The sequence below is a fragment of the Xiphophorus hellerii genome, chromosome 16 (genome assembly GCF_003331165.1).
Source record: "Xiphophorus hellerii strain 12219 chromosome 16, Xiphophorus_hellerii-4.1, whole genome shotgun sequence".
In the NCBI taxonomy this organism is placed as follows: Eukaryota; Metazoa; Chordata; class Actinopteri; order Cyprinodontiformes; family Poeciliidae; genus Xiphophorus; species Xiphophorus hellerii.
Genome location: NC_045687.1, coordinates 13622633 through 13877746, shown reverse-complemented (window position 1 = coordinate 13877746; position 255114 = coordinate 13622633). Strand labels below are relative to the sequence as shown.

The 255114-nt window shown below is 39.9% G+C and overlaps 15 protein-coding genes and 1 long non-coding RNA gene across 29 annotated transcripts; 6 read left to right on the top strand and 10 right to left on the bottom strand.

Annotated features, from left to right (window-relative positions):
* The first annotated feature begins 12674 nt into the window (after window positions 1-12674).
* Window positions 12675-30273, top strand: LOC116736257 (heparan sulfate glucosamine 3-O-sulfotransferase 6). The gene is made up of 2 exons (XM_032588630.1): window positions 12675-13502; window positions 28949-30273. Exons 1-2 carry the CDS (start codon window positions 12973-12975, stop codon window positions 29565-29567), a joined length of 1149 nt encoding a protein of 382 aa, XP_032444521.1. The 5' UTR covers window positions 12675-12972; the 3' UTR covers window positions 29568-30273.
* An 8503-nt stretch (window positions 30274-38776) lies between these two features.
* On the bottom strand, window positions 38777-40523 carry fahd1 (fumarylacetoacetate hydrolase domain containing 1). Its single transcript, XM_032586411.1, has one exon. The coding sequence runs from the start codon at window positions 40280-40282 to the stop codon at window positions 39617-39619; it is 666 nt and encodes a 221-aa protein (XP_032442302.1). The 5' UTR covers window positions 40283-40523; the 3' UTR covers window positions 38777-39616.
* Window positions 40524-41373: 850 nt separating this feature from the next.
* Window positions 41374-45629, top strand: LOC116735368 (hydroxyacylglutathione hydrolase, mitochondrial-like). Of its 2 annotated transcripts, none has more exons than XM_032587222.1 (9): window positions 41374-41461; window positions 41978-42162; window positions 43317-43381; window positions 43511-43628; window positions 43726-43834; window positions 43935-44038; window positions 44478-44579; window positions 44682-44761; window positions 44869-45629. In XM_032587222.1, exons 2-9 carry the CDS (start codon window positions 42058-42060, stop codon window positions 44966-44968), a joined length of 783 nt encoding a protein of 260 aa, XP_032443113.1. In that variant the 5' UTR covers window positions 41374-41461; window positions 41978-42057; the 3' UTR covers window positions 44969-45629. The 2 variants fall into 2 exon arrangements, with proteins under 2 accessions (XP_032443113.1, XP_032443111.1); XM_032587220.1 differs by having other exon boundaries at window positions 41395-41563.
* An 854-nt stretch (window positions 45630-46483) lies between these two features.
* On the top strand, window positions 46484-49761 carry hagh (hydroxyacylglutathione hydrolase). The gene is made up of 8 exons (XM_032587219.1): window positions 46484-46867; window positions 47126-47190; window positions 47638-47755; window positions 47836-47944; window positions 48098-48201; window positions 48549-48650; window positions 49038-49117; window positions 49321-49761. Exons 1-8 carry the CDS (start codon window positions 46580-46582, stop codon window positions 49508-49510), a joined length of 1056 nt encoding a protein of 351 aa, XP_032443110.1. The 5' UTR covers window positions 46484-46579; the 3' UTR covers window positions 49511-49761.
* A 276-nt stretch (window positions 49762-50037) lies between these two features.
* Window positions 50038-57529, bottom strand: narfl (nuclear prelamin A recognition factor-like). The gene is made up of 11 exons (XM_032587218.1): window positions 57429-57529; window positions 54653-54748; window positions 53688-53831; window positions 53458-53587; window positions 53223-53357; window positions 52932-53050; window positions 52284-52413; window positions 52132-52204; window positions 51917-52054; window positions 51631-51788; window positions 50038-51283 (listed from the first exon to the last, which is right to left on the bottom strand). The coding sequence occupies exons 1-11, from the start codon at window positions 57492-57494 to the stop codon at window positions 51042-51044; spliced, it is 1431 nt and encodes a 476-aa protein (XP_032443109.1). The 5' UTR covers window positions 57495-57529; the 3' UTR covers window positions 50038-51041.
* A 1752-nt stretch (window positions 57530-59281) lies between these two features.
* On the top strand, window positions 59282-66727 carry e4f1 (E4F transcription factor 1). Its single transcript, XM_032587217.1, has 14 exons — window positions 59282-59433; window positions 59711-59841; window positions 60306-60387; window positions 60646-60827; window positions 60924-61044; window positions 61154-61306; window positions 62405-62592; window positions 62675-62908; window positions 62995-63100; window positions 63690-63907; window positions 63994-64192; window positions 64283-64446; window positions 64861-64920; window positions 65080-66727. Exons 1-14 carry the CDS (start codon window positions 59337-59339, stop codon window positions 65440-65442), a joined length of 2298 nt encoding a protein of 765 aa, XP_032443108.1. The 5' UTR covers window positions 59282-59336; the 3' UTR covers window positions 65443-66727.
* Window positions 66728-67039: 312 nt separating this feature from the next.
* Window positions 67040-93503, top strand: grid2ipa (glutamate receptor, ionotropic, delta 2 (Grid2) interacting protein, a). 5 transcript variants are annotated; one of them, XM_032586589.1, is made up of 23 exons: window positions 67040-67499; window positions 69940-70193; window positions 70281-70613; window positions 70702-70856; window positions 80200-80475; window positions 81012-81097; window positions 81231-81300; window positions 81752-82048; window positions 82967-83118; window positions 83281-83445; window positions 84192-84298; window positions 84396-84543; window positions 84618-84946; window positions 85731-88052; window positions 88886-88973; window positions 89433-89522; window positions 89617-89813; window positions 89922-90077; window positions 90418-90504; window positions 90595-90724; window positions 90796-90914; window positions 91007-91171; window positions 91504-93503. In XM_032586589.1, exons 1-23 carry the CDS (start codon window positions 67418-67420, stop codon window positions 91582-91584), a joined length of 5889 nt encoding a protein of 1962 aa, XP_032442480.1. In that variant the 5' UTR covers window positions 67040-67417; the 3' UTR covers window positions 91585-93503. The 5 variants fall into 5 exon arrangements, with proteins under 5 accessions (XP_032442480.1, XP_032442479.1, XP_032442482.1 ...); XM_032586588.1 differs by having other exon boundaries at window positions 85719-88052; XM_032586591.1 differs by lacking the exon at window positions 83281-83445 and having other exon boundaries at window positions 85719-88052.
* A 108-nt stretch (window positions 93504-93611) lies between these two features.
* On the top strand, window positions 93612-101007 carry slc5a11 (solute carrier family 5 member 11). Of its 2 annotated transcripts, XM_032586598.1 has the most exons (16): window positions 93612-94071; window positions 94459-94608; window positions 95862-95933; window positions 96080-96184; window positions 96276-96335; window positions 96415-96519; window positions 96621-96726; window positions 96860-96940; window positions 97021-97226; window positions 98153-98288; window positions 98366-98473; window positions 98561-98711; window positions 99621-99789; window positions 99871-100086; window positions 100183-100300; window positions 100378-101007. In XM_032586598.1, exons 2-16 carry the CDS (start codon window positions 94459-94461, stop codon window positions 100608-100610), a joined length of 2016 nt encoding a protein of 671 aa, XP_032442489.1. In that variant the 5' UTR covers window positions 93612-94071; the 3' UTR covers window positions 100611-101007. The 2 variants fall into 2 exon arrangements, with proteins under 2 accessions (XP_032442489.1, XP_032442488.1); XM_032586597.1 differs by having other exon boundaries at window positions 98366-98711.
* Window positions 100935-127789, bottom strand: arhgap17b (Rho GTPase activating protein 17b). 3 transcript variants are annotated; one of them, XM_032586595.1, is made up of 21 exons: window positions 127387-127789; window positions 123782-123821; window positions 115104-115208; window positions 114552-114628; window positions 113524-113635; window positions 113226-113302; window positions 111805-111907; window positions 111465-111533; window positions 111295-111376; window positions 110056-110183; window positions 109381-109492; window positions 109202-109283; window positions 109024-109104; window positions 107688-107801; window positions 107492-107583; window positions 107175-107310; window positions 106077-106376; window positions 105362-105483; window positions 104764-105141; window positions 104210-104261; window positions 102729-102874 (listed from the first exon to the last, which is right to left on the bottom strand). In XM_032586595.1, the coding sequence occupies exons 1-20, from the start codon at window positions 127437-127439 to the stop codon at window positions 104254-104256; spliced, it is 2271 nt and encodes a 756-aa protein (XP_032442486.1). In that variant the 5' UTR covers window positions 127440-127789; the 3' UTR covers window positions 102729-102874; window positions 104210-104253. The 3 variants fall into 3 exon arrangements, with proteins under 3 accessions (XP_032442485.1, XP_032442487.1, XP_032442486.1); XM_032586594.1 differs by lacking the exon at window positions 104210-104261 and having other exon boundaries at window positions 100935-102874; XM_032586596.1 differs by lacking the exons at window positions 104210-104261; window positions 106077-106376 and having other exon boundaries at window positions 100939-102874; window positions 127387-127787.
* Window positions 127790-131104: 3315 nt separating this feature from the next.
* Window positions 131105-137560, bottom strand: LOC116735116 (meteorin-like protein). The gene is made up of 4 exons (XM_032586740.1): window positions 137385-137560; window positions 136524-136906; window positions 134221-134280; window positions 131105-132913 (listed from the first exon to the last, which is right to left on the bottom strand). Exons 1-4 carry the CDS (start codon window positions 137465-137467, stop codon window positions 132585-132587), a joined length of 855 nt encoding a protein of 284 aa, XP_032442631.1. The 5' UTR covers window positions 137468-137560; the 3' UTR covers window positions 131105-132584.
* Window positions 137561-140302: 2742 nt separating this feature from the next.
* Window positions 140303-144412, bottom strand: cbx8a (chromobox homolog 8a (Pc class homolog, Drosophila)). Of its 2 annotated transcripts, none has more exons than XM_032587075.1 (5): window positions 144155-144412; window positions 143887-144007; window positions 143500-143565; window positions 143110-143176; window positions 140303-141263 (listed from the first exon to the last, which is right to left on the bottom strand). In XM_032587075.1, exons 1-5 carry the CDS (start codon window positions 144318-144320, stop codon window positions 140472-140474), a joined length of 1212 nt encoding a protein of 403 aa, XP_032442966.1. In that variant the 5' UTR covers window positions 144321-144412; the 3' UTR covers window positions 140303-140471. The 2 variants fall into 2 exon arrangements, with proteins under 2 accessions (XP_032442966.1, XP_032442967.1); XM_032587076.1 differs by having other exon boundaries at window positions 143964-144007; window positions 144155-144405.
* Window positions 144413-150311: 5899 nt separating this feature from the next.
* Window positions 150312-159815, bottom strand: cbx4 (chromobox homolog 4 (Pc class homolog, Drosophila)). Of its 2 annotated transcripts, XM_032587074.1 has the most exons (6): window positions 159486-159815; window positions 159340-159383; window positions 158614-158679; window positions 155556-155622; window positions 153324-153953; window positions 150312-153272 (listed from the first exon to the last, which is right to left on the bottom strand). In XM_032587074.1, the coding sequence occupies exons 1-6, from the start codon at window positions 159552-159554 to the stop codon at window positions 152556-152558; spliced, it is 1593 nt and encodes a 530-aa protein (XP_032442965.1). In that variant the 5' UTR covers window positions 159555-159815; the 3' UTR covers window positions 150312-152555. The 2 variants fall into 2 exon arrangements, with proteins under 2 accessions (XP_032442965.1, XP_032442964.1); XM_032587073.1 differs by having other exon boundaries at window positions 150312-153953; window positions 159486-159814.
* LOC116735299 (uncharacterized) lies at window positions 157371-158607 on the bottom strand. Its single transcript, XR_004342365.1, has 2 exons — window positions 158258-158607; window positions 157371-158163 (listed from the first exon to the last, which is right to left on the bottom strand). It is a non-coding gene; the product is annotated as an uncharacterized LOC116735299 (long non-coding RNA).
* A 48651-nt stretch (window positions 159816-208466) lies between the features above and the next one.
* Window positions 208467-237497, bottom strand: tbc1d16 (TBC1 domain family, member 16). Of its 2 annotated transcripts, none has more exons than XM_032587520.1 (13): window positions 237390-237497; window positions 231443-231655; window positions 230568-230730; window positions 229901-230206; window positions 222416-222610; window positions 222162-222309; window positions 221904-222068; window positions 220531-220679; window positions 215802-215936; window positions 214869-215055; window positions 213332-213511; window positions 211661-211807; window positions 208467-210875 (listed from the first exon to the last, which is right to left on the bottom strand). In XM_032587520.1, the coding sequence occupies exons 2-13, from the start codon at window positions 231621-231623 to the stop codon at window positions 210393-210395; spliced, it is 2439 nt and encodes an 812-aa protein (XP_032443411.1). In that variant the 5' UTR covers window positions 231624-231655; window positions 237390-237497; the 3' UTR covers window positions 208467-210392. The 2 variants fall into 2 exon arrangements, with proteins under 2 accessions (XP_032443411.1, XP_032443412.1); XM_032587521.1 differs by having other exon boundaries at window positions 210418-210817.
* gaa (alpha glucosidase) lies at window positions 234043-246435 on the bottom strand. 2 transcript variants are annotated; one of them, XM_032587518.1, is made up of 20 exons: window positions 245635-246425; window positions 244824-244975; window positions 244539-244704; window positions 244308-244404; window positions 243446-243565; window positions 243209-243327; window positions 242700-242831; window positions 242377-242487; window positions 242167-242280; window positions 241951-242035; window positions 241451-241568; window positions 241154-241287; window positions 240889-241040; window positions 240633-240781; window positions 240396-240537; window positions 239513-239611; window positions 239087-239251; window positions 238732-238884; window positions 237390-238607; window positions 234043-236420 (listed from the first exon to the last, which is right to left on the bottom strand). In XM_032587518.1, the coding sequence occupies exons 1-19, from the start codon at window positions 246157-246159 to the stop codon at window positions 238542-238544; spliced, it is 2799 nt and encodes a 932-aa protein (XP_032443409.1). In that variant the 5' UTR covers window positions 246160-246425; the 3' UTR covers window positions 234043-236420; window positions 237390-238541. The 2 variants fall into 2 exon arrangements, with proteins under 2 accessions (XP_032443409.1, XP_032443410.1); XM_032587519.1 differs by lacking the exons at window positions 234043-236420; window positions 237390-238607; window positions 238732-238884 and adding an exon at window positions 239357-239408 and having other exon boundaries at window positions 239136-239251; window positions 245635-246435.
* Window positions 246436-246825: 390 nt separating this feature from the next.
* Window positions 246826-254670, bottom strand: samd9l (sterile alpha motif domain containing 9 like). 2 transcript variants are annotated; one of them, XM_032587513.1, is made up of 4 exons: window positions 254535-254670; window positions 254400-254449; window positions 253173-253233; window positions 246826-251959 (listed from the first exon to the last, which is right to left on the bottom strand). In XM_032587513.1, exons 3-4 carry the CDS (start codon window positions 253174-253176, stop codon window positions 247356-247358), a joined length of 4608 nt encoding a protein of 1535 aa, XP_032443404.1. In that variant the 5' UTR covers window positions 253177-253233; window positions 254400-254449; window positions 254535-254670; the 3' UTR covers window positions 246826-247355. The 2 variants fall into 2 exon arrangements, with proteins under 2 accessions (XP_032443404.1, XP_032443405.1); XM_032587514.1 differs by having other exon boundaries at window positions 246826-251956.
* Window positions 254671-255114: the final 444 nt, after the last annotated feature.

Genomic DNA, 255114 nt, shown 5'->3' with positions numbered 1-255114 from the left:
AGCGCTGAGCTCTCCACCAAGGCTGTGATTACTTTGTTAAAAGAATAAAGCTCCTTAATGCAACATTGTAACAAAAATACAGAAAGCTCCTTTCATCAGAGACTAGTATGTAGGCTGTATGGGATGTCTTCATACATACACAGAGGGGGCTGCTCTCCACATGTTTCAGCATTACTGTACATGTGCTGACCAAACGTCTGTCTGAAGACTTGAGAAGTAAATAGGGCTTTATAAATGACACTGGAATAACTTCAGAGAAACCTTCTGGGAGCACAAGCTCATTGTTTTGTTTCTGTCAAGACAGAAATAAAGTTGCCCGTCCTTCCAGCAACGTGCAGTTTACTCAGTTTATATGGTGTGAGTGAGGTCGTCACAAACACCATGGAAGGTTTTGAAAAAGGCGCCGCAGTTTCAGGAAATAAAAGCTACATTACGTGAACCTGTTGCGGAACACATAAAAAAAAAAAAAGAAAGCAAAGTAACATCTCAGAAAATATATCAACGCTACATGTTAAATTAACATTTTCAAAATGGCAACACGCATAATTGGTAAGCTAAATAGAAAAAAAACAAAGAAGAGAAGAATTAAACAACTCAATCAAGAGAAAGTAAAAAACTAAAATGTCAAAATCATGATAAAGATTCTACAACCAATAAATATTTCCATAAACTCCTGTTTTAATTGGCTGTTTTAATCCAGTCAATTTAAACAAATTTATATTGCAAACTGTAAATTTGTTTTTAAAACCTGTTTGAAATTTTAAATCCAGGTCAATTTATTTTTGCACTCGTTACGTACACATTTAATCCTCACTCATTTAATTGGTTAGCCAAACACATCCGAATTCTTGCTTTTCTTAAGTTCATATGGACACGTGTCGTCATATTAACATATCTTTTGTACCCTCAGAAAAGTTGTAGATCAGATTGCAACAAATCATTGCAATCAACAACAAAAAGCCTGAAGTTCCACTTTTAGAGATCATAAGGAAATCAAAGTGTTTGGAAAGAAAATACAAGGAAAAACTAGAACAATAAACAGCCACATAATGTTGCTCTGTAATACTTGCACTACACTATAAAACTGAATTTAAAAGTTCAGAACATTTAAGAAATGTCACACAGACATGTTATTATGGCGTCACAAAGTGGCGAAGACTTGTATTTCAACTCTAAATGGAGACAAAGTTTTACAAAACAATCACATTCTGCTGAAGCAGACTTAAATCCAGTCACTTAAAACATAAATTAATTTGGGGAACATGTATATACATTTTTCCCTATAAAAGTTGTTATTTTTGTACTCAACAGCTGGCTGGATCCCCCTTAAATCTCAGATTTATTTATTTTTTGTTGTCATTTTTTGGCGAATCTTCTTATTTTGCACCCTGACCCCAAAGAGAACCAGAAAGGAAAAAACTTAAAAACAATAAACTTCAGATTCATAATTGTATTGCAAAGTATCACTTGACAGCGCAGAACGCAAACTAAAGCCTTCTCCAAAAAAAGCCCACTCTGAAAGCACGAGGGCTGCCAGTGAGAAAATAAACAAAATGTAAAACTCAATGAGCTCTCCCTCTGTATTGCCAGCTTTATCACACATTCATCTTCGTGCTTCTGAGTGCTGGCAACTTCAATAACACAGACAGCCTTTGGACATACAGCTGTTTGCAAACATCATTTGCTATCTGCACTCTGATCGGTTTCAGGCAGATAGGCCCCTGCAGACGGCGGCACAGTTTTGTCTCGAAGCTTCAAAGGAGTACTTGAGGTGTGTGGTGCTGTTATTGTTCTCTATCATCATCTGAGAGAGGGGGTCCTTGTTTTACTTGGACACTGCAGAGGGTGAGGGATGGCTTAAAAGAAGTTGAGTGATTGTCTCGAATGTTTAATACCAGACCATCTGGGGCTTTGAAAGACCTCAAAGGTGAACCTCCGTGAAATCATTTTCCAGCTTTGAGTTCGAGTCAGAGACCATGGCTATCAAACAGAGTGCAGATTTGTCCGATGAGGGATTTAAGTCACACCAAAGACATTCTGTGGACAAGGCTGCAGCACATGCCCAGAAATGTACACATCTGCATCTCTTTTTGGTAGACAAGATTGCCCCTCAAACTAGCCCCCTAAATTCACCAGAACTAACAGCAGTTGCCCTAAATCTAATCCAGGCTAAATGTACAATGGTGTAGGAAAAAAATAAATAAAAATAAAAATATATATATATACAGTATGTACTGTATATACTGTATATATATATATATATATATATATATTCCTTTAACCTTTTCAAATTTTGTCATGTTAGAAAAATAAACGTAAATTCTTCCCATCCTCATACAGAAACACGGTGGTGATAGTGTTATACTGTGGGAATGTTTTTCTTCAGAAGTGACAACTTGGTTAACTTGATGGTAAGGCAAGGTAATTGTATTTATATAGCACATTTTCAGCAACAAGGCACTTCAAAGTGCTTTACATGAATTAGAAGGAAAAACAACAACACAATAAAACCAAAGCAAAGAGCAACCCCTCCCCCCCCCTAAAAAAAACCCCAAAAAGTGTAAAACTACATATTAGTTCTCCATGTTTAAGAAGAAGTAGTTCGTAGTTTATAAAGTAATAGGGGTTTCTCTGGGTTTTTGTTCTGATAAAACTAGATGGTACTTTCTAAGTTTGTTCTAGATTTGTAAACTCACAGGAGTTTCTCTAGGTCTTGCTCCGATATTGGAAATTTAATGCTAAATGTTGATATAAGGTAATGAGTAGTTTCTCTAGATAAACTAATCGGAGTTTCTCTGGATTCTAAGTTTGTTCTAATTCATGTTCTCGGTATTCCTGATAGATGAAGCTGGAAATAGGATGAAACTGTATGAAGACTTGCTAAAAGCTGCAGAAGACTTGGGACTGGAAGTTCCCTTTCTACCAGGAAACCCATCCTAAAACTACCGTCAGAGCTCCTACAGAATGACTTGGCACAAAGAGAATTCATTTGTAAGAATGTTCCAGTCAAAGCCTAGAAATAAATCTGTGAACAGGCGTGAAAACTTCTGTTTGTAGAGGCTCTTATGGTAGTCGAATTGAATTTGGGCTATTTTTGAAGCGGCGTTGTGATTCAGTCTGGTACGATATTGATGGCTGTGAATACTTTTGCAAAGCACTGCCTTTTAAACACGTTTGCGAAAGTCCCTTCCCTGTTTGGTCTTTCGTTTCCCTCTTAGTGCTTACCCAAACTTGCAACTCACACACACACACGGAGCTGATCAGACCTTGTGACCCCTCCAAATCCGCACGGAGACCACCACCCCCCCACCCCCGATGGGTGGTCTTGATAGTAGAAATTGCTCTTTCGGTTTATACTGATTGCTAACTCCTGTGTCTAGAGGTGCTTGAGCTCTTTAAGCTGCTCGGTGATTACAAGCCAATCGCTGCCTTATAATCTACATCACTCCTGGTGTTTAAAGAGAGCTAAGGAGGTGTTCTGACTCTGCCTTTCACTCGACGTGATGGCAACATTTTTGGAGAAAGTATTTCAAACTCAACCTGTGTGTGAGGGCAGAAAGTGAGATTATGCTTTAAAGGAGCATTTTATCAAATAGTAAATTCAGAAGCTGAGTTGTCAGTTGCTGTGTTTGTGTGATATATTGTACGCGGATCCTTGTTAAATCAGGGGAATTCCACATACCTTTTTTCAGTTTTATGGCCTTCAGCACTTACGTTGTGCAACATTTGCTTTCTAAACTCGACAGCATTAAATCATTCATCTCCCTCCATATCAAAAATAATCATCATCACAATTTTTTTTATACATCCTTCCATTCCAGAAAATGAAATACCCCATAATTTCCCCTGTCACTCATTGCACAGTAACTCTGAAGTCTGTCTTCATTTGCTTGTCAAGCTGAGAACACTGCCAACATTAAACACATTGAAGTTAGTGGTTTGCAGTGCCTATCTGCAACAATTACTGCAGGAAGTGAATCCTTATTAACTTCTAATCTGTTTTGGGCTCGCCTTCAGAAAAACCTCCCTGCTCTCATGTGGACCAGCAGTACTGTCGTGTCCCTAAAAATCACAGACCTCAAAAGCCTAAAGTGAGACCAGATGAGGGCTTCAGGAAGGGGAGGACGAGTTATGTGCTTTTGAGCGCTGCGCTTCCACTGGCGTGGAGGTTGAAAAAGAAGACGACTCCGGATATGTTCCCACAGGAATGAAGCTCCCTGACAACCTCTTGTGATTATCAGGCCAGCAAGAAAATGAGCTTGTGGTCACGCTTTGAAGACAGAGGACGGATATGTGACTTCATATTACCACAACTGAAGACGTGCTGAACCTGCGCTGACTTGTGAAATTACATTTGGAGCCTGGCTGGCACAAAGGCCCGACGATTCAGTCAAATGTAATACAGTTCAGGTACATATGGATATATCCGTTACATTGCTGTGGAGGAATTTTGGCCCACTCTTCTTTGCAGAATTGTTTTATTTTAGCCACACTGGAGGATTTGTGTGCTTGAACGTCCTACAAAGCGTAATTTCACAGAATTTTACTCAGATTTATATCCCAGACCATCGCACTATCACCACCGTACTTGACACCAGGTATGGTCTTTTTTCTGAATGCTTTGTTAGTTCTATGTCAGATGGAAAATGACACATGTTTTCCAGGAAATTCCACTTTGTTTTGTGAGTCCATGAAGCATGTTTTATAGGACTCTTTGGGAGCGGCAAGAAATTCTTTATCAGACTTTTTTTTTGTCACTCTCCTACGCTTTTGTTTTGGTTGTTGAATCTTGAACACTGACCTTAACTGAGGCAAGTGAGCCATGCAGTGCTGCAGATGTTTTGTTTTCTTTTGATGAATATCAACTCTGTTTCTTATTTGCGCTCAGATTTCTTCAGATCAGGACATAACATGTTCTTCATGATCTTCTAGCCTTCTTCGTGTTGTCAGATGGGTGTATTTCAATAAAAAAATGAAACTAAAATAAATATGTACCTGCTTTTTTACGACTATTAATAAAACATAAAACGTGCCTGCTGTCCACGCTCTAGTTGTTAGGAAGAACTTTTTTTTATAGCAAAAATGAAAAAAGTATGTTTCCTGATACTGATACCTCTGACTGTGTTGACACTTTTGGAAAGACCAAGATGCTATTATACTCATGATGACTTGTGAGTGTCAAACAATTAAATCATCTATCACCTTTGATTCATCTTACACAAACTAATCAACGTGTCAATCCCTGAGAAGAAATACCTCATTTATCTCCCAGCAGGTCTGTTTTTCCCCTCTCCTAGGCCACATACTTTGGTACACTCTTGTCCCTCTTGGCCAAAACAACTTTCGGCACCCGAGCTGCTGGTTTGCTCGTTTGCTTCTCACACAAATTCACATTCCTGTGAAAGATACCACAGGGTAGAGGCCTATCTCCTGTTTCTGCTGCACACGCACACAAACCCACGCACACACACACACACACACACCCCCACACATACACATCCCTCCCTCTGGCCTGCAGGATCTAAGAGGACAGGTGATCCTATTTTAGCATAACTGACTCAACTGTGAGCCCATGAACCAAAGAAATTTTTCTCTCCTCCTCTCTTCTTTTTTAGGATGACAGATCCTTTTTTTCTCACAGTTACTGTGACAGATTGGAATTCGAAAAACATTGGAAACTCCAGGAAACGGACAGACAAACTGCTGTGGTTTTGCACCAGTAATTACGCTCCGTTAACACCCATCTGATGGCTGTTTGTGTTTTTATTTACAGAAACCAGGCTGGACTTGTTGACATCAATGGACACGTTGGATCCGGCGAAATTACGCGGCACTCTGCCAACCGTGCACACACGAAACTCCACGCATTTTAGCTGTTTTACACGTTTGGCGAGTGTGAAAGCTGTCACACGCCCCCATCTGGGTGGAGATTCTGGCCCCAGCAACAGAAGCTCAGTGTTCAATCTGAGGGTTCACGTTAAGGATTCACTGCAATGGAAAGAAAAAGTTGTTTTTCGCTCACTGGGCGGAAATAGATGGTGACGGCGACACATAAAGGGCAGGCCTGAGGTTTTCGGCTGACGTCATGGCAATCAACATTTAAGGCGATGAGGAGTTTCAATGAAGGGAAGCCACACAGAGCAACCCACAGGCATTTCTCTGAGAAACCATATAGAGGACTGGGTACCACAGATAGTTATAGAACGGAACAATAGGCCTCCATAACACATGCATATATGTGCAGAACTGGGCAGAAGTTTTAAATTGCTCCTAATTGCTTCTTATTTTCATTTCAAAGAACCCAACTTTGTTGTTTTCTTTCAACGTGGCCTTGATGATTGGTTTCATCAATTTAATATTCCAGTCTAGAATTGTGGCTAATTGTCTCATCCATGCATGGAAAAAGTTGCTAAATTCCAGGGATGAATCATTATTGTGTCTACATATTTTTAAAAGAAAATAATGGTGGAAATTTTAATGTGGCGCCCGAGTAGAAACTTCATAGAACCTTTTGTGCTGCGAATACAGCTGCAAGTCGTTTTGGGTTATGTTTCCACTAGATTGAAACGTCCAGAGACTGCCATTTTTTTGGCCAGATTTCCTTGTGGAGTAGCTCAGTCTCAGTCAGATTGAATGAAAAGCATCTGTGAACATCAGTATTCAAGTCTTATCGCAGATTCACGATTGGGTTTAGTAGGTCTCTTCTATGACCTGGCCATTTGTAAAAATGGCCTGGTCCAGAAAAGTCAGAATTGTAGGCGGGTAGCTGTCTGACAACACTTTCTCCCACCTGAGCTGAGGATCTGTGCAGCTCCTCCAGAAATACCAACTACTTCTCTGATTTACACCCTCTCTGCAGGATCGAATCTTTCAGTCCTAATGGAAAACTATAGTTTGTCCTTTAAAAATGTCAGTCCATTTTTAAAGAATGAACTGAATAGTGTTCTGCGAGATGTTTAAAGCTTTGTACGTTTGACGACATAAACCTTCTATAAACTTTTCTTCAGGTTTCTCCCTGCCTTGTCTGCTCTGCTCTGTTCTTTGGTTTTCATGCTGCTACTTGTTCACTAATGTTCTCTAACGAGCCTCTGAGATCTTCAGAACAACTGCATCCAATTATACACATTTAATTACTCACATGCAACATAACACCGTTAGACTACTTTCCAGTTATTTTACGCATGGAAATAAGGAGCAACCTCACCTAATTTTGACAAGGTGTGTCAGATGTAAAAGGGACTGACTGTCAATACGTGCCACACTTTTGGAGACTTTCCCTATGTGTCACAATTATGCATTAATTGGTGTGGGTCTGTCTCATAAACTCCCGATAAAAGATGTTGAAATCTGTGGATGTGAAGTGGAAAAAGTTCAAAGTGTATAAATCTTGTGGTGAGGCCCAGAGACACTGGATGTCAGTCATTCGCATGCTTCAGTCTGTAATGCCTGCTCCATCTTTGCACCTTTTGTCAGACCTACATGATTAAAACTCCCAAGCTGAGCTCGGGGCCATGAAATTGTATACTTAGCAAATGACAAGAGCCTCCTCTTGAACATCTCCTCTTTAACTTTGCTGCTCTGTGTCTCCCACTTATTACGCAGGCACAAACACATACACGCCTGCTCCACCCCCCCGCCCGCCCTCCTCCACCACCATCTCACCCCTGCCCTCGCTCCTCCACCCTTCCTAACACACCCAAAGCCACTTTGGAGCCAACCACCAGATCCCACACTTTTCACCGCAGAGCTGAGGATTAGAAAAGAAGGCATTTCCCGAACGGTCTGCGGCTTATGCGATGACATGATTGTCATTCACTTTAATTCCCTTTGGATTCCGTCTTGCCCGATTCTCCTGCTATGATAAAGCACAGACAAAACAGTAAATAACACTTTTGAAACCGTCCGAAGCTCCTGTGTAGACATGCTCTCTCTGGAAAGGTATTTAAGTTTTTATTGTCAAGATGAAAGACATATCAAAAACTGTTCCCAACAGCTGGTTATTTATTTATTTTTTTTGTGTGTGTGTGTGTGTTTGTTTATCTAAAATATTTTTTTTCAAATACAAAAAAAAAACTATAATCAAACAAGTTGAATTAAAAGTCAGTAAGCTCTCCCACAGACATAAATTACTTCCATGTTGCACTCTGAGGCATGATGTGGGTCTGCTTTCCAGGCCGCGCAGACGCCGAACATGTCTCCTCTCTGATCTCTGCTCCACTGATCCATCCAGTGATGTTTCCATGAAGCTGCAGGGCAAGAGCGAGAGTCTGGAAGTCAACACGGAGATGAAGCCTTCAGCGCACCTGTGTGAAGGCAGCAGGACGTGAGCGACAGAGGGTGGGAGGGGGGACAGGAAGAGGCTTTGTGTGCGTGGCCGGCGAGATCAGAGTGACATTTTTCCTCCCTTTTCTATCAGACTTTATCACTGAGTTTGTTGGGAAAAGTTGGGGAGGTGGGGCTTTGTAGCTGCTTTGTTGTGAGGCTTTGTGCTCTGAGATCCTCCCTACCTGAGGGCCTGGCTGTTAAACATCTTTCATGTCTGAGAGAGAACGTGGCATCTGTTCTCTCTTCAAAGAGCCAAAGCTGAGACAGAACAATATGAGGATGGGAATTTATTTTTTTGTGTGTGTGTGTTTAACATCCTTTAGATAATCTGCTAAAGGCGAGGGAATCCACAAAAAGCTACAATGCCTTAAAGTGTATATTTATTCCCTTTGAACCTTTTTCACCTTTTGTCATGTTGCACCTGTGTAGTAGTGAACAATTGTAAAACGGAAGAATTTTCTTTACATTTTACAACTGTATATCAGAAAGAAATGTGAACATTTTGGATTTGTATTCAGCCCCTTTATATCTTTTACTCAGATATTCCTAAATACATTCAAATGAATTGTTTCCAGTAAACACCTATTATGCAGATATTAGAGTATTTGGGCTCCTAAACAGAAGCTGTCTAGAGCTACAATAGCTACATAAGTCCTAAGATAACACCATTGTCTATGAATAGGAATCCTAGAACTTGGTTAGAAAACGGCCATGTTACATCTGGGTTATTAAATATTTCTGCAAAAATAAAATGGCGACCTCATTTTGAATTTATGAAAAATGACAAAGTATTTTTTGTCATTTTTCATATGACAAAATCGTGAAAAAAAAATCTGAAGGTTTTTTTTTTACCATTAGATTTCAAATCAAATGGTAAAAAACAAACTACTATGTCTCACAACTTCAGTGTTATTCTGCTGTGGAAATGTAATGTAGATATTGCATTAAAAGCACAGAAACAGGACAGGAACTAACTTGTTTATCTGTAACACTGGTTCTTTAAAAAGAACCCATTTGTTTATTTTTTATTTTAGCTTGAATGGTCTATGAACTTGCAAAGTTGCAAAGGACCAAACCAGCCAGGTTGCAAACCTCAAAGCAGGTATTGACTCAAGCGGGCTTTTCAGATATTTATTTGTAAGCAATTAAAAAAAAAAGAAATCTTTTTCTTTCACTTTACAAATGTGTGTCACTTTGTGTCTATCACTTGAAATTCCAATAAAACAAATTAGAGTTTGTGTTTGTAGCATTGAAAAAAGTTAAAGCAGCATATAAAGACTTTAAAAAGCAATAATGTATTTAGTGGTCATATTTGATGCAAGCCAATGGGAATTGTCTTTATTTTGAATTCCAGATGTTTAATGTGTCGTAATGGCGTTGTAGGAAAATGCAGCCATGTATCTGCTAAACAACTTTCTCCTGAGTGGTGATTCTAACACTGACTGCAGTGGCTCCAACGGTTCAACAGGGAATCGCAAATAGGTGACAGCTTCTCCCTCATCCTGGAAATTACAAAATTGGAGTGGAACATTCACCCATGGCTGCAGAGGATTTCTAATTTGCTGTAATGGCTGACACATGTACATGCCATCGGCAGGCCTCTGGCCATGGAAATCTGTATCTACTGGCACACGCAACAGGGATGCAGCATCAGAACAAACCTGCGGGCGGGACGGCTGGAAATATCGCCTGGATTGCACACACGCACGCATAAACGCCTGCACATGAGCGTGAGCTCACCGACGTGCTTTGGTCTTGCTGCGTACACCCGGGCGCAGCTCAGAGCTTGCATATCTGTTTTCCACAGCCCTGCCTGTGTGCTTCTTTAATCTCTCTGTTTACACTCCAAGGTCCAAACCTGTCAGTGCAGCTCAAGACGGAGCAATTATCACAAAGGGTATAGAAATTAATACGTCTAATGAAAGCAAGGCCGAGACTGTGACCTTGCTCCCGCTGACTGGGCTAGAGCAATTACAAAACATGTCATTATTGTATGTTTGCTTTTACACAGCGCCGTGTTTGAGTTGGAATCAACAATCACCAGCTTTTTTAATGTTTAACATGAAAACCTTTTACATTGTTGAAGAGACAAGTTTGACATTTAGAAGAGAAATTTTGCTGAGATTTTTTACAAAGAATTGGATTCCATTCTCAATATAATAAAAGCGAGCTGCTCCACCTGACGACTGCGGGGAGGGGGGAAAGCAAGACTGGCTCTGTCCACTAGTAACATAATACACCTACCAGGATCTCTAAAGCTCTCTAATTAACATTCTCAAGCCTTGTTTGTTTGGTTTGTACAGAGCCTGAAATGAAAACAGTACTTTCACTTGAAATAAGGGTGGTTTATGAAATATCAAATAGTCTTCTAGATAGTTTTATTATTCTGATTTCAATTTAAAACTACTGTAAGTCTAATTTTATTGGTCCAATGTCACATTCTGGTTGTGAAAATTTCTTTAGTATCTATGAGGTTTCGACATGTTTACCATTTTCAAAATTCAAAACTTAAGACGTTTTTTCAGTCTGAGGTTTTCATCACATTATAGGCATTTGATTATATATACCTTACTAATTCTTATAAGACAGACTTTCTACATAGTTGTTGAGGATGGAGTATAACATGTTTCTAGTCACTTTGAGACAATAGCTGAAGAAAATCTCCTGCAAATTTTCAAGCAGCTCAAAAGTTTGAGCTTGGTAGACAATATCGTTTTTCAAATACTTTGATCCACTGAATTCAGCCTTATGCATCATTAGTATCTATTAAATGTCTAAAAAAAACCCAGAATGGAATAATGAATAACAAAGAAAGGGTGAAATGTTAAATATTGTTAAAATAAACTGGTAAACATATAAACTGAATAGAAATGCCTGGAAAATTAATACCGATGGATGAAAACAGCTATGGAAGTACCTAGTCAACAAACTCCATCGCTTCATTGGAAATTTAATTAATAAAGATTAGTAGGATACAGAAATCCTTGCTAAGTTCTAGAGTTTTTTTTTCTATAACATGTTCTGTTTGTCTTAACTAATAAATGCTTCATTTTATTACGTCTGAGCTGCAGCCCTAACTTTAGTCACTTTAAAATACACAAAGTACATTTTCTCTTGTTTTTTTCTTAAGTCAGAAAACATCAGTTTTTAAAGACTATGAACTAATGCTATTGAATATGGATTAAAACACACAACAGTCCAACTTTACAGTGAGACTGTCAAGTGTATTCATGATCTCTCTCTGAGTATTCGTTGCTTAAGGGTTGAGTTGTTCACCTCTTCCTTAGATAGTTTATCCACCCTTTGCCACTCCACCCTCTTTTTTTATCCTCTTATCCTTCAAAACCGATTCCACAAAGTCAGTTCAAAGTCTGAACTTCGCCTCACTGTCAGAAGAAACCTTACACCTGCTTTACAAAGTCAGAGAAACATCCCAGCGCTGATCCCTCCTGCACGTAGCCTGAAGGTGACAATCTCAACCTGTCATACTGTGAGCTATTCCTCTGCTTTCCTGGGCACTCCGGTTTTAAATGTATGTTTCAGACGTCTGTGTTTTGGTTTAGTGTTGTGTCTCAAGGTGCAACCAGAGCACAAAAGGAGACAAGAACTCTCAAAGGAGTCATGTCGATCGAGGTGCAAAGAGCATTTTCCTCTGTGTAGGTAACAATCATAAAGCTAAAACTTTAATACTAAAGTGGGTTGAAAAAATTATTCCTGCATCTGGAAATGTTCCATATTTGCTCACATTGCAACCACAAAGTTCAATGAAACGAGAAAGCAAATGTTGAGAGAATACCATAACAAGTCTGTTTAAAGTTTGTCTCAAGCTATGTAAGAAATGCAAGGACAGATGTTCAGCATCATGGTGTTATTCTTCATAACCTACTGGGAAGATGCTCAGAATTGATGGGAAAACGGATATAAAAGACTTAAAAAGACTCCATACTGATACCGATTTGGTATTGATATTATATATATTTTTGGATGGATTCACCCAACTCTAGTATCAGAATAAAGGCGGCTGAATAGAAATGCACGCCACACTTTTCAGGTTCTTCGAGAAAGCTAAAAAAAAAAAAGTGTGATTTTCCTTTTTTGTGTTAGTTTATGCAACGTTTGTGGCATTACAAAAATTTGAAAAAGTTCAAGCGGTGTGAACACCTCTGTTAGGTACTGTGAGTGCTTCAGGCTTTTATATATGTTTTTATTCTGTTTTGGACTTGTTATGATGCACAGCAGATTGTAATATGAAACTTGTTCACACAGTGAACTGTAAGGGCCTGTCATCTGCCACTGGAGTGAAGGGTGGAGACTTGTGAGGCGTGTCGACCGAGGGGCAAATGAAGAGCGCCGAGGAGTGAACACCTCAGAGCGCACCAGCGCGCTACCAGGTCTGGGCATAAAAACAAGCTTTAAGATAAAGTGATTTCCAATTAAAAGTGATTCTGTGTGTACGTTTCATTTTCATTTGACAAGCATTGTGAAGTTCACTTCTGACAAATAATCGCTGCCAAATGGACTGCTGAGCTGAGAGAAGTTCTACTTATTTGCGCAACAGGTTCTAACTCATACAGATCCGATCCATGTAGGAGGAAGAAGCATGTTGTCAAGGTTTCGGTCATTTGGCGTCCAGCAGGAGATCAACTCATGGGATGTAGCGGCTGCAGAGTCAGGCTTAACTTTGGAAAGGTGCTCTCCAAGGTCTCCGTGTTCCTCACCATGGTCCTAATATTCACTTATTTCTTCTACTGTCTCACTGGACTTTGCGATTCGGCTCCGAGGACTTTATACAGCCAACAAGGTGCAGACGGGGGCTATGACAACGTGGACGATCGCAGCCAGGTGCTGGTGGAACTCCGGCCGCCTCCGCCTCACCACCCCGGCACGCAGCGGCAGCTCCACAAGCGGACAGCCTCTCCGGACGCGTTGCAGGTGGACGCGGAGCAGCAGCTGCAGCAGCAGCAGTACGAGCAGGGCAGCAAGAAGGAGACAAACAGCATCCCCGTTTCCAACACCTACGGGACTAAAAAGCTTCCAAATGCCATTATCATCGGGGTGAAGAAAGGAGGAACCCGCGCCCTGCTGGAGTTTTTGCGCATCCATCCGGACGTGAGGGCGTTTGGCGCAGAGCCACATTTCTTCGACAGGTTCTATGACAGAGGGCTGGAGTGGTACAGGTAGGCTGCTTACAGAACACGTTGTTGGTTCACATCTAAATTGAATGGAAACACAACTGTTAAAGTTGCTTTAAGCTATTACATTAAATAAAGAGTTTTAAAAAACAGCAGATCAGATACATACAAAAAGTGAAGGACAATAGACGTACCTTTTCTCATTACGTTTTTGTACACGATAGCTAAAAGGATATACATGTGTGCTCGCTTGTTCACCAAGTGGTAAAGAAGGCTCAGTAGATAGAAATTAACCTTTCGTTCCAATGGATGAAGTCTCATTTGCTCACATAAACTGTCTTAAAAATTATATCACTCAAAAAAGTCAAAAGCACTGTTAAATGTGCATGCTTTTACAAAAACGTATAAACACAAGGAAATGTAACAGATTAAACACATGCCAAACTGCCAACCTATAATTACAATACACAGAGTGTTGAAAATATTAATGAAACAAACAACAACAACAACAACAAACATTAAATATCAAAAGCTCTGCAATCAACCAACAAACCAGATGATTCTAAGAAACTGAATATTTGTTAAAATAAATTTTTTTGAGAACCAGATATTTAAAGATACAGTCCAGTTTTGGATGATTTTCACTAACAAATGTACACGGGCAGTTTCCCCTGTTTGTTTGTGTCTCTGGTTTGTTAAATCTCTGGTTTCCTTGTTTCCCCTTTTTCTTCTCTCAGACAATTTCCTCCTATTTCCTCTCATCAACTTCCGCTACTTGCCTTCTTCCCTCACAGCTGATCACAGTTTCTAATCAGCCACCTGCTTCTTGTTCAGCAATCAAGTCTCCGGCATAAATATTTGCTTTTATGCCACCAGCCTGTTTCCTCGTGGTCTCCTACTTTTGATTTTGTTTGGATTCACTGCTGTATTTTAGTTCTTGGTTTTACTTAATTTTATGTAAACCTTTGACTTTCACCTGCCTGCCTCCTGTTTCCTCCCCTGCATTTTGGGTCCCAATTTACAATTTTATGACAAGTAGCTTCAAAATCTAGATGGGGTTTAAAGGTGATTTCACATCAAATAAGCATAGGTACTGAATTATAAAGTGAAAAAGAAATTAACTTCAAAAATGTGTACAAGAGATGGTTGTGGCAATTTGTTCTCAGAGGACTGCTTAGTCTTGTGTAAAAGGATGGGAAAACTAGTTTAGATCCTACTATTGATCCACAATACTTCATAGCAGGAATTAAGGTGACAGGAACAACCTAAGGTTTGAAAATAAACACAAAACGTCAAACCATACATAGGGACCACCATCCTGTTAAAAGTTGAGCCCCCTACGCATATGTGCTGATGTGTACTGTCAATAAATGAGCCAGAACAGAAAGACTGATGTACTCAGATCAGCTTCACACGGTACGATCCAGATGTAGATCAAAGGGTCCTCGGGGCCCCAGAGGAGCCGTTCATCATCTTGATGCCCATTTATAAACCATTTACAACCCACACTTCCACCTGTCATCCTATGTTTGCTCTGGTTGTGCTCCGCATAGGAAACCAACTATGATCACCCTGCAATGTCAACAAAAGGTCTAAGTTGGATGTTATCTTCAGCTTATGCAGATGTGATGATTTGATTACAGTGCGTGATTTTGGGGGGTTTCTAATTAGTTTCTGCTGTAGTCACAGCAGCTGATTATGGATTGACCTGTTTGACCAAAACTGTAATTTATATCTGGGTTCAATTAAGGCTCTGAAGAGGGTTTTAGCTCAGGATGAAGCTGATCCTGATCATATCCAGATGTTCTGCAAGCTTCTGAACCTGGTCCCAACTGAGCTCTCATCAGGCTGACAGGACAATAGTATTGTGAGACCTCTGAGCTAGAAAGGTGCCATGAGGAGAGGTGAAGGTTATGACAGGGCGAGGAGCATTAACAAACACAGATTTCAGAGGTTTCTCAGATGTAATTCCACCCCGTCTTGCCATAAACTCCTCACTCCGCCTTAACGGAGCATATTTGGCCACATGGAAACAGTTTCACCGCTGATAATTTTAACATGTTGAAAGATTTCTGTTCCTTGTCTGTCTCTTTATGCACCGTATGAATTTTTCCTCCCCCGTATCCTACACTTTTACACATAGGCTCCCTCCTGTTTCTAATTACCACATTTGCATCCCAGTTTTCACACATTCTTTTCACATATTTTACCCCCCTGTCTGATGCGCTTCATCCTTATCCCACCTCGCTTCACTGTATTCCTCTCTGACAAAGTTTATATGTGTGAATACCTGTGGCAGATCTGGTGCTGCTTACATTTTGTGTTTTTGTGTGTTTAAATGACCCTGCCTGGTTCTGTAAACCCTTTAAAGCAGGGGTGTCAAACTCCAGTCCTCGAGGGCTGCAGTCCTGCAACTTTTAGATGTGCCTCTGCTGCACCACACCTGAATAGAATAATTAGGTCATTAGCAAGGCTCTAGAGAACTGATCTACACAAGAAGGAGGTAATTAAGCCATTTCATTCCAGTGTTTTGTACCTGTGGCACATCTAAAAACTGTAGGTCTGTGGAACTCGTGGACTGGAGTTTGAGACCACTGCTTTAAAGTAACTGTTTTGATGCTCCACTAATTTTGTAGCAACACCACCGGGGGCTGTAAAATAGATTTGCCATACAGTAAAATCTGCAAAACAGTACAAAGCAGATAAAATATGGTTGAGGAAAAATATAAGCTATTTGATTTCTTTATAACTGTAAGACCTGCATTAGAGGTAAAGTATGCCACAGAAGGAGTAAAAACCGAAAACTTGGTTTATTAGTGTAACTTTGCACGCTTGTATTTCTTCAGATATGGGTTTGTAGAAGATATAATTTTAGCTGTCATTATATGTCATACACTGTTGAGATGTGTTTGCAGTCGTCTGCAGTGATACCATGTGTGTGTACAATACTGGTTGACAGTGTGTGTACATCAGTGACTTATACATATAATATGACTTATCTATTTGAACAAGTAAGCTTTTCACAAACACTCTAAGAAAAACAATTGAAGTCTTTATTCTTAATTGTGGATACAAAGAAAGTGTTTTAATCTTTTTTTTGTGGCTTTCATTGCATGTTCACATAGTGATTTGAAAAAGTTTTCTTCCACTTACATTTTCTACATTTTGTAATGCAACAACCACAAACTTCAATTTCTTCAATTGAGATTTTATGCGACAGGCTGATGCAAGGTTTAAAGCATATACTGTAATGCATAATGGAAACAAACAAAAGCAAAGTTTTCAGTATTTTCAACCAATGATACCTGACAGGTGCATGCATTTTATATTTAGCCCAGCTTTTACCTCCAAATATTTTGTGATTTGGAGGCACACGTTACTATTGGCTTGTATTACTAACAGTAACTAGCCTTGTTATTGTGTTCAACTGGAAAATCCAGTTTTTCTGACTTGCAACTAAAACACTGCCCCAGTATCACGTCTTTTAGAGCCTCTCAAAGATTTCCACTGAGGATTAAATGACCTGTACAACGATTTTGGCGAAGCTAAAGATTTGTTTTATAACCGAACCTTTCTTTAAACATCTATAAAAAAAATAGACTTTATTTATGATAGCACAAAGAGTCTGCTACCACGTGTCCTGGATGGAAAAAATTATTAAAATGACATATGAGTTTAATGGAACTTGTAAGCTGTCACAATATGAAAGTTTGATGTCAGTTGTTGAAAGTATCAAAGTGAGCTGCACTGGTGAAGACACACCATAGATTATTCTGTACCCTTCAGTAACTGTGTTAGACCCATTCATAAATGTTTTCTCTTGCTTTTATCTTTTTTTTGTGTTACATGTCTGTATTCTATTTTTTGTCTTGACATATGAAATGCTTTAATTGTGTTTCTCATTATGTTCTCATTGTGTCTTTAAAATTTATTTTTGGTGAAATCTACCAAGAAGCCAAGTACATCTTTAAAAAGCAGCTTTCGATTTTTGAGGGGAAATGTTTAGCTATTTGGAAAACTTGTTTTTCCTAAAGTAAAATGGGACTAACTGTGTGGATGATCCACAGGCTTAACATGTAAGACTTTGACCAATCAGACTTTTGCTAAAAGATAGCATAAATCATTTAAATCAGGACCTGTGAAGGCTGCGAGAGATGCTGCATGAGCCAACTCTTGTACTGTTTTTTTTTCCAACTGCGTTTTAAATTTCTTGATCAAATAATTTTATTAAAAAAAAAGGTAAACCCAACAGAAAAAAAACTGAAACAACACAAGATATAACTGTATGTTATATCAAAAAAGATCAGCTGTTTCTTTCATGCTTTGAAAAACATCAAACCAAAAATTGTATGTCTGTTTCTCTCACACAACTTCTTCTATCCAGAAGGTCAAGTTCAACTAATCATCGAGCCAATCTTGATTTTTGACAGCTGAGGTTTTGGAGGTGGGCTTTTATGGTTATGGGGCAACATTTTCCCAAGTGAGGGCAATTTTACCAATGGCTCCTTCAAAATTAAGCTCTAAGGCCATTAGTGATGGAGGTTCAGTGCCCCTGATTGGTGTAGCAGACCAGGAAGTGGCTTCCACAGTGTATAGCGGTAATGTGTTTTAATGATGGTGGGTTTTGGCCGTAGTTGGGTTTAGGTGGTGTTATAAGGTTTGGGGAAAAGCCCACACTCAAACCCCAGATGGGGTGAATTATTATAATTTAAGGCACATTGTGGTTCATTTTGGGGTGCTTGTAAAAATTTTGGAATAGTCTCACTTAGGTCGTTTTAGGTTTGTGAGAAAAATAGTCAAAGAAATGGCGGTTCTGTTCCAGCGGATGCCTCAGATGCTTGGTAGTCATGCTTGGTGGCACTGCAATTTCCAGCAAAGGTAGCATGGGCCAAGAAAAATCTCAAAACAATGACACAGTCAAGAGTAGCTTGGTTAGAAATCCTATAGATATGAGTTTCATCATCCCCTAACCTTTTTCACCAGACCTATATCAGAGAAAACTTAGACATCAAATTTCAATGTCAAACCAATTTTTTCAGTCTTTCATGCCCTCACCTTATTTATGTCTTCTCCTGAAATGGGAAATCTATATTAACTTGGGGTGAACTGATTGCAGTTTTCTGCCTGATCGTCGATTACCGATTTTTAAAAAAGTCTGATCTGCCGAATTCGATTTTGGCCAATACCAATTTTTTTTTAACTGAAATGTTTCTAAACATAGCAAAGTTGCTGAATTGACAACAGAGGAGAGACAATTGTTAAATGCAAAAATAACCTGGTGGTCTGGTCTATCAGTCAAAACTCTCTCATGGGAGAACAGAATAGGAGAGTGACTGATTTTTAGACCTTTGCTAAAAATCAAAGATCTAAAAATCAAAACTCGGGGAATAAGATCAGCTTCACATTTAAGTACTGGCTGATCAGCGATCTCCCAAAATTAAAGAAATTGGTGCCTATAAATCGGTGCACCCCTAAATTAACATTTTATCATGCTGAAAAAGCTTCTGCTGGGTCTATTTTTTCAATACTAACACACCAAGTCATTTATCTCTATTTAATTGTTGATCCACAAACAATGCTTTTTAGTAAAATTGGTCAAAATCACTTTATTTGTGGTTTCTCACTGGTAAACAAGGATACATTGGTCAGTTTTGCTATTTGTTTTGTTCCTTTACATCATTATTTGATCAGAATAAAATCTACAAACTTCCAATGAATTGTATTTTGCACAGCAGAAGGTCTGAGCTTTATGCATGCATGCATGGATTTTTAGGAAAACCTGACAAAAATCACATGAAAGTAGGTTTTCAAAGAGGACAAGGGCAGACTGGTGAAGAGATATTTCCATATAAAATCAAATGGTCTCATCATTTTATTCAGCTAAGATGATTTACAAGTCCAAAAAATATTTCTAGTGGAATTTCCGTGTCACCTGCTACTCCAGCCATAAAGGATTCCCTGACAGAAAGACATGTAATGGGCCCAGTTCTACCAGTTAGCCCCACCATGCATGCACCTGCAGGACAGTCTGTATCATCACCACCACTCCAGTTAACTTCAGTGTTGATGGGCAGAGCTTCGGTAAAACTAAAATAGTCCTTGATTCAGACTGCGTGTACTATATTGGAAAATCATCTGACAACCCAGCCAGCGCTGAGGGCTTTAATCCATAAACATTATAATTACGTTTTACATAAATACACTCCTCCTAAATACAAAGTTTCCCCATTATCTGCAGTCGTTTGCTATGTTTGGAATTTTGCTAACATTTGCTAACTTACGCTACAAACAAAATCACCTGACTAGAAACTAAAATGTAAATGTAATCAAAACTTGATGATCACATGAAAAATATTCACCAAAGTTATATTTTCCCCCTGGAGAGGATATAAATGTCTGAGCACTTCAGGTTACTCAAAGTAAACTTTATGCCCCTTAATTGAATACAAGAGAATAAACATCCTGATTAAACCTCAGGAGACTGTGGATATCTACATTTAATGGCAATCAATGAAATTGTATTTCTGTCTAGATCAAAATGGTGGACCCACTTATACTATCATATTTATAGTTTAAAGATTGGCCATCGATGTATTTGCCAGGTTTTCTGCGCTGCTTGCAGATTTTCCTGGATAATTGCTAAACCTCTACAACTTGTCTCTGCCTTAAAGAAATTGACATTTTTGCTTTAAAATAATACGTTTACTTGTGGATTTGTGAATCATTCCCTCATCTCTTCACTGCATTGCTAAATTACAGGCTCTGGAAAGTCAATATTACCATGTGGGTTAGTTGGATTTGTTTCTTAGACTTTTCATACTACTCCACTTTAAATTTGTGTTTTAATAACTTGTTCAGCAGCCCTGAGGCTGAAATGATTCATTGTTCTCCCTACCCACCGTCAGCCACTATGCAAACAAATAAAACTCAGCTTTAGTGTAGTCGTTCACAAAAGTATTCAAAATTAGACTGATGCCATTATCATTCATGATAATGGCGGTGCATGCATATTCTGAGTGCAACAGCTACATACATTATTGAACTTCCCTGGAAGGTCTAAAAACTCCTAATTATAATGGACACTACTTGTCTTTCCCCAGGCATCAACAAGCCTAAAGTACCAACATACATTACTCCTTTCCTTTCTTGATGGCCACTTCAAGTAGTTTCTGTGAAAATTCAGCACTTAGGTTTTCTCAATTGGAGGTTAGCTTTTCACTTAGTCCATTAATGCATTATTAATCGTGAGGGTAAGCATCTTCTAATGCCTGCAGTATGAGCTAGTGACAATATTATTACTCGCCGTCAACGTCCCGGGACGTAATCCTCCACTTAGAGTCATAAAGAGATTTATATTCAGCTCATAGCATCAAGTGAACATATTCATACTCCTTGAACATTTCTATCACTTTCCACTTAACAGCCACAAACTTCAAAGTATTTTATGTGGATTTTATGTGACAAACAGTAGTTTATAATTGTGAAAGGGAAGGAAAATTCTACATGATGTTCAAATGTCTTTTACACTGTGACATCTGAAATGTGTGGCAGGCTTTTGTATTTAGCAATCCTTAGTCAGTACTTTGTAGAACCATCTTGTATTGTTTCATGAAGCCTGTTTGTGCTTTAAACTTCACCACTACTTTGTCTTTGTGATGCAAGTTTATTTATTAATTAGGTGACTCTTAAAGGCACACCATTGAAATTAGTTTTATTTAGAGGAATATAAATAAAGGGAGTCAAATACAAATGCATGTCAGACTTTTCAGACTTTTGAATCTCTTGTCGTGAAGTGCGGGTGGTGTTGGTGGTGAGGCAGAGGCAGCGGACCCAGGTTAGATGAAATATGATGATTTAATAATAAACAAGTCCAGTAACACGGCAGCTCGCACAGAGACACACCGACGACGAACAGACTAGACTAGACATTGACGAAACATTGACGAGGACCCGACGAGGAACAAGGAACACAGGTGGAGTTAAATACACGGGAGGGTAATCACAGAAACGAGACACACCTGGGAACAATCAAGGGGAGGACAGGACAACGAAGAGACGCAAGGACACAAAAAACTCTAAATGAACACAGAAAACACAGATCCTGACAGTACCCCCCCCTCAAGGGCGGCTACCAGACGCCCACAAAACAAAAACACAACAAGGGTGGGTGGAGGGGCGCTGGACGGGGGGCCAGAGTCCAGAAAAAACAAAAAACAACCCACCATTGTGGGCGGAAACACAGGAAGGGCCAAGAGTCCAAAAAACAACAAAAAACTACCCACAGGGTGGGCGGAGGCAAAGGAGGCGGGAACCACGGAAGTGGTCTGGCGGTCGTCCGCGGCGGCGGGAACCACGGAGGCGGTCCGGCGGTCGTCCGCGGCGCTGGAGGCGGGAACCACAGAGGCGGTCCGGCGGCCGTCCGCGGCGCTGGAGGCGGGAACCACAGAGGCGGTCCGGCGGCCGTCCGCGGCGCTGGAGGCGGGAACCACGGAGGCGGTCCGGCGGCCGTCCGCGGCGCTGGAGGCGGGAACCACGGAGGCGGTCCGGCGGCCGTCCGTGGCGCTGGAGGCGGGAACCCCGGAGGCGGTCCGCCCGAGGCAGGGTCTCTGGAGGAACGGACAGAGTCTGGGTCTCAGGTGGAACGCAGAGGGTCTGGGTCTCAGGTGGAACGCAGAGGGTCTGGGTCTCAGGTGGAACGCAGAGGGTCTGGGTCTCAGGTGGAACGCAGAGGGTCAGGGTCTCAGGTGGAACGCAGAGGGTCAGGGTCTCGGGAGGAACGCAGAGGGTCAGGGTCTCAGGTGGAACGCAGAGGGTCTGGGTCTCAGGTGGAACGCAGAGGGTCTGGGTCTCAGGTGGAACGCAGAGGGTCAGGGTCTCAGGAGGAACGCAGAGGGTCAGGGTCTCGGGTGGAACGCAGAGGGTCAGGGTCTCGGGAGGAACGCAGAGGGTCAGGGTCTCAGGAGGAACACAGGGAGTCTCGGTCGGAACACTGGGAGTCTCGGTCGGAACACTGGGAGTCTCGGTCGGAACGCTAGGGGTCTGGGTCTCGGAAGGAACACTGGGAGTCTCGGAAGGTGCGCCGGCTGGAACGCCGGCTGATTCGGCCTCGGGTGCGCCGGCTGGAACGCCGGCTGATTCGGCCTCGGGTGCGCCGGCTGGAACGCCGGCTGATTCGGCCTCGGGTGCGCCAGCTGGAGGTGAGCCGGAGCGGAGCCTCGGGGCCGGCTGCGGGGGCGAGCCGCAGCGAAGCCTGGGAACCGGCCGCGGGGGCGAGCCGCAGCGAAGCCTGGGAACCGGCCGCGGGGGCGAGCCGCAGCGAAGCCTGGGAACCGGCCGCGGGGGCGAGCCGCAGCGAAGCCTGGGAACCGGCCGCGGGGGCGAGCCGCAGCGAAGCCTTGGAACCGGCCGCGGGGGCGAGCCGCAGCGAAGCCTTGGAACCGGCCGCGGGGGCGAGCCGCAGCGAAGCCTTGGAACCGGCCGCGGGGGCGAGCCGCAGCGAAGCCTTGGAACCGGCTGCGGGGGTGACAGCTCCGGAAGGCGACGAGGGGCCGGGTCCACCGGCGGCTCACGTCGCTGTCTCCGGGCTGACCGTGGAGGTGGCGGCTCCGGAAAGCGACGAGGGGCCGGGTTCACCGGCGGCTCACATCGCTGTCTCCGGGCAGACAGCGGAGGTGACAGCTCCGGAAGGCGACGAGGGGCCGGCTCCACCGGCGGCTCACGTCGCTGGCTTCCCGGACGAAGGAATCGACGGGGGCCATATCCGGGGGGTGCTAACACCAGCCTTGTTCCCCGGAAAAGCTCCCGCTGCAGGTCGGCGAGAGCCTCCGCCAGCTCCCTGTCCTCCCTGCCGGACCTCCGCCACGGGCCGCTCTGCCCTTTAGGCGGTAACCCCACTCCTGCTGGGTCCATAATAGCAGCCTCACCGTTCGGTATGGTCGGGTCCTTCTGTCATGAAGTGCGGGTGGTGTTGGTGGTGAGGCAGAGGCAGCGGACCCAGGTTAGATGAAATATGATGATTTAATAATAAACAAGTCCAGTAACACGGCAGCTCGCACAGAGACACACCGACGACGAACAGACTAGACTAGACTAGACTAGACGTTGACGAGGACCCGACGAGGAACAAGGAACACAGGTGGAGTTAAATACACGGGAGGGTAATCACAGAAACGAGACACACCTGGGAACAATCAAGGGGAGGACAGGACAACGAAGAGACGCAAGGACACAAAAAACTCTAAATGAACACAGAAAACACAGATCCTGACATCTCTTACTTTTTAGGGAAATTAAATGAAAACCGTGTTTTATCTTCCTTCCACTTCACAATGATGTGCTACTTTGTGTTTGTCTATCAAATAAAATCAGAAATAAAATGCATAGAAGTTTGTGGTTGGAACTGTGAAAACACTCCAGAACTATGAATGCTTTTGCAAGCCACTGTAAAAGGAATAAGGGGGCTAACTCTGTACTTCAAAAGTCTTTGTTTTTAGTTATTTGAACAGGAGCTGATTGGCTATTTTTTTTCCCTTTTAATCTGTACATTATGCTGGAATAAATGCTGACATAAGCTAATGGGTGACTAACTGTGACCAGAGTGGATGAAGAATCACCAAAAGTCTGAGAAGAGGAACCGACAGCCACATTTTTAAAAAAACATGTTAGACTTCTTTTCATTTCCAAACCACACTGTCACTTCACTTCCAGTATTTATATGCCCTCCCCCTCCTTCTCTGTCAGAGGTGATGACAAGCAGTATTTCATTTAGATATGAAAGTTCCCACTCATCCTGTTGGGCAGTCCCTGGCCTTAAGGCTTCCTCTGTCACCCTTTGAGCACAACAACTCTGCTGAGAAATGTTTCCCTCACATTGTTTTTGGGGGCTCTTTTAGTTTTATTGCCTTGATTTTCCACCAGCCTTTTTAATTGGGTCCCTGCTATGAACAATATCTTGGATGAAAAGTCACTGATTGTAACAAAACGTTTTTCCAGCAAAAAAAAACAACAAAAAAAGAACAAAACAGTTTTTATATAAATGGTCCAGTAAATGACGTTATAAGCCCTAAAGTTACCAACCTGCTTTTGATTGAGAAAAAGACATGGTAGATTTAGATTTTTAATGGTCTTGTTTCCTCTGATCACACACACTTGATGTGCAGCATGCCTTTTGCTAAGGTGCTGCAGGGTGTAAGCTGGAGCACTTCAGTGGGAGAGCCCGTAATCTGAGGGACAGGAAGTCTGTTGGCCACATCCTCGCAGAAAAGTTTGTTGTTGTTTTCTTTTTTTTAATCTAATTGTGCGATCCAGACTGCTTCCAGCATATCAGCTTTGTAATCAGCTCTGTGGCACTTCGGGGAGGAAAAAGCGTTGCATTCTTTTAACAGCAGGGAGTTCCAGACGCGTGTAGTTTATCAGCAACGCTTTTTTTGATGGGCTAAATAGAAAACATATTTGTTCCCCGAGCCTCACGTTTAGGCACAAAACTAAGACTTACAAGTTTATTGCGGGTTAAACAAGAATTTTGATTTGCACCTGGTAAATGGGATTTTAAATGAATCATCCTTGACAGATTTACAGTACTCCTTGTCACCATATGCAGACAGATTTATGACAGAAGTTGCTACTTATTGATTCTTGGTTAATGAGACTGATTGATCAATAGGGGGACAGGCACTTGGAGGGAGAGGGGTAAAAGCCACAGCTCATTAACTATGCATGAGTATGGAAAGAAAACTAATGGTCATTATCCAAAGTGTCACTCAACAAGGAGGAGTGAAGGACAAACCCAAGCCCACGCATGACGAATCAGAGGGCAAACGCTAATTCACTTATCAGTAAACACCGTTACCGCTGTGCCCACGTGTGTGCATAGTGAAAACCACACGCATTACAAGCACTGAGCACAATCTGTCACACAGAGACAGACTTATTGATCAGACCCAGATAAACAGAGTAAGGAGGCAGAGGATAGCCTCATGCAATTGGATAGTGATCAATTAGTGGTCTTTTATTATGGGCATTGTAATGGGCTGAGATGGCTCACCTTGAAGTAAACACAAAAGACATAAAACTTTTTTTAAAAAGTCCTCCATCCAGAATATATTAGGATTGACAGGATAGCCAACCCTCTGTGGAACAATAAAGGCTATTTCTATTTTATTTGTCCCGCAAGAATTTATTCACCTTCATCCATCTCTGCAATCCACATAAAGTTTTATTTGTGCTCCCTCTTTAAGCTACATCAGTTGGTATTTATTACAAGCTATAAGTAAATTTAGTGCCCTGTAAAATTTCCCTGAAATGTCTTGAAGCTTACATCTGAGCAAAAGAAGATAAAGTCCTCTCGTACACTAATATGAATATTAAGTGAGGGCACCCCCTTTTGAGGATGTGCAGAAAGCATCAGCAAACTTAATCAGTGAGGAATAAATGCAACATTTATTCCTCACTGATTAATTTATTAGAAATAACTGTTTTTCAACTAATTTACTGGTACTACTACTAGTGACTTCCTTTATTCAGTTCTTCTTGTTCTGACATGTTATAAGGTTGGAACAAACAGGCAGAGAGATGTTTGACTATTCTTTGCACACGTTCACTAAGGTGGCCCACAGCATAACACATCCTCCACCTTACATAGCAGTGGTATTGAGGTGTTTTTCCGCATAACACTGCAGGCTGGTTTGTTTCACTCAATCCAACCTGCAGTTTTTGTTGCAGAAAATCTTAATCTTAGTCTCATCCGACCAACGCAAACAGTTCCAGTTTCAGTCTTGATGGGGTTTATTAAAATCCACATATTTATGTTTATGATGGTAGGACAGAAATAACCCACTTCATATGTAAATGGTGTCTAATCCTTGTTTCATTGGAAACTTAAACAGGATGCTTATTAAAAGCTCTTAAATTCATAAATAACTATTGTTTTACATTTATTTCAAATGAATTGTTAGGGGGTGTCAATAGTTAAGCCAAACACTTTCTTGGAACTTGTACTATTATGTGGGGGGGCCAGAAACTGTAGTATTTTATCATATGTTTACAGTTTTATCAGGCTCTTTCAGTAATCAAACGGTTCAGTACATAATCCATGTCTCATGATGTCAGGGTTATTCTTAGGTGCTGATAAATCGGTTATAATAGCATTGGTCATGTTTTGCCACCTTGAAAATGTATAAAGGGGCTTTTTGTTTACATATTGATACAATAAAACACAGCTTAATAAAATCTCAGTTTATCACCACCAAAAAGGCCATTTTCCTGTGGATGGGAGATACCAACGTGGCTGAAAAAGTCTGTTTCAGAAAAGCATCCATGTCAGAGTGGACTAAGCGTCTTCGCTAAATCCACTCTAAGTAATGATAAACCCATTTGATGCCATATTTAAAGTGATAAAATCAAGTGAATTCCCTCCGATAGTTGAAACTCTCAATCCATATATTTGCCTGTGGATTTGCTTGATCCACCTCTTTTCTGAGACTTTCAAGATGTTTGCTTTTCACATTCATGAAGTTACACTCATGTACTCATTATTCATCCTGACTAATGCTGCTTTTGACTAAATGATCCCAACTGAGGCTTTAGACCACTGACATCTGCTTCTATCAGCAACTTAAAAACCATAAGTAACATGTTTAAGTGATATCACCAAGTGCTAAAGCGAAACAGATATTTCTCTCAAGAGCTCAAAGAGTGAAGATTATTTCTTTAATTAGTTATCTTCCCAATGGAAACTTATGAAGAGAAGCTGCAGTATTAACGCAATGCAGACTTTTGTTTGCTTTTCACTAATCATCAGATCAGACTTTGATCATGAAAAGTTTCACAGGGAAAATAAATTCCCCTCAAAACTCATCTACATTTCTGAACGACCTCTTATTATGGCCATTTGGACTCAATTGAGGCTTCCAATGTGAAACAAATAAAGCCCAAATGCTCCATTACTTGTTTATTTTATAGGAAACCACATGAATGCTTTCCATTTCCAGTAACACAATAAGATGTATGAAACCAAAATGACCAATAGACAGTTCCTCCTCCGTTTTAATCATTGCTCATCGCCTGTTTCTCAGGCAAACCGTCTCGCTTCTGAAATCTTAGTCTGCCACAAGTCTGGCTCACACAGCTCTCCTGTCAATCACGAGCACATCTGAGACCTGAATGGTGCCCACAATGCCTGTTTGATAGATGGACTAGAAATCAAACCACAGAAGAAGAAACAATGTGCTCAAACGATACCACACATATGTTGTTTGTGAGCTACCCATAAAACAAAAATAAATAGATAAATCGGTTTATTGTTCTATGGACGCAGATTACTTTACATAACTCAGAACATATCATGATATTCCAGCTCACACAGTACTTGTATTGGTCTATTGTGCAGAGTGTATCCCTCCCTCCCCCCCCCACCTCACAGCCATATGTTTAACACACTAGCTGAGCTCAGCAGCTGGACAGCCTGGTCACACTTCCTGCAGACATATTGGGCTCTTTAAATATGTGCAGTAACAGGCAGGGGAGGCGAGGATGAAACAGGGTGGGCGCTTTGCTCTTGCAGGAAGAAGAGGGGGTGGAAATCTGTAGGAAATTGCTGTTAAGTGGCTCTTGAGGTTTTGTGGTTTTAGACTCATCAGACCCCAAGTGAGCGAATGGTCCTACTCTGCAGACCTTCAAGTGAGGTTTCGAAGGGGCTGCAAACAATAACACGGCCTTAGATCCAAACCTTTAATCATACATGAATTTTAATGAAAGAAGGGTTACGGCTACTAAAATAAGTGTGTGATCAACCTGGCAAGTTTGGCTGTAGCTTCACTCCTTCAGGTATAAGAGGTTAAAAGCACATTCCTGTCCTTTGAACTTTTCACTTTTTTTTCTTTCTTTTTTTTTTTTACATTTGAACCACAAACATCAATGTATTTATGAGGGGTTTTATAAGACAAACCAACTCAACATAGTGAACCACTGTGAAGTGGAAGGAAAAGAGACACATTGTCTTCAAATATTTTTATAAATAAATCAGAAAAAGTGTGGTGTGCTTTTGAATGAAATCCGCTGAGACCAAATTGCTGTACTTGTCACAAGACTAACAACAAGAACACACCATCTTAACAATGAAACGCGGTGTTGACAGCATCATGCTGTAGACATGCTTTATTTTTTAGCAGAGACATGAAAGGTGGTCAGAATTGATGTGAAAAATGATGCAGCTAAATATAAGGACATAGTGAAAAACCTGTCAAAAGCTGTCAAAGATTTGAGACTAGTATGGGAGTTTAATGACTAAATATTTCCCCATAATCTTGTGTTAGAATGGTCTAGTCAAAGTCCACATTTACTGACACGGCATAGAAACCTATGCCATGTCACAACAAAATAAGAAAAATCATAAGAAGTTGGCGTGAAGGATGTTAGGCTCATTGAAGAAACATTCTGGTGAGTGAATGCGTTGGATCAAAATACCTAACTGGAAATTTCTTCTTCTCATCTAGAAACCTGATGCCCCGTACTCTGGACGGCCAGATCACCATGGAGAAGACACCGAGCTACTTTGTAACCAAGGAGGCTCCCAGTCGTCTTTGCACAATGAACTGCCACACCAAGCTCATTGTTGTAGTGAGGGACCCGGTAACGCGTGCGGTGTCCGACTACACCCAGACACTCACCAAGAACCCGGGACTACCGTCCTTCCAGAGCCTTGCCTTGAAGAACTCCTCCACAGGACCGGTAGACTCCACTTGGAGCGCCGTGCGCATCGGCCTCTACGCCAAACATCTGGAGAACTGGCTCCAGTATTTCCCCCTGTCTCACTTTCTGTTTGTCAGCGGTGAGCGACTCGTGTCGGACCCCGCTGGGGAAATGGGACGGGTTCAGGACTTTCTGGGCCTGAAAAGAGTCATTTCAGACAAACATTTCTACTTCAACCAGACTAAAGGTTTTCCCTGTTTGAAGAAGCCAGAGGGGAGCAGCAGGCCTCGCTGCCTCGGAAAGTCAAAGGGCCGACCTCACCCCCAGATCCCATCCGAGGTACTGCAAAGACTCAGGGACTTCTACAGACCGTTCAACCAGCGTTTCTATCAGATGAGTGGACAAGACTTTGGCTGGGACTGATAAACGACGATCAAGTCTGCCTTAAGAAAAGCCTCTTGATGTTTCTTTGAAATTTTGGAAATCTAAGATTCTCAGGGAGGGGTAAAGGCAAAAATCGTTTTGCCTGTAAATGCAACCTGACATGCAGCACTCATAAACTGCAGTAGTTTATCTGTAGAAGTGGAGCTGAGACAGACCCAGTGCTGCTAATATGCAAATATACACATTGAGGACTTTAAACCACTCTCATATGGTTTGAAGGTTTCATTTTCTTTCTTTTTTTTATCTCGTTCTTTGTTTATAAGATGACATCATATTTATAGTTTATGTTTAAATGTTTTTATAAAAAAAATAAACCTTTTATTTATTACCATGTACTGTTTATTACATGGCAAAGAAAGACAAAATGGCTTAGCTGACAGGACATTGGGAATAATGTCATACTACAGCAATGCTTTGACACTTTTATTTTTTTGCTCTGTTTTCTGTTTCACCCAAAACAAGACAATCAGATGATTTGCTACACAGTGCAAAAAATTTGTATTAATTGCAGTTGAAATACAATTTATACCTCAAATGTAAATATTCAATTAAATCTACACATACAAATGTTGTATTTAGTGTTAATTGCGAATTTTTCTAAATTTCATGTGTTTCACAGAGAACCAGCTTTATCTGTTCATCACAAATGGTTACATAGTCATTAACTATTACAAAAAAAAAAAAAACATCTGTCAACATCTGCAAACATCTCAATCTGCCAAAATTGTAGTGGTACACATAAGATATGAACTTGAACTACCATTCAGATTCTTTACCGTTTCTGTGAAGGATTGACAGAAACAGTAAAGATAATAATTAATTTGTTTCTTTCAGATGTTAATGGATTGAAAAGAATCCATTAAAGTAGAGCAGCATATCAGATTATTTTTAAATGCCCAATCAACAAAGTGGAGTTGCCTGAGTACTCAGTGCAAGACCTGAACATGAGTAGAAGAGAGACTCTTCTACCCATGTTCACTTGTCTTAAACATTTATACCAGCTCACACATTTATACCAAAGGGGCCTGAAAAGAGTCATTTCAGACAAATGACTCTTTGTCATTTGTTTGTTTGTTTGTGTTTTGGAAGCCCAGTTTTGTGGAAATAGCTTGAAGGATAAAGGTCAGTACAGACAACAGTCTTGTCTGTTGCGTCTCCATGGTAACCAAATGCTGTAGATCCAGAACAATTGCAAGAGTCTCTATTTATTTCATTACTGCTTCAGACTTTATCTCAGACATGCACCATGGCATATGAAACTTTGTCATCTACACAGAAGGATGCTAGCTGCCTTCTCGGTTAGTAGAGGTGGTGTCAGCAGTCTGGTTGTGGGTGACGCCGTGAATAATCTATCATGTACCCATGGGATGAAAACTTGTGAGGTGATGTTGTTCCCTGTAGGACAGGACTGAGCTGTTTCCAGCTGCTCTCAACCCTATCTTCCACAGATCATATCTTTCTCCCCAGTGAAAATGAGGAAAAACTCATTCTTCATAGAGGTAAAAGGGAACATATAGAGATGTAATGCTTTTCTCAATACTGACGGGCACTTCAGTAACTAAAATGTAAAAACTCTACTTGCAATAACAGAATCCCAGCACTATAGTTTGTCTGGGAAATGGGCAGGAAACACAAGACAGACTCAGAGTCAACATCACTCATCTCTGACTTTATCTACTACAGTATACTGCTACCTACATTCTCGCTAGTTTTTTTTTTATCGTACTATAATCAGATGAGCTTTATCACCACCTATGTCTGATCATCAATCTCATTCATTACCATCCTTCTGCTTTGCAAAATAAACCACTGCCAGCATAAATGTGTGCTTTGATTCGAACAAGGCTGAAAAGGGCCACACTGAAGGTAATTTCAGCTGGATTCTAAAACAAAGAATAAAAACATTTTTTTCCTTTGCTCCATGAAGAGAAATAAAACCTTGCATTTGAATGCGGTTGATTGAGAACAGTAAGCAGCAAGTTGGAAAGCAAACACACACAAAAATCACAGAACATTTTTATCAAATATTTAGCAACAAAGAAAAAATTAAATCTAATCTTTAGATTTGGACTTTTTTTAAATAGAAATTTTAGTCATTTAAACAATTCCTTCCTGATTTCACATTATTCTGAGCTAGTTTTGCTTCATGTGGAATTGCAATAACTTCCACTATTATCATTGTTTTATTTTGTAAGCGATCGATTTGTTATTAATAAACTGATCAAGTAAGTATACATCTATCCATCCATCGTCTATACTTGCCTTGAGTTTTGAAGCGCTGGTGTTGATGGTGAAGTCCAGGAGAGAACCAAGATATAAATGGTTCATTTTACAAATATCTTTTGCTTTGGTCTTTCACAAAACAAATACAAACAAATCACATTCTTTGCTTATGAGGTGAGATGCGAGTGGCTCAGAATTTCCTCTTGAAAGTCTTAAACAGTGTGGCACTTTGGTATAAATGTTTTTGGGGGTTTTTTGTGTTCTGGAAGCCCAGTTTTGTGGAAATAGCTTGAAGGATAAAGGTCAGTACAGGCACTTCTCCAAAACGTGCCATGATCCAGAGAAAGTAGGAGTAATTTGTCCAAATGAAGCACAGAATTTCGCTGCGCTCCAATCAAAATAAATGAACTGGTTTTCGTTAGTGTGTGCGAGTCTGACTCAGTATGAAGGTCTTTCCCAGCCTTGAACTGGGTAAATCATGTGGCACTGGCTCTGCAGCTGTGTCCCCATAGAGAAACCAATGATCCTGTTTTCATTCATTTGGAAAGGAATAACAGGATGTAATGAACCAAGACTGCTTTACCAGAAACCTTGTTGGAATTCTCCTCAAAAACGGAAAACCCTCAGTAACAGGTCAAGATTTTATCCATCAGAGAATTACAGGATGCAGAGGACAATTGTTTTTAGCAGCGCTGTATCAAATAATCACAGTTAAACCCCCCAAAATGTGCAATTTAAAGGGTTTTAGTAGCAGTAGAGTGCTTGACATCTTTTGTCTATTAGTGTTGACACTGAGCTCTGTAGTTTTCACTCTTCTCATATCACAATTGACCTGCACTTTTTAAGTTCATAAAAACTTTTGTGCTTAAAATTACTTTCCAAAAAAGTGACTTTAGCCTAATTTGTTACAATAACATGTTTTGTTTGTTAAGAGGAATTAAACATGTTCTAAATTGAGACAACCACAAGCCCCACTTGAATCTGGGAAATTTTGTAAAGAGAATTAAAGATTAAGGTGATGGCAAGGCCTTTCAGGCACTCCTCACAAAAACATAAACTGTGAAAAAGAATACCTGTGAAAATATACCAAAAATTGGTTAACAATTATAAGGGTGTGACTTTTAAAATGCAATTAAAGGGTTTTTTTTCCTGTTGAATAATGAGAAAGAGAAGAGTATTGTGGTTTGAATACATCTCTTCCTCTTCATCATCACTCGGCATTTATTCGTTTTTAGCAAAACCAGCGTACTAAATATTCAACAGGTACTTCATGTTTTATATACGGTGTAATTTTGCTCCATTCCAGATTGATTTCTTAACTTTAACTGTTTATCGTGGCATCATTAAAGAGAAATCACAGGGTCCTCTTTGTTCCCTCCACAGTGGAGGCCACATGAACAGTTTAAGGCCTGCGTGTGTTGTGGGCTTTAATTACAGAAGATGTGAGCTCACACAGAAACCCCTGCTTCTTTCTTTGTGGGCTCAGAATTGACAACAGAGCTTTTTTCATTCGCATGTACAGGCCTTACAGATGTAGTGGCCTGTAAGGTTAAAAAAGGAACAAACATCTTCACTGGTGAAACAACCAAGGATAGGAACCCAGTGGAAAAACCAAACCTACCCCAGGCTCCGTAACGAGTGGAAATTTGATTGAACAAAACAAAACAAAAAAGACTTCTAAGTGATTAAGACTGAGCTTTTTTTGTGTGGAAATGTCTGAGTTGCAAATGAAATGACGTGTGTATTTATGAGTTTCATGAAACGCACTCACATCACACATCACACACTCAGCACCTCCTGCCTCTGTAAATTTCAGTCAGGATTTCTGTTTTGTTGCTATTCCCGGCTTTAGTTTTTAAAGACCCACACTAAAATTTTAAATATCCAACTCTAACTTCCCTCCTGAAGTGTTTTGCTACTCTATAACAATTACGCAGCATGCTGCTGATAGAGCTGTTCTGTGCCAGCCCAGCAGCCGGGTTGAACAGATACACCCATTTTGCCAGCTGGAAAAGACATTAATGTCCTTAAAGGGTAATCCCCAGAAGTAAGCTTTCCCTAAATCAGCATAACATCATGGCACTTAGGATAATCTACAGCTTTCACTAAACACTTTTAATTATGTGAGAAATTCAGCTGAGTTGAAGGACAGGCAAGTAGTGGCCTGTTGTGATAGAGGCAATGTGGCTTACTGCTCAGAGCGCTATGATGTCAGTGGGCAGCTTGAGTGGTTGGGTAAGAAAAAAATTAGCCTGATGTGGCTGGATGTGTTTCCCGTTGCCTTTGTCATGTAGTCAGTGGGTGTTGGGGCAGTGGCAACCCCATTCATATGATTTATTGAGTCAGATGTACAAATTCATAATCCAATATAAACTTCAGTTTTGACCCTATACTGCATGAAAGCTTGAATCAATTTCATGCAATCTTACCTTTATTTTTACATGAAGTCACTATACTTATCCTTCTCCACAAACAGCTCCATCACACTGCTCTAAATTTTTTTGTTTGTCTCTCATTTTTGTTTTCATCTTTTTAAAAGTATGGCAACATCAAGGTGATTCCCATAAATCCGGTATAATTTCATAGCTCAGAATGGTTTCTAAACCCTACTACTCATCCAGCTATTGGATAAAACGGGTTTAAAAACAAAAAAAAGCATTACAAAGCCAACCAGAGAAATAAAACGCCTTAAGTTTAAAAGTAGGAATAAAATATTAGATTTCCAAGAGGACAGATGTCTGGTAAAAGAAAGAAAAACACATTATAATCTCCCTTTATTTAGTAAAAACTGTTAGGATTTAGTTTCTTCTTCATGATCAGGGACCACTACCATCTTGTTAAATCCTGGGACTCCAACTTTATTTGATGAGAGAGCGACTTGAGCTGGAAAGATTTTGGTCACAGCAGTTCAGTGAAAACAGGAACTCAAATATGGGCTTAGGGAATTTTATTGCAGCGTTACATAAAATTGTTTTTCTGGACACACATGCTTCTGGAAAGACCTCTGCAGTTTTTTTTAGCCTTTAAAATGCCAACTCTTGTCTGCTCATGGGGCCCTGATTAGGAAAAGATGGAGGATGAAAATTCACAGACATGCTTCCAGTCAGTTTACGAGGTACGAATGGAGACGCTGCTGCCAAGTAGAGGGAAAGCTTTCACACTAAAAATAAAAATCTGTGGAAATGCTTTTGGAAAGTCCTTTATTTTCATTTGGCTGTGGCCACATTTGAACAAAAATAAAGTGCCTCATATTTAGCCAATAAAACCATAACATGTTCCCTTAACATAACTCACCTGCATCTCTGTTAACTAAATTGAAAAGGTTATGCACCAGTATTTATTGCATAAGTTTTTTTTTCAGTTGTCAAAGTCCTCATTTGTGTAATTATAGAACCACAGTATTTAATGACTAGTGAAATAACTTCATCAGCTTTCAAAACTATTCCTGCTTCTTATACTTTTAAAAAATGTTCATCAGTGTGTTTTATTTTGGATTTGAACCAATAGACTAAAAAGTGTGGTACTGTATACCGGTATAACTCTGCCCCTTTTCCACTAATACCTCAAAATAATCAAATTGATTATCTTTAGAAGTCACCTAAAGTCTTTCTTTCTGCAATTTGATCTGAATAAATGCAACTTTTTACCTGTGGGGTTTGTTGGTGAACAGTATTGAACCAGCAGCATAATTAGGATCAAAAAGTATACACTGTAAAAAATAAAATAAAATAAAAATCTGTAAGTTAACGAGCCTGTAAGTTACGGTAAAATACCGGCAGCTGTGGTTGCCAGAACCGTACTATAACAAATACGGTAAAATTCTGGCAACCACAGCTGCCGGTAGTTTACCGTAAATTAGAGTCTTTTTTTTTACAGTGCAGCATGCAGTTTGGCTCTATCCACACTGTGCAACACGGTGGTGGTAGCATGATCCTATGGGAAGTCAGAGTTCAGGGGAAGATGGAGCTGAATGTGGGACAATACTGGAGGAAAACTTCTTAACAGCAGCAAAACAACCCCAAACAACGAGCGCTAAAATGGAATGGCTTAAATCATGTGCGATCAAGTCAAAGCCCGAACATAAATCCAACCAAGAATCAGTGGTAAGACCTGAAAACCTATGTTTACTAACGCTCTCCATCTAATCACCCTGAGCCTGAGCTGTTTAAAAGGGAAGGATGGGTCAACCTCTCCTGAAAGACATGTGGCTGCAAGAATGTGGCTCCTCAAAGTACTGACTCAGGCTGAATGTGAACGCAAAACACAGTTTTCAGTGCTTTTACTGTCACTAAAATACATTAAAGTTTACTGCTGTAACATGAAAAGGGAAGGAAAAGTTCAAAAGGGTGTGAATACTTTTGCGAGGCACAACATTAACTAGATCAACGGGCAAAAACTTAGTCTTCAGATGTTTGAAGGTGGTAGTGGCATAAGTTAGCAGACATTAAGTTGTAATAGTGAACAGTGGTTCTAAATTCCAACTAGGGGTTTTTAAATGTTTGTGGAATGACACAGTGTGAAAAATCTCAAAGGATGTGGATATTTTCTTTTTTGTAAAGCATGGTAATTATGCATGAATATCAGTTACAGCCTGTCAAAATTTCAGGATACATTAGAAGAAAACAGTGGGCATGTGGTTAACGTGCTACAATAACACATTTACAGTCCTGACATGCAAGATAGCCCTTCTGCGTGTCGACAAAATAACAAATTAAGCCAATTTGCTAACCCTGAGCATGATTCCCGGTGATGTTCCATGTCTTCCATGTCCTCTCTGACTCAGAGCTTCCTAAACTTCTGAGTGTTGGTGGTTGTGTCCTCAAAATAGCCACACCACAGACCCGTCTGGTGGCATTCAGAGCAGCACGCAAAGCCAGGCATCACAAATTGCCATTCCGAAAATGCAGACAGACAAGATGCAGACTGCCAGACAACAATGGCATTTTGATTCTTTCTTCCAGGGAGAAAAGGGCCTTCTTCTGCAAAAGAATGGACAGTTTTAAGTGTCATTAATGGATTTATTTTAATAATTTAAGTTCACATAAGGTAACATTGAATTTCGTCAAAATGACATTGAGTTATGCGTCTTTGTCAGGGTTTTTGAACTTATATTGGACCAATAATGGAACATTTTACTTTTGAGTAGAATTAATCCATGTTCCATTTATTATCAATCGAAGGCAACTCTAAACAGATGCGTGTTTGGCCTCAGTGCTTCAGCACTTTGCAGTTTTCTGGAAGTTTGGCCCAGATTATTGTAGCATACAATAAAACCTAAAATCTGCTTCTTAATGATTGGTTCTGATTCTGGGGATGCTAGAATAAATAAATTAAACATGCATGTTTCAGATCATTTCAGCTCATTTTTCCGATATATTGCTCTATTTATCATTTATTGTAGGGAAGTGAAACGGGTTAAGAGTTACATTGTTCATAATAATTACACAGATGTTGATCTAACCATATCTCATTTTAAATTCTCTTTGACTTTTGCTTAGATTTTTATGCTTACCTCACTTTTATCTATTTATAGGAATATTTATATATTTACTGCTTTATATTTCTATTTACTTGTCAGCCATACATTTATTTATATTAATAATTTATTTCTAAAAATGTTTATGTATTGTCTATATATTAATATTTATTATTGGTAGTATATTTATATTTTGTTTCTTTATATGAATATTCATTTGATTTTTTCTTTATTTTTAGTAATATTTAATTTTATTTAGTTTTTAGGAAGGTGTAATTTTTCTGGTATTAAAATAAATACTTTTATTTATTTATTTTTACCTCTGTTAAAATCCTGTCTTGGGATTGTTTGACCCTCAACAATAACTCATGCAGGGACACAGTACCAACGCTACGCTGACAGGTGTGTGAAAATGTCCTCTGATGTCTTCATTCCCCTTACAGCGCCACGGTTTGGCTCTGTTTTCTCCAGGCTGACGTCACCGTTGGCTTGTGTTAGATCGGAAACCTGTGGTCTCCGTGTAATCCAGGCTCCCCTCAGAAGAGTCAAATGTACCTTTTTGGGCCGGGGCGTGATGACAACATCCCCGGTTAATGTGGTGAGCGTTAAATCAGAGCCGGGCTCTGGCTTTGAAGCCTTTGTTAATAGCCGGCAGAAGGTAATACCTCCAATCACACAAAAGAAGAGGAGTTGTATGATTCATATCTCATAAAAGACAACATCTGCTGTGAACATAAGCGACACAAAGCTCCACTCTTACTCTGTGGTGGGGGAAACTGGTCTGTGGATATGCTTCCCAGCTCCCAGCTCTTATTAAATTTTGCGATAAATGTTAGAATGATGGACACATGTGTTCCCTGACGACCAGGGTAGGTGAGTCTTCCAGACAACATGCCCTACAGGTGAGGCATGATGATGTTTTCTGACTCAGGTTACAGCAAAGGAGCCTGGGACAGGTTGATGGAGACTTTGTTTGATGTTGAAAAGAGAGAAGCCCGTGGGAGAACAGCGCCCGAACCTGGGAAAGCTGTGAAAAGGCACCTCTCAACAATGTGGTTATGTTATGTTAAAAGCACACATCAATATTGCTATTTAAGCACTGAGGCGTCGCTGATAATTTGTTACGTGTTGGCATTGTTTTTCTCACTTTGAGCAGAGGATTGCGTGTGATTTAATCCAACCATTGCAGGAAAACTGATCTCAGCAAATCCAGAATAGAGTAAAAACTTTTCCAAACTTAAGCAAAACCAAAGAGGATCATTTCCTAGCATGTGTCCTTAGAAAAAAATCCTTTACCGATACAGCTATTTACAAAAATGAAGCTGAAAGCCAAGCAGAAATTTCTGGAAATGCAGTCAGGGTTTGATTTTGTAAGTTTGCTCACTTGCAAAGAAACAGAGAGCGAATTAACCAAAGATCTGAAAAAAGTACATTTCATAGAAGTTCAAATTGATTTGCATGTCGCTAAGTGAAAGATTCCCAACAAAACTTGGGTTGGCACTCAGCTTTGAGAATTTGTTTTATTGGCAAGCATAGCAGTGAGATGTTTTTTATAGTTGGTCACCAGGTTTGCACACATCAGGGATTTTGGCCCACTCCTTTATCCATCCTGTAATCCTTCATGGTTTTTGGCAGCAGCTTGGCACCTCAGAGCCTCAGCTCTCACTACACGTGTACTGTAAGAATGAAATCTAGAGACTGTCCATACTTTACTAATATCTTCAGCCACAATTTTGTTGCTTTAAAGGTGAATTTTGCCACTTCTCTTAAAATCTTTGTCTGATCGTAGGATTAGAAAGCTGGACAGAGTGTCGGTTTTAATTAATTTTAACTATGTAAAAATTAGTACATTTCTTTATATTTTCTAGAAATTTAGCATCAAATTAGTTGGAGGAATGGAAATGTATTGAAGTGACTTAAAGGAATACCTAAAATAATTTCATGCCACAAACATCAACATTTTTTTTAAATTAAAAAACAATCTTAGAATCAGAAAAGAAATCACATGTAAAAAAAATATATTAATTTTACTTATAGTTGAATTTCAAATATTGAATCTTTGTAATAAAGCACTTATCAAAGTGTTTGTCAGCATTTTTAAATCTCTGCTGATACATCGTCCATTAAAAGATTTTTATATCCTTGACCCAGATTTGAGTTCAGTTAACAATACAAAATAATAGAAGATAATAAGAGTCAGGCTTAGATTAACCTGATCACGCAGCAATCTCTAAATCAACCAAATCCCAATTAGGGAAACTAATCATAGTTTGTGGCTCAGTGTTGCCATCTGCTGGCTTCTCTCAGTCAGTTTGCGCATTTCTCCCTCCTAGTGGTCTGGTCTCTCCACTTTGAAATTCATAGTAACTACGTCCTCGATGCCAGCCTGCAGCTCATCGTGCTCCTGCACGGCGGAGACCCCTTTAGGGGTCCCGGTCAGGATGAGATCCCCCTCATCCAGGCTGATGAATTCGCTAATGTAGCTGATCAGATAGGGTACCGAGAAGATCATCTGCGAGGTGCAGCCGCTCTGCCGAAGCTGGTCGTTCACTTTCAGCCAGAGCTTGACGTTCCCCGGGTCAGGGATGCGATCTTTAGGGATGAAGTCGCTGACAGGGCAGGAGGTGTTGAAGGCCTTGGCCAGGGTCCAGGGCAGACCCTTGGACTTACACTCGTCCTGGATGTCCCGGGCTGTCATGTCCAAGCACAGCGCGTACCCCGCTACGTGCTCCATGGCGGCGGACTGGGGAATGGCTGTACCCCCTTTGCCGATGACCACCCCCAACTCCACCTCGTGGTGCAGGTTGCTGCTGTAGAGAGGCACCAGGATGGGGGAGCCCTCTCTCACATATGCAGATGGCGGTTTCAGGAACAGGACAGGCTCTGTAGGAATGGCGTTTTTAAGCTCTTTTGCGTGCTCTGCGTAGTTTCTCCCCACGCAAATTATCTTCCGTCCCCATTCCCAGAACCGAGAAATATTCCGTGATGCCATCATGGGAAAACTTTAACTTAGTGAGTATAGTTTGAGGCGCTACGAGCAGGTCAGCCCTGGAAACTTTGACCGACCTTAAATAAAACCATAGACATAGAGGAATGAGATGCCGCTCTGGCCTCGTTTACCCGAAGAGACGATGCTTCAGCACGCCCGCCATATTACGAGTGGCAGGCTTTCCTTTGAAAGAAAGAATCAGTTCATTCAGTAAATTCCTTAATCCACCCATCTGGTATGTATGTCTGTGCAAGGTTGGGCACACACTGGAAAGGTCCCCAGTACATTTCAGGTCAACACAAGATACACACCCACCCCCCCTCCACACACACACATATATGGACTGAGAGGACAATATTATCCAAAGAGATATGGAGAACAGGCTGGGACTTGAACCCAAAATATTCTTGTTGCAAAGCAACTATGCTAGCTGCTAAACCATGCAGCCTAAATTTTAGAACTACCTGGAAATCAAAATAATTTGTTTCTGAAAATATACTATCCATCCATCCTTTTCTCCACACATCTATTCTTCTCTCTGTACATCAGTCAATTTATATATTTGTGAATCACTTTTTTCTGTCTATTCATCTATATCTACACTACTTTCTACACCCTTTTATCCATACAGGGTTATTTTGGGTTATAGTACATTTACAAACGATTTTAAGGTGATTAGATTAAATAAATAAATCAGTAAGATAAAATAAAAAGGTGCAATGGAATGAAAATGAACAAATTCAACTGAATATAACAAAAACAAGTACACTGACACAAATATTATCTAATAGTAAAAAATAAGTTTAGGACTTATTGAGTTAACTCTGACACTAACAATATGGCGGCGACGTCTCAACCAGGAGATTATGCAGCATCTAACGCGCCTGTATCTATGCCAAAGAACTTGATCATCAACCTACGGCAAGCCAGAGGAAACCTATACATAAATAAAACTTGAGCTCAAAACCATTCATTTTCACATTTGATCTGTTTACCACGTAAATATTTGTCACATAAATGTTTATCACGTAAACAAAACAAACGGTAAGTGTTGATCAAATGCGTAGCTACAGACTGATTATCATCATTTAGACAAAATACCTTCACGATTTGATTGGTAATGTCTAGGAGGATGGCGCTGATAAGGAGGCGGAGGCGGAACTGAACCAAAACCAAACTTTTCTGGTTAGTTCAGCCGTGATAAGATTTTAGTAACTGTAATGTTAATCAAGTCACTTGTGGGGAGTGCCTGCACTCTGATAGGAGCAGCTACAGCGATAAAGTTTGGTATGTCCGAAATGTTTTACAGTTGGCTAGCATGTTAGCCCGATTAAGTTCGATGTCACGTACTTATATGCTGATGATGTGTTTATGTTTGTGTCTCCAGTGAGGCGAGTGAACACAGCTGGCCTGTCTCTGTATTGTTGTTGTTACAATACTTGTTTATAAAATCGGATACAGTAAAGTTGTAACTGATGTTCAAATATTAACTAAAACAACAACAACAACACAAAACGATTGTGTCTTTAAAGAGGATGGTTAAGCTAAGGTTTAATTTTAGGGTCGTCAACACGTCGTCCGTATGCTTTTACTTTTAACAGCATAAAACACGTTTTAATGAGCAAACTGCGGTCACAGTAATGGGTATAAAGTCAACCTCAAAGTGTTTCTATCAACACATGTGGTCTTGTGTCCATGAAGCGCCTGTGGAAGTGAAAGCCCAGACAGCCGCTCTCCTTCACAGCACGGTGAGGAAATCCCACCTGGTCCAACAAGCCAACATGAGGGTCGAACTTCTGCCGGCGCTCAGTGACAACTACATGTATCTGCTGATCGATGAAGAGTCAAAAGAAGCTGCCATTGTTGATCCAGTGGAGCCAATAAAGGTCTGTACTTATGATGGCAAATGAACTGTGTAGGTAAAGTTTTTGAATAGCAACATAAGCTGGTTTTATAAAACTTTTTTTTTTGAAAATCATTTTATTCCTTTGTCCTTGATAGGCTGATGAAATATTAAATTGGTAGATTTCTCTTGGAACTTGAGAACTTCTTCTCTCATGGTGAATCAAACATGAGAGAGATACTGTAAGCTGCGTGGCTATGATAATCCAGGCACAAAGCATGGACATTTCTGCAACTTGTGAAATTGAAGGGATTTTGAGAGGATGACTCAGTCAGTCAAGTGACTGGGGTAAAAACCACAACTGCAGGCTCATTGATATTAACACATCTGCTTCAAAAAGCATTTTAAATTTGACCTTAGAACACTTTTTTTGGACAACAGAAAATGAATGGAAAAGCATCCAAAGTCCAAACAGAAAGTTTGAACTAACTTCAGATAACTTGGAGAACCATTAATCACACTGAAGACCAGCTGCAGACATGTTGATTTAATACCTAGTTTTAGATTAACTTAAGAAGTGAGTGTGCATGGTTGTTTGCCTTGTGTCTTTCTGTTTGTCCTGTGACGTTCTCCACCTCTCACCCTATGACAACACAGACAGACTCTAGACCCAGCCCTCTTCCACCCTACAGCAGATGAGGCAGTAGAAATTTGTAGACAAATTGGTAGATGATAAATAAGATTTTTTCAACTCTATGTTTTTTTTTATGTGTCTTTGCTTAAACACTACTACATTAAGGACTGAATAACCTCAGTCTGCCATTACATTTTGAAGAGGCCTGTTAATAAACCATTCATATGGTATGGATTTTATTTTTTAAGTCTCTTATTTTACTGGGGTTTTTTTTCATTTAGATGTGTTAAACAAGGGGGATGCTGGATGTTTAGGACTGTAAACACCTCATATTCTCAGTGTTTTTGAACATATTCAAGGCTCTATTGACACAAACTCCTTTTACTTAAAATCTTCTTCACACCAGGTGACTCAAACTGACATGCAAAGCCTCCACTATCAGTCTTTCCTTGCTTGATTCACAGCACGAATGAATCCCATTTTAGCTCTCACCAGCTGTTTTTGCGCCACTAACATAACCTTACTCTCTAACATAACATCGGTTCTTTTTCTGTCTTCATCAGGTTGTGGAAGCTGTCAGAAAGCACGGCGTTAAACTCACAACCGTTCTGACCACCCATCATCACTGGTATGCTTCGTATTAACGTATTAGCATTAACAAGTTTAACCCAAACATGTACTGGCCTTACACAATTCAGGCTTTATCCATCCATACATGTTTTATACCTGCAACACGCCTCTTCTTCTGCTCTTGTAGGGATCATGCAGGTGGAAATGAGAAGATGGTGAAGCTGATGCCAGGGCTGAAGGTCTACGGAGGAGATGACAGAGTTGATGCAATAACGAAGAAAGTTTCTCACTCAAACACCTTCAAGGTAGGAGCGTAGCATTGTTCTTCCCTTATTATAATACTACAGTAAGCTCCCCCCGGCTAAAGAGCTAACCTTTTATTCATTTTTTATTTTTTTAAAGCTTGGCTCACTCATTGTGAAATGCTTGTTCACACCCTGTCACACAACCGGCCACATCTGTTACTATGTGACTAAAGAAAGCAGCTCTGAGCCACCTGCTGTTTTCACAGGTTTGCAAATTCTATGACCTTTCTTACACGTTCTGTTTAAATGCAATGTAAGTTGTATCCCTCTTTCTTGTTTGTTTTTTCTCTCTTTTTCTACATGCAGGTGACACGTTATTTGTGGCCGGCTGTGGTAAATTCTTCGAGGGTACGGCAGAGCAGATGTACAAAGCCTTGATAGAAATCCTGGGACGTCTTCCCCCTGAAACGGTAAATGTAGCACCATGTAAATCAAATATGTGTGTATTTACTTGAGATTTTATATGATAACCTGACACAAAGTGGTTATTCATAACTGTGGAACTAAAATAAGAATAATGCACCATTTTTAAAAGTGTATGTTAGAAATTGTAATTACAAAAACAAATCTGAATCTGAAAAACAGATCCCATCTATCTGTATTTTAATCTACTTTACTACATTATCCGAACTGTACTGATGGTATGTACATGATAATCGCACACTGTTGTACTTTAAAACATAAACGCATTAGTGCTGATTTTTTTTTTCCCCATAGAATCTTAAAAGGTAGACTTCTTGAACCAATAAAAGACCATAACCTTTTATTGTTTTTCTGGTGTTTGCAACATAACCTGATAGTGTCTAGTTGTTATCGCAGGAGGAACCTAACTTCTGTTTTTCTTTGTAGCGTGTTTACTGTGGCCACGAGTACACGGTCAGCAATCTGAAATTTGCACGCCATGTTGAACCGCATAATGAAGTCATTCAGAAGAAGCTTGCATGGGCAAAGGTACTGGACTTTTGTGCCATCGCTTCAATCAGATGTCTAAAAAAAACATCCAAGTCTTTGTAAAGATTAAAGCTTCCTGTGTGTTTGCTTTTTTTTCTGCAGGAGAAATGTAGTGATGGAGAGCCAACTATCCCTTCCACTTTGGCAGATGAATTTACGTTTAATCCCTTTATGAGAGTGAAGTATGTACAGCCTGACTGACAATTATAGGATTGGAGTTTATTTAAAACTAAATAAAGAGGTGTTTTTTTTTTAAACTCACTCACATTCACTTTGATGTTTCTTTTAGAGAGAAATCTGTTCAAGACCACGTGAAGCAGACCAATCCCATTGAAACCATGAGAAGCCTTCGGAAAGAAAAAGACAACTTCCGGGTCCCGAAGGAGTGAAGTCCAGTGTGTTCCTGTTTTTACCCCCTTAAAGCACTGCAAGTTCTACATTATATTAAAGAATAATTACAATTCAACCTCAACACCATTTAAAATAGATCCATTACATTTACCCCTTACTGAATGTACCCAGTTATACTACTTTAGACTCAGATGTATGAAATTACTAGATGTTCTCATCCTGTTATGTGAGGTTTGTTTGGCTGATGGTGATGGGACTGTTTTGAAGAATATATGGCTTTAAGAGATGAATTTATTGTAATTTGTAAATGCTTAAAATATATATTAATATATTGATGTACTAACAGTTTCATTCAGTGTTTAAATTGGCCCATTTCATAAAACAGGGAGCCGTGTAAGGAACAATCAGCCATATGTGTATATGGTTTCTGTAAGTGGATTTCATATGAAGTAATAATCTCATTTAAGATCAACATTGTTTTACTCTGATTGCCTTTGTGTTGGTTCTTATTTGCTTAAAGCCTCATTTGAGTAAAATGCAGCAGAACCTATACTTAATTTCTCATTTTATTATGAGTGGTTGGTGTTGTCAGCATTACTGGTTAGATTTCCTGAATGTTTGTAAAGCACAATCTAAAAAGAACACCGCATGATGTTCTTTGGAAAAAGCAATAAAACACATCTGTTGGAAGAAAGTCAATGGAAGGATGTTTTTTGATGTATCAGAAATCTTTTTTATGAGACAAGGTACTTCTTTGGTGTTTTTGGTGTGCATGTACAGTATGTGTGTGGTGAAATATGTCTAATAGTGGCAAGGAAGCAAATAGAATTGGACATTTTTTTTACCCTTTTTACCCTTCAACTTGACTGCCGGGTCAAATTGATCCGAACAGTATGTAATATGTAGATGCAGGGGGGTTACAAATGTGTAAAATGAACCATTTTCAATTTATATGTAGAGTGTATCTATTAAGACAAATAGAAAAAGTTTCATGCATAAAAAATACTTTCAACTATTTAAAACGTTTTTTAACTTTAAAACAGGTCAATTTGACCCGCAACACAAAAGGAGGGTTAAATATACTAAGTGACTCTGAGAGAATAAATGTTTTTTGTAAATTTAAAATTGATCTCTAGTACTAAATAAGTCCCAGTAGGTGTTTACCTGTGTGATTTTATTTTATTACGCATAACTTGATAAACTTGTAAATTAAATGTGAATCAAGTAATGCATACCCAATTCTAAGTTAAATGCCTGCGGCTGATCTTCCCATTTGTAAAAACATAGATGTTATGCTTTTTAATGCATTTATTTTTCATCCATTTTTGTTAAGCTGAGGTGGCTGATTGTGGTTTGGGCCTCATACAGCCTTAAGCTCTGACTGACATCATGTGAAAAGAAAAGAAATTAAACTAATTTTTAAAGCCCAATATAAACACTCAGCAATAATTCAAGCTGATATGCAGTTAATATTTCTGTGATTTTTACCAAATTGGGTATTTCTGCTAACGGTTGGATTTGTCTGACTCGATTAAAATGTCTGCGTTATGACGTTTGACGCAATGGCTTTATTAGGGCACGATAACTTCCTGGTCTGAATGCAAAACTGAGCTTTAAAAACGTTACCTTTTGTTAGTCCATGCGCTTTGATGAAATTATTGTCAAACAAGCTGGAGAAAGCGTTTAACCTAGTTAATAACCGAGCTGGGTTTACAGAGTGTGCTACACAGTGTGGATTGGTTTATAACCAATTAGCACAGATATTACAGGACGTGTGTTGTGGTTTGTGGAAACGTCGCGTGCCAGGGTGCGTGCATGCGCGCGCGAGAGCCATGAAGGTGAAGGTGATCTCCATCCTGGAGGACAACTACATGTACCTGGTGATAGAGGAGCAGAGCAAGCAGGCCATAGCCGTGGACCCCGCTGTACCTCACCGGGTGAGACGTGAAAGGGATTCACGGTGGAAGAGAAAAATAATGGCACTTTTACAAAAAAATTTTATTACATTTTTAATTGAGAAAAATTTATCGATAGGAACACATTGAAGTGACATATCTTACAAATAAATAAATGAATAAATACTAATAAAAATAAAAGCCAACTATAACGAAAATATTATGTTGCATTGTTATCATTTTATTTGTGTTTCTTTAATGTAATGGCTAATTTTTTTATTTTTTATTTTTTTTTGACAGCTGCTGGAAATTGTGAAAAGAGAAGGCTTGTTTCTCGTTGCTGTTCTCACAACGCATTACCACTGGTAAGGTTAGAATATGGGTCCAAACAAACTACACATATTCAGTCCGTTATCATTTTAATTTGACAAATTCTCTATTGTATTCAAGTGTGATTAGCTATGAACCATAGCTCATATAGAATTTGATGAGCTGATTAGCTTAGTTACATACCTACATTATCTTATTAAGAGTAGTTAGTGGTGCTTATAATGTAGGAACAATATTCAGAAATATTTGTAAATTTGTTCTTAGAAGCGTAGTATAGACGTAATTGCTTTCTGACTGACTGCTCATCTACAGCCCAGGCTTGTGAAAATAACTTTTCTGTCATTGCCTGGAAACAGTATGATGGAAAGTGTCAGCAGTTTTGAAGCCATAACTTTTTAAATCTCAGTATACCCTAATATGGGTAACTGCATCATATTTGTACAACTGAGCTGCGTTTCCTTTGTTTTCGTTTGCGCTTCCAGGGATCACGCTCGTGGAAATGAGGCTCTGGTGAATGAGGTTCCTAGCCTCAAGGTTTATGGGGCGGATGATCGGATCAAGGGGCTCACAGATAAAGTCACAGACTCTCAGGAACTGAAGGTAAACAGACGTCGTCTTTGACACTAAAAACATTTACCAGTCAGGGTTGCAGTTTAAGACGATATTTTCTCCATTTGCAGTTTAACTCCATCAATGTGAAGTGCCTGTTCACTCCTTGCCACACCTCTGGTGATATGTGCTACTACGTCTGGGAGGATGAATGCACAGACGCGCCCGCTGTGTTCACAGGTCTATGTTTGTACACGTAAAGGGCTGAATAACCAGTTAAATCTCTCATTTCTTGCATTAAGAAATTACGCCTCCGCTAGCTGGTTTTGTTTAATGTAAAGGGAGAGGCACCATAGTTCTCTTTGTCATCTAGTTCTCTCTTTTGGCTTTCAGGAGACACGTTGTTTATTGGTGGATGTGGGAGGTTTTTGGAGGGCACAGCAGAACAGATGCACCACAACCTCACCAAAGTGATTGCTTCCCTACCTCAAGAAACAGTGAGTTAGTCAAACAAACAAAAAATTCCTACTACTTAATTTTAGGCCATTTTTGCACCAAATTAGGACTGGCACACTGTCACTGTGTACTGGCATAGAGATCATGTATGGTTTCAGCTGCATTGTTGAAATCCTTTCAGTTACTTCTGACGGGAAGTAATGTGGAAAGCTCCAATGTCACCAAAAGTGGTGGTGGGTCTGATATTCTCCTTTAACCACAAAAATTTTTCCTATTATGCTCAAATCAGTCGGGAAACTTTCAAGCACAATAGACAGTGTGTTGAATTCTTGACGCACCAAAGAAAACCTCTCCAAGAATCTGTTTAAAATATATTTTTTTAAAACAGAAAGTGTTCTGTGGACATGAGAACACTATCAAGAACCTAAAGTTTGCACTGCTGGTGGAGCCAGAGAACGAGAAGGTCAAAGAGATGCTGAGCTGGGCCAGGGTGAGTAAAATACATCCAAAATGTTAAATAATAATACTGTTTATAATTATTTACTTTAGGTCAATTCACATACATTTTACAGCATTTTTGGTCAAAAAAACAAACAAACAAAAAAAACAAATAGCTTGTGTTTAGAAAAAATATGCCTCATTCATAGGTTGACTGATTCATTTAATTAACTTTATGATCCATAAGGCATTTCATTTAACAATACTCAAGCTTTTCGTGTTTATTTCCTCATAGTTGTTAAAATACTGCTTAGTATAAATTAGATTTAGTCATTTGTTAATAATCTATGACATAGTAATAGTGTTAGGTGCTCTGCGTGTAATTTAATTCTTTTTTTATTTATTTTTTCCATATGTATGCTTTGCTCTCCATTGCTAGGCAAGAGATGATGACGACAAACCCACTGTACCATCCACACTAAAGGAGGAGTTTGATTACAACCCTTTTCTCCGCCTCTCGTGAGTTTTTATGTTTAGCTCATATACAGTGTTTATGGAACACGAAAGGTATGCCTAGATGAGTATTTTTTAAGTGAAAGAATGTAGAAACATTTTTTTAAAAATTGTTTTAGCTTTTAATATAAGAAGAATGTGAGCTGGAATGTTCAGTTTCTGTGTTTTTAATCTGTCCTAATTTATTATTATTATTATTATTATTACAGGGAGAAAGCAGTGCAGAAATTTACTGGGAAGATGGAGCCTGTAGAGATGATGAGAGTCCTGAGAAAGGAAATGGATAAATTTAAGAAGCCCAAGGAAAGACTTCCGCCTCAAGCCATGTTGGCTTTGCAGTGGGGTCTGCTCATGAGCTCTAAGGACCATTTAAGTCCAGCGATCAAAGACAGTGACTGAATGTTGTATCACGCTAAACACCGTGGAAGCCCTGTAGCTGTCTCTCTTAAATTAAGAGATATTAGTGGGATTTTATTTTTGTTATAAATCAGCATTTTTGCACATTTAACGCAAGGTTGGGACACAGAACTGTGCTAATTAGCTCGACCCTGTTCTATAAATCCGTTTGCTTTTATGGCTCATAATCTGTGGTCAGATCCATTTATCCATAGCTATACTAATAAATGTAAAGTTTGAATGTGGAGTAAATGCCTAAATGTACAGGATGAGTTATTTTTATAAAAGTGTTTAGGAAATTTTCAGAAGCCCAAATATTAGTTCTGATTTAATTATGCAGAACATTTTATTGGTAGAAAAGTCCTGACATTAAAGTGAAATTTAATGCAACAAAAATTGCATATAAATATTAAAACACAAAAATGTCACAAGGCAATAGAATATTTACTGTAAAGTCAGCATGGGCTAATGAGATTTATGCTATATGATATAGGTTCATAGTATTCTGATGCAAATATTTAAAACAGTTTGGATTGCTTTTATTTAATGCAAATAAAAAATTTCTATTGCTTCCAAAAACATATAGAATGTTGCTCACGAGAGGTACAGTAAATGTTGGCTATTCACATTTTTGTACATGGATAAAATATAGAAAACTTCACTGAATTTAACAGTAAATTACAGGTAAATATAATTGTTGTGTAGCAATTTACAGTAGGACCTCTAAATATGAAATTATCTGAATTCAGATGTTTCCAGATGTGAATGGCACAAACACTAGCTTTGTTGTGTGAGAATACTGTTTTTTCCAAGGTGCCCAAACTTTATCCATGTGGGGTCAAAATTGTCAAGTTAGAAGTTCTCAAAAAAGTATTTTTTAAGCTGCAGAAGTAAAGTCATTGTGAGTTGTTTTTTGTTCTACCAGCAGCTAAACATGCCATGTTTGAATAAAATGAACAAAGTAGTCTGATTGTTGAAGAAATGTGATCTCAAAGTTGCATCAATCTGGAAAAATTTAAAAATATTGCCTAGATTCTTTATTTTAAAAAAGGGGCATATACTTTCCTAATTCTTATTAGGTTGGTTTCTACATTTCCTCAGGAAAAGCAGAAAACAACCTAATTCCTGCATCAGGGTCACTCTTGCTCAAAAGCAGACTAGAGCACACTTTGGTACGCAACACTGGAATAATTAAATAATTGTTTATTTTGTTTTCAAACTGTGCAAATTTACATAAATTACACAAATTAACAAAGAGTGATCATATTTTACCTATTTATGATTGGAAATGACATGTTCAGAGTGTAACAGGTTGCACACAAAATACATCACTAGCTAATTAAGAGGACAATGGGTAGACAGTTGCACTTATTTAGTGCAGAAGCATTGGTTTATAATCTGGTATTCCACCCTACTAGGCCCACAGGAAAAAAAGACCTAAAAGAACAATCAAAAATGTGCATCTCTGTCAGGACCAAAGCTGAATGCAAAACTAAAGTCTGCAAACATCATCTTGGCTAGACAAGAGCACAGATCACCACTTTATAGTGAGCCCGTTGGTCATTTTCTCCACAGCGTGGAACTGTGTGTGTAGCAGCTCTTTGGCTCTCTCTGCTCCCAGGGTGTGAAGCCAGCTTTCATACAACTCAGCCACGCGGGTGTCGTTTTCTGGCAACAGGGGACGCTCTGCCTTGTAGAGTTCCTCGACTTGTTGGAGAAGCTCCTTTTGGTTTTGACTGGATGAGGGCCTCACTTGCCCACCACCATTTAGACAGCCTGCAGGACAGCAAATGAGACATGTTAAGTTTGACAAGAAGACCTTATTTTTATACACGTGAAACATGTTGAACAGGGCTTAATGCAGCATAGATTGATAAAGCCAAGATGTGATTCCTTAATATACAGAACTATGAAAGAAGCTCCTGGGACTAGAACTAAAACTATTCCGGTCCTTGAAAAGTCCTTGAATTTATAAAAGCTTAATACAATGTAAACTGTCTATCAAACTTTTCCGGTTGAGCATTTATTGCATGCAGAGCCACGATCTGCAGGAAGCTTCATATGTACAGCATGTGTTTTGGAACACGAAGGTAAGACTTCAAGGCAAATATTCTCCCGTTTACCTGACGGACAGGCCATAACTTCCACAAAGTGGTAGGGCGACTTTCCCCTCTTGAGTTTCTGCACGAGGTTCTGAATGTTGCGGAAGCCATAAGTTGAGGCGAAACACAGCAGGACGGCACCGTCTTTCTCCAGTCTCACCTCCTGGAAGTCTTTATTCCTGCATCACAGAGTGGAGAATACAAAAATAGTGAGACGTAATCATGTTTTTTAAAATTTGTAATTAAAAACGGATCCTTTATGATCAGAAGGTGTGAAATGATAAATCATTTTGAAGGCCTCCTTCACCTGAGCGTCTTGTAGGTGAGTTCTTTCACCTCCTCCCCAAACAGCTGCTTGGCAGCATACGTGAACACATGCTGGAGGTAACCTCCCGAACCACTCCCAGCATGGCTCAGGAACTCATCCCCACACACACTGCTGAACCTGCGTGAAACACACAGCGTGTGGGTTTAAATTCTGCAAGGATTGAGAGCAGTACTTCAAGACGGGATAAAACTTGCATTGTGTCCAGGGCTGCAGGCTCAACATCAGAAAGAGACACATTCTGCTCCTCCAACATTTTCTGAACCTCTCCTGCAGCAGCAAAGGGAGCTTTTTTGTGTTTTATTTCCATAAGCATAAAAAAAAGACAGAATGAGGGCAGCTGGTGTACCTGAAGTGATGACACAATCCACTTCTCGGGTCTCGGCTTTGCTCAGGTAGAAGTCGGAGCGTGATGCCTCGAGTTTCTTGTCGAAGCAGGGCATCACAGCCACGTGGTAGATCTGCTGTGGACTAAGACCCTAACAGACATACAGATCAGCAACTCTTCTCTATTAAATGTAGTTACATTTAGTGCCTTGCAAAAATATTCATGTCGCAGTTTCACAATCTCTTTCCAAACTAGATCGAGCTCAGTCAGATTGGATGGACAATATATTTTATAGTCCTGCCACAGATTCTCAGTTTTATTTAGCTTTAGACTTAGACTAGGTCATTCTAGCACATAAATATGCTTTGATATAAGTCAGTTATAGCTTGGATTTTATGTACAGGGTGATGGTTTGAGATCCTGTTTCAGGTTTGTGCAGCCTCCAGAGGCTTTTCTCCCATATTCCAATCTATTCATCTTCCTTTTAACTCTAAACTGCTTCTCTACCAAAAGCAGCACTACCACAACAGTGGTAACATTGTTGTTTGTAACACTGTTACATCATTTCTTGAAAGACGATCATTAAAGTTTGAGGTCGCAACGTGACTAAATGTTGCGATACTTAAGAACACTTTTGCTTGGCATTTTATAATCAGGTCCAAAGCATACCTGCTGTTCAGCAAAATAGCTTTTCACCAGAGAGCCCATCATCTGCTGTGGAGAGCGAGTGGTGCTGATGTACGGGAGAATATAGTCGCCGTGAGTCTTCTCTGCATAACAGATCCATCCTGCATGCATTTTTGTAATTTTTGTTAGTTTTATTTTATGAAGTAGTGAATAGATTTAGCATTATTTTCTGCTTCAATAAATTATTTTAGTATTTTCTCCCCACAACTACTTTGACATAATTTGTTGAGTTTTGTGCGCATACTAAGTATTTTTTTTTCTCCCCGGCTGTACCTGGGCAGGCGGACGTCAGCATGGGCACAGCTTTGCTGTCCTGTTGTTTCCGACTGAAACGATCCACAAACTCCCTCTGACTCTCCAGCAGGCTGAACGTTCGACTGAAGCTGGTGTCAAACACATGATGAACACCTGGAAGACAACAATGCATCACAGAGACAAAATTATTCTGCCTCAGTTAGGTGTCATTTAGTAAATGATAAATAAACAAAAAAACAAAACATGTACACACCAAGGCCTTTGAGGAAAGAAGTGAGCTTTCTGCCAGCCTCACTACTGCTGAGGTTGTAATGTGCTGCAAGGGAGGCTCTGGACTGGGGCGATACCGACACCACTACAGTCTTCTGCTCCGTCTCTTTGGTCTGCGTGGGAAGTCGCCATGATGCAGACAGAAAACAATAACAGCAAATTCAGGATCAAAAACATTGCAGAACTATTCCCAGTAACACAACGCAGCTCTACCTTGTTGTTCCGCAGCACTTTTAAAAGCTCCTCGTGGCTCTGCTGAGTGATCAGGACGCTCTCGGCTGAAGTGATGCAGCCACTGCAGGCCAAGCAGTCGTTTAGCGTGATCTTTGCTCTCTCCAGCTTCTGTTTTCCTCCATCCTTAAATGACAAGTGGGTTTAATTCAAAGACACCAATAAGAATGTAATGATTCCCAAAACAGATTGTGGGATAAGGTCCAGTCATACAGGATCAAGAATCATCTATTGTTCAAGCACTTCTGTGCCATGAGAAATCTAGACAACTTTATTTAGAACATTCATTGAGAAAAGAATTATGGCACTGGTATTCTTTCAGTACTTGGCTTACATGTCCATAAAACCTGCAGTTTTACTATGATAATGTCATCACCATTGAAATCACATCTAGAGTCAGATGTGCACAAGAATTTGTACTAAAAGTATAAAAACTGTATGCCTCTACCATCAGGTTCAGCCAACACAGCTTTGATAAACAGCAGCACCATGAGCAGCTGCAGGTGAATAGATTTTTAGCACAAAGCGCTGTGCATTGCAGCATGTGCTGTCTTGTGCAATAATTTTGACCTTGCACATTGCTTTGTGTAAAATTGTTTGCAAATGAAGTAAAATGGAGTTATGCAAATAAAATTAAAAACCAATGTTTTTTCTTTCTTTTTTTTACATAAAACTCTGAAAAGATCCCACCGATAATCTGAATTTGCCTTTTTGTAAAATTGTATTAATATATTAAAAGCTCTGAGCTGCTTCTCCCTTAGGCTGAAGGTTTAGCACTAGGCCAACACAAAATTTTGATAACTAAGCCATCCAGGTGTGCAGAGCACATGCGTGCTCTATTACAGGTAACAGTGAGCACAACGCAATAATGATGCAACCTAGAGACTGTTCATGTTCTAGCTGACATGGTTTTTAAAGTCATGATGCAGTCGAGCCATGATACCCACCTGGTTGACTTGCACATAACTTCCATCATCCTCTATCTGTATTTTGGCCACAGATTTACCTTTATTCTTCTCTACTTTGACTGGTTTGACACATTCCTACAAAAGAAAAGAAACAAGAGGGCAAATATGAAACAACATATTTTTAGATTTTTTTTAAAACCACAAAAATAAGGTTTTCCATCATTTCAGCAATTACACTCCTGATCAAAATCTTAAGACCAGTCCAAAAATTGCAAGAATTAGCATTTTGCACCATTGAATCTTAAGAAGGTTCTAAGTAGAGCTTCACAATGTTAAAAGGACAAATCAGTGCAAGAGACAAGAACATTTGAGCAGGGAATTGTCTGAAAACTGCATTTACACTCAAACATGATTTTTTCAGCTGATCAAAAGTTTAAGACCATAGTCTTTAAAAGCCTAAAGCTGTACAAACATCTGGATTCCATGTCATTTTCTGTGAAGTCTTTACACTGTCAAGACCTCCTGATGGCAAAAGCAAAAAAGCTCACTGACTTTGAACGTGGTAGGATTGTTGAGCTGCATAAGCAAGGCCTCTCACAACGTGCCATCGCTGCTGAGGTTGGATGCAGTAAGACAGTCATTTTGCATTTTTTAAACGATCCTGAGGGTTATGGAACAAAAAAGTCAAGTGGTAGACCCAAAAAAATTGCACCAGCTCTGAGCCGCAGGATCCGATTGGCTGTCCGTCAAGACACAGGACGATCCTCTACCCAAATTAAGGCCATTACTGGTGCTGACTGCAGCCCAATAACCATCAGACGGCATCTGCGAGAGAAGGGCTTCAGAAACAAAAAACGTCTTCAAAGGCCACGTCTTCTTCAACGCCACAGAATTGCCCGTTTGGACTTTGCAAGGGTGCACCAAACATGGGACATTGAAAGGTGGAAGAAAGTTGTCTTCTCTGATGAGAAAAAATTTAACCTTGATGGTCCTGATGGCTTCCAACGTTACTGGCATGACAGGGAGATCCCACCTGAGATGTTTTCTACACGGCACAGTGGTGGGGGCGCCATCATGATTTGGGGTGCGTTTTCCTTCAATGGAACAATGGAGCTTCAGGTTGTGCAGGGGCGTCAAACAGCAGCTGGCTATGTGGAGATGTTGCAGCGGGCATCCCTCATGACTGAGGGCCCTCGTCTGTGTGGTAATGATTGGGTTTTTCAACAGGACAATGCTGCAGTTCACAATGCCCGCCCGACAAAGGAGCTCTTCCAAGAGAATAACATCACTCTTTTGGACCATCCTGCATGTTCCCCGGATCTAAACCCAATTGAGAACATTTGGGGATGGATGGCAAGGGAAGTTTACAAAAATGGACATCAGTTCCAGACAGTGGATGCCCTTCGTGAAGCCATCTTCAACACTTGGAGCAACGTTCCCACTAGCCTCCTGGAAACACTGGCATCAAGCATGCCTAAACGATTGTTTGAAGTCATCAACAAGAATGGTGGAGCTACTCATTACTGAGTCCTTTTTTTTGACACTTTGTTTCTGTTTTGGGGGGTTTTCGGGGTTTTTTGAGCTATGGTCTTAAACTTTTGATCAGCTGAAAAAATCATGTTTGAGTATAAATGCAGTTTTCAATTAATTCCCCGCTCAAAAGGTTTTGTCTCTTACGCTGATTTCTTCTTTTAACATTGTGAAGCTCTACTTAGAACCTTCTTAAGATCCAATAGTGCAAAATGCAAATTCTTGCAATTTTTTGACTGGTCTTAAGATTTTGATCAGGAGTGTATCAAGACAGAAAAAGGAATAAGAAAAAAAAGTGGAACCTTGTCTCACTTTTTGTTTGCGCATTCATGTCATCACGTTCTAAAATGAGTCAGCCATAAACAATGCTGTATCTTCAGATTAACAGGATTCTTTTAATCAGGGTAGCTTTATTATAAGCATTGGTTTATTCCATCTTTGATCTGATCACATTTCTATCGATGAGAATAGAGTTGGATGGATAGAGTTATAAGGGGAATGGGTATAGTTCTTTTGTTTAGATAGGATTTTAAAATATCAATTTCGTTTTAAACTGGCCACGTTACCTTTTAGTTCACTGCTATAACCTGTAGATATCAGTCCAAGGAGATAAATGGTTTCATTAACACACTAAAAGCTTTGTAAGTTACCTCATTATTTGTGTCAATATACCAGATAAGTTATCAAAAATGTTGATGAATAGACACCAAACAAGGTTTATTGAACATTTGAGCTTAACTGGAAAATGTTTTAAATAAACTACATTATTCCTGATTGGCGTGCTGAATGTTTTGTTTGTTTCTTAATTCTTCTAACACAAAAACCTCCCCCAGTGAGTCATCACAGTAAAATTGTCAGTGCCAGCGCTAATGATCTTAAATTAGAGACTTCGAGTTACCACAAGCTATGAGAGTATCAGAAATTATCAGAGATGGGCTGATTTCAGTCTTTTTACATCATCCCCTTATCATTAGCAAGCTAACGGCGGCTTATTGTGTTTTTAAGCCTGTATTTTTGGAGGCACCAACGCCCCAACCAAACAGTAAACATCGATTTATGATTATCTTTAGACAACAATCGTTTACTGTTGGTGCTACGTTTGGGTCGCTACTCAGTCAACTAACACAGGCGACAAGAACAACTACACATTCGATTGCTGGCTACTTCACCATGTTTTTACGCTGTTAAAATCAGACTCAAAAAGCCGAGGAATCATTCATATTTATCTCATTCTACCAAAATTAATATTCTGCAATGTTATGTTGTACAAGTTGAAGTTTCCGACCTGCGACGGGTTGATAAAATCGTCGAGATCTGTCAGCTGCAGGACACCGCTGAAGTGAGACGCCATACTCACTGCCGTAAAGTTGTTGTTTATATTAGTGTCGTGAAGTCTTGATTCAACTTTATCCACAACTGGAAAAGCTGCGCAACAGCTCACCTCTGAGAATTTTTTTCACTTAGATCCTTCATCATATGTACTTAAATGTACTTCTACATTATTTTACAACAAAATAGTAATCATAATATGGCTTGAATAACTAAAATATACTTTAGGTGTTTAAATACACACACAAAAAAAATCAATATTTGCAATGTTATTTGTTGAAAATAACATAAAAAAAAAACCTTTGCTACCTTTACTAAACGTCTTCTTTAACTTTCTTTACAGATCATATCAACGTTACATTGTGAACTCTGCAACAAATGTTTGAAGATGAAAGAAGGAGGGTTAGGGGAAACTTAGATGATGTTTGCCATATTGTGTTGTTTCCCAAAAGCAAGCTGTGAGAACCACAACGAGACTATTTAATTTGACCATTGAGTTGTTCAAGATCACAGCCAACATCCCGATATCATTGATCAAATGTTTACAGAACATCTCCTAATTTTCAATTGTTGAAACTTGTTTCTCACCAAAAGTGATCAGATAAGACGCTAACATGTCAACACTAGATTCAAAATGTTTTAGTCTGTTTGTTTATCTTGGTCACATCTTTTTTTTTTATCAGTCATGTTTTCAAGCAAACACACTAATCTTGAAAAGAACAGAGACAGAGATACCTCAACTGAACAACAAATATGTCAATGTAAAATTAAAACAATTAGCTCAAAAGATGATGGTATGATTAAGGGACCCTATTGAGTGGCACTTCTTTGTTGACTTCTAAACATTTCTCTGTCTGTCTTTTAACTATACAGCCAGACAGATATTTACAGAGGAGCAATAAAAGTAAATGAGGTGAATTAGCAAACTTGCCAAAACTTATGATGTCATCCAGGGCTTGTTACTGTGGAAGATCGTCTCTGCTGATCGGAAATTGAATTATAAGTATGTCATGACACAGAAGAGACTGTCACACAGAGAGTCTTCAGTCAGAGGCCTCCTCAGATTTGTTACAAGACTGACTGCTACTGCCGATTCCTGCCCACAGCATCACCGTCCACTTTTTAAAGATACTTATAAGTTATGTCAACATTTAATTTCCTTTTGGGATAAACAGTGTTTTTTAATTGAATGTATTCTTATGTTATTAATACTGTTGTTTTGATCAAGACACCCAGGAAATACCATTGCTTTCTCTAAGTGAAATCAATAAGGTTTTCTTTTATATTCCTGCTATGATAACTAAACTATGCACAACCGGCTTGCCCAGTCCTTACAGGCTATTGTTTCAATACCCCGCAGTCCTGCAACTTTTAGATGTGCCTCTGCTGCACCACACCTGAACAGAATAATTAGGTCATTAGCAAGGCTGGAAGAACTGATCTACACAAGGAGGAGGTAATTAAGTCATTTCATTCCAGTGTTTTGTACCTGTGGCACATCTAAAAACTGCAGGACTGCGGCCCTCGAGGCCTGGAGTTTGAGACCGAGTCTATCTGATGTTGTGTTCAGTGAATTCAAAACAGAAGGTTGTATGGAGTGTTATTTTAACCCAAAAGTCAGATTTTCGGGTTTCAAGTGCATCATTGTCCAAATGTGTAAATTATTTCGGAATAAGAGTCACCTCTAAAGGGACACGACGAGGAATTAGACAGTTTATGACCAAATCCCTCGCAGAAAACCTCTTTTAATTTCATTCCACATGTGCACGAGCCCTTCAGTTGTTATGACTACGCGGTCGTAAATCCGCCATATTTGCTCCCGCCCTGCTGCTGCGTTGCGACAGAGACGGAGAAGTCAAACGACATGAATGCAGAAAATAATCATACGGCAGAAACAGAGAAGGAGCAAACGACGAACGGCACCGACACCATCACCATTCAGACTACACTGGGAGATGAAGGTTAGACCCCTGACTGCATAAAACAAGATTAAATTCTATCTCTGTTATCACGTTTGGGCCTTGCTAACTTCCTCCATAATGAAATTGTGCTAGTAGCAGCTAACTAACGTTAGCAACATTAGCCAATTTGCTGCATCGCTGTAGATGTGCCCAGTTGTTGTTGGCATTTGAAAACGGTGCACCAAACATGCAGCCCCTCGCAGTAGTAAGGCTCGAAAGTCACAAGAAACCCCAGAAGTCTCTCACATTTACATGGTTGTTTTGCGTCCTTTTGTAGATGATGATGTCCACAAGTGCGGTCGGTGTCAGTGCGAGTTCTCCAGCCTGGAGGCTTTCATCCAGCACAAGCTGCAGCAGAGCTGTAAACGCCCGGAGACCAGACAGGCTTCCCAGGAGGCCAACCAGCAGGCATGTCCTCAGACAGTTTTAAGCTCAAATTATTATTTTTTTTCCCCGTATATCCAAAAAACTGTGTTTTTGTGGTCAATACAATTTTGATCATCCACTGGGAAATCTTTCAGATTGATTTAATATTGATACATTCTAGAGGAATATGTGTTCACTTCAGAAAACGTAATTCTTATTTAAAAACAAAGCTTAATTTCTTCTTTTCTTATATATTGCCTTTAACAACAAATTTAGCTGTCAGATTAAGTCCAGGGAGATAAACAGTCAAAAAGCAAAAATACTCCTATTAGCAAACAACAACCTGGAGCAAGTCTTTTTTTCTGACCATCAAGATAAACACAATTTAGAACAAAAATGTATATGTATGATTATGGTACGACTATGTTTTTCTCCCATCTGTGCACATGTAATTAGTCCATGAAACTTCATTAGTATGTCATTTTGTTATGTTTACTTTTCTGTAGGTCTCTTCAAGTACTGGAAGCTCAGCGTTTAAGGTGAAAACTGAAGGCATATCTACAGTTAAACCAACAACGACCACCGATGGTAGGTTATCAACCTTAGTATGTCTTTTTTTGTCTTTTTTTTAAAAAACTTTTTTTGCTGCTCTATAGAATCCTTGAGAACCTTAAAAACCACAAAAGATGCATGTTTTTAATTGGAGTACTTAGTTTGAATTACTAGTTTTACACAGTTATTTATCAGTTTGTTATCCATCTATGTATTATGTTTGCTCAGTTAATTTGATATCTGAATTTCTCCGCGGTACTTTGCTAAATTTCTGTTATTTTGTTCTCCACACAGATGAAAGAAATGGTCCAATGGGTCGAGGTCATAGGAGGAAAATCGCTTCTATTAAAGTCACCGACCAGTCTGATAAAAGCACAACGTTTGTATCTGACAATGCTGATGGTGAACAGCAGACTTTCAAAGTAAATCAGGAGGGACGCTACATTTGTCACCTTTGTGAAAAGACATTTAAAACTGTGAGTCAAACAGTTGATAAGCCACATGATGTAATTACCTTAGTTGTTGCTTGTTTCTAACTTTCGTTCACTCTGTGATTCTGTTTCCCTGCGTAGACAAACATCTTGAGGACTCATATGAAAACTCACAGTGACCAGAAGAACTTCTCCTGTGGGCTGTGTGAGACTTCATTTCGTACCAAAGGCTCGTTGATACGTCACAACCGTCGGCACACTGGTGTGGAGAATGAACTGGAGTCACACAGCACTGTTGAAATGAACTCACTTTGACATGTGTGCCAGAAATCAAAACTATTCTATTTTGCGTTCTTCTCCACTGCTTGCAGATGAGCGGCCGTATCGGTGTACCCTGTGTGGGCAGTCTTTCAGAGAGTCGGGGGCTCTCACCAGACATCTGAAATCCCTGACTCCATGCACAGAGAAGATCCGGTTTGTCCAGTACAAGGAAATCCTGGTCAGCAAAGATGGAGTTCAGAAAGGTCAGACTAATTTCAAAGCGAAAGAAATGCAGTACAGTCACTGCACAGTTGCATCCATTTATACATCCAACAAGTCCTACATCCATTCTACATCCATCCATCGGTCGATCTGTCCATATATCCGTCCACTATTTATCCATTCCTCTAGCCTTCTGTCTGACTGTCTTTTTCTATTTTCTACAGTCATCCATCTGGAAATAATTTTTTTAAGTATTACAATTTTTTGTAGGTTTCTATTTTAAAGCCTGAGCTAAAAAAAATGATGGCCAATTTATGTATAGAAAAATATTTAACTTTAAATTGTATTCAATATTTGAGAACTTCCAATATATAATACAGGTTACAATAGTTACTGTAATGTAATTTATTAATATTTCTTATTGGTTGTTATGAGTTAAATATACCTATAAATTAAACTCTGGTCAGTTTAGCAAATCCAGCAGTGTAACAAGCTGATATAGTCATGTTAACCTAGCTTACATCTATTCTGTGGTCAGCTGTTTAACATGAACGCTTCTTGTAGTTTGTCAACAGCAGTGATGCTCCTTTTAAATCCATATCATGATTTTATGATTTCTATGTGTTTTTCACTGCTGACAGTGTTTCCAGAGAGCTAAATTTGTCTTTTTTGTAATTGTGGGAAACTGTGCCTGCAACATGTGGGGGAGGGACACATCTATGATCTATAGAGTTGGAGAAAACTCAATTAGCACTTACATTTAAAAACTCTCAAAATTGTAAAAGCTTTAATACTTTAACTTCCTAAAACCTTACTATAACTTAGTTCTAGTAAGTCTCCCAATGCAGAGTTCCATCCATCCATCCATTCATTCATTCATTCATTCATTCATTCATTCATTCATTCATTCATTTCTGGTGCCTATCTCTAGCTAACGTTCCGGGCGAGAGGCTGGGTACACCCTGGACAGGACGCCAGTCTGTCGCACCAATGCAGAGTTATTTTCATAAATATTATGAAGTGGGTTATAATATTTTAATTTATTTATAAAATTAGCAAAATGTCTCCATGGTTAATCTGGCTTGAAGTGCAATAACACAGTAAATGGAACAAATCCTGAGACGGTGTGAATGTTTCAGGAGTTGAAACTGACCAAGGCCAGGTAGTGGCCCAACAGGAAGTGGTAGTCGTGGAGCAGCAAGCTGAGGAGCAGGAGATGGTGGAGGCTCACACTGCTGTTGTCAGTGTGGTGGAGGCTGGCTCCCAGGAGGTCCTCCGTCAGGTTCACTTCACAATGGAGGTGGACGGGACAACACAAGAGCAGCAGGTGAGAGCGCACGCTTTAAGTCTTTTGTGTGTTTCTCTTTCGGTCGAATCTCAAGTTGCTGTATTTCTTTTGCTTGAACCAGGTGGTGGTCGACCAGTCTCAGGCGGACGCTCTGGCTGCTGCCGCCGCCGCCGGCGACAGCCTCATCTGTCAGGCCATCATCAACTCCGGGATCGCCCTGGGCACCGAGGAGACGGTGGTGGAGGAATCCTCGCCAACAACGCAGGAGCTGGACAAAGACATTCCAGATGCTACTGATGTTGATCAGAGTGTGATTGAGATCCAAGTTAAAGAAGAGTTTGACGAGACGGAGGAGGCATGTGCATCACAAATTTTTGTTGAAAAAGGTTGCTTTGGAGAAATTTTCCATGAATCATAACTGTTTTCTTGTTTCTTGGACAGGAAACGGCTGAAGATCGAGCACCCTGTAAGCTCTACAATTGTCCACACTGCAGCCGGTCGTTCAAAGGCGTAAATTATTTCCGTTTTCATGTCAAAGGTCATTTAGGTAAGCCCTTATTGAATGTTGCAGTTCTTTCCAATGTCATACACAAGAGTCGAGATTTCCTAGTAGATTTTTTTTCTTGGAGTGCAAGATATGAGTTACTAACTTATTGTTAAGCTTTTTCAAATGTTGTCATGTTACAACCACAAACTTTGATGTATTTTATTGATGTTAGATGTGATAGACCAATAGAAAGTGTATTGTAGCGTAGTGGGACCCCATAATCAGACACAGTCAGTGTTGGTTCTTTTGAATACAAACATAAACTACCATTTTCTGATGCGTGGGACAATTTATAATAAGAATACAGATAAAAGGTGGCGTAGTGGTTAGCGCGACCCGTATTTGGAGGCCTTGAGTCCTCGACGCGGCCGTCGCGGGTTTGACTCCCGGACCCGACAACATTTGCCGCATGTGTTCCCCCCTCTCCTTCCCCGTTTCCTGTCAGCCCACTGTCATATAAGGGACACTAGAGCCCACAAAAGACCCCCTGGAGGGGTAAAAAAAATGAAAAAATACAGATAAAAAATGTTTTGATTCTTTTTTTTTTAATTTTTTTTATATGATCTGTGCATTTATCCCTGTTTTATAGGTTATAAACCGTTTAAGTGCACACTATGTCAAAAGGAGTTTCTCACTGGCTACCTGTTAAAGAAGCACATGGAGGTCCACGTCAGCGAGAGGCGATATAAATGCGGCGAGTGCGGCAAGCTGTATAAAACCATCGGACACGTACGCGAACACATGAGAGCCCACTCGGATGAGAGGCCCTACCACTGTCACAGATGCAACAAGGGATACAAGACCAAGGTGGATTACAGTGGCTGTACATACACAGCTAAAATTATGATTGTTTCTGCTGTTTTTTTTTTAATTCTTGTATTCATTTTTGTCAGAACGCCTTACAAGTTCACCAACGGACTCACGGCGATGAGAAACCTTACGTGTGCGAGTTCTGCTTCAGAGGCTTCAGAGAGAAAGGCTCTCTGGTGCGACACATCCGCCACCACACAGGGGAGAGGCCTTTCAAGTGCCCGAAGTGTGGGCGGGGCTTCGCCGAGCACGGGACGCTCAACCGGCACATGCGCGCCAAAGGTCAGGGTGACGCGCAGAAGCAAACTTAAGCGACTCAGGTGTTTATCGCTCTGACACAAGCTGATCTATTGCTGGTTGTTTCCACGCCAGGAGGCTGCAATAAGGAGAACTCCAACGAGCAGCAGGGCGTTGTGACGGAGGAGCAGGCGTCTGCGGACAGCCTCAGCGCAGCAGAAGCCATCACAGAAGATCCTCACGCCGTGCTGGTGGAGTTCTCGTCAGTGGTGGCGGACACGCAGGAGTATATTATAAAGGTGGGAGCAAAAGCTCATAAGTTTGGAGGAAAATTACACAGAAAAACCCCTGCAGCCGTTTGTTTATTCTGTGAAAGTTTATTTTTACAATGATGAAAAAAGGCTGTTGTATGCCTCTCTATTTTTTACCTTTTACTTTTAAGTCATGTTTTCATTTCATATCTAACATACAATGATTTTTAGAATCGGGAACTAATTAATCCAGCCGTTGGTTCTGGTTAATAAGTTTTCAATTAATGACCTTCTTTAATCTGCTCTAAGCATCTTGACTGGAACACCATTTATTATTTTCCATATTTTATAATATCTTGATAGTATTTCAGGGGTTTTATGCAGGAAGCCTTCCGGTCAGGAGATTTACATGAGAAATATAACAAAAGTTCTTCTACTTCCTGATTCTTTCACACCATCTAGACTCAAACTGAAGAGGAAATGCAGCAAGAAGTTACACTCATTCAGGACAGCCAAAACGAGGTCAGTGTGCACGTTTGGGGAGCTCTAAAGAGAACCTATGCATTATCTATATAACTGTTTCTCACTTCAAAACGTAAGCTCATTAATACATAAAGTTAAGTTCTCGTTAAGCCCGTCTCACAAGTCCTCTGACGTTTTTTGAATTTCTGTTCTTCCAAGATGGGAAACCAGATTATGAAAGTGGTGCAACAGATTGTCAGCCAGTCCCACGGCGCCGCCAGCCACCAGATCATCGTGCGAAACGTCGGGGCGGACGAGGAAAGCGCCTCCATCTCCGACTGCGGGGACACCATCACCATCGCCACGCCGGAGAGCCTGACGGAGCAGGTGGCCATGACGCTTGCCTCCGCCATCAGCGACGGGACGCTGCTGGCCACGACGGGCACCGCTGAGGACGTCGGGGGGACTGTTACCATGGTTACCACAGAGGAAGCAGTGGAGGGAATAGAGATGGTGCAGCAGCAAGAGGAGTATGTCATCACCTCCCCGGAGGAGGTGGAAATTCAGACTGTAGTTGTATGATCAAAGAGGATTCTACCGATGAACTCGTCTGGCTTTATAGTCCGTTTGTGTGCGGATGAGTCAAATATGAAGTTAAGGCCAAAGTTTTTATAAAACGTATAGTGATGGAAATAATAAAATACACTTTGGATGAAGAAACAAATGTTAACAGGGCGTAGGTTTCCCCTACTATTAGTGTTCTTAACTGGCTCAGTAATATAAATGCATTCAATGTGACTTATTTGTGATCCAATAAACAGTTTAATACATCTAACGCTAAATTCATTTGAATGTCAGGCCAGAACATATCCAAATTCATCTTTTCTCCCATACATTCCACAGGGTTCCTACACTCTTTGTTGGACGAGGAAAAAAAAAGAAAAAATAGAATCCTTAGGCTATATTTGTTTTTTATTTCAGAATCTGAATGTTGCAAATCAGAATTTCTAAAAGAGAAAATTCTGTTCTTTATGTTTAGTTTGTTACATCCAAACTTTAGTATTTATCAAACTTGGTAGTCCAAAGTGAGTTCTGAATACCTGGTGTCCCTCATGTTTTAGATTTTTTCCTGATTGAACACACCTGAATAAGATGACTAGTTGATTGACAGGCTTCTGTCTAGCAAGGTGACATGAAGGAAGAAAGAAAACATCCAAAACCTGCGAGAGTCTACCTCCAGGACTGGAACTGGGTATTCCTGAACTCGTTTTGAATTTTGAGCTGAGTTGAGTCCTGGACTCAATGAATGAAGTACACCACACTTTTCAGGTGCTTGTTTGTCTAAAATAATAGATGCAAGGAATCAATGGGTGTATTTAATTTCTACTTCACAATTATGTGTTACTTGTGTTGCTCAATCACATGAAATCCCAGTGAAGTTGGTTTTGATGCATCTTTAGCAAGATGCTGTAATCCTTTCAACAGTTCAAACAACTGCTGAATTGTTGTTTGAACATTCAGATAAATAACATCAAAAGCAAAGGTTTTTTAAACGAATGTGCAGCATGTTTTGAAATCCTCCCAAGTGCTGAGGATAAGGTCTTGTAATGGAAGCCTTGCATATTATAATTGTATGGGATATTTTTCCAGTTCCCTGCCTCAACCGCAGTCACGTTTTTGAACTTTTTATCTCGGATTTGAAGTGCGGTGCCCTTTAAAGGCTGACATCTTGGGCTGCTTGTCCAAGGCTGATACAGTGTTCCCGTTTGGAGAGGTATTTTGTCCTTTTGCATATCGCACAGCTGCTTAAATGTAAAATGTGTTAGCCCAAGCACATTACATTTGAAATAAATGCTATTTTCTTACAGCTCTTGTTTCTAAGTTAGTTTTTTTTGTTTGTTTGTTTGCTAGAACTTCTGCTGGGAAAATATTGCTCCAGTTGGTGCTTGTAACCTTGAAGCCCGTCTTGCAGGCGACAGCTCTAACTGGTGCTCCAGTACTAAACGCTATAATCAGAACCATCCCTGGCTGGGCTGCTTCGCGGCTCCGTTTCTGGGTCACTCCTCAGCCCTCAGAGAGGGCTTCATCCACATGAGCAACAGAGGGAGACAGTGAGAGAGAAGGAGAGGCGAAGGTATTTATAGAAAAATGGGGCTTCGCAGTACCTTTCCTTGCAATGAACCATTTCAGGACCAAGTTACTGTGTCCCAGTTTTATGCTCGCTGCTCAGCCAGAGGGTTTGGACCGAGGCTGAGGTTGGACAGCCTCACCCAGGATGGAGAGCCCGACTCTCACACGCTCTCAGCTCCTCAGCTTCTCCCAGCTACTTTGCTGATTCAGAGCAGAAGGAAGAATTGGCCCTCACAAGCCACAAATGTGACCTTCTGGGGGGCCAGCATCCGTGTAGGTGGGTAGAGGCTTCAGGGAGGAGGTGAGTCAGGTCAGGTGGAGGAGCAGCTCTAGGGTGTCCAAGGGGCACTCCTTGGCTGCGTCGACCCCCTAGTCGGGGGGTGAGGAAAGGCTGGCTGGAACGTGCCCTGCCGCAAGCCGGGCAAGGATGAGGCGCTTCCTGAGCAGAAAGGGCCGCTTCTCCCTGCGCCAGAGCAAGTCTGGGACCCGGAGCGCCGCCAAAGATTTCTGTAAGTCTTGTTTCTCTGACTTGATCTTTGTTGTATGACGATATTCCTGAAGGGCTTCTTTTGCGAGAGAGAAGATAAAGAAAAGCTACGGTAGAGCATGTATCTGGGACGGAGGGTGGAGAAAACAGAAGACGAGTCCTGACAGTACTGCTCAGTGTTACGAGAAGGCAAATAGAGGATCCATCCATGATGTCCTTATCTATTTTAAATCAGTTTTCTTCTGATTCTCTTTGATGAGCTGACAGCAGTTTCTCCATCACTGATTCTTTGATTTATGTTTCATACAGTCGGTCTGAAGGCTGGTGTGCCACTGAGATCTGATTTGCCCTTCAGCTGAAATGACATCATTTCCAATTCAGACTCTTTCTATTTGACTTTTAGGAGAAATAGTTGCACCCTTTTTTTGTGTCAGTTTTCATGTCTGACCTGCTAAAACCTTTAAAAGAAATAAAACAACTGCATGCAATTTTACACTTATGCAACTATGCTCTGTTGATTTGAATTCAAATTGTTTGATTACTTTCACTTTACTTAGGCGATTACGTTACAAAATTCACAAATCCCAAGGACATAATTTGAACCACAGTATGGTTTATTTTAAGCAAATCTACAAGGCAAAATAAAAAAGCAAGGGCACAAGAGACTAGGTTTTGATGTGCTCCTTTCATACAAAAATTGCTATAAAATGTACTGCTCGTTCACTGTGCTGCACCATAACCTGCATATTTTTAATGTACCCAGATTAATGTCCTGTACAGATGAAGTCAAGACTCTATTGGGACACTTTGTACAGCAGCAAAATGAGGCCAGTGACCAGGGGAAGGCCAGCGGTTCAACATGTGGTCCAGATACCAACAGTCACAAATAACCTCCTTCTCTGTTAAACTTCTCGTCTTGCTGTGATTTGTTCGACTTACAAAATGTTTTTTGTCGCTCGCTCCAACAAAAAGACCAGTGTACCTGCTCACAGCCCACTAGGCTAATCAGATTCTTAATTAGCAGGCCTCCTTTATGGTTTTAATGCAAGCAGACATTTTCTTAAAGGAACACTACCCAAGAAACCTGATAATGTCCCTTATTTAATGTAAAGTAAAGAACAGCGCCATGCTAAAGTATTCCTACCCATCAAAGCTTTTCACGTTTTGTCATGACACAAGCACTAATCTCACGGTATTGTTCAGGGATTTTTTGTTGTAGCCAAACATAAAGTGGTCCATGGTTTTTTTTATTTTTAATTCCTCAAACCCTGAAAAGTGTGGCATGTAACAGCTACTAAATTTTGGGGTACGTTTCTGGCAGCTGTGAACATCTGGGTGAAAATCAGCTCAAGCTCAGTCATACTCAATGTCGATAATCTGTGAACAGCATTTTTCATCTTTTACCACTGAACTTCAAATGGATCATTCTAATACAGTTATGTATTTAGCTCAACAATTTCATTGCAGCTCTGGTTGTATGTTTAGGGTATTATGCTTCCTAAAAATGAACCACCTCCTCCTTTTGCAGCCTTAAACAAGTTTTTGATTTTTTTCCAGGATTGTTGTGTATTTACCTCCCCTTATCTCCATCAACTGACCAACTTTCCCCATCTCTGCTGCCCCCCAAATAGAATCCCACGAAGCATGAGGCTGCCATGTTTCAACGTAAAAATAACGACAATGATAATAATGAATGATAGTGACCTGGAAACCGGGTTTGTTTTAGTGTTCAGTGCACAACTACTGTTGTCCTTTTAGCATATTATCCTGTGGATATGTGCAGCTCCTCCAGAGTTACAATAAGCTTCTTGGCTGGTTCTTTGATAAATGATACACTTCCTGGCAACATCACACATACTGTAAGTGAGTGGACATGCCTTGATAGGGTTGTAGCTCTGTTGTTCTCTTCCCAGTTTTAGATGATGGATTGAAAAGAGCTCAGTGAGACATTAAAAGCTTGGGATGTTGTTTTATCACCTAACTCGGCTTTATGCTTCTCCCCCACTTCACCCCTGAACTCTCTGCCATGGCCCTTGGTCTTCATGATGCTTCTTGTTCACTGATATTCTCTGTGAACCACTGAAGCCTTCACGGAATGGCTGGATTTATACTAAGAGCAAATTACACAGTGAACGCATCACCAATTAGGTGACTCCTTAAGGTTCTCTGTTAGATTAATGGATATTAAAGGAAAGAAGGATGACTACTAACACACACCACACTTATTTTTCTTTGTAAAAGGAAATTAAAAATGATCTATTCCTTTTCTACTGCTTCGCAATTCCGCACTTATCTGTGTTGGTCAATAAAACAAAAATAAAATAAGATAAACAGATGATGAAAATATGAAATAAAACAACATTTGAAAAGTTTTAAGGAGAAATATGTTTGTAAGACACTATGTATCCATCATTCAAGCACCATATTAGTTTGAGCCTCTCCAACTTCTGTGTGTTTTTTAGACCTTGGTCTCCCTGCCACCAACCAGAACTGGCCAGAGGCCTTTGGCTTCAGGCTCGGAGGCGCTGGGCCCAGCTACATCCTATCCGTAGTGGAAGGCAGTAGTGCTTTCCTTGCCGGCTTGCAGCCGGGTGACCAGGTGGTGGACATTGAAGGCCAGGATGTGACCAACCTCAGCACACCAGCTCTGATTGCTCTGGCTCAGACCCTCAAGACTGTACCCCCCAGTATTGGCGTTGTTTCACGGATCGAACAGGTCAGCCGACGCCTAAATATTTCAGATTTAGTCTCCGCTTTGTAGAATCTGGAATAATTTGGCAAATATCAACATACTGTTCCTAAGATTGACATCACGCCAGGCCCAGATGGCCGTTTTGGCTTCACCATCGTGGGGGACAGCCCTCTGATGGTTGAGGAGAGCATGCCTGGTGGTCCGGCTGCACGCAGCGGCCTCAAAGTCAACGATTACGTCATGGAGGTCAACAGCATCCCGGTGAAGCATCATGAAACGGCAGCAGCCATGATCAAGGCGGCACAGGGCCGACCCCTCCGACTGGGAGTGCTCAGCATGGCCCGCCGGCCCAAGCGGCTGAGCAGCAGCATGCGGGTACTGTCGCAGAGCGGAGACAGCATCAGGGAGAGTCGAGCTCACAAGGCTATGGAGTTCAATAAAAAGGTGAGTGTGAAGCTACTTCTTTCGCTCACATGGCTCCAGTTTTATTCTGTCATCATGAGTCCTTTTAACATTGTCTTTATCAAATCAGGTGGAGGAAGTTCTTATAGAGGAGCCTGATGTGAAGGAGCAGCTGTTTGAGGTGCTCAAGCAATACGCTTCTGACAGGGATGTGGAGGCTCTGGCTGAAGCCTTGCCTGACATTTTGATCACAGAAGACCATCAGCAGCTGATCGACAGCGTCAGGTAGCTGCTTACTTCTAACTGTGGCGGTGTTTTTTGAGGGTCACCCCAACGCCTCTAAAAACTCAAATGTCTGGCTGGAGGCGTCATTGTCAGAACAATATACAAAAGGTTGTCAGCATGAAAGCCATGTTATATAATGTAAAATGTGTGCAACTAAAACATAGCAGGAAAAAAATTTGATTTTCATCCCAGCTTCACTTATTGGGAATAGTTTGCATGAGTAAAGCAAAAACAGTTTTAGTTGTAAATATGTGACAAAAACATACAGATTCCTCTAATAGTGGATTTCTTTCCAGCCAATCCACTGTTTTTGTGAACAAATAATCAACTGATTGTGAAGTGAATAAAATGTCAGAAACATTTCCAACAAACCGAACTGACGGATGTTCTGTCATCTCTAGTTTCATACTCCTGAACTGTCTAGCATATTGCTTCCCATAATAGTATAGACTTACACGACAGTGGAGATCACTGAGGCAGCAAAACCCGCTTAAATCCACAATGAAATAAATAATTTAGACCCACTCCACCCCTTCATGATTTGACTGGGAAATCACGCTCTCCAATGGATGAGTTTGCCCAAATATCAACCACTCACTCTTATCCTCGTATGCGTGAATGTCACTCATCCGTTCTCACCTTTCAGGAACTGTACAGTATGATTAGAAAATCTCTGCCGTGTATTGCATTTCTTCTTCCTCAGCACTGATTAGAAAACCAAACCCCCTAAACACAACACCGCTGCTCACGTTTGCAGTTTTTTTTGTGTGTCACTTCGCCTCACTCTGTCTTCTTCGCACTCACTTTGACTTTCTCTCAGTTGATTTCTTTCTTCCCTGTTCCTCCCTGTCAGCTGAGATTCTCGCTCTGTGAAACGCTCAATCTGTTTTTTTTTTTTTTATTATTATTTTATTATTTTTGTGGATCTCATCACTGGATGTTCATATTCCCTCCTCAGCAGACAGCTCATAGCTGCTGCAGCCAGTTTGCTGCTGGTGCTTGAGATGTACACCCGTATGAATGCAGGGAATCATGCAGATGCTCCTCACACACATGCAGACGTAGCCGCTTTGAAGTTCTATGCTGAGGGAAATTATGGACTGCTGCCTCAGGTGAGTGCTGGAAAACAGTTTGGCGTGGCTTGGTTTCAGTTTTTCATGCTGTTAAATGCAAACCGTGGTGAAGTTTGCTGTCTAAGCTCTCTGTTCATGAGGCAGTTTGTGGTTTGTCATTAAAAAACCCTTTTATTGCTGTTTTTATGGCTGATTTTTTTTAGAGGGTAATCAGTTTCTGTCTTGAGCTAGAGAATATAGTAGTTGGTGTATATCAGTTTCTCACAATGTGCTATCCTCTTCCTCATAAAGCTGCCTGTGAATATTCTTTCTATTCTTTGTTTTGCATATGATTTAATTATGCATAAGTGGTGCTGAGATTTTTTCCCTGGCTGTTTTTTGGCATATGGAATAGAACATACAGAAACTCTCCCTATATGAGACCCAAACCGTCTGTAGAGAAATCAAAAGTATATCCAGATAGTGTAGTTCTGAAAAAAAAACAACAACTGTGAACTGGTTTGTTTTGTTCAAATGGGCAAGAACTAATGAGCCATCTTCTCCTCGGTTCATGTGTTTGTCCCAGGTGTCCCAATTTCAAACAGGGTGTGCAGATTTTGCTAAATGCTCCAAATGAGCAAACCTTTCCAGTAGAAACTCAGGATAGCTGTAGTCTGGCATACTGCAGGGGGTTGGGCTTCCAGGCTGCCCACGAGCCTGGCCTCAGGGTGTTGTGTTGATGTATATTGTTTCCCCCGAATCTTATTTAGAAAAATGCTTAAGATGAAAAAACTCAGTTTCTTGGGGCTACTTACATATTTTAAAGGCATCTTTCAGGTCTGCTTGTTTACTTAAAATCATGAGACTGGGGAGGGTGTTTGTTGATTTGTTAATCACTTTATACCTGAAATTTTCATGAAATTAATGGAGAAGATGCTCACACATCTTTTTAAGAGAGATGAATATGCATATTCCCCAATTCTTAATTGTGTTTTTCAATCCATTCAGTTTATTCCTACAGTGCAAATTTCGCACTATCAATTCAAAGCACAAACAGGTCTGATTCTGTCCATTAGAGAAGGACAAGTTTCTTACAGGAACAAATCTATACTGTAACCATGTTATGCAAATGGATGGGTTGATAAAATCTCCACAAAATTGCTGGTCCAGGATTACTTTTTATGTAATTAAAGATGACACAGAGTTAATGGCAGCAACAGGCCACTCAGAAAGTTTTGGCACATATTGTTCTTGTTAATGCTATGAGTTCAAGGCCACACCACTTGGGTTCAGCAATCTCAGCTGCATGATATAAAAGCACAAACAGCTTACAATCTCGCTGGATTGACATGCGTGATGTGCATGACAAAGCTATCTGTAAAGGAGTATTAGTGATAGTGGGTTTATTACTGTACAATGATCTGAAAGTGGCTATAGTCAATGGCATTAATGGATATATTGATTAATCCTTCCAGGAAAAAGACAGAGCTAAACAGAGATGTAATCAGCCAGCAGTACGTACTATGGGAAAGAAAAACAAAGAGACTAGTAATGGTTAATTGCAGTAATAACTTTGACTAAGCAAAGTGATAGATTTAAACACAATTTGCAGGGTTGCCTCTGGGTTACCATCAATGAAAGGAAAACACAAAGTGGGAGTAACAACTGTGTTAATGAGTTTGTCCAGGAAGTAGACAGATTTAAACACGTAAGCTTTTAGCCAGGATACTGTGACTTTCTATTGGAATAGCACTCAGAGTTAGTGAAAGAACTTAATCATTAACTCCATATAGAAAAGATACACAGTTAAACTTATAATGACTGGGTCGATTTGTCTTCAGTGGAAAAATAACACCAAATGTTGCTCCTGTTGGAAAAGACCTTCCAAGTCAATGGATTATTCGGCTAAAACTGCGATGCAAAGGTCTCTTTAAAGTATCCAGATGATGAATCTCAATGAGTTTCACTGATGAAAAACTGTCTTAAAAGGAAATTGTCTAAGCATGCTAAACTGGTAAAATATCACCACTGCTAACATACTAAACTGAGGTAAATAATTTATTGTCAGTTTGAACAGTCAGATAAAGTAATGTCAAAATTTAGTTACAGCTCTTTTGAATCAAAGCATTGCATCGCAGATCTGTCAGCTTGATAATCTCAATATGTTGTGTCTGATTAAATCTACAAATTACTCTCCAGTAGATCAAATAACCCAACTCCAGCATAGTGAATTAAAGATTATTGGGGTGCTTCATCACCATCTGAGTGCCTAGGATGTAAGTTTTAGGTGTCTGTTGCTGTCACCGGATCGCTCTCTTATTTTCCCCGCTGTCGCCTATCCGTAGCCGTGCATCACGCTCTGTCAACATCTTCCTCTCAATCGCTGTCTCTCCCTGTGACAGTCTTCAGTGACGCGCTCTGCACACAGCTGTCAAAGCTCTCCCGTCGACCTCTGCGGGAGGTCTCGTATCAAAAGACATGAGGTGTGTTTAACAGCTTATATGAAGTTTTACTTTTTGTTTTCATGTCTCATATGGCCTGACCAGCTGGGCCATGCTGTGCTCCGTCTGCCGCTGCCTCCCACAGGACGTTTTCTATTTTTAAGCAGCCTACTTCTTTGAATAAATTCTCTTTTAGGTTTCTGAGTCACTCGCTGGTGTCAATTCTTAAATTGTGGCTGAGCTCAAAGGTCACTGATCATTGGATCATTGCCACTGCAAAGGATATCTGCAGGGGCAGATACCCTTTTCCACTGCATGGTAACTGCAGTGGCAAAGGAGGCAAGCTTGAAAGACCTAGGAGTTTTTCTAATATAGTTTCATTATCTTGTGATGGATTTCTTGAATATATAGGGAAATTTATGCTTTATTCTGACAATGCATCTATATGTGGTGTCATGTTGACAAGTTACAATAAACTATAGTAATGTTTATATATAAATCAGATTCAAAATGTAATAAAAATCAGTAAGACTGATTTTTTTTATGAACAACTTTCTTTAAAAAATGCAAATAAACAAGAAACACTGGATTGCTGGAGCGATCATGAACACATCCAGGGAATAGGGGCGAGGGGACAAAGTAAAAAGTGTCAATATGAAGAAAAACTTTACCTATTTATTACAACTGAACCTATTGGGGGCAGTCAGGTTGGACAAAGCTTCTTTATGCATTCACCGGTTCTTTGTTGCTTTCTGTCACAGTCAGAACTCAGCTTGAGATAGTAAGAGATTTCAAGGAAGACAATGTCAAAATACTCAGAAGAGTATTTGGAGTAATCTGAGAAACTCAGATTCATGATCTAAGAAAGAAGAGAAACTCAGATTACCCTGTGTAAACAGTACGTTTTTAAACCACATTGTTAGGCTCAAGGAGAAGCCATCAGCACAGGATAGATGGTTGTTATGACTACATCTAAAAAAAACCCTTGAGGAAAGCAGTTTTTGCACATAATGCATCAAATCTCTGTGTTGGGATTATGGATACATCCAAAGCACACCAAATGTTTGTTTTTCATTCTTTTCTTTTCAAAAATGTGATTGCATTCAATAGAAAATATGACTAAGAAGAGGCAGAGAAATCTGTCAACGCTCCTTTATGTCTGCTTGCGAGTGTTACTGTTTCCTACACTGATCCACTCATTGTGACGACCTGCCTATGAAAGTCCACAGGGACTCCTTTCTCTTTTCCACTTCTTTCATCTCTCCCTCCCCACTTCTGTTCATCTCATTCTTTCCTTCCTCCTCTGAGGGGCTGGATGATTTGTCACTTACTACCTCTGACTGCAGAATGATGGACAACCTAATGGGGAGGATTAGCTTCCAGCTGTTAGCGAGAGGGTCAACCTGTGTTGAACCTGACCCTTACCTTTCAGTTAGGTAAGGTAAATGGGACAACGTAAAGAGAGCTGCCCCCAACATGAAGGTGGACAACAGCTGAAGATGCTGCATGAGGATGTTTTGGAGGTTTAGAAGGATGTAAACTACAGCCACTCTTCTGGTTTTCTCCCTCCCTGAGTCCCAGCTTCTCTCTTTCTTCGTTTGGCTGCTTCCCAAGCCTGCAGCGAGTGCTTTTCAGATCCAGGACACCTTCCCGTTTCTCCTTTGCCTTATCTTACTCCTTTGTCCGGAAGAGTTCCAACTGCACGGAGAGCCACCGTGATAAGGACAAGGCATTTGCATTGCTTGACTAAATTCAAGCACTTCCTCATAGCCCCGAGGAGCCATGGGAAGGGACAGGAGCCTTTCTAGACACTTTAGGTATGACGGCTTTACTTTGATCTCAGAAATGTAGACTGTGCATTTTTTGTGCTTTGTTGTGGGGTGTATTTGAAGTTGCTGACTACTGTTCTGCAATTACATTAATTAAGCATGTTTTGATGATAAATTTCACACTTCTCTGTATATCTGTAAACTTACACCGTACCTGAAAGCATTTAGCGTTTTTAAATCTGCAGAAAGAAAACTTTGCCATTCTAGAAAAACTCTAAAACAGAAAAAGTTCTGATCTTTTTACTTTGAAAGATTTTTTTTTTATTTCCACTCCTTAGAATTGACATCTTTGGGCCTTTGAATGTGCCATGCATATGCACACTCATGCTTGGCCCAGCTGTCAAACTGGCTGATCAGAAGTGGGTCTGCTAATAATTGGTCTTGCAATGTGCTTCCCAGCTGATTGCAGTTGTCATTCATTCCTCTGTGCATTGTGTCCTTGATCCACCCCTCCCTCAGACCCAATTATAGACTCTTCTCGGCCTCCTTATAATTTAGGGCATCCCGGAGCCTACATCCAACTTTAGTGAAGGAAAGCGCTAATGTTTGAAAGGGATGTTTTTTCAGGTCAAATCAAAACGTACAAGTCAACTTCCTTAGTTTCATACTTCTAATTTATTAGCACCCCTGATTTTAATACTTAGTAATAGCAAAATGTTCTCAAATTCTCTGGAAGAGAAACCGGCCTGCAGCATCACAGATCCTCTGCCATACTTAACAAAAAACACACTTTTGCATATTTATCCTTCATTTCACACTGAACCCACCTTATGATTGTTTGTTGTCTACAAACACAAACTTTGTCTAATCTGACCAAGGCACAAAGAAACATTTAGCAACATTTGCATTTGCAATGGTAGGACAACAAAAACTTTTTTATGCTTCCAAAATAATCAGTTGCTGAAATGTTTAATGGATAACCATTAGACATGATCAAGGTTGAATGTATTTTTTTTTTTTTTACAATTTAATGCTTATTAACAAAGATAATAGAAACATAACATTAGTTAATTATGAAACTAGACATTATAATTTGTTGTTGCAGCAGTTGTACATTTTTAGTAAAAAAGGTAGAGCGAAGTTCAGTGCTTTGAGCAAGAGGTAGAAATTGATTCATCCATTAAATGAACTCAATTAGTTTCTTTCCCCTGTCCAATGATGGACAGCAGTGATATGTTTTTCAGGAAAGTTATATGGCCTACATAAACTGTAAACTACAGGCGCCACAGATATATTTCTAATAGTTACATGACCCTGGCCTAGAAAGGGCGCCAGTTCTCTGCTGTGTCTCTTTCTGCTCTCGTGGTTCCTTCAGATTCAGCAGCTTGTGCCTCTTCAAATGCGTCTTTCACTGAGATTAAGACAACATCCTCTTATTACATAAAAACAGGTCATGAAGATGGGGTTGTATCAGGGTGTGACAGATGACTACCCCATCGGGGAAGTGTTGACTGTTTTTCTGCAAGAGTGCACAAAACACTTAATCACTGTCACCTACTTACACAATCTGTCTTAGTTTGTAATTTACAAGGTTTTGCTTTAACACAACAGAGAGCATTTTCATGCAAATATCAAACACAGTACCTATTGTAGATTACATCCTAAAAATGCTGTGTGTAATTATAGTGAGCGTGTCGGCTGCTGCGTGAGGCTAAGGAGACTGTAGCTGTCAATCAGTTGGAAAAAAATACCCTTGTGAATCAGCAGTTATTTAAGGATTCCCTCGATGATTGTATTTGACGTTGTGAGTCTGCAGACTGACAGAAAGTGTGGAAGGAGAAAATTGCAAAAGTTGCAGGAAAGCTTTTTGCTTATAGGTGATCATAGGATAAATGTGTTGACCTAATCTGAAAGGAGCATTAAAAACACAACAATCAAAATTTTGGAACTTTCCAGTCCATCTTTCATGGTAGAACTCTATCAGAATCACTTATCTTGACTTAGTAATATTTGCCCATTCTGTCTAGCAAAAGCATCATCATGTCACCACTGTGTTTCACAGTGGGATTTGTTATTTTTGATGATGCTCAGTTTTAAGCGACCTTTTAGAACTGGTAATCAACATACTCTGTGTTATCAATTGTCTGTTTGTGTATGCCTATTTGCATAAATCTTCTAGATTTGACTGAAAATGAGATTTGTGTTGTTAAAAATACCTAAAGAGCGAAAACATGTTAGTTCTCTTTAACAGCAGAAGATATAAGAACGGCAGTCAAAATATTTTTTCTAGTCACCTTGACATGAGTGATCATTAATTAAGTCAGAAGCAGATTTAGAGCTTGTAGAGTGCTAAATCTGTTTTAAACCTAGAAAACAGGCTAGCCGTCGTGACCTTCACTTGGGTTATTTGTTGAATGACCCTGATGTAGGCCACAAGCCAAAGTGCTAAATTGTTTCTTAGCACCTCAAGTGTTGCTGGAGTCTTCACCTCACCAGATCGGTAACAGTCTCTCTGCACCTTAGAAGTTGTTAGAGAAACCCTTTTGGCTCAACATTTCAATGACTAGCTTCTTCCACAACAGAAAAAGTTGAAAGCTCAAACAGATAACATTTACTGTAAACCTTCAGCCTACCTTACATCTATTTTAAGTCTTGCTTTTTCTCACTGTGTTGCAGCCGGAATAACTTTAAACATCTCTGTTGGTCCTCTGACTTCATTTTAAACATGTCACAACAAAATGGGTAACTTTGTGTCTTCTCCACATAGTAACAAAATCCACACTGAAGAGTGTTGCTGTAAGTGTAATCTGTATGTAGTTATGAATGGTGGGTTCACTGACAAGAAAAATATCTTACTTTTATGTTTCTGTACTGTTACAGATAAGAGGTAATCAAACTCAAAATCAGTTGCATCTCTGGAGAAAACATATTTAATTTATCACAAAGTTTTCAGAAATAGCTGTTTAGAGATTTCTACTTCATTGCTGAGCCTGAATAATGAGTTGTGCAGTGTACAATGGAGGCACACTGGAATTAATGCAAAACCAAAAGCTGTTTTTCCTCCTCTGCACAACTGAAGCACCTGAGAGACAAAGAGATACAGATAGAAAAGAGAGCGAGCCGTGCTTATGATCGAGGCAGCACAATTTTTCAGGTGGGACAGGAAAGATAGCATGCAGAGATAAAAAGAACTAATAAGGTAAATGTTTGCCCTTCATTTACTGAAAACATATACGCACTAAACCACTTCTCATCACAGTTTGTGGTAATTCTAATTTCTCTTATTTTGCTACATCTTGTTAATTCCCTTGTAGATAACTGCTCAAGGAAAACCCATGCAGCAGACAACTGAGCATTGGGGATGTTTAATGGAAGCAGACTTCATTTGACCTTGAATTCCTTTGCAAGAAACATTTCTTTATTTCAGCTGTTGGGAGATGATAAACTGTCCTGCAGGGAGGAAACTGTCTTAAATTTGATCTGAACAATAGGATTCCTTCACTAGGCTTCATTCTGTATTGGAAATAATTATTTGCAAACTTCTCTTATCGCTTTCCATTTTAGAACCCATATTTTAACCCTACATATAAATACCCTTTTCTGCACAGGAAAGATCTGAGTTGGCTCACAGAAGCACCAAAAATCACAGACTATAATACACTCTTATTGCTTCAGTTATTAGTTTTCTCTTCTTTAAGAGCAGCCAAATGTTGAATAATAAGAAGAGGAAAAACACTATAAGGGAGGAGTGCAGTGCTGTCTCCCAGAGGTAGCTCATTCACCGAGCTCCCTCCTTTTTTGTTTAATAGCTGTGAGCTGTCACTGATTCTGAGCACTCTTACCTACAGCTGCTGTGATCTCACAACAAAGCTCCCCTCCTGCAAGCATAGGCACTCTTATTCAAACGTTGGACCAGTTTCTTTCCTTCTGTAAAGCATGTGGACTGATCTGTTTCTCATGAAACCCTGGAATGATTCGTTTGCAATAACTTGAACTTACGAGGGGATTTGCGCCAAAACGATAAAGTGAGCTTTTCCCAGTCAGTTTGTGATTGTTTGTGTGGTTCCGCAATGTTTGCCAGGATCTTCATTCCCAAAAAGCACCGGGAGCGTTTCGACGAGGTGGTCTCCCAGAGCTTGATGAGCAGGCTGAAGGGCCGCAGCTTCAGTGACCCCAGCCGCAGCCACCTCCGCCGCAGCCGGAGTGAGGACCACCCTGAGCGTCTCCTCGTCTCCACCCGCGCCAGCTCTGTGCCACGCACCCATGCAGAAGAAGGTGTGGTCCCCCCTGCCAGAGGCATGCGCAAGACCACCTCCCTCATAGCTGGCCACTCGGGTGGCACCACCACCAACTGCAGGTTTGCATCAAATGACAATTTGGGCTTTCTGGGGCAATTAGCAAAGGAGGAAAGTTTATAAAAAGGCATAATTATAGCTTATCAAGCTGTAATAAAAGGCCATTAGTTTGGGTAGCTTTTTTTCGTCATTATTAAAGCCCATCATGATTTGAAATTTGTAAACATCCTGTCACCGTCTTTTGAAAACTACAGGCGTAAAACCATCTTAGTAAAACCTTCTAAGGCTGTAGTATCATTAAGCTCTTGTAAGGAATATGCTGTCTATGTTTAAGTAGAAGTTTGCATTGTGGATGTTAAAATATAATGTCTGCTTTGATAAGGAAATTATGTAAAAACTGTGATTTGCACTTTGATCCAACTTCACCACTGTGACAACTGTTAAGGCAGGTGAATACAAATAGTTGCAGTTATTTCATTTTATAGCATTTCAATTTAGTTTTGATTCCCTAGAGACATTGCAGACAACATAGTAACAACAGTTAATGTATAAAATGTTGATTTTTCTGATTTTTCTATTCTGAAATCCATTTCTGCAGGACAGTCAGAGTTTGTAAGGGCAACATGAGTTTTGGTTTCACCCTGAGAGGCCACGCTCCAGTGTGGATCGACTCTGTGATCCCCGGTAGGTTTCAGTGTTTGTTTTGCGTTGCAAATAGCAGCTCACAGAACTCAGTGACACATTCATGAGGCTACACATCCATTGAACAGTGGCCGCTTGAGAATTGTATCCCCTTGCATGTTGTTTTACTCTGCAGAAAGTCCTGCAGACAAGGCCGGTTTGAAACCAGGAGATCGGATCCTGTTTCTGAATGGGCTGGACATGAGGTTGAGTTCCTGCTCATATTCATTTCATAGATGTTATCCACGTGCATAAACAGCCTTTAACAACTTTACCTCAAAATGAGCAAAAAATGCCACAAAAGATCAACTGTGTAAAATATGTAAACATGTTGTCTGACTGTCAAAGATTTCCTGTTTGTAGGTGTTACAGCTACCGCACTACATATTCCCATTTGTGCCTAACAATAGCTCAACTTTAAAGACAAGAGATAAAAAGAACACAGATAAAAGATTGTAGAAGTGTCTTCTGAGAGAAAAGAAAACGTCAGTACTCGGTTGCTATTTCAAGCATAAATAAAGCAAAATAATCTGCTGCTTCTTCTTTAGTATATTGTGATTTGGGGGATTTTTTTTCCTGTCTAAATCTGTGCTATTCGAAAACAGTTTCCTAATGTTTCTACATTTGTTCTTTTGTGAAAAATATCATTTTCTGCAGAACCTCTTCTCATGAAAAAGTTGTGTCCATGCTTCAAGGAAGTGGAGCTATGCCCACACTGGTTGTGGAGGAGGGTCCTCCTACTTTTCCTCTGGCTGAGCAGGACCTCGCAGGAGGCAGCGTTCCCACTGAGCGGGCGCGCTCTCCAGTGCTCAGCTCCCTGCAGTGGGTGGCTGACATCCTGCCTCCCAGCATCAGGGTTCAGGGACGTACCTTTGGACAACAGCTGGAACATCTACTGACCATCCAGGAGCGGTATACCATCTGCAAGGCTTTGGAGAACTTCTTCCAACACAGGTGAGCTAAAAGGTTGAGGAGATCATGAGTGGAGAGATAAAAAGGAGTTAGAAGTTAGACAAATGAGTATATGTGATCCAGAACAATAAATAAATTTTAAATTAAATGTCTTCAACTATGGTAGAGTAAAAGTTTGAGAGATGTTTATGGACTTTTTAGTTGTGGTCCTAAAGTGTAAAACAACAAAACTGTGGGCACAAAAAGGAAAACTAAAAGCAGAAGACAACGCAAAAAAATGTTGGACCACAGCAGTTATTAAAGCAAAAATGAGGGAAGATCAGAGGGGAATATTGTTGTTTGTTGCTCGATTTTTTAAACATATTTTAGTCTTTTCTTTCAATTGTTTTTTATATTAAAGTTCCACTTTTTTTGGTTTTATGTAGTATTTCCTAATTAAAGGTTTTCATTACATCTTGTTCTTCTTTACAGTTGCTGAGATTTATGTTTTCCAACCACCATACTTTTTATTATCAGGGTGTTACTATCTCGTCCGCATATCTTAAACTACAATATTCATTTTTATTCTATTAATGTTTTACGTTTTTAGTTTTGTTTCATTTTATTTAAATGTCATTTTGTAATCCTTATTTCTTCAGATTTAATAATAATAATAATAATAATAATAATAATAATAATAATAATAATAAGACAGTTCATATTCCACCTATTGAGTAACATCTCTCGCTAACATCAAAATTTGGAGCATATTAATCAATTTGAAATAAGGCAGGGAATTCTGTTTTTGAAATTCAGAGAATTCAGATATTTCTGATACTTATGTTTGTCTTAGCTCACATGTCTGCATGGTCTGTCCCTAAACTTAAGCTAAGCTTTCGTTATTTTCCTCTTAATCAATGTGACCGTTAATTGGACAGCCAGGTGATCGCTTTCACCCTGCCTGTGTTTCCATGGTCACAGGAATGTCGACACGCTGATTGTGGATGTGTTCCCGGTGCTCGATACTCCAGCCAAACAGGTGATCTGGCAGTTTGTTTACCAGCTGCTGACCTATGAAGAGCAAGAACACTGCCAGAACAAAATTTCACGATTTCTTGGATACAAAGCACCAGGTTTGTGCACATTTATTACAACAATTAACGTCTATGTGACTCATTGAGGACTGTCTTGAGAATGTGATGGGACTCTTGAGCAAAATCAGTGGTTTGCTGAACTGCTGCGACCCTTCAAACTTTGTTTCCTCTTCCTCTGCATGACCTGTATGTGTGTTCCAGTTCCACCACCTCCTCCTCCTCCCCCTCCTCCTCCGGAGCCCGAGTCTGCTGCCCCTGAACCCCATCGCCGTAGCAGCTCCATGAGGGTGACAGGGACCACATACAGGAGTAGTGTTAGGGGACGTAGCTCTGATGACCTGGTCATTGGCACACACTTGGGCATGGGTACTGACATTCAATATCTCTGCATCAGGAACAAAACTAACACTGAGACCACTTAAGCAGTGTCAGTTGTCTTTAATGTCATTATCTCTGTTAACAAAATTGCACACACCCATGTGTAGAATGCCAGGCTTTTGTGACATAAAAAAAAAATCACGAGGTTATTTCAAAACTTGTATCGTCATTAATGTAACATAAATGACTTACAATTCTACTTAAAAACAAATGTATTAACAACAATAGGGGCAAAAAGTTCAAAGGTACAACAACCTGGCTGCTAGGTGTACACACCCTTAAACTAATCTTGAAATACCTTCTGATTTATTTTAAGGATTCAGTCATCTTTGGTCAGAGTCTGTCTGACTCTACAATGCAAAAGGTTCTTTTCTGAGAAGAGCTTGTTGTAATGCTTCCTCCACTGCCAACAATATCCCAACAATATTTTATTAGACAGTTCACCTGCCTAATCAAATGAACTAAAGACGACTGAATGCTTATTTTTGTTTTAACATTCATTTTTTATGTGTTCATTGTGGCTTATTTTAGTTCATATTTACCATTGTTTTTAGTTATAGTTTTTTATTTGAACCTTCTATGTTGTCAGCGTTGCTTTATCTAAAACTGGGATTTGTTCACCTGCAATGTGTTGCTGAAAGGGTTCAAGAATTACCCCAAAGTTTGTAAATTCAATAATACTACCAGGGCATATGGGTTGTATTAAAGTTATTCTAATAAATGTATTGACATAGGCGTGCGTGCAGAGCCAGGACAGGACAGTGGTATGAGGTTGGCCCCCGGAGAGAGACAGTCAGGAGATGGAACATCTCTTCCTGAGACTCCCAACAACCTCACCAATGTGTGTACCAATGCCAGATTTTATTATAAAATATAGACTGTTTAGGTTTTATTAAAAAAGTCTTACTCTAATTCGTATGTATGTACCCCTATAACAGCTGTCAGCTGTGTATGCTGAACTGGAAAATATGTACTCAGCCAAGAGGTCCAAGTCTTTGAAAAGTCGTCCTCCTCCTGCTCCTGAGAGTTTGCTGGACCTGGAACCTTTATCCCGCACAGGGTCTCCTACAGGGAATGCAAACACAGGTACCCACAATTTCAGTATAATGTAATTTTGTCCAATAAAAGATAAGATACATTATAGCTGTCTTTTGTCTCAGGGGCCCGCAAAGGTTCCTCACCCCATCCCTCGTGGCCAGATCCTCTACCCAGTCCACCCTCAGGCCAGTTCTACCCACCAGGGTTGACGAGCCAGACCAGTGGGGAGTCTAACCCCTACATCAGCCTGGACAGTCCCCCTCCCTCACCTCTGGAACCCGACTTTCCATGCAGCCCGCCTGTTCACCGCAACAACAAACGGCGGTACACCTTCTCAAAACCTCCTCGTTCAGAAGACACAGATCGCTTTCTGGATGCTCTGAGTGAGCAGCTGGGACAGAGGGTGGCGATTGTGGATGACTTCCTGACCCCTGACAATGACTACGAAGAGGTACTGTATGGTCAACACAAGAACTTTTGTAAATTGAATGGCATCTTATCTTCTAATAAATCAAAAATCAATATCACAGTCATCTCTCAACTAACATTTCATTTGTCTTTATTTAAAAATTTGGACACAACTCCTTAACCTACCAATGTACAGAATAAGCACAGCTTGGAGGGCCATATACTTGCTTCATATATTAAGCAAATAAATGAATTGCTAAATTTACTATCACATTTCTTGTTAATAATAAAAATATTAAATAAATATTAAATAATTTCATTAGTACTTAATCACTTAAGTCTGTTTTTAATAAAAATAATTATTTAGAAAAAGTTAATATGATTTTGACACAATTTAATTGTCAATTTAATGGTTTTGTGTTAACAGGCTATATGAAGAGCCAAACATGTGAAACCATTACTGTCACTTTTAACCCTTGATAAAAGAAGGAATATTTGAATGAATTATTTTGAATGAAATATTTGAAGGAACTTTTTTTCTGTAAGTGAGCAAACTTACAAAATCATCTAAAATTCAACATTTTTCTTCACTGTAGCTTATAGCAAAGTGGTCCATTTTTAATGTATCAGCAATATAAAAAGGCATTACTTTATTTATATATATTGTGTATTTTAAGGGAACATCCAGCCTAATCATAAACTAGTGGTGCCATTATATACTGAACAGTTGTCAGACCTGTTTAAAATTTTACGTTTTCCACAATTTCCACTTTGACATCAAAGGTCTAATGGTGTGTACTTGGTGTTAATGTCAGGATGTTGTGCAGATGGACTTCCCAGATGAGGAAGATGAAGATAATGAAGATGAGCTTGGTGTGGATGAGGAAGAAAACGGAGGATTCGTAGCTCCAGAGCTAAGCAGCCCGAGTGACGTTCAAAGCAGCAGCGGTGAAGAGAACGCCTCCTCCCTCACATACTCCTCTTCCTCTGATCACATTCCTCCTCCCCCTATGACACCACCTCCACCTCCACCTGTTCAGTTCAATGACCCGCCTCCTCCACCTCCTCCGGCACCCCCACAGAGTCAGCCTCAACACCAGCCACAGCAGGAATCCATTACCTACACTCCTGAGCACATGCCGAGGGCATATGTGCCAATCCGTCGGAAATCTGGGCCCCCTCCACCACCTCCTCCACGAAGCAATCCACCACCAAAACGCCATTCCTTGCATAAAGTCCTACCTACAAGAGAAGATCTACATGTTCAAGCTACCTTACAAGAGCTAAAAGCATACCAGGAGAGACAACAGGCTTTTGAGGAGAGGCAGGCATATGAGGAGCAAAAAGCTTACGAGGAGCAACAGCTTTATCAGGAACAACAGGCCATTAAGGAGAAAATTTTCAAAGACAGACAAGCTTATGAGGAGCAGAAGGCTTATGAAGAGCAAAAAGCTTTTGAAGAGCAGCAAATGTATGAAGAGCAGCAAGTCTACCAAGATAGACAAGCCTATGAGCAGCACCAGGCTTACCAGGAACAAAAAGCACATGAGCAGCATCATGCCTACAAAGAACAGAAGGCACTTAAAGAGCTTCAAGCCTACCAGGAGCAAAAAGCCTATGAGGAGCGTCGAATTTACGAGGAGCGTCAAGCATATCAAGAGATGCAACAGATTTACCAGAGTCACCAATCAATGCCTGCTCAGCCAACACAACAAAAGGCCCATTCACCTCTTCCTCTCCAACAACCACACCAGTCTTTACCTCCGCTCCCCTCCCAAGAGACCTCCCATCAACATAACCACCACCTTTATATGATGCGACAAGTACAGCAGCAGCAACTGGCCCACCAGGGCCTCCACCACAGACGCTTGTCTCGTTCAGCACCTCCACCCCATCAGCCATCACCCCATCCGCCACTCCACCCTGGCCAGCAAGGTCAGTACACAGAGGGAATCTACCAAAGTCATCAAGGCATGAGACCCCAACCCCACCATTCATCAACAGAGATACTCCACCAAGGCCCAGCACATCATTCCTCCTCTGAGATGCTCCATCAGTTGCACCAATCACAGGCCCACCATTCGTCCGCAGAGATGCTCCAACAAATGCAGCAGGCCCAAGCTCTCTACTCATCATCAGAAATGCTTCATCAAATGCACAAAGCCAAGGCCCATCACTCATCAGCTGAGCTTTTACATCAGTCTCAGCAATTGCAGCAAATGCAACCTCACCATTCCTCAACTGAACTTCTCCACCAGGCTCACCAGATGCACAGAGGCCAAGCCCACCATTCTTCAAGTGAGCTGCTCCATCAGATCTATCAATCCAAGCCCCATCACTCATCTACAGAACTTCTCCATCAAGTCAATCAAATACACCAACCCAAAGCCCATCACTCCTCCACAGAACTTCTCCATGAAATCCAGCAAGAGCCTGCCTCCCTCCCAGTCCAGTTTACGCGTGAGAGCCAGTCCCATCAGAGTCGCAGGAGTGTTAAAGGTCATCATCAGACAGATGTGTCATTGCAGGGAAGACTCAAAGACCAGCAGATCCAGCAAATTCACCAACCCCAGCCAACCAAACCTTCTCCCCAAAGACCTCATTCCATCCAGCAGACTCACCACCATTCCAGTACACCTCAGATCCACCACATCCACCACATGACCCCACAGCCTCCTCCTCCCCAGAATTACCAACACCAGATTCAAGTCATCCATCCTCCTCAGCAGCCCCACAGACCTCAGCCACTTCTTTCCACCTTTCAGCCCCTCCAGCCTCACCAGCCCACCCTCTCCACCTTTCAGCCTGTGCCCCAGCTCCACCAGTCACAGCATCAGGTCCAGTCTGCCACCCAAACTGGTCGTCCACAGTCACAGCCCTCACATCATCTCTTGCAGTCCCAACAACAGCATCAAACCCAACCTCACCACAAGCAATCTCACAACCAGAGTCAGCCCCAGTCCCTCCCTCACTCCATGTCTGATCCCACAGAGAATTTGGGATTGCCTCCTCCTCCACCTCTTCCACCACCATGTTCTCCGCCACCATTGCCAAGACCCACTCTGTCACGAATGGACTCGCACCATATGAGTGTGAAGAGGCTGCGCTGGGAGCAGGTGGAGAATTCAGAGGGGACCATATGGGGACAGGTAAGTTATGAGACATTTCTAAAAGTGACATTAAAGAAGAAACAGAATATTCCCTTTTAGACAATAGTATGCCAGATGGCTTGGATCAGATGTTCAAGGCCTTCCCCTTGAACATTATAGTTACAAACTTATTGGGATATTATGTGATAAACCAATACTGTGTAGCTCGTAATTATGAAGTGGTGCAGGTTGGGCCACAGTATAGCCCAACCTGCTTTGCACATCTACAGGCTAGAAAGTTTTCTTTTTGCAAAATAGCCCAAAGCCTCTTAGATTGGATGGAGAACATTGGGGAACATCGGTTTTAAAACCCTGACACAGGTTCTCAGTTGATTTTAGGTCTTGACATTGGGGCAATGGTGGTGATAGTGGTAGGCTGTTTACTAATCATGTGGCTTCTGAAAGCAGTTGGAGTAAAGAGGGAGTACTACACTTGACAAATTTTACTTGTGATTTTTTTTTCTTTCCTTTTACTTTATGCACAATGTATATCATGATATTAACGTTCCAACAAAATACACTGAAGTTTGTGGTTGAAATGTGACAAAATGTAAAAGAGTTGAAGGGGTATGACCAGATTCACAATGCACTGTCAAACATTTCCACTGAAGAGTGAGACTTGACCCCTGTGCACATAGCCAATGCCAAACAACCCTTGAAGGATGTTGTTTTTCAATGAGAGCGCTTACCTTAAAATACACAGTAACACACAAATGTTTTATTTTCTATTTTAAGATTCTAAATTTCTCTTGTTTATACTTCATCAACACAGATAAGCTAGATAATCTCACTGCAAGACAAATGCTGATTTTCTCTTTCTCTTCCTTTTGAAGTTGGGGGAAACTTCTGATTACGAAAAACTTCACAACATGGTGAAATATTTGGACCTGGAGCTGCACTTTGGGACACAGAAAGGCTCATGTGAGTGGATGTAAAAGGATGTTCTTATCGTGCTTAAATTTGAAGAGTCTGTACTCAGACCATTACTTACCATTATATAAGATATTTAAATGAATGAAATATAATTTTTATAAGCCGAATATTATAAGGAGCTTTTGTTTTCATTCATTAGATAACTCTCTGCTACTTAGTGTAAATCTTGATTAGTTGGATTTGGAGGCTAAATTTGAAGTCCAAGAGCGACCAAATCCAAATCAGGCTTCAGCTATAATTCAGCTATCACTTTCAGCTTAGAGAAATATTTGTTATTTATGTAAACATTGTTTTATGAGCAGTGGAAAGTCACTGAGCCTTTTCAGGCATGTTGATGTCATATATCTTTTAAATCAAAAATGTACTTAAAAAATATTCCATCCCTTCAAGTTAAACTTGTAAATCTAGTTTCAATAGAAATAAACATAAATGTTGTCGAATTTGTAGTGCCCGTTCCAGAGCCTCTGCCGCACCTGGAAACCTTCAAGAAGAAAGATGTTATAGAAATCCTCTCCCACAAGAAGGCTTACAATGCCTGTAAGTATAGCATTGTGCCCCACATACTAATATTTACATTTTCCTCATTTTAGTTTTCTATCCAATCTTCTGTTTTTTGTTTTTCATCTTACAGCCATCCTGATAGCCCACTTGAAGCTTTCTCCTGGAGAACTGCGTCAGGTGCTGATGAACATGGCTGCAGACAGACTGGAAGCAGCTCACATTAAACAACTGCTGCTGTACGCTCCTGATGCGGAGGAGGTGAAAAAATACGAAGCGTACAGAGAGAACCCCAGTAAACTCAGTGAACCAGACCAGTTCATGTTACAGGTAAAGTCCTGGCACATTGTGGAGCGAGTGTTGTTGTTGCCGTACAGCTGTGAAGGAACAGAGTTTCATCATGGTGATGATTTGAGGGTTATTGTTGATGTCTGTCAGATGTTGTCTGTACCAGAGTATAACGCCCGTCTGCAGAGCCTCCTGTTCAAGTGTTCACTTCAGGAGAAGACAGAGGAGCTGAGGGGAGCATTTGAATGTATCATTAAGGCCTCTTTGGAGCTGAAGACAAGCAAGAAGCTAGCTAAGATACTAGAGGTACCCTTCTTCCAAGAAAATGAATTAAAACGACAAATGTGTTATACATTTGTGAAACTTTCACACATTTGGTAGGAGAACATTCCTACTCAAGACTCTGTAATTCAGGGTACAAATCCTTAGCCTTCCACCATACAATTTTGCCCTACTTGGAATTTTTCTATTGCCTGAAATCCCAATAAAACACTTTGAGTTTTGTGCTTGTAATGTGACTAAGTATAAAATGTTCAAGGAAAGTATGAATTTTGCACAGTGCAGTTGATATATTCAGTTTGTTCTGTGTAGCTGAAAAAGCATTTCTTATACCACTTTTCCCCCATAACATTAATCTTTTATGTAGTTTGTGCTGGCGATGGGGAACTATTTAAATAACAGCCAACCTAAAACCAACAAGACCACAGGCTTCAAGATCAACTTTCTGACAGAGGTATTGTAGTTTGTTTGCCATAAATTGTTTGTTATAGTCCCGACATCTACTTTGCATATGCATCAAACATCCTGCCTGTGTCCTGTTCAGCTGAGCACTACTAAAACTGTTGATGGGAAGTCGACATTTCTGCACATCCTGGTCAAGTCGTTGTGTCAGCACTTTCCAGAAGTGTTGGACTTTTCCAAAGATCTTAATATGGTCCCTCTTGCAGCAAAAGGTAAGGAAACACATTAGATTTCAACTTTTATTTTAAACCCCTTCTCCTAACAAACTCACACTCCTTTCCAGTGAACCAGAGGACTATTACATCGGATGTAAGCGACATCCACACAACGATACAGGATATCCGCTCAGCTTGTCAGAAGATGCCTGCGACCGCAGAGGATCGCTTTGCGGTCGTCATGAGTGTATCCTTTAGAGAGATAGAAAAGCAGCAGAGGGAATTATTATCTACTTGGAGAAAAGAGATGCTGTAGTTCCTTAACTTTAATGTGTGCAGAACTTCCTGGAAAACAGTCATCCAGCAATCCAGTCCCTGGAATCGCTCCAGCAGAGGGCCATGGAAGAATTCAACAAGACAGCCTCATACTTTGGTGAAGATGGCAAAGCCACCAGTACAGAGGCTTTCTTTGGCATATTTGCAGAGTTTATGAACAAGTTTGAGGTAAGGAAATCATTTTTTGCCATTAACTATTTAAATGACTACCGAATTTAAACTTGGATGCATCATATCTTCTCCCTTTTTTGTAGTTTGTTTTGCACATGTATCTGGCATAAGCACTTTTTGAACTTTTTCACCTTTTATCACTTCAATATATTGCATAAGAATGGTATGTATTCTTTTACTCAAAATCCCCAAAATATACATTATAGTTTGTGTCTGCAACACAATGAAATGTGAAAAAGTTCAGTGAGTACAGATTTACTTTCAAGCCATTAGACATACAATGATTTAATGAATCTAACAGATATTTTTGTGTGCTTTTTTCACTGCAGAGAGCTCTCAGCGATCAACAAGCGGCAGAAATCCCCAAAAGCCCCAGGAGTCCTCGAATGGCCTCCCCCCAGGCCTGGTAACACACATTCACATTTGCAGATGAGACAGAACATTGCAGCAGCTGAGACACTTTACACACACATACAAACCCGACGTAGGCATACCATGCACAAACATGTGCACACAAGCGAAATGGAAAAGAGAAACTAAAGATGGCCGTTTCTACGCTAAACCTGTAAACGTTAGTGTTGTTCATGTTACATCCTGCAGAGAGAACAAAAAGGATTGTGATCAAGAACCTTGTTCAGTTTTCGATACATCTGTCTAAACTGTCTGAAAGTTCAGACAGATACTGAGACTCAGTAATGTACCTTAGTTTAAGTTTCATTTCCATAATCACCCATTAGTGAGGTCCAATGACAATAAAATAGAATATTTGTAGCAAATCTTTAAATAAGATGTATTTATATATTTCATCTTGAAATAGATACGAGCTTTAGTCCAAACTTGTTCACTGCACTCTGTGGTTCTGCAGAAATCACAGAAGCTGTGGGAACTTGTTCTTTACTTTTGTCAGACACCCACCACTTTGAATGTAACATAAGCTCTTTACTAAGTGTTTTCTTAAATAAATTTCCTCAGATTAAAGGCTGTTTTACTCGCTTTTGTGTACCTTAACCTCCCTGTCTGCAGACTTTTCTTCTTTTGGATGATACTTTGGATGATTATTACAACTTTTATATAGGAGGTAATGTCTGCACGGGCTGCAGCTGGCTATTTGTTTCATAGAAAATAATGTAATTGTAATCTGAATACAGAGAGAAGATTGCAGAAGTAGGAACCATGTGAGTCTTAAATCGGGCGTGTTGCAATTTCCAAATGTTTAACTGTGCTGCACTGTTAGATACTGCACTCATTAATGTGTAATTGACATGTATAATGTGATATCTGTACAGAATGAGAGTGTAAAATATGTATATGCTGCAACTCAGAGCACTGTTGTTTTCTCATTATCTCTACATTTCTTTAATTTTGTTGTATTTAACTGGATATTAATGTGTTTCTGGGCCAAGCATAGTAATACTCTACTAAAAGAGGACAGTGATGTTCTTTAGTTTATAGTGAAACTGATTTTACCTTCATATTAAAAATAACTGCAGTATTTAAACCCATTGAGCTTTTTCAAATTTGTCACACTGCAATCACAAACCTCAATTTCCTGTTATTGGATCTTATGTGACAGAGACAGTGCATCGCTGAAGCAGAGAACAAAGAATCAACCAATTTTTGAAAAAGATAAAAGATATGAAAAGTGCAGCATGCAGTGTTCTTTAGCCAATGTTGGGTCAATATTAGAGAATTTAAAAAAAGTTCAAGCCTAGTCAAATCGGATGGAGAGTGTCCGTAGCGTACCATGGATTCTCAATGATTTGGGTACGGACTTTGACTAGGCCATTCTAACTCTGGGTGTTGTCACCCAGACCAATCTAGGAGATGAACTTGTGCATCAAAGTTGTTTTCTTCAATTTCCAGGCATCTCTGACCTGTTTTCCTCTCGCCACACTTTTCATTATTTACATGAAAAAAGCATGCATCATTTTCATTTCCTTGAACAGTTATGCACTGCTTTAACCACGCATAACTGTTAAGGCAGTTAACAGTTATGCACAGTAATATCTGTCACGTGAAATTACAAAATAGTTTATCAAGGTTTGCTGTTGTGACATGATATAGAAGAGAAAAAGTTCAAGAGGGCAATTAGTATCTTTGCAAGGCCCTGTACATAAATGCATGCCTTAGTTTTTACTATTTGAAGTGCAATTGTTAAAAAAAAATGTTTAAACCACTGTAAGCAAAGTTTTCAAATTATGTGCTAGTACATGCTGTTTTTTGCTTGAGTACTAAAAAGCTACATTTAAAACATTGCTCTCCAGTTATCATATATAAAATATTACATCTGTATTTTTTATTGTGGCAAATAAATTCAGACAAATATAAAGAGATGTATGAAGACTGCTTTTGTTGCATTTTTGTAACATTAACTCTTGTTGCGCCAAAGAGAATAGACTGGTATATAACGTCAGTTTCTGTAAGTGCATCTGCCGACCTTTTTATTGTATGAATCTTTTTCTTTACAACTGCTGACGTGTCTCCTGCTGTCGCTGCAGTGGACATAAATAGTATTTTTTTTTTTGTGCTTGTAAGTGTTTTCTCTGATCACTGCTGACATGAACTCAAATAGGTATTCCACTTATTCTGCTCTTACTTTGTCTCGTGAGTGATTTGGATGAATTTAAACCTCTTACAGCAATCATTTGGCTTTTTACAGACATGAGGAAACTCTCTTTCACACGCCTCCCAGTGAGGTGTAATAAATCCCTTACATTTTAACTAAACCTTGTTGTGCATGTTGGGAAAGTGGAGTTTGAACCTTATGATGTGTAGAAGACGATTCAAGACAAAAGCCAGAATACAAGGATTGTCTGAGGGATATTGCTGACATGCTGTACTGTTTGGATGCAAGGCAGACCCATGGTATGAGACTCAAGAAGACAAATTACTGAAAGGTGAGTTTATCAAACATTGCAAACTTTGAGACACTGTAGTTTAAAGACCCCTTTGTAGCTTTTACTGCAGTAACTAATAACCTACTTACATCAAAGGTTAAAGCTGATTCTTTATTTTATGGTACAAATCTGCAAGAAGTGTCAAAAAATGAGAAGGTTGAGATGACTACCTTTACCTGTGGAATGGTTAGAAATATTAAATGTCAGATCATGCTGCCAGGGAGTAAAAAGAAACAAATAAAGCTAATGCCTTCATACAAAAGACTGCAGAATACTGTAATACTTCAAATGGTTTGAGAAGTGTAATGAAAATCCCCTTTTCTGCTTCATCCGAGTAAACTTTCTTCTCTGTTCTTAGTATGAAACAATCTTTGTTGCATTTTCCAGATGACCTTCAAACAAGCAACTGGTGAAAGAGCACCGACAACCAACATGCCCCCAACCCAGAAGCCCTCCTTTGGGAGCAGCACCCTGGTCACTGTGGATATTGTGGTCCTGGTTGTCTACTTCCTGCTGATTCTGGCTGTGGGTTTCTGGGTAAGAAGCCTGTCTTTATCTTTCCCCTCTTTGCTATTGGTGATATAAAAATGGTTAAGATACAAGGCTTTGTTTTGAAACAGGAACATACTGAACCATGCTGGTTTTATCAGTTGTGTTTACCCTTTTACCAAGCCTTGTGCAGCCTTTGTCATCCCAAGTTTATCAGTCTTCAAACTGTTTTATTCACATGTACGAATGTCACAGATAGAAGGGAAAAAGCAACTCAAACAGGTGTGAAAACATGACCAAGGATGTATTAATTACTTAGTATCTTGTAGTGTAGAAAATATGGTCATGTGTGGAAAAAAGTGCAACAGTTCAGTGAAAAATAAAATAAAATTATAACTACAATCTGTTAATGTATATTAAAAATTGAGAAAAAATGTGCAAGTTGTTAAATATGTAGTTACATATATGGGTTATAATAAATTAATGTATTTTAGTTATTAAAGCCCTTTTTATCAGGGCTGGGGTTGTTTAACTATATTTGATTATATTGCATTTAATAGTCACATGTTGTCATTATTCTTATTAAATATTATTATTATTTTTTCATAGTGACTTGCGGTATATGAATATAATATTTTAATGCAAGACTTTCATGATTTTAAAGCATAACATATGTTTTTAATTGAATAAATTTCACATTTATTAAATTCTGCCATTCAAAAATTATGGACATAATTCTGAATGTCTTTTTTTATCCAGTTTTATTTTATCATAAGATATGTATGGTTACGTAGCGATTGTTGATAAATTTAATTCTTTACATTTCGTGCTTGTGAATATAGCAATGCAGATTTTACATTTTAAGCTATCTTTATAAATGTGTAGAATAAAACAGCAGCAAAACTATCTTCAAAAAGGTTTCAGATCTGGCATGTGGTACAAGACAGATGTACCACATGAAAAGATGCTTATAGACTTTATTTCTTTTTTAAAGAAATGTTTTATAATATTGGAAGTAATTTTTCAGAATCATGTCAGACTACAAGATAGAAACAGGAGCTGTTAAAGTATCAGCATTCGTGGTTTACAAATCACACATTTTTTATTTGCTCTCATCAAGAAATGGAAGTGACAGAGCAGTAAACCACCAAACAACTTTAGCTAAACTTAGAGGGAAACAAAACTGGTATGATGTTCAAGAGCAAACTGCACACCTGAACAAACAGGTGTGCAGTTTGCCCTGAACACAAAACAATTTCCTCTGTATACTCTAAATTATCGACTTTCTTTTATTTTATTAGTCCATGTGGAGAACGAAGCGCAGCACAGTGGATGGATACTTCTTAGCTGGCAAGAGTATGACATGGTGGCCAGTAAGTACAACACCATCAAATCTTTTGAAAAAAAAAAAAAAGATCGACTGATTTTCTGATTAAAACATTTGAAGAAGAGCTGTTTTCCTCTTTTAAAAAAATGAGGCCAAGTTGATCTTAATCCCAATTTCCTCAACTATATTTAGGTTGGGGCCTCACTGTTTGCCAGTAACATTGGCAGTGGACATTTCATCGGTCTGGCCGGGTCAGGAGCTGCAGCAGGAATTGGGGCGATAGCTTACGAATGGAATGTAAGACATAAAATTTAATGTAAAAAAGAAAGTCTGAAGAAGAATAAATGTTAATGTCTTCGCATTTGTTAAAAAAAACAAAACAAAACAGGGAATGTTTATGGTGTTGCTGCTCGGATGGCTCTTCCTGCCCATTTACATTTCTTCTGGGGTGAGTTTCCTACACACCCAACTTGCACAGGAGTGCACTAATGGTGTGAGAGCAGCTCCCAACACTCTCTCCTCTCCAGGTTACAACCATGCCAGAATATTTGCAGAAGCGTTTCGGTGGAAGAAGAACGCAGTTATTTATAGCCGTCCTGTCCCTGTTTATTTACATCTTTACAAAAATATCGGTATGGCATAAATACAACAGGCATTTCTGTGTCTGGTTGGAAAATTGCATAAATCTGCATGTATGAACTCAAATTGTTTACTGTTTTTTTGTTGTGGTCAGGTGGACATGTATGCAGGTGCTGTGTTCATCCAGCTTGCTTTGAAATGGAATATCTACCTGGCCGTGGTGCTGCTGCTCGCGGTGACTGCCCTGTACACTGTAGCTGGTAACTTTTCTCCCTCCATCACCTAAATTGTGTAAAACATATTGTGCATTTGCATGTAGGAGTCCCATGCGTTGCATCTTTTGTTTTGCATTAGCTGTTGAGAGTGCCTAATGAGCCATATGTCGTGTTCTAGGCGGTCTTGCTGCAGTTATCTACACTGATGCAGCTCAAACTGCAATCATGCTGGCCGGAGCTCTCACCCTCATGGGTTTTAGTAAGTCAGATGCTACTGATTCTGTCACTTCCCATTACTAAATTTTACACACCTATTTTTGTTTTTGTCTCCACTCTCAGGTTTTGTTGAGGTCGGAGGTTGGAATGCGCTGATGGAGGGATATTTCACCGCCATTCCCTCGGTCCGTGTCCCCAACTCGACCTGCGGCATCCCTCGAGATGACGCTTTTCACATATTCAGAGACCCGGTGCACTCTGACCTGCCCTGGCCTGGTGTCATCATCGGCATGTCCGTCCCCTCCATGTGGTATTGGTGTTCTGATCAGGTACTGCAATAAGTTTATTTTTGAACTGATCCAGTCACATACAAAAACATTTATATGCCTTTTCATATATAGATATAACCATGATGCGAACTCTTGTGTACTTGCAATGTATTTTATTATTTTATCTGACATACCAACGTCAAGTATCATAATTGAAAATGATGCCGTTTTCAAAATCTACTATTGTATTTAGTCTTCCTAAGCAAAAACTGTATTGCTTTAAATACAACTGCAGGTATTTGGGTTGTGTTTCTACCATCTTTGTACATCCAGAGTGAAAATGTTGTCAGTTCTTCTCGAAAAAATATCTCAAATTCGTGGAGAATCTCATTAAGTCTTGCTACGTGCTGGCTTTAGCTCTGAGCTTTGACACGTGAATATGCTGTCAACTGAAAGCGTATTTATGTGTATTTAAGCAAATGATCCAAAGTGTATCCAAAGTGAATATTGAATACATTTGCTTTATCAGTGAAATAAATGTTTCCGTTGTAGTTTTTGTTTGTTTTGAGTAAAGCAGAGTTGTATTATTAGAAGAAGTAGACTTAATGAATGGTAAAGTACAAAATTATATTTAAGAATCATGATTTCTAGAATAAACATTTTATGATTGTAAAAAAAATGGGATGTTTTTCATCTTTAAAAGACTAAATGAAAACTTCTATTTATTTATGTGCTAAAATTTTCTCCTGGATTTAGCTTGACATATTTTTCTGCTAAAAACTTTCCACTTCACAGTATTAGTGACCTAAGAGAAAAATGCACAAGCAGTTCAACTGATCATTTACTGACTTATCAGTTAAGTGACAACATTGAGTTATAGGATTACTGTTCCCATTCTGATTTATGCAAAATAGATTCTTCCAATGAAGATCTCAGTTATTCATTCACCAAAGCCAGGAAGCTGAGTCTCTCTTGGTTCTCTGCAGGTGATTGTGCAGCGCTCTCTGGCTGCAAAGACTTTGACCCACGCTAAGGGGGGGTCTCTTCTGGCTGCATACCTGAAATTTCTGCCTTTCTTTGCCATCATGCTCCCCGGGTTGATCAGCAGGATCCTCTACACAGGTTCAGATTGGGCTGTTAGGGGATCAGTCAGTGTATTTCCCTTTTTTATTGTGTTCACTGTATGATATTGTGTCTAGATGAAGTGGCGTGTGCAGACCCTGACCTGTGTAAACAGATTTGTGGAAACTCAGTGGGCTGTTCAGACATTGCATATGCCAAACTGGTTATGGAGCTTCTCCCTGCAGGTGAGACGCTGTTTCTGCCGTTACTCTCCCTCTTCCCCAACTTCCTTTCACACAGACAGTTCCCTACTTGCCACTCTTCCTTCTCAGGACTGCGAGGACTAATGATGGCGGTGATGATTGCTGCTCTCATGTCGTCTCTGACCTCCATCTTCAACAGCTCCAGTACCATTTTCACCATGGATTTATGGAAGAGCTTCAGATCTCGTGCTTCTGAATGGGAGCTCATGATTGTGGGGCGGTATGACTCACTGTAGCTTCCAGTCTTTTCAACTTATGAAAAGATTTTATTTTATAGAGAAGAAATACAGCTTGATATATGGCCGTTTTGTCCATCTAACTCTCTATACACCAAAGTATTCATTCCCCTGGATCACTTGAAGTAGGGCATAATTGTAAAGTTAGAGGAAGATAAGACACTTTAAAAAAAAATAATAATTAATGATGAAAATCTGAAAAGTGATTGTATAAAAAAATCACTTTTTGATTTTACTCTATTAACCCTAAAACAATCTGGGGCCATCATTTGCCTTCAGAAGTCTTATAACTAGCCAGCTCTGGTGGGACAATTACAGCTATTAGATAGATAGATAGATAGATAGATAGATAGATAGATAGATAGATAGATAGATAGATAGAGAGAATTTATTGTCATTGAACAGGATTCAACGAAATTAGTTGTGCATTCTATCTAAAAACCTGGTGTAGAATTAGGAATATGGGATACGACTTAAAAATTAATATTAATACACACTTTCCATCCAACATAACTGAGTTTGACCACAAAAAACCTGCAGCTCTAATAGCAATATGCGACGCTACAAAGTGTTGACTCTGTCATACAAATATGTATCATATTCTTCAGTTTTTTGTTTCTGAAAAATGTCAAATTCATTTGTTTACTTCACAATTATGCATTACACTTTGTCTAAAATTTCTATGAAATCCATACATATTTGATATTGTGATGTAATGAAGTTCAAATGGTACTTTTAATAGGCACTGCACTTCCAAAGTCATGACTTTTCCAAATGCTTTCACCTTAATCCTTAAAAAAACAGAAAACATTGCAGCTTAAAAGCATGCATATAAGTTCAGCAGACAGCTAATTTGCTTATTTAAGGCATTAAACTACATGTTGACCCTGCAGGGTGTTTGTGCTCGTCCTGGTGGCGGTGTCAGTGCTCTGGATTCCTGTCGTCCAGGCCAGTCAGGGTGGCCAGCTCTTCATCTACATCCAGTCCATCAGCACCTACCTGCAGCCCCCTGTAAGCATCATCTTCCTCATGGGCTGCTTCTGGAAGAGGACTAATGAGCAAGTGAGGAGCTTAATCATCAGACTGCATTTAAAAATGAGCCCTTTTGTTCCAATTTGCTTATGGGTTTGTTATGTCATGCAGGGTGCCTTCTGGGGTCTCGCTATTGGTCTCACAGTGGGCTGCATACGCATGTTGTTGGACTTCCTCTACCCTGCACCACTGTGCTTTGAAGAGGACGACAGACCCGGCGTGCTGAAATACGTTCATTACCTCTACTTCTCCATGCTGCTGTCCTTCATCACCCTGGCTGTGGTGGTTGTAGTCAGTCTGGCTACCGAGGAGCCCAGTCCAGAACAGGTGAATTACCAATAGCACCACTAGATGTCAATAACGTGCTAAGATACATGCAGACTCCAGCCGTGACATGTTCTTACTGCTTTGCTTTCTAAACAGATAAGTCGTCTCACTTGGTTCACAAGGTTTGATCCGGTGAAGCCAAAAGAGCAAGAGATCCCAGAGGAACACAGATGTACAGAAAGCAGAAATGGACAAGCTGTCGATCAAAGGAGAGGTCTGTCTCTACTGCACATCTCCCAACTTCTACTTCCAAACTGCCTAGTTAACGCTATTTTTCACTGACCTCTGCAGACTCAGTTTCGTCTGTTACCAGTCCTCCCAGTCAGTCCAGGTTCATGTCTGCCATCTACTGGTTGTGTGGGATGGAAAGACGAAGTGAGGCGGACAGCAACACTGTGGCCCCGGCTGCGCCTGAGCAGATCATCTGCACTCTGGATGAAAAGCCAAGTCTACGGCACCTTGTCAACGCCAACCTCATCATTTGCCTCTCGGTAACGGTCTTCATCATCGGCTACTGGGCTTGAAGGGAAGAACTCTAAACTTTATGAAAGTATTCCTATCCCCTCAGACTGTTTCACTATGCAACCACAAACTTCAATGTATTTTATTGGATCCTTATGGGATAGACAAATATGAATGAAAACATTTTACAGCATGGCCTGCATTTCTATTCAGCTCCTCCCCTTACTTTGACACCCCTAAATTAAAACTGATTGCCTCTAGAAGTTTGCCAATTAGTAAACAGACTGGAGTGTGATTTAATCTCAGTATAAATCTGTTCAGTTAATGCCTAAGAGCTTTATTAGGGAACAAACAGGATCATAAACAGCAAGAAAGGAGGCGTGGCCTAAAGTTGTGGAGAAGTTTAAAGCAGGTTTAGATTAGCTTTGAACGACTCATGGAGAAGTTTAATCTATTACATGACAATAAAGAGTACGGCACAACCAACACCCACTAGTACCATGGGAATACACAGCAGTGGCAACATAATACTGTGGGAATCCTTTTTTTCCCAGCAATGACAGATGAGCTTTGGAAATACAGTTGGAGAAAATCTTTGTGATATTTTACATATTATAATAATGCAAGTCTCTAGTTGTGATTGATAGTTTACTCATCATTTTCTTCCTATTTCATTATCATTTTACTTTGTGCTGGTCAATGGTAAATAAACTTAATTTATAAAGCCCTGTTCGCATTCAAACACAGATATTCACAAACAGGTGATCAGTTTAGCACACAATCTGGGGTTAAATGACAGAGGAGAAAACTGGAATCAAGCCCACAACTTTAAGACTGAAACACCTATTTTATCCATTTAGCTGCAGTCGCTCATAAAATACACTGAACTATTTGGTCATGTGGCTGTGAAAATGTTTGAGGCGGCACAAATGCTGCAAATATAAAATATGTACAAATTTTAATATATAATGTTAACCTGGAGTTAGCCGAAATTAACCAGAATAGTGATATTTTGTCCTCTAAAATACTGTTTCTATGTATTATTTGTAAACTGAATTATATTCAAAGTAAAGTCCAAAGAACAATCTCATGAGTTCACATTTAGTGTTTTTTTATACGTCTTACTGGGTAAATATCTGTACTTGCAACCTTTTTTCTAAAGATTTGAATAAAACTAATTATATAGAACAATGATGCATGGTGTGCCGAAGAGTAGAAAAGACCACAAACAAACTTGTAGTAAATTGTACTCAAAGAAAAAAAAAATAAAGATTTTAATGTTTTTTCTGTATTTGGTCGAAGCTTTGATTTTGGAGTAGGAGTGATTACAAAAAGAAGATTGTCCCTTTTAACAATAAGAGCAAATATTAGCTCCTCAAATAGGACTTTTCCCATTTAAAAATCAGCTTAGTGGATGTCAAAAAGGAATCCTGATTAAAAATGAGACAATCAAATCTCACCCTGTTGTATTCTTCAAGGTATCTAAGTAAAACCACCTGAAAATGCAGCAACAAGCTCTGAAAGGCCATCAGCGGAAGACAACTGCATCTCTTATTGCACCCTTCCCAATGTATTTGGTCATCGCAACTCTTAATCTGTGCTAAACAACTCACAGTTATCTTTGGCCCTTTAGCTATTTCTTAATACCATCCTGCAGACTGTGAACATTTCATTCTGTCAGATGAAACAGCCAAATTTGGAAAAATGAAAATTCAGTTTAGCGTCATGATAAATAAGTGACAGTTTGAATTCAAATCCGATGTCGGAGGTTAAAATCTCAAAACAAAAGCTAAAACTGCACTCAGATGCTTGTCTCCAAAAGGATTCTTAGCTTTGACACTTTGGCATAAAACGAAGAGAGGTACAAAAAGGTGAAACTTCTCCAGCATTCTTTTTTTTTTCCTTAGTTAAGCTGCTATACAACTCAAGTCCTTTAAGCTTTGGCTCTGCAATTCAATTTTTAGACACCTAGCAGAGCGTACAGCAAAAAGAGTTCAATGTTGGAAGCGATGGCTGCACATGGGTTTTATGGTTTAAGCCACCACTGTACGACGAGGCTTCTGGTTTGACTCAGTGGAGCAGACAAAATATATATATATGTGTATAAAAAGAAGCTGTTGGCATCTTGTAAGCAGAACTGGTGCCTTGTCTTAAATGAACAATAAAAGCTGGAGTGCATTCTACAGAGCAGTGTTCTCTGTCTTGATTTGGGGGGTTGGGTGCAGGGTGGAGGTCGGCTCTTGACCAGCAGAGCCCTTCACTACTTGCTCCTTGATCACCTGAGGGACAAAAGCTCTTGTGATCCCCTTCATAACCAGGCCTCCATCTGCAAAAGAGAAAAACCCAGATGGAGCAATCACCAAACACATCATGAAGTAAAGCAAACAGTTGCACACATACACACACACACGCCTGCAAACTCCACATTCTTTAAGACACCAAGGACTCTTCTACAATTTAAATATAGTCAATTCTGCTAAAAATTAGGGATTTCTTTTTCAGTTTCCTTGGTGTGTTAATCTGTAAATGCAACAAAAGTTTTATGGCACAGATGTGGCTAAGAGCATTGACCACGGAAAGTACAAAACAAAAAGTCTGATCCTGTTTAGAAGCCTGTTAGTGTCACAGCAAACAGTTAAGAGACCGTTGGGGGGGGTTAAACCTAAATGCAAGCAGGTTATGAACAGACAAATGCACAAAAACATGCCTTCACACATGAACATTCAGATGCATCTCAATAAATTAGAATATCATCCAAAAGTTAATCTGTTAGCTAGCCGGAGACTCCTAACAGTTTTGCCCACTCTCCTTTTCAAAATTTTTTATTCTTTCACTCTAAAAGCTTTTCTTTCAGCTTTCAGCACCATCCATCTTCCCGTCATCTATAGAGCTTCCTGTCCCTGCTAAAATGAACAGCATCACGCCGCCACCACCATGTATCACTGTCGGTGTGGTGCGATCAAAGTGGTGTACAGTGCTAGTTTTCTGCCTCAATTAGTGTTCTGTACGCAGGTTCAGTTTTTCCACATTTTCACCCCTTTTTATTTGTCAAAGATTAATTACATTATGTTCTTCCTGTTCTAAATCATGCACCATTTACTTCAGAAGTATCGTGTTATGGTCTACGCAATCAAGAGGGAGACTGTTCACTTGGCATTTAACATTTTATGGAGTGTAAGCCTGAAATTGTCACTGTTAAAGAGTGCCATCTCCAAGTACCGTATATCATTGGAAAGTTGAGTGGAAGGGGGAAAAATGTGGTAGAAAATTGCACACCCAACAAGAACAAATGAAAACCCCTGAGATAATTGTGAAGCAAAAACCCAGAGTCATTCTAATATTGGTCTTATGTAACATTTTTATTTTACAAGTGACTGTCTTTTGTCTTTTGTAGACTGTTAGATATACATTTTTTAACACAAAAACATTTGAAATACTGACCTCTGTATTGAATCTACATTGCTTCCACTTTCGTAATTGAATTACCAGAAACAAATTAACCTTCTAATGATAGCACAACGTATTGAGATGCACATGTACCTATCTGTGTTACATGTATTAGACATGCAACAAAGCTCTAGTTGCCTTTTCCCCCCCAAAATAGACAGACAAACATGAAGCAGCAAAAAGTGCCAATACACCCAGCCAATAGGAACCTTACCATCACCTGCCCGGCAAAGCTCATCTTACAGGCAGGTCAGCAGCTCAGACATCTGCAATGTTTACACACATTTCCTGTCATGCTTCAGATCACCACAGTTCCGTTCAGAGTGACACAAATCGAGACAGTGAAACCATAAGAAGAAGCTAGAGATCTAAAAACAGCAGCGCCCTAAGAGGAAGCTTCAGACGGTTATCGGCAGACGAGCAGAAAGGGGGAGGGAAAAAAAATTGCTCGAAGTTGGCTGGAGATGTTGTTTTCTTCGCTTCAACTTGAACCAAGAAGAAGAATAATTTGAGTAAAATGTCAAAAAATGTGAACAGCTTGCAGAATCTGATGCAATCAGCCACCTTATTATCATAAACATGCATCTGGAATATTGTTAACAACCCAACACGCTGAACAGATGTGACAAAGACCCTGGACTAATTACAACTTGATGTTAAAAAAAATAAAAAAAGTCTACCTGATAAATTAAAATGAAGAACTTTCATTTTGATAAATCAAATAACTTTTAATATTCTGCTTCTGAACCTGCAGAATAATGTCATTACCTGTTATGATCTTGGATGCAGAGCTGCAGATGCCATTACCGTTGTCATTAGCTGCGGGCTGTGGTGGCGGCGGCATGCTGGGTCGCACTCTTGGCTTCGGGGCGGGCCTGGAGGGGCGGGGCAGAGATCCAGTGGCGTACGGTGGCGGAGTATCAGGCGGAGTGGGAGTTGTTGGGGGTGAGGGATCTCCCTGGGCCGGCTGGTGGGCTTGAGGAGGCTGTGGCGGTGGGTGGTTTGGGGCTTGGATGAAATCTTTGCTGGAATGACGACGGGCTGTGAGGGGTGGGTGACCGGGAGAGCCTGGAGGCTGGGGGCTGCTGGACTGAGAGGCGTACAGGCTGGGCTGCTTGGGCGGAGCTGGTGCCTGCTTTTTGGTGCCTTCAGTGCATAAGATCAACAAGACATTATTTATTCCCTTGACTTTTTAAATGTTTTGTGACGCTACAACCACAAACTTCAATGCATTTCATTGAGATGTTAAGCGATAAATCAACACGACAACATCAACATATAACATAAAGTAAAAAAAAAGTTACAAAAGTGTGAAAACATTTGCAGAAGGCTGTAAACTAAATATGAGTGTGCGCTCTGTTCTCACCTCTGCGGACCATATGTGGGCTCGGCCCTCTTGACCCACCCTGAGAGTGCGGGGTCCCGACTGTAAGATGGAGTGAACCATTCCTCTGCTGAGGAGGGGTGGACAAGGGTTCCCGGGGTTGGCTGTTAAAATACAACAGAGCAAAGCATTAAACCATATCAATAATGTACTTTACATGACACAACACTTTTTAATGGTGCAAAATCAAAAAATAAATAGATCATGCACACAAACATCAACATACATTTTCCATCACGAGATTGGACAAAGGTCAAAACAAGAGGAATCACTCAGATTTAGGCAAACAAGATGCAAAAACAGTATAAGGTCAGTAGATGCAGACATAAAACTGTTTCAGTAATGTGTTGAATGCAAAATTGAAAAAGCCCAAGAAGCAGACGAGCACTGGAACGTGCCGGTTAGCAGGCGGAAAGAAGCGCATTGTATTGTAAAAATAGGTTCAAAATCGCAAGCAGAACAGAGAAAAAATAAACGCACGATCAAAGCAAAACGTGATTTTCATCGCATTCTTAATCACGGAAGCCAAATTAAATGCTGTGCATGAGGTGGAGATTATTAATCTAAGAGATCCAGAGTGGTTCTTACAGTTACCAATCAAACACATGGCAAACACAAAGGTTGGGCGGGTTCCGGACTGGTTGATTGGTTGCGAGCCGACGGTGGAGTACTGTTGCGACCTCAGCTCGCTCCTTACCTGCTGTCCTCTGCGCTGGGCTGCCTTACACCCTGAGGCTGCACTGCGGCTGCCTGGACCCCACCCCCATGAGCCTCACCGCCTCCATCACCACCAGCAGCAGCAGCGGTGAACAGACCCGGCTGCTGAGCCTCTGGACCTGGCGACTGAACCTGGGGGGACTGCAGCTCGGACTGGGAGGAACCCTCAGCTTCCAGAGGAGGCAGTGAGGGTTGGAAGGTGGGTGAGGTTAGTTGTGTCTGCTTTCTATTTACAGTGCCGATTCTGCGTGGAGCGGGCTCCGGATGTTTGTTAACAGGGCTACGAAGGAGGGGGAAAGGGAAGAGAGTTCAGGAGGGCAAAACCACACGCCAACCAAACAGTGACGGGGAGCAGGAGACCGAGAGAGAGAGAGAGACAGCTAGGAGCAGTGAGAGACGGTGTAAGACATACGAAAAAGGGAGAGAGAGAGAGACGGTACTTCCTGAGAGCAGTGAAACCAGGCCAGCAGGAAGAACCAAAGAGCACATAAAACCACACCACAGTCATCTCTGAAACTGAGCACTCATCTCTGAAACTGGGCTGCACTCTATAAAAGTTACAGGCGACACCAGAGATACAAAAAGTAACACAGGAAGCCCACACAAAATATAAACCTACAGAAAGACCTAAGCTTTAATTGGAAATTAAAAAGATGACAAGAGTACAGAGCAGTAATACAAAGAGAAACAGACAAAATCATGTCCCGACAATGAAAATGTCTTCAAAACATAGAAAGAAGCAAAAAATGTTTCATTACCATGAAACAGTACGTGATTAAATTGTAGTGAAATCTTGCAAACAGATCAGGAAAAAAAGTGCAGCGATAAAAGAAAACATCATCCCTTCTTTCACTGGTCAGTAACTGAATTCATTAACGCTACATGCTGCTATGGCACAGCTTTGAAGTCTGGGCTAGGCAGATCTTCAGTGGGCGTCTCAGTGACCGTGATGGACTCGTCGGCCACTACGTAAAGGGCCGAGACTGCTGGGCCCCGCGACTCCTGCCTGCTCAGTGTCTTGGGGCGGGAAGGGAGGGCGAGGGGCAGGCTGAGGCTGAGGTTGGGACGAGACGGGTACCTGTCTTTACGGGGCGTGTGAGCATCCCCTTCGTGCCCGGTGCTGCCGGGGCGCTTCCTGTCCAGCCCAGGCTCCAGGTCTGGGGTCGGCGGGTGGCTGGGCATGGAGAACATGCCTGAAACATTAAACTCCACCTCTGAAAGAAAGAAGAGATAATGCGATTAACAGAGGTAAAATCTCCTATTTAATTCAGACACAACACAGAAAGAAATGGAATCAACTGTTTACTGTCAAAACTCTGTATTTGTTGTTGGTGGGGAATGATTAAAAAGTATATCTGATTAATTAAGTGCTAATTAGAACTTATTTCAATTTACCTCCAGGAAAGAACCAATCAGCATGTTGGATGATGGGTTCTATGATGGCCCCAACATGGACAGACGTAGCTGCTGCCATCTCTGCCAGCGTCCTGAGTTAGCAGTGACATGGCAGCAAAATAAAACGAACAAAAGCCGGGAATAAATGTACGTACTAAGTATTCAAGAGAACTGTAACAAAGAACCTGTCTTTTACCCCTCTGTTTTTGCCCACAGCAGGTTGGGCCCCAAGACAATGGCGATGTTACTGGGAGTCATTTTATTGACCTCACTTTCCTGAGCCAGTTTGGCCAGGAACTTCACCAAATACCTGCAAAAGAAACAACCAGTACCCCAGCAAGCATAAGAAACTCTTTTGCTTTTACAATCCAGTTTATAAATTGGTAAATAAGAGACTTGTGTTGGCTGTAATTTCATAAAATGACTGGAGCAACCATGAAGCTACACAATCACCTTACATCTTCAATGACTGGGCCCTTTTATTGTTCTACTGGCATATTCATAACTGACAAGTAGAAAGAAATAATTTGCCTATAAATGCATTTAATAGCTACATTCATAACATATGAGATGCTTGAAATGTCTAATGTTTCAATAGTTTTGAAACACTGGCTCTTGAGGGCTGGATTTGGGAACCCCTGCTCTAAAGGGGCACATGAATATAACCTTCAAAATAAAGGTTGTGTGTTTAAATATTATTTTATCAATCATAACAAAGCAGCTTTATCTGCACACAGCCAAGTTACATCAATGTGAAAAGACGTTCAATTTTATTTAATTTTAAGAATTACTCACTGAAGGCAAAGACTGCTATTTACTAATCTTTTAACAGATTATCAATGTATTTTATCAATATATTCTGGCACACCGACCTTAACGCAACATTACTGAGTTTGTTGCAAACTACAGTCTACAGTTGCAAACTTGATGTCACTGTTTTCCAGACTAAAACAAAAAATTTGCTGCGACCTCTGATAATTTCAACTGGTATGACTTTTCTAAATTAATGTAAACTAAAACTAAATTTTTTGTAAATTTCCTTTAGATAACATTTGTTTTTCAATTAGCGCTTTATAAATAAACTGGTTCAATCGCTTTATGTTTCAATTTGGGTCTTGGGACATCTGAGAGAAACTAGCTGACTGTAGCAGTCTGAACTTTAAGAGTAAGCAATAAAATCTTAAAATCAATTGGGAAACTGACAGAAAACCAGTGAAGAAATGCCAAGAGTGAAGTAATGTGTTCAGGCTCTTTAGCATCCGTTATAAAAGGGAGTTTCGTGACATGTGCAATTATCTGTTCTTTTGCTACAACCACCGCTACACTGCTTATTGGTGATTAATTTTACAACGTTGAAACTGTTCCAAGATTTCAAGATCCATAATTAAATTACTTTGACTTTTTTATTACCATAGTTTCTACAAGTTTCTACAATAAATTCTCGACAAAGGTGTGGCATTTAAAGTGCAACTTAAGTTCTGGTGACGTAATTTCCAAACATCGAAGTGAAACATTGCTGAGCGTTCTCATACCTAAAGTTAGCTTTGTGAGCCTTTGGCAAATTGTCACATATCACCCAGAGAGCCTGAAGCCTTTTGTCGGGGTCAGAAATGCTGAAAACACAGAGAAAACAGTTGCATTAGTTGCAGGGAACATGTCTTGCAGGATATTAAAAATCCCTTCTGTGTATGTGTATGTATGCTTTATTACTTGGAGGCCTGTATCCACTCATCATACATGCTAAACGTCATTAGAGGCTCAGGTAGTTCCCTGAGATAAGACTTCAGAGCTCCTGTGAAAAGCACAAAAATACTATGAGAAATCAATTTTAAAAAAAGCATCTTGAGAAAATGGTTTTACTTTTCACTAAACCACAGTGGAAGTTGTACCAGCGACTGCATGTGGATCTGAGTAGAACTCCTCAAGTTGCGAAGTGGAGCAGTCCAGTGCTGCTTTCAGCTTTTTAAGTTTTGAAGCTCCAGCAGCAATCCGGAAGAGTCCCTTAGAGGAACATGAGAAAGGGAGGGGAATAAAAAATCAGCACTGTTGCACCCAGCTCTGGTTAACACCTTAAAAATTCAAGAAGCTAGAGCAGCGCCGGGAATAGGAAAGGAGAAGTAGATATCTGTCTGAAACAAGAGAGGAACCGTTCTGTTATCGTCAGAATTGTTTGTCTCTGTTTGACTGAGCACCAGACAGACGCAGCACAATGGTTTGGTTTCACTTCATAAAAATGCTTTAAATCACAGTCAACAGGGAGTCCAGCAGCACTGTTACATTTAAAGTGTGCAACAGCAGAGAGGCTAATGGCGAACAGATGTCCACACACATACACATGTTTTATCCCTGCAGGACCAAGACTAGCTGACCAAAACCTGGCAACAGATGTTTCCAGACTGTAGATGCCATCCTTTATGGAGCCTCCTCTCCTTCAAGCTCAAACGGAGACGAGCATTTACATTTTTTATGGCCAAAGATTTATGTTGAAATTCTGGTTAATAAGTATCAACTTTGCCCCTACTTTGGTGGTTTTTTTCTGACTCATGCCTTCCCTTCATCTTTACCTCTTCCCTCATGCCGGTCTCCAGCAGCATCATGACGCAGGCCTCTAAGGGTAGAGCGATCTCTCGATTGCTCTTCTTGAGGTGTTCCTCCAACGCAGTGCCAAACGCAGGCTTCTCCATCCATGTATCTACATAAATGAAATACATTAACATGTTGGAGGCAATCGAATGATAAATGGTTCTTTTATGTGGCTTTTAGTCTGACTCAAAGGCTAAATGAAAGTCCTTTGGCCTGATTTTTTTTTAATTTTTTTTTTATGAAGAATTCGTTATTCAAATTATTTTTCATCTTAGGCTCCATTTATACTCTCACAATTTCATGGTGTTAGTTTCTAAGATGCATCTATACTAAAATAGATTTTAAAATAAACATCTCTGGGACTTCTGAAAAACTAATTAACTTACTAATTGTGAGTTTAAACCCAGCCACAAATATCTGAAAAAAAAACTTTAGAGAGAAGAAAATAAGCACTGGAAAAGGTGTTGAATTACTCCATTATTTTCCCATCTAGAACAATTTTACTTCAATAATTATTAGGCATAAACCACAGACATGGATTGGGATCTTAATCAAGTTTTTCCTTTTAATAATCCCTACGAGAGTCCATGACAAAACTCAACTCATGATACCTGTTGTTGGCCTATTCTCATTCACTGAACAAAAATATTTGTTGATCTAACAAATATGGGTTTTTATCCCACTATTATCCAAGCACTTCTGCAGTGGAATAGACAGTACTCTGCTTTCTCTCTGTCCGTGTCCCGCGACCTGTTCTGTGTTCAGGTAAACCCAACAGAACTGTGCAGTGAGCAGCTGAAACAATGAATTTCACGACTTATGAAGCAGCATGCTACTTTAATTAACAGAACAACTTTTCTTTATGGTTTCTTTGAACACAATATAATAAAACCACAGTGAAATATGTGATGAGCCAAATGATCAAAGAGTTTTATTAAAACATAAACAGAGAATCTATTCCCAACCTTTCTATAGAAACAGGGTCTAACTATTGCATCAGCTGATAAACTGACTGATTCTGACTTAGTGCTTTCATTTTCTTTTGTTGGGTAAAACTCAATTCTCTTCTGTTTGTATTGAAAGAAAATGAAACTCTCATTGTGATTTCACACCAAGAGCTATGGAGCTGGCTTAGATCACAAGCCCGGTTGGACTATTTTCACGCTACTGCAGAATGAAGCAAACTCTCATGGATCTTATTATAAACAGCATGTCCTCACCTTGCTGCATTTGGATGGTAGGAATAGCTGTTTCCAGAGCTGACAGAGACTTCCTGTGATACTCGGCCTGGGCTTCTAATAACTGCAACACACAAAAATGCAAAACTTTGCCATCCATGAATCAGTTTTTTGGATTATGAGGTGAGCTACTAAACTTTTGACACACTCACCATGATATAATAGCGTGCATAGTCTCCCTCTTTTGAGGCAAAGTTGTACATGTCTGCAGACAGCTGGTCCTGCGGGATGAATGAAGGTGACAGCATCCTTAACCTTTGTTCTGAGCATTAACCATAAACTCCTCATTACGACAACGATGAACCCCACATGACAAAGCTTTGACCTTTAATTACACTAATGATCTTCCTGGCATGATTGCCTTGAGCCATTCTTGCAAGGCCTTCTTTGTTCAGCCACTTCATTAAACCGAGGAATGCACACCTATTAGCTCAGACAAGCCTCCATTAAAGTCCATGAAAAGTAGATTACTCTATGGTTACTGATTGTTACCTTGCATATTTCTACTTTATTGAGAGCCTCATCCATCTCATCCTTGAGTGAGTCTACTTTAGCTGCCATGGCCTGGTTGTTGGATTTTGTTGACTGAATCCACCTGAAGGACATAAAACAAATCACACTGCAGCTTACAGTAAAAAAAAAACATATTTATATACACTACATAAAAAAACACAATCTATTTTTCTCATTGACTGATATTAAATCTTTCTTGCTTTAGATAAGTTAGAATTAAAAAAAATGAAGATTTGCTAAAATGACAAAATAAGACCATATTTAATATATTTTGCTTTAGCTCTCTTCAATTATAGCTTAAGTTAGCTTAAGTTAAGGACAATTTAACTTAAGTGGCAACTTTTCTAAGTTGCTACTTTAAAGCAACTTGGAAAGGTCCAGTTGATGAAGCTTTGCAAGTTTCATAAGATTAAATAGAGGCACATTTGTGGATGTATTTTAAGGCAACATCTCAATCACATACTGCCTCTTTGTGTGACATAATGTAGAAATTAAAAGCAATCAGCCAAGAATTTAAGAAGAGAATTCTGGATCTCCACAAGATTGGTTCATTCTTGGATACAATTTCCGGATGAATATAAATTATAAATGCCCCGTACATGTGTTCAAATAATTATATGCAAGACGAAACAGCTTGGGAATCTCCAATGATCAATTTAGTCTGAAAGGAGACGGGTTCTGTGTTACAGGTAAACAAATTTGGAACAAAATGCGTGAATCAATCACACAAAGATCTCCTGTACCAACATGGACTGAAAGACCACTAAGAGAGAATGAGGCCATTACTCCAAAAGCAACAAAAAAACCACCAGATTTCAGTTTTTTTAAGATGTACTGATTCATCCATACTAGGATGAAAGTAAAAACCCTATCTATCCATAATGACAACTTTATATGAAGACTGCCAGCCTCAGTACATCATCCCAACTGTAAATAATGGTGGTGGCTTTTCAAAAATGGATGCATCATGGGAAATATTTGAGCAACACGTGAAGACATTATTCAGGAAGTTAACACTTGGGTGCCAGTGGGTCTTCAACATGGACAGTAGACTTTACTGTATCACTAAAGTAGATGTAAAGCGGAATAAGCATAATAAGGTCAGTGTTTTGGAGTGGCCATCTCACACTCCAAACACATAGAAAACTCGTGGGCAGAGCTGAAAAGTGTTTGACGTTAAATCAGGCTAAACATTTTTTTGCTCGTTACCAAAGTGGAAAAATTAGGTTACATCTCTGATTTCAACTGTATTTACAGGATCATCTCCAAAATTAGCCTTTTTAGCCCAAACTATACCAACAACAACCAAGCCTTCATGTCAAGTTGAAAATGTAAAAACTATAAGCTTCATAAATTGTGGAATAATTAATAAATAGGCATCAGTCTTCACACAAATGCACCTCGTCTTGGCCGAATCGTAATCCAGAACTAGCCTGGCAAGTTGCTTCCTCTGTTTCAGTATGTTAGGAATCTCCACCTGTGGGAAAAACATTCAGGAATCATGAGAAAGGCTTGACTAAACACGTAACACAGCACTGAGAACGTCTTTCCTACAAGTCTGTGAATTACACTGTAAATTTAATGCTTAAGTGTACAGAACAACTGTTACAGAGCAGCTGCATGACAGATACCGAATAGTTTGTGGAACATAAAATGAGTTATGTCTGTGTTTTTTTTTTTTGTTTGTTTTTTTTTTACCTCTGCCAGCTGGTTGAGAGGATCCAGAATATCTTTTTCCATCTGCAATTCATGCTGCATAAGTTCGGTGGCTAACCGGCTCTCGGTCTCCCCGCACACCTCCAACATCTTGCTGCAACACACACAAATATATGATAATTTCACTGTTTTCACAATTCTACATGCAGTTTCTACCAGAGACAGGTGATTTTTCAGTCATTCAAGTAGTCACAGTTCTGGTTAATGCTGCTGCTTCACAGTTCCTGAAATTCTGCAAACTTTTTCCCCTTTTGTGAAGCCACAACCAGAAAAAAAAAAGTATTTCATTGGTGTTTTATGTCATAGACCAGCATAAAATTGGGTATAAATGTGGCGTAGAAGCAAAAGGTTTTAAAGTGTTATTACAAATAAAAAAACAACCGGAAGAGTGTGGTTCACGTTGTCATTCAGCACCTCTGAGGCAGTACTTTGTAGAGACATCTTTTGCTGCTGTTGCAGCTTGTTTGTACATTTGACCAACTTTTGCCCATGTTGTATCTGAAAAGGAGCTCGTGTGAAGTGCTGCTGCAAATTTACTATTTGCAGCTAAAATAGTAAATTTCCTACTGCAAATTAGACTGAGATATGGAATATTTGACTGCTGAAGAATTCCCATAGCTTGATGATGACTCCTCCATTTTTTATAAAATGGCGAGCAGATCTCTCTCCTCCAGAGTTACCACGGACCTGTTCTGTTCTGTGTCTCTGATTAATGCTCTCTTCATCTGTGTATGTTTTCTTCGGATGATGGATTAAACAGAGCTCTGTGTTAAAAGTTTCGAATGTTGTTTTATAACCTTACCCCGCTTTAAACTCCTCCACAATTTTACCTCTGACTAGATCTTCATAATATGCTTTGTTCCCTAACATTCTTCAACAAACCCCAGAGGCACTCACAAAACTGCACAAAAGGGTTAAATAAATAAAATCTCGATAGAATATGTTCCTGTTTATGGTTGTAGCGTGACAAAACATGGAAATGTTCGAGGAGTGTTACAGTTTTTCCTCACCCAATCAGGCCCTCGTCTCCTAGCTGAGCTCCGCCTTCCTGCATGGTCTGGGACAACCCCGTCAGCGGCAGCTTTTTCTGCAACAGGACATAAAAACAAAGTCAGGCTCCTATAAAACAAAAACGACTTGAAGCTGAGTTATAACTTTAGGAAAGTCACACAATATCCTGTTTGGATAATTTAGGTGAAAACAACATAAACAAGTTTGGCAGAGGAACACAAGAGCAGTTAGTTTCATTGGTAACACCAACTGCAGCTGCTCTACAGGGATTATGACTTTGGTAGGAAGCCATTTTTCATATCTATGTGTTACATAAGAACAGATGCCATGTGTTCACTGCACAAGATACCGATCCTTGTTACCGTCACCCTAAAAGGTGGCCGGAGCCATAATCTCAGCACAGGCCATCCATGTGGCACAGAAACATCTGTAAAGTTTTGCAGCAATGCATCGAATGTTTATAATGTGACTTGACAGTAAAGTTGTGTTTAGTTTAAAGTTCAGCTCAGATAATAAAGCAAAGGCTAACAGCGATAACACATTCTTCTTACATGTCTCTTCTCTGTGTCGGTGCCAAGTTGACCCTGCAGACAGGACACCAGCCTCTTGTGCATGTTGTGCGACACCAAGCGCACCAGCTCCATCCGCCTCTCGATCTGCATGAACACACAAGACAAAAAAAAAATAATAGAAAACACAATTCAAAATGTGAACAAAGAAAACAGTAGGAAAAGATCAGTGCACTGGTTCGAACCAGGATGAAGGAAACATAAACCTTCCATCTTCCTGTTCAACATATACGACCCAGGTGAAGGCTACAAATCAAAACACAGAGGCTGGATAAGCCCACATTCATCTGCAAAAGTTTCCATCCTGTCCTTGGTATTGGGACGTCATGGAGGATCTGACTGTGTTAGCAGCAGAACAACAAGCAGCTAAGACACAAAGACACAAGGATGAGTCAAGAGGGAATGCAGTGACGGGGCTCTTTAAGGAGGGCAGGGAAAGCTTTTCTGACAGAGACATGTGAAACTTTAGAAAACAATCATATTGACCGCAAAACTGACTTAACAGGTTATCCATCCTGAGCAGTTGTTATACAGATATTCCCTGCTGTTTTACATGCCTTAATGCTGTAACGATAAACAGTGCAGTGTACATTATAACGAGCCTCGTTCAAACAGTGAAAGACTTGAAACATTAAAGCATGCTATCTAAACGTGCATGATGTCACATTCAGGTTCTCTTTTTGCTTTGATATTTTGTTGCAACTCATTTTATAGTCTAGATAAAATCTAGACTCGAGATTTGATAGCAAATCTCCATGCGCACATGCATCTAGTGACAACACATGAGGTATAACACAACTAGTTTCAGTTCTTTGAGCAGCTAAACTTGTTTTTTGTTTGTTTTTCTACTTTAAGCACCAGTTTTTCACCAAATTATTCTTGCAAAAGTTGTTTGCTTGTGTCCTGCGCTGCTGCAAGAAGCACTTGACTCATATCTGAGAAGACAGCATTGATTTCAGGATAATTTTACAACAATAAAACACAAGGAAGTGCATTATAAGGAGAACCAGGGAAAAATTGGTACTGAACAATTTTAATTTGGCGATATTAGTTTTTAATTTACTTTATGATATACATCAAATTAGTGGAAAATAATCAACAGTTGTATCAGTGATGCTAAGTCTGTCAGGTGAAAAATGCAGGTGTGTGGTTATTCAGTAGGTAAAACAGTGCGTCATGTTTGCAAAATAATTATTGCATTTCTTTTTCTTGAGGTCTGGACAGGCTGGGGTTTTTTTACATTAGATCACAAATAGCTCCCTGCCTGTTGAGTATTATCTTCCTCTTCCTTTCTTGATGTAAACATCCAGCTGCGCCCAAAGATCTGAGTCTATTTGCTGTCAGATCTCATCCTCTTCCTTCACTTTTATCCTCTCCAATTCATTGTTCCCTTTTAGAGCAATATCACAGCTGGATTCCACTTTCTACCCTGGAAGATACAATAGAGACAATAAATACAATCCCTAACTCTAGGAATATCTGGTGATGACTTGATTAGTTGCAGGTTTTCCAATAACGTCTGCCAAGAAAGAAAAGAAAGAGCTCTGAGAGTCTGCAGTGTGGGTGAGACGGCTGGGCTACAAACATATTGATCACATCCTGTGTCTTTAGTACAAACTCTTTCCATGCATATAAGAGATGGAAGTTTATAGAAAAGGGAACACAGAGCAAACAAGAAAATATAAAGATTAGGTACAGAAGTAAGTCTCTCAGAAAAGGAAAATCTTGGTGGGTTTCTCAAAGATTTCTGGCTAAGAGTCTCTTCCGTGTTTTGGTTTCACCGTCCTCCCAAACTCAGACTTCTGTTCTTGCTCAATTAAATATTCTCAAGCACAAGCTCAACCACACGCCCTGATAAATGGTGGATTAAAAGTTGGATGAGAGGGAAAAAAAAGGAACAGGCCAAATCGCTTGATAATTGTCTCAGACAAGCCCACACACACTAAAAATTAAAAGAGATGACTGCTTCCACTCTGCTGTTACCACACTTTCCAAAGGTTCACACTCACTGCCAACTTTTCAGTTTTCTGCTTTTTCTTTTCCAAACAGTGAAAACTGAGCATAGCGAGCTCCAGTTGCTGACCTCTGACCTACAACAGCAGAAATGTGGAATGTTCAGTGAGTGACTCAGAAGCCGTGTGTGGACGGGTGCGTTTTCACTTTGGTAGACTGAAAAGCTGCATCATCGAAGATGATTAGCTGGATGACCCGACAGGCAGGAACTAACGATTACGAAGATAACGATGAACCAGAAGTAAGAAAATAATCTAGAAATCTTCCAGAGAGCTAGACTAACTCAGAAGAAAAGTTGCTTTAGTTGGAAGTAAAAAGAAAATAGAGTAAGCAGCTTTACTTTAAAGTCCAAATTCAATTAAGCTAAGTGTCTAAGTGTTTTCATGTGATTCTGAACATCAGAATGAAAAAAAAAGAAAAAAGAAGGAAAGAAAGGAAACACTTTCCCCCCTTTTCTGGGAAATTACTTAGGCTAAAAACCAAGGAAACTTTTTTCAATTTGTAGTGATGAATCAAATCAGACCAGATACATTTTAAGTAGGATGCTGACTATCATTACAACCATCCATCCATTGCTTTCTGCTCATCTGAGATCAGGCTGCAGCGGTAAGAGATCGACCAACATGTTTCAAGGTCAAAATGGACATATAGCCGCTTTAGTGAGCTCTTGGTCTGCCTTGTGATCTCCTTCAAGTTCCTCATTCTGTCCTAGGCCAAATCCAATTAAAATATGACTCATCTGTCAGTTTGACCTTTTCTGTTACTTTCAGTCATGAGCAGTAAAACGGGGACTGCCACCCTTTGCTTGCTGCAGAGAATAGGGAGACTATTTTATGTGCTTTGTGCAGGACTGCACGGCATTTTCTTCTCTCCCGGAACAGAGATGAAGTTTGAATGCAATACTAACCCCCAGCTGACAACCACGACCCCAGCATAAGAGGTGGTGACTAACATCTCCCCTGAAGAATCACTGCACCTCTGAAAAATCACCTTGTTAACTCAATGAAACAGTTTGAGTTCCAAAAAACATGCACGCACACACACACTTAAAAAAATGTCTTGCTTGCTTGAAATGTTGATCTGCTTATCCCTAAAAATATTTTTGCACTCAGATGTAATGCTTCTTGTTTCTGATGTTTCTGCTTCTCTCGTCAAACTTCCTCTGATTGCGGGCACTCTCATCTCTGTCCTACATGTTCACGAATCACTCTATGAAGAAAACGAGGTAGTGATGTCAGTAACACTGTCTTTCTATTAGCTGATACTGTTACCATGACACAATTTTCCTCCATACGAGAGCGTAGATAATCTGCAGGTGCAGCACATAAATGAGTGCTGGTTTCATTCCTACATACAAAGTTAAAGCATGAAGTGCATGACTCGAATAGGAGCAAAAGATACTTGCTGAACACAGAAACATTTTTTAAGGGAAACAGAGCATATTTGTAAACAGGGAAGATTTTTTAGTGTGAGAGCAGAGATTTAAGCAAGAACTGTGCAAGTGAAAACAAGGAAACCTGTTCATTAAATAAAAATGTGCACCCTATTTTTATTTCTTTTTTTTTTTTTAAGAAAGAAACAGGTTTAAAGTTAATCTGTAGATCACATGCCTGTCGGCTGGTAATGGATGATGTGCGAAGTGGAAGTTGCCTCAAACAGCATCTTTAAGTAATTTTGGGATTCCAACTCTGTTGGCCAGAACTCTCTAATGATGCCTTTAGGCTTAAAGACATCAGTTTTATGCTGGCTCTACTAGGTCGTGGTCAGATCTCCAACAGTTTTAAATTCAAACTATCAAGTGGTTATATAATTAGGGTGAAAGTCACTCTAATTTGAGAAAGGAAATCTTAACATTGAGAATCGACTTACTCTAGATACAACAAAGAGCTGATGTGAAATACAGCAGGTTGTTTCTCATTAACTGCTTCATCAGCAAATGAGACCACCTCTGTAATGGCAAGACTTTTATTGATTTGGACTTTGTTCAGGTGTGTTGGAAAGACATCAGCAATCAGTTTAGAGAAGCAATTGTTGCTCCCCAAAAATCCAGAAAGGTTTGAATAGAGAGGAATGGATAGACCTCTCTCTGAAGTCCATCCATTCAACAGAGAGAAAGACAATTAGCCGCTAATTTTCCTGGAGTGATCGTCCTAAAAGTCAGGCCATTCAATGCTCAGAGGCATGACAACAAGCAATACCTAGATCTATGTCAGATATTTTGGAGACCTCTCCTAGCACAATGACAAAACTAACCGTACAATTAAAGAGTGTGTAAGAAAGCTTCTACTCGCTAAAACAAATATTGCAGCAAAACTTAAGTTTGAAAAGTTTGAGATGAAAAAGAAAAAACACAAGACTTCTGGAGAAAATATTGTATGGATTGATTGAATCAATTGAGATGCTGAATCACATACACAGTGTGATGAATAATGAAAAGCCTATCACCTACCATGCCAAGTTTAAAGTGTGGTGGTGCTGGTGTAGTGATGTGGGCTGTTTTGCCCACATCTGCGTAGATTGCAGTTACCGAGTTGAGCAAAGTATTTTATAGTCAAACATGAGGACCTGTGTCCTGAAGATTTGGGCCTGTATATTCATTGCAAAGCACAGCAATAAATATACTACAGAAGGAAAATAAAAACATAGCCAAGGTGTTTCAATGGTCCAGTCAAAGTCCAGACCTCAGTTTGACTGAAATGCCCCAGAGAGCTGTGTATGTAACAAACTTACTCAAATCTAAATTAAATGAAGCACCACTGAAGTGTGCCAATTTCACACGACAAATAAAGCAGTGGATAAGGTCTAACAAAAATAAACTACTTGAAGTTATTTCTGCCACAATTTGTTAAACAATCCATTAAGTCATAGAGTATAGCTTATCTTATGACTATATCTGCATTTTGGAAAGTAAAAAGTGAATTTCTTGCCTACTTTTATTCAGTGTGACATAATATATGACAACGCAGAATGTCCATTCTCTATTTTGCAAGGTTAGTTTATTTGTGATGATCAGTGTGAAAAAAAAGAACTATACTGAACTACAACATAGAGTATTGTGGTTTGAATTCACCTGTGAGAACAATAATATCTATGTTGTAGGTTTAAACATGTGCAAGCTGTTTAAACCTACATCATACACCACCAACAGTGTATGATGATGCACTTTTGATTATACCAAAACTGCATGATCACCAAAGGTTTCCCTCACCAACTGACCCAATGTAATACTCGCTTACCATACAACCATTAAATATGAACATAGTAGAGTATCTAACGCCCCATTTGGATATCTCATCTTCAGTTATATTCAAATACTGACTTCAGGAACCAGTTCCAACTCGATGCCCTTCACTTTGAGATCAGGCAAGGATACAATCCAGTCTGACAGCCTCCCAGACCCTCCCACTGAAGCAGGACGAGTCCAAACAAGAGAAATGTCTTACCCAATGCAAAGCATTATGGAAAATGCAAGAGAAGAGAGTACTATGACAGCATGGAAATAACAGAGTCGAGTTTCATATTGGACTGTTCGTAGAAAAGAGGGGGGGGATGCAGGAGATTGTGGGAAGTGGGTTAGGAAAAATTATCCCCTCTGGTCTCACACTTGGAAGATGGAAGAAAAGCTTTTCCAGGCAGAGTGATTAAATAACAGTGTTGATTTACTCTTGCATGTGTGTAAGCCGCACACTTTACTCAGATCATTGCAGATGTAACAACTGACTATTAGAAACATGCAAATCAGTAGTCAGCAGATGTGCAAAGAGCACACAATCCCATTAATGTCGCCCATTTTTCTGATAGTGACTCACAATTTAACTGAAATCTACACAATTAGAGAAGGAAATGTGAAACATAAAAAATGCAATTACCTGGTTGCATAAAGTTAAACTAATACCTTGCTAAGAAACATTTTGATTTTGTTTTGTCATTCTAGCAGAATGATCCTGACATTTGTCCAACGACAAAGCGGTTTTTCTACCTTTCCAAAGCAAAAGTCAATTGCAGCCAAGAATCTGGTTTCAACTAAACAAATAATCATCTGTGTAGTAACTATCCTACAGATTCTTGGCTGTGTTTCAGCAAGTAAAAAAAAAATATCAATTTTTAGAAATGCACTGAGTAGCACCTTATTTCTAAAACTAACCATATGGGAAGACAAATCCTGTTCTTGTTTCAGAAGAGTCCAATCATTGCCATGCAGCAAGGGGGAAAAAACCAACAAATATTGTATTACAGGCTGTTTAATGAATTAATAAAAACTGGAAGAATTGTGCGAAACCATAATACTTGTGGAAAATTTGTGGTCGGAACAAAATGAATGATTGTGATCGGTGATTACAAGAGTATGTTCAACAGTTCCACACACAAAATATGAAGGGAAGGGACTGGGATTCAACAGCTGCGTAGCCTCAAGCAAACTACTGATGAGCGAAGGTAATTGGAAAAAAAGGGCTGCAATTTGACAAGGGAGCATAAAGATTGAACTCTGGAGTAATGGTAGAAGGTTTTGTGGTCTGATGAGTTTAGAAATGCCAATACAGAGGTATTGGCAAATCAGTTTAAGAAGAGAGGTACATGAAGCGATGCTCCCATCGTGCATATTGCCTACTGCACCAGGCTGGGGGGGGGGGGCAGAGCTATGAGCTGTGGTCTTGTGATCTTGGCTAAACAGCAATAATTGCCCAAAGATATGAAGTTAGCAAATTATGTAATCAGTGAATTTCTTCTTTCCTTATGGCTCAGGCATATTCCTAGATGGCAATGCCCAAATTTAGCAGTCATATTGACTGATCAAAGCACTAGAGTTTCTTTCAACAAACCCCACATACAACACCCTCATATTTATGCATCAATGTGAAGATAAGATGGAAACCTTGCGCTAATTGCCTTCTCCAAGGGAACCCGCAACTTTCCAACTGCAAGACAACTACTCCACACTGAAACATGGTGGTGGTTGTATCATGGTGTGGGGTTAAATTCTATTGGTTTGGAGCATCGTCGTCCTTAAGATAAAGAGGGATTTTATTTGTTAGTATCACAGCAAGTCCAAGCATATGTCCAAATACACAGAAGAATGAAACAAAATCTTTATAGACCAGAAACGAAACAAAACTTGTGCAGGACCAGAGGGAAAAAATATCCCAGCATATTTGTTCATGTTTCATTACAATTGTTATGTTTCTGAATTTTGAAGAAATGATCCAGCATTTGTGTTAAATTAAAGGTGGAACAAGATTCTAAGTAATCCACCGAGGTCTGGTCTTTTTTAGGTCACAAAGACCTGAAACTTTGACAGAGATCTGTGCATGACGTGTTTTTGCCATTTTAAAAGAAATCCTGTCAGAAGCTGGAGCTGCCAAAAGATGTCCAAGCTACTTTAACAATGCTGACCTCCTGACAATAACATTCCTCACCGAGAGCCGGAGATTAAGGAATGTCTAACGCAGCACAAAACTCCCTGACGTTCAGCGTCAAAGACGGGAAAGAGTATTCAGTGGGACGGCTGAGTCTGTTCTCTTCTGTTGGCTTATAAAAATAACAAATATATTTAGCTAGAGATGACAGTACTATTTATGTGGAAACATTTATGTTTAGCACCATTTTGTGTTGGGAGTTACTGGGTGTGAGCCGCATACGGTTCAGAGTTCACCGCTGCTGGTCATAAAGCTTCCACTTCTGAGGCCGAATGACGGTTGTTGAAGATTTACTCTGCACCGATTAGCCTTTCTGCACTGCTTTTCTTCATTTCCGCTGTATTTATTCCCACTTTTTTTTTTTTTTTTCAAAAGATGATCTCACCGTTTCACAAGCCAAAGTGTTCCCATCCCCCAACAACAACATACGCACTCAGCAGCGTGCATCCACTTTGATTTCCTAAACACGAAACTGACTTCACCGTTGAAGTAGTGAGCCATTTCTCTTGAAGCGCTCACCTTGTGCTGGTGTAGCGTTACTGAACGTACGACTGCACACAACCGCTTGTGCTTAAACTTTGGTGTAAAGTTTAAACGCCAGCGGTTGTACTCAAAGCCCAGAGAGTTTGGCTTCAACAAGCAGCAAAGGCATGATGGCTTTAACAGAGTCTTAGATGGGAACGCTACACTTGAAACTTCTGCAGTTTTTTTTCCTCTCCAGAAAATGTGCCCCACCAAAAAAAAAAAAAAAGTTTTTATACATGCAGATTAGTTCAACTAAAGCTGATGTAACACAAAGCTCAGACCAGATCGCTTTTTAATACAGATGGATGTTGAATTACAGCCACATAAAAAAAAATAAAAAAAAAACTGCTTCAGCTCCTCCTGCTAAGGCTGCAACAATTAATGCAGCTTACATTTCACTTATATAAAGTAGCCTTTCACTAAAATATTATTCATGGTAATATATTTTAGTAATAAAAATCTTTATGAAATAAAAAAAATATGTTTACTAGCTAAAATGAAATTAAAGACAAAACAGAACAAAGAATGAAACAAAACAAAACAAAAATAAGATACAAATATAAGCAAAATTAAGACAAAGTTAAATAATAAAATGTAAAATGATAAATCAAGTGAAGAAATGCAAAATAAACCAACGGAAAATAATAAAACAAATAAAATCATAGATAGAGCCATTATAGCAGATACACTTCAAGACGTGATATTTACCTGAAGGAGGTCATCACTCAGGACTTCTGTTTTTTCAGCTCTGTGGAGGAAAAACACAGATCAGAAGATTTATCCGAGAGCCCCTAATGCTGCCCGGCGTATTTGCATGTGTTTGTGTACGTAAACTCAGCATTCACTGACATTTTTTAGAACAATCCAATGTTGTTTCAACCACACTGGTTGGAGTTTACTAAAGCAGGTTAGCAAACCCAGCTCCTCCTGTGCGCAGGTTGTTACAAATGCCTGTAGCGAATAGAAACCTGGTATTAAGCTTCACCTATGAAGACCTGTCAGAGAGCATGAGAGCTTTAAATTATCGTGCATCATTTGTACAGCCGAGCTCCACAAGTATGCACTAGAGGCCAAACTGAACCCGTCAGATTCCTCCACCCAGTCTGAAAAGCACACTTCTTGACTCATCGGCAACCTGTTTGTTGTGGCAACAGGGGCCGATGTGTGCATGCATGAGGGTGAGAATTGCCACAAGGCTTGTTGATGTCAGAAACATATTACGCTTTTTGTGACACAATCTGGGTATAAACAACGTCATGTCATCGCTCTAAAAGCTTCAAGGAAATGTTGACAGGATGCCAGAATGCCTTCTAGAGCACCTGGAGTTTGCAGGCGGAAGAAGCCCAATGTGTTTTAACCTGTATCATTTCCAATCGATATCTGACAAATGTGCCGCGAGTTGTGTCTCCATACAAAACTCCCCGTGGATCTCGTCTGTCTCCGCAGCACTCTGAGCGCACACCGTGAATTTAAACCTCGCAGGGATCAATTAACCATCTCCTGCTCAGACATGAGGTATTACACAATGCTGTTATGAGCTTCTGAGAAAATGATCCTTATGTTCCACCCTCTGCATACAGTAAAGGCTTACATCACTGGGGCCTCAGATGCCCTCACTGTTTATAAAATAAAAAAAAAGGAAAAGCAAGACTACCTCTGCTGAGATTTAAAAAAAAAAAAACATTTAGTCAAAGAATAGCTGGGAATTATATTGCATTTGATTCAATTTTAGGGATGTCAGAGTAAATCTAAATGCACATCTGCAGATGGGCATTTTGTAAAAATAAATAAATAAATAAATAATTAAAATCTTTATTTTTATTTCACTCCCTGATTACAGACTGGTTTGCTGGACAGTAACATGACATCCCAATAGAAGAACTTTAGTTTCCGTTCTTATCACATTAGGCATCAGACTGCAGCGGCAAACCTCTCAAGGAGTAAGCTACAAAAACAATCTCATGATTCTTATCAATACTGAATTAGCATTGATCCGGCTTAGAGTTGGGCAGCAGCTACTGTTCTAAGAATAGACTCCTTCAGACAGAGGCTCGGCGTGGGGCGTGCACTGTGCATGAAGACGTCACGTGCAATATACTGATATTATGAAACCACGTTGAGCAAATGCAGTGAAGAAAATATAAATCCAACCACATCCCTGAGTCACTTTGCAGCCTCTGATTTTATTAAAATAACTCGGTAAAGCTGTTTGTAAACACTGCTGTGTTTGAACTCTGGTGATTCAACTGCCTCCTCCTGTTAATCGAATGGAAATCCAGCTGGCTTCCTCCTTTATGAAAAGAAAGAGACTTTCTTTGTTTGAGCCAGGGTCCCCCGGTCCTCAACGCTGGGAATGCTTACTCCACAAAATCCCCTCAGTGTGCTGCCCATAGCAAACTGTCCCAACCTGCTCCGCCGACCACACACTGTCTGCAAAGACCAGCTGTGTTGTTGTTTATGTGTTGTCATATCTCATGCAGACTCTTTTAGCTGTGGTTTGTTGCGCATTAGAACCAACTTTCAATTCAATTTCAAAAGGATTATATCAGAACCAGCTGGCTGTGGTTTAATTAAGCATAAGAACCTAAGCTATTTATGTTTTTTTTAGCTTGCACTTGTACTTTTTAAGCATTTCGAGCAGGGTTAACCCTTCCCGGGCATAATCCAGGGAGGGCGTCTGCTCGCAACAGTTTTGCTTCTCAATAAAGCAACCTCCGAGCGGGGCTTAGTTGACTTTTACTGCCGTTGCACAACGTGTGTGGAGCAACGACTGGAAGGAATCCATGGCCAAGCCCCTCAGAGTGATGGACAAGTCATTCTGAGGAAGCTGTTGCATGGAGAGGAACCACAGATTTATTCAGTGGTGTACAGTAATAGGTGGAAACACTGGCTCAGCTGTGGCTGACGGAGGACAAGGCGAGGTTGCCCCATAGGGACAGCGAAGAGGGCAGAGGCCGGGTTGGGTAGTCTAATCAGCTGTGCTATCAGGAAATGAGTCCTAAAGCACATTTCTGAAGAGATTCCACTCTAGGAGAGTACAAAATCTAGATCTGGGACCTTTAGATAGATATTTTATTTTTTAGTTCTCAGAACTAATCCTGGTAAAACAAAAAGACTGATTAAAGTAATTAAGTTAAGTATTAGCCTAGTATTAACAGTATTAACACTGTAGGCAGTTGATCGTGAAGCTTTTAGTGTTATTTTATTAAGGGACAAAAAAATACCTCTCTTTCTTATAGTACACATATATGGAATATAATATTAAAACAGTTCCAATATAAATAAAATTATTAATTTAAAAAAATGGAAATAATATGAATGTGTCTGCCCACATCAAGTCTTTTATGTCTTTGAGTCATAATTCTGAGTTAAAGCATGTCCACCCTTCATGTCAGACATTTGAACATGTGTTATATTTCTTTATGTGTGGATTTAAGAAAGAAACAAAAATAAATGATTTGATAATACCCATTTATTTATTCATTTTTTCCCCATATGCTTTCTTATTATAGTTCCAGTCTTAAATGTCTGTCAACAACTCCTGGCCTCACCTTCTAATGATATCAGTACATTTTTGGTTAAAAAATAAATAAATCAGAGAACTTGCTGAGTTTCAAAGTTATGGACAAGAGAAAACGAGTACATAAAAACATGAACTTAAAAACTACTACAGACTATTCATATCAGCCCAATTGTTTTTAATTGGACCTATTGCCACAGCTGCATACATTGAAAAAATCTGTTTGGGTGTGCCACCACAGGATTATTATTGGCCCCCATTGCGTCGCCCATTGGAAAAGGTTTTGGAGACGCCCATGTCCCATTCAAAAACACTGTTACATACAGCGTACATTAGATAGGTTAGATACATTAGATACATTAGATTAGGACTGCCCCCTAGTCATTCTGTTCAAGCTAAAATATCCAGCAAGATTGTGTCCAGTTTTGCAATAAACATAAGCTAAAGTCAAAAAGGGTCAAATTATGAATAAAAATATAAGATGCGAACCTTGAGGAAGCGTTGACTCGATTCAACTTTTACTTTTTCAGGGATTTTTTTGTTTAAGAGTTAAACGCTTCCAGTTATTAAACCATTTTACACGGCTTGCAGACGACAAAAAAACTACATAAAACATGTTTTTCAACTAATATATAAACTTTTTCCTCCCCTAAAATCACGTCCGAGTCCTTCCGACGCCGCCCACAACAACAAGCAGACGGGCTGACAACAGAAGACCCAAACTAACCACATCTAACATTATTACCGTCTGCCAGTTTAAAGCGCAGCATATGCCACCAGATCCGACACTCACCTTCCAACAGTCTGGTTGGCCAGCTGCTTCATGCGATTGAACTGCTTCTTCATGCTGAAAGTCGTCCTCCAAGTCTCCTTCTAGTCCGAAAAAAAAAAAAGTCACCAACCAGCAGCACCGACTGAGTCCGACTCTTGATCATCCACCCCTGGATCCAAAAGTTGCGCTACGTCGCAGCCATTGTTATTTTCACTCCGGTCACTTTTTCTTTTTACGCACTAAATCTGAGAGGCTTTCAGAAGCGATCCGGCTGACATTCGCCGCTGCTTTGGGTCTAACCTCCCCTCCCTCAAACGAAGTCAGTGTTTCGGAGCTTTGACAGGCCGCTGGCTCCCCATTGAAAAGATCTGTTTCAACAGACGGGGTTTCGGAACAAGGAGAGGTAGGAAGGAGGAAGTGCCTCTACTTCCCGACTGTAAGCAAGCCGCATGGCCCCCTGGTGACATGTGACACCTCTGCAAGAACAAGCCATTGGTCTCACTCTGTTGCTTTGTTGTCATTGCTAGTCGGACTTCTTGTAGAATAAATCTGCTTACAATCTGTGCACAGTTTAACAATAATAGAAAAACACGTAAACAGGGCTAAAATGGTTGCTCAGCTGGGAATTTTATAGCTGGAGTTGTTTGGAGCCTCTTCGTTGCGCGTCTAAAGTCTCTTTTAATTCTTTTGTGTCTGATCGGATTTATTTTGCAGCTTCTATGATCGTTTTGAACAACGGAGCACAAATCATAGTGACCTCAAGCAACTTCTGCGAATGGGGGCCCCTCACCTCCTTAGTATCTGGGTTTTTGCTCCATATATCTTACCTGTAGCTACTCCTTCCATGCTTACGATGCACAAAAGTCTCTCCCGCTATTATTTTCTGAATAAGAAGATGCATTTTTTTTCCCCGAGCATTTGCACAATGTGTTCAAATCAACAGCTGGTTTTTAGAGTGAACTGCTGCCACCTTGTGGATACTGTGTGTAATGACAGCTTCTAGCCAACAGCTCCCCATTCTAAGGAAGCCAAGTTGTAATTAAATTCCTACTCAGTCATTGTGAAAAGCTGGATTGAGAGCTTCTGTGAACGTAAATGTAAAAAAATAAAATAAAAAAAATACGTTTTTCTTGAAAAGCATAAATTTATTCAACTTGTGGCAAGTTGAGAATCCTGCCACAGATTCTCAATGGGTTTTAAATCAAAATGATTTTATTTGAAGCATTTTCTATAAGCTCAGATTCAGGGTTATTGATTTCTATCAACCTTACCTTCATCTCCAATCAGCTTCACCCAGAGGAGTATCTCCACAACACATTACAAAGCTATTGGTTGTTTTGTCAACCAATTAAGTTTCTAGTTTAAATCTGAATAAAAATAAACATGTTCACAACTATAAATACTTTAAGTCAGAAACATACACTTTAAGATTTATCATAATTTTTCAAGAACACAATGTTTCTTTTCAGAGCTGCTGAAAATCAACTCAGCCTTTGCTCTGTCTATTAATCCAAGATGACAATATAAATATATTTCCATGAATGATAAATTACAAACTGACCTCCACAAAATCTCTGACACAAACTCCTTTCAGCTGTAGATTTATTTAAAGTATTTCAGTCAAAATTTGATTACTTCTCGCTTTCAACCACAAATGTTTCCCACTTTTTTTCGAAAGAAAAAAAAAACGAGAAAGAGACCAAATAGCAACCTTTTCAAAGCCAAACAACATGTCTTCTGCAGCTTTGTGCTCCTGCTACTCTATCCCAGCTCTCTATAGCTGCAGAGGTGAATGCCGGCGCGGCTCTGGAGGGTGTCATGCTGTTTCCATATTGTACCCCTGGGCCTCCCCGCAGCAGTGGCCCACATGGGAAAGCAGGCCAGGCAGTGGGATAAACCAATTACTCCCCAAGTCATAGCGGACTCCTGCCGCTGCACCATGCCGCGGCTCCGGGCCCCGAGCCCTCCTAGGCTCGGTCCCTGTGAGAGCCAGCTGGAATTCCCAGAGATGGGAATTGTGTGGTCTCAAAGGCCTGCAGAGAGACTATATTTCGCTTGAAAAATTGACATGGTGGCCTCCTGGGAAAGAACTGGGGGAGGCGATATCATACTGGGTTTCTGCAGAGTTTATTTACGGGGAAACATGATGTAGCTATGAGAAGCTATATTAGCCTTCATATGTAAATGTTTAGTTACATTATTATAAGGGATGAGTGCTTAATCTTCACACTGAATGGTCTTTATCACAAATAGAAAAAAAAGAAAGAGATTCTGCAATAATCAGGGAGGAAAACCATTTATGTATGATGTCGTCAATGTAACTAAGAATCACATTAGTCTGTTCCGTACTGATAGAAATAGGTAAAAAAGAGACACAAAAACAAGAAGACAAAATCAAGTCTAATCTCGAAACATCCTCTACAGTAGCAGGTATAAGAAAAACCTTTTATGAATAGGGCACTAAACATGCAGAGTATTTATTATCTATGCTGAATTAAGTGTCAGTTTTAGCCAAGATTTTTTTTTTCATCTCTTGGAAATTTAAAGAAAGGAGCTTGCATAATAAATATAAATGTATTTAAATGTTGAAAATGTATGAGAGAAAAAAAACATTTAATTAAAACCTCACATTTTATTGTGGACTTAGAAGAATGTTAGACATACATCACGTAATACAAAAATATGAACTAATGGTTTTTCTTGCGGCACATGATGCATGTTTATTATGATGCTGGCCTACATTTGGGTTCTATTGAACCTGATTAGAGAAATAATTTGAGGTCCTGCGGTAGCACAGGGCTACAGCACCACCCATGTATGGAGGCCTTACTCCTTGACACGGCAGTCACAGGTTTGATGACCTTTTCTGTATATCTTTCCCCTTTCTCATCACCCACTTTTCTATCTGATCATTCTCAAATAAAGGGCACTAAAGCAAGTAACACCTTTAAAAACATAATTCAACAAAGTAAAAATGAAAAACCAACAGGAAGAAATATTGTTGCTAGCGTTAACCCCATTTCATCCTCCTTCTTTCTTTGACTTTGGAACCCTGATGGCCTTTTTCTTTGACCACAGCTGGAACAATGGTTGTTATTTCTGCGAGAGGCCTTGTCACCACAGGGCCATTGTGCTCTCGTCATTCACCGCTCAGTCATTTACACTTTCATTGGCAGCTATTTAGTTCTCATAAAAAGTTTAGCACACCAATTTGTGAGCTCAGCCCAGCCTGAGAGAGAAGCGTGGAAGAGCTCAGAAAGCAGTTGCTTTAAAAGTCAGTTAATTGTTGTCTTGGCTGGGTGGGGACGGGGGGATCCCTGGGATTTGAGGGGCCTCACATCTGTCTGTTTGTCTTCTTGAGCCAAGAAGAAAACCTAAAAGGAAAGTTCTGATTCTGATTCGGACTCTGACTTGTGGTGATCAGGGAATACTCTTCAAAACTGTTATCATAATAGTGTTATCATGTAGGAAAGGGGACGTGTTGGACGGTTCTGCAGGAAATCCCTTTCTCCTCAACAACCGGATGAGGAGAGAAGGTGGAGATTCTGAGGAGAAAACAAAACTTACACAAAGAAAGAGGAACTAGGGTTTAATTTATTGATCTATAGGGGATTCTGAATGAATGATTGGAATGGAAATATCAGCTTTATTACTTAATAATTGAGTAATCACAAATATATATTTCAATGTTTGTAGATGTTTTAATTAAAGATACAAGTAAAAAGTTACAAATTGAACACATTGAAGTACTTTTTTTATTATTATCTCTTTCCTCAGGAAAGAATTAAACTATATTTATCTAATCTGTAAAAAAAACCCACACACATATAAACAAACAGGGCTTTAAAAAGTATTCATATTTTGATATCTTTTATACATTTTGTCACATTACAACAATAAACCTCAGCCACCTTCACTCTGATACCCCAAACTAAAATCCAAGGCAGAAGTCACCAAACTACTAAATGGACTTCACCTGTAAGCAATTTAATTTCATTGTGAATGCTACTGTTCTGTGTGAAGGAATCAGAGATTTCTTAGGGTACATTAGTGACCTAACAGCATCATAAAGGCCAAATAACACAACAGCCAGGTTGGGTATAAAGCTGCTGAGATGTTTAAAACAGAGTCAGGCTATAAAACAATGTCCCAAGCTTTCAACATCTCACAAATTACTTTGAAATGAAAAGAAATCCTGTCAAGATGGCTGTCCAATTCAACCAACAGACCAGATAAGGAGAGCATTAACCCAAGTAGAAACCCTGGACCTGTGGTGACTCTGGAGGAGGTGCTGGCATGCTGAGAACTAAGATGGAGTTATTTAGATCAAATAATTTTCATGTGTTATCATGGTCTAGTCAAAGTTTAGACTTAAATCCAATATAAAGCTGAAAAACACTGTTTAGAGATGCTCTCCATCCCATCTGATAGAGTTTGAGTGATTTTAGAAAGAATAATAGGGGGGAAAAATCAGTCACCAGAGGCAGAAGGTTGATTGAAGCATAAGAACAAAAGAAGTATTTCCGCAAAAAGTATTTCCACAAAGTTGACGAATGGACTGGATATACATGTGTATCTAAACCTCCTATTTTATCATCATGCATTATTTTATGTTGGACTGACTGTCACAAAAAATGAACTAAAATACACTAAAGTTGTTATTTGACAAAATGTGGAAAACACTGTATAAACTTTAAAAAAATAAAATAAAAAGTGTGAATATCAGTAACTTTTAATTTTATTGTCAGTTTGGAAACAAACAAAACTAAACTAAATTGCTATGATGGGAAACAATATAACATAAACTTATACAGGCATATGTGTGTACAAGCCTAAACTCACAAAGCCAAGCTGTGAGGACAAATAGCCCACCTTCGTCTTCCCTCCCACCTCAGATCATAGAGCACCGTTTGCACAGAGACCGCAAAGTGAACAACAGCTAATGTGAGGAGAGCTTAAAAAGAGAGCAGCAACCCAACCCCTCGTAAGTCTGCCAGGACTAAAGGCAGTGATTGGAGACAGACAAAGGCGGCCACTTTCTGAGCCCCAGTTCAGGAGGCCCTGCTGTTCTTCTCCTCCACATGTGTTTCTCAGCAGCATTTCAACAGTTGTGTCCCTGCTGCTGAACCTTGATGCCACCTTGTTGGCACATGACAGCTTTACAAGGTTCCCGCAGCGCCATTACAGAGTTCATTTTGGTCCAAAAACCACACACCCCTTCAATCCAGAGGGAAGTCGCAGGAAGTCCTTCGTCCTATCCTGGCCTTGTGGTAGACGGAGAGGAAGTCTTTGTAGCGTGGGGCGCACCCTAACCAAGCTTCCCCTAAGTGCTCTGACCCTGTGAAGAGGAACTGTCCGTCCCCAGGCTTTACGTGGCACTGCAGGAGCGTCCGGATGTGTCCATGCCAGGACTGAGGGGACATAGATGGACGCATTTGTTGCACAAACACTCCACTACGCTGCCAGTAAACCTTTGTTGTCAACACCTCCACTAGTGATGACTGCCTTCTAGAGTCATGGAAGACATTCTTGATGTAGCCTCGAACCACTGCAAAAAAATTTAAAAATACATCCTTAAAAAAATTTTTAAAAATTAAAAACATCACAGGTGCCACTACTGTTTGTGTAAGATCCCTTTTTCTAGCAGGACAGTTTTTGACACCTTGTAGACAATTCGTAGCAAATACACCTCATCCAAGGTAGTATAGATATACCACTAATGCCTGTTGAGGCACATTCTGCACATACTAAGGAATCACTTCGCTGACATCTAGTGGTTGGAGTTTTGTCCAAAAGTGCCTGTTTTTACTAATGTGCATGCTGAAAACTAAGTGTGTTTTATGAATGATGCTCAACTTGGATAATGCTGATTCATTTCAGGATGTAAGGAAGTTTTCAAATTGTCGGATCATACATGGAGAGAGCATTCCACTTTCTATAGTCTCTCTAGACGAGGAGTATCAAAATCAAGTAGACAGCAGGCCAAAATCAAGAACTTGCAACACGTTACAGCCCAGCTTTAATGTTTATCTAAAATCTCATGTTACAATACATTTTGGTGTTTCCTCCAAACACAATACTAACAGCTCTGTGCTTTACCATTGTGAACAAATATTCAGCTTCTTACCCTCCTTCTGTTTTCCATCCTTGATTTGGCCATTTGTAGGAGGCGTGGCCCAATGTGACTGGTAGAAGCATGAGGTTGCTCAGGAGTGTGTCAAACTCACCAGCATAATTGTGGCAGTAATTCTGTGGTTTCTCTTTTAAAATAGAATTTATTTTCCCTACTAAATAAATATACTCAAATTGGATGTAAGATTATGAGATTATGCTGTTGCAATAGAAGATTTTTTTTTTTTTCAGTATTATTTTTACAAACTCATGGAGTGTGACTGTCAGTATTAATAAATAGTTTTATTAAAAATAATAACATTTTGTCGTCTTCTGCAGTTAAAATACAGTATGTCAATAAAGGGAACCACTTGTAAAACTTCAGCATTTGGTGTTTTCAGTTCCCAAAACTTTGCTGGGCCGCTACAATTTATATCTGTGGTGGGTTGCAACAAAACAGTGATGCAACTCAGAGGTAAAGTGTTGAAATTTTATCTGTTTTTTTTTTAACTGTTTGGCTCAGCATTCTGGAGAAATCTGTTGCATTCTGTTTTAAGATAAATATTGCAACTCTGAATTACACCCCAAAAATTATTCATTTATTGTCTGACTGGCTATAGTAATAAAATATACTTATTGATTAATGTCTTCATCTTCACTATGAATAAAGTGAAACGTTTTGATTTGTGAGTGGTTCCTCAAACAGATGTGGGTTACTTTGTGTCAAATCCTGCATGTACTCACCAAAGTCACTGCTGCAAACAGCCATGAGCAATTCTGTGTCATTGCAGGGTCGGCATGAAGCTGTGGGTGGACAGAATGGGCACAACGTGTCAACAGAAGCTGTTTTCTGACTCATTTTTCCACTTTCAATCAATACATCGCTCCTTCCCTCTGAAATGCCTTTACCCATTATGCCTGATATTGATTGAGAGTAGGTTGTCAGCTCTTCCCTGACCTGCACACCATCTCCATTCATCTCCAAGCACCATGGTTTAGTTAGTGGAATGTCATTTGCTCCTGCGTTTGCACTCCACCTACAGCATCACCTCCACATACAAACCCCACGCCAGTATTGACCCCGTGTTTGACTTCTTTTGTGCAGACCTAATTGAATGACCTCGTGCCGAAGCAGAGGACTGCAGGAGTCAAATGCTCTGCTAGCCTGCTAATACAGAAAAGATAAACAGGCAGCTGTCTATAAAGGGCCTGGGATGACATCAGCATGCCAGGAATGGCCCGCACACTTGGATAAATGCTAATAAACAGACAGGCACAAAGATGAGGCATTTGTGGAATCTGCAAAGTATTTTTGTGTTGAATGAAGGCCTGCTGGCCCAGTGCCCTCCGACCACCCTGTGGTCTGCTGCGTCCTCTCTGCTTTGTGTCCTGATGGAAACCAGACAACCAGACAAAACACCAGACTGACCAGCAGCTGCTCGTTCCTCTCAGCACGACTCGGCTCTGTTAAATTAGCACTATTTCTGTGCCTGGCTTTAATATATAATCATGTGTTTTTAATCACTTTTGCGTCTGTTTCTGTTTTTGTTTTGGCTTGTGCAGACAATGACTTGGGCCTTGTCTTTTGTGGTGAAGGAAGAACTGAGACTAAACACCAAAGGTCTTGTTGGTCTACAGCTGAAATTACTTCACTAAGTGAAAGATTATCCTCCACATAGAAAAGAGTCTGATAAACATCTAATCAACTGCTTGGGCGTCTTCATTTGGAGGTTTTCCAAACACATACCTCTGGAAGAAGAGACACCAAAGGTGACCTAAAATATTAAATATTAAATAAATTAAATGTTCTTTCTCGTCTGGGAACACATTCCTAGAACGAGCTGGAAGGAACCAATATCGGAAGATAAGATGTCCAGATTTTCCTCCTGGACTTTTAAAACTTTTGATTATGCACGTTTAGTTCTTTTACACCTTAGTGTAGGGAGACACCCAAATATTTATATCAGAGTTCTTGGCTTTGACAGAAATGTGTAGCTGTGCCCTCATATGTGAAGGTCCTCAGAGATCTATTTTACGTTCAGTACTTTTTCTCCTTTTGCATAAACTCATTTTGCTTCCACCCAAAGAAAAACAGAAAATAAATCATGATATTGTCATGCTGCTATTCCTTTTCAAATGTGAACTTCAGCTCTCTTGAAAGTCTTGCTGAACTGTCCAGACAATTTTAAAGATCAAATGGGAAATTACAAAGAGCAAAAATTCTGTATTCATGTACATTTTGGTCCTTATGCTGTCAAATAAAAATGATGGAAAACAAATAAGCAAAGTATTTTTTTGACATGCAAACTAACTTGTCATCTATTTTACTTTAAGGACTTAAAGTGACTTAAAATCAGAGTATAAATGCTTTTTCTTTTTGTTTTATATTGCTTGTGTGGCTCCACATTTCATTTTGATCTATTTTTTTTTAATTGAACTTAAAATACTAGTTGTAAATCTATTTTATTGAATTAAAAGTGTACTTTGAAGACTATTAATATTAGGAAAGAAAAAGATTACCATATATTTATGTTTATTACAAGATTGGGATTTTTTAAAATCCAGGATTCCACATAACTCACTTGTCCCTTTATTTGTTTTAATTGTATTTATTTATTTTATTTATTTTATTTTTTCTCTTTTTTTGCAAAAACGGTTAGCGTTAGGGTTATTGACATTATTGAAGCTGTTAATAATAAGCTTAAAATAATAAGAGATAGAACATAAAACTTCCTTTCTCAACATGGGTTAAAAATGGTCATTTATTTAGATTGATCTGTCCTAATCTGAGCGCCTGTTCAACTTCTTACAACGAGAAGTAACATTATTACACGGAGCTCATTCATCTGTTACTTTTAATTTACGTTAGAAACTGTCCTTACAAAAATGAAAGGTGTGATAATTGTGTTATTGGCAAAACGCTTTCTTTCTTTAAGATTTTTTTTTTATTGACCAATAAGCTACTCCTAAACTTGTGCTCAAATAGCAGCACCAAATTAAATCTGTTAAACTCAATGAAAAGTGTCGACACTCACGCCCCAACTCACCGTAGACGCCCCTGTTGCGCAGCAACTCATATCTGAAGCCCACTGTGCGTCTGATCCACGTTCCTGGACTTTGCGGTCCGGCCTGGAGGTAGATGACCGGACTGTGCGGCTCATCCGCCCGAAAACAAAACACCTGCCGCCCGGTGCGCCCGTCGTCCTCCGTCTCCAGCAGGACCAGCTCTCCGGCCCGCTCAATGAAAACGCTGGCTCCGCTGAGGGATGGAGACGGTTGGATGCAGACCGTGTTGTACCGGATGGACGGCAAATTGGGCTCGAGCGCCACTCTGAGAGCCTGACCCGGGTAGACCCAGCTCACGAGACCTTCTGTGCAGCGAAGCCGCACCTGGAGAACGATCCTGCGGTCAACGCCAGCTGCAAAACCGCTGCACACAAATGAATGGGTTTTAGCAGCTTTTTTTTTTTTTTTTACTCTAGCGACACCGATGAATGGACAAAGGTTATTGCGTGAAAAGTTTTTCAAAACTACCCGCTGACGAAATATAACAGCTGATAGTTGCAGTAAAACATATAAATAACTTATTCCCAGCAGCGACTGTGAAATGTTAAAACAACACACTCAACTGTTACAATCATTAAACAGACTATAGTTTTCTTTTGTTGTACAACTACCCAAAATGTTTTTGTTTTTTTTTACTTTTCAGTTTATGTTGCTATTTGACCTGTTTTCAAACTGAACCCCTTTATATATATATATATATATATATATATATATATATATATATATATATATATATATATATATATATATATATATATATATAGATACTTTTTCCTGTTCAATGAATTTACTTCCACTCTGTTATTTTTAATTTCCCAACTTAAATCTGAGGAGCTGCTCACCTTCCAGACCAGTTGCACAGATCAGCTGCACACTGAAGAGCCAGGACAGGCAGACAGGCGAGAATGATCACAGCTGGCAACATCTCCAGAGAAATCCACGGAGAGGCCGACAGTGGTGCATGGTTTGAAAAGTCGGCGAGAGAAACCTGAAGAGTGAACTGAGAGGACAAGCAGAGTGCTCTCTCTCTCTCTCTCTCTCTCTCTCTTTCTCTCTGTCTTTCTCTCCCTTTCAGGATCCAATTAGTCCTGATCCAGTTGTTGGGGGGCTGCTGGCCTCTGCAGCCTTTTGTCTTTGCCTCTCTTAAGACCCGGTCAGTTTGAAAAGGCTTCAGCCATCTGTTGAGAGCAGTGCGCTTTTCTGCAGCAGCATTCACTCACTCGAAGAGGTCCATTATCTTACTTTTAGACTAGTCCTGAAGTGTCCATTCAGGTTCTTTAAACTCCTGAAACTGTTTAAGGTCTGCTTATGAAGCTGAGTTTTCAGAGTTAAGTGCGTCTATAAGGGCTAACTGGCTGCAATGGGAGAGAAGCCAAAAGCTCCAATTGTTTTCGCCATAAAATGTGTTTATTTCTGGGCAATTTCATTGCAGCTGCACGATCAAAAAAATAAAAGCATAAAAAAAGCAAATAAATAAATCTAATTTTAACTGGTAGACCCAGAACTCAGAACAATACATTTACAAAAAAAAAGATAAACGTATAATTAGTATGAAATCTAAGCACCTAATTAAATAACATCAATTATGAGCACACAGCATGGCAGCATGGAGTGGTGCGTGGTGGCGTTTGTTTTCCACCTACTGGCATGGAGACGCACAGGCACACATTTGCTCACATCTGGAAAGCTCAACCTGCGGTGGTCTAAAGAGGAGGAGAGCTGTAACTCATCGGGCTGCAATTTTGTAGCTGCAGAGTCTTGTGGAATTAGTTACCAGCTTTCATCAATGATTAATCCAGCCAGGACCAGCAGTTCCACTTCATTTTAACCTGCTGCGGGTTTTTTTTTTCTTTTCTTTTTTTTTGCACACACGTACACACACAAAGAACTTGGCCATCTTTCAAGTACTTAGTGGTGCCTGGCGACATCTTGTGGAGGTTAAACCCAGTGGCGCGTAACAGTTCATGAAGACTGCTTCTTAGAGGCTTTAAGGAGGAACAAAAAAAACTGATGAAGGTTTCGGGGTTCATGTCATGTTTCTGCGCTGAACTCTGCGTATCAGAGTAATGAAAACATGCAGGAATCTGATCATATTCGTCGGTTCACCGGATCAACTGTTAGGTTTATTGAGAGCTAAAGTTAATACTGTTAGATTATTATTATTATTATTATTTATTTATTTATTTATTTATTTATTTATTTATTGATGGCACATTTAAATAAAGCTAAAAGGAACAGGCATAAAGCCAAAAGAAACTGGTTAGAGTGATTATCCAGGATTGCGCAGAGAGAAAGTAAAGTCAAATGAATGGCGGCTTTGTGCCCAGAGTCACAGAGACGCCTGGCTTCCACAGCAGGCCTAATGGATCAAGGTGATGCATGACATTAATGGAAAATCCCCCCCGATCTCAACCCGAAGCTTCCCTTCAAACATAATTTGATGCATTAAAAATAAAAGAAGAAGAAGAACGCTGAAAAAATCTCGTTTATCCAAGTCGCGGGGTCAGGGCTTCCTCAGGCGAACAATACACCATGGCTCACTGGGTTTTCAAACTATCACATATTATAATTCAATGTGTTTCACTTGAAGATATCGTAAAACGGCTGTTGTGTTTACAGCCACGTCTGACCTTTGGAGTCCTTCTGAGAATTGCCTTCGGTGTAACAATCTCTTTTAAAGCTTAAAATGTAATCAGCAGCGATTCTATAATTCAATTAAACAAAATTAAGTAATTTTATTCTGCCGACCCTACATGCGTCGCATTGTGCATGCATACCCAGATTCCACACCTCTGCGCCAGTAAAATTACCCTATAATTTTTTTTATTGTAACGCTGCGACTCTTAAAAAAAAGAACATAAAGTTTCACAAGAAACTCTGACTGTCGGAAAGGATTTTCTAAATGAAAGACTAAAGCGTTATGCGTTCGGGCTCAGGGTTGGTAGTAAAATCTTAAAAGTCTTGATAAAAGAACACTAGGAAAAATCTCATAAGGTTGTTAAAATGTTTCTTTCAACTGGAATTTCTAATGTTGTCATGCTGTCACATTCCCGCAGCTGATGCTTCCATCACAATCTATGTAGCTGTAGATTTAAATATTCATGATGAGACAATGAGACAACTTTAGAAATGATCAAATATATTGAAAGGTAAATGCCATGATTAAAATTGTTTATACCCTTCTCAGTAATTGAAACAAAAACCTTATAACTGTCGGCCAGCTGTTTGCTTATCTCAATTGATAGTTGGAGGATTTATCTTTGGTGTAGAGCTCCAGGTCTTTGAGTTTGGAAGGCGTCTTTGCCATCACCCTAATCTTTCCTCCACAGATTGTCTATCAGACTTTAGTCGGACATCTAGATGGACCTGCCTAAAATGTTAGCACAATTAAGCAAGGGTAAAATTAGTGGATTATTTTAGACCTAAAAAGGATTTGAATGATAAAAAAAAGACATATCAGCATGCCATGGTTCTTGAAAGTGATGCATAGATCTATTGAGACTTTGACTCCAGAAAATCTGTCTCTGAAAGATCACTTTGCTGTTTTAGTCCAAAAGAGTCTATAATTTGTGATATGGTTTTTATTATTCCTTAAAGAACAGATTTAAAAACAACACCGAGCCTTAACTTTACTTTTTCTTTTTATTGAATCACTGCTTCAAGCATGATCGGTGTATGTGCGTTAGTTTTAGTTCAAATTTAGTTGTTAAAACTACTGTATACTGTAAAAAAAAAAAAATTTCAAAACGAACAACACGTCTTCGTTGTATAATTCATGTTTCTTTTTATTTTCTCCAGCAGCGTATTAAATATCTGTATGTACACGTTTGAAAGTTACATAGAAAAGATATAGTCTTACAGTAGGCCTGTTTGTTGGTTAGTTGCGCGTTAATATTCCACGGTGAACTACAACATGAAAATACTCATCTTTAATCTCTGAAAAAGCCTTTAGCGGTGCTGCTCTCTCTGATGGTCACAGTCAACAGGTTCATGGTGACATCCGTCACCGTCACAGTGTCCCAGTTGGTGTAACAGGGGGTCCAGGTTGGGGCTGAGGGCACGGTCGGGTCGGCCTGTGAGGACAGCACAGCGGCTTGGTGCCCCCGCTCCTCTGCGGAGCGCTTCAGCTTCCCGTGCTGAGGAAAATCCAGCCTGCTCAAACTGTAAGTCCTGTGTCCCTCTGGATCCCTTTTACGCTCGCCTGGACTGAAGGCGCATGTGTACGACAGCCCTGCGTGTTTCTGCTCGCTGTTGGATTTCGGCGTGATCGTGGTCTCCTCCTGAAACCTCTTGGTCAGCTGTAGGAGGCTGTGATCCGACGTCTCTCCGTGATGATGCAGGCGTCGAGACATGATGGACTGCTCCTCCAGTGACCTGCTCCGCTTCGGGGCTGGCTCTGAGGAGCCGCTGGCGTCATGCGGATCATAATGCGGGTGTAGCTTCGGCTTGCGACCTCGTTTTTTGGGGGACCCCCTGGACTCCTGGTCCAGGAGAGCTTCCAGCGGAACCGGTCTGGGCCTCCTCTCCGGCTCTGGGGGTCGAATCGGGACGCTTTCCCCTCTGTTGATCGCACTCGGAGGGAAGATGGTGGGAACCACTGCCCGTAAACCCTCACGGGCCCTCGGCGTGACGACGTGCTCCGGGATGGGATAGGAAACCTGGATTCCTCTGGGAGCCTCTCTTCTGAACTCATACGTCTTCTCTTTAGCTTTGGCTTTGGCCTGAAAACAAAGAACGAGTCAGAAAGGAAAATTTACCAGGAACAAATTAGATTATCGTCATCTAATCTGTTTCAGCAATCCAATTTAAAAAGTAAAACTCATGTATACTTTAAACACATCATTTTATATCGTTTTTTTCTTATAGTGGTTATAGCTAAAACAATTTATAAGACAATTAAAAATATTACAGAAGCCCTACCATGATATGTAAAAGAATATGTTGTAATGGACAACAAACTGCTGAGCTGACAATTGTCCAGTCAAGCTAAAAAAAAATTTAATAGCTAAAAAATTTGTTTTCAGAAAGCATCTTAAAGAAAAGTTAAGCGGAAGGAAGAATGCTGTTGAAAAAGACACGAGTAGGTGCATTAAGCACACCCTTATCCTTGAGAGAAGATTGTGAAACAAATAACCTTCTACAGTTTGGGAGAAAGAGGAAGCCAAAAGAGGTGGGCAGAGCTTCAAGAGCCACACGCAGATTTATCCATGCTACAACTGAAAGCAGTCCTGAACCAGAGAGAATGACAGAAGTATCGTAAGAGGGAAGGAACTGGGCAGTTACTCACAGGATCCTTTTAGAACAATTCATCCTGATGACAAACCACAGAAGCTGATTTCTTTCTCCAGCAGGATTTGGGACTCGCCCACATGCTGTCTCACCATGACATTCATGGGATTTATTGGCTAGCAAACTGGTTTGTCCTGATCTCAGAAACTATGAAGTATTGTCAAGACGAATATGATCAACAAGAGGCCAAACAATGCAAATGACCTGAAGGCTACTATTAAGGTAATCTGGGCTTCCATTACACCTAGACAGAGCAATGCAGTTCACATACTTTTCAGTAAGTTAAGACCTATGTAAAAAATTATATTGGTTTTATGTAATATTGTCATTCATTTTCTTAGAAACTGTATTACATGTTTTCATGAACTGCAAGTAATTATTATTAAAAGAAGCAGGAATGAAAGCCTGGAATATATCACTCTGTGTGAATCCATATGTCACAACATTTCCATTTTTGGTGGTTATGGTTGTTCAAAATGTCTAACCCAGATTTTTAACATCTTTGCTGGGCTAAATTTGGGCAGAAACATTTTTCCATATTGACATTCAGGGTTTGCAGAGCATAGTTGCACATTTGCTTTGCTGCTCTTCGCCTGTTTACCATAAAGTGCAGAATAATGACAAATATTTTATTATTGCAACATATTCAAAATAGATATTTAAAATGAAGAAAGAATAAAGAATGTGTGGATTTCATAAAATAAAATTAGAGGTCAAATGGAAGATGTTTAGGTTTCAACAGAGAAAGTGAAGTGCAGACAAGGTGAGAATTAGGGGTAAGGGTGGTCTTCTGCCCCCTAATTAAGGCCTTCAATCCCATGAAATGTTACTAGTATAAATACATTTAATAAATATTGAATTGGGATTTCAGCCCTCCCTAAAAGTGGAGAATAGAAACTCTTAACCTTTCTGCAACTTTAATCTTCCATCTCTGTCAATTATTCAAATAATAATACAAATAATATTAATATCAACAATAATAATAAATTTGTAGGGGACATTTTACCAAGGAGATAATTGTGTGGTTTATGTCCTATAAAACTTGGGATTGATTGGTCATATACATTTTTGACAGACTATAAAACTATTGCGCATGTCTACTTAGAAATTCTTAAATAAATTTTAAAAATGGTCAATCCTCTCCTTCATAGTTAGTCACGTTCTCTCCCTGACAGAATCGGTTTCACTATTGACATGATACTTTAATATAACTCAGCGATAGCTTGAAATGATTCATAAAAAAAAGTTTGAGAAACGTTTATGAAAAGATTTCCCCACCTTCAGGAGAAAAGTCTCGGGTTTGGGTCCCCTCTTTTTGGGCCCGAACAACTCCCTTTCGCGCTCCCTGGGTGATGAGCACAAATCACAAATCAACTCAATTGCATACGCGCGTTTCTCATCAATTCTACGATTATCCGAAAAGTTGAAAACATCTGCAAAAATGTCAAAACTGCCCGAGGTTAAAAGTAATGTTTGCGGGGTTTCGACAGGAAAATCCAAGACTCTTAACAAGACATTCTTGCCTGAGACGATTCGAAATATGTCAACTAAAGATTAGAATCTAGACCGAGAGATTTTATTATGAGTGCACGTTTTTTGCGGTGCAGATCGCACGGTGCCATCTCCTCTCTGCAGAGAGGCCTGCTGGTGCGCTGTCAACCATCTCACCTCTCCTCGAAGGCGGCGAACAGCCGCTCGTCCAGGATGTTTTCCTCCGGCTCCCAGGTGCTGTACCTGTACCACAGAAACCAGAAGGGCCTTATTTATTTGACTCAGAACTCGTGTCAAACGTCCTGTCACGCCGTGTGTGCATGTGTGTTGTTGTTTGCTTTCTCTTTTTTTCCCCCCACATGTGAAAGCTGCGTGAAGCTGCGACCATAGCGGACCATGACGCATGCTGACTTCTTGCCTCAGCCGAAGCGCGTGGACGTTACAAAACGACACAATCGGGTGTTTTTACCAACACTTGACTGGCGCACACTGCGTCACCGAGAACACAGAACGCAGAAAACGCAGAAAATGCGTGCAAAAAGAAAAGAAAAAAAAATAGCATGCCAGGCGCTGCAGTTGTAAGATCGACCAGGATGGAGCGCTGTCCTTCGCTGCTGCCTCTGCTGTTTTTCTGTACTCACTTCTGAGACCAGCCCTTCCATTTCACCAGATATTCCCAGCGACCCTGCAAAAAAAAAGGGAGAGAGAAGCAGATCCAGAACAACATTCAGGTTATCGGTTAACTGGCCAGTCGAGCCCTCACGGACACATGTTTTTGCGTAACAGATGCTGTCTGAGCGGTGTGGGTGGGAGAGAGAAAAGCGGCGAATACCCGTCTGATCCGCCGTTTGATGATGGACTCGGCTGCAAAGACGCTCTCGCCGACAGCCGACAGCTCCATGATTCACCATGCAACCACGTCGATTTCTGCCGCTTTTATTATTTCTGCCTTCCCCCTTTTCGTCCTCTCCGGGGCTGTTTAATTCCGCACATCCCATAATACGCAATCTGGAGTGGACGTCATCACGTCTTTTTCTTGTTGCCAGGCACCGCGGTCGGGGTAGGACTGATCGCTGGTGGAGCACATTGGCTCAGTTGTTGCTACGTGCTCCGGGTCTCTGAGCGGAGGGGAGGAGCCCCGGCGCTCTGGCTGCTGTACAGGAATGTCTGGCACAGTGCGGGGAGCCAAGCCGAGGAGAGTCCCGGAGAGGGGTCCGCTGACCCTCGATCTCCCTATGGGGGGGTCAGGAGGGAGGGCAGGGGGGGACCAGACCCACAGCGGAGAGCAAATCATTTCTTCATCTTCTGTTGTGGAAACTATGGAGAAGAGAATGTGTTTAATTAAATACACAAACACACACACACACACAATCCACAATTAAAAATCTGAAAGACATACATGGAAATAAAATACGAAAACAAATAAACAGCATACAATCATAAATAATATATCCACATTCAACAAACGGTCCTGAAAAAAACCAAAAAAACCAAAACAAAATCAAAGTTGACTGGCCTCACGGTTTCACAAATGATTAGTTAAGACATATTGTTTTATAAATTGTGAGACTGAGGTTATTCATTAACCCTTCTGGCAGTTTCTCTTGCAACATCTAACAAGGCCACTGAGATTCTATGCGTAAATGGACGTCTGCGCTTTAGAGATTAATTGGGATTTTGCGCCGTGTCTCTTTAAAAAAAAAAAAAAAAACTCACGAAGATGTTTAAAAAGACACGATCGCACAAAAAGAGTTCTGATGACAGATTGTTGGATTTTGTTACTGATTTTTCCCGCTATAGAAATTTTCAAGTCAGATTCCAACAATTGTTTTATTTATTTATTTATTTATTATTTCATTTTTGCTTTAAGGCTACTCAATGTAGTATGTAAAAAATAAAATGTCAACTGATTTATTTTATTTTTTATTTTTCAGTTTAATCATAATCTAATGAGACAAATATATGGGACAATTGCCTGAAGATAAACTACATGAACCTTATTTCATGAGGAGAAAAAAATCGTTTAGCATTTCAGCAAAAAAAAAAAAAAAAAAAAAAAAAAAAACTCTGAAACTGTTTCTTATCTCTAGGTCTAAAGTTGAACGTGTGAAGCTGAATGACGGGAGAAAAATCCCGAAGTTGCATAAAATTTTACATTTTGGGAAACCAAACAAAAAAAAAGTAAAAGAAATAATAAAGAGAGTATAAAAGAAAAGATGGCTAGTGGGTACTACAGTTTAGTCTTAGCGAGTGACACTGAGCTCATTAAGGGATTTTTTTTAAAGTCTGATACATTTCACGTTTAACCCTTGCAATCATCTCTGGGTTTCTGTAAAGCTCCACATATGCACAGTTTTTCATAATGGTTGGGAAAATAATGCAGAAATGCGCAGGGTATTTTTTTTTAAAACAATAATGATATTTTTCTTTGTTACTTATTTATCTATTTATTTATTTTAACTTAAATATTCATTTGCTTTTCTTATTTTCTGAAAATATGGACATAACAGATGTAGATTTTAAATGATTATAATTATTATTTTTTATTAAATATATTTATTTATAAAAGATATTATTATTATTATTATTATTATTATTATTATTATTATTATTATTATTATTATTATTATATACCATGGTTAATTTAAATGTAGGAACTGTTATAGGATACCACGATTTGTATTTGTTTTTTCTTGACTTCTTCACAGAGCGCAGGTTTTTTTTTTTGGGGGGGGGGGTTCTTTTTTTTGCTTAATTTCTTACTACTTTATCCAGGTTCATTACAGACTGTTTTTCTTTTTGTAGTTTAATTAAGCTTCTTTCTGTGTCCCAATTTTCCGCATTCCAGATTTACAGTTAAACTGAGCGACTACAACAACAATTTCTGCCTGTGGGAAGAAGAAAGTCCTTTTATTCCAAGATTTGTGCCAAACCTTGAAAAGTTGCGCACAACTCTTTACTTCCCAAAATCATTACATCGACCAGCGCTTTTTAATTACGAGTAAAAAATAAATTAAGCTAAATTCACGGGTCTGAAACATTTTAAATGTTGCTATGAAAACAGTCTTATTTGAGTTGACCTACCCTGTTTCTGGTGAGCTAAAGGGAAAGCCAAGGAGCTTTATTCTGATAAGAACGATCCAAAGTCAAGACAGCATTTTGGGCAGTAATTGGAATATATTGTACTGTGGCATACTCCTCTTCTTGAGGTTTTTTGTTTGTAACGAGATTAAAATGTAGGCTGGGCAGCCCGTACAGGCAGGCCTGTGTGAGTCGATTAAGTGAATAAATAGATTTTATGTCGCTCAGTTAAATAATTAGTGACTATAAGTTTTCAGAAGATTGTTGTGACTGTCTCAACAATAATTTGAATTTATTATTGTATAATTTGATCATTTTTTTAAAAAAGCCCTTTTGGGGCTTTGAAAAAGCTGAACTCAGAGGGATAAAACTGACGGGGTGGCATCACGTTAGTGGAACTTATATTTAACAGTTAAAGAAATGTAGCTAAAGAAATGAAGGGACAAAAAAAATTCGATCTGTGCGAAGTTGATCTTGTTCTTTGCTCTTGGTGTTGTCGAATGAAGATGTACCTTGCAGCAGATTTCCCCTAATAGGAGGTTTTCAATCAGTTTCTAGCTTTCTAAAACATATTCAGAATCAAATAGTTAAATTGGGACCCTGTCTGAGCCAGAAGACAGTCTGTCTGCACCGTTTAAAGCTGCAGGCGGCCGCATGTCTCTGGTTTTATCCCCCGATCGTTAACGCGAAACTGACATGTTCGCTGCTTTATCGCGTCTGATGAAACTCTCCCCGGCAGCGGCGGCGAGACACGGCGTGGACAAAAGATGCGCTGAGGCAGCCTCCGTCGAAATATGAACCACCATTTTGATACTCTCAGCGCGCAGACCGACATTTCCTGTCGGTGCTGGAATGGCTGAAGCCTACACGGTTTTGCTGCGGAGGCTGGTGCTGGTGCGCGGCGCGCACACGGCTCGCCGCTTCTGCCGCTGCCGCGGTTCTCCATATTTGGACGAGAGCGGGAGCCGCAATGGCGACGGGCGCACATGAATGCACAGAGCAGGCTCTGTGAGAACATTATTGGCTCTCTGGTTTCTGGGCAACACGCTGCTCACCGCTCGCTGTCCCACTTACTCTCCGAGCGACATTTTGTGCTGAAAGGTGCCTCAGACACAAAACCACACGGCAGAAACTCGAAGCCGCGTGACCCTGCAGCTTTGCATGATTTTCAGGGCGAAGCTTAGCGTCATGTGGAGAATGCACCGCGCTTGTCATTTATCATGCTGTAGGTTTGACATATTCCGACATGCACCTTGATGACAATGCATCCACATGACTCATAAGTTAAAGCTTAAATTAACTCGTCAACCAATGTAACAGAGGCATTATTCAAGAGAAGCTTCATTTTCATTTTCCACATAATAACCAAATGCATTTCTGCAATCTTGAGGCCATCACAGGCCTGCAGCGGGTCACACGTAAGCCTCAAAATAAAAGCAACTTTATGCAGACAGCAGCCGCCGCCGCCGCCGCTGCAGCTTGGTACTATGATAAAAGGGGAATGTGAAACATCACACTTCGTCTATAAATACGTTGGTCGGCTCAGAGATGTTTCAGTTTCCTATACAGCCGCTGATGCATGGCGGGCTGACGCACACATGGTTCAAAGCCATAAGGGCTCCCATCCAACCAGTTACACACCTCTCTCCGAAAATGCCTCTGGAACTTGGCTTTTAAGAGTCAAATCGTGCGTGACCGTTTTAATCTGCGACTTCAATGTGCCTTGCTTGACGCATTTGATACACCTAATTGTTTTAGTCCACTTCCTGCAGAACAAAACCCGAAGGTTTTTTTTTTTCTGTAGGTTTATTTACTCCGTTTACTATGGGGAAGTTGCATAAATTCAAATGCGCCAGGACATATCATCGGTCTCAAGTGAAATTTCCGATCAAATTTCAGTCACATGTTGAGATACTTAAACAACAAAGTTCGCGAAGATTCTCTTTGAATGTGTGAAGAAAATAAAAAATAAATAAAAAGGTTATGAAAGTTAAGAACATTGTGAAAATGCTGTTTACTCATGACCAAATATGGAAGTCCTAAAGTGGCCAAAACGCATAAATTCACACTGAATAAGAATGTTTTGACAAAACACCCCAAAAAACAAAAAAAAGCAGGAAACAAAACTTTTCTTTGTTTGTCTGACTTCTTGCTGGTTTAAAATTTTATTTCTGCTTATGTACAAGTGCAGTCCAGTTTCTTTTTAAATGATAAAGTGTTGAAGAACATTAAGAGGAACGACAGACCAACAGTACATATATGTATAAAATTTGTGATGGCAGCATCATGCTGTGGGGTCCAATTTGAGACCAAACATTAGCAGGTCAGAACTGATGGATGTAGCTGAAGACAAGCATAGCCTGTAAAAAAACAAAAACAAATAAAGGTGAAAAAGACTTTGAATAAAAATTGTAATTAGAAAGAAAACTTAAAAAAGATAGCCCCTATCGTTATTGTAGCAGCTGGGATACAATGCTCAAGTCAGATAAATTAAGATCATCTTACTTCTTAAAATAGATTCAGATTCTGGGAACATTTTTTCACCTGACACTGACAAGGTTTTGAGTGCTTCAGTCTAACCTTCCCAGCTCAGGGGAAAGTTCATAGAGATGAAATGCACTAACTTTTTAATGTCTGTATCTAAACTGTAGCCTAATTAGCAACAAGTTAATAATTCTTGAACAACTTCTTGTGGACGCAACGCTTGCTTTAAATTATGAAAAAGTGAATGCAACTTTACCACATTTGCAGAATTTGCTGCAAACCATGCTTGTGTGAATTCAAGTTCTAGTTGGGCACAGAGAAGCTGCATAGTTCGCTGATACCTCAGGACGACCTGATCGGTTCAATCCCAGAGGTTTGTCTAAAATAATCTTACCACTTTAAAACTCACCCGACCTTTGAAAATGCTCAACATTTAGACTGATTTACAGTTTTCTGAGAAAATGAGGCGCCAGCTCGTCCTCTATATGTCCATAATTGATGCTATTTTGAAAGTCTTTTGCATGCGTTTTGTCCGTTTTGTCTGCCTTTTTAAGCTGTCTGAGTTGTCTAAGTCAACATTCTTTGATTGGCGCCTCCTAAAAGACACCTTGCAAACATTCCAGGACCTTTCTGTCTGAGCAAATGCATTCAACAGTTAATCTTTCAGCCTGAGATCTCAGTTCAGCGCAACAACAGAAAAACTATTTCCGTCTGTGCCCTGAGAGCAGACTCTTGGCTCCAGGCCTTCAGCGACCTTTTATTGAGGAGGCCCTGCAACATTTGGCTGAGGCACGAAGAGGTCAGAGTTTACAGTTCATTCAGCTTTGTGATCCTGCAGAGTGAGGATATCTGACGATATTGTGGAGTAAAAAAAGCAAACAAACTGCTGTGTCACTGTGACAAAGGCCACCTAAACACAGTCTTTTACAACAACTTACCCACTGTTCCAGGAAGAATCGGCTACATTATAATTAGAAGTCATCCCAGCACCATTTCCTGCAAAGCACACCCCCATTGACTGATTATTCACCTTCCATAAAGGTTTGTTCCTCCATGATAAGATTTAAAATTACACAATCGCTTCTTCTGGCCTCTTCCACTTTCCGATCGTGTTGGATGTTTACATTCCTGCTCGGGTTCAAGTCGAAGTAGGGAAATAATGCACAGCTGAGGTTTTAATAACACGAGTGACCGGTGCAGTTATGCAACACAGAAAGCCCTTTGTGCAGAATAGTTTGTGATTATGCAACTCAATCTGTTTTTACAAGCTCAGCCTCATAAACACAAGTTATTTTTTCTTTTAGTTCTCAGTTTTTGTTTTGTTTTTGCTTCCAAAATTTGTTTCTTTTTGGAAATCGGGAAAATACCAAAGTCTGCAGAATGAAGAAAAAATAAAGATTAGAAATACCAGTGCGACAACATGCCACAGGTCAAATCTCCGTTTTTATTGTGAGACATACCATCCAGGGAGCCGGGCATACATGGTCAGCCAATACAGCATACTTTATAACAATCATTTCCACTTTAAACAGAGTGCAAAGACGAAGCAAAGGAAAAACAAAAAGGAACTCTGGAAAATTCCTCGAGATGAAACTGTTTGGTGAAAACAAAGCACAGAATGCAGATTCTGCTTTTTTTTTTCTTTTTAACTAAAACTTTAACATCAATAAATAAGCACTCTTCATTTTCATCAACACAGCCTTTTGTTTTAGCATTCTGACTGGATTTGCATTAAATGTGCGGGAAAGGCCATTAGGACTCAAACGTTGCTGTAGCTTACATCCAACAGCTTTGTAACCATCAGCAGCATGAATAATCAAAACGGCTTGGACGCCCAGGACATCACTGAAAAGTCCCATTTAGTCTGTATAATTAACAACCTTGGTAGCTTTCAGAATATTACAGTGAGCTTTGACAGATAAAACAATGAGATGAGCTCTTGCATTTCAAGAAGTAGAAAGCAAAACTTTGATTTAGCAAAACTCAAGTAACAGGAGTCATTTATATGTATATATATATATATATGTATATATACATATAAATGACACTATTTTTTAGGAGCTCTGGGATTTGGGAGCAGATTAAATATATTAAAAGGAATAATTCTGCTTTTTTAAAAGGAGGTTCTGAGGACCTAAAATCAGTAACATCTCCATTTCTGGTAGTGGGAAGAGATCACATAGCAGTGAGTTTATTAAAAAAAAAAGAGTTAATAATACATAAGATTAGTAGAAGGATAAGTTAGGCAGACGTGTCTCCCATTTTTGCATACTGTAGCAACTTAAAGCAAATTAAACTCAAAATGGTTGTTCACACTACCATAGAGAAGAAATTTCAAAAGTGTGCCATGCAAATAAAGCAAGACTCCAGAGGGACAGTCGGAGGAAAATATCCACAATTTGCAAGTCATATTTGGTCTGTGATGGGTCTTGTTGAATAATAAATCTTAAATAATTTGGGTATTAGGACAGATATGTGTTTTTGACTCGGAGCCAGCCCAATGTCTGAGGACCTTAGCTTAATTTAATTTGGGGGCTCAACTTAATTAACCCTCTTATATTTGCTTTCTTGGTGAATTTTGCAATTTGCATCTAACACAACTGAGGCAGATTGATATTGTTTAGCAATATTCATGTCGCCAAGCTGAGAAAACATCACAAATTTAACAGCAATTTTAACAAGTGGCAATTTATATCTGCTAAAAACATCATTGCATCTTACAGATATAAACATTTGAAGGGTTAAGTTGATAATATAAACTAAAGGCAAACCATTAGCCTCCCACCACTGACAGGACTTATTCTCCTTTCCACAAACTTTCAATAAAATCATTTCTTTAACCAACAATTACCGACACTAACTTTAAAGTACCTCACTTGAAAAGAATATAAGCAATCTCTTTAACACCTCAAGCATCTCCTAAAATTAAGGTAGATAAGTTTGGCTTGTAGATCTGATTCATTTCAGTCTGCAGTCAGATTGCTTCAAAGGAGCAGACACATGCCTGTGCCCAGCAGCTCGTGTTTACACTGTATCCTGACACACCCGCTTTTTGAATTTGCATGTCACGGCGAGTAACTTTTTTCTTTTTAAACAGCCCACAAACAAAACACAAAAATAATATGCCAATCTACAATAAGGGGTCTGTCTATTACAGCAACAAAATAATCTGTGACTGTTTCTCCAACGGCAGTGACACAAGCAAAACATATGAAAATGCATTAAGTGCTTTAAATTCGATCTGCAACCGCAGTCCATTCACAAATCTTCTCTTCGACCGACATGAACAGATATTAGTAATACGAAACATGTATAAACCTTCATATATCTCAGGTTATAAGTTTGGTACAAGTATGAAAAACAGCGATAGTTCCCTCCTTAAGCTCAATATGACAAAGATTTTTTTTGTTTGTTTTTGGTGGAGAATCCCCCATCAGAGTGATGCATTCACTCAAATAGTCGAGGGCACTTTCTTGGCTACAACATCACATTGGCGTTACAGTATAAAATGTCATAGGAAACATACTGAATTTGACTTATAAATTATAAATTTCAATATGTACAAAATTCTTGTGTTTTTCTTAATTTTTTCTACATATGCACATATTCACAGGATCAGCCAATCAGAAGCTGGGAGTCCCATATTTTTATTTTTTTTATTTTTTATTTTAGAAAGAAACGTATTCCTTAAAGGTGACTGTGAGGCTGTTTGTCGTGATGTCAGTGATGATGATGTTCCCCATAAAAGGGGAGATTTTGTTCGCAGGTTCCTCTGGAGATTTTTCACAGGATTTCTGCGTGTTCTCCTTCGGAGGAGGTGTGTCTTCAACGACAGGCTCCGCCTCCACCGGCGGCTGGACTTCTGCCTCCACCTGCCTCCTGTTTTTGGGACAGCTGAGGTCCATCGGCTCCTCCTGGCTTCCATTCGCGTCGTACGTTGTACACATACTGCTGCGACGTGCCACGCTGCAGTGGAGGTCCATGGGTTTGTCCTGAGGTGGCGTCACCGCAGCCGTCGGCACACTCAAGCTCCTGGACGCCAGGAAGATTTTACCAAGGTTCCTGTCCTCCACCGGATCCGACAGCTTCCTTTTCCGGTCGCAGGGGAACGAGGGGATCCGGATTTGGTCAACGGCAGTAGGCGTCGGGATGGCCGTGTCGGCGGTCCAAGATGTCGGGGGGGAGCTGGCTGTCAGCTGCAGGGGCAAGTCGTCCGGTAAATCCGCCTGGCCGCGGGCCACTTCGGTGTTGTATTCCTCGGCTGTGCTCGGAGATGGTTTGGAAAAATGCCTGTCTTTGGGGGAACACTTCAAGGGATGCTCCGCAACAGACACGGAGCTGCCCTTACAGATCTCTTTGGGAATCCCGTTCTCCGGGTGTTCAGTCATTTTGGCCCCGGGCGGCGGATTGTTCTCTTGTGTTTTGGAGTTTTGTGTTTTCTCGTCTCTTGATGATTCCCTGTGTTTATCCTTTGCTCCATGAACCTTGTTGCCGTCCATGTATTTGCTCATGACAATAACAATGCGTCCGTTATTGTTTTTGTTCTTGATTATCTTCATTTTGCTGCTCACGGCGCTAGGCAGAGTAGCCTCCTTAGGGTTGGGCTTTAGTGCATTCTCACTCTGCGCATCTTTAACCGGTTTCCTGACCTCCACCGCCAACTCTTTGACTTTGCTCAAGCACCCAGTGTCTTTGTTCCGGATCCATTTCTGCTGCAGGGCCAAAGGTAGGTTCCACCCAGGATTCGCAAGCTTGCTGGCTGGCTCCTGAACTTTGACCACCTCCTTCAGCCTCGAAACCTGTGCATCATACATGTGCGGGTCGGGCTCGTAATGGTGGTGCTTCTTGCTGTTAAGCTGGTAGATGAACTTCTTTTTGCTGTTGTTCAGAGAGTCAGCAGGGATCTCCTGGCTGTTGGGTTGGTACTGATGGTGTTTTTTGCTGTTCAGCTGGTAATGCTGCGGCTGAGGACGCTGGACGGGATCCAACTTAAAGGTTCCCTCTGTGTCCTGGACCGTTTCCTCAAATCCCGCTGGGATGTTTGACCTCCGGGCAAATGATGGTACCTTAGTGGAAGACAGGAGAGGTTTGTTAATCATTCTACCCACATTCTGACACCCTTATTTGATAAAACCTCTGGAAAAATGTGAACTACAGGCACCAAAATTTAAAGAAAATAGTAACAATAGCCTCCTCAACTTCTCTAGTCTGTAATATGGGAAAAAATAACCCTGCCAAAGGATGATGAGGGGAGCTGAAAGGGTGATTTCCAATATCATATATTTTTATTTTTCCATTTTTTGCTCTAATCTGTTGAATAATCTCACAATTAAAAAGTGGGTCCTGCAAATAGTGAGGGGATCTAAAAGGTCACTTGGAGTCTATGCAATCCGTCACATCTGTTTTATACACTTTATATGTTTAGGTTTTACCTTTTAAATCATTCATTTGATGTAATTTGTTGAACAATCCCAGAATGGCAAAATGAAGAGGGGCCTGCAAAGTATAGTTTTATCCAATTTTTTGTTATTTGTATTTTCATATATTATCTTTAAATTCCTCCATTTGACCTAATCTGTTGATCCCAAAAAGAAATAGAAGGTATGCCCTGCAGAGAACCTGAACCTTTTGATCTGCTGCCATTAGGCAAATGGACCAACATCAAAAGCAGAACCACCTGCTACACAGATTTCTGCCTTAACATATTAAAATAGTGAATTGCTGAAATGATTATGCACTTTGCATCGATTGACTTAATTTACGGTTTACTTATTATGCATGTTAATGACTTTAATAAACTAATCTCTTAAATGATCCCAGATAATCTTCTTTTGTTGTGCACTAGATGCTTTACAATTAAATAACCGGACACCCTCCATATGCAACAGAAGGTGATGCAACATTTTCATGGTTTGAATCCAATAAAGTCTGTTTTACAGGTGGAGCTGCTTGATTATCCTCATGAAATAAGGTGAAAGAGTAAAACAACCAATCAGGACTCATTTTAAAGCCTACGCCCCTTTCGCCCTCTACCCCTGACTGACCCCGCAGCCGTCAGAGGGGCACTGCAGCGGAACGATCAAGACGCTCCGAACTGCGACCTCCAGGTCACACAAGTGCCACCAGACATGTCACGCTCTGCCCCGATTGCCGGCCACATGGCACGCCTCTTCGGGAGCAATGCTGCACAGCAATTGGGACAGACTCGAAATATATAATCACACTTGGCTCTAAAAGCGCTGCTGTAAATGCTTCAGCGAAGAGAGTCAAAGGATTATGATTTCTTTGTCCCAAAACATGACATAAAAGAAAGACCAGTTGGTGCAAAAAGGAAGATTTATAGTCGCTTTGAAAGGTAAAAACCAGGTTTTGCATGGTTGCTTTGCATGAAAATTAATAAGCCCACAGATAAAATGAGTACACTCGAGCAGCATGTTTTGAACCTCAGGCAAGGTTCATAGTTTCAGTTTGAGTGTCAAGATAAATCCACTGTGGAGGGCTCCCTCCCACACTCTCTTTTGCACTTAAAGAAAAGCACACTGACAGCAGGTGTGGCGCACCTGACTGTGCTCCCATTCTCTCGAACCGCTTACAAAGTGAAACTCACTGATGTGTTTTAAGTAGTCAGGCTATTTCCACAGTGTGGTGATGAATCATCAAGAAAATACCTGAAGCAGAAGATGTTTTGGTTTCGGCCCCCGCTTTCGGTATCCCATCATCTGCTCCTGCCTCTCTCTGAGAAAAGAAAAGAAAAGATCATTATATGAGCATTACCAGACACCTTCAAAATCTAATTATTCCTTATTGGAAACGACAGGTTTTCGCTCGTTTTCCTCCACCTATTATTCAAGGTCAAAAGTGGAGCCGTGATTCAGAGCAGTAATGAATGTCCAAATGCTGTGAAGCATTTTGATCCCTATTTGCATAGCTCTCCATGGTAATCAGCCCATTCCATATTCTCATTATCCTCAAGAAATTCAATTAGGGGACGTCTTTGAAACGTCAACCCTTCCTCCTCTGACAGTCAGACATTGAAATCTTCCACATTTTATGCTGCAACCACAAATTTAATGTATTTTATTCCCTTTTTTTAAGATGGACCAAATCAAAACAGCCTGAATGCGCCATTCCCACTGCGAAACATGAGGGTGGCAGCAACATGGTGTGTGTACATCTGTTCTTTAGCAAGGACAAAGAAAATTGAGTTAATGAGAAGACAGATAGGGCAAAAACCACGGCGATACTCGGAAAAAAGCTGTTAGAGGCTACAAAAAATAAAAGCGCATCTCTGTTAAAATGGTCCAATCAAAGTCCAGCCTGAAATCCAACTGAAATTCTAAATCTGAAAGAGTTGAGATATATTTACCACAGGAACGCACAAGAAAAGATATAGATATCCAAAGACGGAGGAGAAATACTCCACATATTTCTTATATGAAAAATCCAAATAAAACATGAAGGTCTGCAGTTTCAGCGTGACAAAATATGAAATCATTTAAGGAATACAAATAGTTTTGGATTGTACTGTAAACTTGGCAGTGAAGGAGCACAGAAAGTCTATGGAAAACCTTTCAAAACCATTTCTAATGAGAAGGGACTGGGACGCGTGTTATTATAACAGAACTGGTCAGATCAAGGACAGCGCCATGTGTGAGAAATCGCCCCCTGATATAAGCCTTGACTCAGCATCGTCTCATAAACAAGCAGAGGTGGGCGAAGGCCAGCTGTAAATATGCTTCCCCCAGGCGCGCTCCAACACCCACCCTCATTGTCGGCCTCGTGCTGCAGATGTTCAAACGATCAGAGCTGCCAGAAGATTGTCACAATAAACAGTCCCCACCGCTGTAATGCGTGCAATTTGGAAAACGCCGTCTAACAGGGTGACCCCTATTCACACAAGGTTTAGCAATTACAGACTCGGGTCCCCTTCCCCCCATCCGATGAGAGCAGAGAGGAATCCGCCACACACACACACACACACACACACACATGCAGAAACAGAGAGTGCAGAGGCAGCTCTCCATAGCCATCCCAGCACACAGCTATACACTCAGGCAGGGGAGGCAAGCGGACTGCGGGGGAATATGAGAGCCGTACACTAGAAGCGTTGAGAAGCGCTATGTGTCAATTAGCCTTTTCAGAAAGGCGAATTCCTTTCCCCAGCCATCATGTCTTCACTCTGCCCCCTGAGCAGGCTGCTGGCCTACAGAGGGAGCATATGTCAGAGGCCTCATGGGTCTGATCGAGATACAATTGTGCAGGATTAAGTGACACTGGCATTTGAATTAATTGACGTTCTGGCCTCTGAAAGTAACATTCGAGAGATTCTGTTTGTTTTTTAAGGCCTGTGTTGAGGCTGTGACCTCCGTCTGCAAATATCTGGAGAAAAGATATGCTATCTTCTGAAAGGTAGTTGTGAAGGGGGTGGGAGGCAGGGGCGGTTCAAGGTAATCCCACTTCCAGGTCAGTGCCAGAAAGTTTTGAAATGGGTGTCCAGATGGAAGAGGATCTTTTTTTTTTTATGTCTGGCGTCTTGCTGGCTTTGGCATAGTACAGTAGGTCTGGTTGCTGTGCAGCATCAGCAATTTTTTTATGATGTCATATTTAGGGAAGGCAATTATTTATACCCATATGACTTTGCACAAAGATAGACAGACATATAATACATTTAGGGAAGACAGGGAAGTGAGTGACAGACAATCCCAACTGCTACTGTATGATGGAAGAAAGAAAAAGGAGAAATTTGTGACAAAGGTCAATGACAGGTCAGGCTGGAGCATTATTACTGAAAGAAGAAAAAGCAGAACCGAAAAATTTATAAAAAGATTAGCTAGATGGATGCCACACTTAATTAAGTTGTGGCTTGATTTTAGTTTTGTCTGTAGTTTTGTGTCCCAACAAAGCAGCATGGGCTTATTTGCTTTAAGGTATTAGTTGCTAATTTGCAACACAATGATCTTTATCAGGTTTCTGTCATATTTAGAGAAGACAGCAGCTGGGAATGAATGACAGACAGACATACAAAACACAAATAAGTGACATAGAAATAAATAATTAACAATACACATTTAAATAAATAAATGTGTGTCCCAACCCTTTGCTTGACCGCTCCCCTGAATCTCTTTTAAAGATGAGACTGTTTAGTCAGCCCCTGCTCTCCTCTCATGCGTTGGCGCCACCGCCATCTCCTCCTCCTCCTGTTAAAACCACAATAAACAACCAGGCTCCAGTCCTTCAATTAGGCCCTCCAGTGCAGATCACCTCCTAAGTTACCACCTGGGATGCAAAAACAAAGGCATCTAATTGTAGTTTGATCCACATGGGAATCCTCCCTAGCAGGATTTTTCAGTGGGCAAGCAAACTCTCTTACTTCATTTTCTCTATAAAAACGTCCCATCAGGACCCACTGGCATTGGTTGGGCGTTAATTAACTTCTGATTTAGGTCCTCTGATATCAAATATCCATGCTTATTCCCTCAGATCCAGTCCTTCCTTCAAATCGCGTGATTTATGAATTCACACCATCACATCCAGCGTATTTAGACCCCTCCGCCACCCCACCTTCCTCTCCTGGGCAAGAGAGCAGGGAGTGGGGGGGAGGCGGAGGGAGTGGGGAGAGGTTGAGATATTACATCGCCCCTCCTCCCATGCCCTTATATGGTCATGGTTGAAGTTGAGGCTGCGCGGCCTGGTCCGGAGTCCACCACTGTGCACAGAGTCGCTCACCTGTGTTGAAACGCGACGAGGAGGCGCGGGTCCAGGATGTTTTCCTCCGGCTCCCATGTGTTGTACCTGCAGAGAGGAGAGGAGCCAACAGCTGTCAGGGAGCTGCTGGGCTGTCACGTGCAAACTTCCTTTTTCAAACTGTCACGCACATGTCTCCCGCGGACACATTCCTTGTATTTTCAACAGTGTTTGGACAGGTGAAGCAGGGACAGAGCGAAAACAGAAAAACTCCTTGGATACAAATGATCCGCTAAATCAACTGATAGGTTTTGGTTTTGTGTGTGTCTTATTTCCAGTGTGAATTATAAAAACAATGAAGATGTCCAACCGCAGAGGCAAAAGGGGGGGGGAAAAAATCAACCATAATTGAATGTGTGTGAGTGTGTATGTGTTATCCAAACGCTCCTTCAGCTCCAACATCGAGTCGGCCATTTTAGCACCACTATGTCTCGTAAATTCGCTGGCAGAGCAGAAATAATTAAAACGGGATTACATGGCTGTGCCTACCCCCCGCCCCCCATCCCTTTCCCTCGCATAAATTAGTGAAGGCATCCGCGGACCCACTGAAACACACACTCACATAAACACCCGCGTATTCGTGCGCGCAACGCCCTTCATAACTAGGTGCAACACTTGCATTCGTTAATGATGTTTTTATTTATTTATTATTTTTTGTTTGTTTAATGACTGCGCTGGTGCAATTTGTCGGGCGTGTTTCAGACTTACTTTGGAGACCAGCCGCGCCACTTGACCAGGTACTCGATCTTGCCCTGAGATGGTGGTGTGAGGAGGGAAAAAAATTGGATTAGGCTCGCATTCAAGCAGATGCAACATTTCGACGCCGTGCACGCGTCGCTTTCCCCCGCTGTTACCTTCCGAATGCGCTTTTTTTCGATGCCCTCCACCGCGAAGACGTGCTCGCCGGCGGCAGGGAGCTCCATTCTCGGCTCCGGTCCGATCCGATCGCAGTGAGGAGGCGAGGGGAGGAGAGGGGGGGGCGCGCGGCGAAAACGTTGAAATGCCCTCCGTTCGGTGCGTGCCGCGCCGTGCGAGCCCGGTAGTTTTCCAGTTGGATCCAAAAAAAATCGACTTCTCTTCACCTTCTCTCCTCCTCTCTCTGCACACTCCTCGGTCCTGGCAGTGAGCGTAGAGATATTCACAGCGGTGCCGCTGCAAGCAGCTCTTTTCGTGCAGTGACGTCAGGACGGGAGGAGGGGAGATGGGTGAAGACCTTGCAGAAAGGTTGTGGGTTTTTTTTTTTTTTCTTCATCCAAAAGCTGGACTTCAACGGTCGACGTGATTTGAAATTCAAAATTCATCACCTGATCTGAAGAAAAGTGCACAAAAAATAAAAATAAATAAATAAATCCACAGTAACATATTCGTTTTGTCCAGAGCTGGATTATGTGTCCTTAAGCACATTTTTACGTGTGGTGCCAGCTCCAGTTTATTAAAATAAACTGGAAGATAATTTCTCTGACTTACACTCATCTAGACATTAACATCACCCTCCGTGTTTAACATGGCAGATACAGCGTCATGCTGCGCAGACGCGTTTACTCAGCAGAAACAGGAGATCTGGTCAGTTTGATGAGAGGACGGAAGAAGCTGTATGCAAAAGACTTCTAACAAAATGTACATAAAACCACATTTGAAAGCAAACTCGCTCCTTGTGAACATAATGTAACAGCTTAGGCAACAGTGTGAGCTTTTCTGGACCTTGGGAAGATCTAGACAATCATATAAAACAACAAAGTGCCCATAAATCCACTTAAGTCCAGCTGTTTGGCAGTGAAACATAAAAGAAAGACAAAAAAATAATAATAATTATGCACAGCAGCGTGCTGCTGCAAAGCACATAAAAACACCATAAAACTTCAGAACATCTTAGAAAGGTTGCATATGCATGTCCAAACCTGGAATTCATAAGGTGGGCAAAATACGGTTGGACACAGAGATCCAGTTGTACTGAAGAAGGCGTAAAAGTAATTGATTAAGACCATAAGAAAGTTTTTTTTTCTCTCCAAAGTTTTGGTCCCTTCTATATTTTCCTAGCTTGTTGTGTTTTCGGAGCACACTGAGCACAAAGACAGACTGTTTTACTGAATGTTTTTATTTGGTTAGATCGCGATGATACCATCATGGTAGTGGCAGCATCATCCTGTGGGGAACCTCTTTTTCATCAGAGTTGGTGATGGGCTATTCTGGAAGAAAGCGTGCAAGCTTTACATTCTTATCGAGTAGATCTATGTCTACCTACACCCCTGCTGCCTTACTACTTAAAATGATTGTTTCTGGAATAAGGCATTAACAAAGATGGTGGTCGACCTGTGAAAGTCTAAGTGTGACCAAAACTGTTGTTTTCACAGTAACTGATGCTGTCGCTCTCTCCCCGCAGTTGTAAATGTGGACTCAGTTTGATTTCACATGAGAGCTTTTTGCAAATGTAGGTCAGGCACAGTCTGATAGTCAAACCATGCGGGGCACCGTTAATTTGACACGCAGCAGAGTCGCAGTGCAGCCATCGGTTTACCTGAGGCAACTTTACTAATCCGTTGCCACGGCGCTCGGTTCGTTTGCCACCTGAAAGCCATCTTGTTATTGGTTGAAATATTGCTATTTAATCCACATCGGGACAATCTAAATCCATCAGCTTAGAGCGCAGCACCGGGGAGCTTGTTTTCTGTGTTATAAATGTCACCAAGTGGACTGATTTATAAGAGAGTTTAACATGAGCACAAAAAAGCGCCTCTGTGCGCAAATCCTCCCATTTACTGCGCGCAAACTGCGCGCCGCCTGTACAGCTGGTTCAGAATTAGTAAATTCGTTACTTTTTTTTGTAGCAGAAAGGGCGTGAAAAACAATTAAGCGGACGGTTTTCCTTGCTCCAAAAATAATTCAGCACCACAAGGGTTAAAAAACTGAAGCCGAGGAGCAGAGCGGCAGCGGCCAGCCTATTAAATACAGGCACGATATATCTCTGCCCTGCCATATATGGTAATGGAGAAAAAGCGCCGAAATGTGGCTTTTTGCGCTCGATAATTCCCGGATTTGAGTCATAAATTGGGTGCAGTGAGGGTTTAAGATCGTGACTGTTGCAAAAAAGCTCGGCGAAAGCCCCTAATTTACGCATTACGTCTGTTTTTATCCGCGGCCAGGCAGCGAATACGCCCTGCTTCCCTAGCAACAGCATGAAAAAAGGGGGGAAGAGGAGCGCAGTGGGGGACATGGAGAGCAAGAATTTAAGTTTGCAACAAACAAACAAGTGCCTCATGGTAATGGGCAAAGGAAAATGTGTCATACAAGGTTATTTTATGCTTAAACGAAACGCGCGTTCAAACGTCAGTTTTTTTGGGTTTTTTTTGGTCTGGAGCTGCGGTTCTTCATTGTCAGCTCTGTTTATCCAGCAGGTACCCAAAATACAAATTATGTATCATTCCGTGTTTGCACTAAAGGAGAAGGACGCCTGGAGTCTGCGTCAAGACAAAGATAATCGTTTGAAAGAAAAATCCTCTGACTCAGACTGTCGGATCAGATCACAGCGCAGTCACTCTGATATAACCCTCACAGATCTGTGACACTGCTTATTGCACTCATTAGGTCTCAGTAATCTCTCGGCTGTTTAAGGTGAAACAGTCTCACAGAATCGGAGAGTTTCCGAAACAGTCGGAGGAGATGAAAATAATCATATTTATTTCAAATCAATACCCCGCATTTCTTCCGCAAATCTGTAAAACCTGGGTGAATTTGTTATCTGCATCACTCAGAAATCCTTTTCACTTCATGAAGTTATCATATCCTGCTCAGCACTGAAAAAAAAAAATCTTCTCACTTTAACCGCATCTGTTTCTCTGCACGAGTGCACATTTGCGGCATTTTTTCTTATGCGCTCAGGTGAGCTCATCATGTCTTGCTGCACTTAATCCACCTGTAACTTCTGCGCTCAAGATGGTGAAACCGAGAAAACTCTGCCAAAAGATTAGATTACCGAGCATCAAAACAAGCTCTGCAGAACACATTCGATGAGATAAAAAAGAGAGATTAAAATCGGATGATTGAAAACTTTTTAAAAAATGTGCGTCAGTGTTTGAAACAGAGAGAGTGAGGTTTCTATTTCTTCTTGATATTTTTTTTTTAATCTGTTCAGATCCGATGTAAAAAAGAAAGAAATTAAGAAAGAAAGAAAGAAAACCTCGTAAGGGATCCAAAATAATTATTATCTACATTCAGAAATCTCGTGAAAATCCAAATTTGCGCACTTGATGATCCCCCACAAAAAAGAACCGCACATGGGCGCGTTTGCGCAAACATCTGCAGTTTATTTTGTCTCACATGCGGCTGTCAAGGTTAAATGAACTGTTATCTCAAACGTGAGGCTAAACTCAGGGTCAGGCAGTCCACCGTTTTTAATCTCTTGTTTGAAGAGACTCTGTGAGAAAACCTCGATGGTTGTATTTATCTAAACAAAGCTATCAATACAATTTCAGGGGGGCGTGTTATGTTAGAGCTTGTAATTTATTTTTGAGTTAAATAGTTTGTCTCATAGCGTGTGCGTGGAAAAAAGAAAAATAAGGGGGTTTAAAGTGTGTTTGCTGGAGATATTCCATATGTGTCCATGTAGGAGGACAAGGGTCAAGTTAAGTCATGATCTCTGGTTTAGTTTCTACAGGCAGAACAGAAAACTCAGCGTCATTAGTTTTTTATTTCCTGTTTCAAGACCAAATTCTTTCACCATTCTCCCTGTTTCTAATTCCGGACAATGCTTTGCATGTACAAAGTTTTCCCTACTTCTTTTTTATATGGGTGACATGGCTCACCACCCAGGGCGGCACAACCTTTGAGGTATGTTTAAAAAAAAATTTAAAAAAATAATCCATCAACTGCTTCATGTTGGCTTGTTTTCATGTCCAATCAATGGGGAACCCTGTGAAAAAATACAACAGTCATAACCATGGCTGGCTGAGGTTGCTGAAGTTAGTTCACAGCTTCTGATTACATAGCTTAAATTAAAGGGGAATTTCACAGTTCTTTAAGGAATCTGGGGTTTAAGGAATCATTGTTAAGTCCTAATAAAACAATTTCTTGTTCTTAACTGAACAAGCATTCTTTAACACACAGCTTAACACAAATGAATCCTTTATTACAATGAGAAAATCTTTTTCATGTTTTTTTTGTGTAGGGATTAAAGGTTGTAACTAAACATTGACTAGAAAAGAATTGCAAAGACAGTGGCGAATTGATGGGACTTAGTGGAAGAATGAAGTCATTCTGGGCCCCTCAGGATTTGGTCTCAAGTCTTTAACAGCTTCTTAGTTTTCCTCCAGGATCACCCAGTATTCATCTCTAACAGGCTTTACTGACCCTGATGAAGAAAGCCTTTCCATAGCATTACTGCCACAAACATGAACATATAATGCACCTAAAACTAACTAGAAAGAATGGCGTAGTGCTTAAATTAGGAGGCCTCCTGCCCCGGGGCTTTGACCTGTACAAGACTCGCTCTAGTTACAAGTGAGTGGATGAGGAAATGATAGAATTAAAATGAAGGGAGACGAGACGGGGAAATCCCTCTCACTGCTCTTCTGAGTATCTGAATAATTTCTCTAAAACAAGGAAGGAGTGAGTTTCTATGGTATAATTTACAAAAACACAAGAGTGCTTCAAAAACGTTTAAAGGGCCCTTAAACATTTTTGATGGAGCTCAGCAGGTGCTCCTCAAACAGGCAGCAGGGACACGAGGACAGAAAAATGAGGTCCGCTGTGTTGCTGCAAACAGATGATAGAAAGTCTGAATTACTGAATCAGAGGGTCTTTAATTACTGTAAATACGCTCCAAGTCTATTCGGACTAATTATAACATAACAGGAAAAGATCCCTTTCAGGTGGCTGCATCCCTCCGCCGCCTGAGGTGTTAACACAGAAATCTTCCCCCTTTCCATTGTCTGCCCCTGACATATGTTTAATTATGATAATTGTAACAAATGAAAGCTATTAGGGACTCATTCATCTTGCCTCTGCTGATTTTAATGCGCTGCAGAGATTGGGAGGGGATGTGTGTGTGTGTGTGTGTGTGTTGGGATTGGTGATGGTGGGGGGGTGTAGTGGAAATTCCTCCTCCAGTGTCATTGTCACGGCCATTGTTGCACTGAGGCGACAGGTCTGCAGAGAAGAAGGGTTCCTCTGCCAGGATCTTCACCCCCCCACCTCTTCTTCCTCTCTGAGCCGTCATGTGGGGTTCACCCCCACCCCACCTTCACTACCATACACTTCTCACATTGATCCCCCCCACCACCACCTCCTGCCTTGGCTCCTGGGCAGGAGGTTTGGGGTGCAGGGAGCCTGGGAGAGAGTGAAGAGTAGGAGGAGGAGCGGGGGAAGAACTGAGAGCACCAGGCATTCAGAGAGTTAGGGTGGAGGCGAGGGCCGAGGAGGCGGTGCACTGGAATTCTGGGAGCCGTGGGCAAACGCTCGACTTGTCCGTACCGTATGAAGCTGCAGGTTTCTGTCCCTGCTCTTTGCATTCAGCGTGGTCCACGACACTCTGCTGCTACATGCTTGGAAATATTTACTCGCTGCCATCAGTGATAGATAGGCTGCACTCTGCAGCGCTGTGCTGAAAAAAAACCACACACACACACACACACACACAAACACACACAATGGCGAGCTTGTTCTCGAGAACAATAGCAGAATAATCCATGGAATAATTGTTTGCTTTTGAAGCAAAAAAAAAAAAGACTTCCTCAGGATGGGCTGGTTATTTCCCATCTGTGTGGCAGGCACAGCTCATCTAAATGTGCCCGTGACCCAGCGTTCAGATTTAGCTCCCTTCACTCTAATGCCATGCTAATGATGAGTGACACAGGCCCTTATCCTGAGAGCTCCTCCGCTCCTCTCCTCCTTGCTCTCTTCCCTCATCTCCCGGGAACGGCTTATTTGCCCCGTTTTTAATTGCGTTTTAATTTACATGTAAGCCTGGAAGCAGCTGATTTTATACATGAAGCAACCTGCTTCTTCCTCTTTTCTCTTTATTTTTCTCTCTCTCTCTCTCTCTCTCTCTTCTTGGGTGGTGGAGGAAACACAAACGGCAGCTTTTGCAAGAGGAAGAATGACTGGATGGAGCAATATGAACCTGTGGACCACAAATGGATGCAGGAAACTGTGGCTTGTTGAAATAACAAAGCAACCATAACAAAACAGGCACAGGTTCCTTTTTTATGAGGTCAACTAGACGGGTGCCAGTCATTAAGCGATGCTGGGACAGAAGATAATTTTTTCTTTTTGTGCAAATTTTGATATCCAGCTGAAACAGCCTACGTAATAGCAAAATGCAGTTTTCAAATGATGGGTTTATTAATTAAGGGAAATAGGATATTCAAGCTGACCTGGGTTTATGTGAAATATAATTGCTCCCTAAGCCTGACAGCTGGTTGTGTTGGCCTTGCCAGCAACGGCTGCCATCCAGTATTTGTGAAGATTGCTGATGAATCTTTTTTGTCACTGTGGAGTTTTGGCCCACTCTTCTTTGTTGAATTGTTTCCTTCAGTCACATTGAACAGTTTTCTATCACAAAGGTCCAATTTAGACCTTTGTTTAAAAATCACAACTGGATTTAAATCTACAAAATTTGACTCTTTTTAGCCATGAAAGTAGAGATTTCTGACATACATTGGATCTTTGTCCTGCTCAATAATCCAAGTTGACCTAAAGCCACAAACTGATGGCTGGACTTTCTCCTTCAGGGTTTTCTGAGTTGAATTAAAGATCCTGAAGCAGTTCCATACCATGTTTGACTGTTAGTATGATGTTCCTGTTTTTGAAATGCTTTGTTAGTTTTACACTAAATATAACAAAATAGCCTCTAAAAAGTTCACGTTTTGTCTTGTCTGTTCACAGTTGGACATCATCAAGAATTTTTTGACCAAGTGAATGATGGGCCTTGGTTTTGTTTTAATTCAACAGCTCCATTGGTGTTGGAGCTCTCTGGTAGACGCCATTCTTGCAAAGTCTCCATTTCTCATTGTTGAATCATGAACTTTGACCTTAACTAAGAGAGTGATGCTTGCAGTGGTTATTCATGATTCATTTATCCCCTTCTAAAGGACTTTCTGATTCTCTCTTGGAGTAACTTTGAGATTAACCAATGTTCTATGTGTTCTCCTTTTTTTGATGGTGACTCTCACTGTAGTTTGTTGGAATCCCAAAGCCTTAGAAATAACTGTTTTGCCACAATTTTCACACAGATAGTCATCAATGACTTTGTTTCTTTGGAATTTCTTGAATTTGGGGTCTCATGAATTACCTTCTGAGATTTTATTCTCAGACAAGTTCTTTTGACATAATTTCATCTTTTCTGCAGGTAAAAAAAGTAAAAATGTTTGGACCAAAAAATTTAATTAATCACTTTTTCTTTGGTCAATAATAAGCAGAGCAATCAAATTTTCACCCATGAACAGATTGGGTTGCAAAGTTTTTCTTTCCCTGTGATAAGATCACTATCTGAAAGCTAAATTTGATAATATTCCTGCTGATTTTTGCTTAATCTTATGAATTTGCTTTCATAATGTGATACATATACAAAAAAGAAAAAAACACTACATAATTATTTAAATACTTTTCCCAAGATCTACCAGTATCTACGTCTACCTACACCCACTTTCCAACTAAATTTACTTGTAAATCCTATAAAGTGCGAGAATTTGTTGCGAGACATTCTTTTTTTTTTTTTTTATTTCATTGGGGGTTTTTTTTCTGGAGCACAGAAGATATATCCTGGGGCAGTAAAATGGGTACGGGTCAACAGCAGTTCAGGAACAATCAAGTGTCCGGGTCAGATAAGAACATCAGAGGAGTAATGGGATGATGTAGATGAAGAGCCATCTCTCCATCAAAATGTAATGAGAAGACGAGTGGACAAGGAGCTCACAGACAGGCAAGTAAAATGTGCTCCACTATCTATATGGAAATTTAGCTATGCAGGCGTTCACTCGCAGCTGCCTCTTCTTCCGTTTTTTTCATAATTCATTTTGGTTTGATTGGCTGCATGGAGAGCAATGAGGAAAAAGAGAAGCAGGGAGATAAAGCGGGCTTCCTTTACTTTCACAACCGGGGTTTTAGATTTGTATTCAATTTAGAAAGAGATAATCAGCCCACCATGAAGCGTCTGCGCATTTTTTTTTTCTGAAGGAAAGGTGGCAAACTGCCTTCCGCAGCAGTTTTAAATCTCAAAGTAAACAAAGACAGTTGCTTCATATTATCTTTCCTTTTCCAGCTTTGTTCTTCTCCTTTTTTTTGTCCCGTTTTTATTCACGTCAGCAAGTTAACATCGCTGCCTCTATAACTCATCTTTCCGCCTTTCAGATTTACATAAAACTTCTCCACATGACTGAAAACTTCTCAGACAATAAGCCAGGATAGGCCCGCTGCTGTATATAATCACCTCTCACTCCCACACTGATAGCCCCAAGGCTAGGCTGTCAGGACTCAGGAAAACAGGGCTGCCAGTGTGTGTTCCTGTCAGTCAGCAGCCCGCCACTCTAGAGTGCGTGCAAAAGACATCATACACTCAACACAGGAACTCGGTGTGTGTCACAGGTACTGCAGCTCGCCACATCAGAGCAGGGAAGGCCTCTTCCTCCTGAGCACAGCAGCACAGACGGGTCTTTGTCTGCTGCATGTCCTGTAGTATCCCCCCCACCCCCACACCGCCACCTTTTCTGCTGTCTGCGAGGTCCGGCTGTCACTGAACTGTGTGACACTAACACAACAAATACATCAATATTAATACTGCTGCAGGAAGACATGTGTGTAATGATGGCATACGCTTCAAACTTCAGCTGTATTTGCACAAACTTTGTATGAACTTGCTCAGGAATATGTGTTTCCTCATGGTCTGATCCTGGTTTTGGGATTTCTGCTTCATTCAACCGGTTATTTTATGACCCAAAAAACAGTAATAAGCAAACTTTTACATTTTGTCAACATGCAAGCACAAACTTTAGTGTAATTTATTAGGATTTTGTGTAGTAGGCCAACATAAATTGGTGCAGAAATGTGAATTGGAAGGGAAAAGATATGAAGAACTATCTGAAAACAGCATGCATTTGAATTAAGTTTCCTTTACCTATAAATAAAGGTATTACAAATGTATAAATACATTTGAATTAAGTTTCCTTTATTGTAATACCTATAAATAAAACATGTTTGTGCTGAAGGCAGCAGGAATTTAATCTCAGTGGAAATGCCACTGGTCTGTGAAGGCTTTCAGTGTATCTTAGAGAGCATTGATGAACAAAGCACATCATGAAGACCAAGAAACACAAGACCAAGTCAGGCCAGGAAAAAGGTTGTGGAGAAATTTAAAGCGGGGTTATATTATAAAACAACATCCTTCAAGGCGTTAGCTGACATGCTGGACTACTTATACAGGCTAATCATGGAGAGTGTTCATTTGAGAAGCATTTAAGAGACCTACCATAACTTTGGAGGAGCTTCAGGGATCCACAGCTCAAGTACAAGAATATATCTCCACAACAACTGCCAGTCCCTCATCCAATAAATAATTTCTTTCTGTTTCTCAAGAAGAAAGTTGTTGAAAGGAAGACGTTTCTTTTCCAGATTGCAGAAAATCGTCAAGGAGCAAAAGGAGCTACAGTTCTGTTGCTCACAAGCAGGCTGAGCTTTAACGACTCTGCAAAGACGAATGGATATAAATGTAAATCTTCAGAAGAAATACCACAAAAAGATGTGTGAAAGGTGTTTCTACAGAGTAATTCATCAGGGGAGCTGAACATAGCATGTTTCAGCTTGTTATATTTATATGTAGAGAGAGGGAAAATTGAAAACCTCCTCCATCTTAGAATGTCACATCAAATTCCAATAAAATCCAGTGAAATTTGTGGCTGCAACAAGACAAAATGTGAAAGAAGTTCAAGGTGTTTGAAAATCTTCTAGCAACTGAATGTGGCGCAGGACAGCAAATGTCGTACTTTCCGTTTTGAAAATCTCACAGGAAACCTCAGAGTTCACAGCAGAGATATAAAGCATGAATATGTACCTCATGCATGTACAAGCAAGAGTATTACATTACTAAATGATCTTCTTTGACTTGTACTGGACTCATAAATGCACCGTTGCTTAACTGAAAGCAACATCAAGTACAAGTGTGCAGAAGAAAACTCCCACCATTTCTCCACAACAGCTGAATTATTTATTCATTTACAACGTTCCACTCTGTTCAACTCTAATTAGCCCGTCGAGACAACAGAGGGGGCATACATGCATTTTCTCCCACAAATCCAGGCTTGGTACGTCCTCCTCCACTTATTAAAGGGATTTAACCATGTTCATCTGTTGGCACTAAAATGAGTCTACTGTTAAGGTGTGAACAGAACTTTGTCTGATCATTTATTACTCATTTCAACAACAACAAAGAGCTGTTTTATCAAAAAAATAAATAAATAAATAAAAAATATGTCTCCTGATGCAGCATCCATTGTAATTATCATGGGTTTTGTGCTTTTGTGACAAATTATGAAACACTTTTCATTCTTATCACCAGTCCAGGATGTTTGAGTTCTTCCTCCTCTGCATTACTGTAACTGTAAATGACAAAATAAGCAACTATGAGACAGTAATGTTACCAAACCAGTTTCCAAAAAGGAGGCTACGGGATGTTTGTTTCCAGCAATCATTATATAAAACTGAAGCTCGACCCATTTCGGTAAAACCTTAAGAAAAAAATAAAATGACATTCTGCTTGTGTTTTGTCACAAATGCTTTCAGGTCATGCAGGTAATCCCAGCATACCAGCAGATTAAACTTCTGTAATCTGAATCCTGTACAGAAAGAACTGAAGATAAAGTCAGACGTGAAACACATGTTTAGATAATTTGATGCAGTGTATCAAAGTTGGAGCTCTCTTTTAGAATATGTAATTCTATTAGAGACCTAACCCATTTATCCAAGTCAGAAAGTCGGGTTTTACATCAGGTTTGGCCGAAAATCAAGCAGCTTTTTTGGCAGAACGAAGGCTGTAAATGTCTCCCATTAGAAAAATCACATTAGAAACTGATTTCTTCTCAGAGAGATAGGTCAAGCTGAAGCAAACAATAATTCCCCCACTTTGTATTTTGCATCAAAGCAAAAATCTCTGTTTTGGAGGCACTTAAAATTTTATTCGAACCATTCTTTTTCAGAGTTTAATGGCTGTACAACAAATAATGTAAGTGATTGTTTTTTAAAAAACAAGGTGTGTGTACACAAGTTATCTGATCTAGCACATTACAACCCAGGCACATACCTTTTGCAGCCATTTACAAGCTTTTGGCATAATTCTGGTTGGATATTTGCTCATTTTTCTAATCAGAATAGGTAATACTCCTAGGTAATTAAGAAAAAATCCTAAAAATTGGTAATTCCTTGGTCTTCTGCCAGAGATTAAAAACTTAATGTTAGGCCACTTTATCCGTCCTAAATCCAGTTTAAAAGTGTGTTTGACACCCTTGACCTGTAGGAACATCACATTGTGTCCCAGGTTTAACTATTTGACCCAAATTCTAAAATAAATATAAAAAAAAACCATTTGAAACGCCAAGACTTTCAATCAATAAATTAAAATAAATAAATAAATAAATAAGAAAACTTTGGCTTCCACAAGAAAACAACAGGTAACAATTTCTGCAAATTTTTGACTCTAGAGCAAAGAAACTCAATGCTGCTTTCCCTTGTTTAGTTCTGTCTAAGTTTTAGATGATCTGAAGAGTCTACAAGATTCATACCTGACCAAAAAACTCTGAGAAACCATACAAGCCCAAAACCATTCTGTGCCTTGTAGACCATCAACACATTTTAACATAAATCCTTTGACAAATGTGGAGCCTTTGCAGTGATCTAAGGGTTGGAATGGTACGATTCATTTTCCTGTTGTCAGTCAGGACTCTGGCAGCAGCGATTTGCATCCATGAGGTTTTCACATAGAACAGGAAGTGCACCATTATAATGATCAAGTTTCCAGAAAAATGAAGCATGCTCAAAACTAATGATGAAGGAGGATTGGCTCATAATTGTTTGATTTCATCTCTAAGCTCAAAAAATCAAGCAGGGTAACATCAAGGTTGAGCTGAGCTATTTTTAAATTGATTGAACCATACTTAAACACAAAGGAGTCTGCAGATAGCTGCAAAAAAGTGTAGCGTGTAAAGTGACCTTTAGCCCAAAATGAGTTGCTGCGTCTGTTCAATTCAGAATTATGAATAATTTTGACCCAAGAATTGCACAAGCTTCTAAACGGCACCATATTTCATGAGTAGACACGTGACAGAAGCACAGTTTCGTAACTCAACATGTCCTCCAGAACAACGTGTCATGAAGAGTTATGTTCCCTCCGTCCCACTCTGTCTTGTATTCACCATGCTTAATGGGGCAGATAACAGCACTCGGATTTCTTTGGTGGAGCGTCTTTGTAAAGAAAAATCCCTGTCAAGTCTACACACAAACAAGGTCTGCAGAATATCCTGATTCAGCACAGGTTACCATAATGCACCAAAAGATGGGCGTCCCGAGTGTTCCTGTTCGATATGGTTCCTCCGTGATGTATCTCTCTTATCTTCATGTGATGGTTATTTAAAGGGAGACCCATGGATTTTTCTCCCCCACGCAACATAATGGCAAATCAATACCATACAAGGCGAGTGAGCATCTTACAGAGGAGCCTAAAGAATAGGTGGCTAAATTGAAGAGTTCTTGTGAAAAAGAAAAAGATGAGTTGGAGAATTTTCTAACATATAAGGAGTCTGACAAGAAATATCTCATAATTATATGACATAATTGTTTAAAAGTTTCAAATTTAGTGCATCTTCACACCCTTTTGCATGCTTTTCCAGTTTCATATAGCAACAAGTCAACAAGCAGGAGGTTTTCCACAGCCAGAGTGAAAGTGTTTGTGTGCGCACGTAGGGGTGCATATATGTGTGTGTAAGGAAGGAAGGAGGAAGACGGTTGTTATCATGACTTATGGATTGGACACCAGTTTCCTACTTGGGCAGAGAACACTACCCAGAGGAATGCTGCTGTTTGTTTAGAGGAGACTGTTTTTATATATAGATATATATATAGAGAGAGAGAGCATGGTAAGAGTAAAAGAAAAAAGGGAAACAAATCTCCACTAACCCACCAACAATGATGAATACACGACAAGACAAGAGGAAGCTGTCAAACAGACAAGACACCTGGAGGTCCTCTGTGTTTACACTTTCCCCTCTGCCCCCTCCACCGTCTTTATCTGAGACTCGGCTCCCAATCCCTCAATGACTCACCGCACTCTGAAGTGCTGTGAACCTGGCTTTGCACAAGGAGGAGGAAGAGGAGGAGGCGTAAGAGAAGATGGACGGAAAAACAGCAAATCCTGCTTAATCATTCCCTCCGGCAGCGCCTCTGATAGCCTTTGGGTATGAATGAAGTTTGTGGATGCAGTCAGTGGGAAATAAAAAAAAGGGGAGTAACGCTACATTTCCAGATATGACGACAGCTGAAGCAACATTTTAGGAGCTGCTCAGCTTTGCCCACTCTCTCCCACACTGACAAAGGCCCAGTTGTCTCCCTTGAGCTGCGAGTTGGAGAGCTCTTGTCACGGTGAAAGCTCTCACTAAACTCTTTGGGTCGCGACGGCGGCTTGTTTTAAAGAGACTCTTTTATGTTCTCGCATCCTGAGAAGACCCAGTGATTAACAAGCCTTCATAGCGATCCCATGGTTTGCCATGGAGACGTGATCCGAACAAATCTGCACTGTAAAAACTACAAATGATTTCAGCTTAAAAATATTGCAGAAATTACGTTGTAATACTTTAAATAATCTGGGTTAAAATTCTAAAAGTTGGTCATTTAAACTTCCTGAGCTGATTTGGATTCTCTTAATAATTGAGATGCAGGGGGAATATCTATGATTGGGCCACATGATAAACATCCTCTGTGAGATTTTAAGATTTCCACTAATAAACAACAAAGAGCCTAAAGTTGCAGTTCACATGATTGCAAGAACATCTGTGTTTACAGGCAAACATAAAAGAAAGATTAAAGACAGTACAGAAGATCTGAGCTGTTTTGTTACATAGCAATACATTTAGTAAACACAAGAAAAACATAACAAAACAAAAAATGAAGCAATGGTGCATGTGAATGAACTTTTAAGTTTGGTTGGATAAAATAATAAATTCTAAATGGGAGTATGACTTTGCAAACAGATTATGTTGTGATGAAAAACACTTGAAGCCAATGATTTACATCATACATTATTTCTGAAAGCAGATAGCAGAGTTGTTGACTTTCCCATTTCTGTTATTGCTGTCTATTCATTTCCACATCTCTTACCGTATCACCCCTAGCAAAGGGTATGTTTTAAATTATAAAAAGTATTTTAGCTTATTTAAATGAGAAAACTCATATGAGAGAAAATGTATTACCAAAGTGAATTAAACAACATTTCTGTAAATGTGTCTCAATGTAATGTCAAAGCATAAGGCATATAGGTACCAAAAATCTTCTACTTGTTGTTTGGTCAAATGTATTTTTAAATCTAAGCTAATAATATTTTTTCTCACATTTACAGAAAAAAGGAAACAGATCAACAAAACGTAATAGAAACATTTTTACTAACATTAGCTTGATTCACTTTAAACAACTTAGTTCAACATGCTTCAATTTAGCATTTCTTTTTAGAGTTTTTAATTGAGGTTTAACAACAACTCATTTAAAGCATTGTACACAAGTGATTTGTCACTGAACCATTAGCAGACAAGAATGATCTTGTTCGTCACTGTGGTTTCTCAGTTCTCTGTTTTTTCTCTCTTTTGCAGTTGTAGAAGCAGACTTCCAGGTTATCTTGTATTCACTTCATGCTTCTTTTCTCTCATGTATTTCTATTCTTATTTCTTTCTTTCTCTTTCAACTTTTTGCCCCACCTCTCTCCCTTTCTTATTTTCTTTTTCTTTTCCTGAATAAAACCTAAAGCAATTTTTAATAAAGTTTATATATATATACAGTATATGAAGTAGAGCATTATAGCAAAAGCTGTAATGCTCCATTTGTGAAAGTAAATCTGTTGGACTCTCATTGTAGCACTCAGAAAAAAAATTCTGAGTGCTACAATGTTGGGCAGGAGAGGTTGAAAAAATCAATTACTGCAAGGTTAATACTGTACGTTAGCACAATTTTTATTCTTTTAAAGTACATTATTATCTAATAAAAGAAACACCTTTTAGGTAAGTAAAAAATATACTAATGGCCAATTAGAAATGTCACAGAGTCCTAAAGTATGTCCTCAAGATATCCGCTGCACTTTAAACTTCACTCCAATGGCTACAGCTTTGCCCAAAATTATTTACACAGATGTAGTTGGAAGTAGCTTTGGATTGACCCAGCCACAGTCCTGACTCGAATCAGACAAAAAATCTGTGGAGGGAGCTAAAGATTAGGGTAATGGCAAGGAGACCTTCCAACCTGAAAGACTAATCCATTTATCACAACTAAATATTACATGTATCAAATAAAGAGCCATTTTCAAAATGTATTCTCCATTCAAATAGCTTCATTATTTTACACCAGGTGCCAATGCTATTTTCTATCATAAACAGATTTATTGAATAAAAATAAGGGCTGTGGATAAATTCCAGATTAAATATACAGGGAGGGATATGAACTGACATCTTTATGACATCCTTATGCTTAAAAACTGAAGATTTGTTCTGCAGTTTTTTAACAAACGCATTATTAATATTGCTAAAGTGATCTGCTTTAATTCTTAAATATAAGACAAAAACCTAAATTGGTTCCCAACTAACAAACACATAGAAGATACTCATGAAAAGTTCTCCTTACTGAGTCCATTTTGGCTCAAGAACTTTAATGATATCTTATAAAACAAGCAGTAATAAAACAAATATTACAGTGTAACGAGTTATGGAAGTTGTGTTAAAATAACCTCTTCACAAACCTCCATCACTGCATGCACACCAGCCATTACAAAGCGCGATGAAGAGCTGAAGTGTAATTTCATGAATACAGCTTTAGTTTATCATGCCTCAGATCTTCGAGTGTACTTCATAGCTCTGCAAACACTACTCATCTCTGCGCATTCAATACCCAATCATGAATAACGTTACATGCACTCGCACACCTACACACTACTGTTACTGCAGGTAAAAGGGAATTATGAAAGAGATCAGAGTTTCTTTCTGTAATTCTCTCTGGCACACAAACACATGCACACAGACGTTGCATTGCCGTGGGTGACGGAGCGGGTGGGAGAGTTGGGATGTGTGATGTTAATCTAACACTTTTTGAGCTTGAACTCAAGCACAGTAGCTGAACTCACACTTATTCATCTCCCTGCAGAATGCATCTCATCATATGCAGGGGCACATGCACGCACAACAAAGATGTGCATGCCGCGCCATTGTTAACCCTTTTGTCTGTCTGCATAGCTTTACCTGTAATGCCTTCAAGCCATAGAAAATTGAGATTGCTTTTCTGTAATATTGCAGATTTTCATTTATAGTGCTAGAAAAATTATATGCTAAACATTTTGCTGACTAGATTGGTTGGCATGCTGTTGTGAAAGTAACACAAGACAGCGCTTTGTGGCCAAGGCCAACCCAGACCACAGGTTCAACACATTCTGCATGACGATGGATGCAGCTTCTCACGCAACTAACCCAGCTTTAAAGTATATTTCATGGTGGGACACTGCATGCAGTTTCATACCTGGTCTTATTTTTCAACCCACAAAAGCTTAGGATTTTAACAGAGGCAGAGGCAGGTATACTCTGCCAGAGAAATGAGTTTTATTGCAGTGAGCAAAAGAAAGTGACCCAGAGTTTGAGGGCACATCATGCATTGACCCAAAGTCACGCATCAGCAGAAAAATATAAAATATATAACCTACATACTGAAATAAAAAATAGTATCATTGCTCAAGTGCCTAGTGGTGTTTATAAGCATCATACATGCATTTACACTAGCTTCATTTATTTTTAAACCTTTATTTCATCAGGAAAACTCCATTGAGATTAAAAATCTCTTTTGCAAGAGAATCCTGGACCAGGCTGGCAGCAGCACACAGAGTTTACAGAACATTCCCAGCAAAACATAAAACGTTAACACCATCATAAATAAATTAGCTAAAAAAAACTGATAATGGAAGGTGCAAACTTCAAATTAATAATCTCTATTCAACATGTCTTTGATAGCGAAAACACAAGACACATTTTTTGGCCAACTGGAAATAGTTGAGCCATTAAAGGGGTTAATGTGACATTAGGACAGTACAAGTCAGCTTATTAAAAATTTGTGGAAGTGGAAATTAAACAAATTTTTTTTTTTAAAACTTTGCAAACCTGATTCTTGCATCCAGACATAGCTGCATCTAAAATTTGAATGCATAGTTAAAGTTCTTCTCAAAATGAAACAGAGATTTTCTCATCTTGAGCCTTCTAAGTAACTTAGAACTGTTTTCAATTTTAACCCGATTTGGTAAAATTGCAGTTCCACCAGAGGAAAAGCAGCGACATACAACACAACGCTTCCACTGTTCACAGGATTCATCATCTGCTCAACCCAGTTTCACTATGTGAATGTGGTGTTTGTGTTTTTGCACATGGTGTGTTGTTTTTGTGTTAAACATACCAATAACACTTCAACATATATTCCCCAAAGACTTTGGCCATAATCCCTTTCTGCACATTAGCTTCCAATAAATGATAAAAAAAAAAAAAAAACAGGAATGGTGAACTTTATTTCAGGTTTGTGAGACTCAGTCTAACTGATGGGAAGTGTGAACTTAAGAGGATGTGATGAAGTAATAAAATCAAAAGGTGCTTCAGCAAAGTGTTATACAAGTGTGCACTCTTATGCAACCTTTTTTAGCTTCTCATCTCTCTCCATGCAAACACTGATTTGTTTTCTTAAGTTTAAATTCACTTGACATATTTTACAAGGAGAAACCACTTTTGAAATAATTTGAAGTCTAATAAAAAAAAATACATAAAATGACAAAACACTTTGTGATTTTAAAGTAAAGAAGTCATCTGATTATTTGAAAAATTAGCACAGAAAAGTTACAAGTTGAAACACTAACCACTATCATAAAAAAAAACAAAAAAACATAAGGTTCTTAATTTTTTTTCAATTTGTAGAAAATTGTGCACAAATTGACTTATTTATGCAAAACAATTTTTAAAATATGGGCTAGACTTCAAATGTAAAGTTTTAATTATACATAACCATGATTTACATGTAAATAAAAAAATTTATTAAGATAAAGAAAGAGATATTATATAATATTTTTGTTTTGACCCCACATACTGAAATAGTCCCAATCAGACTGCACACACAAGCCCATTTAAACACCCAGCTGACAGCCATTTGTGAACTTCAAAATTATAAAATGAACTGAGTAATGATGATACCTCACTGAAGCGGAGTTTGACTTCAGCTCCCGTGAAAGTATTGATAAAAATGGCTGCATGAATGATTGCATGGCTTGGATTATTGATGGCCATGAGGAGAATGCGTGTAATTAAATAGTCCCCTGAGTGTGCTCGGGTCACCCTGATGGCTATCAGCAATAAACAGGAGGTGGACAGAGAGGGGATGAGGATCAATACGAGAGTGTCGGATTTCCAAACTGGAAATCATGTCAAACTAATTCAGGGAGATTAAAGGATCATTCTGGATTTTTATTCTCAATATGTTAACCAAAATCCTGAAATGAAGACAAAAACTGAAAACGCAGAAGAACATCAATAAACGTAGGTGATTCTTCTTCATCTGAGCTAATTTTCTGTCATGTTTCCATGTCACACATATGTCCAAACCCCCCACCCCCCCACCCCCAGGCCTTCATGGAGACCTCCTCCATCATCGCCACCAGAGAAGGACTTTGATTCCTATTTCAGCGCCTTGTATCATCCATCTCTCACATCCCTCCTTTGTCAGAGGCCGCATTTAAATGACAGTGATACATACGGCGCATTACAAAGACAAAAGGTCGGCACAGCCCGGTTTCTCTGCTGGCATAAAAGCCGTGACAGGACCATGCTGTGGCCAGACCCACATTAAAAATTCACCAAAAAAAACTTAAAAAAAATATATATATATATTTATAAATAAGCAGGCCCTAATGATGGCATACAGACATTTAGCTGGCCGAGGTATGTTCGAGGATCCCATTAAAATGCACTATAGAAAATGAGATCTGGGGGAGCCCTGTGAAAAACCATGCGTGTAATCATCTCTCTTCCTCCACCAGTTTATCTGCCAAGGATTTGGAGGAGGTTTTGGTTCCCCCTTCACCCTCCCAAACCCCCCTACACCACATATTAATATTCATAGAGAAGAATCTCTCCTCGCTGTCTGCTGCTGCCTGTGGCCCACAGAATTATTTGGAATCTAAAATATGGCTGAATCTCTGCTGGGAGAAGCTGTGTGAACTATTCATGTGAGGGGGTGGTAATAATCCACAGTTCTGTTAGGCCAGTGGTGGTAACACTCAGTGTTTGTGTCTTGTTGTTTTCAGTAAAATGTTAAGACTTTGTTTTGCTCTGCTGTCGGTTTTGTTCTAAGAAGTAGCACGTTCACGGTTCACTGCTGCAACACAGGTTCACAGGCCAATGGGTAGATCTTGTGGCTTGTTTTGGTCAAAACCGCCATGGTGGAGTGAGTCAGAGTGAAACAGAGTGCTCCAGTTTGCCTTTCCTGCTTTGGTTGAAGATGAACATTAAAGCGACTCAGAGCAGGACGTGACTCATGCCTCCCATGATTGCATGCTCAACTTCTCCAGTGCAACTTGCAGAAGATGCAGCAGGTGGAACACAAAACCTCAAATCTTAATAATGCTACTCCCGTTGAATGTCTTTTCTAAAATGTTATCCTAAGCTGTACTTCAGTCTCAGGTCTCACCCCCCCACACACACACACACATACACACACCTTTTTCCCTCACATCCTATTTCAGATTCTGTTTTGGAGGATCAGCTGTGACAGATGCCAGATGTTCATCCACATGCAGTATGCAAAGCTTCCAGCTGTCTGTCCACACAGTGAAACCCAGGTTCCCATGTACACTCCAATGAAATCTAATACTTCTCCACAAACAGATCCAGCAGTGAATATAAATACACTGAGACATTCTGATTCTTTTTATAATGTTAAATTCTCTACTCAATGAAAATACATGTTGATAGCTAGCTTATTTGCCTTACTAATGATCAATAGTCAATGAGGTTGGTTAGGAGAGGAAGCATAAATCATAGCATTAATACATCTAACCATTTTTAATCTGAGAGTTTCAACCAGGGGTGGAAATTAGCACCCGCCACTGTGGCAAGTTGACAATTTGAACAGAAAAAAAAGAAGCTCCATTCAATCAATCAATCAATCAAATTTTATTTGTATAGCACATTTCAGCAGCAATTCAGTTTGAACTTCTGTCCAGGGGAGGACTGGCCATCTGGGATACAGACTAATGCACATACTGTATATGGGGCGGCCCTATGCTGTCATAATTTAACAAAGAAGTACATGAAATATAATTTTTATCGACGGCGACAGCCCATTGGTTGATTTTATTGACGGACATTGGGTTTATCCAATGAAATCCCTCAGTCCTCCCCTCTAAGTTTATGAATAGCGTTATTTCAGCTACCGGAGTCCGAGCAAAGTGAGCGGATACGAGACCGGGTGGGTCACAAAAACTACGATAACAAAGCTAAAAAGCTCATAAGCCCATTCAGGCTAACCGATAAGTTTACCACACAATTTTTGACCGCTGGAGCAGAGAAGGAGGGAAAATCAGCGATTCGGGGGATTTATTATTGTTGGAGGAGGAGGATGAGAGAGATGTGAGGAGGGACAGATTGAGGAAGAGTTCAAACTATCTGCTGCTGCCCTGTAAGAATTAGTGAACATGTTCACGCAGGGGCAGGAGGGCAGGTGTGAGTGAGTGGGGAAAGCTAACGCTAAGCTAGCAGGCAGATTGAAAAACACTGGGATAATGATGGCCGTGGAATTAATAATGAACACGTTCTGAGATGTTTTTAGTAAAAATACGAATTGTGAATTTCAATAGAAAACGTAATAAGTAAGGTAAAACAAATAGAATAGATAGAAAACAGCTATTGAAACCCTTTAAAAATGTAAATAAAAAAAAGAATCACTAGACGCATCTTAACTTAATACTATCTGGGGGAGTTGTAGCCTAAATGTGGAAACGTTCAACATAGGAAATGATTGCAAGAATTTTAGGGCTGTGTAGTTAAAGTTTGCTGTTAGTAATTACTTCAAGTGAACTTATTGCTTTACACCTCTGCTAAGGTGTCCATGCTTTGTTATGCTAAATTAGTCTGTATATGTACATATGTCTGGTAAACTTATTGCCAGTAAATCGTTTTTCATAGAGTTAAGAATAAATCGTATATTTTGTATAATTTGTTGTACAGATGGGGTTTGTAATCAAAAGAAAAAATCAGTGGCTGGTGAAATGTCTGAGTGGCCGGTAAAAAGAATTTCTCTACCAGCCACTGTGGCTGGTGGAGAAAAAATTAATTTCCACCCCTGGTTTCAACTGGTTTCCTCTACACTGTAAAAAAACCCAAAACGTTAATTTATGGTAGAATATATATATGTATTCATTTTTTTGCAGTGTAGAACAAATTGAGTGTTGTGTCATCTCATACTGTATGCTGATGATAGTCACCTTTATTTTTCTTTGTCACCACTTGATCAAAGTCCTTTGCAGTAACTGATTAATTGGTGCCGTTACATAATTGAATGAATGGGTTAGGCTTTCTTTTAGTTTGACATGGAACATTTAGAAATCATTGCTTGTGGTCCCAAAACTCAAGTAATTGAGATGACCTTACTACACAAATAGGTTTTTATCTAAATCAGGCAACTTTCCCAAAAATATTTCAGAATTAGGGGGTCTTCTTGTTTTCAGCAGGTTAGATTGAAGTTTTGGTGTCTTTAAAGTGTCATGGCCAAAACCAGGAAAATATTTCATACCAGCTCTAAAGTGACTGCATTGAAAAGACTTTAAAATCATACTATTGATCAATAATTCAGTGCAAAAGGTACCCATGGTTCATTGTTATATAGGAATAATTAACACCCACTTGGTCCTGCCTGCTCAATGTTCACAGGACCAGACCTTTCCAAGGAGAGGCAGTGTTGGATCCTTTAAATGAAGTGTTTAAAACCAAAAGTATATGGAGATGTTTTCCTGTGAAGGGAAAAGCATATTGATTGATTTTGATTAATGTCATGTTTTAGCTATCTATTGGTTTTGATCTTCCACAACTGCTTCTTTTTAAAATGTTCTATGCCTTTTAATGTAAATATGTTAATATGCTTTCTTTTTAAGGTGGTAAATATAAACTTGCTTCATATGGAACTACCAAAATGTGAGTATAGATTCCAGTTTAGTCCTTTGAAGTGTTCAATATGCTAAATCCTATCTTAAAGTTTGCAAATTTGACTTAACTAAGCCAGTTGGCTGGTTACCGATTACAGCCTATAGGCTAACATAGCCTATGTTACCTCTTCTTTTATTTTATCCAAATAAAAGAAGAGGTAATAAAATAGTATAACATTATAATACTTGTTTTAATCACTTTGTGTTATTATAGAATTTGTGTCTTTTCTGTTTTACATAAAAGCAAATAAATTGTGCTACATATGTTTTTATTTTTGAGTAAATATGGAAATAGATTTCATAAAACCATGGTATTTTTTTACTCAGGGTTATTGGTCATTAGATTTTAAGAATTCCATGTAATAATTTAATAATCTCATAAAATGCACAGTTTCATACAAGTACTGTTCCAAGTCAAAGCAAAAATGCAAAAAGTAAATCTAAGTTGTGTGTCTATTGCCAAAGTTCCTGACAATTGTAGCAACTTGCGACAAGAAGTCTCGGTCCTAAAGCTTCCTAATGTGTCATAAATCCATAAAACCATCCACAACTGCCTGTATTATCATTTTTGGAATATTTGCATTAGTTTTGTTGAATTTTGTGAAAACAGCTAGAAACAAGAGTGTTTGTTAAAACCAGGAAGTTATGCAACTTTACAAACATTTTTTGGTGTTCATTTCTCTGCACCATCAAATACACAGGGGAAATGTTTTTGCCCCATTACATATTTCTTCAGTTTTTGTTCTTCTGTCACGTGAATTGTCCATATCGTCAAAGCAAAATTCTAATATCTACCTTAGGTAACCAAAATAAATATAAAACCCAGTTTTATATTTATTTTGGATTTCATTTTCAAACGGGAAAAAGTTCCACAAACCAACCTGCTTCTGTATTTCTTTAAAATTTCTGCACTTAAGCCTCACTACTGGAACAGAGCCTGTCACACATGAAGGAAATAAAGTGAAGATCTCAAAAAGCAAAAAGCACACCCCAATCTAAAGCAATTAAAAGGCATTAACTACAACTGAAGAAAACATGGAACATTGCAAAGTGTCCAACGTCCCCAGATGATTACAAGAGCTCATCCATGAGCCAATAAGGAGGTCAAAAAGCACATAGAAAAACCTATAATACACTACAGAGCTAGCTTGCCTTAGTTAATGTGAGTCTTCACAATTCCACAATAAGAAGGTGACCGGACAGAAATTATGTCTAAAGAGCTGTAAGGTGAAAATGCTGACCAAAAAGAACAAAAACCGTTCTCATTTTTTGCCAAAAAGCTTTATAATGATCACTCGGTGGAAGATATTTTGTGAAATGAGACGACATTAACACGACCAATGAAACGACGACGATATCTGCCTATCAACTTTAAGCTCAAGCGCTCTTGGGTTTTGCCAAAGGACAATGATTCAAAACACACCAGCTAATTCACCTCTGAAACTGTTGTGATGACTTTAAACAGGTTTTCATTCTCGAAAACCCTCCACTGGGGAAGAATTAGAACAAATCTAAATGGAAGACAGGGGAACAATTCCTCCACAGCAGCGTAAAAGACATTGCTGTTTATTGCAACACCCTAATGGCAGTTGTTGCACCCATGAGTGGCACAACCTGATATTGGATTTCGGGTCTAATACTGTTTCACACAGTGACAGGTTGATTCGGATAGCTTTTCCTTCCCCCTCATAAATATAATCATCACTTGAAAAGCTGTAATCTTCTATTTACTCTGTCATCTTTTGGCAATCTTTGGTTTTACTCGATGTGTAACAAAATGTAAATAAAGAAAGAAGATGCTTGTAAGGGTATTACTTTTTCACAACAAGTAATGTATGCAGAAGCTTTGTGTTTATGAGACATTTTGCTCCCAGTTGACGCTACAGACAAACAGGAAACATGAGGAGCAGCAGAGTAGTTCACATGCAGCAAATTACAGGATGAGCGTCTCAAACCACAAGCCACACGGGCCCTCACTTGTAATAGTTAGAATCTGGTTCAATGTATTCAACTGCGATAAAGCTAATGCAGAAAGCCATGGCGATTGCATAAACTGACACAAGGGTCAGCGCAATATTTTGAAAGCCAAGCCACACACACTGATAAACGCTAAAGGCCGAAATGTTGGCTAAAGCCTCTGCAAACATTCGCCTGAGGGGCTACGTGACCCTCTTCTCTGCAGCACACTCAAGTGAGTTGAGAGCACTAGTTTGTACTCCCTCTCGCTCTCCTTTACTGCTCTTCTCTTTCACATGTAAATGAGTCTTTAATCTCCGCTGCTCTAATAGACAACCATGGCAACGAAGGCAGGCCTAATGAGGCAGTGGCGCAGGTTAAAATGAGCCTTGCATGTGGGCCTCCACCCCCACTTCCCCCCAAACAAACGCAATCAACAGTTTAAACATACACTCCCTCGCTTTCTCTCACATACATTCACCTTTTGCAATAATCTCATATGAATGTGTATCCATATGTGCTTTATTTTAATACCACCGGTCGAGATATTTGCATTTTAAAAACATGCAAAGCAGAAAACCAAGAATATGGATGAATTTTTAATGACTTAGGTTGCAAAATAAGAGACGGGCCCAATGTAGGTTCACCTTCATTGGCATTTACATCTATTTTGGTTGATCTGTTGCCTGAATAATTAATTAATTCAAATGAAGCAATAAATTAATCATAGAATAACAAGAAGTACATGCTATGTGCTTTGGTGGTTGAAAGCTAACATGAACTATGGGTAATTTTAAAATATGAGGTGAAAAAATAACAAGCCTGCAGCTACAGAATAGAATGTACTTAGCATGGATATGAAGATGGAGTGTGAAAACTGCTAAAAAGCACTCGAGTGGCGCTCATTTCCATTCGAGTGGCACTGATGCTGCTGCACTCTGTTCGCTGTAATTTACAGCCATATTAAATCTATTAGAACAACATGTGTTTTGCAGAATAGTTCAGCCCACAGACAAGCCTCTAAAGCGTGCTGCATCCCCCAAACCTCAAAAGGGCACAGTCAGGGCTGCACAGGGAGGAGATGTTTGTGTGTGCATGCATGGGAGCAAGTCTTCTGCTATTATTGACTCCTGAGATTGTTATGAATGGTGTTCTTTGAAAATGCTATTTTGTTCGTGATTTGGGACGCATTTCCCCTTGACCGTTACACTCTAACCCCCAGTTAAACAGAGATGAACACGTGTATGTCTGGTTATTTTCCTGACGGCTTCAATTGTCACTAGGTATTCCCAAACTGGGTCAAAACTGAATCTTGAAATCCAGTTTCAGCTCATGTGTAGCAATGTATATGTGTCCATTTTAAAGAAAGAAACATTTTAGCATATATCAGTGTGTGAACCACTGGTTTTAATGGCATGAAAACTGTCAGAAGTGCTAACAAAATCATTTGTGATTGCATCTTTCACTATGTTTTATATTCATGGCAGCCATATTTCACATGTAACTGGAGGCTTGCTTGTAGATCTCTGACTTTCCAAGGCAGGAATTTTGTTATCAGGCGACGTTTTTTCTTGCATTTCCACCTGGGATGTAGGGAACGCAGCATTATATATATACTTGGCATTTCACCATTGATAAAGACAAATTTGATGCACTTTGGTAAATTCTAATTCTCTGTGTTGTATGTTGTTGCAAATCCTTTGGATTTAGTTTGCAAAATAAGAGACAGGCAAACAGAGACACAAAAAAACCCTCCATGCTTCCTGATTGAGGGCAGTAAACAATCCGGTTGTAAGAAATTTAAAAGCTCAGCTTTCAGTTTTTCCATAGACCTCTAAAAAATGACCCTGCCAAACTTGGCTTATTAGTTCCTTCAGGTAATAAAAAAACAACATTCCTATTAGTTATCCACCAGCAGCTATTTATATTTAACAAGCCTTATAGTCTTTGGATGTGCAATCACTAGCTTCACATCAGAGCTCAAAAACAGCAACTTAAATTTATAAAACTATGTTGCAGCTGTTTAAGTTATTCAGAACACTAAATATGTTAGTAGGCAATTAAGTTATTACATTAACATATTAAGTCTAAATTTTTAATTAATAAATAAATGAAGCTTGCAAAAATCCTGTGATTTGTGTCGGTGTCTCTTAGCTGCTAAACCCTTAGCTTCTTCCAGGAAACATTGATGAAATAAAATATACCAAATAAAATATATACATACTTTTACATCAATTTAATTGATTATTGCCTGATATTTGTTTTTGTTTTTTTATCAGTGCAGAGGTTTGGTGTTTTTATGGGGTGCAGTTTGGAAGGATGAGAATGTGTGTGTGCAAAAGCACATATAGTGACAGGTTTTCCCCGTATGACCTTACTCAGAACAAATTCATTAGCTTTGTCTTGTTAAATCACCCCCAGACATCATATGTCCTAGAACAACACCATGGGTTCCCAACTGCATGACAATTTCTGCAATAAAAGCCTTTACAATCACCAGCATCAGAACATTCAGTTCACATAAACCGACACGTGATTGTTCTCAGTGGTTATTTTATGCACAAGTTTGGTTAAAACCACCGCTGAGCATTCCCCTCAGTTCTCACCCCACCAGCACGAGCTCAACCCTGCCATGTTTGTTCAAGCCCCTCTCAGAAACCTTTTTTTTTTTTATATATATATATATATATATGTGTCTGGCATACAGGGAACAGATGTTGACACGTTCCTCCAGCACCTTTCATTGTAATTATTCTTTGTACAGCGACACAGTGCCATCACCTCACACAGGAGTCTGTTGCTACACTGGCCTAATTAGCAATTAACAGTCATAGAGTCCTGAAAGCACCCTCTACAGGGACTCACTGGGGGGTTTGAGGTTTAAATAAGAAAAGAAAGAAAATGTGGACAAAAGGTGTGAAACTAAATTGTAATAATCATTTGCATATTTTTGAAGAAGGTACAATTTATCCCCACAATTTTTTATGAGACTGTTGTTTTGTCTTAACGGAGGAGGAAAAGAAAACAGAACGCTTTCTGCCTTTGGTGTAATGTTATTTTTGCCCTGAGGCCCAACACAATTAACACCCACTGCTAACCAGTAGTGAACGTGTGCATGCATCAGAGAGAGTATGCATTAATCTGTCGGCTGTGGCTGCATACAAGACGGCAACTGGTTTATTCATTCTAGGGAACATAAAGTACATTTTCTTGGCAAATTTTAAAATTCTTACAAATGTACATATGTGCAGATAAATATTTCAGAATTGTTTACATGTATATCATTTAATTTTAATCAATTTCCAAATTCGAGTAAAATTAACCCACTAAACGTGTTTTTAATTTTCAACACAAACACTTAGAACTGTCTGACATCTGATAGAGCAAACACTGATTTCTTCCAAGTGATCACTAAAAAAACAAATCAGTGCGATTCAGGCAGCCTGAACCATATCAGTGAATTATTGGACTGCCTGCAACAAGAAACAATAAACCTTTCTGTAGAGGTAATGAAAGAGTAAACCCAATTCTGTGAATTTATTGCTTCTCCTTCTGCGCTCATGTGTGTGTGTGTGTGCTCATGAAATATGAGCAGATAATCACGGGCCAGAAATTCTTCCGGCGGTCCGACAGGCAGGTTGGTATGCTGTACAGAAGAATGCGGAACCTGGAAAGCCAAAACAATGTTGCAACAAAGGAATGAGAGGAAAAACTGACGAAGTACACAGGGTGGGGTCCTGAAGGACAGGACAGTGTGAGAGGGTGAGGGAAAAAAAAAGAATGTCCAGAAATGGAGGAGGTGGAGATGGAGGAAGAGGAGGAATGAAACAGGGAGTAGTTTTTATCACAATGGAATGAAAATATGCCCAAGCTCTGAGTGCAGTTCAGATGTGTCAGAGTAATGAGAGAACAAGAGTTCGTACGTGAAGCCTCGCTGGTATTTGGAGCCAAACAGAGAGTCCACCCTGCCTTCAGGGAACATTTTCAGCAACTAAAACAAATGTAAACACTCTCTTCAACTGATCTCTTCACTGTAGTGCTATGAAAAGGTGTTTTTCAAGGCTCTGGATTTTTTAAAATTATTATTATTATTTTCTTGCATAATTGTGAAGTGGAAGGAAAAATAATACAATTTTAACATTTTATAGTAATAAGAATCCAAAGAATTGCATGTGTTTGTATTCATCACCACTGAGTCAGTATTTCTGTGGAAGTAGATTTCAGTAATGAGTTCTTTTCCAGCTTTGAGCTTCTAGAGACTGAAATATGTTCCTGTTCCTCTTTGTGTGACAGCTGAAGCTTGGCCAGCTTGCCACATATTGTCAAATGAATTTAGTTCTGGCCTCTGACTAACACATGTGCTTGCTTTGCTTTATGCTATTCAAATGTAGCTCTGGTTGAACATTTTAGGTTGTCATTCTGCTAAAATGTGAACCTTCCCTCCCCCACAGCATTTTGCATTTAGTCCAAAAAGTGAAACTTTGATTTCATCTGTCCAGACCATATTCTTCCACATGTCAGCTGTGTCCTCTACAAACAAGAGCAACTTTTTTTTCTTTTTTTTAAATTTTTGCTCTATCATATAAAATTCCCCTAAAAACATGGAATTTTGTGGTTGTAATTCTGACAAATTGGGAAAAGGTTCAAGATGTAAAACACTTTAAAGCCAATCCAATGATCCTCCATTCAGAACCTCTCTCTCTATATAATGTTGAATCACACTGCAGCTGAAAAAAAAGCATGAGCAGATGCGTTATCCACTGTAACACAATGCAGTCGAGAGGTGTGGAAATCTCCGCTGCTTAATTCAGAAATCGGTGCAGTGGAAAGAAGGATTCTGGGGCTGTCACCGCTAAGCTCCTTGTTCCCCGGTGTATTACTGGAGATGCAGAAACACTGGGAGGAGGGATGCCACCGCTCACTGCATTGTAAACAGGTTTTAGTGTTGGGAAAAATAGGCATGTAGTGATGCGTGTGTTTCTAGGAGCTACACAAGAGGAACGACGGCATCAATGGCAGTGGACGCTTATCCGCGTGCTGCATCTGGGGTATATGTGTCGCCTTCTGAGAAAGAAACTGGAGATAAAAATGTAGTATTTGTGGATATGTTTGTCTGGAATGGTGGAATTATAGGTGGAACTATTCAACATGTTTTTCATCCTTTCCTCAATGTGATCTGCAGAAAAAGTGTAAAAAAAAAAAAAAAACCCAGTAGGAGTGAAAACCCCACATTTGAGAAAACTGCTCAGGTAAATTTAAAAATTACATATTAAAATCAGAATAATGCTTAACCCTCTACAAGGTATGTCTATCTTAAAGAGAGTTTTTGGCTGCACCAGATTTTTTATTTTTTGTATTTTTTTTCCCAGAAAAAATGAGTCAAAGCAGAGCAGCGAGGACAGCAGTAAAGTGATTCTGGCAGGCAGGAGCAATACATAAGACATGAGCAACACGGAGGAGGTGAGCGGGTCGCAGCTCCAGCCCCGTTCTATTCATAGACCCTGCCGATAACAGGTCGACTTCTCTGGGAAAGCAGCAGGCAGAGTGAAAAGGGGGGAGGGGGAAGGTGACAGAGCAGAGACAAAGAGGGAGGCTGCAGGGTGGAAAAAAATATCACCTGTGGAAAAAAGAGAAAGAACCAAGCTTAAAGAGGAAGAGATCAAAAAAGAGGATGGGTTTTGGGTTAAGGCAAAAAAAAATTAAATAAAAAAAGATAAGAGGGGATGATGGGGAACCTGTGAAAAAAAGGCGGTATATTTCGCCCACACACACCTGACAGTGATGGGGAAAGAATGGATTTCCCTAGAAAAGGTTGGAGTGATTTGAAGCGAGGCGTGAAGAAAACAATGAAAAGGAGGGAGAAGGAGGATTTCCAATGAAGCAAACAAATTCTAGCAGTGAAATACGAAGGAGACATTTGAGGATAATCCGGAAATAAAAAGGGAGATGATTGCAGGTCAGGTTAAAATCAGACATGTGTAGTGTCAGGTGTTGACGCCTCAGGTTGGGATTGGAGCACATTTCTTAGCCATATGCAGAGAGTGACCAAAAAAGGCAAGATATGACTGCCTGACAGTGCTTATGGTTGGAGCTATATGCTAGAGCTAACAAAGCCGAATATGGGATGCTGTCTGTACGTCTACAAAGAGCTCATGAACACAGCCTCTCTTCACAGTTTCTTCTACATTCGACTTCAGATCCTGTCAGACTGATGCACAGATCTGTAATTTTTTAAAGTATTGTCCAGGACACTGTTGTAAAGTATAAATTTTTCTTTAAAAAAAAAAAAAAGAGAGATTCTAACCTGGTGATTAAAGGTTAAATGAAAAAATTAAAATGAATTAAAATTCATTTTAGTTAAAAAATGTCTGTGTCAACACAGACTTCTTCCTGGAGCGTCTTTAAATCGCCAGTTTGAAGGTGAGGAACCCCATAGGAACACATGCTCTAACACTGCAGTATGTAATATGTTCTTTATGTATTTACTGAATGATAGAGATGATCTGTGAAAAAATCAAGGTCCTCTTCCTCCTCCTTATAATCAGAAAAAACAACCAATCAGAACCAGAAGGAGGGTTTTGCGTTGTCAGTCATGCTCATGTATGACTGACAACGTTTTAGGTTGTCATTATGCTAAAATGTGAACCATTAGCACTGAATGTGCTAATGGTGGACTAGCAACTTACCATTACAGAAAAACTGTTTATCCACTGTCAGCGGTGGCCATGCTAACTAGCCTGAGCATTCATAGCAGACTCTGCTGTGGTGAACCAGCAGAGAGAAAAGGAGACGATGTGAGCAGCGCATACGTGAGAGTGACTGACAGCCCTAAGCTCAATATTTTCACATTTTATCTGTCTCATGTTATTACCATCATGGCATGGTGGCAGTTTCAACAAATTTATGAAAAAAAAATGTTCATAAAAGTTACATAGAGCAGCTTTAACACATTAGATAACATGCAAAGAGCAGTCTAAGAGGTCACTGTTGCTTCAAAAATAACTTCAAAATAATAAAGTTTGAAATTGGTAAATAAATGCACATTATTTACTGGTCTGTGTAGCATATTAGGCCCAAGCTGTTGTCTTTCCTTTAGGACATTTTTCCTCTTCATCACACTGAGGATGAGCACAACACTGCTGAGTGCCTTGAGGCTGCTACACATTGCTGCACATTTTGAGGGGATTTGAGGAGTGAAAAAAAAAACACTTCAAAGAGGTTAAAGGAGAAAAAAGAACATACTTCAGTAAGTACAGCAGGCACACAGCAGGTCAAGTGTTTCTTGACGACTCCTGCTGATCCTGCACAGTTGACTCCAATAGATAAAGACAAAAAGTTGGATCAAGACATTCTGCTCTGAAGTGAAAGGAAGAGTCTGGTTCCCACTCTGGTTGTTTAAAGCGCTGCTTCAACGAGATTAAAGTACTTGTGGCAACAACACCACAGCTTAATTCCTTCTATTTTACTGATACTAAAACATCGTGATTGTAAGGAACAAACTATCTATCAGAAATACACCTACAGAAGGACAGAGACCCTGTTAACACACTCATAGCTGTGATGGGTCAAATCATATTCAGGTGTTAGGATGGCCCAGTCAAAGTCCAGACATAATGTTTCACTTGAATCATGTTTTAATTTTAATGCTTTGTCTTTGTGAAGCACTTTGTGACTTTTATATATCCTACTATCTGCATGAAAGACACTTTATAAATAACATTTAGTTACTTACTGGATCTAATTGAGAATATGTGGCAAGACTTTAAAAAAATGGCTGCCGACTTGAGCTGTTGAGCAAAATAAAACGGGCAAATATCCTGACAATGCGCCAAACCGGAGGAGACACACTCTAAAAGATTCACAGCTGTTGCGGCTGGAGGGCTGAGTAGATGTTCACACTGCACCGTCTTCTAAAAAACCTTCTGAAAACAATGTATTTTTTTCTTTCTACTTCACAATTATGCACTACTTTGTCTTGGTTAATCCCAACACAGCATGCTGAAGCTACAGAGATACTGGCACTTGTAAAAAACGATAATAATAACATGGTTGAACCAGTTTGAGTACATTAAAAAAGGCAATCTAAACCAATCATTTGCTTATTTTGATCTTCACTGGTTGTGCAGAGGAGTTTTGTCCTCACTCAGCTGAATCATCTGGTTTTCCTCTGTAGTGATTTGAGCTGCTTTACTCCATATCGCTTGATGGTCCCCCCTGCGCCCCTCCGGTCCCCATTCCCCCCTCACAAGAAGCTCTGCCAATCTAGCCGAGGACCCATGCCAGCGGAAATGGCCACCCTTTCATTTAGCTGGACCGGCTACATTCCTCGCCTAAAACAAAGCGGTTGCTGTTCACCATATTAAGGCAATCTTGCAACAGATACCAGCTCCGTGGTGAAACGGACTCCTAATCCCTCCTTTCAAGCTGGCCTCTTGGTCCTCATCCAGTTGTAGGAGAATTGACAACTGAACTCCCCCGGGGGCATGTGCACTCGAATTGTTTTTTTCCCCCTGCCTTTAATAAAACGAGCAATAATGCTTTTTTTTAAATAAAAAACACATGTTTCATTAGACACAAATCTCATGGAGACAACAAGAGGACTAAGATGGATCCTGATTGAAAACTTGGGAAACAAAGAAAACGGTGATGCACTTGCAGATAGCTTCTAATAAGCTTAGAGTACTGTGAGGCTCAGCTCCCTTTAGGTGGTTCAGAAATGTGTTGCCGCCATGCAAATTCCCTGACGTTCATGACTGACCTGAGTCCAGGAGGATTAAAATGGATGCCCACTCTAAAAGGGATTGCATCTCCCTCTCTTTTTTCCATTCCTTCCCCTTTTTTTCCTCTTGCTTCCCGTTTCTCCCTGCTTGAGTTTGCCCTGACCCAGACGTCTGTTCCTCGTCTGAGCTCCTGCCAGATTCCTACAAGGAGAAGAATGCAAAAGAGGGCCTCACCAAGGCGCAATTAACATTTCGTCAGTGCCGTGCCCACACCTATGCAAGCGGCTCAATGACGGCGTTTTCATGAAAAGCAAATATTTGCACAGAAAAGCTGTCTCCAGGCGACCGCCGAGAGGACGGGGAGGATAATTGAAAGGGAGCTTGTGGCTCTTCTTTCAGAAAGAAGAGGAGCCGAGATAAATGAAGACGAGGGTGGTGGTGGCGAGGGAAGATCTTAGAGGAGAGGGAAGCAACGGGAGAGACCTTGCTCTGTGTGGGGGGAGTGGGAGATGCTGAGAGAACACCAGGAACGGTAAGGAGCCCCTCCTTCTTCTGCCCTGCACTCAACTAAACACACACCAACTCCCCTGACACACCCCAATGGGAAAAAGACACATATATGTACAGGAATTTAAACAACCTCCGACTAAACAAAGAATTACCTTCATTAATGAATGGAATAAAGATATCTATGCTTTCTTAGATTATGAAAGGCTTTAAACCGTCTATAAGCAACTTCTGGTTACCGAGTTCAGGGTTTTCCGGTCTTTGTACCATGCTTTTTACTTGCTCGAGCCTCTGCGTTGCTTTAGAAATGTTTTTTGTCAAATAAAAAAGGGTTAATAAATCTCAAACTGTTTTTCAAAGAATCTGTTCAGCGTAGATACATCCATTTGAGGTTTTCATTTTTTTCAATATCTGTCAGGTTCAGTCGGTGTAACTTTGTATGGGAGCACAACTAAGCTAATCAAAACAGCACCAGGCTAACAACAGTTGTGAAATTATGATTTACCAACATCAGCAATATTTGAACATTTTAATTTAAATTGGTTTTAATTAGTGAAATTCAGCAAAGCAGATAATGTACAGTATGTCTGACTGGCTTGAAGGGCATCCATCATTTTATAGAGTTATTTAATTTCCAACAACCTCACAGGTATATGGCATCATTCTACTACACATAAGGGAAACATTACAAATAAGAAGTTTATGAAGTCTATGCTAAACTGGATTTGCAAATGAGATGTGAACAACTGGGGGGGCGCAAATGAAGGAACTTCTTTATTTTTAAATAAATTTTATCCAGTCAGTAACTGTGCCACCCATCAGGGTATGCCCCCCTGGGTAGAAAGCCACATCACCCATAAAAATACCTGCCACTGACCAGGAAGAATTGCAAAATAATTACTGGTGCATCACTGAGGATCATGGGAATATATAAAAAGACAGGATTGAAAAAAACGTTCAAATATACAAAGGGCGTGAAGAACGCAAATGGGAGATTTTGTTTGAAAAAATAAGGAAATTTGAAGCTGACAAAGGACAGAGGAGGAGAAGAACTGATGCTTTTCCAAGCAGAGCAGACTGCATATCGTCCTTCATTTCCCCAAAGAACATCCCTCCCTACTGCTGCCCCCAGCTGGGAGAACAAACACGCACACACACACACGCCTGCACACACGAGCCTGACTGTCAAGTTGGGGGAAGGGTACACTGTGATGCAAGAAGATGGAGACGGATAGTGATGGAGAGGAGAACAGCAGATGAGAACAGATGCAACAAGGACCAGAGGGAAAAGGAGGCTTTCAGTAAAAGACAAAAAAAGACCTGCTCCTAAAAAAAGAGAGAATAATTTCGTCAAAGCATGTCTGCTGTTCCACCTGCCCATTTGACTCAACGCAACCCTCTGTCCTCACGTAAACACTCACCACAAATTTCCCTGTTCCTCAGTCATGTTATCTCCCTACCGCACACGCATAAATGCACACCACAAACATTTCCACAGAAATCCCCCTCAGAGAAGTAACTCAGTGGTCAATAATGTGGCGAGCATCGCACTGTGCACCCCAGATACACACACGCCAGCGCGCGCACACACACCATCCCCCGCCCTCGGCAGCGCAGACATTTACACATACATATATGTGCACACATGCAATCCTAAACTGAGACAGCTGGAGCAGTCACACCAGAGCCAGAGAGAGAGAGCCAGCTTTCTTCAGATGGATCTGAGACTTGGGCTTTACCATATCATCTGCCAGGGTGCTGCTGGGAATGAGACGTCACAATCATAACAGCCCACTGCCTTATAAGGCAATTATCTCTGTCTCTATTTCTCTCTGTCTGTCTCTCCCCTCCCCTGTCGTTTTTTTTCTCCCCTCTTCTTCAGACGGGGGCCGCGGGGGGCAGGGATGAGTGATTTCAATTATCTGTGACAAAGACCAAATTAGGTACCTGGCAATTTCAATATGGCCTCTTTATCTGCATTAAGTAGATGGGATGTGGTTTTGATGGAGAGTTAATGTAGCTGCAAAGATCTCACACTCCTGGACGCATTTGTTTCATGCAACATTTGCAGTGAAAAGAGAACCTAATTTGTTTATCTTGCATACATTTTTTTTATAGTAAATTATTTTTTTTGTCTTATCATGAAGGCAAACTTTGCACTCTGCCATGCACTTTCTTTCCCGTACTCTGGTCACACAAAGGCTCGGCAGCAGCAGCAGCAGGCCCTAATCGATCTGTCAGCAGCAGCTTTGAGGGCACATTGAGACTTTACTCTCATTGACTACTTCACAATCAATACGCACTGATTAGTGGCTGGAGGAACTGGCGCTGGTGTCTGCTCTGCTGCTCTGATCATGAACTCACATTTCAACAAACGCAAGCCCCAGTGAACACGAGATCCTCATAACAATGGTTCGCTGTTTTGGAATCACTGTGGTGATATAAAAGAACAAAACCCTTTTTATTGGCTTCTCAAACTGTGTTATTTGGGGTTATTTTTCAAACATCCAGACCAGTCAAATGAACTTACTGTCACCAAAAAGTATTCACCTTGTTCTTTTTTTCTCATTTTTCACACTTAAATGTTTTAGCTCATCACTCTCCCATTAGAAAAATATGGTTTTTAAATTATTATTTATCCAAACCATCCTAGACTTGTGTGCTAACGTAATGCCCACCTCCTTTAAATCATTAAGTGTGATTGACCACCATTTCTGGAAACTTAAGCTCACTTTCAAGAGCCACACTCACATCTGATTACTGACAGATGCATAGAATTGAAACAATGACCTAAATAGAGCGTCTGTCAACAAGAAGTAGGTTAAAGGCATCCCAAAATGCAAGTGTTATGTGTTATGTGTGGCACAGATTGTAACCACACCACCGTTCAAGGGCCTTTCAATGGGTTTTAAAGAAGGAGTGTCTAGTCAAAGTCCGATTGAGACTTTAAACATGTTGTTCATAGTCAAATTGTTCCAAAGTGACTCAAAATTCCTACAAAGGACAATAGTTGGGAGAATCATAATTTGAAAGCTGCATTCTGTACTTATTTGACCTCGAATTTGATTATCTCAAACATTTTTAAAAAGCAAGCGTATGAGTCAGAGTTTCTTTGGGACGTTATTTGGTTTTTAGATAAAAGCCTGAAACAGATTAACGCAAACAAGATATAAAATGTTTCCAAGAAAATGCTGTGTGAATATTATTTGAAAGTTATATCGGTGAGTTGACTTATTGAAAACACTGAACTGAAACGTGTTGAGTAGTAAAAGTAGGAGGAAATAAAAATTGCAAATGAAGGGTTATCTGACACAATTCAATAGAGACGAACATCCTTCTCAGCACAATGCCGGACACGTGGACTGAAAGTGGACAAAGTGACATATGTTTGGATGTATTTATTGTTTGTGAAAAGAGAAAATTCAAAGAGTAAAAAGATTTTGTTCAGAGAAGATTGAACTGTTCAAAGGTTGGTGTGTGCAGTGTGATGTCACTGGCTCTAAGAGCTAACCTGACAACAATCGATGTTTTTGGAAGAAAGTAAATGTGCTTTACCAAGACAATGGGGAGTTATGAAAACCTGAAGAAAGTGGAAGAAGCTATTGCGGTGCACAAACTTTAGTATTTTGAAGAATCTCCCTGCATTTCAATATGGTAATATCTTTTAGTGTAACAGAAATGAAATTTAAAGACCCTGCAGAAGTTATAGAAGATATGTCCTAAAAGAGTTGAACATTTTGATATTGTAAAGTCTGAAACAAACAGCACAGTGGCTGCAGAAGTATTTGCAGACCAAAACAGCTACAGAGGCAGCTTTGACTGTAATGAGAGAGAAGAGTGAATGTAGAGTAAAGGTTTTTAGTAAGGTTGGTAAGTCTAACAAATTAAAATGTACTGAGAATGATCAGGTACTGAGCATAAAATATTTCAAAAAGCAGCAAAAGTTTAATGAAAACCTTGGAAAGACTGATCTTGATTATTTAAAGGTTACACAACAGATTCTCCTCTGCTTGATTTTAATCAACATGGAAGGAAATGATAGACGTCTACTAGCCTATGCTGTAATGACTTGACAAAATAACAAGAAATGTCTCCCTAACTGTTCTGCTCCTACAGGCCCAGAGACATGCTTTCATTAGAAAAACTATTTGCATCTAGCCCAATTAATCCATAAAAGCCATTGTCTCCCTATCCCACATTTGATCGCTCCAAGTCAAGAATGGAAAAATCAACTCTACGTCGTGTTTGAGCATGCACTCAACCATCCCCCGCCGCCCCCAACTGCCATGTATGGTGCTGCAGAGTAGCTGCGAGGGGACCGGCGAGCCTCGCTGCACCTCTCAGGGCAGCTAAGCGTCTGCAGCGAGTCTAATCCACTGAGCTGCAGGAGGAAAGAGTGCTGATGGTGCCCTTTTCCACCGACTAACCCCTAATCCAGCTGGCTGCGGGTCTGGAAGAATAATCCTGGATTAGGAACTCCTCCCCTGTGGAGCGGGCCATGGGGTCCCTTATGAGAGCCCCACCGCCCCCCCTACACCCTGCCACCCTCCGTCACAGTCAGCTGTGCCTGAGGCGCCCAAGAGAGGACAAAACGGCCAATCCGAAAAAGAAAACAGGCAAACACTGACAGATTAGGCCTGAATTGCTGCAAACGTTGCCGTGTCACCCTGAGGGGAGCTGCAGTGCTTATTGGAGAAGAATAATGGTTAAGAGGGATAACCGAGGATGGGCCTTGTGATGTTACAAGTGCTTTTCTTTCGAGGTGACAAAGATGAGGATTCAAGACTGGGGAAGGGATGGAGCTCCAAACAAAGCTAATTGTTCACACAAGACACACTCTAATTGATGCATTGTTAAAAGTGGCAGCTATTGTCTTAATGAGAAACCTCACACTTGTGTGTGTGTGTCTGTTCCTACCTTCGCATGAATAATCTAAACAGAAATAGAGCGCTATCACAGACACACATGTGGCAGAGACAAAAGTAGAACAAGACAGAAATAATGTGTTCATGCAGACGTAACCCAGCTGAGAGCAGCCACATATGGTCACTTGAAAAGCTACAAAAATGTCAAAGCGACACAGAAGAGTCATTAAAAACACTACGTCAGTGATCATACGCCCAAGAACTGTGACTCACTAAGGTGAGATGAGTCACAAACTCAAGACTTATAGGAGTAAAGAGACAATCACAAAGTCCTGAAAAGTCATCCACAGAAACAAAAAGGCTGAAAATGAAAGAGTTCATGTTACTGGCTGATAAAAAGAAAAAAGTAGAGAAAATTCCAACAACTGCAAGTTCAAGTTATGAGTTGAATTATTCAGATTTAGTTGCTCAGGCAGCAATCAGCGGGTTCTTTCATCTCTCCCTGTGACGTCTCTCCTCTGCCCACAACCACCAGTTTATTTACCTGCATGGCTGCCCGCGGGAGACGGCCGCTTGCGTCAGCGCACAAATCCCTCATCCCCAGTGAGCAACAACAGGCGCTGCCGGGAGCCCTAATGCACCTGCATGTGGACACATCATGGCAACGCTGCTAATGGTTGTCAGGATGAGTCACGGCTGCAAACTCTGAATTCGATCAGCATTTTAATGCACTGAATCATCCTACTAAAAGACAAGTGCCTTCTTTATGTCTGTTGCTAAAGCTAAAGATAACAGCAACACGTCTTCTATAAATATGAATTTTTGTCGACAAATCCTCTTTAAATTTATAACGCAGGGTGTTGCCCTAGGTGTGAAATCAAACAGCACCTTCTGATGACAGATATATCAAAAAATAGACATTAGTAAACAGAAACAAGATCTGACATGCTCCTGTTTTCACTGTCTGGTATTTTAAAAACGGATAAAAATGTTGTGTCACTGGTTTCATTTGTGGATTAGTAGATACTGCAGATTTGTCATATATGTAAAAACATTCAAGAGGTAATACTTCTGTCATGCTCCAACCAGAAACATTATTGTATTCATTACACCAGCAGCTTTGTCCTTTAAGAGAAAAAAGGTCATACTCTGTCAGATTGACTGGAGAAAATGTGTGGTCAGTTTTAAAGCGTTGCCATATATTCTCAGTTTGAGTTAGGGCTGGACTTTGATTGGACCATTCTAGCATCCATATTCTTTGATAAAAAGCAATGGATCTGAATCCCTGTCCTCGGGGACAGTCCTGCATGTTTTAGATGTTTCCCTGCTGTTACACAACAGACTTATGAGTTTTGCAGATATTGATGACATGCTGACGAGGTGAAAATATGTTCAGCCCCACAGCATTATGCTGCCACCTCCATGTTTTACGATTTCAGGCCTTCTCACACATGTGCACTCTATTTACTATTAAACGCATCTTTGCATTTCTGTTTCCACTACTGTGAATTACATTTCTTTTTTTATGTGAGGCTTTAATTGTAGTTTGTTTTTTTTTTGTCAATTTTTTCCAGTAAATCAGTCTGTTGGGGTTCTTTTATGCACAGATGTGTATCTTGCACAGTTTTCCTTTAATTTATCCTTCTCAGCAGCTCATTTCTTTTAACCTAATCATGCTATTTCTGTTCATTTTTTTATGTTTTAAATTTCCTGCATTGTAGAGTTTCTTATCCTCATATACTGTAATTGTTCTGTTTTGATATATTTTTCCTTTGACCTAAATAGAATATGCATGCTTCTATTTATTTTTACCTTGCTGCTGGGATACCCAAATTTCCCCACTGTGGGACAAAAAAAGAATGATTGTTTCTTATGTTTTAAGTTAAATTCTGTACGTCTCTTCCCTTATTATCCTGTGAAGCAATTTAAATTACCTTGTGTGTGATAACCTGTAGTAAAGGTCTAAATACATTAATCCTACACTTCTTTTATGTAGATTGCATTAACAGAATCCACATTTCAGATTATTAAAAAGAGTCCATTTAACTTATTTATTTCTCTTTTTTTTCCCCAACAAAAATATGACTATGTGCTCATAACAACACACCCCTCTCCCTCTCCCTCTCTCTTCTGCACGTCACACTTGCACGGTGTGTAAACTGGTCACAAAGTTAATGTGGCGCACACGACACCCTGCGATCCATCATAACGCCCGTGACACATCTTAGAGGCGTTCAAGAAGTCCAACAACGACTGAGCTCTCAAATAAGCAGAAAGTCGCGTAGCACACATCTTCACCCCTGCTCCCTCCCCGCCCCACATAGCTATTTTGAGAAATGCCTCATTTTCATTTCAATCTTCTGTATGATGTGCTGCACAGCTGCCATAAGCTGACTCCTTCACCTAAATGACAGTAGCAGTTGAATGGAGCGCAGACGAGGCAGGCTTGAAAGAGTGTCTATTGTAATCATGAGAGGCCAAGTCAATCTATTTGCATTCAACAGGAGGCGGAGGGGGGAGAAATCTATTTTTGTGCCTTCTCGTGCTCGAACAGAGGGAAGAGAATGGGGGATAACCACAGCATTGATCAGTCCATGTCTTCTGTCACGCTTGATGAGTATTACTCCAAGAGAGAAATAAGGCGCCTTAAGCACATGACATGCTACGTGAGGAGTAGAATTTGTGCATGGAGGAGCTGCAGCACTGGAGCAGCAGACTTTTTGTAATGCTGCATTTCTATTGTGTGTTTTCTGCATGTAATTAAGGAGAATTGTGAAGAATGAATTAAAACACAGTGAGAGTTGCAGCAAAGCAGGAAGGTGGATTTTAAAAAACATTTTTTTCTGTAATGCAAATGTTGGAAAATCTGTCCAATTTAGGGAGATTTACCATAAAACTCGCTAAATAGTCTAATGTAGTTTAAAATCTTCCATTAACCCAATTGAATCCCATTTCTCAAGGTACACTCTATATTATATCAGATGTTCATTTTTACTAGATTCCTCACTTCAGGTTTGCTTTGAACCAGGTTTGAGGAACACCAACAGCAGCAGAACCAGAATTTAAAAAAGGTGTCCAGTCTGTTGCAGCTTCTGACAGTTTTTCTTCCAGAGTTGCTTCACATTTAGCTCCATCTGGCTCTGGCAAGGCTTGAAAACCAGGTCCTTCTCCTCCCATTTTACAAATATGCAGCACATTCAGCTTATCTACTGCATAAAATTCCAAAAACAAAAAAAAAGGACATTGAGGTTTGTGGTTGTAATGTGACAAACCTTTTACAGAACTTGTATATGAGTCTGTATGACTGATTCTGAATAGACTACACCTTTTTCTTGTTACAGTTTCTCTATTCACATTCTCCATTCCAGTCACACAGTTTGACTCGCTTGTGCGTTTTATTTACGGCTTCTACCTGCCTTGATGTGCTGGACTGAGAATTGGTAGAAGGGACAGGAACACAAACAAAAGAGAATAAGAACTGCACAGCGTTACAGGAAGCTTCTATTTAGTGCTGCACAAGTGGAAAATATATGACTTATAAATTGTTTTCATTAGCATGTACCAACCAGTCATTTGCTATCAAGAGTGACTTCAAGATTGTGCATTACACAGACATTTCATTTTTTTTATTTGGGGGTTCAGTTAGGACTTTATGGGCAGTTATTGTTTAAAGTCTGTAGCATTTTCAGTTTATTGTTGGTGTTACTTGTAGAAAAGCAATAACTACTACCTACGTGGTCTTTTATTTAATTAACTGTAAACTTCAATGTCAATAACCGTCTACTATAAATGTGGTGGCACATTAAAGGTTTATAAAACAGAGTCGCACTGAACTGCTTTGACATGTTGAAGATTAGAGTTCTTGCATAAAGGCTGTTGTCCTTGTTGCTCTTTGCCCAGCTTTAAATGTCTATGAGATGAAAATTAGTCTCTGTTTTATTACAGTGAAGGTCAAGAATGTTACTAAGGCTGGAACACAGCTGGGGATTAGCCCCCATGTCTGTGCAGGAAATTATGTTGTGTGCAGCCAAAACAATGTTATAAAAGGTTAAATTAATTATTTATTATTAGTAGTGGGGAATTTATTAGGGAATGTTTTTCAGCCTCTAATAAATCATATCTTCCCTGATTTAGAACAGTCTACATAATTCATGATATTATTATGTGTTTCCAATATGTTCATGACATTTTAAAACACTATTGAATAGGCTTTGTTTCTGTGGTTAACTCTGTTGGTGGTGGAATTTTTACTGTGGATTTTTTCTCCTTCTATTTAACTTTCCATTAATATGCTTGGATGCAGCACTCGAAATGGTGCATCCATAAATAGCTTCTTTAGAAATGGAAACATTTTAAGGAGGGTTTAGCTTTTTAAATGCAGTACTGTGCATGGTGAAAACATTAGGGGAATAATTCACAGGAAATAAGAGGACTCCTAATAAAGTTGTAACCAAGTTCCACATCTTCTAAACATTTAACTTAAAATGAAAGGTAGTTTCTTGAAATTGCAGCAATGAACAAAAATATTAAAAGCTGATTGGTTGTCATGGTAAGAAGAAAATTCACATTATGATCTACAAACAATCAGGTTTCAATCAGGTACTAAAATGAATGATTTTTAATCTAAACCGTACAAAACTGCACAACAAAGATTATTCCTTGTCAGCATTACACAAAAATGGCACCCAATTGCTGAAATTAAAATTACATCAGCACATAAATTGAAGCAAGCCGGGACAGGCTTCAGCCTTTTTACATGTAAAACATCTTCTTAACAAGTACATAATGGACTAATATTCCAAAATTGTAGGTTTCATGAAAAATTGCTTTGGACCATCATGTAAAAGATGACGAGTTGATCAGTCAGATTAAACTGGATTTGTTGTGCTCCAGAAAACAGATGCATTCATGGAGGATTAGTAAGTTAGGAGAAGAATGCACACGTCTCTTGAATTTAAACTTTTGGTCATGAGAGGTGAATAAGGTCAGAGTTGAGACCTAAGGGCATCAATAATACTCAAAGACAGATTTATCAGCCGCTTGCTGACATATGACGGTGTCTTTATCCTTGTTCAACACAGCAAACCAATGACAAACAGCATTCTGAACATATCAGAGCTTCAAGGTTTCCTAGGAAGCTGCTCTTCAAGGACAGAAACTGGACACCCCCAGATCTAAGAAGATTAGCAGATTGAATCAAATCTTCACATCGATTCCATCTCCCTTCCTAAGAAAGCGTAACGTCACAGTGGAGAAGAATGATTCCCAATTCAACAGGAAGAAACATCTTGGAGACCCAGGCTTTAAACACTAACATCAAGAACAAAATGACTCTTAGTGTACACTGCAAGAATTAACAACTACTTTTCTCAAAAGGAAAAGGTTTTAGGCTAAATGTATGACAGATATTTAAATCTGTCCAAATATCTAAATGTCGACATATTTATATTTCTGTCTCTATAGTTCAGACCCAGAGCTGATTCCAGAAAATAAGAGTCTGACTGTAATGTATTCTGTTTGGAAATATGAAACTATCAAACAAAATCTTTCATCAAACCAAAACGATAGATTGTCTTATATCTAAGACATTTTAACATCTTTTGACCAACATCGAATTTTTAAATTATTAAACACTTTCAAGTGTATGTCTTTTTTTTCCAAGTCTTTTTGAATAAGTAAATCTATTCCTGAAATGAGACGCATTCATCCGCTGACTTTAAAACAAAGGGGCTTTGATCTGCTACCGAGGATCTCCACTAAACTGGACTTTGCTTAAACAAACACAAAGTTATTACATTCTGTTTGTTCTTCAAGTGAAAAGTCCAGCTCCATTCAAAACAACCTCTAGATTTTTGCCATTAAATTAATTTCCTTTTTCTGTCTGCTTGTATGCCTGCTTTGGCATTGCATAAACCACAATGCAAACAGCCACATGCTACATCAGAAATACAGATATTTCAAAATGTGAGTTGCAGTAAGATCATGGGAATTCTCACTCTTTTAAGAAAGGGATGCGCTTCGATTGAATTCAATCCAAAAGTCAATTCCAGAATACTTCATTAACCCAAGAGGGAAATTAAATGTTAATAAAACAGCATATTCTGTCTAACATTTCAGCTTGCATCTACTTCCTCTGGTGTTAGACGCCCTGGTGAACCAGCCTACTGACAGTACCCCTGAAAGACCCATTAACACCTCCAGAGGGTTAAAGCCCAGCCCCCCTCCATAAACAGCCCAGCCAGAGGTCCATCCTAATGGGGCTAAGCTCATTCCCAGCCTGGCCTGCTCCAGGTGTGGAAGCTGAGTGCAGTAATTGATAATTAGGGGGTAATAACTCAACATTCAGTGCTGGCCTTGTGACAGGGGACCAGCCAGGCCCCCACACTATCACCCAGTTGGAGGAGGATGTGGAAACTGGAAAATTGAGGAGGAGGGGGCAGTAACTCCACAATGAGAGTATTTGATGGGTGAAAGAAAGAAGTGGTTGCTTCAGAGCAGCACTCAAGAGACGTTTCAGTGTGATGTGTATGCAAAAAGACGATAGAGCAGAGACAGAGTGTTTGAGTTGCACTACAACACAAAGAGCCTCCACATGTGCTTTGCGTAGGTCACTGATAGTATGTGAGTGTGATAGTGGAGGTAACAAAGAAAAGGCTGTGGCACACTGAGTGCCACAGGTTAGGCATGTCGTTTGAAGCACACGCATATTTCACCGTTAAACCACAGATGTTATCAATCAAAATGATGCAATGAAATCTTTCTAACCTAACAGTGCATGAAAATAACTGAACCGGCTTCAGCAGGGGCCGACAAACTGATGCAACGTTTGTTTTTAAGTGCTGTGGCTTGAAAAAGTACTTACAGCGCTAGAACATTGTCACATTTAGTGTGATTTTATGATGCAAAATAACACAATTATTGCGTAATTATAAAGTAGAAGAAATAGAAATAGCTATTAAAATCTTTAATGAATAAAAATCTGGCCATTTGGGCAAATGTGTCTAACTCTAACACCTGACAGACGTCACCTACTTGGTAAAAAGAGTCAACCTATGTGTAATTTAATCTTAAAATGAGAACACACGTTTTCTAAAGACCCCACACAGTCCTGACTGTGAAACACGGTGGGGACAGCGTCGTGTTGTGGGGACGTTTTGCTTCAGGAGGGACGGAGAATCTGGCTACAGATGATGGGAAGATGGATGGGGCTAAATACTGGGAAACACTGGAGGAAAAAAGACTAGAAACTGGGGTTTAGCTACAATGGGTTGGTTTAGATCAAGGTTACCAACTCCAGTCGTACAAAGCTACTACCCAAAAGTTACAGGATGTTAGCTCTCAAGGAATACAGTTGGACATCACTGGTTTAGATCAAATCTTATTCATGTCAGGAGATGGCTCGGTTGAAATCTAGACCTAAGTCCAGTTAAGAATCTGTGGTAACTGTTAAAATCTATTAAAAAATATATTCAGCCACCTTTACTGTCATACCACTAAGTAAAATGCAGTGCAATAAATTGCCTTTGGAAGCTGATTAACACAGTCGATATCAAACTGTGTTTGTTTTCTTTTTTAATCACAATTAATTAAAAAAGTTACAAACGCAACAAAACGGACTAAGAGGTGATATTTTTGCATTCAGTTTTCTCAAACAGAAATGCATTATCCCAATGAGTGGCCATTATTCCAATGCTAATGCATGGTAATTAAAGGCAGGTTTGCTCACCAGCAACAGAAAGCAGCAGGGTTACTAAATAAAAGAATAATACTGTCTAGAGTACAGGACTTCCCCTAAAGACACTGGAGATTCCAGGTTATTATTTGGGGAAAAAAATTTCCATCTGATTTTCATTTGAAACTCATTTTGTTTATGGCCAACATTGGTCATCAAAGGTGTAAAAGAGGAAGACTGGGGGAATAAAAAAAAAAAAAAAAACACTTCTCTGCTTAGTCACAGAACAAAGTCATTAGTGTTTGAAGTTTCCAGAGAAAAACATTTTAAATGGTTGTTTTTTCCTGAAACGACAAAGTGACTGAACAAAAACACACGCACCAGCAGAGTCACTCCCCACAGACACCTGCCAACCCAAATACTTCCTCACATTTTTGAGAAACCAGCCAGTTGATAATAAGGCCTGATAGCATCTCCACAGCTGTCTGTGACAGGCGGTTGGCTGCTGTCGTGCACCTGAGCCATCACACACAGACTGTCAAAGAGCCACAACAAACAGCAGTGCTGATAAGACTGAAGGGTTAAACTCTGGGAAACACACCGTCCAACTCCCGCTGCTGCTGGGTTTTTTTTTCTTCCTCGTGTTAGGCCTCCCAGCTCGTTGCTCGTCATTTAACTGGAATGCAAATCCCATGTGAGGCAGAGTTCACGCCTCATCTTTTCCGTCTTTCCAGAGATAAAAGACAGGAAACTAGAAGCCATTTCATGTCAAAGCGACCAGTTGCATAGAGGAGTGAATGACCGGAGCAAAGGTGCAGAAATAATGTCACGTTTTAGGGTTAATTGAAAACCAATATTTGTTTGCAACGAAAAACATATTAAAAAGATAAATGTGTCTGTTATGTGAAGGCAGCAGCCCCTTCACCAACGTGTTTTAGGGTAGAAAGTAAATTTGTTTTTCTCCTCCTTTGAATGAGGCATTTTAAATCTTAGTAACATCTGGTTGGAAACAATTTCAGGAAGTTGGCAGCTCTTCTTTTTAAGTCAGGTAAAACTGGTTTCATAGACAAGGAAACAAAACACAAAACAACATGTATTCATAAGAAACTACTAAATTACAGTTACTATGCTTATTCCTAAAGAATAATCAATGTACATTACATTAAAACCAGGCAACTCTTTGAGAGAAAACCCCTCCTCTTTTGATTGTCAAACCTATTAAAGGCCAACTAAATAACATAATTTGGGTTCTATTGCTAAACTGATAAAGTATGAATCAACCCAGATGTAGGTTGATTAAAAACTATCAGTCAAAAATGAGCTAAAGCAGGTCTTGCAGATATCTTTGCCATTCAAAGTAAATATAAGAATATAGAATAGAATAGAATTACTTTATTCATCCCAGCAGGGAAATTATTTTATATATATATTGTAAACATGCATTTATATTTAAACATTTTACAAAAGTTTCAAAAACACAGTGCTTATACTGTATGTATTACTAACAAAGCTTGATTTTAAGCAAATGGAAAAAAAAGACATTTCGTTTCTCATCATCAATGTGAGCCTCAGCATTTAATCAAACTCAAAAAAAGAATAACTTCCTGAGAGGAAAATTTGTTTCGGAAAGGTTCAGTCAGAATCCAGAGCTACAACCTGAACTTAATAGAAACGACCATATTCCATCTAAATAAATTGTTTGAGAACATCCAGAAATCAGTGAAAGGGAAACGTGTTTTATTATATCCGAATATTCTTTTGCAATATAAAGATTTTTAGCACACTAAAGGATTCTGTGTCAAATAATAGCACATATACAAAATGTGAATACATAATTAAAAACTGAAAAATGGATAAAGAATATTTGGCATCATAAATCATACCCTTCATACTTTCCTTTTGATCAAGAAGTGTTTTGCTGCTTCAGGTAGCCGCTGCCGAATTATTTGTCATCAGAATCTTCTAAAAAGAAAACCCTTCAAGCAAGGACATTTTTTTTCTCACTTAAAAAGCTTTCATTGCAGTCTGAAATCCTTACTAGTCAAGTTTACAATAATAATCTGTCTTTCACTCTCAAGTGTTTCTTTGTACCATTGATAAAGCATTTGAGGTTGGTTTTTTTATTTCTTTAATCTTTGTCACTGTGAAGTTTGACCTGTTTTCCAACCTTTTATTGAACAAAAAAAAAAATACATCTAGCCTCATTCAAATAAAAATGAATGCTCAAACATTGGCCAGGCTTTTTTATTTTATTTGAAAAACAGTTTGACAAAAGCTTGAAATTGTTTTATAAATTTTTTTTGTGAAAGTTGTAAATATCTCTAAGGAATTAATCCTAACAGTTTATTCTTTGATATAGTAATTTCGGATCAATTAAATAGTCAATAAAGCATGGTAAACTATTAATGGTGCCACCAGTAAAAATTGGATAAAAACATAAATTCATCTCATATTGCAGAATAACCTCACACCATACAACTGAGAAAAAATGTATCACTAATTTGATTAGATCTAAAAAATGTGTAAAAGTATTGATACCCCTTACTGTTAATACTTTGTGTATCCTTCCTTACTCAAATAGAAAGACAACAGAACAAACCAATTTTGAAGAGTGGCTTATTAAATTATAATTGTGACGTTACGCCTCAAAAAAAGAGAAAAATCCAGTGTTGAGTCACAAAAGCACAAATACAGTTTATTGATGATGTTTTTATTAACACCAGTAATAAGAATAGCCTTTAGCTCTCTTGTGAGGTGTGCAGTAATACGTCAACATAATATAGAAAAGAAAAACAGCAACGTTTTACATTCATGACCACAATTCATAATAACAACCCCTTTCCAAAAGAGGCAAGTCAGCAATAACGACTGTGATTGGTGGCTTTTGTGTAAACAACGTGATTTAAATGTTAAGAAATCCATGAGGTCACCGTCTGAACATTACCCATCATCACCTTCAAGACAGCCTCCATGCCATTTAAAGCACTTCATGATAGCTAACAGGAATGAAGAAGCACGTATAATTTATCTGCAAAGCTGCCGGAAGGCTGATTAAAGGAATCCGTGGTACATTATAGCAGCGTTTTGCAGATGTTACAATCCTGCGGGTGTCACTCAAAGGCTCCTCGAGGGGAAATCATCTTCACACTTGAGGCAACATTAATTTATAGTTTCTCCCTGGATGAAGCCTAAACGACAGGCTCACTGCTCCACTTTCCTCGATGCGTTTTCGGAAAATGGTCGCAACAGTAACTTCAGTTTACAATCACACACGTATGCGTGATTTTCATTGTGTTGATGTGAAAAGCTACATTCATGTGGACTCGTTGTTAGACTGGTGTGCCTTTTCATGTACTTAGTGTAAAGATGGGGTGTGGGGAGCTACAGAAAACAGCTCAAAACACCAAGGACGAAATTCCAAGCATAGAAGAAGTGATCCGAAAATAACTTGATCTACAGCGCTTTGCAAAAATATTCATACCTTCTGAAACTTGAGGGCATTTTGTTACACCATCCAAAGACTTTGGTGTATTTTATTGGAATTTCACTAATATAACGTAATACATAATTATGTAGTGGACGGAAAATGATTGACTAATGTTTGCAGTTGGTTGGGTTGGTATGTAGATGTGAAACCCAACCTGAATGACTTGCAAATATTCTGCAAAGACAAATGGGCAAAAATTCCAGGGTCAGGAGTGGATAACTAGTAAAAGCTTTCGGTTCCGCAAAACTAAAACAACGACTACATAATTATACACCACTTTGTTTTGACATAACCCAAAATATACCAGTGAAACACACTCAAGTTTGTTGTTGCAACTTGACAATATGTGAAACATTTCAATAGGCAGAAATTCTTCTGTAAAGCACCGTATCTTTGGTGAAACTGCTACTAAATAAATTCAGTACTTTACTCGCAGATATTTTACAATTAATGGTGCTAATGTGCAAATGTTGAAGCTCTTTCTGTTCAAGAAAGAGAACTAATAGGATGGGAAGATAAGAGGAGCCCTGTGGTGATGCTAGTGTTTGTCACATAAACACACTCTCGCCTCTGTTTGGGATTTTTTTCCCCCCCTCACAACAAATATGTTGTGACCTCTATATGCAAAGAATTGCTCATGCAAAGATAATATTGCTAAATATTTAGAACAAAAACATTCATTTGTTTTGGAAAACAAAAGCTAAAGACAAATGTTTTTTTTCTACTACTTCTTTAACACAAAGAGTTTGGATTCGAGGTCAAAAAGACTCTCAGACTCTAAATATGCACATTATATTTGACATTCACACAATTATGCCATTGTGAGAACCCAAAAACATTTTCCAAGAGTCCAAGTTCAAGTTCTGTGAAAGACGCCCCCAGTTCGCTTTTTGACCCGTCAGAGTCTGAGAGCAGAGTTGCGTGATGACCCCACGGTGACCTCCCCGGTGCCCACAAATCTTGTGGAAGAATGCCAAACCAGCAGCAGACTTGAACCTGAAGTGGCTCCAGATCGACACGGCGCCTGGTGATTGTCTGTTCTGCTCCGAGGAGAAAGCAGCCTCTTGACCTCCGATCCGTCTGACTGCAAGCTGCCCTCGTTGCAGAATCATGCGATGCTGAACGTCAACAGCAACGCCCTGGTAAGGCAGTGTTCAACATTGCACCAAATGAAAAGTTCAAGAACAAAATAAAAAAGGAAAAAAAAAATCTTGTTGTAGATAGTGAAACTAATAGTAAAGTAATAACCCCTCAGGACTGCTTCCGGAAGGTGAAAATGTCCCGTTTTTTGGAGCCCCTCTTGCCGTCCGGCGTGGGCGTGTGGTTTGGAGAGGACGACGGGGAGGGGGAGGAGGGCTGTGGGGTGGAGGTGCCTCCATAGGGGCAGCTCAGGGAGTCTGGGTGCTCGCCTGAACACTCCACCGTGGGGATGTAGCGGCTGTCCCACATCCCCGGGCCGCAAAGCTTGCAAAGGTCGTGCAGGCTGCAGGGGATCCTGGGAAGAAGGCGGAACTGGTAGAGGAGGCTGCGGGCCTGGAAGAGAGGGGCGAGCGCGATGAGGGGAAGCAAGCTCAAGGAGAGACACTTTGGCCTGTCAGAGAAGGCAAACATTGCGGATGCATGCGTTGAAATAAATCAATGCTCCTGTTATCTCTTGGCTACAAGATAACAAAAGAATGTCAAGGTCAGTCTCATGGAGTTTATTTTTTTTCTTTTTTCTTCTGGCTGTATCTCAAAAGCTCTCATGCCCGCTGCTGGGTTATCATATGCAGAATACTCAAGCATCAACAAAACGCGTTACGACAGCTGCATGCAAACAGAAATGTGCAGCACAAACAGCATCCATAAAGATGAGGCAGCAGGAACAGCGACTGCAGCGAGCGAGCAGATCATTAATCCTCTGCATCCTATACTTACTCTGCAGCAGCACCAGGCAGGACTCTTCAGTGCAGATTAAAATGCATTTAAATTTTATCAGGAAGAAATGTTGCAGATGGATAGATGTCTGATCATGTTTATTGACTTTTATAAATGGATGTGAATCGAATCAACCCTGGGTGTGTTGATTCTGGAAAGAAGGAAGGCTGAACTGAAGTTTTTGCAATTATTTTCAATACTTCTATTTATGTTTTGATGCTATATTAAAATAAGTACAAAAAGAATTGACAGAGGCTTTATTAATTTGCTGGATGTGAGGAATGATCAGATTTCTTTGAGCAAAAAAAAAAGAAAGAAAGCCAACTTACAAATGGATGGAACTTATTTTGGAAAACTGAATAGAAAGTCAAGTGTGGAAACTTGCAGTTTGCCGAGCAGCCGGTGAACGAAACAACAAGGAAGAGACAAAGCCTGCCGACACAGAAGCAGCAGCGTTACCTTGCGCAGCACCAGCTCTCCGTTCATGTGCATGGAGAGGTTGCTGAAGTGGAGCAGCATTTGGTCGGTGGCGAGCTGCTGCTCCGTCACGTCCTCCCCGTACAGGACAATGATGGCCACGCACAGGAAGAGGTGGAAGTAGTCCGTCTACAAAGACAGAGAGTGGGGTCAGAGGCAGAAGATGAATGGAGCAGGATGTGCACGCTTAGTACCCGACGTCCTGTCAGACTGATTCGATTCAGCTCATGTAGTTCCTAACACTACCAACGGCCTTTAATAGAATAAAATAAAGACATGATAAATGTTAACGACTAAAGTTTAGAGTTTTTTACCTTCTGCTTGGGCAGATGTCATCCTTTAACTAGTATCATGTAGCAGATCTGAGAATGGGACATTTTCTCTCTGCCTCAAAGAGGATTAATAGTTGATAAGAAATTTTGAAAGGAAACTGCAAGGTCAGTTAAATCTGCAACTTATTTCTTTTCTACATACACCTTAATATTAACATGCTTTAAAACATTTATTGATGATCGATTTTAACCCAGACAAGCTTGATTAAATCTGCACACATTTATTCTAGGAGCAGAGTTATGTTGCAGGCTTGTTGAATGTCTAAGCACATTTTGGATTGTTGCTTTGCTGCATGATGGGACTTGTAGTTTTACTTAACCACAGTAACATCTAAATCCAAAAGGAAAACTAAAATTCAGATTTTTAGTTTCCACTCAGCTTAATAAATCAAGACGGGGAGAAAAACATGAACAACCACAAAAATTTAAAGACTAAACAAAATATAATCTAAGACCAAGTATAGAAAATTAATTTATTTTATTGGTACAAATAGTTGTTTGTATTTTATCAATATCTCAGTTTGCATCTACCTCCTTTAAACCAACCTGATGACGGTTGCTCTGCAAACTCTAATTCACACAAGAACAGCAGAAAACAATCAGCTGCCACCCAGAGTGACATGAAACGTCCTCTTCACAGAAAATCTGATATTAATCAGAAATTCTTACTTAAAGCTCAACTGCTACATGACTTTTAACTGTCTAACCCAAGGTTTCACACACACACACACACCCGCGCGCGCGCGCACACACACATTATCTGCTCTATCGCCACCTGGAGCAGCAGATACAAACATTTCGCAGGGTGTTTGAACAGATGGCGTGAAGCAAAGACATTTGACTCGGCCTCAGTGAGTGGGAGTGTTAAACACAAGGAACGCATCGTGGCTACAAGTTTCCAGCGCTTCAAAAGACGTGGAACTGCACCGAGTAAAATATACCCAATGCAATCACCCTTAAATTAAATTGCATTTTAAAAAACTAATATGGTTGCATAGTAGGCGGCAAAAATGTGAAATATGCAAAGTCTTAAATCCAACTGGTTTTTAACAATGGAATTAAATTTCTTTAAATATTAATAGACATTTTTACATTCACTCAACAGGATTACAAGTCAGGCTTTGAAAGAACTTGTCCTACTTTGTCCTTGCAGACAATAGTTCTGTTTCATTCCTGCACACTTCCTGGAAAAATCTACACACTCTAAAGCGGCTAAAAAAAAATAATTACCACTACATTCCTCTGTATCACTTACCAGCATATGCAAACCTCATCTTTCTACTTTGTGCATGCGGAGGATCAGTTTGGACTTTGTCCTAACCTGGTAGTGTGCCCAGCAGGCCTCCCACATGCGCAGTGCCTCTGTGTCGGGGAACTCTCTCTTGAAGCAGAGCAGGATCCAGCGGTGGCAGAACAGCAGCTGCAGGCCATCCTCTCCAAGGCGGGTCAGGTGCTGGTGGAAGCGCGGCAGCATGAGGCGCAGCAGCTCCCGCAGGTACATCTGCAGATCGAGAAGTTATTTTCCTCTATTCTGCACAAAATCCGACCAAGTTGATGGTCAGAAACATCAGCTTGTCGAACAGCTTATATGTCTGCACATGAGCGATTTAGCAGGATTGAGCTCAGAATCCTTGAATGTCCCACAAACCATTATTTATGTGCGAGTTTACACATCCGATTATGGTGTTGTCTGAATGTGATAGACATGCTGACCGTTTCTAAGATGTTTAAAGTTAGCTAAATATATTCTTTGTCTAAAAAAAAATAAACCAGAAGAATCCTTCTAAGCAGTGTTTAACAACTTTCTTGGGACTGTTGATAAAAATCATTTATCATCATGTACTTTTCAGTGATTATTTAAGCATGTGCTGACACCCTAAATAAGATTGGCACAGATTTGTGTCAAAAGTGTCACATTTGCACATCAGCTTCAAATTTATTGATGATTTCATTTACAAAACTGCAGAACATTTTACATTTCCACATTACAACTTTGACAAATGTTAGCTGAAATATACAAACATTGCAAATAAATCAATGAAACGAGACAAAATTGCTTATTTTAGCTATTTTTGTTAACCTATTATCTGTCACAAACTCTAACTTTAGGCCAAAGCTACAAATTTAGTTAGAAGCACTAAGAAAAACACTGAAAACCTCATTGTAGACTTTAAAGGTTAAAGGGCTACTATAAACATGTGAATCATTTACTATTTACCACATTGAAGGTTCTTTAAAAAAACACACTTAAAGGCTAAAGTACAAAGTCTATCATGGAGAGGAGACAGGCGTGATGGTCCGCTAGATATGATGAAAAGCATGTTAAATATTTAGTGTTTTCATTCCCTTTTAGCTTTTCACATTTTCAGCTTTTCAGACACATTTTAGATCTGTGGGACAGCAACTCATCACTAATCCCAGAACGTATCGCGATGAACAATAATATTGTTGTTTTGAGACCATTTTCCATAATAGCAATAATGGCAAAATAATACGAGAACACATTCTCAAAGATCAGTAAACTTTAAATTCTAATGAACATTTAAACACTGGAACTGGAAGACATTTGAAATATCCTAAATAAATACAGAAACAACAAATAAAATGAATTATGAAGTCTGTGTAAACAAAATTGTCTTTCAAAAATAGCGATAGTTGAGACCAAAGCACCAAACTGAAAGACTTTTATCATTCTAATTTTGGTCAAAAGAGAGGGAAAAGAGAAAAACAATAAATCAAGCAAATGAAAGTTAAGAGTTTTAATGCGATTAATTGATTTATTGTTTATTGCGACAGGCCTAGCAGTGTATGTACTGTACAGAAACTGCTGCTGGCGGCTAGCATAAAGACTCTCCTACCAGCTGCCTCTCCATGTCTTCGTCACGCGGGGAGCTGATGAAGATGGTGTTCTCCATGAGGCCGACGAAGCACCAAAACGTGTCGCTCTCGTCTTGGATCTCAGTGAGCAGGGGGGCCACCAGGTCGGACATGCCCTGGCAGTAGCCCATGTCGGGATTAAACACCGCATAGTTGAGCAGAATCCGCCTGGGGCAAGAACAAACACACACATCTGAGTTCTGGCGTAACATCTGCCGACAGAGTTTCTAATGAAGAGGGCCAAACAGGAGAGGAAGCTCTGAAAAGTTTTCCTCCAACCCAAACACTTTGAATGCCTTTCATGGGGGTAAAATAACACAACAATCCACCCCCCACCTCCCCCACACTTTTTTCCTCTTCTTGCAACCAGGGAGCTAATTACTGGCATTTCTTTCTTCCTTCTTTTTTAAGACCTGTTCTACTTTGAAGAAAACTTCCCCGGTCGTCTTCATGCATTAGTAACGAAAGTACAAACAAAGCCCAAAACCCAGAGGACATTACATTGTTCTAGTGCAGCATTAGAGTAAAAATTTGATGAGTGTCTGCTAAACAAGGACATCAGGACCTTCAGCTCTGCAGCAGTTTAAAAGTAAATGAACCAGACAAACATGGGTGAGACTTATCAGCACCAGAAAACCACAGGCTGGCTTCAGATGTAGAATCATTCCCAGACAAACACCAGGCGTCTCAACGAGAGTCGCAAAAATAACTAATTCCCTATTTAAATCCTCTTGCTCCTCATTTAGAAAGCCATTAGCCGCAAGTACGAGTCGAAAGTGCTCAGACGGCTTAGTCAAAGTCAATAAAGCATGAAACTCATTTGCGGCTCTGAATATGAAATAAACGGTGTAGGTGAGTGGACGGGTGGGAACGATAGAGGGTGATGGACAAAAGGGGCAGCGGTGTTGGAAAACCTCATGATCTCCACGTTCGGGTTGTTCTCTCCTCTGAAGAATTGGTTGCTGCGGTCCGTTCTGACCACGTCTTTATCCACCGTGAACTGGACTTTCCTCCAGAACTCGCTGTGCTCCTCTGGGCTCATGGATAATCTGAGGAGTCAAGCAAATGGAGCAGGAACCGATTATGAAGGGGGAAACAATGGATGCTTAATACACAATAATCATCATAAACACATAGAAATGACTGTGCTGCTATTCTACTCCTAATAGCTGCTGCAGAAGGTCTCCAAAACATATGAGCAGTGGACACAAGTGTTCCTCGGAGGATCCCACCACAGCCATCCATCCTGATGTTAGGGAGCACATTACCAGTGTTCTCCCTGTGTACTAATGTACTCAGGTCCTAACAAGCAGAGGGGATTTAATTAACACTGTTTGTTTTCCATGCGGCCCCACCAGGAATAAAGCCACCGCAGCTGATGCAACGCCATGCAACTGTTTGGTTTGAGATCTGTGTTTGTGTCGCTGGACCCTCCCCAGCCACCGTCCTACGCTTCGCTTTCTCAGGAGGAAGCTGCTCAGGAGTTTGGAACATGTTTGCACCACTTGAGTGGTTTTATGGGTTGTGCAGTAAAATAAAAGCCAGGCTCCTGAAGAGCACGGATTAGCTCAGCAAACTGCCTTGCAAAAGTGTCCCTGCACTTTAAACTTTTTGTGACGCTCCAAACGCTAACTGTTGTGTATTTTAAAGGGGCAGACCAACACAGAGCAGAGCATCTCTAGGAAAAGGAAGGGAAATGATCCAGTTTTTCACAAAAATCTTAAATGTGTATGAGATTGAAATATTTTCCCAAGTATCTCAAACTCCGACAGAAGGAATGAAGCCTTTAGGTGAACAGCAATTTTTAAACCTCGTTAAAGAATCTTAATTGGATTTATGCCTGGACTTTGACTGGGCCGTTCTAACACATAAGAATACTTTAATCTAAGCCATTCCTTATATCTCTGGATAAGTGCTTGAGTTTGTCACTTTTCTGAAAGGTTTTCTTCCTGTATTTCATCCTGTATTCTGTCTTCCCATAATTTTTGACCAGCTTCCCTCTTAATGAAGAAGAAGCCGATCCCCTCAGCATGATGCTTCCACTGCCATGTCTCACAGTGAGGATGGTATGTAACGGGTGGACAGAAAATATTTGTCTCCTTCACAATCATTGTTTGGCATCTGGACCCAACAGTTCAGTTAGGTCAGGTGACTTCTGATGGCATTTGGATGAACTTTCTTATATCAGAATAAAATAGGTCTGAATACAAATGTGTGCCTTAGTTTTTGGATTTTTATTTGTAAAACTAATGTGAATCCTTTGCACAATTATCTGCAACTTTACGTTGGTGTGTCTCATAAAATTCAAGTAAACGGATTGGAGTTTGTAATCTGATAAATCCAAAGGATACAAATACCTTAAAAGGGATTGTCAGATATGGATAATAAAACAATGCCTTTTTTTCATGCGTCTTTTAGCAATTTACAATATCGGGAATGGAACAAATTCACCTATAAAATACTAAAATATGATCTTAGATTGATGCATGACTATTCACAGAGATGTAATTTATTCCATTTAACAAACTGAAATTAGTCTATTATGACTCACCCAGAAGGACTAAATAATAGTTCATAAAGTTTTTAACAGATTATCTTTAAAGAAAAATCCATTGAAGATGATTCAACTGATCATTTTCTGTCAAAACTGAGTTCAGGAGATTTGTAATAAGCAGGATCAGTCTGTCTATTACAAAATTAAGATTGGAAAAAAAATATCACATCATCTATAAGAAATCAAGAAATACTCTTACTGTAACCTGGAATTTGCATTTCAACAAAAAATAAAACCTTTCAGAATATTTTTGGAGGTAAATAAAATATTAAAATAACAGACAATTTGGCTGAATTTGTTTATGCATTTTTCACAAGTGAAACATGAAAACCCATCACAGAAACCAAAAAACTGCAGTGAAAATCTTTTTGTCATTTTATTAAGACATACTTTCTGCCTGAAAAATAAAGCTCTTTATCGGTAGATCAGATCTTCTGTGTCAAAGAAACAAAAAGAAACATCTTAAGGTGAGAAAAAAAAATTAAAGAAAAACAATAACCCTCCTTGAAGAAATCTGTAAATATTTAGTAGATGAAGTAGCCAGTAAGAAGTCCTTTGTCAGATAATTATTTACAGAGAAAAGGAAACCAGATAAAGTTAAAGTGTTTCAAACAAGAATTTTTTATTATTATTTATATAAAACGAGAAAATAAAGGAGATAGGGACTGTGACATTCAGCTGAATGTTTCTGCAGATATCTTTTTCATTAAAAAATTACTTACAAGTGAAAATGACAGTCTTCTCTGAAACAAATTTAATTCATATTGGAGCTTTGTTGAATTCCAGACATAAACAGCATTATTTTACAGATTCTAACAAACTTAAATATCCAGATTATATCCAAGGGAAGCTGCACTCTTATGTGCAGCTGCTGAATTATTATTGTTAGAATGAGGACACAAGGTTGGGGGACAAGGTAAAGCCCACACACTGGCCTCCTTGCTCCTAAAGATCAACCAGTGGCCTTGGAGGGCTGCCGGAGGCTCTTTAAAGGAATCAACATCAGCGTCACTTTAACTTCTGGTGCACTCAAAGCGATAATAGCCTGTACAAATGAAATCTGTCCAATTATCATCATCGTAGCACACAGAGATGCAGAAAAATATAACATGGAAACCTTAACCCTGAGATGGAGTTGTGTGGATAAATAAAGACTCTGGGATCTGGGTTGTTCTGTGCATACCAAAGTTGTGGTTTTTCCCTCCCCTCTCTCTGACATGTGAGCATGATCTGATCTGATAAGCGCTGACATGTTTTCTCTCCAGAGACCTTTTATATCACACCCGGCACCTCCCCTTAACACTTCTCTGATTGTGCCTATTGATTGCTCCGCGCCTGCGATGGGAAGCCGCAACACACTCACATATGGTTTAATGTTTTACCGACTGAGCGTTTGGCAGCCAACGCTGCAGCCGAGTGTCTCAGACATGATTTCAAAGTGGCTTCCATGTTATCGAGTTGAGGTGCAGATGTAATCAGCAGGAGATCTTCAAGTAAAATAAAGATTTACAGGTGCATCTTTATAAATTAGAATGCAAGTCTCTCATTACATACACGGTGATATGTTTCAGGTCTTTAATTGTGTTAATTTGAATCATTATGTTTTACTGCTAACGAAAACCCAAAATTCAGTTTTCTAGACATAAGATCAACAGAAATTTATTTTAATACAGAAATTATGAGGAAGACTAATGACTTGATAATTGTCAAACACATAGCCTCCACAAGGAAGAATAAGTCACAGAGGAAATTGGATGTTGAGAGTGTCTAAACTTTTAATTGAAAGTTAAATGGAAGGAAAAGCTGTGGAACAAAAATGTGTTACAACAGCTCCATGGAAAACACTGTGACGCAAACGCAATTAAAGGATTCACAAAGCCATTACTTGAGGTCCAGTTGGCTTTTTTAAGATGCACAACACACAAAACCATTCAGGAAGTGGGATACAGGTCTTGCTTTCATTGTGTTAAATCCAACCTGAACCAGAAGCCGCATAAGTCTTACTACCATTACCAGTTACCATTACCCATTATTCATCTTAATGAATAATGTGCCTTGGACCATGGGAGGTGCCTGGTTGACAATCATTGTTGCTAGTTGTGGCAGATGTTCTATATTAAGTTGGAACTTCAAAAAAAAAAAAAAAAAAGTCTGTCCATTTCAGTTTGGTCCTATTTTATGACCCGCTTTTATTGCTGACTTATCCAGACACACACCAGTCCTCTCAGCATATTGTTCAGGGAATTTCTGCAGTGGTGCAAAATACAAGTGGAGCCATGTATGTAGCTCACTGACCTGCATGGGCTACATCAGTGAAGCTTGTTTATAGTAGTTATTTATCCAGTTAAATTACAATTTACAATCAAATAATGACCAATTTGAAAGGCTGACTGTGATATTTTGTTTTATAGAAAGAGAACTACATGTTATGCAAACTTGACATTCAGTTTTATTTTGGTTAGCTTGTTGGCCCGTCAGAATAGGAAATTTTACTGGACAATAAATTGTCCCACTAATTGTAACGATAATATTGTTGTTTGGAGACCATTTTCAAGTAACATACTGATAATGGCATAATAACGCAAGTTTTCCCTCTCAAAGACCAATAAACTTTTATTTTGTAAAGAACTCCTAACACTGGAACTGAAAGATATTTTTTAAAGCACAACCAAAATCATAAATAAAAAGGATTATGACATCTCTGTAAACAGATTTGCCATTTAAAAAGCATTAATGACCAGAATGGGAATTATCAAACTCTTTTTAATTTATCATGCGATTAATTGATTAATTGCATATTCAGCTGATCATATCCATCTCACAGATAAAGGAAGCAGTATCTTATGCTAACGGAGCCCAAACCAAGTATTGAGTCCGTCAGCTATGCAGTACATGGTCATACCTCTCAGTAAGGATATATTATTATCAATCTTAATACTATGCATAATATTTCAGGCAGATTTCTACAAGAATGTTCTTCTTCCTGTGTAGAGAAAGCGTTGTAAGAGAATGTGCTTTAAAATTAATGATGAAATTTGTTTGATTGATCGATTTATTGATTGATTATGTAGCATTTTTTCACTGCCCACCTTCTCTGCTGGATGTCGTGGTAGTGAGCTCGTTTCTGCAGCCTCCAGGCCTCTCTTTCCTGAGAGCTGGAGTCGTAGCTGTAGTAGTGCAGCAAGAAGGGCCACACCTCGCCTCTGATGGATGGGTCGATGCCGCCAAAGAAGATAGCCTGTCGAAGAAGCGGCAGGTGGGTAAATACGGCAAACACGAAGGGAGGGACATGCTCTGGCAGCAGGGCATGTTGACATTTCCTGCTAGCATGTCTTACTTTCTGCATTACGCTGTGAAAAAAGAAAACAATGAGTGTTTATTCAGCACATCCAGCAAAAACAGGACTCTTCTGTTTCCTTATTTGAACTTTTACTGAAAAAAAAAAAAGTCTTGGTCATGGTCTAACTGCCACTGAGTCATTACAGTAGACGGGTAAACCAAACAGCGACTCAATTCCAGAGAACGCAAATGACTCAGAGGGGGTACACTGGCAGGGACAAACCCTTCCATTATTTACAGGCCAAGCTGATGATTGAAACTGAAACTGAGAAGCTTGCAAGCTGAATTTCATTATGACTTGACTAACAAATATAAAAGAAAAAGGTGTGAAAATGGCCACTTTCATCAGTAGTGAAACATTCTCTGACTTGGTTTCTCATCCATACAATGTAGAGGGAAGGAGCCCTGACTTTCTAGAGTTTAGAAGATGCACAAAATGTAAGGAAGGAAGGAAGAAAATAAAATAAAAGAGTTAGGACCCAAGTTAGGTAGGGTGGACATAAGAAAGCAACAAGAGGACAGAGACAGACAACAGGTTATTATGAAAACAAAGAAACAAGGTGTGGAGTAAATCAGGATAGAAAGAGTCAAGGTAAGATAAAAGGAGAGAAAGGAAAGAAAGACAAAGAAGAAGAAGGACAAACATGAGAAACAAAAAAAAGAAGATACAAAGAAGTATAGAAGAAATAAACAAGGGAAAAATAAGGAAGTAATGAAGGACACAAAGGAGGAGGGAGACAACATTTAGATGATACGACAGGGGATAAAGTCCAAACATACAACTATTTGTAAAGACTTGTATGTTCCTTATTCAACCTTAACCAGAAATGGAAAACACACATCCATTGTCTAAGTTCGCTCATTCTTGCAGGATCGTTGGGTAGGGCTATTTTCTTCTTTTCGACTATGTGAGGAAGCCAGAGTACCCGGAGAGAACCTAATGCACTCAAAGCAGAAAAACCCACAGCTTCAGACTCGAACGCAGGACCTTCTTGCTGCATGGCAGCCTTTGCCACCAAATGTGCGGAAAACGTTTGGTGGCAAATGTTTTCCGCAATCTCCTGGAAAACGCTGAAATCGAATTTCCAGACTCTTTAAGAGTGTGTATGAACTGTGGATTTACCTTCCGCAGCTTGTACTCCTCCTCCACCTGCCCGCTGTGGTTGATGTGACGCAGCCAGGCGGCGACGTCCACCCGCCTATAAAGCCTCTCCTCGGGGTGCGTCTCAGCTGATGGTAGTGTGGGCCTCCGGATGGAAAACTGCATGCAGGACTTTTCATCCGACACCTTCACACAGAGTAAGGAAGAGGAGTAAAAAGATGAATCGAAGTTTTACCAACAAAAACCCAAAAGAGAGGTTGACCTTCGCCTAAGTCTGACCTGGTCTTTAGGCTGGGTTTCCCTGCAGCATTTCCACTGCTGGAAGACCTCAGCCAGCTTGTCCAGACCAGCATGATGGAAGTGAAGGATCTTATACTGGCTCTCCCTGCTAGCTATCACAAGCTGGCCACTGGTGCACGCGTCATCACTGCAACAAAACAATAAATGATGCAAAGACAAGTTCACAAGGGGTACAACTTCATGACCCTGTAAGAATCCCCCCAGGGGATTTTTTCCATTTGCTCCCCGCTGACCTGAAGAACAGTCTCAGCGACCTCATGTGACCCAGGTCCACCCTGAAGACTCCACACAGCTGCTCCAGAGCCAGCAGCTTCTGTTGCTCCTCCCAGCGCATGGCCTGCGACTGGCCGCTGCCCTCGGATGGGGCGTGGCTGTCCAGACTGGACGCAGAGCTCACAGAGTGGTTCATGGACTCCTCGCACAGTTCCCTGCAAAAACATGACCGAGATTTTAACGAGTTTCACACTGTGCCCCACATGTCCCTCATAAAGATGTCCGTACTCATCGAACGTTTCCACACATTGTTGCATTAAAACCACAAATTTTAATGTCTTTTACACAATTTTATGACAAACCAACACAAAAAAAGAGCACAAATTTGAAATGATTTTCAAATTGTACAAATTGAATTGATGAAGTATGGGATGCATTTATCTTCAGCTCCCTTTACTCTGATGCCTCCAAATAAAATCCAGTACAATTAACCCTTCACTGCCTAACATGTCATTTTTGATACAAGTTCTTCAGATGCCTTGAGTGTGTTAAAAAAGTTTTGCGCGTTCCAGCAAACATCCTGTAAACAGTAAATATGTTGCTGATTATAGCTTACACATTCTGTGTAATAAAAAGCAAAAAGCATAGAATAAAAGTGTAATATACTGTACTTCAAAAAATTACTGCTAAATGCTTGTGTGGAATATTTTTACATGCCTGTAAAGACACATTTTTTTCATATGATGATTACAAGATGATGATACATGATATAATAAAAAGTTGCTAAATCAAAGCTGTTATTTGATTACTCATACTTATTTTTGTTTAAAATAACTGTTTCCCTTTCAAAAATGACTTATTGTATCAGACTTTCTGCAGATACAGATAAAACATTTTTACTAATGTTTTATTAGTTTAAAAAAAAAATCCATCGTTACATCTCAGTCTGAACACACCATTCTCACCATGAGACATTTTGGTGGCAGCATCATGCGGTGTGGATGTTTTCCTTTAGTCAAAAGAAGGAGCTAAAAGAAAATGGATGCTATTAAAAAAGAAAGTCATGAAGAAAACCTGCTGCAAATGCCTTGGTGTTCACTATCTAGCAGGACAGCAACCTTAAAACATGTAGCCGGAGCTATATTTTTAGTGGCCCAGTTAAAGTTCAGACTGAAATCTGTGAGAATCTGTGACAAATTATGAAAACAGAGACGCTCTCTGTTGACTGAGCTTGAGCTATTTTGCAAAGAAGAATGGACTGAAATTTCAGTCTGTATAAAAGCAAAACTGCTAGAGACAAATCCTACCAGCTGCGAGACCCTACAGCAAAAGGTGTTTCTGGAAAGTATTGATCTAATTAACTGTACACACATGCAGGGGTGTACAGTTTCATATTTTCATTTGGTTACTCACTATTTTGTGTGTGACAGAGTTCACACTGTAATGTTTGATTATTAAGCAAGTCAGTAAGTCATCAAACCAAAAAGGTTCATCTAAATAATTGAAAGTAAAAAATTTAAAGGATAAAACACAGAAAAAACAACACTTCAAAACAAAATCAGTCAATTTCTCTTAAAATTCATTGTACATTTTGCATCATGTACAATGAGAAATAATTCCAAACAACATGTGAAGCGAGACGCATCACAGTGATTACAAATCTGCAGCTCAGGACTGCATCTATGTTTGCATCTCTATTACATTACTCCAAGAGGCTGCGAGTAGGAGGAATGCATGAAGACTACCAAAGACAAATACACACTCACATATACGTACAATAAAATCTGAGCACACACACACAAATCACACTGTCCACCACCCAATTTCCCTTGTCATTCCCCTCATGGTGAGTGTGTTGTTCCCGGCACTGAAACCTGAGCTCAGGGTTCCTCGGCTTGCAGGAGGAGACACACAATCACACATTATGCATACAAATACATGGAAATATGCAGGAAAACAGAGAAAATATGTTGGCAAAACCATGCATAGCACACAACAGTAAAATATATTACAAGAAGCTTTAAATGACTTGATTACTCTGAGTCTTTCTCTCTTTCACACACACATACACACACACCCCTACACATAAGTGAATGAACCATGGCTAATGACCATAATGCACTCTCAAACACGAATCTAGACATGGTAACGCAGAGAGAGGGAGACGTGTTAAACCCACTGACATTTGAGAATCAGGCATCTGAATAAAGATTTTCAGCATTGCTTGCATGGAAACACACCAACAGAAAACCAAAAACCAGATGTTCCCCAATTTAAAAATGGCATTTCAAATATCGGAGGCGTGAAAAACTAATTATCTCCCAGCAGTGAAATAGTTTTGACATTATTTACTGAAAAGGTGCAAACACATGTAGCAGATTGGTGCTCATGTGAAAAGGGTGCAGCCAGTTTGATTTTTTCCATCCTGTCTCTGTCATGTCTGGCTAATCATTTCCCTGTTAGCAGATGGGAAAATAACAAGCCTGATCAATCCAGGCTGCAAAGCTTCCCTGTGTTATCTGCTGATTTACTGCGCTCCGTCTCGTGTATCGCGCCGCAGAGTGAATCATTGGGGTAGAGGGGGGATGGAGTAGAGGCACAGCGAGGTCTGCTAAGGGAGTTAAGTAACATGAAATATGGAGGGAGTCCTGTCTTCATAACCCCAGTGACTGTCAAGTTAGGAGTGTTTACAAGGCCCTTCAAGTCTTGTTAATTCCATCTGTCCTTCATGCTTGGAGCACATAAAAGTGCTAAAACAAGGGAATGGACTGAAAAGCACAGATCGCGCTGAAAACTACAGAGACAAGCTTATGTCAGAATTAACAAGCCCATTCTAAACATTTATCAGGCCACGCTGTGCAAAGTGTAAACAAGCTGTTTTGATGTCATCAAGCCGCTGTAGCTGGCACGTCCCATCAGGCCAGAGCGAAACGAAACGGCCCCGAGGCCTTTCATCATAACACTTTTCCTCTCCAGAGGAAAGTGCTGCCAGGTCACCCTGAGAACCACGGCCGAGCACACACACCCTCCCGCCCTCACCCCCAAGCCCCCCCCGCTGGGACTTCCAGGTCCTTCATCTAATCCCCAAAAGGAACAGAGTGTCAGAGGAGAACAAGAGGGCGGGTGGTGGTGGTGGTGTGGGCCACACTGCAGCCACATGCTGGAAAACGGTCAGTGCGGCTCGCCAGAACCCGTGATCTACCAATAATCCCAAACGGACGCACATAAAAGTCAGATGGAAACTTTAATGGCGTCATGAGTCAGGATTTGTTTTGAGGAACATTAGTTTAACAGCAGATCACTTAAAAACACTTTGCAGAAGTACTCAGACTGCTTTTCACAGCCCCTCGCTTTACAGCAACAAACTTCAAAGTATTTTTGGGAGAGATTTTGGGAGAGAGAAGTGAAACGTAAATAGTATGCTGTTTTTAAATTAGAATCTTATATTGTGGCATGGATTAGTGGTCAATTATTTGCAGAAATGCCTTTTACTGCCATTGTGGCTGAACGTCTTTTGGGCCGTGTTTCTACCAGCTTTTCATAGACTAAAACCTTCATGTATTCTTTGCAAAATAGCTCAAATTCAGTCAGATTGCTCAGGAAGCATCTGTAAAAAAACAAAAAAAACAAATTACATCTCATCTACTGATCCAAATAACAGCCATCAGCTCTTGCTTTATGTTTCAGATCACCATCCCTCCACCCCAATTTCAAGACTTTTGTTGCATCTAACAGGTTTATTTCCATCGATCGTCATCCTCTCTCACCAGCATTTCATTGCTAACAAAACATGCCCTCAGCAAGATGCGGTCACCACCACACTTCCCCATGGGGATGATGTGTTCAGGTCCATTGACTTGTGGAACGCTGCAGCTCTTCCCGAGCTACCATGGGCTAATAGGACAAATGTAGACAATTGGTTTTTCTGGGTTTTATTTAGAGCCATCAGAGTCAAACACAGCCCCACACCAAAGTTCAAGTAGTATTAATACTTTTACGAAGTACTATACAAAACTTTTAAACTTTAAACATTATACTTTTACTCCGCTCAGTCAGAGTTTAAAGTCTTTTAAAAGTGGTTTTGATCAATCTTCTCTAATAGGTCAGAGTTAAGTGATTTAAGAAAATGATCTGAACAAAAACAGAGTAAGAACAAAGTTCAAATAAGGTACTTATTAAAGATTACAAGACTGACAAATTATAACAAAAATCAGACATGGCTTAAAGCCTCTTTATTATACTAGTTGTGAACTGCACTGATAAGTGTTTACGAGTTGAACTTGCCTCGTTTTCTAAAGTCAGAAGTCAACACCATAGCAAACCAATGCGCTGAGCTTTAATCACATGTTCACGTTCCTTAAGTAAAGCCTTGGGAAGGCAGTACACACTGACAGCTCCATAATCTACAGTCAAACTTTAAAGAAACTTGTTAAGAATCTTGACAGACATTGCTGTGGATTTCTTCTTTGCTCTCTCCCTCCCCTCTCCTCTTTTCCTGCCCCCCTTTTCATCCACTCTCACTCTCCCATACGCGGTTCTTTCTCTTTGAATGATTCCAAGTGACATGTTTCCAGTTCCTGGCCCCTTAACAGTGTCAATTAAAGCAAGCGAGAGAGAGAGAGAAAGAGAGATTGAGTGGGTTCCAGGGTTTTGGCTGCCACTCCGCTCTCTTCAGCGCTCTAATCCGGAGAGCTGACATTCAGCCCAGCACAACAACCCTGGGAGCAGTGGGAATCAAAGGGCTTCACACAGACTTTAGGAAGAGAAGGGGAAAAAGGTGGAGGAGTTTGTGTGCATGTGAGGGGCTGGGGGGATCTGAGAGGTGGGTGACGGCTCAAGTAAAAGAAGAGATGCAAAGTAGATAGTAGTGGAAAGTGATGGACGGGAAAAAACATCTGAGTGGCAGAGAGTTGCAAAAACAGAGACTAACAGCAAAGAAGAGTAAAGGTTTGAGTCTGCGGGGCGGACAACACTGCCAAGTCACACACTAACAGTGCTTACAGCCAGCTGGGGTCAGAAAAAGAGGTTAAAAATGCTTCAAACACACACACACACACCCACACACTGACTGACTCACTCTCTCTGACACAGGCACACACATTCTGGGCTGCATGTCAGGCCGAATAGCTGCGTGAGGAAACAACCACGAAGGGAATCATAAAATTAAATGACTCCGAGGTCCAAACAGCAACACAATCGCTGTCCAGATGGCTCCCCCAGATTAGAGAGCAGTCTGCGCAGGCACCACAGTTTCAGTGGTGTTTAAGCTTCGGATGAGGGAAAACAATCAATGTTCCTGTGAGCTGCTTTGAATAAGTCGAAAATATTTCTCATCCCTCCTGCTGAAGTCATCTACCTGCTCTCAGTCCCTCAGGGGCCTCGGGCTGCAGAGCCTGGAGGCAAAAATGTGGCCTGAGAATAAAAACAGCTCCAAATGCCTTCAATTCTTTTCTTTCTGGCTCCACCTGCTGGATGATCAGAGCAACTGAAGGAAGGACAACTGGTTGAATATTACAACAAATTATAACCAGGGTTTCAGTTAGTTATACAACAAGTCATTACTACCTCTTCATATATTAATCTGCAATTTAAAACAGTTGTATGTCTTCAGAAACTGCTTTTGCACTAAACTCATAGAAAGCATATTCAGACACCATTTAAAATGTGATCAAAGCAAATATGTGCAACTAGGCAAAATTAGTGGCACCTCTGACTTCATTAAACACAACTTTATATGACTTATGACACTTTTAATTTTATATCAGCTTGGATTAACTTATTTTGAGGCAAGAAGACATGAGCTGGATAACAGGATTTTAAAAAGATCTCAATATCAAATCTCTGAAGTTCTAAGTGCATATAACGGTTTACTGAAACAAAACACTCATCAAGTCTTAAACATGTAAAACTTTTGGTCAGATTCACCTGATAGAACTTTGTGCCATAATGACTCTCTGTCTGAAACAATGAATCCAATGTTAAGGAATGCAAGCTTCTCCATTCTCTATATCAGTGGTGCTGCCCAAAGATTTTCTTCTGGGCCCCCCAATGGATTACAATAAAATCCCTCCCCCAAAAAAGAAAAAAAGAAATCAACTGGGCACACACATCGTTCAACCAGACATAAACCTATAAACATATTTTGTTTTCAAACTCCATTGAAGTTTATTTCACACTTCAGGTTGCAACAAAACACATTACAAACCATCTCTACAGTGAAACACTTTTGTGTAACTGTTTTTGATTTTTTTTTTTTTTCATCCATACCGCTTCCCGCGCCCCCCTGCAATGGCACTGCGCCCCCACCTAGGGGGCGCGCCCCACACTTTGGGGACCACTGCTCTATATAATCCAGTGGTGCCCAAAGTCGGTCCTTGAGGGCCAGCATCCTACATGTTTTAGTTCTCTCCCTGGTTTAGCGTACCTGGATCAAATGATGTTTCACTGGAAGGCCTAAGAAGAACATTGACATGCTGGAAAGGTTGTTACTACCACCATGGAGAGAACTAAAACATGCAGGATGCCGGCCCTCGAGGACCTACTTTGGGAACCCCTGATATAATCAAAAGCAAATAAGTCCAATTAAGTAGTAATACAACAAAATACCCAACATATTTTTTAAATGAACGCTTAAATTTTAACCCACTTTGTAGATTTAAAGTAACAAAGAAACAAGAAAATTATACAATCTGTTCTGTGTAAAAGTTTCTATCAATAAGAGGAAAAAACAAAACCTGAATCCTGCAATTTTTTTCTATATTTAATTAATTTGTTTATCATTTATCTACAGGAACATTTAATACAGCGCTATGTAGAAGTATTTGCACCCTTATAGATTCTGTTTTTGCTGCTTGATTTTGTTGCACTTAAATGTTTCAGATCATCAAAAAAACTTTATACTATCCAGAAAAGATAACCTAAGTATAAAATATAGATTTTATATTATAGTATACTTTACAAAAAACAGTGTGCTATAAGAGTTTTAGTAGATGTAGTGCTGTTCATGTTTTGAACATGAACAGCAAAGTAAATGCAATTGGTTGAGGCATTTGATATTTTGAAAATAAAAACAGAAGCACAACATAATACTATTTAATCTGCCAGTCACCGATCAGAGGCAATGAAGGGAAAATTGGCTGAAAACTACACATGGGGCAGGAGCCAAAAAATGCATCTACTACCAACACCTATGAGTTGTAAGTACACAAATACTATAAACTTATAGTTGTGGAAAAACTAGTATGAATCATCAGGAAATATTTATATTTTTCCCTCCAAAATAGTAATAAAGCTTATTCTTAGGAAGGAAGAAGTACAATGAGTGAGATGTTTCTAAAATAACAATATTGCACACTGATGTTGCAATAATGATATACAGTACAGACCAAAAGTTTGGACACAACTGTGTGTCCAAACTTTTGGTCTGTACTGTATTTGTAATATTTTGTGCAGAAGTATGTACAAAAAAAATACCCCAAACCCATGTCATCCACTGTCTCACTGACCTGCTTTCTGGGTCCAGGAAGACGGAGCCACTGCTCTCACACAGAGCCTCGCTGACGGGCGACAGGCAGAACGGCGAGGAGAAGGTGTCCGAGTCGGAGCCCATGGTGCTGTCCCGGCTCACCTCGTCCGACAGCTCATAGGACCCTTCATCACCCTCCTCCCCGGCTAAAAGAAGCTGCTGCTGGTTAGAGGAGGGGTCTGAGCCGCTCTCACCCACCAGGCTGTGGGCTGAGGTGCTGCTGGTGATGTTCCTCTCCTCATCATCCTCTTCCTCTGGAGCGGCTGCTGGAGGACGTGAGCGCGGCCTACAGAGGATGGTTAGTTTGAAACATCACAAACATGATCTTCGGTAACACTTTATTTGATGGGGTGTGCATAAGACTGACATGACATTGTCATAAACATGACATAACACCTGTTATGAACATGAAGGAGTCTTTATGAGTGTCTATGACTGTGGTCATGAAGTGTCATTCGGTAAATAATGACACTTTTAATGCAAAGCTGCTCTAAAGGTTTCATTGAAAGTCCATTAAAAGTGCTAACTTTGCATTAAAGTGTCATTATTTACAAAATAATAAGTTGGCACATATTTATATGCTTCTTTATTTTCAGTATGCACCCATATTGTGTTAATATGCACTGATCTGGTGCCCACCCTCGTACCTCCTGCCTCTGCGGCGGGCGTTCCTGCGCACAGGCGAACTCTCCGGAGTGATGTATCTCAGCGCCTCCTCGTCCTGCCTCTGGATGCGGGAATTCGGCACCCACGTCAGAATCAGCGTTGAGCCCAGGCACTCATCTTTCTCAACATGTACGCACAAGTAGCCTGCAGGGGGCAACAAAAACCATGTTGATGTTAAGACATTTTTAAAAATGTTTTAGTTGAACTCAATACTAAAATATGTCTCATAAAAAATAAACCCTTGTGCACACTCCCATAATGATCAGGACATTTGTTCACTTTTATTTAGGACTCTGTCCCAGACATCCATTGAACTACATGACATGCTGGTGTTTTTATAAAACTCTCTAGCCCTGAGCCTTGAGCTAAGCTTCAAGTTTTTTGGAGGATGTTGGACTCTCAGTGAGTTTTTTTAGCCATTGCTGCTCAGTTTTTTTATGTCTATGTGAAGAGAAGAGCTGAGCTGAACCAAGCCCCGCCTTGTAACAAAAGGTACGGGAGCTGAAGAACCCAAAATACAACAGAATCCACTGCATAGCTTTTCCTACTTAACGATATCGGCGAATTCTGTGAATTTCCACCTTTTATCCTGGACTGCATTTTGTTTATTATCCCACATCCCAGAAACCAGTAGGCCTTCAAATATGGAGTGTACTTCTAACTGAAACTGTATACTTACTTATTACGGTTCATAATAATTTATTATTTGGTACATTTTAGGTAATTGTTTAAATCCAACATAACGCATCTCTATTGTCATACTAGACTCAGTCAAATAACCTCCAACCTCAACAGAGCTCTAAATGATAAACAGGTGAAAGAAAAAGCAGGTAGTTCTGTATCTGTGCAGCCAAACCTGGGTGGTGCTCAGCCAGGCCCGGGAGGGGCTCCGCAGGGTGCACGCAAACATTATTCTTTGAGAAGATGATCTCGCCATCCAGCCCCGAGCGCAACGATGAGCCCCCCGCCCCGGGGTTTAAGGTCAGGAGGTCGGAGGCCTTGGAGGAGGCACGCCGAAGGAGCCGACCCAGAGACATCTCCTCAGGCACTGGGACACTGAGCCCATCCTCTGAAAGGAGACGGAGAGCAGAGAGAGACAACGTTGGAGCCTCATGTGGTATTTCATAAGGATGGAGCACAGAGAAGAAGGTTGGGTATCAGGCAAAATCATTTCTGTCTATTTAATAGACACAATGTTGACCCAGTTTCAATGAACTGGGTCAACATCGTTACCCCAACAATATTGCTATTTAAAATTTCAAGTGTTTCCAAGAATTGTGATGCCATGCACCCTAAGGTTGTCAGGGATGGGAACCAGAGCCGCAGCACCACAGATTATCTTAGGAAATACCCACCTCAAATGGTTGCCACTGAAAAGTTCAATCTTACTTTCATTTTTAGAAAGCGCAGCTCAATTGTCACCCCAACAACACCAGAAGCTGTCAACTGAACTCTGAAGAGAAACCAACCAAATAAAGTAGCTCCTAGCTGCTCTTCTTACTTTTGACCACCAGATGACACCAAAGAGGACTGTGTTGTAAACTAATTTTTTTGTTTGTTTGTTTGTTTTAGCAAAAGCTTCAATGCTGCAGAAAGCATCCTTTGGGCTTCACTAGAACAGCATTAAAAAGTGCCCAATCTTTCTCATTCTGAAACAAATTATACCAATTCTGCTGCAGCTGTCATAAGGGCAGAAAAAGCAGTGCGCCCAGAAATAAACTACCGTAAATATAATTTTAAAAGCACAGGTTGAAAATAAATCCTTCCATTAAAACCTAGCGGTTGACCAGGGTCCAGATCCAGACCACAGCTATGGGACCTCTGACCCAAAATTTGGGTCAGAAATATATAAAAAGTCAGCTCTATGTGCAATATAGATGAACAAAGTGCATGTGTAATGATCCTCCGGTGAGAGGATGAGTTACTGATTAAAAAGGTTCCTGGAAATTCTGATAAACTTAAATGTCAAAAACAATTATTGCTTACCACTGAATAGATATGATCAAATTAAAAGGCAGGGTTTTTATTTTTTTATTTTGATGGAATTAAACATCAAATTACTTTACTAGGCGTTCGACTAAATATGGCTGACCATGTAAAAACTTAAAAAGACAGATGAGGTGTAGAGTTTAAGGTCAAATGCAACCCAGCCTGGCTCTAAAGTTGCAGAAATCCTCAACAAACTTCCCCTCCTCAGACACACATGTGCTAATATTTACTGCAGTGTCCTTACTGCAGAGCTTCCCTCACCTCTCCTGACTTGTTCAGCGATTCTCAGAGCTGTGCACCTGCATCTACTAAAGCAGCTTCAGCGCCTGCATGTGTGTGTGTGTCGTAGTTGTGTGTGACTAAATGTTTCCCACCTTCTGCAAACAGCAGAGAAACACAGTGATGGACAGTGAGCAAACACACTCTGCTCCATCTGTGTGAAATTCCAAGCTGTTATCAGGAGCCAACAGATGTCGTCCACGTCGAGCGCTGAACTGGGACCAGCGGGTGACGCTGCCTGAGTTTGAACTGTCCGCTCTGGAGAAAGCTTTGTGGGATAAACTAAACTTTCACTTGTAACAGAAGGAACTCCTTTGATTTAAATGTTTGTTTTTTTTATCCTCTAGTATTAAAAGAAAACATAAAGCAATTAAAGTCTAACATTTTTTCCTTTAGCTTCTGCTTTTTTAATCGGTCCATCCCACTGATCTGTTCTTGTATGGTTAACGTTCTCCATGTTGGATCAAAGTCATATCTGTGTAACCTTGCTCCTTACTTGGCTGAACACTCTGACACATACTCCCCACTCTATCTCTGGAATGTTCCCTCCTTTTTCCTCAGGGAAAGAACGCGGGGGGTCGGGGAGGGGAGCATGTTTACCACCACTTGATTAAGCAGGCACCCCACTTCCTGGTGCCAAGCCTCACACAGGAAGCCTACCAGCACAAGATCTGGGCATTAACTCAAAGAGAAGCTATGTGGTTGGCAATCATTTCACTTCCTTCTAAAAAAGTAGAAGTGCAGCTGTTTTTGAGGTCAGAGATTTACCGTTGGCACAGAAAAAGTGTCTTCTATCTCAAGAACCTTGGTAAGCTAATGCTGAGATTCATATCTAAAAGTAAGTCTTAAAGTTTTGATTATTTGTTAATGCAAAATTAAAGAAAATATTTGAAATACTCAGATCAAATTAAAAACAGATAATTGTGTGCAAACTGATAAAAAAAAAAGTTGAAGAACCTAGCTAAATGCATCGAGACTCTTAACAAGAAGTGTCTATATGTCACGACTGGCTGGAGGCTAAGAGAACAGGAAGCAGATAAAAGAAAAAAATCAAATACAATACAGTTTAACAGCGAGGATTACCTTCAATAGAAAGGGGAATAAACAGAGCACATATAGATAGTGACAGCGTTAGAAGGGTTATAGGTTGGGTTAAGGAAAAAAGACAACTAAACACAGAAGCAAGAGTACTTCTGACAGCAATAGCTTTATTGATTGCTCAGCTTAGTCCATCGGTAAAAACAGAAGTACTTTCTAAGGAGATTTTAAAAAACTGTGTGTGTACTGAGAGTACACACAGTTCATGTCAGGAAGGTTTCAATCAATAACTCAATCCAGAATAAAAAGAACAATTATACAAAGAAGCACTTAGCCAGGGAAACTTTCTGTGAGACAGGAAACTAAATATACATACCTAGTGGTAGTAATAGCTTAGTCAATTTACCTGATTCAGGAAAAAGACACAGCTAAGCAAAATAGCACAGAGGGAGGAGTACTTTCAACAACAAAAAGAAAAGAAAAAACTGTAGACATCAGTAATGGCAGTGAATATGCACTGGTGAGAGCAGAATATGATTGGTCAATATGTTTGTCCAGGAGAAAAAAAGGCTGGCTAGCCGCAGAAGTACAGAGAAAGGAGTACTTTCTATAGGGAAGAAAAACAAGGAGAGTAAGCACAATTTAGTCTGTGCAAAACACAGGAGATAATGGAAGCACTAGTTTTTGTCAATTGCCTCTGTCCAGAAAACGAATACTAATAAACAGAGTGTTCAGAACCAGTATATTTGTACTGAAATATACAAAATAATGAATTTAATTCAGATCAAATCAGACTATCAACTGGACCTGAGTCTGAAATAATCAAACTTTTCTAGACAAGTGCTGCGGCCTCTCTATCCTGCAAGCCACCTCATTAACTACATCTAGGCATAGCAAGGCCCCAGATCTATACATTCACTGTGCAAACAAGGTGCTTCATCAAATAACACCAAACAAAACTGCTTGCTGGTATGAAAGAGTAACAGCAGCAGCTGTACGACATGAAAAATGTTGGTTGACCCCATGTGAACTTTCTGATTATGTGGAATTCAGATCTTTGTACATTACAGTTTTCTGCTGCTTCATAGCAACGAGGAGCTATTTACTGCTGAGCTTCAATGCAGCGGGGTGACAGGGGTCAGTGTCAGGTTCAGATTCAGGTTCACACAGGCTGATAAGAAAAAGCGGCCTCTTGCTCTCACTTCATCCTTAATCCTGTCAACACCTCAGTGTGCCCACAGACGGACTCTCCCCTCTGACCTTTCTGCGTTTCATCAGACATCTCAGGAGTGAGACCCCTTCCTAGATTCACTTCCTCTGTCCGATAATCAATGGAACATTTTTACCCACTTCTTCTTAACCAACTCTCTGACATATTTTTTGAACCTTAAATTAGAGAATAAAAACTACACAAAGAAAGTTCAGCTGCGAGGGCAGCAGCCACAGATAGCTTCTCACTTCTGTTGACATGTGAATGGAAGATCTCTCTTTCATATCCACTATTCACGAGGTTGCCCAGGGCAGCTGAAAACAGATCACCCTGAAAAACAAGATCCTTATGGACTTTAAGTCGTGATTAAACTCTTTTGGGTGTTTCAAAAACATGCTTCCTGTTTCAGGAGGAATGTTATCTTAACGATTATGTCATAAGCTAATATACAGCATCTCCTAAAGGTTCAGGACCAGAAATTAAATCCAAAGAAGACCTAAAAACTCAATTGCAAACTAAACAGCAAAATGTATAGCCCTGCAGAGGTTAGACAGCCACTAGTATATTGTCGTAAAGCATTAGGTGTACGATCGCATCTGGTTTCTTTATCATCATCACAGCTTTTCTTTAAATTGTTATAATAATGAAGGAAGAATCTTGAACAAGTTTACATATCTAAGATCGGAGTTTGTCAAAATTTGTGAAGCAAAAGTACAAGGTGTAGAATATTAGAAAGCTAGTGCATTTTTTTGCTTCTTTCTGAAGTTTTTATCACTTTAAATATGTAAAAGGAAACAAAACCAATTCTATAGTCTTTTAGTATCTGTTCCTGACAACTAAAAAGAACAACGGCTGGAATTTCAATTTGATATTTACATTTCAAAGCAAACATTTTTGTACATTTTTTATGCTTTGTTTTTCTATAACTGGTTTGCAGTGAGAAAATTCAGTCACCACAACATGCATTTTTTTAAATCACAAAATAAATATAACTACATTAGAAAACAAAATAAACAAAATATTTTGATTTCACCCAGGATAAATATATTTTATATGTCTTGTTGCTTTTCCTATAGCCCCATGAGCCACAAGGAAAAATAAAAATAAAAAAAAAACACTCCTCTCTAAGTGAAGCAAATACTTTGCAGGGTTAAAGTGCGATTGACTCCTCTATGAGAGCACAACCCCATCCCCAGATAAATTTTGAAAAAGTCCACCAAAATGGGTAGAACCGAGAAAAGAGGACGGTGGTCTTCCTGTCCTGCAGAATAACCGTCAGAAGTCAGAGCACAGGAAAGCCATTCCCTCTGTGTCCACACTGGAAACAAATCACACATTTGTTAAGCTGAGTAACGCAATCGATCAAAGCTGGCCACAGCCATGCACACTATTCCAACTCCTGACTCTCCACCAGGTGAGGCAATGAGTGAGATGGTTTTATACCTGGACTAAGACTGTGATAAGGTTGTACTAAGCTGTACCACTGCAACCAATAGGAAAATTTGACTGTTTAAAGCACTGTTCGACCTAAGGAGGCCAGCACTGAGGCAGTTTTAGGCAAAATATTGCAGAACTAAACAAATTTACACACAAAAAAAGCCAAAATTTGCACAAAAACATGAAGATGGAGTGCTAAATACTTACAGTTTATCAGCAACATAATATGGGGGTTAGTTACACTATAAATTGTGGATTTGAGGGTGTCGACTTTAACAAGAGGGGGCAATTTTTTTCTCCATTTTGGAGTCTTATTTTCATTCTAAGAAAATCCACGTTAGCAAACCATTCATGAACCAAAGTCAAATTTAATTAATTTGAAATTATTCAAAATAAATACTTATTATGTCGATGCGTTTAAAGCTCTAACAAGGAAGAAGTCTCAGCTTTCAGTTCAATGAAGATGGAAATCTAGCATGTGTATTTTTCTCAGCAGCAATTCTTAGTATTTGCTGGGTGAGTGAGGATGTTCTCTCCCTGCCAGCCTGCTTATGGCGGGACAAGCCTCGGCAGCATCCGCCTGACAGCAGCAGATGGACAAGGCTATTTACACCAGGCCTAACATTAGTTCCTCTGGGTTGCATGTCCGAGCAGGGACTCTGTCAGTACCACCTCTAATGTGAATATTTTAGCTGTCAGAGGCACGCCTGAGGTTCTTTGCAATACACACTATGTAAAAAACATGCATGCTTATCGGCCACAGTGAATGATACAGTGACCGGTGTGCATACACCTGCTCCAGCGACAAGAATAAATGAACAGATATAGCAGCAGCATGGAGAGCTCTCACCTTCAGTCCCGCCGCAGGAATCTACAGCCCACTCCGGACAACCATCTCTGCAAGCGGACAGAGCCCCAGCGCTACGAACCGGGCCTGGGTTCGGCTCCTTTCCACGGGTTTAGCTCGGGTTAATATTAACTCAGCTCTCTTTTTTTCTTTTTTTTTATCGCAGAGGTTTATCACTCTATGAGGCACCGCCGCACGCCTAACTGCTGCTGTTTCAATGGCAAAAGTATACACTTCCGCTCTGGACTTTCAAAGTAAAATGACCTTTAAGAAGTCATATGCCTTTATATTTGAAACATGCTTGACACTTTAATGTAAAATACAATGGTTTTTACTTCCTGAAATATCTTTGCCTCTTTAATGTCTTGACTTTACGTCACAGCCCCTAACCAATCATTCCTCATATATAGCTACTTCCGGCACGTAGTATTATTGACGCATAACTGGAAATTTGGGATTTTATGATGGATTTTAGATCTTTTGTAACTCTGGTCCACCATCAGGACCAGAGCTGGATTCAGAGCATCATCACACTTCTGCTGTCTTCAGCTGCCTGTTTAAAACCGGTTTCTGACAACACAACAGCGCCCTCAAAAGATATGCATAACGAGGGATATTTTTCAGAAATTTTCAGGTTACAACCTTAAATTTCAGTAGGATTTTGTTTACTACATCAACTCAAAGAAGAGGATGAAAGAGTGGAATGTATTTGGATTAATCTGCCTTTACTCTGATGCTTTGAAATTTATAAATCCATAAATTCTGTGAGGGCAAATTCAGTAATTTGTAATTAGAATTTTTTAAATAAATTTATTTTTAGTAATGGATCTTGCGGTGGAATGACTTGACTTTGAGGAATAATAAAGTATTATCAGCAAGCAAATGCAGCATCTTTTCAAGGTCAAAAAGTAAAATCACAAGATAAAAATTTCTTTTTTGTGCATATTTTACAAACACTATTTACAAAGCAATATTTACAAAACTACTTTTATATATCCACTAACGGATCCTGATTTTAAAAAAAAACAAAAACAAATGACTTTTTAGTTTACATTCAAAGGCTTAAAGAAAATCTGCTGGTGTGATGACAGAATAATGCAGCTAATCATTTTAGCAGCCCAGGGCAAAGGCAAAGAATATGACAAATTTGGTGCATCAAAGAATCCACTGGACTGTAAATATCTTTGACATAGGCAAGGCCAGAGGAGTCACTGTTAGAACCTACAAGAACAAGCACAAAGAAAAATGTGGTTCAGTTTGCAAGATGGTGAACTGGAAGGCATTGTTATTTTTGCTGTAATCGAAAAGCATCAAAGCAAAACGCACTGTCTAACCCAGAACTCACCTTTGTGTCAGTCTTATACGTAAAGTCTATAACTTTCTCTCCATTAACCAAGACATAAAGAGGTTGTGAAGGCACACCAAACACCTGGACGCCTCCCAGAAGAAGACTGGCCAAGGCTCCATTGAGGTTGAGAGGGTTGCTGACCATCTGCGACTGAAGTAAAGCAGAAATAATTAAACACATCTGTTAGTCAGAGTCCAAATAAATTCCTAATCATATTTAGGATTTACAATGATTAAAACTTCCAGATCAAACACAACTTCAGTCTCATCTAAGGTGCATTAAACAGACTTCAAACGTCTCGAAAGGGTTTAGTTAAGGTGGTATGAATATTTCTGCTAACCACTATACCTACCTGTCCAGCAGTGAAGTTAACATAACAATAATTTTGTGTTTCAAAAGTTCTAAGGCTGTCTCCGTCATCCCAGAACAACTCCCCCCGTGCCCAGCCACCAGTGGACAGCGCCACCGTCAGGAAGAAATGGTTTTCACGTGAAGCTGCTGTGGTCAAAGCAGGTTCCTTCACAGAAAACAAAAGAAGATTATGCAGTATTTCAAAACTGTTTTTTTTTTATTGAAATACAGCAACACGTTACGAAAGACACTATCAAGCTAATGAACATACCAGAATTAACCTTCAGACTGATTTGTGCAGTTTATCAAGCAAATCCTGTAAACTAAAACACGAGGAACAAATCTTCACTTTATCCATTAAGCCGAGACAAAAACTGAAATAAAATCCAAGCTACTTTCTCTGTAATTCTGTAGAGCGGACTCCCACCTGCTGGGGGATGATGTGCCCCTCCCTCACATGAACATTGATTGTTTCCAGAGGGGCCGATAGCTGAACGTACTGACCGTTACTGTGGAACGGCTGACCCTGTGAGAAAGCAAGAGATGCAAGTGAAATAGAAAGGTCTTTTAAACTTTTACATGTGGCATTTCATATTTTGTATAACCAAACACTTCAATGTATTTTACCAAGGTACTATGTAATAGACCAACAGTAGTAGTGCATAATGGTGATGTGTAAAGAAAATTATGTATGACTTTTAACATTTCTTGCAATTAAAAAAGTGAGAACATTATTTTGTCTTTCAAGACATTTCTCTACTTGCTTTGCCCTTATAAAGGCTGATCTTTTTTGCCCAGTATTCTTTGCAAAATAGCTCAAGATCAGTCTGAATGGATGAAGAGAGCCTGTGAAAAGAATTAATTTTAATCTTTAGGCATTATGTGTTACCAATTAGCACTGATCTTTGACTGGACCATTCCAACACATGACAACTATTTAATCTTTTATTATAGTCTCACATATTTGCAGAGGGCTTTCCACCACATATGGGGTTTTGCACTTTGCCCAAAAGGTTTAATTTTGGTCTCATTTTAGCAGAGCACCTTTATTCTGTGATTTAAAATACACAAGTGGACTCTATTTACTACTTTTGGTGAGTTAGGAACCAAATTGGTTGCACCGACCTTTATGGAGGGTTTTGGAGTAAAGGGACCTAAACACAAAAGCACTTATCCAATTTTTTGTGTAAAAAGATTTCCAAAAAAAAAAGCACATCAAAGTTTGTGGTTGTAGTTGTAAAATGAAAATATAAACAGGTTCAAAAGGTGTAAACACTTTCATAAGTAACAAAGACTGCACTGCTACTTACATTGTGCAGGTGGTACCAAGTGCCAGCAGGTAGGTACGCGCTCAGCTCTACTGCCCCTTGCTCTAAAACAGGACTGATGAGAAGTGAACTCCCCCACAGGAACTGTTGGTCTATGGTCCGACAATGAGGGTCGGTGGGAAACCTGAGAGTTACAAAAACACGGAGAAAGGAATGAAAAGGGGTTGAGATATTTTAGTTTCATGTGACATTAAAAGGACAGAAGAAGAAAGTACATACTCCATGAAGAGGGGCCTAGCTACAGTGTCAGCAGATGTGTGTGCGCGATGGAAGAGTGTATAGAGGAACGGGAGAAGGGAGTAGCGAAGGTTCAACGCAGTCCGCATGGCTGCTTGGGCCTTCTGTCCAAATACAAACGGCTCCTGAGGCTGAGGGACAGGACAAGTGAAAACAGGGAAACTTCTCATAATATGAAACAAACGCTCACAAATCCCCATTACACTATAAAAACAATCACATAAACTTTGAGTCTCACAGCATTGGGCTTGTCATTGTGGTTCCTCATAAACGGATAAAAGGCGCCAAGCTGCATCCATCGCACACACAACTCCTCGTTGGTGTTGCCTTCAAAGCCGCATATGTCCGCTCCCACCAGGGGGACTCCGAACAGGCTGAACTGCAGCACAGCTATGTAAAAATAGTACAAAAGGAAACCATTGTATTCTGGCGCAAGTTTGTATTGAGACTAAATTTCCACAAATATGCACCGGCATGACCTTTGACACTTGGCATTTACTCACCAGGGATGGAGAACCGAAGTTGCTCCCAGTCACTCCTCACATCTCCTGTCCACACTCCAGAAAATCGCCCGATGCCAGGGAACGAGGAGCGAGACAAAACAAAGGGTCTCTTCCCCTGAATGTTCATGAGAGCGCTGAGAATGAAAACATAGTAAACAGGATTAATGTGCAGCAAAACCAATACCTACATTTGCATGTTAAGAAGTTGCTTTATTGTAGTTTGTATCTCTTTATTCTTGAGTGTTATTTTAGAATAACCCCAATTCAAGTAATAATAACATGGTTGCATAGTCTGACCTGTGCGTTGCATAAGCTTCAGTCAGTCCGTACAGATTGTGCAGGTTGTAATGACTGGACAGCTGCTGCTGTGCCGACATACATATGGTTCCTGAGTTCAACTGGCCTCCAACCACCCCTGTTTGTGTGATATTTGGAGAAGATATATAGCTAAATGTAATTGGGGGAAAAAAAGTTTGTTTTTTTTTCATTTCCTGCTATAAAGTATTGCTACCCCTTCAACTTTTTCAGATTTTTTTGTTATCCCAAACTTCAAAATATTTTATTGTAATTCTGTGGCATAAAGTAGTGAAGAATTGTTATGTGAAAAGATATACTACATTAATTTCAAATAATTTCACAAATAAAAATCTAAAACAGCCTTTTTATTCATCCCTATTGTGCATTACATTTTGTTAGTTCATTAAATAAAATCCAAAATATATACAGATTCAAGAGGTGTGAATACTTTTTTGGGCTACTATAGTTGCAAGCCAGTGATAAGTATCTAATACACTCACTAGGTGTGTATGGTGGTTTCTCAAGCTCGCTGTCAGGGCAGCCCACCACTGATCCCTGGACAAAACTGGACGGTTCATTCATATCCTGGTAGGAAGCAACAGCACAATGTCAATTATTTTAGAGATTTAAGCTTGTAAGTACTCAATCAGAAAATATGTCCTTTAGATGTAAACCAATGATCTGTTTAGTATGCTTCTTTGTTTTTGTGTACTCACAATCCACAGACCATCTACAGGAACTTTAGAGAAGAAGTCTCTGATGCAGTCCTCCCACCACTGCCTGGCCTCGGGTTTGGTGAAGTCAGGAAATGCTGTTGGGCCAGGCCAAACCTGTGTGCACGGGACAAACACCTGGCTTATATGAAGGTAAATGAAGAGCTTAGTACTCAGGTGACTCAATATAATGATCTAAAAATGGGCTCAAACCTTGCCTATCAGAATGTCTCCAGTTGCATTCTTAATAAACACGTCTCGTTTCACACCATTTTCAAAAGGCGGGTATGTTCCAGGGGGGCTGGTGCTGCTAATGCCCGGATCCTAGGGAAGAAACAAACCAAGATAAAACACTGGAGTTTCACTGTAAAAGAGTTTTTCTGCCATCTACTGGATAAGTTGGTCAACGACTACTTTTACTTTCTTTTTATTGAAGTTGCTGTGAAAAAATGGTTGTAGATCCTGCTTCCTTTCTGAACTCTAATAAAAAAAAAAACTGTAATAGTTAAAAATGTCAAATTTTAAAGATGTCCTACCAGAATGAGAATGTACTTTATGCCTTTCTTATGAAACTCCTGGACCATCTCCGGAAGATCACCAAATCGCACAGGGTCGAAGGTGAACACCCTTCGCTTGTCTGCATAGTCCAGGTCATTCCACTGCACATCCTGGAGGTGAAAAATATTAAATACTCTCAAAAATAAATGAAGCAACTGCATCAAAATATTTATACTTTCGACTTTTACAAAGTCTGACTGATTTTGGTATAACTGATCCTGTCTGTATTATTATAAAAGTAACAAAATTACTGACCCTTTTGCAATATTTGCAAACTTAATTTTTAAAGTTCTTTAATATGTTTCTACAAAATAAAACCAAAATTTTCCAGATCACTTCTCTCTGCATGCAATCAAGATTTATGCCATAATTAAGAATCTAACATATTACTAAACTCAGATATGTGGACTTTTAACAATCCAAATGTGTAAAAGACTAAGTATATTTTTTCCTACATACAAATAGCATGTGGTTTTGTTTCATTTACCATAGGAAAGTTTGCACTGTGCATGCGTTCTGCAACCATGCGGGTTGCATTAGTAGTTGTATATCCCCAGCGACAAAGATGAAAGCCCAGAGACCAATAAGGAGGCATCATGGGATACCCTGGAAAAAAACAAAAAAACAATGTCCACTCAAAAGCTACAAGTCACATACATGTTTGTATGTCTCGTACTATTTGGATATGTGTTACTAGAGCTCAGTAAAACAGGAAAATACATACCAATGACCTGGAGGTATTGTCGTGTCACACTTTGAGGGTCAGGACCCAAGAAAATGTACAGATCCAGGATTCCACCAGTGGATATCCATGTGAGAGCTGGTGTTGGCTGCAGTATCACTTCTACAGAGACATTTCAAAGGAGTTGCATATACTATCTATAAGATACAATATGTCCGCAGAGTAGAGACTTTAAAAAAAGAAACATCACAAAAAGATTACGGAGGTTTTTGATTAGCTTTCACTGAGTTTTATTACGCATCTCAGTTTACATTTAAAAACCTCTGTTTTAGGTTACTTTTTTTGTTTTCCGTCTACATCCAGCATCCTCCAGTCACACATTAGTGCATAGAAGTGACACAAATATCCATAGTTTTCAAAAGAAAATTTGAAAAGTGGGGTTTTCATTCGTATTTATTTCCTTTGTGAAATGTAATTATTGTAAAGAAAATAAAACATTGTGAACACATTGTCCTTATGTTGACACATGGTAGTAGCAGCATCATGCTGTGGTAATCTTTCATCAAGGACAGGAAAGCAGGTCAGAAATGAATTGAAGATAGATGCAGTATTTTTTTCTATGATCTACAACAGCCCTAATATGTCATTATGGAGATAATAACGTAAAAAGATGCTAAAACTCTAAAGGGTATGAATACCTTTTGCAAAGCACTATAGAATAGTATGTTTATTATCCAGTAGGAAAATTATGTGAAGAAATTTGCACCAGTCAAATGGAAAATAATCAGAAAATGTTTGGATGATGAGATGAGACAATACATGAAAATGTATTATTTTGCACATGTTTCAGAGAGGTAAAATAATTTATGTCAACAACAAAGTGCAGAGGGAAAGAGAGGACTACCGATTGCATTGCTGTTGAGAAGAAAAACCCCATGTGCTAAGCCGTCATCTTCCTGCACTATGTAGAATGGATGGGAGCCATAGAGGTTAGCGTCAGCCTGTAGTGAAAGACAGAAGTTTATATATACAGCAGGAATGCATATAATTCATTCTGCTGAATATCATTCTGCTGCTAATATTTGGAAACCGACTTGGTGCACTCAGGTTGGTGCACTCACTGTAACTGACTCACATGTGGTGCCATGTCTCTGTTCCAAAGAGTCCATGATGTCCAGTTGAGGTCCAGGACGAGAGAGGTGTAATGTTCTCCAAGGCCGGACACCAAGGAGGAGGCAAGAGAGGTGGACAGCTGCAGGTATTGGTCAGCAAACAGCAAGGGAGCAACTGTGGTGTTCATACTAAACTCAGAAGGCAAAGACACAGATAATCTTTTATCAATTTCTTACTAATAATGGCAGCAGACAGGAAAGGCTGAGCAGGCATGACCTCCACAGGGATTAAAGACAGAGATACATACAGAACCCTTCCATTGGACTTGCGTCGCACTAAGAAACCGAAGGGATCATGCTGGAATTCGGTTGTGTAGAGAACATCCTGGGCATATGCTTCTGTCTGAAAGCTACCAGCTGGGAGGGGGACTTCATACCGCTGAGAGGATGGATCCTTTAACTACAGAGAAAACTTATGTCATTCAAACCCAAAAACATTCACATAATCATAGGTGAAGGATTAAAAGTCCTGAGAAAAGTTATTTAAATAGAGCTTATCTTGGAAGAGACATTTATACACTTAAACCTTTCCCTTTTTTCTTTGGTTATTTCATTTCGCGTGTAAATAATTATCTGCAGAAGTTACCCAATTAAATAACTAAACTGAGTCAATTAGAGGTTTTATTTAAACACTGGAAATAAACGGGGTTCACCTTCCATCATCACAAATACTATAAAAATTAAGTGGCTTAATTCAAAAGCACATCTCACTTTACTTATTTTCAAAACCACATATCATTTTTGTTCCACTTTGCAATAATGCACCACATTGTGCTCCTCTAACACATAAAATCTCATAAAATAAAAAGTTAATGCATGTAATGTGAAAAATTTGGAAAAAGTTCAAGGGGTATGAGTGCTTTTGGAGGGTACTGTAAAACAAACTCAGAATCAGGCTATAATAACATTTAAATCTAATGCATTATATTCAATTACTGGCAGAAACAATCACAAACTGAAAGAAAGCTCTAAGCAAAGCAAAGCACTGAGAAATCATGTTGGGTGCAAAAACACTTTAAATGATAAGAATTGCACACATTTTGATTTTTAAATACTCACAACAACGTGAAAGCAGCTTGCAGTCTCCGCTATGACTTCCAGGCTCAGAGTGGCGATATCTTTGGGGAGATAGGAAGGGCTGGCCCTGGTCAGGGTGGCAGTCTGACCCTTCTCACTGGGGGTGAGGGGTCCCATGGCATAGCCTGGGTACAGGGCAGGGAAGAAGCACCAGGGTGGTCCTGCAGATCCAGGTAGAGGAGCATAGCAGCACCCCCTGTCCTCACACTCCTCTTGGCTCAACAACCTGTCCCTGCCACAGTCAAACCGACTCTCTGGAGCTGTGGTGCATTCAGTTTCTCTGGAATTTTCGGTTCTTTGGGGAATATCTGGGTGGATGTCACTCTTTGAAATGCTCTTTGGTTCTCTGGGATAAGAATAACCAGGCTTTTTACGTAGCATGACTTCATAATGATCAAAATGATCTGACCTAACGAGTCTGCCTTCATTGCTGAACAAAAGATCCTTGTATAAACACGCTAACAAAGACAGAGAAAGGAGGAGCACTGTGGTAGACAAAATACCCATCCTTTTCAAAACACTTAAATAAATTCCTGTTTAGCACACCGTGCTATGTCAAAGCTATTGCTGCTAATTAAAAACATATGACTCAATAAAAAAAAGACCCGATGCACGGTGGCATATGTATAATTGAAATTAAACTGTTATTAACAAAAAGAAACCACAGGAGTAATAAAGCTGTACCGATGTTAAAGCCAAAAGCAGCTACAGACGTAGCAACAGAGAAGCTAAAAACAGTAAGGTAAGCGTGCTAGGACAAACAAACTAAAACGCAATAAATCTGCCTCATAACCTAACCAAAACCAATGGATTGATTTTTACCTTAATGTTGAACAATATTTTTGCTACAAATTTATAGAAACAATGTATATATTTCTCATCTTTAGATTAATTTGCATCAATAAAAAATAATGAAACATTCAATCAAAAATGGAAAGTCAGAGGACATCCACATCCAAGTCTTGGAGGAGAAACAAAAATCTAGAAGGAACTGTCATTATAATAATGCTACTGAACAAGAACTTTAAGCAAAAACATTAGAGATAAATGTCACTTCGCTACATCTTTAATTATTTTTCTCTCATCTTCTTTATGATTGACAAGTCTATCTTTAAAACATGGGCTTAGCTGAAATAATTTGTATCAAATTCGATAGATTCAAAATGATACAACTTCAGTTTTTAAAAAAGCTTTTTAATGCATGCAGATATGTTACAAATAGGGCTTTGAAAAACAAACACATTTAAAAGCTCCGACGATTCCTTCATGAGACAACATAAACCTTTAACATGTAACAAAACCAGTGCTCATTTAATTTGACATTCAGCATATTCCAGCATGATAATTCATTCAATTAGCAAAATTAGGTTTTTCAGTTTTCATAAAGTATATTGGACACTTAAGGATTTTCTTGATTTAGCCATGGAAAACATTGTTATTCAGCTCACAAACATATTGGTACAATACAATTACAAAACAGCAGATAATGGTCAACACTTTTTATGAAATTTTCTTTATGTAAATACATTGAGAAATATTAAAAAGAGCAAACAGTGAGAAATGTCCATAAATAACCTTACCACTAACAAACAACAGTGCAGTACTCGATAACTAACATAATAACTTGTGCATCAGCTTGTTTTGTGAGATTAGCATTTAATAAAATGCTAATCTCACAAACAATTCTAATTGTTTTGTGACTGCTACTTTTTGACAAGAATGTTGCATGCAACGGGACCTCTAAAGGTGAATCCCAGGTAGAAGGTAATGTTTTCATTACCATGAGGCACCGAAGGCACAAAGAGAGGGAGGATATTAAACTTTTTTTTCTGGGGACCCTGAAGGTACACCACCCTGTCCTCCGTCCATCCAGAAACACGTTTCAGCATGGTGGCAATTTCGGGACTTTTCCATGCCTCACCGCTGAACCACTTCAGGCGCTTCTCAGAGACTGAGAACCCCTTTGTGATTTTGTCAAACTTTCTCTTGTGGACAAATTTATCCAGCCCATTCCCGTTTCCCAGGAAAAAATGGGTGTAGATTCTTCTTTTCCGCTGGGGAATGTCTTTCATCTTGGCCCAGTAGCCTTTTTCAAGGTGCTCAACTGCCGACTGCACAATCTCATATTTGCTTTGTCTCTCTTGGTCTGTATCATTATCCTCAGGCCAGAACAGTATGGTAAGCAAGAACAAGGCACTTGGAAAACATTTCTTTTTATCAGTTGGAAATTGGCGACAAAGAGCTTGTAGCTCTTTCAGCGGGTCTGCTTTTTGTGGTTGAAGGGACAGACAGTTTAGGGAAATGTGTGCTGCTATGTAATTGACAATATCCCCTTGTGTAAATTTGGCCTTTAATGGGTTGCTGGGATATAGAGTAAGGATATGCTCCAAACGACCTACTGCATCCTTTTGGTCAGCTAGTTTTGAAAGGATCGATATTATGTTCCCTCCACCAAGATGATAGATAATCATGCGTTTCTGAAAAGGTGTAAGTTTGCTTTCAATCGGCTGGCATTTTTTCAGAAGCATAGCAGAATCTGCTTCACTGAAGTACTTGCCATATTCAGCAGATTTCTTTGCCAGCCATGCGAGTGGATGACTTATCTTTTCTTCAGGACTCTCAAGCGTCTCCTCTTCATCTCCAATGTCTGTCTGGAAGTAGCTGAGGTCCTCTGAAATCCATTCCAGGGCATCTTGCATTGTTTTGTGAAGTTTCTTCAAACGGCCATGAAATGGTTCCCAGGCACGGTCGAGTTCCTCTGGGATGTAATCTGTTAACAAGTACTTCATACATTCAGCGTGGCCATTGGTTCTGTTTGCAAACACTTGAAGAGAGGAGATCAGTTTGAGTAGGTTGCACCCAACTTCGACCTCAGAAAAAAAACCATTGCTATTAACATCTTCCATCTCTGCATTGGCTGCCCTCTCACATTCTTGAAAGCACTCAAGAGCTTTCAGGGCGGTCTCCACTGCATCCACTGTGTCTTGGGGCGTCTTTGGTTTGCTCTCGTTTTCTATTGCTTTGCATTTTGCTTGGAACCATTTTCTGTACACCTGCCCTTTTGTGTCTAGTATGTATGAGTTATTGGGCAGCTGCTTAGCTGCTGTCTCCGCCCAGTGTTTTGCCTCTTCAAACTTCTCGTAGGTGTAATGAAGTCGAGCAAGCTGTTGTGCAAAGAACGGATCTTGATTGAAACACTCGAAGGCTTCTTTTAACAACTCAATTGCTTTGTTGGGGTTTTTCTCAATGTTACACACATGCTCAATAAGGGGAGAGAAGAAAGTATCAACTTCATCCCCTTTACTGATTCTGGACCGCCTTAGGAAGAGCTGTCTCAAAAATGTCAAATACTCCTCCCTTCCAAATCGGTGGTCAAACAGCACCTTCTCGCAGAGCAAATTCATTGCCAGTCTGCTTTGGGTCTGTTTGCCCCCCAGAAGTTGTTGCAGAATTTCTTTTGCAACAAGGGGGTGGATGATTCTGATTGATTCAATGTGCGTCTTGTCATCTCTGAGGTGCAAGAACACCAGCTTGGCCTGATCACTGAGTAAACTCTCAAACGCATGCTGACGGAACCTCTCTAGGTGAACGGTTAATGCAAGCAAAGCTTCACAATGAGACTGAGAGATGAAAGAGTTTTGAACATAAGTGTTCAGCAAAGCAACATAATGCATGAGATGAGTCACAACAGATTTTTGATCAATATCCTGAAGTAAATGTTTCACAAAGTCTTGAATGTAATCCTGGGAGAATCCTTCACTCATCAAAACAAATGTTAAAATGAACTTAGGTGCATAGCGTTCCTCGAGAGTTTGTCGTTTACCAGCAAACTTTCTCTTTTCCTGATCAGACAGTTTGTGGGTTACAGACACATTCTGTAGCGGAGACTCTTTGCATTTCCTCTCTGGATTGTGGGAACGTCTGCAGCCCAACAAGATGAAACAAAGGGTTCCATATTGGATTTGCTTAATGTTCACAGCAACCTCCAGTTCATTCCTCAGATCATCTATATATTCCTTCTCAGTGTCTTCAAAAAGAAGCAGCACAGGGAGGCACATCTGTGTATCTTTTTCTTCATATTCTCTTAGCTCTACAGCATGCTGAGCAACAACAGAGGCTGGGTAAGACTTCACAACTGCACATCTCAGATCCTTTCTGTTGTGCCACAACACCTGTCTTGCCACAGTGCTACCACCACTTCCTGGGTGATGGTAAATGTTTATACAGTTTACAGGAGTTTGATCAACATTGAATTTCAAGACATCATTAAGAAGTCGGGATGTCTCATGGTAAGCATCTCTTTCAATTACGTCTTCAACATACTTGTGGTCAGCAAGCCAGAAATTGAGCCAGGTGACTCTCCCACCTCGGTAAAACTGCTGTTCAATGTTTTCTTTCTCCTCCTTGATGAATTCTTTGGTGCTTTCATCACAATGGTTAACGGTGAGAATTTCCAGGGAGTACATTTGCTCTTCTATCTGTGTTTCAAGAAGACATGTCCCTTTCACAAAGACAGGCAGGTGTTTCCTGACGTGTGCTTTGATGGTCTGTACATGCTGCAAGGTTGCATTAACATGACTCATCTTCATCCCAACAATGCTCGAGTTGTTAACAGCTTCTTTTCCACAGGAACCCTCTGCAAAGCTTTGCCACTTGTGGTAGTTCTTTTCACATTCACAGATACAGATTATGTCCTCATGACCTTCCATGTCTGTGAAAAACTCATAAAACGTGTGCAGGAGTGGCTTTTCTACAGGGGATGTTAGCAGAAAAATGACTTGAAATGTCCCTTTTGGGAGGATTTGTTTACAGATTAGAGACACAGATTCCCGCAGGAAAGTCATTTTTGTCTTGATCCAGGTCATTTCATCACATGACGTTTCATTCCCTTTGAAATCGGAGCGGCCATTGCAAAAGATCCAGCTAGTCTGCTCAAACAGATGCAGGTGGTTGGTGAAATCCTTTATGTTCATGCCAGCAGGCATTCTGTAGCTCTGCAGAAAATGCATGTTTGCAGCATGGTGCTCAAGGTACTTGCTACACAGACCTGATATCTTTGAATCTGGGTCAAAGTCAAATACACAGAACACATTCATGTTGAGCAGCCAGTCGATATTACTGAGATCGCTGGATTTGAATTTGTTTGTGACTAGTATGAACCATTTGTCTTTTGTGATGAATTTCTTTCCACTTGTCAGGAGCATTGTGAGCTTCCTTCCAAGATCTTGGCAGATCTCTGGAGCAATGAGAAACTGCTTTTTCTCTGCTTCGTCTCTTTGAGTGTCCCGATCCTTGACTCTCTGGTAGAAATCCCCTAAGTCTTTGTCACTCACCGGCTCAGTCTTTGAGCCAACCCTTCGAAAAATCACTTCTTTCTCAAACTCTAATTTGTTGGTCGCCTCTTTAAAATTTGGCAGGCGCACTGTATACACCCTATTCTTCACAATGCTTAGTAAAGGCACAATGTCTACCTCCACCACATATCTCTTTTCTGTACTTTCTCGATCCATAACTTCAATGAACCTTGGCGGCCGCACACACTGAAGTACTTGCTCCTTGTCAGAGCGGAAACTTTTTTCACTGAGGTCCAAAGCATCCACAAAGATGTCCTTTTCTTTTATGAGAATCCCAATTATCTCACCATGCACATATCCTTCATTCTCCTTGCTGTCCATCACGCCAAAATGTATGGTGCCATTTGATCTGATATTCATGCAACCAGTTGCGAATTTAAAAACTTCCCTGGCAAACTTTGCTTGGAGTCTTGTACGGTCCAGTGTGGCAGCTGTAGCAAAAGACTTGTATTCATGGCAAGGAGATATTAAATTGAAAGCCCCTGATTCAGGTTGGAGGACTCTGTGCTTTAAGTAGATAAAATCAATCTCATCTTCATCAAACGGTCTTGGTTTGCAGTCCTCCTTTGAAGACAACACACATTCTTTCTGAACATTTTGTCTCTCTTTAGAAACTTCTCTGTCTCTGACAGGAGCTTCAGAACTTTCCTCTGCTGTTTGAGAACCTTCAACTGATTTTTTTTGCTCCAACTCAGACCTTTTGCCTCTAGTGATTTGTTTGTTCTTCTGAGAGTTAAGCAATGCATCTCTTTTTTGAATAACCAAATGAGCAGGTCCCAATTTCATGCAAATCTTTGTTTTTAAAAAGTCCTCTGTCAGAGCAAGCAGGGTTTGTCCATCTACTTCCTCTTCATGGAGCTTTTTTATATATTGCTCCTTCACTCCAATCGATCTCAGCCAGGCACTTACATCAGACTCAGTCCAGTTTATAGGTGACTTCTCAAGGTGTTCTGCTAGAAAGAAGAGACAAAAATACTTAAACTTCTATTTTTTGTAGAGATCAGAAAAACTATTTTTTTTGTAATGTTTACATGTTGACACATGTAAGCATTACACACATACCCAAGTTTGTATCTCACTTATTTTCTAGAGATTTTTATTGACTTCCTTCAAATTCAGAAGTTTGTGTAAGTCTACTATGCCTTTAGTGCTTTATGAAAGCCCAAATGATAACGTACAGGTTTGATTAGCCTCTGACAGGTTAATTCACAAGAGTTAACTGGAGACACACCTGTAGATGTTTTGAAGGCAATAACTGGACCATACCACTTTCTTATGTGACATCATACAAAAGCAGAAGAAATCAGGCAAGATATCAGGGAGCTAACTGTGGATCTCTACAGATCAGGTTCCTCCCTGGAGGTGAATTACCAGATGTCTGAAAGCACCACACTCCTCTGTTCAATTACATGCAAATATTAACACCAGGGATATGTTTAGGTATCATACCGTTTAGGAAAGAGATGGGCTCTGTGTCTCAATATGAATCAAATGAAACACATTTTTTGTCTAGGTGAAAAATGTGCAAATCACCTCCAGACCAAAACCAAAAGCCCTTGTTTAAAGGCTGGCTTAAGCTAGCAAAACAGTGTTTTAATCCATCGCAAAAAGACTTAATTGCTGAAAAAGCCAGATTACAGATTGGCAAATGCATTCAGAAAGAGAAGATGTGCATTAAAAGAACACAATTTTAATTGTGGTGGGGGAAACAGCATCAAATTGTACAAATGTTTTGTTGTAAGAGGGACCGTTGTACTTTACATAATAAATTGAATCATCGGGAAAGAACATGTTGTGGAAACACCTCGTGATTATCTTTAGAGTCTCAGAAAGTTTAAGCCTGACCACAAATAGGTCTTCCATATGAACAATGAACCCAAGCATGCCATCAAACTAGTTTCAAAGAGGCTTACTGACAACACAGTCAAAGTTTGGGCGTGGCCAACATGCCCAAACTTTGGGAGTGCTGGTCCAAAGTTTGAGCCAACACGCCTGAGTCAACTGAACACAAAGCCTTGAACTTAGTCCCATAGAAAATCTAGCACAATAATAATATCGACAATATTAATTGACCTAAAACCAGAAATGCTAAGTCAAAATTCATGTTAGACAATGAGAACATATGATTAAATGATTTAACTGTATATTGAGTGCAGGTAAACTTACCCATGGTTCTTTTTCTTTTTCACTTCCTCAGCTGTGACATTTGCATCTCATTATCTCCACCCTGCAAAAAATATAATAATGCATGAATGCAGCAAAGTATGATTTCCAACGTCACACTAACAGTCAAACTTTTAATTCAATTCACTATATTTGTCCCTGTGGGGCAATTTCAAGGCACAAGTAGTACAAAAAAACACAAGAGTATTAACTCACACAACAGAATTCATTAAAATCACACATAAAAGTCTAAATATATGTACTTAGTACTATAGCAAACATGATGGTATCAGTGTTATGATCAGGCACTGCTTTGATGCCTCAAGTGAGGAAAATCCTGATGGAGAAAGTTAAAAAGTATATACTCAAAAATACAAAATGAAGGTTTTGGAGTGGCTTAGTCAAAATCTGGACTAAAATCTGTTTGTTGTATGACATTAAACAAGTTGTTTTGCTTGAAAAGCCTTTACAATGGGTGAATGTAAACAATTTTGCAAAGAACAACCAGTTATTAGTTTAGGGTGGGGAACAAACATGGAGAAGCAGCATTCAGCTCCTATGCACCACAAACCTGGAACAAACTTCAAGAAAACTGCAAAACAGCCAAAACACTCAGTTCCTTTAAATCTAGACTAAAAACCCCACCTGCTTGAAGTTGCTTTTGAAATATAATCATGAAACATTAATTAATAATCTGATGTGTAATGACTGCAAAATGTAATGTTGACTGTGTGTTCTGACTTTGTATTTTTGTGCTTTTATGATGTAAAGCACTTTGAAATACCTTGTTGCTGAAAGGTGCTATACAAATAAAATGTGACTGACTGATTTTTTTTCACATAGGGCCACATAGCTTTTTGTTTACAAATAAATGAAATATTTTTTTTTGAAAACCTGATTCTCTATTTACACAAATTATCTGCGTCTGATAATTGTCTGATTGTCTGAAACATTTGTTGGACAACAAACATAAAAAGATGCAATCAGTAAAGGAGAAAATACTTGTTCACACCACTTTATGAGAGCAGACAATACAAATCATTATCTGTAACACAGTATCTATAGTTTACTTCTAGATAAAAGAAACAAAGCAAAAAAATGAGCTGAACATAATGCAAAGTGCTGATTCATGCTACAAGCAAAAACATGCTGCCAGTCTAATTATATTATCAATACTTCAGACAGACCACAAAATTAGATAAAATTCCCTAAATGTACAGAAATACTCACTTCAGCAGATTTCCAGAGTGAGTCGTGCGTCCCATGAGGCTCGCCCAAGGCTATAAAAAAAACAGAGGAGGATTATATGAACGGTGAGATGCGGAATGTTAAATATGGAAAAAGATTAACAAACCCGTTTCTTACGTTGGATGGAAAACGCGAGAAAAACAGACGGTTTTAGTTACTTTGCCGCCCAGAGCTGCTCTGTCTGACCAACCGAGTCTTTCTATTCAGCTGCAACTCGAGTCAAATTCCGGGCTCCGGACCGTACTGCGCATGCTCAGAGCCTCTGATGCCTTGAGTTTCGGTTTTGAGGAAACTAACAGGGCGGAACATCATAATTATACCTTTATAGGACACAAAACGTCATAATATAACGGGGCAATTACAGTTCTACTGAATATATTTACTGATAGGAACTGTTATTGAATTGCCTTAAGATAAAGAAACAAGCCTTTAACCAACTTTTTCTTTTTTAATGCTACAGGCAATTAGGTAGTGGATTAATATTTTATAGTATTTCAGTGGAATTTAATATGAACTAATACAAAGTGGAAGGAAAATAATGCTTTCAACTTTTTCATTACTAAAAATCTGAAAAGTATAGCATGCATTTTTATTGCGCTCCCCTCCAAGTAGCCGATTATGGGATAAAATTGGTTGGAACCATCAGACTTGGTAGGTTTGTAGGATAGGCTCATAAAACTGCATGAAGAGAGGTGAT

Coding starts and splice junctions, on each gene's coding strand:
- LOC116736257 (XM_032588630.1), top strand. CDS start 12,973: ATGGGATGTAGCGGCTGCAGAGTCAGGCTTAACTTTGGAAAGGTGCTC. Junction 13,503..28,948: donor AGAGGGCTGGAGTGGTACAG/GTAGGCTGCTTA, acceptor CTTCTCATCTAG/AAACCTGATGCCCCGTACTC.
- fahd1 (XM_032586411.1), bottom strand. CDS start 40,282: ATGATGGCATCACGGAATATTTCTCGGTTCTGGGAATGGGGACGGAAG.
- LOC116735368 (XM_032587220.1), top strand. CDS start 41,497: ATGTTAATCAAGTCACTTGTGGGGAGTGCCTGCACTCTGATAGGAGCA. Junction 41,564..41,977: donor AGCTACAGCGATAAAGTTTG/GTATGTCCGAAA, acceptor GTGTCCATGAAG/CGCCTGTGGAAGTGAAAGCC. Junction 43,835..43,934: donor GCCACCTGCTGTTTTCACAG/GTTTGCAAATTC, acceptor TTCTACATGCAG/GTGACACGTTATTTGTGGCC.
- hagh (XM_032587219.1), top strand. CDS start 46,580: ATGAAATTATTGTCAAACAAGCTGGAGAAAGCGTTTAACCTAGTTAAT. Junction 46,868..47,125: donor ACCCCGCTGTACCTCACCGG/GTGAGACGTGAA, acceptor TTTTTTTGACAG/CTGCTGGAAATTGTGAAAAG. Junction 47,945..48,097: donor CGCGCCCGCTGTGTTCACAG/GTCTATGTTTGT, acceptor TTTGGCTTTCAG/GAGACACGTTGTTTATTGGT.
- narfl (XM_032587218.1), bottom strand. CDS start 57,494: ATGGCGTCTCACTTCAGCGGTGTCCTGCAGCTGACAGATCTCGACGAT. Junction 53,358..53,457: donor TTCTTTCCTCAAAGGCCTTG/GTGTGTACATGT, acceptor GTTGTCTTCCAG/GTGTTCATCATGTGTTTGAC. Junction 52,055..52,131: donor CCTGCAGCCCTGGACACAAT/GCAAGTTTTATC, acceptor TGTTTCACGCAG/GTTCAGCAGTGTGTGTGGGG.
- e4f1 (XM_032587217.1), top strand. CDS start 59,337: ATGAATGCAGAAAATAATCATACGGCAGAAACAGAGAAGGAGCAAACG. Junction 59,842..60,305: donor CCCAGGAGGCCAACCAGCAG/GCATGTCCTCAG, acceptor ACTTTTCTGTAG/GTCTCTTCAAGTACTGGAAG. Junction 64,193..64,282: donor CCGGCACATGCGCGCCAAAG/GTCAGGGTGACG, acceptor TTTCCACGCCAG/GAGGCTGCAATAAGGAGAAC.
- grid2ipa (XM_032586588.1), top strand. CDS start 67,418: ATGAGGCGCTTCCTGAGCAGAAAGGGCCGCTTCTCCCTGCGCCAGAGC. Junction 83,119..83,280: donor TCTTGGATACAAAGCACCAG/GTTTGTGCACAT, acceptor TGTGTGTTCCAG/TTCCACCACCTCCTCCTCCT. Junction 88,053..88,885: donor AGGGGACCATATGGGGACAG/GTAAGTTATGAG, acceptor TTCCTTTTGAAG/TTGGGGGAAACTTCTGATTA.
- slc5a11 (XM_032586597.1), top strand. CDS start 94,459: ATGACCTTCAAACAAGCAACTGGTGAAAGAGCACCGACAACCAACATG. Junction 98,712..99,620: donor GAGCTCATGATTGTGGGGCG/GTATGACTCACT, acceptor TTGACCCTGCAG/GGTGTTTGTGCTCGTCCTGG. Junction 100,087..100,182: donor AGGAGCCCAGTCCAGAACAG/GTGAATTACCAA, acceptor CTTTCTAAACAG/ATAAGTCGTCTCACTTGGTT.
- arhgap17b (XM_032586594.1), bottom strand. CDS start 127,439: ATGAAGAAGCAGTTCAATCGCATGAAGCAGCTGGCCAACCAGACTGTT. Junction 113,303..113,523: donor CTCTCAACCAGCTGGCAGAG/GTAAAAAAAAAA, acceptor TTTTTCCCACAG/GTGGAGATTCCTAACATACT. Junction 110,184..111,294: donor TACCATCCAAATGCAGCAAG/GTGAGGACATGC, acceptor TCATTTATGTAG/ATACATGGATGGAGAAGCCT.
- LOC116735116 (XM_032586740.1), bottom strand. CDS start 137,467: ATGTTGCCAGCTGTGATCATTCTCGCCTGTCTGCCTGTCCTGGCTCTT. Junction 134,281..136,523: donor GCGCAACAGGGGCGTCTACG/GTGAGTTGGGGC, acceptor GTCCACCCACAG/CTTCATGCCGACCCTGCAAT. Junction 132,914..134,220: donor TGTTTGCAGCAGTGACTTTG/GTGAGTACATGC, acceptor ATTTTTTTGCAG/TGGTTCGAGGCTACATCAAG.
- cbx8a (XM_032587075.1), bottom strand. CDS start 144,320: ATGGGATGTGCGGAATTAAACAGCCCCGGAGAGGACGAAAAGGGGGAA. Junction 143,566..143,886: donor TCTTACAACTGCAGCGCCTG/GCATGCTATTTT, acceptor TCTGTGGTACAG/GTACAGCACCTGGGAGCCGG. Junction 143,177..143,499: donor TTCGCCGCCTTCGAGGAGAG/GTGAGATGGTTG, acceptor CTCATCACCCAG/GGAGCGCGAAAGGGAGTTGT.
- cbx4 (XM_032587073.1), bottom strand. CDS start 159,554: ATGGAGCTCCCTGCCGCCGGCGAGCACGTCTTCGCGGTGGAGGGCATC. Junction 159,384..159,485: donor AAAAAAAGCGCATTCGGAAG/GTAACAGCGGGG, acceptor CCACCATCTCAG/GGCAAGATCGAGTACCTGGT. Junction 153,954..155,555: donor CAAAACATCTTCTGCTTCAG/GTATTTTCTTGA, acceptor TCTTCCACTAAG/GTACCATCATTTGCCCGGAG.
- tbc1d16 (XM_032587520.1), bottom strand. CDS start 231,623: ATGTCTCTGGGTCGGCTCCTTCGGCGTGCCTCCTCCAAGGCCTCCGAC. Junction 211,808..213,331: donor CCTGCTGGGCACACTACCAG/GTTAGGACAAAG, acceptor CTGTCTTTGTAG/ACGGACTACTTCCACCTCTT. Junction 210,876..211,660: donor GAGAGCTGGTGCTGCGCAAG/GTAACGCTGCTG, acceptor CTTCTCTGACAG/GCCAAAGTGTCTCTCCTTGA.
- gaa (XM_032587518.1), bottom strand. CDS start 246,159: ATGGGTATTTTGTCTACCACAGTGCTCCTCCTTTCTCTGTCTTTGTTA. Junction 240,538..240,632: donor GCTAGGCCCCTCTTCATGGA/GTATGTACTTTC, acceptor TGTAACTCTCAG/GTTTCCCACCGACCCTCATT. Junction 238,885..239,086: donor TTAACTTCACTGCTGGACAG/GTAGGTATAGTG, acceptor GCTTTACTTCAG/TCGCAGATGGTCAGCAACCC.